The 288,358-nt window shown below is 42.3% G+C and overlaps 3 protein-coding genes and 1 long non-coding RNA gene across 7 annotated transcripts; 2 read left to right on the top strand and 2 right to left on the bottom strand.

Annotated features, from left to right (window-relative positions):
* Window positions 1-34,957: 34,957 nt before the first annotated feature.
* Window positions 34,958-61,242, bottom strand: PIGC (phosphatidylinositol glycan anchor biosynthesis class C). 2 transcript variants are annotated; one of them, XM_075287828.1, is made up of 3 exons: window positions 61,161-61,236; window positions 44,153-44,200; window positions 34,958-35,963 (listed from the first exon to the last, which is right to left on the bottom strand). In XM_075287828.1, exon 3 carries the CDS (start codon window positions 35,906-35,908, stop codon window positions 34,958-34,960), a length of 951 nt encoding a protein of 316 aa, XP_075143929.1. In that variant the 5' UTR covers window positions 35,909-35,963; window positions 44,153-44,200; window positions 61,161-61,236. The 2 variants fall into 2 exon arrangements, with proteins under 2 accessions (XP_075143929.1, XP_075143928.1); XM_075287827.1 differs by lacking the exon at window positions 44,153-44,200 and having other exon boundaries at window positions 61,161-61,242.
* A 3,593-nt stretch (window positions 61,243-64,835) lies between these two features.
* SUCO (SUN domain containing ossification factor) lies at window positions 64,836-123,971 on the top strand. Of its 3 annotated transcripts, XM_075287963.1 has the most exons (24): window positions 64,836-65,319; window positions 82,439-82,547; window positions 83,995-84,087; window positions 84,845-84,990; window positions 90,134-90,268; window positions 92,066-92,216; window positions 93,196-93,313; window positions 97,771-97,892; window positions 99,350-99,417; window positions 99,596-99,703; window positions 100,397-100,502; window positions 104,176-104,196; window positions 104,371-104,426; window positions 106,643-106,731; window positions 107,395-107,460; window positions 110,508-110,588; window positions 112,519-112,612; window positions 113,380-114,495; window positions 115,812-115,899; window positions 116,172-116,276; window positions 117,101-117,252; window positions 119,849-119,940; window positions 121,566-121,621; window positions 123,087-123,971. In XM_075287963.1, the coding sequence occupies exons 1-24, from the start codon at window positions 65,267-65,269 to the stop codon at window positions 123,528-123,530; spliced, it is 3,669 nt and encodes a 1,222-aa protein (XP_075144064.1). In that variant the 5' UTR covers window positions 64,836-65,266; the 3' UTR covers window positions 123,531-123,971. The 3 variants fall into 3 exon arrangements, with proteins under 3 accessions (XP_075144064.1, XP_075144066.1, XP_075144067.1); XM_075287965.1 differs by lacking the exon at window positions 104,176-104,196; XM_075287966.1 differs by lacking the exon at window positions 90,134-90,268.
* A 28,988-nt stretch (window positions 123,972-152,959) lies between these two features.
* Window positions 152,960-158,890, top strand: FASLG (Fas ligand). Its single transcript, XM_075286621.1, has 4 exons — window positions 152,960-153,223; window positions 156,642-156,687; window positions 157,090-157,143; window positions 158,499-158,890. The coding sequence occupies exons 1-4, from the start codon at window positions 152,960-152,962 to the stop codon at window positions 158,888-158,890; spliced, it is 756 nt and encodes a 251-aa protein (XP_075142722.1).
* Window positions 158,891-236,216: 77,326 nt separating this feature from the next.
* On the bottom strand, window positions 236,217-243,077 carry LOC142218958 (uncharacterized). The gene is made up of 3 exons (XR_012717487.1): window positions 243,008-243,077; window positions 239,877-239,910; window positions 236,217-236,324 (listed from the first exon to the last, which is right to left on the bottom strand). It is a non-coding gene; the product is annotated as an uncharacterized LOC142218958 (long non-coding RNA).
* Window positions 243,078-288,358: the final 45,281 nt, after the last annotated feature.

The raw sequence follows: 288,358 nt of genomic DNA on the forward strand, positions 1-288,358 counted from the left end.
GAGATCAGTAACGGAACCAATAACTCTAGCCTGCGGCACATAACCGTAAAGCCGACAGTGTACTGAATTCAATTAAATTCAAATTGTGAAATGCATCTGTCCATTACTTCCACCACAATACATTTTTTTCTAGAACCCAACAAAACATCACAACTTATTTTCCAGTTAAAAAATAAATAAATAAATAAATAAATAAATAAAGATAGATAGATAGATAGATAGATAGATAGATAGGTAGATAGATATCCTTATGCAGAAAATTACACATACAGTATTTGCCTAATTTTACTTTTACATTTTGTTTCCCCAGCAAAATCATCACACTTTATTCAGCTCAACTATAATATCAGACACAAGTCATAGGCAAGAGTATCCCTATTCTTCCCTGTCCCCATTTTCTCACCCCAGACAACCCCTTTATTTGTGTTTTGCATACTTTTTGCTACTTGCTAGAAAATAAATTTATCTGGGAGGGGGATGTGATTTAGCGGCAGTGCTCCGTGACCTCAGATGTGCCACATTGTGTTGAAAATTTAGTGGAAAAAGATGTTGATTAAATAGAACGGGTGCAAAGGTGGGCTACAAAAATTGTGGAGGGTCTGAAGCATAAAATCAGGAGAGACTTAATCTGAACAGTCTTGAGGAAAAGGGGGGCGTGATGGAAACCTTTAACTATAATAGAGTTCTAATAAGATTCAAGAGGGAAGTGATTTTTTCATATAAAAGAAATTAAACATAAGAATCTGAAATTAGTCGGATGGGGATCTGGCCCTATTATACCTAAACAGAAAACCTCAGCATTTCCACAGGTATCATCTGTAATTTTCAGAAACACAGGCGTTTTTGAAACTGAGCTTTTCCACTGCAGATTTTTTTCTGCAATACATGGATGGGATTAGCCAGAATCCCATCTGTTTTGCAGGTACTGTAAAATGCTTCTGCCTATCACACAGCTCAGCTTCTCTCCCTCTATCGCAGGGGTAGGGAACGTACGGCTCTCCAGCTGTTGCAAAACTACATCTCCCAGCATGCATACTTGCTCTGCTGTTCTTGGACCTCCCATAGAAGTGAATGGAGAATGTTGGGAGTTGTAGTTTCACAGCAGCTGGAGAGCCAAAGGTTCCCTACCCCTGCTCTATTGTATAACCCTATATATCACAGAGCTCTGCTTCTCTCCTCTATCATATAACCCTATATATCACAGAGCTCAGCTTCTCTCCTCTATCATGTAACCCTATATATCACAGAGCTCCGCTTCTCTCCTCTATCATATAACCCTATATATCACAGAGCTCAGCTTCTCTTCCTCTATCATATAACCCTATATATCACAGAGCTCAGCTTCTCTCCCTCTATCCTATAACCCTATATATCACAGAGCTCAGCTTCTCTCCCTCTATCCTATAACCCTATATATCACAGAGCTTAGCTTCTCCCCTCTATCCTATAACCCTATATATCACAGAGCTCAGCTTCTCTCCCTCTATCCTATAACCCTATATATCACAGAGCTCAGCTTCTCCCCTCTATCCTATACCCCTATATATCACAGAGCTCAGCTTCTCTCCTTCTATCCTATACCCCTATATATCACAGAGCTCAGCTTCTCTCCTTCTATCATATAACCCTATATATCACAGAGCTCAGCTTCTCTCCTTCTATCATATAACTCTATATATCACAGAGCTCAGCTTCTCTCCTATTATATAATCCTATATCTCACAAAGCTCAGCTTCTCTCCTCTATCATATAACCCTATATGTCACAGATCTCAGCGCCTTTCTTTTTCATATCCCGCTGTCAGACAGAATTTTCCCGACAGGCTAGCTTTAAATAAAATCTGCTAGCTGTTTCCATAACCCCCATTGTGTTTATAAGGAACAGCAGCACATATGTTCATCTGCTACTCCCTACAAACCTCCCCTCACCATGAACATTTGGGTGAAGAGGAATGAGGCGGTGGGGATCTCCTTTCTAGTGACTGATGGGGCCCCGACCAGTCAAATATCTTGTGCATAGATGATAAATGTGTGAGACTAGAATAGAGGGGTCTGCCCTCACCTACAGATTATGCTGCCTAAAGATCTTCTGATGTAACTTATATGTAAGACTATGCGCTCTTGATGCCAGGGTTCAGGAATTTTATTTCTAGGAACACCCATTGCATTACTCAACATCCTTCTAGAACAGCAGAGGATTTTACCATTATTATACCCTGATTAGGAAACCGTATGACATTCAATATTCATGAAAATGGAGGAATAGTCAGATACTAGTAAGCATTGTGTAAGCCCGATGCTAGTACACAACAGCAGCCAGAAGCAGTAAGTCAGCCCATGGTGCAGGGGACTCAGTGTAAATGACTTGTGATAAGATAATCCGCAGGGTTATTAGGAAGTCTCTTCTGAAATGTCACATTCCTTTCCCTCGTTCTAGTGGTTTATCCCAATAATTCTTCTCTAACCCAGCTCTCAGTGCTGTAGTTCCTGTAGAAGTATTATATGTCTCTCTCACACAAGAACATGTTCTTCTCGGACCCTTCTGTCGTTCCTCTGCACTTTCGACATAGAGTTATTTCACCCCCTTCCCACCCCCCTCACATTTCTCCCGCTGAGACCCTTTTCTGGAATGCTAAAACTAGGCCATGTTACCATATATCATTTAGTGGGAAATCATTCCTATTATATTGCATGCATAGGATCTTACCAGTTATTTCTTCAAAATTTCTTGGAGGGATATGTTTCGGGATGCTCGAAACTATAATGTTAAATTTTTATTTTAAAATACAGTATTATCTGCAATCTCTCAGGCTGTGGACTCCGGTAACAATAGAATGTGCATCCTTAAGGCCTCATGCATATGAACATTGAAAAAAATAAATAAAAAAAACTCCTTAAAAAAAGGATGAGATAATCCATACTCAGCTGTTGTTGTCCTCAGTGCGTTACATATTTTTCATCCAGCATGGTGGCTCATTGGTTAGCCCTTGGTTAGAATCTGACCAAGGGCAACATCTGCAAGGGCTTTGTATGTTCTCCATGTGATTGCCAAAAATATACTGACGTTTTCATTGATGGTGTTGGGCATAAGCGCCTCTGGCAGCCACTAACTCCCCTACTCCACAATGCTTCCTGCCCTTTGAGTTTCTGTGACAAAAGTACACTACAAATTTTTGGCATTGTCATCCATTTTCTGGACGGCTGTACATTTTTAACATCCATTTGTCAACTGTTTAAAAAAAAAACAAAAAAACCTCAACCCACTGATCCATTTCCACCATCTGATACTTGAATGCAAGTCCGTTTTGACAGATCTTAAAATCAGATCTATTGACTTGTATCAGTACAGCTACACAGAAAAACAATAAAAAATAGGACATGGACATAGAATTTTATTTACAATCTGTTAAAAAAAAAACCCAGATGTGTGAATATAGCGATTGAGGTCTAAGGCTACACATATACACATGAGGTCTTAGGCTAGGTTCACCTCTGTGTTGGATTCTCCATTGGAGACCGCTGCAGAAACCTTCAATCCCCGGAGAGAAAAGTCCTGCACAGAGGACTTTTCTCTCCGCCAGTTTCGGTATAAAAATGGCAGATATCCAGCAGACTCCTTTAGGGTGTGTTCACACAGCAGAAAATGAAGGGGAATTCCAATTCGTTTTCCGTCACCGCCATTTTCGCCGCGGTCTAGCCGCAACGTGATGCTGATGCAGTGCATCAGCATTCCATCGCAGCATCCCACTCCTGATTAGGCCCAGATGAATGGCCCTAATCAGGAGGGAGTCTTGGGTTGTGGACCCCGCAGACAGGATCAATGGCAAGATTGAGCAGGACGCTTCTTTTTTCCGCATCCTGCTGCCATCTCTGCCTCCCATTGAAAACAATGGGAGGTGGATTTAGGAAGGATTCCGCTCCAGATTTGGGGGTGAAATCTGCCCCTAAATCCATGGCAAATTTTTCAGTGTGAACAGACCCTTAGGGTGAGTTCACACGGAGTAAAGTGCCGCGTGATGTGGCACGTAGACGCCGCTTGAGATTTTGCGGGCCGTATACGCTCCCATTGATTTCAATGGGAGCCAGGATCGTATACGCAGCGCTATTTTGCGGCCGCAAAATAGCGCCGCGTATACGATCCCGGCTCCCATTGAAATCAATGGGAGCGTATACGGCCCGCAAAATCTCAAGCGGCGTCTACGTGCCACATCACGCGGCACTTTACTCCGTGTGAACTCACCCTTATAGTCTGTTGGTTCTGCGGGTATCCAAGGGTAACTGCTGTTTTAGAGGATGGGCTCTCCCTGGTGGACCCGAACAACAGAAAGCCCAGCGCAGGTGTGAACCTAGCCTTAGTTGCAATAGCTTGCTTATTTTCCTTCCAGGTAGGCTATCATGTGGGCACTGCCATGTAGGAGACGAGACGAGGATTTTCCACATTTTGATATACGGAAGATCTTTCCTATTTAAAGATAACAAAAAGAGATGTTAAAAACTATTAAAAAAAATTAAAAAAACATACTGTAGTATACTAGAGGGAAGGATGGGGAGGGATGGTCTATCAGTGATGAAACATTGATAACATATCCTAAGGATTGTCATGAGCCTCTGTGTCTGGATCAACAATGTTAGAAGAGAGCCCCGACCCCTTTGTTTAACTGAACAATGGGGATCCTGGGGGTCTATGCCAGGGGTGCTCACACTTTGTCAGCATGTGAGCTACTTTATAACATGCCAAGTCCAAAGATCTACTACCCACTTATTGTGGGCAGGGTGGGGGTGGGCCTGTGGGTGGGGTGGGGCGTGTCTGGGGGGCGGGGCGGGAATGTGGGCTGGGCCAGTGCGGAGCGTGAGAGCAGGAGACAGTGGCGTTCTGTGGCCGCCCAGGGATCCCCACTGTCTGCTTGTTCCAGCGCAGGCTGAGAGTTATCTCTGAACACTGGCAGGCTGGGGCTGCAGCAGCCCCGCCTGCCAGTGTCCGGAGATGACTCTCAGCCTGCGCTGTGAACAAGCAGCACCCCGGCTCCCTCCATCCCTAAGAGCGGCCTGCAAGTGTCCGGAGTGCTTGTTCACAGCGCAGACTGAGAGTCGACTCAGCCTGCACTGTGAACAAGTAGACACCGGGGATCCCTGGCTGCATCCCGCGATCGACCCATACGTCCATTGCGATCGACCGGTAGATCGCGATCGACGTATTGGGCTAGGCTGTTTTAGTCCTGGGTTATTAAAGACCCCAAATTAATGGGCTGTCAGTGGGCCGTTTGACACCCGACCCCTGCACCGATTAGCTCTTTCGAGCATAATGTATGGAGACAGAACCAGATAGCTCTGGTCTATGCTATTACAGAAGCCATTTTAGATTTTTTAATTCTATTTTCTATATGTGATTCATTTTGGGGGCCGCCATCTTGCCTGAGCTTCTTCTCTGCTCTGTTAACAGGATTTAGTGATATGTTTTAGAGCATAAGTCATGTCTAATAGAACGGAGCTAACTCATTGAGGTCTATAGGAGAGCTTTCTATACAAGGATGGGGGGCGGACATATCATCTATTGTGCTGGAAGACGTAATGGGTCAGTGGTGTAATCTACAGAGCTGTTGTTTTGGATCGTAATCCTGTCTGGTTTCTCTGTGATGTATATGCGGGGACTGAAGTAAAGAAAACCGATACAGAATTGGCAAGTGTACGTCTAGTATTAGGCATAGACAGGGGTGTAACAATCAGGGTAGCAGCAGTAGTGGCTGCCACAGGGCCCGGAACATTCTTTTTTTTAATTGGCCGTAAACAGGCCCTATTTACTTAACTCTCCTGGCTCCAGGCAGGCTTTAGGCCTACTTGTGCCGTACGTCATTGAAGATGGGCAATATCAGCAGAGACCACGCTGGAGCCAGGGATAAGTAAGTAACAGTGTCTCTTACATTTTTACCCCCCCCCCCCCCCGGGCTCCGATTACTATACTCGGAGGTCTGAGAGAACCCCCCCCCCCAAGTATAAAAATTGTTCATGGGTGCCCACAATGGGGCATAATACTGTGTGCAGGGGCCACTAGGGGAAATAATATTGTATTCAGGGGCCACTATGGATCATAATATTGTGTGCAGAGGCCACTAGGGGGCATAATACTGTATGCAGGGGCCACTGTGGGGCAGAATAGTGCGTGCAGGAATGCGGGAGGGGGTCGGTCAGGGTCTTTGGTGTCGTTTGGGGGGGGGCCCATGTCAAAAGTTTGCCACAGGGCCCCACCATTCCTAGTTGCGCCACTGGGCTTAGACTTCAGGAAAACAAACACTGCGAAAATTTGTGTTTTTAACATTCATATATTTTTAATCCATTTTCCATCTGTTTGTCAACTGTTTTTAATGGTCAGTTTAAAAAAAACTAATTTCATTGAACTTCTATTTTTACCCAAACCTCTGATCCATATTGGTGTCTGCCCATTTGGAAAACCGGACAAAAATTTTAATTTTTTAAATATGTTATTTATTAGAGATGAGCGAGTAGTATTCAATCGAGTAATACAGTATTCGAAATACTCGTACTCGATCGAGTACCACTCGCTATTCGAATGGAAAACTTCAATGCAGAACCAGTATTGATTGGCCAAATGCTATACAGTCGGCCAATCAACGCTGGTTCTTCTCCTACCTTTAGAAGTCTTCTCCTTGCAGCTTCCCCGCGGCGTCTTCCGGCTCTGAATTCACTCTGCCAGGCATCGGGCCTGGGCAGAGCCGACTGCGCATGTCCGCTTGTAGTGCGGACATGCGCAGGCGGCTCTGCCCAGGCCCGATGCCTGGCAGAGTGAATTCAGAGCCGGAAGATGCCGCGGGGATGCTGCGCAGAGAAGACTTCTAGGAGGATCGAGCCCAACCCTCACTCGTGGACTTGGTAAGTATAATTTGATCGAATGTTGCCTACCCCTGAAACGAGCATTTTCCCCCCATAGAGTATAATAGGGTTCGATATTCGATTCGAGTAGTCGAATATTGAGGGGCTACTCGAAACGAATATTGAATCTCGGACATTTTACTGTTCGCTCATCTCTATTATTTATTGTCCTTTAAAAAAGCGGACATGTGGATGAACCCATTACCACGAATTGTTCTAAAAATGGACACGTCCATGTCCAAATGTCCATCCTACATCCGTTTTTGTACATGAAGCCTTAGTGGTCAGAGTGAATATTGCAGGATATAGTACGTTTTTCAAATATGGATAGCAACATGAAAAATTTAAAACAATATCCATTATTCTTAAATATGTAATCGTAAATACTTGGTTTAAAAAATAGGTCACTTTCTCATGACACAATCCCTTTAAGTTTTTGGGGTGCTTCTGTCATGGCGGTATTTACAAAATATTTCATTCTATAGTTTTGACTCTGGAATTAGGAGAAAATTTATTTTCTTAAAGCATGTTTCTCAATTTTTTGCCAGATAACCTATAGAATGAGTTACCGTAGAAAACATCTAAGGGGCTGTAAGGTATTAAATCAGACATGAGTTCACCTTCATTGGTGTGAGAGCGTTGGTGTAAATGAAAGCGCGGTAATAAAGCTGAGGTGTAACACACACAGTGCCACACTGAATTACAGCTCAGACATTGAGCTTATCCTTCTGGTCTGTGCGAGCCCCACGGAACAGGACAATGTGCCTTTGTATGAGCCCAACAGAAGCTTGGCAATAGGTTAACCAAGCAGAGCTTTTTCGAATCCCCACCTCCAACAACTGCAAAGAATTCCTCCGTTATTAGCTTTCGCCCCTTCCTTTTTCTCGATTACTAACAAAACACAGAGGGGAAAAAATCTTCCCGAAGGTCAGAAAAGTCAGGCCTCCTGTTGGACTCACACAATAACCCTTTGAGCATGAAAAGTCAATTATCATTGCTTTTCTGTTTATGTTTTTCCATAGCATTTCTGGCATGCCACTTCTTTCACATGCAGAATTCCTTACAGTAGAACACAAATAAAGTCGGAGAGAATAAGTCTGCTTAAGACATTTCCAGGAGTTGGGAAGATTTTTTTCAAGACAACAGTTACAATACATTTATTCAGGTTTGACAGCGAGTGGACCGGTGTCTCAGGATTCTTATTCTACAACCATTCACATCTATCAGTTTGTTAACTATTAATATTACACGTAAACAAATGGTTATCATATTATTATTTTATGAATATACAGGTATATTCATATATTCATATATATATTATAAGTAGAGATGAGCGAACACTAAAATGTCCGAGGTTCGAAATCCGATTCGAACAGCCGCACACTGTTCGGCTGTTTGAACGGATTTCGAACCCCATTATAGTCTATGGGGGGAAATGCTCGTTTCAGGGGTACGCACAATTCAATAAAATTATACTTACCAAGTCCACAAGTGACGGTCGGGCTGGATTCCCCTTGAAGTCTTCTCCCGGTGCAGCGCCCCCGCGGCGTCTTCCGGCTGGAATTCACTCTGCCTAGGCATCGGGGCCTAGGCAGAGCCGACTGCGCATGCGCGGTCAGCTCTGCCCGGCCCGACACCTGAGCAGAACCGACTGCGCATGCGAGGGCATGCCCGCGCATGCGCAGTCGGCTCTTCCTATGCCGGATGCCTAGGCAGGGTGAATTCCAGTCGGAAGATGCCGCGGGGACGCTGCACGGAGAAGACTTCTAAAGGTAAATTATTATTATTATTATTATTATTATTATTAAAGAACCAGCGTTGATTGGCAGAATGTATAGCATTCTGCCAATCAACGCTGGTTCTGCATCGAACCTTAAACTTCGAACAGCTAGTAGTGTTCGATCGAGTACGAGTATTTCGAATACCGTAGTATTCGATTGAACACCTACTCGATTGAACACTACTCGCTCATCTCTAATTATAAGTACTGACTGAGATCTTTGATTTGAGTCCGATCAAGGGCAACATCTACACGAAATTGTATGTTTGGCCCATACAACTTGTACACTTTAAAAACTATCCAATTGGAGGTGGATTCGGGAGAAATCTGCCCCAGATTTGGGAAATCCAATCCAAATTTTCTATTGTCAGTCATAGCATAAAGCTAGCTCTGTGATGTCATAAGACCAACAATGATGCCCTCATTGCACGAAACAGCTCATTAGCATAGCAGGGAAAATGCTAACATCTCAGCAATGGAGGTACAGATCGGTAGCAGAAAAAAAGTTTAATTTATGTGAACCCCAGTAATATGACTGGTCTTATAGTACAACAGGGACTGTTCTGGCGATGGACACTCTTTAAAGTCCATAAAGTCTAACAGTATTAAGGCTCAGATTTACACAAAACCATACTGGGGTTACCATGGAGGTCCATAAGGCCTCCTATGGAGTTATACAGAGATGTATGCCATTGGATTCCATAAATAGGTGGCATACTCCATCAGAGCCCATCTGCATGGATGTATTCTCTTCTTGAAGCCTTGCTGTACAGTGCTTACTGTAATAGAGTAGTGATGAGTAAGTCATGACCGGACTTTTTTAGCAGTTATTCATTTCCTTTGGTATTGAATTTTCAACTTATCTGATCCTTTTTTCCCCGAAAATAACCATTCAGCAAATAGTCAAGACCCCCCTCATATACACCATCAGTAAAATCGGTGGTTTTATCTGGCTTTGCTCCAATGTGTACGGGAACCTTTAGTTGATGAGCAGCTTTTTTGCAAAAACTCCAGACAAAGCTTTCTTCATACATCTCCTTTCTGCATAGATTTGTGAATTACCTGTTTAGATAATGCTTTATGGCTTAGTTCATGCTGAATAGATCAGGCATGGTAGATTGCAAATAAAAAATATACGCGTATGCTGCCCGGGTAGGAATCTCGTGTGTGTGGCTGGCCTAAAGTAATGTGGTTAAGTTAGTAGAGGCAGAAGCAATAGAGGTCTGGGACCTTACTGCCTTAGACCCCTCACACTCATTTGATGCTAGAGACGAGGACTATAAATCAAAGAGGTGAAAAAACATTTGGTTTAGGATGAAACAGACCCCTAATACAGTCGTGTAACATTGGAATGAATCTGAAACTGTAATGGAGGTTTGGATGGAAAGTGGTCTGTGTCCTAGGCATTAATGGTGCCATCTGCCGTCTACTTGGACATAATAGATTGCATTTAAAGGGTTTTTGCAAGAAAATAAAAAAATTGGCCCAAGTTAGCACTTTTACATCCAAGTGCTACTGACAATGGACCCTCAGGCTCTATTCTAAGGGGTAAGAGTAGTACATCAGCTACAGATGTCCCGGAACGACAGGTTCTTTGACTGTCAACTTCAATAAAATCCCTCTTCTTTGTTGCATTTGTCTATGATTTGGATTCTTATAGAACATTAAGTTGTTTATTTGAGACATTTTTAGCCACGGCCACCTTATAAAAGAATCCATTTACTGCTCAGTAAGGGTCTGTAGAGTAACTAGGTATTCTAGGCGGGAATTCACTCTCATCTGGTTTTGATATACACAATAGGAGTCTAGACTGGCATTTTTTTCTCCTCCTCGTCCCTGCCCTCACAAGCTCTTTACTGGAATATGTTTCTCTCCACCGGCCCTTTTTTTTTCTGGCAAGACAGACACCCGGGCCAACCTACATTTCAGACACCATATCTTGTTTCAGCATTTCGAGCACCTTCACATCTACTGCCTGCAGAGGACCTATTAACCTCCGCCGGTCACTTCTCTGCTTCTTACTGTTAAATGAGGATATTAACTCCTTCATTGCAGACTTATTTACGAAAATTCTACGTGAGCCCCACAACCATTAACGTTAGGCTTTCTTCCATGGTTTAATCCACCACCGATATACATTTTGTAGCACGTATAATCATTTATCCTTCAGATATTTCAGATATGGTGTCTAGTTTCTTCGAGCTTTCTCACCTGACTTTTATGGCTATTTTCTCTTGCGGTATAGTTTTACAAGCACATAATCCATAATGTTCTGCTTAAAAAGTGAGGATTACTTGCTTTGTGGCTATTTGCTATGCCCTGTGTGAATGTGAAGTTTTTGCAGTTAGTCAATTATTCCCAAGTTTCGTCCTCCGGCATTTCCATCCCCCATTATCAGTATTCCATTCTAATCCGTTCACTCATCTATCGCCATATGGTACCCCTTCAACTGCCACGATAATGTAATATCCTTTTTATGGGTGAACGACAATGGTTGATGAACCAGGGACATGGGGCAACCTATGAATGTAAATTTTTACGTCGAGAATAGAGATGAGTGAACACTGTTCGGATCAGCCGTTCCGAACAGCACGCTCCCATAGCAATGAATGGAAGCACCTGGCACGTACACTTTGCTGGCGGCCGGTCGCCGTGTCAGGTGCTTCCATTCATTTCTATGGGAGCGTGCTGTTCGGAATGGCTGATCCGAACAGTGTTCGTTCATCTCTAGTTGAGAACTGAACCAGCTTCTTCGTTTTAGTAGGGGGTTTCTTTTTCTCCCATTAGGAATATTAAACTTTTCAACCATGTTCAGGTTTCGATGAATTAATAAAATTATTGTTATATAATGTTTTCTCTATATTCTCGAAGGAAAAGATCGGTCTTGGTTAAACATAATTTAACAATGCGTCATTTTTGGGAATTCAAAATCTGTGGTTTTTAGAGAAGAGGAATTTCTAACTAGCTCAGCTTGGTGGTCTCGAGCTCGGTAAAACAACAGTAATGTGCTTTTTGGCTTAGACTACAACAAAAATGTACAGCGCATATTGTATATTTCCCAACTGTATTTCCAAAAAAAACCATATGAATGAATGGACTTCCCTGATAGGGCTTAAGTGCCTTGACTTAAAAGTCCTTACTATATAGGCTATGGCTACAAAGTGCACAGAAACCAAGAGCTTCTTGGCCCCGCTCCAGTCCTGAGTAAAAGTGCTTGCATTTGCAGTCGTGGAGAATATAATTCCAGATAACTAAGAACGAGCCCTGCAATTTCCCTCTTGGCCTGTTTGTTATTTAATATTTATATCAAGCCGACTGCTCATGACATAACTAAGTGCCATGTGACGAGAGATTAGAGCACAACACTTCATTAAAACTGTCTATGGAGTGAAGGCCTTGCTGAAATTGTAGGACAAATCGCTGAATGAAGCTCTCAGACCTTTTCACATTGGTTTATGCTCCAAATCACGTTCGGATAAGTTGCGGCAAAGGGAGAATAGTGCAAGGTCTTAAACTTAAGCATTGCTACTTTTACGTGGTCAGTACAAATTACTGGCTTATAAAGAAGCAAACAAAGGACCACAGACATTCTGTACAAATGGAGGAAAGGCCATTTAGAATTTCACCCAACCATCCCCGATTCTGCCGGGCAAATTCAGATTCCGGGTGTTGTATTGGTCGGTGGGAGGTTTATCCACTGGTGAAACTGGGAGTTGTGTGTTCCCTGGTTCACCGTTTAGTCCCTGTCTCTCCTGCCGGTTGCAATGTAGTGATGTTACCAAATCTCACCTAGTGCTCTCTGAAGCCATAGGCAGAAGAGTAGACTGTGGGGTGACGGTAAAAGGTAAGTAATAGTTTTTCTTTTGTTTGGGCATTTTTTTGGCCATGTAAGACATATTATACTGTGGGAGCCTATGTAAGGGAGGACATTATACTGTGGAAGCCACATGAAGGGGAACATTATACTATGGGGGCAATATGGAGAGCATTATAATGCAGGGACCATGTAGGGGGCATTATACTGTAGGAGCCACATGAAGGTAGATATACTGTGGGAGCCACATGGAGGGGGACATTATAATCTGGGGCAATGTGGGGAGCATTATAATGCAAGGGCCATGTAGGGGGCATTATACTGTACGAGCCACATGGAGCGGAACATTATAATGTGAGGTAATGTAGAGGGCATTATTATGCAGGGCCCATGTAAGGGGCACTATACTGCAGGAGCTACATGGAGGCAGATATACTGTGGGAGTCACATGGAGGGAGATATTATACTGTGAGAGACACATGGAGGATGACATTATACTGTGGGAGCAATAATGAGGGGAATATTATACTGTAGAGGCCATAATAAGGGGGACATTATACTTTGAGGTCCACAAGATATGTCACCATATCAGGTTCACTAAAGGGACATTATACTGTGTGAGGACAAATAGGGACATGAGTGGGAATGGGCAGACCAAAGAAATCAGAGTTGCAGGGGTGGTTTATGGGATTCAAATTTGCAAGATTCTGTCCTTTTTTCAGCCCTATGACAGTTGTGTGTTATGTCTTTTAGGCTTTATATAGAAAGGTATTCTTTAAATTTAGAATAGCCAAAAAATGTCCTACTCCAGGAGGTAGTAATGTTAGATAACATATCAGTATTTAAAACAGGTCTAGATACATATCTAATATCAAGTTACATTGAGAGTTATTATTAATATAACTACAAATTTTAGGGACTGGACTTTTGGAGATAAGAGGTTGATCTAGGGATCTATTTTTCCTTCCCTCTGGTGTAAAAGGGATTCGAAACAATGGGTTCGGATTATTCGTTGAACTTGATGTCTTTTTCTTTTTAACCCTATTAACCATGTAACTATGTTGATATATTTAAAGGGAGACTATCAGCGCCCAGATTCTCACTGAATAAATTGCAATATACTAATTTTGCAAACATACCTTTGCTGTGCAAACAATTCTGCATATTGCAGATAAACAAGCTAGAAATACACATGCAATTTAGGTGGTTATTCCACCTGGGGTATAGCTACACCTGTTAGTACACCCATATTCTTTACTCTATGTCACTCAAAACCACCCCATTACATGTAGATGAACATCTATAGGCCAGAGTCAGCATCACAATCCCCTTTCTAAAATTTTATACTTGCATGAGAAGCGGCGCATGCGCAGAACAGTCTCTCTCTTTGCTCATGATATCTACTACAATACTGTGCATGACCCTTTCTTTGCCCAATTGGTGCCCTATAAGATTTCTTTCAGGGACCATGGCTGATATAGGAATACTGATTTCACTAATTTCACTGTTTAATTAATTCATTAACTTCACCTATTAACTGATCCTATATAGAGTTGCATCTCCAACTCCTTGGCCCCTAGAGGAAGCCAAGGGGTGAAACACGTGTTGGGGCTGCAGATTAGAGGTTGTGGTTTATTTGTATATATCAATATCACAATTTTGTATTTATAAAATTGTGGAGTATATTCTGGTTAGTTTGTCTACTTTGTCTATTATTACTATTGGAATTATCTGGGGTTTATAATTGTTTGTTCTACCAGAAACAGCGTCAAGTATTTACATTTATCAGTTATCAAATTGTCATATTTTTTTTATTCCGTTCCATCCTATTTATGAATTAATGTGTATATTTGATACATTGCCTATATTTCATATCTAATAATTGTATGCTATTATTTTATTTGAGTTTGTCAGTCATGACCTCCTTCCCTTTTTGTGTGTTATTAGATGTTTTTATTTGTGAAAGTTTTTACACCGTTGCAAATAAATTTCATGGATTTTGTGTAATTGTTCTTATTTCTTTCTTTGTGATTGTGGTAGGATTGTATAGGATTATATATTTTTATATATTGTATATATTATATACGTATATTCTTTTATAGTTGCATAGAACTAATGTTCCCCCGACCTGCCAACAATACTGAGGTTACAGTTGTGGACAGTGATTGACTACAATGGTAGCAAGTCTGTTTCAGAATGTGATTGCTGAAGATCAGGGGAATTACTGAGGAAAGTACTGCTTTTTTTAAAAAAAATTATTTTTTTTTGCGATTTTTATGTGGATGGATAACTCATCTCACCCCTTTCCAACATCTTCCATACAAGTACTGCGAATGCCTAAAATTGTAAACAGGACACCTCTTCGTGAGCCATAGTGGAAAATAAAGAAAATAGACACATTGCAGTTTTTTCGACATTTTGCCTATGAAGCAAAAAAATAAATAAAAAATAATAAAAAGTGATCAAAACATCACACATTCTCGAAAAATGATATAAATAAAAACTACATCTACTACAAAAAAAGACATCTTACACAGCCCCATACCTGCAAATCTAAAAAGTTACAGGTGTCTGAATATGGTTACCTAAGGAAGATTTTGTATTTTAGAATAAGTTAATATAACTTTAGAAGTTTTGTAAATATTTTAAAATATAACAAGTCTATATAAATTTCATGGTATCACGGTGACCATTACAACCCACAGAATATAGCTAATGTGTCATTTTTACTGCATGGTGTACCCTGTAAAAACAAGATCCATAATAAAATTATACAGCTGGAATTTTATTTCTAATTTCAAATTCCATTCTGATTTTTTTTCGGCTTCCCAATACATAATGTGTAATATTAAATGGTACAATTATGAAGCACAATTTGTCCTACAAAAAATAAGCCCTTATATGACCTTATATGAAAGTTAGGACCTTTGGAGGGAATGAAGTAAAAATTGAAAAAGCAAAAATAAAAAATGAGTGGAAAGGGGCTAAAATAAGAAATCACTGGTAAATCTATTCTATTTAAGACTCCCCCTGCTTGTTGGTAACCTATATTAAACCATTTATAGAATGAGAGAGAGGCCAGGAGACTTTGGGAACCCAGGTGAGAATTCTCAAGTTTTGCCAAGGAGTTGACCACACCTGTTAGGCAGTGCCTGTCTCAAGACCATGTCTGGACACCAGTGCACCAAGATCCAATATATCTCATGATTACTTCTGTCTGCCAGTTTGCTATGACCTGGTTAAATCATGATATGGGATGTCTGCCAGTGCCCTATAACCTAGATAATATCACAAACATGTCTAGTGACCATCAACATTTCCCTGGAGAGGTTGTCCTGATGTATAGCAAGTTCTATGCAGCATAGTCCAAACCTATATGATGGTGGTTTCATGCTAACTACAGTGTTGGCCAAAAGAATTAGCACCCCTGCAATTCTGTCAGATAATACTCATTTTCTTCCAGAAAATGATTGCAATCACAAATTCTTTGGTATTATTATATTCATTTAATTTGTCTTCAATGGAAAACCACAAAAAGAATTGTCAAAAAGCCAAATTGGATATAATTCCACACCAAACATAAAAAGAGGGTGGACAAAAGTATTGGCACTGTTTGAAAAATCATGTGATGCTTCTCTAATTTGTGTAATTAACAGCACCTATTACTTACGTGAGACACCTAACAGGTGGTGGCAATAACTAAATCACACTTGCAGCCAGTTGAAATGGATTAAAGTTGACTCAACCTCTGTCCTGTGTCCTTGTGTGTACCACATTGAGCATGGAGAAAAGAAAGAAGACCAAAGAACTGTCAGAAGACTTGAGAAGCAAAATTGTGAGGAAGCATGAGCAATCTCAAGGCTACAAGTCCATCTCCAAAGACCTGAATGTTCCTGTGTCTACCGTGCGCAGTGTCATCAAGAAGTTACATATAGTTACATAGTTACAGGGGGAAAAAAAAAAGGCCTTCAAAGAAAAGAACACGGTCCCTACAGTCAAACATGGCGGAGGTGCCCTGATGTTTTGGGGTTGCTTTGTTGCCTCTGGCACTGGACTGCTTGACCGTGTGCATGGCATTATGAAGTCTGAAGACTAACAACACATTGTGCAGCATAATGTAGGGCCCAGTGTGAGAAAGCTGGGTCTCCCTCAGAGGTCATGGGTCTTCCAGCAGGACAATGACCCAAAACACACTTCAAAAAGCACTAGAAAATGGTTTGAGAGAAAGCACTGGAGACTTGTAAAGTGGCCAGCAATGAGTCCAGCCCTGAATCCCATAGAACACCTGTGGAGGAGAGATCTCAAAATGGCAGTTTGTAGAAGGCCCCCTTCACATCTCAGGGACCTGGAGCAGTTTGCCAAAGAAGAATGGTCTAAAATTCCAGCAGAACCTTGTAAGAAACTCATTGATGGTTACCGGAAGCGGTTGTTGGAAAAAGGAGGAACTTACAGAAACAGTCAAGCAGCACTGCTCCCTAACTCCCATAAAGGTGAAGCCACAGAAACAGCAAAGCACAACCGACTACACTGTTTCAGCAGCCCCACAGTATAAGTATAGCATAACATAACCATACACATTTTTGTTATTCATGTAACAAAAATAAAGTACAATACAGTCCACATGTAATTAGTGAAAGCACAATAATATTTGGATTAATTTATACCTCCCCCCAAAAAAATAAAAAATAAATTAATAACTGAAGAATGCTTATGCTTACCTTTTAGTGATCCAAAATTATGCCAACAAAAGCAAAATGAGCTATTTTTTCTCACAGCTGAGCAAATACTACAATCTTAGCGTAATCTGTAAAAACTGAGTAAGACTAAGTTAAAATAAACGAATAAATGAAAATAATAGGGATTTCGTTCCTGTAGCCTCGATCTAAACTACCTGAATAAGACGATATTAAAAGTACATTTTATTAATAAATATTACAATTGCTACAACCCCTCCTATTTGCAGTACTCAGGATTACTTATATCATAGAGAGAACTTGGCAATGTAAAGCATATTTGTTATAACTCAGTAGGGACAGGTTTTCAAACTCTATTAGCCCATATAAGTTGCCAAGCTCTCCTTTACGTTAGTTTCATATCCATTCCAACGCGTTTCTGTTGCATATTCCTGCAGCGTCATCAGGGGCACATGAATTATAAATTATGAGGCTGCCCGGGGTCTATTTTGGCCCCTTAGCATTGAAGTTGACCGGACTGGTCAGGATTAATGTGTCAGAGCATGAAAATATCAAGGAATAAGGGTAAATTCCAGATTATGGTACAAATAATGTTACTTTTACCTGTATATGATAGATTATATCGTTATGTGTAGTTGTATTCCCCAGTTAGATGAGCGTGTTTTACGTACTTAGTCACAGTTGTTTGCACCCTTTCCGGCCATGGGTGGTGCTGCCTTGTCATATGGTTTGTAAAGTCAGTTGTAGTCAGAAAGAGTCAGGAAGTTCTGACTATCAATCAGGAACTAGAAAAAGGACATTATACTTTTGTGCCAAATCTATACTCTTGGGACCTGAGGACATGTGGCTGGCTGCAACCTCCCAAGCAGAGCAGTGACATGTTCTTGGTTCAGATCCCTGTGAATGTTAACCTCTTCATTAGTATTTATTTTGAGGTTTATCTTTAAATAAAGCCGGGCATACATTTATTTTGGCTGAGCTGGATCACAGTATATCATGTAGTTAAAGGGATTCTATCATTAGAATTCCTTTTTTAACTAATATCACGTAGGAATAGCCTTAAGAAAGGCTATTCTTCCCCTATCTTTAGAATTCTTCTCTGAACCACTGTTCTGGAGATATCACGTTTTTTCTTGGTATGCCAATAAGTCTCCAAACAGCACAGGGGGCATTCCCCATGCTCAAACAGCACTTGGAGCATACCTTATGTCGCTTGGAAATTCTCCAGCACCACCTCCATCTTCTACAGCCGCGCCTCTCTGCCTCATCCTCTGTGTTGTCTTCTTCTGGTGATCCTGTCTCTGGAATGTAAATCCGGCACATATGCGGTCATCTCTGCCGTCGGGGTTTAGGCAGAGCTCACTGCGCATGTCTGTTTGGCTATTTTAGTGAGGACGAGAGTGCTGTTCCTGTAAGCGACCACAGTAAAATGGCCCGAACAGACATGCACAGTCGGCTCTGCCTGAAGCCCTGCGCATGCGCCGGATTTACATCCCCAAGACAGGATCACCGGAAGAAGACAACGCAGAGGACGCGGCGGAGAGGCGCAGCTGTAGAAGATGGAGGTGGTGCTGGAGAATTTTCAAGCCCCCCAGTGCTGTTTGAGCACGGGGGAAGGCCCCTTTGCTGTCTGAGTCTGGGGGAATGCCCCCTGTGCTGTCTGGAGACTCATTAGCACACCGAGAAAAAACACAATCTCTACAGAACGGTGGTGTGGAAAAGAAGTCTAAAGGTAGTGGAAGAATAGCCAAACTTAAGGGTATTGCTACGTGGTATTCTTTAAAAAAAAGGATTCTAATGATAGAATCCCTTTAAATTTTTAGTATTATGGAACTGAACCCATAAACCCTTAACCTGAACGATACAGGCAAGGCACACAGGCTTATGATTGTTTTAATTCGGGTGACTATCTAATATTTTCTATAATAGAAAGACTGCCGGGTGTCGGGATCCCACTGATGGAATGACTCAGATGCTATGGTAATTCAGCTCGGTAATGTTTTTACAGTTTTTCCTATGTAGCATTGCCTCTCTCTGAAGGGAACTGCACAACAGGTGCAATGGAGAGCTGCTGTGCAGGAAAAAAGTCTAAGCGAAAATCCCTGAGGTCAAATTCACACAGATTATGATGTTATGTAATATCCCAGCATTATACCATAACATGAAAATTTGGAAATACCCCTTTGAGGGGGTTCCACATGGATAAATTTGGATCTGATATTGAGGCAGATTCTGCTTCTTTTCTCAGTATGCCACCAACGCTGTTTGATCTTGATGTGGATTCCGTGGCTGATTCAGTGGCAGAACCTGGGGTGCGAGGCTTATGCTAAGTTCACAGCAGTTACACATGGAGCCTAGTGGACACCATTGACTAAAATGGAGTCTGTCGGGTGACTCTCAGGTGTCCATTGTTTTGAAAATGAAAGTGGTGGAGAAAAAGTCCTGTGTGCAAGAATTCCATGTCTGCTGATCTTCAGCCAACTCTACAATGGAGTCTCCATTAGAGACAGTGACATAGATGTGAACCTAGTCTTAGATTGTTAGCCCTATAGTTTCTCAGGCTAATCAATGAGCATACTCAAGATCCATAGATTCAGAATTTGGAGAAAAGGTCACGACTGCCTAAATTTCTCTCCAGATTACAAAGTAAGAACCTAGCCTAAAAGTCATAGTGTTGGAAGTTGTAGATGGCTTTTTATGTTGAGGACGGAAGCTTCTTCAGGATCCTACTGGATTATAATATATGAAAAATATCGTAAGCAAAGGCCTTTGTAACTTGATGTCCACTGTACTGTCTAATGTAGAGAGATCTAAAGTTGTCTATACACATTAGGTAAATGTCACACAAAACTGCCCTCATGGGAGATGTTGGGGAAAGGAAGGATTGGGCATGTTGGATTTCAACAGACTGCCTTAAATTTTTCTCCAAATTACACAGTGTAAACCCAGCCCTTATAGACATGAAGAAGTTGTAAGTCACTCTCTATGTTGAGGACAGGAGCTTCTTCAGGGTCCCACTGGATCAGTATATGTGAGAAATATTGTAACCCAAGGCCATTGTAATTTGAGGAACCATGGCACTGTCGAGAGATCTAAAGGTGGCCATACACATAAGATAGGTGTCAGTCTAGCCTGCCCTAATAACAGATGTTGGGAAAATGAAGGATTGGACATGCTGGACTTCAACATGCCCAATCCTTTGTTTCCATAGGACTACTGGTAGAGTAATCTGGAAGTGGCTCATTTCATTCTCACCAGTGAGAACACATGTTTTTTAGGTCGAGCAGAGAGTGTGTATATATATATATATATATATATATACATATATATATATGGGATCAGGATGTATATCTGTAGGAACACCTGGCCAACAGCTACCTAAAGTGTACTGCCTGTTTAACTGCAGATAGTGTAGTAGGTGAAATGTAAAGAGGTGTAAGAGATTGTATTCTCTTTATAGCTATGGCACAGAGAACATTTTCAGTTGAATGCAGTATAAACATGTGTTACTAAATGTAATTACACTTCTGAGCAATCCTCCCTCCACCCAGCTCAACATTTCACAAAGATCCTTCTCTGAACAACTTCCAGATGGTAACAATTTTTGTTTGCTGCCAACCTGAACTTGAGTGTTGTCCCAGTGGCTCCGCTCTCAAACATTCCCCTGTTTGTTCCACCACAAGCATGCAGCATTTCCTTATACTCTTGGCCAGCTCAAGTTCTGTGGCTAGGTTTGGCAGCTACAATGGACAGGAACAGTACTTTAAAAAGTTAGGTGGATCTACATGTAAGAAGCAATGGCACTGATTTTTGGAGGAGGGTTTCTGCTGTTGTCTGAGTATGTTACAGGCAAAGAATGAAATGCGAATGGTATGGATCAGAAATATTACTATACAAAAGAGACAGTGTTATATTTCACTTGATTGTAAATATTCTCTGCTTTACTTGTTCATTGACTTTAATTTTAGTGTTATTGGGTTTGTTCAAACAAGGGTATTAGTCTCCAAAGAAGGAGCAGCTTTGCTCTGGTGGACTCGGCATGGCCAGGTATTACATGATCACACTTGGACATTATGTACTATGACTAGAGATGAGCGAACAGTAAAATGTCCGAGGTTCGATATTCGTTTCGAGTAGCCCCTCAATATTCAACTACTCAAATTGAATATCGAACCCTATTATAGTCTATGGGGGGAAAATGCTCGTTTCAGGGGTAGGCAACATTCGATCATATTATACTTACCAAGTCCACGAGTGAGGGTCGGGCTGGATCCTCCGAGAAGTCTTCTCCATGCAGCGTCCCCGCGGCATCTTCTGGCTCTGAATTCACTCTGCCAGGCATCAGGCCTGGGCAGAGCCGACTGCGCATGCCCGCACTAGAAGCGGACATGCGCAGTTGGCTCTGCCCAGGCCCGATGCCTGGCAGAGTGAATTCAGAGCCGGAAGACGCCGCGGGGAAGCTGCACGGAGAAGACTTCTAAAGGTAAGAGAAGAACCAGCGTTGATTGGCCGACTGTATAGCATTCGACCAATCAATGCTGGTTCTGCATCGAACTTTTACATTCGAATAGCGAGTGGTACTCGATCGAGTACGAGTATTTCGAATACCGTAGTATTCGATCGAATACCTACTCAATCAAATACTACTCGCTCATCTCTAACTATGACATGTCCCCCGTAGAAAACATAGATGGGTAAACGTGATCATCCCCAACATCCTCATTAATTTTAACCTCAACCTCTTTAATATCAGCTGTACCCATAGATTTCGATAGGCCAAACACCTAGTGTTTACGGAGACCTCCTCACATTCTCCCAACAGCAGATGTTGAGAGAGTAAGATTGGGCAGCTAGATGTCAGTCCATCCTCTGGTTCCCAGTGTGCCGAGAATTCATTCATATGGGGAGGGTCAGGAGGGATAGCTGTTGTCTGAATGATTTATTTGTCCAACAACTACCAGATCTGTATGTGTGTAAAAGTGCACGTCCAGCTTTGTCTGCAAGGTATTAGGGCTTCTGAGCCTTCATTGAACTTACTATATAGTCAGAGCTTTCGGTCAAATCCTTAGTGTGACCTCTTCAGGAAACCATTATGTAGCAGGAAAGTTTCTAGGAATAAAATTATGTATCACACTTTGTAGATGTTCTTCTTCAGTTCATCGAGTGGGAGCAGCATCCATCCCTTTGTCTCCATGACCTTAAGAGTTCAACTCAATAAGATATTTTAATAGTATTCAGAATGTTTCTTAATATTGTTAAAAAAAATCAGAACAAAGTGTAATCCGCACGTTTGTAGCTCTCACACCAGGTCATGGTTATTGTTCTTGAGCTAAGCCAACTGGACTCATTGAACTAGCTATAAAAAAAAATGTCTGGCTTTCCATCACAAAGTGGGATCACACAATATCCACTTCCTCCTTATTAGTTCATTGTCAGTGTACGTGGTTTTGGTTTGTCCTTATATCGGATATCAGAGCTGTTAGAAGTATTCTGCATTGTTACTGAGAATCCTAGAAATTCACATTGTCTTTGCACCTTAGCGGAGAATACTTGCTGCACGCGCAACCTGGAGCTTGTGAATCTGTGCAGCTTTTTTTGCAGATTATTCTGTGGTCCGAGTCATGCGGACATGAAAGTAGATCACATAGTACTTTTCTGTCCGCATGTTCCTTGCGGGCACCATACAGAAAGCACACGCACCCCATTATAGTCTATGGGGTCCATGTGCTCTCATAAGCTCTCCGCTTGCCAATGCGTTCGGTATTCTGCTCCCCATGAGGACTCCCCAAACGGATTACCAAACGCAGATGTGAACCAAGCATAAGAAGCTCTTATACTTCTACCTTCTTCTCAATCTACTCCTGGCTTAGGCAACAAAAAAAAGCTGCGTTTCTGCAACGTGGGGCCTCAGCTTAAGAATAATCTCATACATCTTTTTTGAAATACACCACTGCAGTTTATTGGACTAAAACAAGAAATGGATCCTACAGGAAGAAGGATAAGTTCTTCCTTTATATTTCCCATTCTATTTGAACTCTATTGTGGCTTTGGCTCCAAAAACAGCATCAAAACCACAAATGGCATAAAAGGTGTGAAACCACCCTAACAAAGATAGCGCTAAGTATAAGCATTATACAATGAGGCATATCCGCTTCAGCTGATTATCATACCGTCAATGGTTGAGTGTTCCAGTCTACACAGTATAAAGCCAGCCACCTGATCAGTGTTTGGCAGTAGCTCGCTCCCCTTTCCCTATACAGAACACATGTATGTTTAGCTCAGCATGTGTACAAAGGGGTTCGGGAGGAATAGCTATCTACCAAACAAGCATTCTACTGACAGTCATGTGTTGTGTATGGCAAGGCTAGGAGCATTGACAATATGAATGCTATATGGCGGCACACAAAATCTGTACAGTTCAGTATTATACACTGGTAGGCACCTCACACACACCTGTATGGTTCTTCTGTGAGAATCCATAATATCTCTGTGTGAATGGGATTTTAAAGGGGTTGTCCAGGTAATCGATAACCTATCCTCATGATAGGTCATCAGTATTAAATTGACAGGGGTCTGACTCTCGACACAAACAGCAGGGATGCTGAGAGTTAGACCCGATCTGATATTGAAGACCCATCCTGAGGACAGGTTATTAATATCCAGATCTTGAACAACCCCTTTAACCATACAGAACACCCCAACAACATCTAAGGTTGTGTTCACATGTCTAGCAACGGATTACTTTTTGATGGAAGGAAACTGAAGCTTTCCAGCATACCATTTATACTATATTATCAGGGGGAATCTAACACTCCCCCCTATGCATATTTAGCGGCCACCACCGAGAATCAGAGCCATTTACAGTGATAAACTGCTTACCTCTGTTACGTATGTCACTTGTATGCCAGATTCAGAGAAAAACAACTTTAAAGTCTTATGCAAATGAGGCAGTCAGTTCCTCAGGGGCGGGCCTTCAGCTTCCTTGCTGCTAAACTAGGATAGTTGATGTCATGGCAGTGGGAGGATCGACTCTCATGGTAGTTGGTGATGCAGGCAGGAGATGGTAGAGATCTGAGCACTCCAGGACGTGAAAGCCCACCCCAGTGACCAACTGCCTCTGCCTAAGAATTTAATAGTTGTTTTTCTCCAAATCTAGTGACAGATATAACAGATATTACTGCCATAATGTGCTATTTTATGATGGTAGTAGTTGACTATGGTTGGGGGAAGTGGTAGACTCCCTTTAAAGGACCTGTCAAGAGCAGAAAGTCAGAAAGTTAAATATAAACTGAGTATAATCATATATTTTATGGGATCCATAACAATACAGCAATGTGCTATCCATATTTAGTTGTGGGTAGAGGGGTAAGTCATCCTGAGTAGGCCCAATAAGATTTTGGTGGTGTTGCAGTTCTTGTGTCTTTTGTTGAGCCAGATGAAAGCTCTGCACCAGTCTTACAGCGGAACGAGATCCCAGTTTTGACCACATCATTAATATTCCCGGCACATTTTCGTGGTTAAATGATCTATGTCACAGGTCTATGAGTCAGGGTGTCCGTGCACATTAGAATATCCCATGAGCATGAACCACAGATAGCAGTGGAAACATCAGCAGAATACAGACGTCTATGACTTTTTAACCCTATTCTTAGTTTAACAAGCCATATACACAAATGTATGAAATTTCGATATTCTACCACATGGCAGTGGGTGAACATTGTAGGGATTGTGGCCTCAATCATTCTCCCCAAGAGAGCTATATGTGTCTTCTTAAACCCTTCCATCCCCACCATAAATCCCACCAATAACCTTTCCCGTCCCCATCCCCCAGCCCAGATTTTGTAATATTGTACGAAACCTATTAAAATGATTATAAAATTCAGGTAAATATTTGAGATAATCGTGTAAAAGTGAGCGGGGGTGAAAAAAATCACTGCCTAAAAGGCGCTCTAGGGTCCATCTGGGAGTTTCTGACATTAGGAACAAACATTACGCCGTGTGCACACCTGGCAAAACACAGCTTTATATGACCCCATATACTGGGGATAAGTTTATATAAATATGTTACTTCAAGAGAAGATGGAGTGCCCGGATCTTACACACTGGAGCAAAGAAGTCTCGAGAAGTCCCGGGGCTCTGTATTTCTTCTCCATTAACTCTGCCATGCCACGGCGTCAGTAGTTCAGCAAAGTTCAGCAAAGACCGGAGATTTTTTTATTTTTTTTCTATGGAGCTGTATAAATGATTTTCAGAAATAATTTTTTTTAAGGATGTGGACACATTTACCAGGTATGTCATTATTTCTGTGAAGAAAATTAGGGGCAACACCATTTCTCAGTGTTCTCCCCCCAGTTCACCCTCCTCTCCATCCCCGTGTCCTCTAGAGACTGTCTCTTGGCTTCAGACTAAACATATAATCAGGCTGAGTCATATATTTACTCAGAGCTATGGCAGGAGCAGCGCGGAGATGCTTTCACTTACTTGAGGTGACCCAACAGTCACTTCTGAATCAAGCTCTGAAGTTAGAGCGCCCTCTGTGGCTCACGGCATGTAACAAGTTTCCGTAATCGCTCGGATTTATGTACTATTTAATATCAGTTTTATGTTAATTTCAATAAGATATTATAAAATGTTATTTTCCAGCTTGCATTAAGACTAATTGATAATGGACTATAATGTAGAGTGATCTGTAATAGTCTGGAGTCTCATAAAAAAAATAAAAATAAAAAAAATAAAATTCAAGGGTCGTTTCAGGTTTTCGGAATTTCCACTTGAAAGCATTTTATGTACCTGTCCTATAAATAGGTCATCAATATCAGATCAATAGGGGGGGTCTGACAGCCAGGACACCCAACAGTTGTTCCTCGCAGCCAGTTATCTATGATGCTAGGAGTCCTCGTTTCCCTATCAGATAACTAGTATGTCTCCTTACAGGCAGGTAAACCTGGCAGACACATGGGCTGAGTTTTATAGCCAAGACTCGGTCATGTAAGTAAGACTTAGCAGCGCAGTATAGGTCATCAGTATCAGGTCAGTCAGGTTCGAAACGTGGACTCCACACCAATCACCTTTTTTGGATACTGGAACCATTTGCAAGGTATACAGAAGTAGCCAGAAGCTGTATACAGTGTATGGAGATGGATGCAGTAGTGGTGGTGCTGGGGAACTGCAGCTCTGTCCCATTCAATTCAATAGTAGCAGAGTTGCTTTCTACCATTTACCTTTTATAGACTGCCAGCAGATGAATCAGCTGATCAACATGGGGTCCTGGTGTTGGAACTTGACTGATCAGTTATCCATTACATTTGATTCTTAGGCCTGGTTCACATCTGCATTCAGTTTTCCGCTTAGGGACCCCCCGAACGAAATATCGAACACATTAAAAAGTGGTGAGCAATGAAACCACATGAACCCCATAGACTAATGGGGTCCATGTGGTGTCCACACGAATCATGCGGAGACAAAAGTACTGCAAGCATCACTTTTCTCTCCGCATGATTCGTGCGGACACTGCAAGAAACCTCAAGTACTGATAACCCAGCAAAGATTATAACTAGAAAAAAGACCTAAGGCTGAGGACCTACGTATTGCATCGAAAAAGCGTTGTGGGAAAAACCACGGCGGAAACACATCGCACATCGTTTTTACCGCAGCACTTTTCACAGAAAGTCTGCAGAGTTTTCCTCGGCAGACTTTCTGCTTCCATTATACCTATAGGGCAGTGATGGCGAACCTTTTTGAGACCGAGTGCCTAAACTGCAACCCAAAACCAAATAAATTATCACGGAGTGCCAACACGGCAATTTAACCTTAAAACTCTGTGGGTCCACAATTGCGGACCCACAAATTACAGTCATGTGACTGGGGCTTTACAGATCTTGTACTGAAAGGTAAAGGTCTCTGCATTCTGTACTTTTAAACAATTAATTTTCACTATTTACATCGCACAGGATCTGTTTTATAGTTTACCGTGCAATGTTATTACATCCTGTACTAATTTCACGTCTGCTATAAAACAAATACTGTGTGATATACATAGTGAGGGGACCCCACACAGTACAATCTGCCCCTCAGTGGCCCCCCACACAGTACAATCTGGCCCACAGTGGCCCCCACACAGGATTATACCTGTATACTCCACAGTAGCCCCCTCCCACACAGCATGAACTGGTCCACAGTAGCCCCCTCCCACACAGCATGAACTGGTCCACAGTAGCCCCCTCCCACACAACATGAACTGGTCCACAGTAGCCCCCTCCCACACAACATGAAATGGTCCACAATAGCCCCCTCCCACACAACATGAAATGGTCCACAGTAGCCCCCTCCCACACAGCATGAAAGATCCACAGTAGCCCCCTCCTACACAACATGAAATGGTCCACAGTAGCCCCCTCCCACACAACATGAAATGGTCCACAGTAGCCCCCTCCCACAGAGCATGAAAGATCCACAGTAGCCCCCTCCTACACAACATGAAATGGTCCACAGTAGCCCCCTCCCACACAACATGAAATGGTCCACAGTAGCCCCCTCCCACACAACATGAACTGGTCCACAGTAGCCCCCTCCCACACAACATGAACTGGTCCACAGTAGCCCCCTCCCACAGAGCATGAAAGATCCACAGTAGCAGCATAAAATGGTCCACAGTAGCCCCCTACCCGCACAGCATGAAAGTCTACAGTAGCCCCCTCCCACACAATATGAAAGGTCCACAGTAGCCCCCTCCCATACAGCATAAAATGGTCCACAGTAGCCCCCTACCCACACAGCATGAAAGTCTACAGTAGCCCCCTCCTACACAACATGAAATGTCTACCGTTGCCCCCCTCCCCTGACAGTGCAAACAAACACAATATAGTTACCTGAAGAGCTGCCGGGTGTTCTCTCTTCTGTTCACTGCGCGCGCTGATGACTTACGTCATCACGCCCGCGCTTGTTCAGAGGTCACACTCTGTAGTCAGTGTAGGCCGCGTAGTACGCGTGGCCTACACTGAGCTACACTGACAGCTTTCAGCTGGATGCGCATTTGCACAACCAGCTGAAGGCAGCAATCGCTCACTAACGGGGAATCCTGCATCGGATTCGCCGTTAGTGAGCGATCAGGGCGACAGCACGCGTGCCAGCAGAGGGGGCTCTGCGTGCCCTCTCTGGCACGCGTGCCATAGGTTCGCCATCACTGCTATAGGGAAACTGGCAGCGTTTCTGTAGGTATAACTGATATGCTGCGATTTCCTAAAACGCAACGATTTAGGAAATAGCAGCATTTCTGCTAGGCGTATTTTTCTGCAATGTGTGGAGGGGATTCGCTTGAATTTCATCCACTTTGCAGGGACTGTAAAATGCCTAAAAGGATAAGTTGGTTGGGTAAATGGCCAGAAAGCTGGTGTAAAAATACATGGATGGAAAATGGATTTTTTTCTCTATTGTACATGTGGCCTTACAACAGTGAATATCGGTGGAATGAGAGACATTTTTAATTGGCCTTCACATGGATGCATTAAATTCACTGTAGGTGGCTATGCACATGACCGATTATTTCATAGTCCATTTTAATGGACCGTCAAAAAATAGATCATGTCCTTTCTTACCTGCTTTTACAGATCCCTCAATGCACTCAGAGGGGTTGAGTGTATTCACCAACTCATAAGGCCCAAATTGTTACGGTTTGGCTAAGGCCTTATTCATACCACAGTGAAAAACGACCATGTGACAACTGTTTTTTTTTCTTTCTTTAAATGAATGAGAGTATTCCCGGACCAAAAAATGGTCAGATAAAAAAACCTAACCCAATAGAAATCAATAGGTCCTTTTCTAATGCATGGGTTATGTCCATTAGAAATAGATCAATAGAAAAATTGCATAAAAAGTTCAATTAAATTAATCATTTTTTATTGTTATTATTATTATTTGTCCATTGAAAATGGAAGCAAAACCCATACTACAGGCATCAAATATGGACAAACAGACAGAACTGATGCAAATCAGCTATTAAAATTGGATTGACTGATGTGTTTTTTTCTTATAGCCAAAAAATGGGCACTGTGGTGTGAATATAGACCTAAGGGCCTAGTTAGCTATGTAGTAAAGCATGTATGGGTTTGTGATTTGTGATTGCCATTATTCAGGGCAGCTACCATGATACCTACTGCTATATACTGTATCAGTAACTGGACTATTTCTGTACGTATGTATGTCTTCTTCAGGACACACATGAATTGCAGCCTTTATTTTTCCTATGAATGTATCTATTTTCTAGTTTTCTCAGTATACATATATTTTCCAGTCTATAGAGCAGGATGAACGGACAATAATGATATATAGTTTTTTAGTAAATTATTCAGTATAAGGTCTTGAGCTAACCCTCTGTTCAGTCTGGGTGTAAGGCCGGGTTTACACAGGGATTTTCGGTCTGGAACCTGAGACGGAGGCCGCCTCAGGTTCCGGTCCTAAATACGGGTAGCTGCGACTGGATGCCAGTGCAGTGCGCCGACATCCAGTCGCGCTCTCCACTCTGTATTAGGCCCAAATGAATGGGCCTAGTCGGGAGGAGGGAGTGTCTTCAGGCGGATTCGTGAAGCGACTCCGCCTGACGAATGAGCATGTCCGTTCTTTTTTTCCCCGGAGTCGGAACAAACCACTCCCGGAAAAAAAGAACTGACTGGCTCCCATTGGTTTAACGCCGTGTGAACCCCGCGTGAACTCAGCCTAAGAGGCCAGTGGGCAGTCCTATTTCACATGTACTCTGATACGCAGATAATTGGCAATTTCTGTCTAGGACCGCCTACTGGACTCCTAATCCCAGAATGAGCTTGAGATCAGTAAATGACAAGTTATACTGACCTTTCCCCACACATCTACATCCATCTGCTTAGCATCTCCTGCTTTAGATCTAGAACATACTTCCAGAAGATCAAACAGCACATCAGCATGACAGGTGAATTACCGCCGAGTCTTACAGTCACATGTAACATCTGGTATCTGTATGTTTTATATATAAGAAGACACTGCTCCGAGATATCCTGTGTGAACTTGGCCTTAAAGGGGTGGACAGCGCAGTGGGTCTCCCCTATAAGTGAGGAGCTGTACTGCCATCCCAGACCCCTGCACGGTGTATGTACATGTCTTATTTCTATTATTGCTGCAGCCCCTGGCCTATCACTGGGGGTGCCAGGAGTTAGACCCCCAATGATCTGATATCGGCGACCTCTGCTAAGGTTAGGTCATCAATATAAAAGTTCAGGCAAACCACTTTAGGCTAAGGCCTCATATTGTGGAAATACAGCAGAAAAAAATGCAGCAAAGTGAATGAGATTTTGTTTTATCTTATTCACACATTGCGGGGGAAAAAAAGTTATAGAAATTGTGCATTTTGCATTTTCGCGGCAGAATCGTGAGCGCTTCCCTATATAGTTAAAGGATATTCTTGAATAAGAAAAAGGGGGTCTGATTTGTTCTTTTCCCAAATATAGCACCACTCTTATTCATGGCGGTGTCTGGTATTTCACGTCATATTTACAGAAGTGGTGTTTGGTTTGTTTATTCAAATCTCTTCAGTCGTTCTAAACATATAAGCCCCTTTAATGCGGAAGCAAATTAGGATGTACTAGCTAAGTGGGTGGTAACACTGTAGTTACACTAGGTGCGGGGTCTCTGTGTATGCCATGCGGTATTTCCCACTTGGTTACATCCTATTTTGCAATAACACTAAAAGGGTTTATATCTTTGGAATAGCTGAACAGATTTGGATCAATAAAACACCAAAATGCTCAGGGTGACAGCGCCGATCACATGATGCATGTCATTGGACTTTTTAGACCTCGCAGAGGTCTTCTTTAAATGCAATAGATGGGAAATGACATCCAATTTCCTAATCCCTGACAGTCCCTTCATTTGTTATTGCTTTTATAATAGTCTGTCTGATTCTATATTTTCTCTTGCTTGTTTTCTAGTCGAAGAACGCACCCATCAGCGACACTTTCCACCGTTATCTGCCCTTCAGACTCCTCTTTGTCGGAATAAATCAGCGTCGCTGTCTGCTAATAGTATACATGTATACACCATATACAGCTATGTTATCTGTTGGCTTTATGTGTCTGTTCTCTGGCCATAGGATGACTTTAGTCTGCTGGACTGACTGTAAGATTTGTATAAGATGTTCTGTAATTATTGAGATTTGTTTTACTGTTTCTTCATTGTGTCTTTACTTAGTTTTTGTTCTGATCAAGCTCTGAACTTCTAGTAGAATTTTTATTGTTTGCTACTAGCTCTGCTAACAGCCCGCTGGACGTCAGAATCTGTATGTAAGCTCCTTGTGTATACACGTACCGAATTATAGCCACTGTTCTTCATCATTCCTGTAATATTTGCATTTTATGTCTTTAGATAGCAATTAAATTCTGCAAGTGGCAAAAGTAACTTTCTTGTGTGGTAGTTATTGTTATCAAAATGGTGGAATTGCTGGGATGCGTTCACACTGCCGCCGCTGTCCGCCCCGGGGTTTCCATCACAAACCCCAGGGAAACTGGACAGGGGACGGCTTGCTGGTGGTCAGCTTTAAAACCTATATATTTCAATGGGTTTTTAAAGGTGACTGCCGGTGTCAGTATGCAGCCTCTCCGCCTGAATCTGACGCGGATTCCACACCAAATTCAGCGCCATTTTCCTCCGTGTGAATGCATCCTAACACACTGCTGCTGCATATGTGGCACTGCAAAGGGGCCCACAAAGGTTACAGTAGACCTGTCTGTATGTTATCTGTTATTACGGATCTGAAATAATGGACAACACGTGGACTAAAAATGTAGTTGTGTGTATGGAGCCTATAGGCACGAAGCAATGGTTGCTGAATGGTATGAGCCAACATTTAGTCGCAGGTATCAGCCATAAAGACAAAGAATATGATGGGCTGTAATACAATAATTTAAGGGTATTAGTCCTCGCCTCCATTCTATAGCGCACAGAGTGGCCGCCTGCACTGGGTCTATACATGGTATCATAGAGTAGCATTCCCTTGGTCTCTGAGCTCTGTATAGAGCATATGGTACAGATCTGTATGTTTGGGATAGTTTACCCCTGCAGCCCCTTGTCAATGATGAACCATTGCTATCCTTTATGACGTCGTCCACACTTTGCTTTGATCCTGATACCTGCTTAGACATTATGTTACTGCTCCATTAGTTACAGCTTGTTGCTTTGTTGTGTCTAGAAGACTGGAGGGAAGGACCGGCCCTTTGTATAGTAACCTTCCTGTTTGCAGAGAAGTATATACAACCTACCTTTACATAACAGAGGGCCTGGCGTCCCTGGTGAATAGACTTACCATGGCAGACGGCTGCTGCACTGCAAATGGCAGGAAGGTAAGAGGCAGAACACAGATCTATGGGGCTCGGGACAGAACCACAGCGTTATCTGAGCAAGGCGTGTCCATATCTAAGGTAACACACATTACAATGGCTTTCTTCCAGGCTTGTCTCCATGATTGATAGGAATCACTGACCATGCATATTGTGGTTATTGCTGGGATTAAATCTCAGTCAAGTGCTAGTGGCCTGGCCATAAATATTAAGCTGGCCATACACATTAGATTTTGGAGGGCCATCACATGTACTGTGTAAAAGGATCGGGGAAACTTTTTGACTGATGGAGATCCAACTGCTGGGACCACATAGATCCAGAGAACAGGGCTCTGGTTACCCGTTCTGATAGAGCGGCAGGGCATATCCAGTCATGCTCTATCTCAGCTTTAGTTTTGATGCAGGTTTTTGTACAATTTTGGATTTTGTAGGTGAATCATGTTAAATAAATTTAATTCACCTTTAAAATTATGACCCCCTGCATAAGACAGACTTTGTAGGTGGGGTCAAAAATATAGACGTTAAAGGGGTTGTCCAGGTGTAACATAAAAAAGAATGAAATCATACTCACATGTCCCAAGTGCTCCAGTGTCCACAAATGCAAACAATGGACCATTTCAGCACGTGCCGTGCTGTCACTACCTAAGTCCTGCATCGGGGAAGGTGTAATATAATAAAAATAAATCATCCTCACTTGTCCCTGGCACTCTGGTGTCCGCTGTCGCTGTCTGTCCAGGCATGTGTCATGCCTTCACCAACAGGAATCCTGCACCGCACGTGAACGCTGAGGCCACTGATTGGAAAGGACCCAATGACGTCACTCACACATATCGCTGAGTCTTATCTTGTGGTTGCTGAGACCTCAATGGTCACATGTGGGGCAGGCCGTGGTGCCCTTTCACTCAATGTCATTTTAGCTAAATTACAATACTCTCTAGAGATTACTGGATGCCAGAATGAAACATTCTATGTAAAATAACAATTCATCTTTTCTTAGAATTCGTTGTTGTTGTTCCTCATTTATTTCTCCTAGATATTATACATTAAATAATAACTGGATGTTGCCAGTATCTAATCAGAACGGAAGAAGAAGACAAAATAACAAACCCCATTAAGGTGCCTTAAATCCCTTCTGCTCGTCCGCTGCAGGACCAGAAGAACGGAATTAACAGTTAAGATGGTGTGTTGAATGATGGACAACAATGTATCCTGAGGGACCCTGAATATACTGGGGTGGGGTCCATTGGAAATCTATTACTATCTCACTGACATCACCAGATAAAAAAATTAGGCTTGCAGGGCTGTTTCAGCTGAAATTTCAGGTGGACTCTGTGCTGGACAGACACTTAGCCTTCGTTCATGTCTGCGTTGGTATTCCATCCGGGGGGAGTCTGCATGCCCTCCCCCCCCGAAACGGCATACCAAACGCAGTTGCATGCGCTGTTGCACATTACAATGAAAGCACACGGACCCCATAGACTATAATGGGGTCCGTGTGCTTCCCACGCGCTGCCCGCATGAATCATGCAGACAGGAAAGTAGATTGTGAACTACTTTCCTGTCTGCATGATCCATGCGGAGATCTAGTGGCAAGCACTCGGACCCCATTATAGTCTATGGGGTCCGTGTGCTTTCACTGGCGCTTGCAGTTGCATTCGGTATTCCATTCGGGGGGGTCCTCAGGCGGACTCCCCCAAATGGAATACCAACGCAGATGAGAACGAAGGGTAACTCAGATGTGAAGGTAAACTTTCTATGGCGGCCCCTGACAGCAGTTTCTGAAACCATTGCAGCAGTGATCAGGTCTATATGGGTCCACTAACCTTAATTTTGTAATGTTTTTAAGACCTGCATATTGCACAGAGAGGGAGCCCTCGCTGCAGCCTTGTCTCACATTGACAGTTTGCTACATAGCTGCCACAGTGACAATGTAGGGGTGACTAGAACATTGGACTGACAACGGGGCAGGGTTAGGTATGGGCTTAGGGGGCACTGCAATGTTTAAAGCGGCAGCACTCAGATCAGCAGGCATGTGGATCTATGGGGATGATCTTGTAAGAACATTATTAAGACGCGGCATGGAGTTCTGGTTCCCTCTAGTGGTAATAATTGAAAATGACTCCTCAAATGAGTGAAGAGAATACAGAAGGAGTGATGTCTCTCATTAGGGAGAGGCAGTACAAGGACTTAGCAAGTTATACATGGCCTAATAAGAATTCTGGGTAACGAATATGCAAATAATCCCTCATTGGTAAAAAGATGACTTGGCTCCTAGCGCTAGCTATAGGAAATTATTTGAACAGAAAACATAAAGACACATAACCCATCTGAAATTTATATTAAATGCCATAGATCTTCTGCCATTAAATTATATTAATTTAAGATCACAATAAAATGATATATACAGTATATACATATAAATACTATTAATCCAGAAATCGAGAAAGGTCTTCCTTGATTTCGGCCTCATCCCAAGGTCCATGTATGTTGTCTTTGAAGAGCTGTAATCTGATTAAACAGTATGGACATAGAAAGGCCACAGATATCAGAAGCAAGAAGTAGAGAAGGGCTCCAACTCCAGATATACTCAACAGTCCAGCCACAGAGAACAAAGCAAACAAAAATGTCACACAGATATATGTCCGAGGAGTGTAAGCCCTAAGTTTTCTCTGCAGACTGGGCCAAAGAGCAAAAATCTGGATGGCAAAGGTCACCATGGTAAAAGCATGGAGGGAACGAGGCAGGCGGGAAGCCAGACACACAGAAGCAAATATGGCCATATTGATTGACATTGTGCTAGAGACTACAGCCGCGTTGGCTCCATAGTCAAAGAAGACAAGGTGTCCTATGAGCATGAGAACAGACATGGCGTATATGGTGTCTGTGCTTATTGACTCTGTCAGTGTCTTCAGTACAGGAGAGAAGCCATAGGTAAATGCTATAAACACAAGGGAACTCTTCAGGTCAGCCCAGCGTGTCCGGCCACATTCCTTCCGGCCTGCACCGTTGTCAACAGCATCAAAAAGAAGGTAACCAAGAAGTGTAAAGGCCAAACCCACCCCACACAGCTTCTGAGGGGACAACAGGTCTTCGTCCATGTACCACCAGATAACGGAGAAGGAACAGACGCTGCATAGTTGCTGAATGACCATGGCGGACTCAAATACCACAGCCCAATAGCTATAGCGCCGCACATAGATGTTCTTCCTCAGTTCCTCCAGGAAGCTCTTGTCAACATAATTGTCTGGAAAAGGCTGACGTTCATATAAGACCTTCTTCCATCTAGGCGGCTCGCTCATAAGGTCTGCTGGGGCGCTGCCTCCCCATGTCGCACCTCTATAGTGGCCTGAGTCAGGAGTCTGCAGAACGGGACTCATCTTCTTATTAGAACTCGAGAAAATCGATCTTTGAAGTGGATTCAAAAATCATTACCTGTAACAGAAGAGAAAAATATTCATGTACAACATTCATTCAGGGGTAACAATTCCTTGTTGCTTCTCAGGTCTTCCACCATTCTTGGGATCATGGTCTCCATTGATGACGTTTCAACACAGATAAGTTACTCTGCTGTCTAGGTCAAAATATCAATGGTGGAAGCCTGGATATAGATTCCTGCTGGGGAATATGGAACGTGTGGCATGAGACGGGCAGAGGATTGGAAAAGTCTGTATCACTTATTTTACCATGTTGTAGAATGAAAGCATAAATACATTTTGTAATATACTTTATTAACCAATTTTGTCTCCTTTCTGTGAAAACCTGACTTTCTTTATTGTTTCCCTTGCTCCTCTATTAAGAGCTACCCCTGTATCTGTGTGTAATGCAGAGAAAATAAGGATGGGAGAGGGTCAATTCAAACTTATATCTTGGGCATTATAAAATGTAGAAACTTGCTTCTGGTGTCGTATGAAAAAAAGATAATCTCATCATTCATATGATACTAAGGATGCAGTTCTAGCTACTACTTTCAGAGATATTATCAGTGGCTTGAGGGCTGCTGCATATAAATATCCCAATCCCTACTGTGTTTTCAACTGATAAGATCTCTGGAAGAAATATATAGAATCACAACCTTAGTGTCATATATAAAAAAAATGAGAATCTCTTCTTTCATATGACACCAGAAGAAAGTTTCTACATTTTGTAATGCTTAAGATATGACTGTTTGAAATGACCCTCCAGAGGGATGTGCCATCACTCTATGATCATGGTCGGTCCAACCTCTGGGATCCTACACCGACCCAAAGAATAAAGCACTGATTCACATCTGCAGCCCATTCTCAGTTTTTCCATGCACATAGGTGCTTATAACCACCTGGCTGTGTAAGGTAGTGCAGCAGGTCACATACACTGGTATATAGCTGTGCTGCAAGAAAAGGCAGTGAAAGGGCCACAACACAAAGAAGAGCAGGCGACTTAAAGTTCTGTAACAGATAAAATATATCAATGTATAGTGTAAGATCTATAAGCAACATGGATCTAAAAATTAGAACATTGCCTCTATTGTGTTGAATGTGTTAAGAATATAAAAAACTGCTATGTGTCCTTATCACACTGTGCCCTCCCTGCTCTTCAACAAAATGCAGACCCCTTTATCCGATCTTATAGCACCCCTTTATTCATGTCCTCCAAGACATCCCTTTACTTACATTGCAATAAATGTAATTCTTATTTCTTAACTTCACCAAGTACAATGTCTTCTTCTTTGTAACTACTTAGTATGAACAGATAACACCTCACCAGCAAAACTGGAGAAACAGGTTTTATAAACTGCTGAATCCTGAAAACGTTCAGAAGTGTAATTTACCAATAGAGACAATACAGAAGGAAACATGAAATCTTGTAAATAGCTTGGATTTTAGTTTTTACGACTTAAAGGGGCATGATGGGACTAATATTGATGACCCATTCTTAAGACTGTCCATTAATATCAGATTAGTGGGGGTTTGAGCCTTATGAACTGTTGGCAGAAGATGTGTTGCCCCAGAACCAGCATAGAGAAGTCTGATGTATGCACTTATTTTTCTAGCACATGGACTGCAACTTTTTGGTCAACCAGAAGAAGTGATACTATGGCCCAGACCCCTATCTATACAGAACATATATATATATATACTGTAGGTCTAATACATTATTTATGAATCAACATCTACAAAATTGACCCTAGTCACAAGACTGGTGCCAGAGTCTCTCACAAACAGACCTTTGCGGCCCATTATTGTGTCAGAGCCTCAGCCCACTTTGGTGCATTATGTGACCCTGGTCTCCATGTCTGGTACACACTACAATAAATCTAAAGATCTTTCGATCGTTCACTTACTTTTTTTCTAGGTAGCTGTTTTGAATATTGACCGGATACCCAGACCAGAAGTGTTCTTACGCCAATCCAGTGCAAGAAACACAGCGCCGGCTATTTTACAGCACAGGAAAAGGTAAATAATGCTTCTTAATAAACTATCCTTGTCTAATACTAGCTGTATAATATGGCAGCAGTAACATGGATGTAAGTGTAAGATACCCAATAAACCTTTACCTGTATCACTCCTCAGCCGGTACATTACAGCCTGCTCCTCTGCCTTCCATACTTTTTTGATCACGTAGCAGATGATAAATTACTTGCTGTTGACACTTGAATTTTTAATACATGCTAGATGTATGTCCTGTGATTCCAGATTGCTGCTGACTCTACTCGCTCTTCTGTATGAGAACAGTTTCATTCCTCTCATTCTTCTTCTCATACAGCTCCTTTTTGATCTCTTTTCTGTTGTGCAGACACTGATGCTGAGGAGTGGAGGCTCTTCTATGTGCTCTCCCCTACTGTATCTACACTCTAATACAGTACAGCATGTGTGATATATTCCGCTCATTCTTATTCTCATACAGCTCCTTTGTAGAGTTGAGCGATCGCGATCGGAATTCCGACCCGATCTTTTCCAGCGGGATCGAGATCGGAGGTTGTCTCAAGATCGGCTCAACCCCAAAAGTGACATTTCCCATAGAAAAGCATTGACTAGGGTTGAGGATCGGGATCGGAAAAGATCGGATTCCAATCGGCGATCGAGCAAATTTCACGATCGAGATCGGGATCGGCTGGAAAATGATCGGAAATCGGATTTTAAAATCGACCTTGAAATCTCAAGATCGGCTCAACCCTACTCCTTTGTGATCTCTTTTCTGTTGTGCAGACACTGATGCTGAGGAGTGGAGGCTCTTCTATGTGCTCTCCCTTACCGTATCTACACTGTAATACAATACAGCATGTGTGATATATTCCTCTCATTCTTATTCTCATATAGCTCCTTTGTGATCACCTTTCTATTGTGCAGACACTGATGCTGAGGAGTGGAGGCTCTTCTATATGCTCTCCCCTACAATATCTACACTGTAATACAGTACAGCATGTGTGATCTCTACCTTTCCTTAAGACTCTGCCATTGCCTTTTCTCCCTTTCTATCTGCTTTGTGTATATAACTTACCCCTCCATCTCTGCTGCTATGTCTTAACACTGTGCTAATGTGAAAGGAGGGATGGTGTGACATAAAGAGTAAATATTCTACCCAGACTGCAGCCATTAGCTCTGCCTGTCTGATCTACAGCAAGGGTCCCCAACCACCAGTCTTCGGACCAGGACCAGGCCGTTGGGAGTTTTTTGCCGGTCCGGGGAGCGCTGGGCTGGCCTCAGTCTTAGCTGGATATTTTGCGCTAGGCCACAATAGTTTACACGTTACCATAGCAATATGGCCTAGCGCGACGTATTAAGCTAAGATTGAGGACAGCGCACCACCCTGCTACAGTGTAGCTGCCAAGGACGCCGCGCTACCCAATAGTTTACACGTTACCATAGCAATATGGCCTAGCACGAAGTACACCTCCTAGTCCTGTCAGTCATAGCAGGGAAGCATCTCTTTGGTGCGATGAGGGAAACAGTGTCACCCTTGTCGTACCAAACAGCTCATTAACATATCTGGAAAAGCTAATATCTCAGCCATGTTTAGTTATAGTTCAATAAGGACTGTTCTTGTGACAGATTCCTTATAATTTGTACCTATAGTTACCTAGGATAGCAGGCAGACATCATGGTGTCGTAGTCCACAATAGAGTATATACACATTGGCTACGATTTATGGACACCGTGCTTCAGGATTATACATACGGCATATTCTGATTTTATATCTTTATAGTATTGTAATACATTGTAAGTTATAAGAATAGAATACACACATTGTGTGGACAACACTCCTGTATTTCATATCAGCATCAATCTGATCCTATTAAATATAATAATTGTGATAAAAATGACTCCTCTGTATATTGGAAGCAGTCCTAGGTTACGGCGGCCGCTCCAGGACTTGGCACACTCTGATCAGTGCTTGGGACGCCTGCGCTCCCCTCCGCAGAATCGACTGCAATTCTTAGTGACGTGTCTATTCAAGCAGAGCCAAGAGGAGAATGTAAGTGACAACCCAGTGCAAAAACATGTAAAGAATCCGCGTAGACTATCCCAAGAACAAAAGTCCTCTGAGCCATAGAGCAACCAATAAGACCAGTCCGATGAGTCTGACTGACAAGCGGTCCAGTTATGGATGGCCAGACATTGATCTGAGTCCTACCTGCAGAACCATTGGATGATATGTGGTTGGGGGCTATGACTGCCTGTGGTTGCCGCACTTTTTGGCCCTTTGTCTAAGCTCAAATAGACTCTTATAGAAAACAGTTCCAAACCAGAGTCAATGTGTCTTTACGTGGGCATGAACCCTGTAACCTCTATAACTTGACACATAGATACAGTAATTACTAAGAGAGCTTTCATTGAAGGGGTTGTCCAGCCACTACAAGTTACCCTCTATCCACAGGATAGAATAGAATAGATAGAATTTGCTGATTGCTGTTGTTTTGCACCCCAGTCTGAATGGTAAAGCTGGCTGGAAATACGTGTCACCACTCCATTCATTTCAAAGAGACTGCTGAAAGCAACATAGACAGCACTTGTCTATTTCTAGCAGTTCTGAAAGTTGAAATGAATGTGACCATGGTGCACATTTCCATCCAGCAGCTCCTGCCCGACACCACCCACCTGACAGTACAAAACCTAAGTAGCTTATTAGTCACCAAAACTAATAGCACTAATTGTTCAGGAATGGTGGGGCTACAGAAAAACATCAACTGTGCTGGAATCAGAGGAGAAGAGTCTATTAACAGATGCTAAGAACTGGCGATGGGGAGTAAAAAATCAGTTGTCATTGAGCGATAGACTGGCTATGAGGGGGTTAACATAAGTCTCCAGGTAATTCTCCTTTAAGATATAAATTGCAGATCAGAAGTCTGATGAGCACATAGACTAGTGACATAACCATATAATGGGTGGTAAAACGACTCCCAGTAATGAGTAACAATGTGACATATAATGGTTTACATGTGACAGGTGAATGCCTCGCCACCCATCATACAGGTGTGCCCAAAGCCCATCCCTATGTTCAGTGTTATGCTTGTCATGCCGCAGACCAACGCAGCGCTGTAAAAAAGTACTTTTTTCAAGTCCAAGTGCACACCTGAAGGTAATTCGATTTCTCAGATCCCTCATAGATAGGAATCTATTGAGCGATCCATGACCTCGGTCCGTGAAATGGCACGGACTCTCAGATGAGCGGTTACGACTACGGTCGTGTGAATAGATCTATTGAAGTCTATGGGGCCGTGTGCTGGCTGTTAAAGCAATGGGCAGCACATAGCCATGGAAAACTGTTGTGTGAATGAGTCCTTAGACGTTTGTGAAATACATTATTGCAGCCAAGTATTTCACCTCACTGACTGGCCACTAGGTGGCATCTCTAGCTGTATGTTATTTCATACATAGATATACTCTGGTGCATCTACATTTCAAAAACTATTCATTCCATTCATTTATTTCTTTATTATATATAATCTCTGCTGCAACCGCACCAATATGGTTGATAAATGTTCTGCCACTTTAGGAGTGGTTTATGCTATGGAGTCATGCACACTGGACCTATTCTTAAAGCTGGAGCAACCCATGCAGAATTTGCTGCAATTTTTGGAACCAGGGCCACATAAGACACAGATGGGAATGGGAGGAGCCAACGTGGGCATGGGTGGGGCTAGAGGCATGGTGTTCAATATGTAAATTTTCTGCAATCCATTGTGCATGGTGCAGATTTTGTCCCTCTTTCAGTCCCTTTTTTCCTTACTTTTAACGTTCTGTAAATTCAAGTGAACCTGTCACATTAAACATGCAGCACAATCTTCAGGCAGCATATTATAGAGCAGGAGGAGCTGCACAGAATGATACAGTATTACCCAATCTGCTCCACCTGCTCTATAACATGCCACCTGCAGACTGCACTACATTTCTCAGATGACTGCTTCCATTTCTGCCAATTCTCCTTTTACAGTAGTTTAGTATTACAACCATGGAGGATTATCTTTATCTTGTACATTAAGATCAAGAAACAATGAAACACTTGTACGGGTCTGTAACGCACCGTCCCAGCCATACAGGTGAACCCAGAATACACTGAACACTCTGTTTACAGAATAGGAATCCTAGTAACAAGTACAATGGCTGAATGGTATGTGATCTGCTAGATAAGAAATGTTGTGTTTGACCACCAGTGTCAAGATGCTGAACAAGACGACCAACACACGGAGGAAATAAACTGCGCAGATTGTGTACGCCCTCGATTCGCCAGTCAACCTCAGCATGGCCGCCTTCTAAAAGCTCGGTAGGTGTTTGGACTTCATATGTATAAAAAGATGATTTTCTCTCCACTGCTTTGTTGGTTTGTGGCTACAAAGTTATGATTCTGCCAATATTACTATCCCCTATACAGCACTATTATTGGTTTGGGGGGCATTTTGGACCAGCCACACTCCCTTTAATGGATTGTATGTTGTCAGCATTCAAAATTTTTTATTACATACATTTCAAATTTTTTTCCAGGACTCTTAGGCTACATGCACACGACCGTAGTGGTTTTACTGTCCGCAAATTCAGATCCATATAAATCACGTATGTCCTCCACAATCACGGATCCGCAAAATCCACTTGTCTGTGTTACAAAAGTGGACAAAAATAGGACAATGCTTCATAATTTGTGATCCTCTTCTACAGCCCGGACACACAGCCGTAAAAATGTGGTTGTTTGCCATATAATTGCATAAGGTCCATACTTTTATCCGTAATTTCGGACAAAAACTATGGAGTGCGTTTGGTTGATGCTTTAAATTGATGATTTATCCTATGGATAGATCAATTACACCAGTGGTTTTCTTGTAGGTATAATGGAAGAAGAAAGTCCGCAGAGTTTTCCTCTGCAGACTTTCTGTGAAAAGCACTATTGGAAAAACCGCAATGGCTCGCAACGTGGGGCCTTACCTTAAAATTTATTTCCAACCAAGTGGCAAAACTGCAAGTGTTTGACTGTTAGTTCCTATGGTTTTGCAATGTGATCATGCAGTTTTAGGCCGGGTTCACACGGAGTATTTTGGCTCGTGATTTGGTACGTAGATGCCGCGGGATCTTTTGCGGGCTGTATACGCTCCCATTGTTTTCAATGGGAGCCGGTACCGTATACACGGCGCTATTTTGCAGCCGTGATTTTGCGGCGGCCGCAAAATAGCGCCGCGTATACGGTACTTGCTCCCATTGAAAACAATGTGAGCGTGTACGGCCCGCAAAAGCTCCCGCGGCGTCTATGTACCACATCACAAGCAAAAATACTCCGTGTGAACTCGGCCTTATTGGTAGGTAGGTATTGCAGGGCAGCTAACAGCAAAGTCGACTGAACCCAATGATTTCTGTGGGAAGAGCCGATTATTTTATGTAGATATGAGTGTGCAGACTTTGCTCCATACAAATAATGTCAAGGGAATGAAGGATCAGTCGGGCATGCTGTTCACACAGAAGATAAGTCTTCCCCTGAGTAGTTTACCAGTGACGTACTCTGCTCTCCTCATTAAAAATACATGCATACTCGGCCTCGGACAGACTCATTGTGTATGTGTGATTTGGCAGGAATAATTGTTGGCCACATTGAGTGTTAGACATACAGTTATTGGATATGTGTGGCCAGCTTAAGAATGTTAGCTATCTGTCCAACAAAAGAATCAGCAGTGACCTACCCCGAGAGCTGCTTCCACTTCACAAGTCATAACATCACATTAATTGGTCATAGTTCAGTCCCATTCAAGTGAATGGGTTGGGCTGCTAAGCTGCCACTGTATAAATGTATGTAATGTAAGTACTGTCAAGGTTGCAGCACTTACCTCTATAAACAGATTGGATGGAAGTCGGGGTCTCTGACCCCTGATAATCTTTAGTCGACGGCCTATCCTAAGAATAGGTTATCAATCATATAAAAAAACATGCCATGTTATCTCTAAACCCATAGCAGATACATAATCCATAGCAGAGAAAAGGCTACAGTTACATAGCAAACAAAGCAATAGGATGTGTACAAATCCTAGTCTCAGCACCTAGAGGTGTAAACAGACATTGAATAAAAAGGTAAATGCTCTCCAAGGCCGACATGTGATACCGTGTAACAATGTGACCACCACGTGTTCAAGAAAGTAACTTGATTTATGGCTGATTTATACTTACAAGTCATGGGGCAACTTTTCCATGCCAATGTCAGTCTTCAAGACGTTCCTGGAAAAGTCAGTACAAAAATAGCAGTCAGTGATACTAATTGTACCGTATTAGGAGCTACTTTCTCCTCTTCGCAGACTATCCTTACAATGTATGATAACACAGGTTCAACAAAAAGCTCTGCAAAAGACTTTATAGAGCAGAAACATCACAAAGCAGCGAGCAGGGAGCGGCAAATATTATCTATGCTTTATACAGACATGACAGAAGATGAGATCAAGGGGCGGCTTTCAGCATAGACTCCCATTCATGTCCATAAAATAAAGACGCTGTAGTTGTGTCTGGAGATTTCTGAGAACATGCAACACTGCACAGTTTATAAACTCAGGAGTGTAACAAGTAATAAAAACAAGTTCAGAACTTGTAAACTGTGTGATTGTTATAGTTACCTTTACACACAGGGATAACATTCACAGTGATGTCACAGTATTGGGATAATACACACAGTGATGTCACAGTACAGGGATAATGCACACAGTGATGTCACAGTACAGGGATAATACACACAGTGATGTCACAGTACAGGGATAATGCACACAGTGATGTCACAGTACAGGGATAATGCACACAGTGATGTCACAGTACAGGATAATACACACAGTGATGTCACAGTACAGGGATAATACACACAGTGATGTCACAGTACAGGGATAATACACACAGTGATGTCACAGTACAGGATAATACACACAGTGAGGTCACAGTACAGAGATAATGCACACAGTGATGTCACAGTACAGGGATAATACGCACAGTGATGTCACAGTACAGGGATAATGCACACAGTGATGTCACAGTACAGGGATAATACACACAGTGATGTCACAGTACAGGATAATACACACAGTGATGTCACAGTACAGGGATAATACACACAGTGATGTCACAGTACAGGGATAATACACAGTGATGTCACAGTACAGGGATAATACACACAATGATGTCACAGTATTGGGATAATGCACACAATGATGTCACAGTACTGAGATAATGCACACAGTGATGTCACAGTACAGGATAATACACACAGTGATGTCACAGTACAGGGATAATACACACAGTGATGTCACAGTACAGGGATAATACACACAATGATGTCACAATATTGGGATAATGCACACAATGATGTCACAGTACTGAGATAATGCACACAGTGATGTCACAGTACAGGGATAATACACACAGTGATGTCACAGTACAGGATAATACACAGTGATGTCACAGTACAGGGATAATACACACAGTGATGTCACAGTACAGGGATAATACACAGTGATGTCACAGTACAGGGATAATACACAGTGATGTCACAGTACAGGGATAATGCACACAGTAATGTCACAGTACAGGGATAATACACACAGTGATGTCACAGTACAGAGATAATGCACACAGTAATGTCACAGTATTGAGATAATGTACACAGTGATATCACAGTACTGGAATAATGCACACAGTATTGTGTGCATTATAATGGGGGGCCATTTTGGACCTGACAGACTTTCTTTAAGGTTAGCTATGGCTTTTTATAACTACAGAAGTGTTCCTGGCTTTTTTTTTGGTTTGGCCTTGTGTCACACCACAACATAACATATGAACTTTGCATGAAAGGCCTTACTATAGCATCCCACTGTGTGGCCCCTGCCTGAGAGCAGCTACAATATTCTACTTCCTAATGTAACAAATAAGTCGACGAGCAAAATTACATCTGAAACCTTGATTTTTATGTGTGTCACTTTTCTGTCTTCGCAAATCCATTGACACGTGTCATGTTTGCACAGCTATAAGCCTGACACTTGCTGACAGGGAATATGTATTCTGACAGACAGAAATACACTCTTTCCATTACGAGGCTCTGTGTTAAGTACTTTCCTGTCTGACAAAGGAAAATAAAATGCACTTAATGGAAAAGTACACAGTCAATAACTAAAAGCTTATCCAGAAAATGGGCAGGGGCCACAAATATCTCAAAGTACAACCACTCTATATCAGAGAACTACGCAACACCCAGAGCCACTTCACCTAAATGCTACTATTACATGTGTAAAGCAGCACAAGCACTTGTCTGAAGGGTTAATACACTTCATCATGTATTTATAATGTGTATGAGAATTGTTTTACAAGATCAGGATCTCGAATGGTATTAAAGAAGTCTCTTGACAGGAAACTCAATATCATACCAGCCACGGTACATAATAGGGGACATTATGCTGAGTGCCATCATACCATTAGGTAGTTCAATAAAATCACCAATTCCTTGAAAAAGTCATTTTTCAATATGCAAATGAGGGTCAAGTGCAATGGGGCGTGCGAGAACCTCAGGTGTCCAAACCTGAATAGAGACCTTAGAGTCTCTGGCATGCCCCATTGCACTTGACCCTCAGGGTAGGTTCACATCTACGCTGAGCTTTTCGTCGTTCAGGTCCGCCATTCAGGTCTACCGGGGAACCTGAACATCAGAGAGCCCAACCACCAAAACAGTGATTATCCACGGACAATGGCGGTCCCCATAGACTATAATGGGGTCCGCCAATTACTAAAACCGATGCAGGACTTTTCTCTCTGCCAATTTTTGGCGGTTTCTGTGGTGGGGACTCATGGGCGTAGAGACACATTTACATATTTTTGAAAAAAAAAATACTTTTTTCAAGGAAATGATGAATCTGTTGGATTATGTAAAAGTATGATGGTGCTCAGTGTAATGTTCCCATAGTGCACTGTGGCTGGTTAGATATCGAGCTTCTTGGAGACAGATTCCCTTAAATAATTATATCTTGTTCTTTTTAAGACTGAAGCCTCTATGGCCAGTGAGCATCAATGGGCCAACCGTAGATGTCTGTCAAGGCATGCTGCCTGGTAAGAGACTTTATTGTTGTAGTATATTTACTACATATACACAAATGCTAACAGGCTATAAACGTATATGTATGGTGTATTCAATATTAACAAGAAAGCACTTTGTCAAAAGACAGAACCACCAATTGTCAGGGGGTACCATATGAGACGATATATGAGTACCATACGAGACCATATGAGTACCCCCTGACGAAGCCAGTAAGGCGAAACGCATGTCGGGGCACGTTCTCATATGGTGAGGCTCATGTTATATTTCTAAGGACAGAATGTGGTGTTTTATTATGATACTGCAACTTTGTATCGCTGCTTTATGTATCCATTTGATTGTATTCATAATAATACACTCTCTTTTTTGTACACATTATGTCACTGAGGTTCTTCTAGCTATACCTGTTAGCATATAGATACTTTTATATCACCACCTATGTCCTTGTATTACATTAATGTTTCTATTTCTCCATATGTGATGCATTAAGACAACATTGGCCTCATCCTTTCTTTGTTTGTTCCTTTTACTATTTTCTATTTTTGTCATGTCATTTTATTGATATCATTAATAAATTGATACCATTTTACAATTGGTGGTTCTGTCTTTTGACAAAGCGCTTTCTTGTTAATATTGAACTACATATTTATTTACTATACATATATATTTACTACATATGTGCAGGGTCGGACTGGGCCACCGGGGAACCAGTGAATCCCCCGGTGGGCCCCTAGCCCCAACATTTTGCATGCAGACTCCCCGAATGGATTACTGAATGCAGATGTGAACCAGGCCTGAGTGTGTAGGTATATAGTGTGTGCAGTCCCATCTACACATTGCAGAAAAATACACACGGCGGACATACTGCAATTTCCAAAACTGTTGCAGTTTTGGAAATCGCATCATGTCACTTATACTTACAAAAACACTTAATTTTTTTTTTCTGTAGTAGCCAAACAATTTGTGTTTCTGCAATGTGGGGCTTCGGGTATTTATGGCCTATCCTGAGCATAGGCCATAAAAAAAAGATTAACCCTGGACAACCTCTTTAATATACAGAAAAGGACCTATCCAACCAACTTCTACAGAAGTATCAAATGGATAAAAGGATCCGCGCTTACCAACCGTAGTTCTTGTTGCATTTGTTTATTAAAGCCTCACACACAACGCGTTTCGAAACCGGAAGCTGGTTTCTTCTTCAGGTGTACAAAGGACATGTCCTTTGTACACCTGAAGAAGAAACCAGCTTCCGGTTTCGAAACGCGTTATGTGTGAGGCTTTAATAAACAAATGCAACAAGAACTACGGTTGGTAAGCGCGGATCCTTTTATCCATTTGATACTTCTGTAGAAGTTGGTTGGATAGGTCCTTTTCTGTATAGTACCATGCATACGTGCTTTCACGGTTAAGATCTGCCAGCTACTAGCCATTTTGTCTATGAAGTGATATTTGAGTGCTGTGATCATTTCACAGCGCTTAAAGGTGATTATATGTTGAATAATACTTTGTGGAATCACTTTAACAGGGTAATGCACAAGATGCCGCGCGGTGCTCTCTCTTGTGTAACCTCTTTAATATGTCCCCCTTCTGCACAGGATGTTACCCCATCACTGCTCCCACACAATATAATGACCCCATCACTATTCCCCATACATTATGGGGGACCAGTGAAGAGACCACTGTATGGGGCGACCAGTGAAGTGGCCATAAAGAATTTGGCCCAAACAACCCCTCAAAAGAGATTGTCGATAAAATGGAGTGATCACTGTGGTGGCCTCCAGGGAGGTGTTAAAAAAAAAAAAGTATACTCGCCTGTCTCCAGCACCCCTTTGTCCCCCCTCTGTGTCTGTTCAGTCTCATGGTGGTGACTCATTTCTGGCAATCCTGTACCTAATTAGTCTCAGTGGTCACATGAGGTGCAGGACTCCCAGCAAGGAGGCGCCAGCGCGAGACTGAATGGACACTGGTGGCGGACAAGGGAGCGCTGGGGACAGGTGAGTATTCTTTTATTTATTTATTTGTTTTTTATTTTACCTCCCGCCCACCACATGAGTTGCTCCAATTCCTGGACAACCACTTTAAAGGATTTATCCATGTTTCTAATATTGATGGCCTGTCCTTAGGTTAGGCTTTCAATATTACATCTGTGATGATACAACAGCCAGGAACTCTGTAGATCAGCTTTTCCAGGACAGCGTGGCTACAGGTAATGGTAACATTTCTAGGAGCCGCGCTGTTCACTTGCCATACAAGGTGTAGCAGTAGGTTTAGGTAGTTCACATGGTATAGTGGGTGAGCAGCATGGCTCCCGACATGTTATTACCTTTAGCTGTCGTGTCTCAGTACCGCTGATCTGCAGGGTCCTGACGGTGGGCCCCTAGAAACAATTCTACTGGTGGGCCCTAGACACCCCAGTCCACCCCTGCATATGTGGTTTTGTTTGAGAAGGCCTCAGGCCTACATATGTAGTAACAATGATGTCTAGGCCAAATCTTACCTCAAACTAGGTCCTAAAATGAATAACCGCAGTACACTCAAAATTTAAAAAAAACCTACCTACAGTCCTATGAAAAAGTTTGGGCACCCCTATTAATCTTAATCATTTTTTGTTCTAAATATTTTGGTGTTTGCAACAGCCATTTCAGTTTGATATATATAATAACTGATGGACACAGTAATATTTCAGGATTGAAATGAGGTTTATTGTACTAACAGAAAATGTGCAATATGCATTAAACCAAAATTTGACCGGTGCAAAAGTATGGGCACCCTTATCATTTTATTGATTTGAATTCCCCTAACTACTTTTTACTGACTTACTGAAGCACAAAATTGGTTTTGTAACCTCAGTGAGCTTTGAACTTCATAGCCAGATGTATCCAATCATAAGAAAAGGTATTTAAGGTGGCCAATTGAAAGTTGATCTCCTATTTGAATCTCCTCTGAAGAGTGGCATCATGGGCTACTCAAAACAACTCTCAAATGATCTGAAAACAAAGATTGTTCAACATAGTTGTTCAGGGGAAGGATACAAAAAGTTGTCTCAGAGATTTAACCTGTCAGTTTCCACTGTGAGGAACATAGTAAGGAAATGGAAGACCACAGGGACAGTTCTTGTTAAGCCCAGAAGTGGCAGGCCAAGAAAAATATCAGAAAGGCAGAGAAGAAGAATGGTGAGAACAGTCAAGGACAATCCACAGACCACCTCCAAAGAGCTGCAGCATCATCTTGCTGCAGATGGTGTCACTGTGCATCGGTCAACTATACAGCGCACTTTGCACAAATAGAAGCTGTATGGGAGAGTGATGAGAAAGAAGCCGTTTCTGCACGTACGCCACAAATAGAGTTGCCTGAGGTATGAAAAAGCACATTTGGACAAGGCAGCTTCATTTTTGAAACAAAAATTGAGTTGTTTGGTTATAAAAAAAGGCGTTATGCATGGCGTCCAAAAAGAAACAGCATTCCAAGAAAAACACATGCTACCCACTGTAAAATTTGGTGGAGGTTCCATCATGCTTTGGGGCTGTGTGACCAATGCCGGCATCGGGAATCTTGTTAAAGTTGAGGGTCGCATGGATTCCACTCAGTATCAGCAGATTCTTGAGAATAATGTTCAAGAATCAGTGACGAAGTTGAAGTTACGCCGGGGATGGATATTTCAGCAAGACAATGATCCAAAACACCACTCCAAATCCTCAGGCATTCATGCAGAGGAACAATTACAATGTTCTGGAATGGCCATCCCAGTCCCCAGACCTGAATATCATTGAACATCTGTGGGATGATTTGAAGCGGGCTGTCCATGCTCGGCGACCATCTAACTTAACTGAACTTGAATTGTTTGTCCAAAATACCTTTATCCAGGATCCAGGAACTGATTAAAAGCTACAGGAAGCGACTAGAGGCTGTTATCTTTGCAAAAGGAGGATCTACTAAATATTAATGTCACTTTTCTGTTGAGGTGCCCATACTTTTGCACCGGTCAAATTTTGGTTTAATGCATATTGCGCATTTTCTGTTAGTACAATAAACCTCATTTCAATCCTGAAATATTACTGTGTCCATCAGTTATTAGATATATCAAACTGAAATGGCTGTTATAAACACCAAAATATTTAGAACTAAAAATGATTAAGATTAATAGGGGTGCCCAAACTTTTTCATAGGACTGTAAGTATGGTACAAAAATGAAATAGAACCATATTATTACCTAATCTCATCTTTATTGGAATATTTTTTGAAGCCATAGAAAGACTGTCTCAAGTGAAAATCAATAAAATATACAAAGATGGTGGTCAAAGTTATATGTCACAGATATTAGCATGTGTACGGATGGCATTTAGAAATATATACATGGAAGCCAATAAGGTTACCTGCAATACCCCACACGGGTAACATCAAAAATCACATATATAGATAATAAAATGACAATAAGAATGCGCCCAATAATACACACATTAATAAAAACTCAGGCTATGTTCACATCTGCGCCACAGTCTCTTGGAGACTTTGTGCAGTGTCTGTCTGAAACCTGCACGGAGGTCTTATTCCTTTGCCAGTTTCAGTTTTCATTATCGTCAATGGGGTCTCTATGTGTGACTCTAGTGTGAACCTAGCGCTGACCACTCGAGACTATCAGACCAGAGAGTCCTACTTCCCCCACCCAAACACCCAGTGTGGACCGTTTTCCTATACGTGTAGTGTGTAGACACAGGAAGCGTGGGTGGCGGAGTCCTACTTAAACAACTTTTTACATACGTATGCCAAATTAAGTTATTGGTAGCTATGCATTCAAAGCTCAATATCTCCTCTTGTATCCAATGCTGCAGTCAAAAAGGATAGAATATGTAAAATGATAACTAAAGTATCGTAAAAGTAGAATTTCCAGAATTTCTGGTTAAATACAGGACTGTAGCTAAACATGTGAGGACTGAATAAATAAGATGGCTAAGGCCATGCACTGCGAGCTTGCAAAGGGATAGCTGTGGAGTCTCCTGCTGCAACGTACAATATAAGTGTAATGGATAAGATTTCAACAAATCCCATCCACACTCGGCAAAAAAAAATCTGCACTGGAAAGTGTCTTGCGCTGCAGGTAAAACCTAGCATGTCACTTACTGCAGCGTGTACGGTCAAGTATCAACCGTTCCAATGCAAAGATGGAAATGTGGCTACGCACAGTTGCCTCACAAATCGGCCAATTTTGGAAGGGTGGGAATGGATGTGTCTGCTGCAGGATGTCCAATACTGATATCCTACTGAAAACTCGCCTAAATCTATACAGATATCCTACTGAAAACTCACCTAAATCTATACAAGTGGTTGTAATGTGGCATATATTAAGACTCTGTCTATCTGTGCCATTTGCAGAGAGGATGCGGTATAATCCCGTCTTGGATGGTCTGACCAGCCTACACTATGAAATACCTGGAAACGCACCAGCGGAGCTTCAGCCACCCTTTAGCACTATGCATTACACATCACTCACTTCTTTGGCAGAGCCAAGCATCAAGTAAAAAGCTGGACATTTACAGTATACAATCTGAGTACAGTATACAATCTGAGTCTATTGGCGGAACGACTGAGGGGAGATGCTGGGTATCACCATATACTACAACTATCTAAAACAGTGTGCCCTTATTGCCCAAGGAAAACAGAGTTTTCTCATATGCTGCACTGGGAAAAGTAATATAAAAATTGAGAGTCTTCAGTAGTTGATACCTTTTTTAATGGCTAACCAAAATGATGACAGATTGCAAGCTTTCAAGGCTGCTTAGGCTCCTTCCTCAGGCATAGTTGTGAAGTAGTTTCCAATGCAATGGTTTTCCATCATTGGTGTCCACCATGTGTAATGCTGTTTGTTGAGCGGTACCATATTCTTCTTTTAGGGGAGAACAGCTCTGTAATATGGCATCATATTCAACATCTTTTTCATTCCTCCATACTGAATCAGATGTACGTGAGGGTACAGCCAGCCCAGTCCATGGCCATGATATTAGTCACAGCACTGATCCCTAATAAGGCCATTTTAGGGACCTTCTCACAGATTCTGGGGCTGATTCAGCTGTAGGACCCTTAGCATGAGACTACCGGTGATTAACTCCATTGTATTTGTATCCATTGTATCTGGGGATCAGCAAGTAAACCCTCGATGGAGCTTTGGCATTTCAGTGTAAGTTACAAAGGGTCAGAATTTGGACATAAATCCGAGGAGCATAACTATCTTAAATTCCTCTCCAAATACTTTAATGTCAACAGGGCCTTCAAATATTTAAAGGGGTTGTCCCATCACAAGGATCCTATCTATACTGCTATTTTATGTGGATATAAGACTTTTCCTAAATGCATTGCTTTATTAAAACTGCTTTGTTTGCCTGCTATCTTAATTTATTCACTTCATTGTTTACACTCAGTTTCTATGGCCTTTGGGATTATCTGCTCATTTGTCAAGTGATGTAGCTGTCTGCTCTCAAGGGGGAGGGAGGGGCTGGGAGCAGCTCTGAGCTGTTTGTGTCTTTTAAGTAGTGGAGTTTCTCAGAGAGCTCCGGGGTTTCTGAGCTCTTACCAGTCGGTTTAATTGAATTTGGCTAATAAGGGCTGAGATAGAGAGTCCGTTACCTCTGTATGTAATGCAAACTGACTCGAATCCAGCTCTGCTACATCAGCTTCACACTGTGGTAATTCATTTATAACCAATTCTGTGCAAGTGAAACCCCGCCCATCTATGTGCCGAGAAAAGCAGGAAGTGAAGAGAGCACAACAGCCTGCAGGTTAGTGAACAAGCGTCATGCGAATACCCCTTTAAGTGTAATCTTTCTCCATTCACTTCTATGGGCCAGGCGGAGACAATCAAGTACAACCTTCCATCAGTTCCATAAAATTACACGAAGTGGTGGACACACATGCGTAGCAATCTCTGTTCACACAAGGGACTCAAAGACCTCAGTTCTCGTGATCTTTTGGGGACCCAGTCATTGCTACTGCTACACCCAATAACAGCTCTACCCGCTGCAGATAATGGACTTTTTAACTCTTTCAATTCTAGAACACACAGCTTAGCGGGAACGGATAGCCCCCTGCAATACAGCACTTATTCCCTATCCTATTAATTAAGGTATAAGTGTTATTAGCATGAAAAAGGGGTTGTCTTCTTAACTTGCAGGGGCTATTTGGACATTATTAGAGTGGCCCTCTACTCCTGACAGCCTGTTTCCTCTCTATTTACATACTGGAGACTGGGAACGGTGGGTGACAATCCCTAATGGAAGTTGTAAATATGGCCAGGCTTGGGGTCACCCTACTTTCCTAGAAGCATAGGTGATCCTTGGTTTTACAGAATATTTAGCAACTGGATAAAAAGATAATACCTTGACTTTGACTATGTTCTTTTCTGTGTATTAGATCACAGCCTCACTATGTAAAGCAATGAACAGCAGAGCAGCCATCAATGATGTCATCGTTCTAGATGACCCGGACTCGCTGTTTACCCTTGCACTTATATTTACTGAGGTTTACACATTTATCAGCTCTTGATTCACTTTCTTATCAGGACTGAACTAGGACTCTACGTGGCAAGGGATGTGTAACCGGACGTTTTCGTGATGGTGCCAATTTTCTGATCAAAGTCTCTTGGTACAAATTGGTTTCAGTAGCTTGTCCTGGATGGAGAACAAGCAGCAGTCATGGCTTAGGGTTACATATCCTTCACCATTGGATATAATTAGATGATTTAATAGCGGAGCAATCCGCACCCGGCTCTGGCTTCTTACCACTCCTTAAATTACAAGTCCCTTTTCTCACCCAGCAAGAAGGAAGAATCTTATCAAGTTGCTCACACTTATAAGCACATTACGTTCACCCCCTTTATGACAATTATCAACATGTTGGTGTATCCAGTTACATATATAAAAGACGATCATTCATCCCTTATGCGGGTGTAAAAGAGGCATTATTTCCAGCATTGTACCCACTAAACAAACCATATGGTGCTGAAAGGTGAGGCTAGTTATTCACTTTCTATCTTGTGTCTGAGTACTTGGGTTGTAAATAATAAATCATATAACAAAATTCATCAGGAACATGAATAATGTTCAATATTACCAACCCATTTTACATCCATTAAAATACCATCATGATCCCACAATTCACAGTACAAGCACATCAGTAAGACACAGTAGACAAAAACTTAATATAAGAAACTACACATGGCATTAAGACCCTATTCTTATGTAGTTCTTATGTCATTCATAAAGTTCTTTACCTGTCTCCGTCCACATAGAATTGTCTCTAGAGCCATCCCTTAAAACAGCCTAAGGTCAAGCAGCAAACTCTGTAACAACTGTACAATGAAGTCCGCCCTACGTAAATTCATGGTACTTTTTGTATGGTAAGTGCCTTGGATATTGTAAGTAAAGCTGCCCATACACATAAGATAATTGTCATCTGAAATAATTGGTTTTGTCCATCTTGACCGACCATTGCTTATTGATTACAAGTGAGCAGATCAATGTGATGGGTTCCCTTTAAAGAGAATCATTTATATCTTCTAAGATAGGTCATGGTATATACTGATTCAAAGTTGACTGTGTTATACATGCTTTCAGGTATCTGCCCCATTTCCAGAGATATTGGTGCTGTAAGTTTTGGTACCAATATCACTGTACTGTCAGGGAGGCTGGGATTATAGCTCAGCATCAACGTCTTGTCTTGAATTGTGAAGGAAAGCATTCTGCCCAGTGCAGTGATATTGGTAGCCGAAACTAACAGTACTAACGTCTCTGAAACTGAGGCAGATACCTTGAGCGCATTGATCAGCTTTGTGTCCTCTATCCTAGAGGACACGAAGGGTTGTCTTTAAGGCAAGGAGAGTGATCACTTTCTTGAGTTTCGATGGCCATTCAGCAGGTGCACACACTTTCTTGTTTTTCTACAGGGTTCTAAATGCTGTCCTGGCTGTTCATCAATTGAAAAGAACACCAGAGGTTGAAAACTAACTTATTGTAAGGTGGCCATACACAATGGACCAAAGTTGATGAAGATGGTTGACTGCAACCACAGTGAACATTTGTTGTGGGAATTTTACAACAAATGATCCTCCACCAGCTCCACTTCTCAGCATCTGTTGATAAGAACTGCTCCAATGATTGTTGAACAGTTAGATTTTTTCTCTAGCCCCCGCCACTCCTGAGCAATAAATGCTGTTAGTTTTGGTGTGCTGCTTAGTCTTTGTATTGTCAGTTGGGCGGCGTCAGGCAGACAAGGGGTGTGATACTGAGCCTTGATAATGGCTACCTCTGAAGCTCTGACTCACAACCTGCTCCCACCTGATAGTACAGAGACTAAGAAGCATACAAGGCAACAAAACTAATTGCACTGATTGCTCGGGAACGCTGAGGACTAGAGAAAAAATTTAAACTGTGCTGTTATCAGTAGAGAGGAGTCTATTAACAGATGCCAAGAACTGGAGTTGGTGGCAAAAGATCGTCTTTAAAGCCAGTATGGCCTAAGATGTCTATGGTTGCGTCATTGAAACGATTGTTCATCAGATGATGATTCGTTCAATGATCGTGCAACCATCAATCTAACTTTTTCTAACATGTATGGCCACCTTTAATCTGGCCACAGACAATCCAATGTATAAACTTATTATAAGGGATTAGTATTTTCTCATACAACAGGAAACAGACCATTCCCCTCCCAGTGGTGAAGGTTATATGGATGGTCAGATGCTGCGGACAGCTGGACAGACACCTCACTGATATCAGCTATGGCCACATTTGTACATGAAAACCCACAACTAGTGAGACTGAAGGTTCTTACAAGCAGATGCCAGGCTTTCAGTAGTTGCAGAGAAAATTGCAAGTTGAAATCTGATCGTACAAATCATAATAGACTGGAAATAATGCACAGCCATTAATATCTTATGAGCAGAAAAGCTTTTTGTGTCTGAACTACAATCACATTGATCCGGGAGCGGGAGGATGTGGAGGGATTTAGTGATCTGGAAAGACTCTATTTGCAGACCAGAGTGGCCGGGCTGTCAGTGATAACATCAATGCCGTACAGTAACAAGGTTATTAATAGGTTAATAATTGGTTAGGATTTAAGAGAAGTCAGCTTCTTTAAGGGAACTTGTTACTGACATTTGGGACACTTAGTGGCCCATATAACACTATGCTAATGCTGTTAATTAAAAATGAAAACCTGTATATCTAGAAATGAATCCAATGAGTCTCAAGTTTAGGGCTCCTCGCACCAGCACAACTCTACACTGACGCTAGGTGCCTTAAAGAGGACCTTTCAGGTATTATGTACCACTATAAAGCTGACAGTGCGCCGAGTTCAGCACACTGTTAGCTTTCTCAATGTACGTCTGGGTACAGGAGATACCAGTGGCATTAGTTTTGGCGCCGATATCTCTCCACTGTCAGAAGGGTGGATCTTAATGCTCAACGTCATCACTAGTTGCTAAGGAAGGCACCCCCCCAACAGTATTATTCCATAGCATTATATTGTCAGAGGGGACTATTCTTACCGCCTACTGATAGCACTGATCATTAAGGCCCGCCCTTCTGGTGTTGGAGAGATATCGGTGCCAAAACTATCAGCACCAATACCTCCTGCTCCCAGGCGCATAGGAAAGCTGACAGTGCCCAATGGTATATAGGTTTAGTATGAATGGTCCGACACATGTACAGTGAAGCCAGGATGTACTCCTTTGGTGAAGACCTGCACAGGTGCCAGATATAGGAGACTTTTTAAAAAATTGTGCCAATCACCAACAGTAGTCTAGAACCTGTGGGTGGTTCAAAGGGAGTCTGTAAAATCTAAATTGCCTCCCAAGCCAATAACGGTGTATGTATAGGGGCCCTTAATAAGAGCAGAAACATACCTTTGTGGTATGAAGCAATGCTGAGATCATTATCTTTTTATTGATATGCAAATCAGCCAGCAAGTGCAGTGGGGGTGGGGACTAAGTTTCCTACAGACAACTATGAAAGGCTGAAAATGTCATTCATAGGTGAAGGGGCAGCGTTGGGTAGGGATTCCAGGGATGAGCTAGAGCACTGTCAGCAGGTAACTCTGCTAATCTACTCCCGCCCTTGGTGCACTTGAGGCTGATTTACATATGTATATAATGATGTGTTTCTCTGCATTGCTTCATTGGTTTGAGGCTACAAAGGTATGTTTCTATCCTCATAAAAATCCCCTACATATCACTATTATTGATTTAGTAGGCATTTTGGAACGACTCCCTTTAATGTCAGTGACGGTTCCCCTTTATGAGGGTGATCCGAGGCCTTTTTGTCATAAGCCAGCTATGCACATTAGATAGCAGTTGGCTGCCAGGTCCTTTTCTCTCCTGCCATCTGCCAGTGGGGGAGAGTTGGACGGATCCCATACACTTTAAGCTCTATTCAGATCATGTTTTTTACATCTATTTAACGGATGCAAAACTGATGCATAAAACAGATGCAAACAGATCATCAGTTTACACAGACATCAATGTTAAAAAAGACAACGTATCCGCTGCTGCCCATTTTTAAGGACACCAAAGTATGGGGTACTACGTTTTTGATTGCTTTAAAAAGAAAAAAAAAAAAAAAAAAAAGAGTTTTTTTTTTTTTTTTTAACATTGATGTCTATGTAAATGGCTCCTTTTGCGTCCGTTTCTTGCATCCGTTCCGTCCAAATCATTGGCTTCAGCTGATACACATCTAATGTTATGGCCAGCTACAGACATCTTGCACTACAGGTCTAGTTACAGACAGAGAAACACAGACATGTAGAAGATTAATAGCATAAAAACACTTAAGAATGAATTTGCTTATTGTAGATTTCCCAACTACATCTAATAGAAGTTTGTCGCAGTCTACTGTTGTAAAGCACAATACTTGCAAACTTGGTGCCGTTTCTGGAATATGTTTATCTAGTCCTATAAAACCTCCTGAAGTTATATCATAAATTTGTCAGGCTATTCCTAGTCATCGCTTCTTTGGTTTGCATAGTTCCTGGTATTTTTATGTTAGACTTCCTCTCATAACATTTTCCATACAAATAATGCTATACAAGGCCATATGCAAATAATAATGCAATATGTCAAGTCGAGTAAGACACTGCTGGGAACCAAAGAGACAGGTTTCTGGGAAAATTTATATTTCAGTGAGATGACAGGCTGCCTCGCCACACTTACCATGTACATGCAAGAGCTTGCAGTTCCCTAAGCTCAGACTCTCCTGAAATTTTTCCAGAAAATGAAGTATTTTACCATTACACACATTTTGTTATACACGTTATTTCCTTTGTATGTATTGGAGCAACAGAATAAAAACAGAGAATAAAAACCAAAAATGATATAATTTCATGCAAAACTCCAAAAATGTGCCTGACTCAATTAGGGTATGTTCACACAGAGGAAAAGGTTGCATTCCATCGCGGGATCCCGCTCCTGTGTAGGCCCGAATGAATGGGCCTACACTGGAGCGTGTCTTGTGGCATTCCAGAATCCGCGGCAACAAGGGTCATCTCGCTTCTTTTTTCTACTACTAGCTAGCGGAAAAAAAAGCGAGCGACTCCCATTGAAGTCAATGGGAGCCATTTTTCGCAGTGGATTTTGAGGCGGATTCCGCGTCAAAATCCACTGCCAAAAAACTCTACGGGAACAGACCCTTACTGGCACCTTCAACTTAATATTTGGTTGATGCAGGTGCATGCGCAGTAGCATGCCGCTACTACTACTATTGCTGCTACTGCGCATGCATCCGCACCATTTTTTATCAATGGCAGTTCGCGAGCGCCGAAGGAAGACAGGACCGAAGACATCGCTGGAAGAGGAGGCGTGGCCTTCGGACCCTGAATGCCCGCCCACCGTGCACGATAGATAAGTTTAACATATTCTTTTTTAGGGTTCTATTTTAAAACGGGGTGGGAGGGTAGTTTAATATAACTTTAGCGGTGCTTGAATTGCCTTTTTAAAGGCTATTCACGTCTATGTGGGGCTCATACGGCATAATTTTGCTGATAGAGCCCCTTTAAAGCCATGAAACCCTTTCTCCTAGCCACTCTCTGCACTTTCTAATCCATTGTTGCCAGTGGGTGGCGCTGTTTCAGCTCTGGGAGTGCTATGCAGTCTGGTGGGTTCTCCTTGATAATCCATCACCGCCCTGGTGCTGAGGCATTTTCAGGTATTGCATTGTTGAAGTAAAGGCTAACTCTGCCTCTCGTACATGCAACCCTAACCCACGTGCTTTGATGTTGCTACAGCATACTAAGATCCATGGCCTACCATGGAGCCCCTGATACCATTCTATCATCTACCCTGCCATTACCATGTTTGCCAGCATCCTGTTGTTGGCATTCAGTAATCCAACATGCAAAGTGTACTAAAATTTATTTCGGGTGAGCCCATGCCCTCTTGGTGAGGCCACATCCCATCTGGGGCATGAAATGTCCCTTTTTATAACATGGTCACATAAAGTGTGGGACATGACTGGCACATGACGTATCCGTGTCTCAGGTAAGATGACCAAGAGCTGGTGAATGTGGGGTCACTCCGCTTAGGGTGTGAGATCTGCCCACTCTTCCAGGACGTCACTACTCTGAGGCAGATAGGACCAATCCATATCTGTAATGGAGCAGCGCTGGTCGCAGCAGTGACTAGAACTGGCAATACAGAGAGCAGCAGGGGAAGTGTTGGGGGATCAGCAAGGTGTGGGCCCATTTATTATTATACACCACACTTGCTGTTGTCCATCCCCTTTAATGATATGTTGTGATTGATGGAGCACATCCCTTATAGCGCCCTCTCATGGCACACTCTGTATTATCCTCGCTGCCTTTCCATAGTGTACCACGTGACATCATCTCACAGCAATCGCATCTATTCTGCCCATAGACAAGCAGCGTTACATAATTGCTAAGCAACCACGCGTTACGTAGAGGGGCGGGGCTAAGGAAAGCCCCTATTCCATAGGGCTGGCCTCGTCACGCCTGCAGCAGTTGCTGTCAGTGGATACTGATGAGAGCCGATAGTGAGCAGTGTACAGTATACAGCCGGCCGTATGTCACAGTCATGTGACTAGCATCGGCTCATCTTCCCATGAGACCCGGCGGCCTTACCTGTCCTGTGCTATAATGTCGGCCTTCGTCCTGACATCGCTGGAGACAAGCAGCCTACACCATGCAGCTTACACTACAGCTCCCAGCATGCCTTGCCGGGTCATGTGACATTGCTGGCGTTGCTCATCGATACTACTCCCACACAGGAAGTGTGTGTCGTGCTCAGCACAAGGCTCGGCTCTGTATACTGGTGTGTTACACACGTGCTGTAGAAGCCACTGTCTATATCTGTGCAGTGCCTGCCCTAGCATCTCACACATTATAGTTCCTTTAAGGGGTTGTGCCTTTATGGACACTTATCTTCTATCCAAGGGACAGGGAATAAGTGTCTGATCGCCGGGTCCAGCGGTGAGCATGAAATGGGGAACTGAAAATCCCCATAAGGCCTCCTTGTGAATGTGGTGACAGTCCTGGTCCGTTACTGGCACTCCATACACTTCTATGAGGCTGAAAAAATTGGTTGGCGTAAAGTCGCATTGTATGATTATTCCTCAATAGTCCAATGTCACCTGGTGTCAGCTTCCTCCTATACGTGATAACACATTGTCCACACTCAGATCTTGTGGCCTCTCGTATTTAATGTGCCATACACACATGGACGTTAGTTGTGTATCCTGACTGATTAGGATCATGTGTACAAATAATCCCACCTCAACATTAAAGGGATCCTATCATTAAAACACATTTTTTTCTGCCTACCACGTAGGAATAGCCTTAAGAAAGACTATTCTTCTTCTACCTTTAGATGTCCTCTCTGTGCCGCCGTTTGCTTGAGATCCTGGTTTTCGTTCGTATACAAATGAGTTCTCTCGCAGCACTGGGGGACTTACTGTGTAAGCGGCCATTTTTCTTGTGGCTGCGGGCATGCGCAGTCAGCTCTGCCCGAGGCCTACAAGTTTCACCGCCTGTGCCAGAAGAAGACGCATGAAGAAGATGAAGGCGTCGCTGGAGAGTTCTCTCGCAGCATTGGGGACGCCCCCAGTGCTGTTTGAGCGCTGAGGACCACTCCTAGTGCTGCGAGAGAACTCATTTGCATACCAACGAAAACCAGGATTTCTATGGAACAGCGGCGCGGAGAAGACATCTAAGGGTGCATTCACACGTTCAGAATAAGCGGCGTCTAAAGCAGCTCCATTCATTTCTATGGGAGCGGGGATACGAGCGCTCCCCATAGAAATGAATGGGCTGCTTCTTTCACTCCGTGCAGTCCCATTGAAGTGAATGGGGAGTGCCGGCGTATACGGCAAGCTCTGCTCATGCCGAAGCGTACACGCCGGCACTCCCCATTCACTTCAATGGGACTGCACGGAGTGAAAGAAGCAGCCCATTCATTTCTATGGGGAGCGCTCGTATCCCGGCTCCCATAGAAATGAATGGAGCTGCTTTAGACGCCGCTTATTCTGAACATGTTTTACGTTCAGAATAAGCTAGCGTTTACTCAGTGTGAATGCACCCTAAGGCTGCATCCACACTGAGTAACGCTGGCGTTTTTTTGTGCTTATTTTTGCACATAGCGCCGCGTTAACGCCGGGCAACGCCACCTCAAAATAGCGCGGCGTTAACGTGGCGCTATGCAAAAATAAGCACAAAAAACGCCAGCGTTACTCAGTGTGAATGCAGCCTAAAGGCTATTCCTATGTGGTAGGCAGAAAAAAATGTGTTTTAATGATAGGATCCCTTTAAAGAGGTATTCCCATCTTGGCCAAATATGGTTGAGACGGTAATACAATGCTTCTTCTCCCACTGTTAATTGCGGCTGTTCTACACTGTATCTGTAACTCCCCGCTCAGTCGTTAGTACTCTAGCTTTACAGCACTGGAGTCCTAGGTTTGAATCCAACTAAGGACAACATCTGCATAGATTTTATATGTTCTCCTCGTACTTGTGTGAGTGTCCTCTGGGTACTCCAGTTTCCTCCCACACTCCAAAGTCATACCGATAGAGAATGTAAATTATGAGCTCTGGGACAATGTTGACAATACCTGTACAGTGTTGAAGAATACAATGGTGATATATAAGTAAGCAAAATAAAATCCCCCAGGTTAGGATAAGTTCACACGGTGGAAAAGCTTCCGCCGTGTGGCTTTTTCGCACGGCTAGCTGTGACGGGATTCCGATGCAGTGTATCGGAATTCAATCTTAGCATCCCGCTCCTGATACTACTATACCTCCCTGGTGGACATTATGTTATAAATCATCTACAGTGTCATATACTATAACTTTTTGCAAGACAGAAATGAATGAAGGTACAATGGATAAAGAGCTAGATAAAGGGATTTTCCCATCTAGATAAGTTCACACAAAGGAGTTTGGAGCTGATTTTGAAACACATTCCGTTTTAAGATCAGCTCCAAATTCCTTACTGAGTTTTGAGTCGGACCAAAGCAAAACGCTTAAACAGTAATCTTGATCTTTGCGTAGATTCCGTGGTGTGACTTAGGGCCTAAATCATCTGAGGCTATTTAGTGAGAAAAGCCATGGCAGGATACCAGGTACTGGAAAGTGGAGAAGTTGAGGTCAAAATCTGCATCAAATTCCTCTTCACTTTCTGCCTTGTGAATTGGCCCTAAGGGTAAGTTCAGGATTTTGTCATAATAAAAAGTTACATCCGGCTCACCGTATATTCAACGACTACTTCACAAATATGTGTCCAGGAAGCATGGAAGCCTTTTTGGACTTCAAGGCAGCATAGCAAATTCTTCAATCATTAAAATTCCAGCTTCAACCGAATCACGGAAACCCAATTCAATGTGGTATAAAAATACCACATTGAATTGGATTTCCGTGATTCGGTTGAAGCTGGAATTTTAATGATTGAAGAATTCAGGATTTTGTGATGGACCCTGCAATCACCAGACTCAGGAAGAGGACCTGTGATGTAACAGGTTGTGACATTCAAGCCGTTTGCTGTTTGGCCTCAATGGTCATGTAACGTCAGCACAACTCCAGAAGACGCCGCCGGAACAGAAGAACTGATGAGAGGTGGGGAGGACACCGGAGCAATGGAGACGGGCGAGTATGCTTTTTTTTTTTCACCTCCCCCAGCAAAATTAAACGTTGTGTTGTCCATTTTTGCCTGGACAACCCCTTTAAGGACATCACACGGCGGGGGATACATTATGGGGGGTATTATACTGTGTGGAGACCACAAGGGGCGGAGATAATCTTTTGTGGCCACTGCACTGTGTGGGGTTGCAAAGGAACTTGGATGGAAATAGGTGGAGCCAAAGTGGGTGGGGCCAGAGGCGGGGTTCACAATATGTAAATTTGCTCTGACTTGCTGTATGTGTCCCAGTCTCTCTTTCAGTCCATAGAAGCTTGGAAGGTCTGCTGACAGTGACTTCTGCCATGATGTCCTGAATTTGTGTGATGTGGTCACATTATATACTGTATGTAGTTCCTAAAGCACTTTTATGCAGTTATAAGGTACAAGACACACTTAAGGAATTCACACACTATAATAGAAGGCAATAGTGAACAACAGGACACAACTACCAATAAGATTACTGCTTTTATTTTATAAAACTCGTCTTAGAAATGAGAGCTGTAATCTGATTGGCTGGGGCGGTGCCTATACTCCAGGTACAGTCCAATACTTGTTTACATCCAGAACAAGCTACTCTGGACTGCGCCACACAATGGTTGGAGCCGACACCCCCCACATAACCTGCCTGTGGCTCAGTCCTGGCGGCTCCGCGCACCTTGTGTGACAGATGGATGAGTAACCCTGTCAGTGCCGGGGCACGTACAGCGGAAGAGCTCCCAGCACCACACAAGCTCCGTTGTTGGGAAAGTCTAAAGTCTCCACCCCCCTCTCCGGAGCGAACCAATACATTTCCAGAGGGTGGGGGAGGACATACGAACTCGATTCTGATTCGCTTGCACTAACCCTCTAGTGACGCGACGGCTTCCACCTCAGCTGGCCGTGAGTGTGGAGGCGCCGGCTGGGTAACGGCCGCGTTGGACGTGTGGTCACGTGGTGCGTGCTGTTTGAGGCGGAGCCTCCGCTTATCGCTGAGAAGACCCCGGCACCGTAAGGCCTGGACTTGTGATTACTGAGGAGGACTGGACATGCCGGGGAGGATGCGAGGAGGCGCCCGGGAGAGATGATGAAGCGGCTTGTTGTCATATGCTGCCTCCTCCTCTGCTCCTTCTTATGGTGAGAGCTCTTGTACAGTACAGGATGAGTGACATGAGGTCAGGGGTGGCTGAGGGGATGGTGCCCGGAGGTGTCACTTATATCACAGGAGTCACTGGCAATGGTACAGGAGGGGCTGCTACTAGTATATACTACTATAGTGTGTGTATATATGTACCCCACAGGCTGGCAGGGCACATAGAGCGGTGTGCCTACTACTTGTATATACTACTATACCGTGTGTGTATATATGTACCCCACAGGCTGGCAGGGCACATAGAGCGGTGTGCCCACTACTTGTATATACTACTATACCGTGTGTGTATATATGTACCCCACAGGCTGGCAGGGCACATAGAGCGGTGTGCCTACTACTTGTATATACTACTATACCGTGTGTGTATATATGTACCCCACAGGCTGGCAGGGCACATAGAGCGGTGTGCCCACTACTTGTATATACTACTATACCGTGTGTGTATATATGTACCCCACAGGCTGGCAGGGCACATAGAGCGGTGTGCCTACTACTTGTATATACTACTATACCGTGTGTGTATATATGTACCCCACAGGCTGGCAGGGCACATAGAGCGGTGTGCCCACTACTTGTATATACTACTATACCGTGTGTGTATATATGTACCCCACAGGCTGGCAGGGCACATAGAGCGGTGTGCCCACTACTTGTATATACTACTATACCGTGTGTGTATATATGTACCCCACAGGCTGGCAGGGCACATAGAGCGGTGTGCCCACTACTTGTATATACTACTATAGTGTGTGTATATATGTACCCCACAGGCTGGCAGGGCACATAGAGCGGTGTGCCCACTACTTGTATATACTACTATAGTGTGTGTATATATGTACCCCACAGGCTGGCAGGGCACATAGAGCGGTGTGCCCACTACTTGTATATACTACTATAGTGTGTGTATATATGTACCCCACAGGCTGGCAGGGCACATAGAGCGGTGTGCCCACTACTTGTATATACTACTATAGTGTGTGTATATATGTACCCCACAGGCTGGCAGGGCACATAGAGCGGTGTGCCCACTACTTGTGTTTACTACTATACTGTATGTGTATATATGTACCCCACAGGCTGGCAGGGCACATAGAGCGGTGTGCCCACTACTTGTATATACTACTATACCGTGTGTGTATATATGTACCCCACAGGCTGGCAGGGCACATAGAGTGGTGTGCCCAATACATATATATATATATATATATATATATATATATATATACTGCTATACTGTATGTGTATATATGTTCCCCACAGGCTGGCAGAGCACACAGAGCAGTGTGCCCACCACTTATATATATTACTATAGTGTGTTCATATATATGTAACTCCACAGGTTACCTGGGCACATGCTGGTCACCTAGAGCCATGTGCGCACTACTTACTTTTATTACTGTTCTTGTTTGCACTCCCTCCGGTTGGCGCTGTTGGCAGGGCACATCTTCAGTTTATCTAGAGCTTCCTCCTTCCATTGTGTGTATTTATATGTTGTCCCCTTACAGGGCAGGAAATATTTTGGGTTTATCTAATATCTCATGGCCACCACTTGCTTTTACTTCCATTGTGTGTTATACATTGTCCCCCCACTGGAGGGGGGTGTTGTTGGGGCAGATGTTGTGTGTTATCTAGAGCCTTCTACACATTGCATGTTTAGTCTTTAGTAGTCTGATGATTTGTGCCCACAGGACGGCCATTGTTGGTGTCGGGTTCTTTGGGACGGCTTTTCTCCTGTTGTGTATCTGTGCTCTAGCGCTGGCTTGTGCCTGTTCTCTATCCCGGACAGTACAATTATAGAGCTAATTTTAACCCTCATTAAGTGACATTTTAGTAATGGGCCCAGATAACCCTTCACTTGTCATCGCTGTCATAGGCTGCAGACTTGTAGCCTGATGTGCTCATTAAAATTTTTGGTTTTGTACATCAACTTTGGCCGACTTTCCATCACCTCTAATGTCTGTCAGTGTCTGTGACATTCACAATCATTAGATGTGACATCCCACAACACTAGTGTGTAAGTATCTCTGTCATGTGTGACTACTCCTCGCATATGACATCACTTTTTCAGTAACCGAGATCTTCGCCATGATACCGGGCTGAATTCTCTCTCCAGCAAAGTGACCTTCCACGTGTCTCAGAAGATGCTTTTCCCCATACTTCCCATTTCTCTGGTGTGCCGAGGCTGTGGGTGAGGGGAACGTCACTAGACCGGGGCTGCTGAATGTGGATTTGTACTGAACACTAGATCTGTGTTGTCAGATCCTGCATTGTCATCATGCTTATCGCCCTGTGTGACACTAGTGGGAGGCCATGATGGAGAATACAGTATTCTTATCCTCCAATATCCTGCTGTATGTGAGTGTGGGAACGTGCTGCGAGGTGTTATTCATACTTTTATTATACTATGTTATTTTTCAGGCCTTGTCAGACTTTGGCCGCTCATGTAGCAGCTGCTCCAGGTCTTGTCCTGTGCACATATTACACCCTGGATGAAGAAGTGACTAGTCACAGGCTGACTAATTCCTATCTAGTCACAGGTTAATCTTACTGGTAATTAGCATGTCAGCGCTTCCACAAATACTCCTCATTCCACTCTGATGATGTCTTTCACACCTAGTGTGTTAGTATTAGGTTTACTTCATACATAGACGGGGTTAAGTTTTAACTTTTTGCCTTTTTTGCCCAAATAAATCCAGAAAGTCGATTTGCAGTTCACTTTTACATGCAATGTTCATGTTTGACCTTATACATAAGTGGCTTGTGTTGCACCTCTAGACTTTAGCTTTTAACATCCCAGTAACAATATGGAAATGGAAGTTGTGGTCTGGATGCATTCTGCAACACTATGGCTATGTTCACACAGGAATTTGTGCTAGTCCTCTCCAAATACTGACCCTGTAGAACAGGTGTAAGCAACCATTGGTACTCAATTGTTGTAAAACTACAACTCCCAGCATGCATTCTGGCTCTGCATTTCTTGGAACTCCCATGGAAGTGAATGGAGCATGATGGGAGTTGTAGTTTCCCAGCAGCTGAAGGTTTCTGACCCCTGCTGAGGTTCCGCTTGCCTCCATGGGTTTGCACATTGCTTAGCGTCAGATACAATGGGGCGTCCTGGTTTCCACAGGTAGATCAAGCAGGTTGTTTCTTTTTTCAGTGTTCTAAAAAAAAAAGTGTGGCGCTTCCTCCCATTGTTTTCAATGGGCGCTAGATTCCGGACATTTTTTTTTAAGCTGATTTTGAGGTGAAATCCTCCAAGATTTGCTCCAGATTCCTTCATGTGAAAGGGCCCTAAGGCAGGCCATACACGTTAGCTAAAATCATACATGTGGCTGATCGATGGAGGATTGGTTTCCATGATTTGATGAATATATATTTTTTTGGCTAAAGGAAGTCAATCGTAAACTGTCATATGTGACATTGCAAAGCCTGATGGTAATCTGTGTGGTCTTGGTAAGAAAGTGACCGCCAGGCTCCCGGCCATAGATGATCTCCCTAAAACTAAAGAATCAGGTTGATAAAAATCTGCCTAAATGTCTTTTTTTTTTTTTCTCTCCTGACTTCTGCCATTGAGGGGCAGTCTCAGGGCCTCCATAAGCCTCAGATGGCAAGTCTGTACCACTAAAATAGGGAGGTTCAACCAACTTCTCATGTACATGGTAAGATTATAGGGGTCACTGCTCATATGGTCAGCCACCATTGATAGCGTGTGATATTGATGTGATGAGATGTATATTAAACTGTATATATGGAGTAGTCACTGGAAAGTCACATTTCTTACTGGACAGAGAGGATGGCGGAGGACTGATCTCTGCTCAATTCTGCTATTAGTTTGGGGCAACACCGTTATTTTGGGACTGTTGTGACCAAACACCACCCTATTACTCTTTGACGTCTGCACTAAGGCAAGTTAATGGGTTTTGCATCACAGCCACAAAGTAACCGCTCATTATTTTGTCACTCAAAGCTGACAGTCTCAGGGTCACAGGTCAACCCTCTTCTCTTGTATTACTGCTGCTCTTACAGGGTGACCAGCGATCGTTGGTTTTGTGACAGAAGTCCCTGCTAAAATTGCGGTGTAGCCCTCTCCATAAAGTGGCTAGCTAGCTTTTAAAAATCATTGGCCTGTACTTGGGCCCGATTCACATCTGTGCATGGGGGTCCGCTCGGGGACCCCTCTGAACGGAAACCTAATCTACATAAAAAAGAGGTTACTTTAGGAAACCCGTGGACCCCATAGACTATAATTGATATGTATTGAACTTGTCTGAAAGATCGTCTGTACGACGTGCCACACAAAACTGTATATAAGATAGAAGGACAAGGTCTTTGGGTTTATTTCTTGACATGATGCTCGCAGTTGAGATGTAAATCTAGAACAGAGATGACACAGACCACAGAAGAGTGACAACCTGGTCATGTCCATGTCACGTAGGTGTAGACATGGGCAAGTCTGAGTATTTCACAGGTGGAGGACTCCATTAGGCGGCACATTAATGCATGAATAGGTTTTAATATACAGGTCAGTGATTGAATAACATTCTCCATAGCCTGCTGCCTGGGAGACGTCTATCCAGTCTTAGGAAGAGTTTACATTGTGTAACATGTTAATCATACGTGACATTCTCCTCCACCCTTTATTAATGTCGTTACCTCCAAATCTGGTAAAAATAGCTGCAACTGGATAGAAATGGCGCTATTCTTGTCTATTTAATTCCCTATTCCCCAGGGTCACTCTCGTGTTGGCATGATCTATCTGATACCCTGCGACTTTGGCAGGCCATCGCACTGTGGTGACACGTTGTTGAATGTGATGACGATGCTGCCCACTGTGTGAACTCGGCCTTACACAGGTCCCTGTTATCTTACACATGGGTAGCTGCAGGATTCTGTGTAACACTCTAGGCATGTGCACGTTTTGCAACCCTTTATTACATGTGAATTTCCTCTTGTAATTGTGACTTGTTCATTATTGTAAGATCTACTTGGCAGCAGCCCCATCCATTCTTACTTTCTTGTGAGCCTGTGCAACTGGAATTTCTGGTAATATTTAATATTTAAGACTACATTATAAAATCAATCAATCATGAAATAAAACTTAGTCCAGAGCCCTTGTCACCTGCTGGAAAGCTTCCCTCTTATATTTCTCCTTACTTTCTAAGCCGCTCTCGGCTTTCGCTCCCAAAACTAAAGCAATATGTGGAAACGTGGCTTTTTTTTGTTGCAGATTTAGCAGATGGGTGACATCTAAGGCGTCCATTATACTATACATTACACTTCTGTCTTTGGCTCAAAAAAACCACAGCAAATTCTGCATGAAAAAAAATGCCGCCTTTCTGCAATGTGAGACTTCGGCTTTAAGGGGTATGCCAGTTACAAGTTCTCTCCTATCCAAAAGATAGGGGTAACTTGCTTATTGGTGGGCGTATCCTTGCCAAACTTGAAAACTGGGGTGTTTTGCAACAAGGTTGCCTGCTTATACTCTGCTTACTGGACCATTCATTTGAATGGAGATGGCGGGTTCAGAATTTGGCATACCCCATACCTGGAATACCCCATTACGCTAAGGCCCCATGTTGCTAGCTGCAGCCAAAAAGCACCGAGGTGGAAATGCATTTTTTTTTTTTTTTTCTGCAGCGTTTTTCACAGATTTTATTTCCTCAGCGGACTTTCTTCTTCCATTCTACCTGCACGGAAAGTGCTGGAGTGTTTGTAGGTATAAATGACTTGCTGCGACTTAAAAAAACAAAAACAAACGTTCAGCTTGTCCACTGCGCATATTTTTCTGCAGTGTGTGGATGGAATTAGTGAGAATTCCCACTGCAGTCAAACCACGGCATTTCCTCAATGTGGGGTTACGACCTAAAGGACAAGCTGCAGATTTTGTTGCGGTTTTTTTTTTTTTTTTTGGGAGCCAAAGCTAAGCCCTCGTTCACATCAGTGTTTGGTTTCCGTCCAGGGGATCCCTCCAAACGGAATACTGTGCCCAAGTGTAAGCGCTGGTGCAGTAAAAGCACACAGACCCCATAGACTATAATGGGGTCCATGTGCTTACTGCCAGATCTCCGCAAGGAACATGTGGATAGGAGAGTAGTTCATCATCTACTTTCCTGTCCACATGATTCGTGCGGGCAGCACGCGGCAAGCACACGGACCCCATTATAGTCTAGGGGGTCCTTGTGCTTTTACAGCACAGCTCTTGCAATTGCGTTTGTATTCCGTTTGAGGGTCTCCATGCGGACTCTCCCCAGACAAAGTACAAAAGAAGATGTGAACCAACCCTTAGAGCGGCTTAGAAAAGAATGAGACCTAAAGGAAGCACTTGTACTTTTCACTTTTACTGAATCCAAAGGCTAGGGAGTAACTTGTAACTAGAATACCCCTTTAACTTGTGGTCTCAGCCAGGGGCTTTTCCAGGTTTTAGCTATAGGATAGATCACAGTGTCAGATTGGGGGTCCTACACCCGGTACCCACACCCAACAGCTGATCAATTTAATATACGTACCAGGTTACTGCACTTCAGCTTGGCTCCTGCTGTGAGCAGATCATTGGCCATGTCGGATGTTGCATCCTCACCAATTTTATGACCTATCTATATCTGATTATGTGCGCTTAGGGCATAAATGTGATATAAAAGGGGGGTGACGGTTAAAGGTTATCCTGCGGTGTACCCACCTAGTGAGTGAGACTCTGTGATCAGCTATAGTCCCTGATGCTAACAAGTCATTGTTCACACTCCTATGAGGCAGTCACCTACTGGAATCAATCCTTCCGTTTCCCTGCTTTGTCACCCCCCCCCCCCCCCCCCCCCCAAGTGTCTTTAAATCTGAGCAGTTCTGAATGGCGGCTCCTGTTCGTGCCCACTCCACACATGTGGTGACAACATGCTTTTTGCTTTCTTAGACGCTGCAGGAAGGGGTAGATGAAACTTTCAGATCACAGGCTTCTCTATTCAGAGTTTCACGTCACAAGAACATTTTAAGGTTGGGCTGATACATAGTGAGCGTATTTTCCGGGAAAGCCATTGTAGGCCGCAGCCTGTAGAGAGTAGGTAAGAAGACACATTGGGGGTATTTATTAGACTGGAGATGCCACATGTCATTGGGCACATCACTAAAATCTAAGTAAGCTAGGTGCGGCCATAGGTGTCAGCTCTAATATACATCAGGTCATTTCATGGTGCCATGTGGGGAGCAAACCGCAAGTAGAAATTTTTTGTACTAAAATTTAGGTTGTCTTTTTATGCTAGCTTTCTGGGATCCTTATTTTAATGAATTCACCCCACTGTTTGGATGTCATCTGATGTCTTATGTCACATGGAAGATCAGCAAGTCAGTCCACCCTTATCGCTCCCGATCTGCCCGCCTTAGGCCATTGTGGGTGAATCCTTTTGCAAATGTTTCCTTTGAATCAGCAAAAGCAAATAACAAACATGTCATGTCTCCCCGTATCAGATAGATCTCTCCAAGCAGAAGAATGGGTTTACTGTTTGTCATTTAAAGAGGACCTGTCCTAAATGCTTGTAATAATTCCTGTCTGCTCTGTGACCTGGGCAAAGAATGGGTGCGGGGAGGGTATGGCTGGCACGTGGATCCTGCACCTCTTCCTTACTTGCTGTTTTCCCACCTACCAGTGTGTATACCGCCATGTGGATTTGGCCTACCTCTGCTAATCCTCTTAGAAGTTTGCAAAAAACAAAGACAACTGGGTGTTACCATTCTCTTGTCAAAGGGGTGTGTCACTGCTGGTCATGTGTTCATGGCCACGCCTCCAGCAAATCTATATATTTTGGTATATGGTACTGCTGTGTTTAATAAGCACAAGAACTTGGAATAGGGATGTTTTTTTTTTTTTTGTTTAACATGGAGGCCTTTATAAGCACCAAGCATTACAATATTTGTGTGATGTAGAGATGTATATATTTGTGTTGGAGGTTCGCTGAGCGTACTTTTCTTCAGTATCTGGATATTGGCACATCCGCGGTCTGCGACATTCGGATTCTTTGGTATGTGCTATTTAGAGCCTACGTTGCAAAGGACAGAAATTGTTTCCATTATATTCTAGCACATGGGGTGTTGAGTGTCCACATACGTGATCCCTGGCGAGTCCTTCAGTATTGTGACTTGTAAGTCTTTGCTATATAGGTCTACATACATACAGATAAATGGTATTATTTGACTAAAGGACAGTCACTTTATTGTAATGGTTGGCAGATCTGCGGAGCAGTTGGCGCAATGTCCCATATATTGGCTCTCATTAAAGCCAATGGTAGCTGAGCTGCAGTGGCTGCACCTGACCACTATACAGGAGCCTGAGTTATGCGTTTCCGGCCCTGGGATGTGTATAGCGACACGTTTTTTTCGGACTGTTCTCTTTTAAGGGATGGAAAAACTGTCTGGCCTTGTTGGAAGCAATTTTTACAAAAAAAAGCTCCATAAAAAGCGGGCCAAGGTCCAAAAACGCTTCCTAATTAAAAAGCGTTTTTTTCCCGGTGCCAAAATATGCCACATGTAATTTACGTGTGAACTAAGCGTTGTACTTCCCGGCATCCCTTTCCCATCCCTTTCCCATTCCTATGTGGGAATTCAGGAGAGTTTAGAAATGTTCTCCTATAAATATGTTCTGTCATTCATACAGCAAATGTAGCATTTTTCACAGATCCCTCATAGATTTGAGTCTAGTGAAGGATTATGTGATTTTAATGCGTCCACGTGACAGTCGAGACCCGGCTCTGAATATCATTTGATTAATTTGAGCACTTTACATAAAACTGATCTAAGTGACCATTCCTTCCAGGGTTTGCTTCCTTTTCTCAACCAGTTATTGAAAGTTGTAAGAACCTTCTACCTCTTCCTGCTCCGGTGTCATCTGAGGGTCATGACTTTTTGCTATTCGTGGTCTGTTTTTCTCTTTTTTTTCTGAATTAGAGGACGACTGCAGCTTTAATTTATTTATATATGTCAATGAATCTGCTTGGCTCCTCCTTACTCTATAACATGCTTCTTGCAGATTGTACTGGCAGGTTCCCTTTAAAAGGAGTCTATCACCAAACACCCCCCCCCCCTCCCCCCAAGCATGTTCATCAATCACCACGTCTTACAGAATGCATTACGGTGATGCAAATGTCTTGTCTTATGCAAATGAGGCACTGGAGCATCGCCGGCGCAGTTTTCCCCTCAGCGCTTTTTTGCTGCGGCCTACTACATGAGGCTTTAGCCTTAGGTAGGCCTTCAGATTTCTATTCAATGACTGTGCATGGACACTGCTAGACCTTCAGAGCCATACACATGACCTGGACCTTGGCTAGATGTTTCAGGCCTCAATGATACTGTAACTGTGCAGTGTTGAGAGTGTGATGTACTTCTGTCTCCCAATCCGCGGTGGTGCAGCAGGCGGCCTGTCAGAGAGCATTACCGTGAAGGCGGCGATTCTTCCCTGACCTCAGCCGGAGCATAAATGCACAAGGAATGAAAGTCCCAATACAAAGAGCCAGTCAGAGCGCTGTGTTTCCACTCTGATTTTGGGATTAATTTTGTTTGTATAGACCTCAGTAGAGTGTAATAGTGCTGAGCTCATGGGTTCTGCCATTTAATACGGTTACTGGGCATTAACCTGTGGATTGCTGCCAGGATGAGGAGAGATCTCCGCATCAATGCTGGCAAAGCGGACGCTCTGAGATCAGGGTCTGAATGTTCATGTATGGATGAGCGGGAACAGGAACATCTATACCAATCTAATGGTGAAATCTTGGACTACGATGGGACTGTTCCCAGGGAGCTCAGGTTTAAGCTGAGGGACCTGGATCCCTTCACTCGGTCTTGCAGGGGGTCTCAGAGGGTAGACCACCATCGATCATAATGTTGTGGCATATCCCATAAAATGACACAATGTGCTTATCTTATAACATCTAGTGTCACTCTTCATGAGACTTCCTCTTTTAATATAAGCACTGGTACATGGAAGGGTTAATGGTGAGCGAGGGGCAGCAGAGATTTTTGCTCCTGATTTATTTTTTTTGTGTAATCTAATGGCCCCTTTAATTCCAGCACATATTTGCGGAGTTCTCCCCCCCGGCTCCGAGTCAATGAATGTTTTATGTATTTTTAGAATCTCTTCATACGGCTCAGCCCATGAACTGTAAGGTTTCCGCTTCGCTGCTGCGTATGTGTGCAGTACTCTGCCAGTTATTCTCTTCATACATAGTCTTATTGGGGTCTGTATTCAGACTCTTATGTGGTGTTTTATTAGAGAAATCCTCACTATGGGCCCTATAGTTATAAAGACAATATGTCAGTCTAATGCAGACCTGGGCAAAGTCCGGCCCTCTGACTGATTCAGTCCGGCCCGCACAGCTTTGACTAGGGAGGCGTGTCTGGGGGGGGGGGGCGTGTCTAGGGGGCGTGTCTTAGTGCCGGCCGAAGATGGAGATGTGGAGCGTGTCATGATGATGAGAGATGTAAGGTGAGCTGCAGGGGGGAGAGAGAGTGTATGTGTGCCTGTCTATATGTGTGTGTGCCTGTCTATATGTGTGCCTGTCTATATGTGTGTCTGTCTGTCTATATATGTGTGTGTGTCTCAGTAACCTAGGGGCAGAGATGGAAGGGGAATGTTATACTAGGGCAGAGATGGAGGCAGGACATGAAACTGGGGGAGAGATGGAGGGGGGACATGAAACTGGGGGAGAGATGGAGGGGGAGGGGACATGAAATGGGGAAAATAAAGGGGGATATGAAACTGAGGGAGAAATGGAGGGGGGGACATGAAACTGGGGGTAGATGAAGAGGGCACAGACTGGGGGGACATTAAACTGTGGAGGTAGCTGGAGGGGGACCTGTCTGCCTCTAGTTGCCCCCAGTTTAATGTCACCCTCCAGCTACCCCTACGGTTTAATGTCTGCTTCCAGCTTCCTGATTTTAATGTCCCCCTCTAGTTGCCCCCAGTTTCATGTCCCGCTCCAGCTGTCAATTTATTGCCGCCCGCCAACTACCCCCACTGTTTAATGTCCCCCTCCAGCTGCTCCAGTTTTGTGTCCCCTCTAGTTTCCACCAGTTTATACTGGGGCACCAGGAGAGGGACTTAATACTGTGGGGCAGTTGGAAGGGAATATTACAATGTGGGGGCATATAATGTACGGGTGACTGTAGGAGGATTGTACTGTGTGGGGGCACATGGAAAGATGATCGGGAATGGGCGGAGTCAACATAGAAGTGGGTGGAGCTAAATTTGTCGTGGCACGGCCCTCTAGCATAGTTTCAATTTCTTATACGGCCCCATGGGAAAATTAATTGCCCACCCCTGGTCTAATGTATGGCTCCTATGAAAATCCCCACGATATATAAGGATCCAGTGACCCTCTGGGGTCCCAATAACTCCATTTCCCTCAGACATGGGCAATAAATGAGCATGTAAAAACTTGAATCCATGTTTCACTATGGCTACCCGTGCTGTGTGCATCATCTCTTCTCCACAGCATTACTTCATGTGCTGTAACGTCATTGCGCTATCCATATCCCTGTATTGAGACATAATATAGCATCAGTATATTATTCTCCGCAAGGCAGGGATGCCCCAGTCTACATGTCACTTGGACATCATTGTGTGCGTTAGACCTATGACATTGCTGTGCACTTTAGACCTTGTACTGTGAGGCCTTGCTGTCGGTGTCGCGGCCTGTAATATGAGGCGTTGCTGTGGGCGTCGTGGCTTGTACTGTGAGGCATTGCATTATGTGCAGCATGGTGGCTCAGTGGTCAGCACTGCAGCTTTGCAGCGCTGGAGTCCTGGGTTCAAATCCTGCCAAGGGCAACATCTGCAAGGAGTTTGTATGTTCTCCCCGTGTTTGCGTGGGTTTCCCCCGGGTACTCCGGTTTCTTCCCACACACCAAAGCCATACTGATAGGGAATGTAGATTGTGAGCCCTATATGGGACAGTGACTGACAGTGTCTGTGAAGCGCTGCGGAATATGATGGCGCAATATAAGTAAGCATAATAAATAATAATTGTTGTGGGTGTTGTGGCATGTACTGTGAGGCATTGTTGTGGGAATCGCGGCCTGTACTGTGAGGCGTTGTAGTGGGAATCATGGCCTGTACGTTGAGGTATTGCTGGGGGTGTTGCTGCCTGTATTGTGAGACTTTACCGTGGGAGTCGTTTCCAGTACTGTGAGGCATTGCTGTGGGCGTTGCGGCCTGTCCTGTGAGGCGTTGTTGTGGGAATCGTGGCCTGTACATTTAAATATTGCTGTGGGTGTTGCGGCCTGTACTGTGAGGCATTGCTGTGGGCGTCGCGGCCTGTACTGTGAGGCATTGCTGTGGGCGTCGCGGCCTGTACTGTGAGGCATTGCTGTGGGCGTCGCGGCCTGTACTGTGAGGCATTGCTGGGGGTGTTGCGGCCTGTACGTTGAGGCATTGCTGTGGACGTCGTGGCTTGTACGTTGAGGTCTTGCTGGGGGCATCATCCCTGTATATTTGGGAGATCAAACTGTATTTTGCTATGGTTACTTGTCCCACCCCTGTGATAATTTTATAGTAATCGGCTCTTGGTATTTATAGTCTCTCTGCATCATATTCTACCTCTTGCCAGTGCATTTGCTTAATGTGATAATGATAATGGCTTTTGGCAGCTGCCGTGTACACAGACTACAAAACTGTAATGTGTGAGAATATCCAAGAAATGTTCTGTACTAAAGTGCTATTCCAGGAGGGCGCATACACCCGGGCATGGCTGCTTTCTGATGGTAATTCAGTTTTATTGAAATATGCATTCATCTAATTTACAGATGGATGCCAACCTGCCACCGAGCATCTGTCACCATCTGTGCAGTAGAGCAGAATGACGACAAGTGGTCAGACTGCCGCTGTGACTAATACCGCCATTACATCCACATAATCTATGTATGCTGAGTGTACAGGGACCACATCCTCCATATCTTTATTATATGGCACTACATGCACCCCTGTGGCTGCATGTCCAGCATTAGAGCCTCTCTTGTTTTAGGGGTTTCCTTGTGCCCTTCTGTTAGAGCATTTTAATCCAAAATACTTGATTGCTCAGCCCCTCCCCTCCCCCTTACCCAAGAGTCCGGAGGATCGCTTAAAGCTTTATCTATCTGGACTGACCATCGGGCACGCCGCCATATACTACTTGTACATTACAAATTACTCAGAAACCTTTTTTTCACTGGAAATTCCATGGAAAGGGCCGGGGTCGGGTCTATAGTTGTGAAGTTGGAGTCTAGTAATCTCTGGACAAATATTGTTTCTTTGCAAATAATTGAAGACAAAAGTACGATATCAAGATGGCAGCGCTTCTATGGAAGGTTTAGTTTTTCTACAATTGTCTTCCTTTCACACATTGACTATTGATAGGTTTGTAATTGGTAATATGTTCCAGTCGGCAGTAACAGCGATGGCCTTTATTCTGTGAGCTCAGCATGTTTTCATGTTGTAAAATGTCATCCCTAATCCCGGTAACTTCTGCATCCTCAGGTGAGCGGCCACGGGTGTGTGTGTGGGGGGGTCTGTTGTTGTCTTGACTTTTTTAGGAAGTCTGATGATTTCTTTATAGGGTTTATCATGTTGGCACATGAATCTCTGCACTGTCTAGTCTAAATTTACACCACCTAATAATAGGCTTACTTTGCGGTGTAATTTTGGAGCATGTTGTTGCAGTTTTAAAGAGGTCTTTTCATGTCCTTATGAATATGCGGTTTTATATACTGCTAAGAAACTGAATTCAGTGAACTGTTGGCTGTCCCAGTATGTGCCCCGGTGCTGAAGAAACTAACGGCACCCATATCTTCCCACTGTCAGAAGGGTATCACCCCTGATAATACCCTAACTTAGCCTTGTACTATCTAAGGAAGCTTAGTGTCATTAATGAGCTGCAAGGAACGACTACTCCAGTACAAGTCTATGGACTAGTACCGTCAGGGGAGATGTTCCTTACACCCCAGAGATGACGCTAGGCTTTGAGGAACGCCCTTCTGACAGTGGGGAGATATCTGAGCCGAAACTAACGGCACTGATCTCTTCACCACCGGGGCACATACCGGGAAAGTAATCTGAATTTACATGATATTAAATACCCTTAAAGTCCTCCATCCGTCATTATTCTCCATTTATGCCTGGGCACAGTTCTAGTAATGGTTTCCTACATAAATAGCTTCCTCTTAACATTTTTTTTTTTTTTTTTTTTTTTTTTTAATGCCTACATATTAATTATTTGCATCATTGCATATTTTGTACTTCTACTTAACTAAAAATACTCCTCAAAATGTTCAGAGGAGTACCGGTATTTTTATTCTTCTGGACCAAATCTAGTGTGACCACTGGGTGCACCCCATACACGTCAGGATTCTGCTGCATCTAGCCCAGTATATCTGCCTGACTTTCTCTTCTGTTGCATTCATGTGCACATGAGACAACTGTACACTCTCCAGAGGATGCTGCATTACTGTATTACTCTAGAATACCTCTCCTTATGGTACAGCGGCACAATATACGCTCTCCATGTACCACCACACAGGAATATAGTATAGGAAAAAAGTCCGACTGAGACTGTAATTTCTGTGGATGCATGAGCTTGAAGTCCAGAGAAGGGAAACCCTGGCATCTGAGCCAATAATAAAAATGCTGTGTATTGTAAATTTCATGACTTGACAGTGCGGTGGGCAGGGGGGAAGCGGAGGTGGTGCTTGTGGGCCCACCCATGCGGATGGGTTCCGCGGGGGCGGAGTTCACGGAGTGCCGTGCGAGAGCAGTCAGCGCAAAAGAGGGGTTTGGGAGTCAGCGGGGGTCCACAGGCGCCACCGCATCTCCCCAACAACGACCCGCCTACGAAGTCGCGGGTAAATACTAGTGACCAATAGTTTTCCTTCTGATAAATCCACTCCTGGCTTTGGCTCAATAAACCACAGCAAAATGTACAATAACAATAATAAAGATTTTTATTTTTACCCTGAAATGTGTGGCCTCAGCTTTAAATGGAGTCTATCACCCGAACCCAGCATATCACCCTAACCCCACAGGTAGAGGTTAGGGCAGGGCGCTCTAATATGGCATGATATGTGGCTTTCCAAGCTTGTAGGTTGCATACATGTGGCCTACAAGATCAGGGTATGTGTGGGGCACTGCTGGTGGGGACAAACTGTGTGAAGCTAACAGGGTTTTCCTCTTGCGAAACATGGACTAATAGAGGATGTCGTCCATTACAAAAGCAAGATGCAATCCCTGTCAGACCAACCACATGTAACTGGACTTTCAGTGTGTGATTTTTATTTTTTCACTTCCCTCTTTCAGTATCCAGAATCTAAATTTAGACTACAGTATGTATCGACTGTACTGAGACGTTTCACTGCGTGTGGGATGTTGGTTCTATATTTTCTGACTGTTTTTGCATCTGTTGTGCCATCTGGCTTCCTGCATGCCGTTCATACTTGGAATACATTAGGCATGTTTTATAGGGACTGTCGGTAGTTTTTGCTTAGCTGTTATTGTATAGCGGGGAATACTGAGGAGATCCTGACAGATTACAGCTCCGAAGCATTCAGAATTGTGGTGAATTCAGCTCTAGGGTATAATACATTGTAACTTGGGGTCAGGCTCAGTCCACGTCACGTTCACTTATGTGTTGGACTTGTACAAAGGACTTTTCTCCCCACTGATTTCAGTATAAAAACCGCGGAAATGGGTAACCACTTTTTTGCCGGAGGACCCAAACAGAGATATGAGTGCAACCAAAAAACGTGTCGACACAAAAAAAACCCAAAACAGACTGATGGCACACTGACCAGTTTGGTTCTGTCGGTCCATGCACATGACAGATCAGTGTGCGACAGTACGACCCGCAAAACTTAGGACAGGTCCTATTTCTGTCCGGTTCTGCTGCCCCCACTCATTGAATGAATGGGGCCAGTGCATGGGTGTGACATGGATGATATCCGTGCACCGGCCGTGCTCTTCAATCCCTGCCAGCGCCTAGCACACCGTTATCTGTTCATCTAGTTTTAAAGGGAGATGGAAAAAACAATACTTGCACTTTCTTCCTGGTGTTGGACTCCATAAGACATAATCGTACAGACGATAGCGGCCGGGCTTGGACGTGCAGCTGTGACACACCAGGGGTGTTTTCCAGAGGTGTAACCAGCTCCACGGATAACAGATTTGGGACTGACGCTATTCTTTTCTCCCAGTAGTAATTTTGCTGTCTGCAGATTGTACACAGTTGGTATAGTTCAGAAAGACGTGTCCATTACAAGTACTGCAGGGAGGGGGCAGTTTAAAGCTTTTGCATTTATCTGATTTCATTTTTCCTAGAATGCATAACTCAGCAATGTTCACAAAGCAGAGACGTCATATTTTTTTGTGTGTGTGACAAAAGGTCCTTGGGGGCCCCCTCAGGGTCCAGGGTCTGGTAGCAACTGCTATCACTGCACCACCTATTGTTACGCCCTTGTCTCAAAGTCTTTAGCAGAATTGGCGTAGACCTTCCATAGGAGACAGGCGGTCACACAAGGGTTAGTCTCTTTGAATGGGCTATTCTGTGCATTGACCCACAGCATAAACAGAGGGCTTAACATGGCAGGTTTCTTTCTGATGTATTCAGTGCTAAGCTACGCCGCAGCACTTTATAAATCAGAGGGTACACGACCAGACTGTGTGTGATATTACAATGTGACAAAGAAAATAAATTTTCACAGAATTGGAGCGAGGGCCCTGCTTGCCAGACCTTACGTTATGCCCTAAAGAATTTTTTCCACTATCCATAGGTTGGAGGATAAATTACTGATGATTGGGGGTCTGGCCACTGACACCCACCAGTCCTGAGAATGGGGGTATTGTACTGACCTGTAAGGGGACCAGTAGTTGGGTTTCCGTCAGGGGTTCTGAATACAATAGTGCTGCAGGTCGGGAGCAAGCGGGAACATACATAGACCTCTATTGTGAGGGGACAGATTTTGAGGTGTATTTGGCGTCACAATCCGCCCTCTCTTGCCCCATGTGAACGAGCCCTAAGAACTGTTACTTTTACTCCCTGTGAATAATGTATATAGTGTTGTATGTGGAACTCGCTTAGTTTTGGTTTTGTGCTTTTCTTTTAGGCTTCCATCCCGCCAAGTGTTTTGCACTGAGGACCCCGTTCTCCCTACAGAACAAGTCACGGAGAATATCGAAGGTCCAATAAGTGAAGATGAGTCTGCAAAGAAAGAGGTATGTGACTCCATTATAGCAGACCGACAAGTGCTTTATCATCCTAGGCAACAATACAAGAGTGCTTGTGTTATTCTGACTTGGCAGCACATAGGAGTCCTCCCTCCTCATCATTATGGCGGTGAAGACAGTTCCAGCTTATACATGGTCCTGGGTCGGGCAGCGGATCAAATATCTTGCTGGAGTAAGCCTTGATACTGGGGATATGACATTGAACTGTAAACAGTTTCTAAAGTCACCCTAACCGGTATTTGGAGAGCTGTCCGTGTCGACTGACCTGCAAACAAGCCGCTGTCCTATCCTAGCAATGTTGTAACACAGGCTACACGAGGCCAAACGCTCTTTAGGGTCTGGATACTGTCTAAACACGACTGGCCGGAGGCAGTTCTCATGGCTTTAGGTGTTAAGTAGGATTGTTGGGCTTTGTTTAGGTTGATGTGCCCTTGACCTCCAATGCTAGGCCTAGAAGTAGTTGTCATGGCAGAGCAGAGGTCGAGCTACTGAATCGTGCACCAGTCAACATGCCGTAGTGCAAAGGGGTTAAACTAGACGTGACTTTGTTTTTTTTTTTTTTGTAGATTGTGAGCCCCACATAGAGCTCACAATGTACATTTTTCCCTATCAGTATGTCTTTGGAATATGGGATGGAAATCCATGCAAACACGGGGAGAACATACAAACTCCTTGCAGATGGTTTTCTGCCCTTGGCGGGATTTGAACACCAGGACTCCAGCGCTGCAAGGCTGCAGTGCTAACCACTGAGCCACCGTGTGGCCCCTTAAACTAGACGTGACTTTGTATGCTCAAACTGTTTACTGTGTATGGGAGGTATGTTAGGTATTATGTTATTAGTCTGCCGCATCAAAGGAGCGCTAAACATAGAAAATGCCCAACAAATGTGCAAAAAAATCCAGTCCCCCCTCCATTAATCTGCCCTTCAAAAATTAAAACTGAGAAGTATATAGAGAAATCATTGAGGGTGACTGTTTGTTTTTTTTGTATACGTGTCTGAATGAGCGGAGCGTAAACTCCGTGTGACGGGGCCCTTAAAGGGTTTATTTTTATGGCCGCAAATGGATTTTTCATACAAAGGCCCTATCCAAAGGCTTGGTCATCAATATGATGTGATCTCTGGGGATTTGACACCTGGACCCGCTTAGATCAGCTGGGTAACTGTTGCAGTGGTTTTGGGGAATAGAAATATCCTGCACACTCTCAAGTAATAGGAGCAGAACTGCAATTTCCCAAAACGATGACTACGCAGTGCACTGGGCTGCATCACTATGAAGATCCCATTCGGGATGGAAAACCCCCTTTATATTGTTAAGCTTCTGATATTCAATCTTTTCTACTTCTTATAAGTAATGAGGGAACATTTGAGGGACTTTCCAATGTGTGTTTAATGGTTTATAAAACATTTATTTTCTTTTTGTGTTTTATGATAAAGGAGGAAAAGGAAGCGCCTAAGATTTTGGAAGAATCTATACCTCCGGGTCAGGCGGCAGAAGATGTCCCATTAGACTGTACTCAAGATGAGACGGTAATTTTATTTCTATGAGTTTCCCATCATGTTTCTAAAGTTATGCTAGATCATTTATTTTCAGTGTTTTAGTTGAAGGCTTACATCCCATTATAAGCTTTATACGTGACTACATATACACCACATAAGGTCTGAGGTGCTATAGAGCAGCTACTGGGCTATTCTGCATCCTTGGCAGCCATCCTAGGTGCAGAAAGGTGTCTGGGGCGTGAGCTACTGCACATGTTCTGGCTTGCCTGCTGTGAGTGACATTGCACCCTAAACAATGAGCCGTAAACGCCTTAGGGTCCGACACCCACCCTGCACAGATCAGCTGTTGCAGCTACTTGTGGGTGCTAAAAGTGGACTGCGAGTGTGCGCAGTATATTCCTATTCAAGTAAAAGGAGCTGCACTGCACCACTATGGAACCAGCTCTATACAGTGGACAGTGGTGCTGCATGTGCTCGCCATCCACTACCCGCCACTAGCATCTAGATCACATACCAATGACTGATGGGTCATAGGTGTGAAAAATCAATTTGGGGCTGGCAAACCCCTTTTAATGTATTCATTAGTGAGATGCTGAGGGGCCACATTTGCGTTCACTGTTAATGTCCACGGAGATCTTGTAAATGACTTCATGAAAACCACATGAAAGCTTTCATATGTGACACTCATGCAGCATATCTTGGAAGGAGACTACTGTATACTTGTCACGTGTGTGTGTGTGTGTGTGTGTGTGTGTGTAACTTAACCGTGTCATTTGATTTCGTGCAGGGCAAAAATCCAGATCCGGTGCTAGATGTACCTCTTGGCGACATTGACACTAACAATATGGAGAAAGCAGCTATGAACTTGGCTACAAGTGCTGAAAACATTTCCAGTTCGTCTACCTCAGAGATTCCTCCAGAAACACTGCCTGAGTAAGCCTTGTTCTATTCATTCACAAATAAACTGTTGCTGTTTTGTTCCACTTTATATTTTTGCCGGGCTGATTTCTGATTTTTGTATTGCCCGCTATGTTCCTCTATACTTGACAAAATTGATTAAATATCAATGGCCAGCGTCACATCTCCACTTCATCGCTGGGCAGTGAGGAATGCCCCCTCAAGTCTATAGAGTGTACAGTCAGGGGTGTAAGGCCGACCCTCTGTCACTGCAATGATGCTGGTACCAAAAGTAATGGCCCTGATATCGCTAAGACCAGGGAACATACCTGCAAAATTGACAGTGCAATGCATTCAGTGCAGTATCCCTTTGCAGAGATCTGTAACTTGCCACATGTTAAAGGACATGAAAGGTTCTCCTTAACCTGCAAACAAATTCTCATACTACAGCTGGTGAAGCGGCTCTGTTCTTAAAGTTAAAGAGAATCTATTGCCACTTTCACAAACTCTGGCTGTTGGCATCCTTGAAGTCCTGCACCACTGATTCCAGCACAATTTGGATTTTTTAAAATTCTCTACCCCCCCCCCCCCCCCAGACCAGACCAGACCAAAACAAGGGGATGTAATTCTGAGCTCTCTGACATAATCCTCTTCTGTTTGGACATTGTTAGAATCCATTATCGCACCTCCTTGTTTGTGGCCTCCTGAGGCCTCCCATCTGACTGTGACGTTCAGCTGTAGAACTGGGGACTTGTGTTATGTAGAGATCGTTTAAAGAGGACCTTTCATCAGATTGGGCACAGGCAGTTCAATATACTGCTGGAAAGCTGGCTTTCCCGATCTGTGCCCCGTGTAAAGCGCTATCAGTCCCGGTACCGTAGCTCTTTACAGTCAGAAGGGCATTTCTGACAGTCAGTCAGGAACGTCCTTCTGCAAAGCAGCGCCTAAACCTGAAAGCGGAGACAGAGCGCAGGTGTGAACCTGCCGCCCTTAGCAGAAGCCATCCTAACCACTTAGCAGAGTCCTTCGTAATGGAAAACGGTCAGTGTTTTTCACTGGGAGTGTTAGAAGGTTTTATAAAACCTGCAGAATTGTGTGTAGAGCTCTGGAGCATTAGATACAAGGACCTGGCTAAACATTGCTCTGTAATATAACATAGGATCTGTACATGATAAGGAATTCCATGTGTAAGCAAAGTTGGTAAACTAATGTACCTGTAATCTGATGTTCCACGTGGATGCAGATATGAGGTAACAAAAAAAACAGGCAACTGGCTCAGACAAGTTATTAACGTTGGGAATCTCCAGTCCAGCTACGTAATGCGGTGGATGCTACCATGTAAGCACGATCATATGCAGACTGGTTACCATATTGTATTACTTGGTTTTGTATATATTACATTAGGTCTAAAATTGTAACTATATCAACAACAACCCCGTCCCTGGCCTCGTGAAACAGCTGATAATAGTATATTATGTGGAGCGAAAAGTCCTGCAAGCAGCACTTTTTTTTTTTTTTTTTTTTTTTTTTACGCATTTTTCTGATTTAGACTGTCTTGGTGGTGGAAATCTGTCTCGTATATTTGGGAGACACAAGACCTACTTCACTATGTGCTTACAGTTGTAACACTAGACTGGCCATGGTCTCTCTTACTGAGCAGTTTTACTGGCGAGCCATATGTATAGCGGGTGCAAATTTCTGGCCAGCGCTCTATAACTAGGGCTTGCCGAGTCTTTTCCGGTCCTCTTATCTGATTGTTCTAGTTGGCATCACAATGAACAATATAAATTTGGATCTGACCTGCCAACATTAGCTGGGCCTCAGACTTTTGTTCAGCAGGAAGGGTTGTGGTTCATTGCCTGGTTAGATGGTTTCGCCTGGCTTTGTAAAGTTTACTAGCTTGCAATATGCCTTTATGACTAAGAAAATTGAAAAAAAAAGAAAAAAAATGGCACTTTTAAATACATGCGCACATATGCTGTACTGCACAAAAGTTTTAGGCAGGTGTAGAAAATGCTGCACTGTAAGAATGCTTTCCAAAAAAAGTGATTATCATTGACAAAAATAAAGTTAGGCCTGGTTCACATCTGCATTCGGTATTCCGTTTGGGGAGTCTGCATTGGGGACCCCCCGATCAGAATACCGAATGCATTGACTAGCGGTGAACAATGAAAGCGCACGGACCCCATAGAGTATAATGAGGTCCATGTGTTTTCCACGCGGTGGCCGCACAGAACATGCAGAGAGAAAAGTACTTCATGAGCTAATTTTCTCTCTGCATGACTCGTGCGGACGCCTTGCTGAAAACACATGGATCCCATTATAGTCTATGGGTCCATGTGCATTCATAAGCTCACCTCTTGTCAGTGTTCGGTATTCAGTTCAGGGGGCTCCTCAAGCAGACTCCCCAAATGGAATACTGAATGCAGATGTGAACCAGGCCTGAATGCCTAAATCCCACCAATATTTGGTGTGACCACCCTTTGGAGAAGTCCAGAAAATTCTGTGCCCACCCCCACGGGGCCCTGATCTCTCAATCATCCAGTATGTCTGAGACAGAAGGATCGGAACGAGCCGACATCCACAGAAGATCTGTGCTTGGTTCTCCAGGGTGTTTGGCACAGAAATGGACAAAACTATTAACTCTTCTGTTTCTGAAAACATTCTTACTTTACGCACATAGTACACCTGCCTGAAACTTTTGCACGGCACTGTACACGCACACATAAAATAAACCCGCCTCATGAATTGGTTCTCTGTTTAGCGTCTTGTTGTTGATCTTCTGGTTTTAGTTTGTGTGTCCGTTCTATGCCAGAAACCAGCTCTGTATTACAGATTTTCTGCCTAATGGAGGATGGGTTAGGGAATTTTCCTGGATTATGATTTTTTTTTTTTTTTTTTTTTTTTCTGGTTTTAGAATTAAAAAGATGAAAATAATGGCAATGTTTGATGGCTTTCTGTTATTCCATGGTTAGATAGATAGCATGTGACAAGTCCTGCCCATAGACTAGATGGCGGGGCAGGGGTAACTGTAGGTGCAGGTCGGCCGGCACTGTTGTTTTTGCCCATGTCTGTACACCTCTGTGTGTGTGTGTGTGTGTGTGTGTGTGTAATAAAAAAAAAAATAATAATATATATTCTCCTTACTCTTCTATAGTGAGGTTTTGCATAACAATATAGATGGCCATTTTTATATAGGTGGTAGAGTAATCCTATGGCACTGGAATCTAGTTATATACAGGGGTTGTAGTCTGTTGCCATGGAGACACACAAGTGTACATATAGGCTGTATGCATAAAACGGTAGAATATTACGTTTAAAGTTACATGAAGCATAACTAAACTTTCAGACCACATTTATGTAATATAAATATTGCAATAGTCTTACCAAATTTCTTAGCAAATATTTGGCTCCATTCTGTAAAATCCTGTGATGAAATTCACTTTCTCTCCCTGTTTCTCTATTGCTGGCAAAAATACATACACTTCTCATTGGAGTATGGATGGGTGCACTCTTCTATAATGCAGTGAAGCATTTTTTAACTTACAATAAGTGATTCTGGTGACACATGAAAGATTCTCTGCTCTCATAAGACACCAATATCGCAGATCTACCTGTATTATTTATAGAGCAATCACCAGTAGAAAACCATTGGGATTGGCACATTTCCATGCGGCTGCTCCCAGTCCTCAACTGGTGATATGTCTGGAAATAATACACTTAGAACGGTGATCTTGATGCCTTATGAAAACTGAGAATCTACCTGGTCATAGCCCACCATGTTAGATTTCAGCTGGCAATTAAGAAATTGAAAAGTGGATTTTCAGTGCAGAAGTTAATAAATATGACGGTATTTGCCACATGCTGCCAGGAAATGAAATGTTGTATGAAGGTTTAGTTCTGCTTTAGTATATAATGTGTTACTTTCATGTTATTGGAGGCCTAAACCCTTCTGAAGCCTGCATTATCTTTTACTACTGTTTCGAACAATAAAAGGAAGCGACTCAAACATTCCTTCAGGCTCTGCTCCTATCTATATCACGGTTTCTGTTATTACTTGACTCATCAGTAGGCACTAATGGAAGCCATTGACTTATACCTGGGTCCATCTGGTTCCGTGCTCGTGACGCAGGTGTGAACAAGGCCTCGTACTCGTACTTGATGACATTTGCAGTTTGCTGTGCATCTTTATAGAATGGCTTTTACTTTGCTTAGCCTTTTAAACATTTTTAAGTTGGCCATAAATGTTAGAGAAAAGCCTGATGGGTCATAAGGGCTCGTTCACACAGGGCAAGAGAGCGAATTTTGATGCCGAATCCACTTCAAAATCCGCCCCCTCACAATAAAGGTCTATGTAAACTGCTAGCATCCTTTTTTCCATAAGCAGTACGTTCCTGCTCACGGAAAAAAAGAAGCGAGCTGCCCTTCCTTCAGGTGGATTCTGCAGCTGATTCAGCCCCTGGCGTCCGCCTCGCGACAGCACCCCCTGGACTAGGTCCATTCATTTGGGCCTACTCTGGAGTGGGAAGCCGCAACTGTCGGAAGTCGCGGCAGGCACATTTTGGTCCTATTCTGACCTCCCATGTCAAAATCAGGACCAAAATATGTGGTCCCTAGCCCTGTGTGAACAGGGCCTAACTTGTCATGTAGCACCCCCCCCCCCCCCCCCCCCCCCTCCCCTAAAGCATATAGAAGTGTTAGTTGTCTGTTTTGACCCTACTACAGATTTGGGTTCACAAACTGAAAAGTGTGCACCTTCATCTACTCTGATGTCACTGGAAAGCGAGGCCGTGACCGAAACTGATGGGTGCGACTAAAGGGGTTAAAAAATAAATCCCTTGATAATTTCGCGTTTCTCCAGGCTTGACTCTGACGTCTGTGGACAGCTTTAGACAGAACAGCCATGCTTTCTACAGGCTGCATGCTTGGAAAGTTCTGCCAAATCCGGCAATGCCGCGGTCACGTTGCTGATAATTTCCTGACATGTTACAAAGGTCTTTGACGTTTCAGGCTCATAATCCCTGTAGGAATTGATCTGGTGCCTTCTTCTGCTTCTCTTAAATTTTTCCGCCTCCTTAATTGTCCGTATAATGTTTTTTTTTTTTTTGTTTTTTGCATGGTAAGTTTTGTTTTCTCCAGTTCCCCCAGGGTAAAAAGGTTATTATTTCTCTCCCTTCAGTGCAATAGAAGCGTCCAGTGCTCCTCTCCCTGTAGTCAGCTCTAGTGACACTGAACAGTCAGAACCTGACTGTGACATTGGGGGGGCAGTAGAGGTTCAGCCACAGAGCGAGCCATCCTTTATCACTCCTCCGAGGTGAGTATTGAAGTAGGTTGCGCTTCTTAAAGCAAAATCATTCCAAAACAGAAGTGGGACAAGGTAACGCTTCATCCGCTACTAAGGCCACGCAGCATCCAATGGCTCACACGCTTTGCTTGCGCTTTTTTTTTTCTTTGCGCCTGTCAATTTGCATCCGGTCTATGCATGGGATCCATTAAAGCACAAGTGCAACTGAAAGACTTGGAGGAGATTGGGATTACGGTTGTAAAATACCTGCTCTTATACTTTCCAGGGAGCGCTCCATTGTAACAAGGCTCACATATGGAAGGCAGACCTTTTATAGGGAACCTATCGCTACATATTTTGCCCCTGCTGCAGTGTAGGGCAATAGGTTAATATTCATATCATGCAATAACGAATTCAGGGCATTGTAACACTTCTCATGCTACATGCAAATGTCCTGTAAATTGTCATGGGGGAGGTGTCACTCCTATCTAGAGTATAGGGAGTCCATTGTTGGCGACAGGTTCTCTTTAAAGTACCAACATTAGAAAGGCACATGATAGAAACTGTAGCGAAGTTTGGCTGCTTTGTGACTTATCCACTTCCTTCTGGTGTTGTGTGTGGACAGGAAGTCACTTTTTTTTTTATTCCTATGGGGCTCGCACCAGGGGCCGCCTCAGGTTCCGGACCAAAAACCGGGTAGCCGTGACTGAAAGCCGGTGCACTGCACTTGTATCCAGCCGCGCACTCTGCTCCGGATTGGGCCCAATGAATGGACCTAGTCCGGAGGAGGGAATTTCTTCAGGCCGAATTGCGAGACGAAAAGGCCTGAAGTATGAGCACCTTGCTTCTTTTTCTGGGATCCGGAACAAGCTGGCTCCCGGAAAAAACAAAACTCCTGAGCGGCTCCCATTGATTTCAATGGGAGCCTTTTTTTTTTGTCAGGATTTTGAGGCTGATATGGCCTCCAAATCCTGACCAAAATACTCCGCCTGAACTTACCCTTATGCACACACACGAGTTTGCTGGCTGAGGATCTGTTCCGTTCTGAAGAAAATAGAACAGATCCTATCCTGCTCCGTGTCATGGTCACCGAATGGATCGAAAGCTTTCTTCGAGGGGACGTGCCACTAGGATGTCACCCCGTGTGGTGTTCAAATGCGTTCTTCTCTAGACTCTAAAACCCTCCCCCCTTTCCTTGGGTGGGGCCTTAGACTTCTGACTTCCTGCCCATTCATAAGATGCTGCGTCTAATTGGAGAGTGTTATTGCTGGTCATGTGACACAGCTAAGGACCAGAAGAGTGGATAACTCGCCTAGGATGTCATCAGTAAGAAGTGTACAAGGGTAAATGGGGATAGCTGTGGGCAGCACATATCCATAGTGCAGGTAGCGTGTCGGTCACTTAGTCCTCGCCACCATCTTGATAAATAAGCTTTCAGTTTTCCTTGTCCTTACACGGCAGGGTCCTCGGAGTCGCCTCTCAGTTTGTCATGCATTTTCCTTTACGCTTTTGCAGCTGCACCTATATACTTTATTTTGGTTAATTGATGTAAAACATTGAATATCTAACGAACAATGGAAATGACATCCTGTTAATTTATTAACGAGCATGTGAAGTATTTTCTGTCATGGCGATCCTACAAGGAGCCAATAGTGATCTGTATTGTAATCCATTTCTTTGTCCCGTGTTGTCGCCATGTCATAGCTTTCCGCTCCCGTATACTGTGTATCTGTCAGTGCTCGCTTCTAAGATATGCATGGTTTACATTTGGCAAACAGATTCTTTTCTATATATTTCTTTTTCTCTCCTTTCGACAATCCTTTTCAGTTTTGTGAATGAACACGTCGAAAACAAATCGCTTTCTAACAAAAAACCAAAAGAGACTTCATCGGACGCGGAGACCAAGACCTCAACGCTAGAAAAGGATGCAGAAGCTCAAAAATTATCGCTCAATTTGTCGCAAGAGTTAGGAACAGAGGTAAGCGGCATAGGGTTAGGAGGTGCTTACATTTAAAGGGTTATCCCATGAACAAAACTCCCATAGAAGTGAATGAAGAGCTGTGCATCCTCTGCCATCTTTCCTTTTACAGTGGCTGCAGCACCATTCATATTGGCAGTCTGGGGTCAGTTCTGGTAATAGCTAAACTTCCCACACCCTGGACCCCATACCTGTGGGACATGTATGGCATATTCTGTGGCTTTGTTGTAAATGTCTGAGCATTTAATAAAAAAAAAAACGAACATGAAGCAGGATAAGTGACGTGATTATTTCACTTTAGTTATTGCAATTTGTGAGGTTGTACCTGCAGTTTTGTTCAGACCGGACACTTCAATATTGGAACTATTATTTTACTCTGGGGTCTGTTCAGACCCAAGAATATAATGAGTGGAGGCCCATAAACATAAATGGTGTTACTCACCTCTCCAGGGCTCCGGTGCAGCTCCCTACTGTCTCTGGCGCTTTTGGCTGATGTAATGTACTGCTGAGGCCTATGATTGTTCGTTGTGACACATGCGACGTTGCGTGACCAATGTGATAGCCCAGACCCAGTCACAGACCTCAGCTGTCCTTGACGTTGGTCAGAATACAGTTAGGAGAGGTGAGTAAGACATTATTTTTTTGATCTCTCCTGGGACTCTGCTTATGGGGTCTCTCTGACCACGGAGTATAATAGCAGTTTTGGTTTAGTCCAAACAAAACCTCCAGACAACCCTCCAACACATTTACTGTATAAGTGGAATCTCCTCCTAAATAATCGCCATAAATCCAAACTCGTTTTATCAGTCATTTTATATCGAGCCTATAAAAGCTGGCTCGGTGAGCACAATACCTTTCTGATCTAGTGGCTCGGTTGGAAGGATGGGTAGTGACAATGACTATTCTGCAGGTTTGTGTCATCTTGGTGACAGAGTACTGTACGTGTGTTTCTGAATACTAATGTATTTGCCAATTTTAGATGACCAACAGCAAAGAAGTCGTTGGAGGTGACTCAGTGGTTACAGGGAACACAAAGGATGACATTCCAACCTTCGATGAATGGAAGAAGCAGGTCATGGAAGTAGAAAAAGAAAAAAGTATGTCGAATATTTTTTATTTTTTATTTTTTGTGTTGAATACTAAAAATGGCAAGTTACAGTAAGACTGGGACTCCAGTGACTCTGGTCAGGCGACATCAAGCAATATATACTATTTATGTGCAGCTTACTGTTTACTTTGAAGCCACCTGTTTTAGGGTGTGATTTAGCTGCGAGTTACATATGGTGTTGGAGCCGTAACGCCCAACAGGCACTAATAAAAATGCTGACCTGTTGCAAGCGAATCACATGCAACTTGCATTGATATTTATGACGTCTAGTAATCCACATCTAGTAATGCAAGCAGCAAGGTGTTGGGATCTTAGCGTTGCATATCCAAAACCGCCATGTTGCCTAAAGCAGATGCTGTTTGTTACAGTAAAAAAAATAGCTGGTCATTGCAGTGACTTTTTACTCTGGGTAATAAAGTAGGGTCCCTTGCTCTGGACACTCGGGTATTACCTCCAAATTCCCTAATGTGGCATATTACAGAGAATTGTGTATGCGATATTGGCCATACACACGATGGCTTGTCTACACGCCTATCACTTCGGACCTGCGTACATTTACACATATGGCTCGGCGGAGTACTTGATGTGTTTTCAGCGGTGAGATGGGATGGCATCCATAGAGCAAAAGGATCAGACTGCTGAAAGCTATAGAATCCCAACTTTACCCTGCAATTGGAGTGCCAATAGTCTTGTAATGTGTGTTGCTTTGTAAAGTAGATTTTATTTATTTTTGTTTTTAATGATACAAAGTACAAAGCTGTTAAGTCTAGATACATTAGGGGTTAACTATTTCCTAAAATGTATCCTCCTCTTCTGCATAGAGTGTATAAGCCGGGCCCCAGGACCAGACTGTATTCTTCATGCTTGACTTTCCTAATAATAGAATTTATCCATGTGAGAGACTGTAATGGCCAGGGGCGGCCGGATAGCCCGGGATCAGCGTCCTGCTCTAGTCCTCGCTTTTGTAGTTTAATCTCTCCAGCGCCGCATGTGGAAAGCAGATGAGGAACGTGTCTCTAGAATATGGAGACTTTGTCTGACACAATCTCCTCTATATTTTTAGTATATTATCTGGATGGTGGCCACACTTTTACCAGTTTAAATCGTGAATTTTAAAAAAAACTCTTTACTACCTTTTTTAAGCACTTTATGTCCTTTCTGTTCTCTCATTCATACACCTAGCATTAGTCAGAATTTTTGTCGGTTTTTGCTCCATTTCACCACGACACATGTGACCGTTGCTCTTATCTTACCGCACATTTCTGAATGTAGCTTTAGATTTCTATGGATTAGCAAACATCCTGTTACTTAAAACCAGGTGAAGATAAGAAAACAGTTTACTCACATTTTATAGGTTTAACTTCGGTTTTTATTCAGATTTTCCATTGTGCACTCAGTTGTTAAAGAAGACCTCCAGCAGAAATGCAACGTGTCATCACTGTACCCCTCACACACTCATTGTCTATCACACTTTGCAATTCTTTTATGGATAGTGGACTCTCTTCCCTGCAATTCAGTCTTCAGGTTGAAATGTTTAAAAAAAAACCAAAAACACTGCTTTCTATTTTTCTCTTGATTCCTGTAATGTCTCAGGAGAATCACATGGAAAGTTAGAGCCAGTGTCATCTTTGCCTGCTGGCTGGACAGTGTTATTAGCCTCCCCTCTATTTGCCTAAGTAAGGGTAAGTTCACACGGTTTTTGTTTTTTTTTGGTCAGGATTTTTGAGGACGTATCCGCCTCAATCCTGACCAAAAAGACCTCACCCATTGGAATCAATCGGAGCCGTTTGTTCTGGCTCCTGGTAAAAGAAACGAGATGCTCATTCTTTCGGGTGGATTTGCCTCATGACATCTGCTTGAACACACTCCCACCCGACTAGGCCCATTCATTTGGGCCTAATCCGGAGCAGAGTGCGCGACTGGATGCTGGTCAGAGTCTCCATACTGGTCATGTGACACAGCTGGGACCCAGAAAAGAGTGGGAAAACTCAAATACAATCAACATAAGGAAAATTTCCAGCACTACAATTTACGTCCTAAGCCTTTCTAACGGGCTAGAGAATAAAACTTTTTGCAGCAGTTTTACTTTAAGGATCAGTGGTTATCCTTTAACCTTGAGCCTTTTCTACACGATACAAAGATTAGGTGGACTTGGTACTTGGGCTTCTCCTTTTTTAGAATTGCTTCTTATTTTGTGGTGTCACTTGCAGACTTGAGATCTTCATGATAGATGCGGGGGACATTCTGTCTTATGGATACTGATATCCAGTATTCTCACATTAGCCATCCACGTGTAGAGTCGGTGCAGCTGCCACTTGTCATCGGTGTGTAATGGTCTGCCCAGATGCCGACAGCAGTGATGTTATACGATGATATTGAGGGGAATCTACCTCACCTTAACCTTATTTAGGAAGTCATCGAAGGTTTGTCACGTGTGCGGTTTCCTTTTGTTACTTATATAATGTTACAGTGAATTGCTAAAAAAGGTTAAGGTATCGTATTAGTGTAGTTTGTGTTACCATACCTGTTGGTATAGCTTACCTGCTGGGGGCAGCGCAGTTATCCTCTCTTTATTCTCCTAAATAATGTAAGGGAGAGGGTGTTAGGGAAAGTGTTTTCCAAATTTCAACCTGGTTGCGCGCTCCCTCGGAGGAATTAGGATTCGGTATACACAAATGGTGGCAACAGTGGATTTATTGGTAAAAGATGATGCGTTTCGGGTTTCTGTGCAAAACAACAAGCACCCGGCTGCAACTTACGGCTGAACTTCTCGGCAGTACATGAGAGAGAACACAATATATCAAAGAGCGAATCGCATACGAAATCCAAGCCGTCCAAGGACTGGTTAGACAAAAAGGAGATCTGAAGAAGGGGTGGTGCTTGTTGTTTTGCATCAAAACCTCGAAACGCGCCATCTTTTACCAATAAATCCGTTGTTACCATTTGTGTATACCAAATCCTAATTCATCTGAGGAAGCGCTCAACCGGGTCAAAATTTGGGAAACCCTTTCCCTAATACTCTCTCCCGTATTTGATCGACCTCTGGAGTCGCACATCGGTAGAAAAAAATTAGGACGTCAGATTTCTTAACATTCACTGAGTGAAGTGAGTCTGGCAGGTCGGTGTAGTATCATTGAAGACTCTCTCTGTCCTATACGAGCATCTGTTACTCGACGTCTTTAGGTCAGATATTAATAACAAAAGACATTTGTGGCGTTGGATGACAGTCATATGAGCTGTATGCATAGCTCCTGGGGGGAGGAATCTGTCCTTTAGTAAACTCTCATGTCTTATCACAACATGTTTGGAGGCTGTTTTCTAGCATTTACCAATGAAGCCCTTTCACGCCCTCATCTATAGTATTTGGCGTCCATTTGGACAGAGCGCAAAACTAGCTGAAATCTCTGGGAATGTACTTGAGAAAAATCCAAATCTGTTTCAAGAATTGCTACAGAAAGTGATATCGGCAGCCCCAGAATTGTGTGGTGTGCAATGCACAATCTGTTGTTTTGTTTTTTTTTTCTCTTCCCTATTTTGTATTAATAATAATAATAATAATAATAAATTTATTATTATTATTATTATTATTACCCTGTTCTATCATAGTATATCTCTGGGAACAAGTACATTCATTCTACCATTTTAACAGACCTGGTTTAGGGTTATATAGTCCAGAGCTGCATTCATAATTCTGCTCATCTGCATTGGAAACAGTCAGCAAGCTTTGTGCCAGATACATTCCTGAGCTTCAGTACCAACTACATTGTAGATGTGAAGCCTGTACAAAGTTGGGCTTTAATACCGGCTGTATTGCAGGATCAGTACGAGAAATGTCTTACGCTAGGTTCACACTAGCGCCCGGACTCCGTTATCGGGTTTCCATCTTCTCCATGCAGAAGACGGAAACCTGTCATGCCAAGTCCGGCCGTGAGCGCCGGTGAGCGTTTTATGCTTTCTGCGGCGAAACTTTTTTTTTTTTTTTTTTTTTTTTTTTTTTTTAGAACGGACACAAAGTCCTGCATGTCCGGCTCTGTGTCTGGTTTTAAAAAAAACGGTTTGCCGTGGAGTGCATAAAACGCTCACCGCCGCTCACGGCCGGATGCTTTTCAAGCCCATTCAAGTGAATGGGTTTGAAAGATGCCCTCAGGTTTCCGTCACATCTCCCGGGCGCAGATATGGAACAAGCCCTTACAATGTATTTTCAAGATGACTCTATATATGGATTGATTTTGACTGCTGCCCAAACATGTACATGCCCTTTAGATACATAGGATTACATGTATTTTGCATCTTTATATATTTATTCAGGCTTTTTTTTTTTTTTTTTTGTTTGTATAGTATCTGTTTGATGCAGATTATATAACGAAACGTTTACAAATCCGGGTTGCATTTCATATAAATAGTAGTGGAGAAAAAATAATTTAGTTTCTACCATTTGCTTTCCAGGCCAGTCAATGCATCCCACTGTCAATGGAGCGCAGCATACTGTAAAGGTCCAAAAAAATAGGAACAATTATGCTTCTGTAGAATGTGGGGCAAAGATCCTTTCTGCTAATCCTGAGGCCAAGGTAGGTGCAATATCTACAATGATTTCAGTTCTTGTATGACTTGTATATACAATCTGCTTGTATATGTACCTTGTGCCCAGAAATCCTAAGACTGCGTCATGGGATCAGAATATGTAGTTATTGCCTCAGGATTTCCCCTGTAGTGGGGAAGATAATTTAGTGCACAGACTATCTTCTCTGTTATATTATACTACATTGCTGAATTTGAGTAATCTGCATATACAACATTGGCCAATAGCCGGCCCTTTGGTGAAGTTAGTGGCCAATCTTTAGGATAGGGCTGCACAACCAAAGACCACGAGGTTGCAGTTTGATCCCCTAGTGAGCTGTAGCTTCAAGTCAACATCTTTGCAAATAGAATTTGCAGCCGTGGCGCACCAGGGGTTGCAATGCAACATTAGTCAAGGAGTTGCATGGTGACTTGCATTAATTTTAGATTCAGCTGCAAGGTGTATAAGCCCACTAGCCACTTCACGGCGTCCTCTTTATAGTGGGTCCCTACTCTACTGGGTGCGACGCCACACAGCGACCGCCACAATCGCAACATGGCGCTGACCGGGACGAGCGACCCAGTGGCCCGGACCAGCACTCCCCCCATTTTGCCCAGGTGTTTTTAATTAGCAAGAGACTGCAAAAAGGGACCCACCTTCTAGCTCTGTCCTCTGACTGGGGCAAAATGGTAAGGTGAATTTTTGAGATCTGTTCACATGGCGTGGTGCTGCTTGGTGTTTGCTGCTGCTGTGGTGCTGTGCGCATGGGGCGGTGCGGCCCAGAGCCTGGGGGCTTTGTCTGGTGGCAGCGGTGTTTCTGGACCACTGGGTCGCTCCGCCATGTTGCGGTTGTGGCAGTTGCTGTGCGGCGCCGCACCCAGTAGAGTAGAGTAGGTCGCCATGAAGTGGCTAGTGGGCTTATACACCTTGATCAATATGTATACTAAGAACCTCATGTTCAGCATTGTAGAATTTGCTGAGAAGCACTAGATCAATGTATAAGACTGGGATGTGCGGGCCATGTCCTTTTTTTCTTTTTGCATATGTATAAAACCACTAATAATCCTGCAAAGGAAGTGTCAGTGTAGCCCTGGCCTTATTAAGAGGGGCAGTGAGTGAATATTCTACAAGTTGGGTAGACAAGAGCATTGGTATGGGCAGGGAGCAAGGTCTAGTCACATACATCACTCACCATTTGCTACAGAGCTGAAATATAAATGATCTTTTATGTATTTCCCTATCCTGCCATCTGGGTTATTCATGCTGTCAGATTCCGTGTAATTTATTATTATTTTTTTGGTCATTTTACATAAGTGAAACCCAGCCGTTCTTTTTTTTTTTTTTTTTTTTTTAAATAAATTACTGACCCCATAGGTTTCCTATTGTAGGAGTTAATAGGATATTAGAAAGTGATCCTGATGCTGAAGTAGTCTGTGCTTCATCTGACTTCCATTTTTCTTTCTTTAGAGCACATCTGCCATACTAGTCGAAAACATGGACCTATACATGTTAAATCCTTGTAGCACAAAAATATGGTGAGTACGAGGCTCTGCAGCTCATGTATATGTTCTTTCCGTAGTGATGAGCATACAGGCCCCCTCCAGCTTGTGTTGTCCTATCTCTTATGTAAAGCGACTTAAAGAATTGTAATGTTTCTGAGAGAGAATGACATAATGTGGTTTGTTTTTGTTTTTTTTGCGACATTTATTTCAGGTTTGTTATTGAACTCTGTGAGCCGATCCAAGTGAAGCAGCTGGACATTGCAAACTACGAGCTTTTCTCTTCTACTCCGAGGGATTTTCTGGTTTCCATTAGTGACCGGTACAACACTCGTCGTGTTTTTTTTTTTTTTTTTTTTGCATATTTATTTGTGCTATTCTAGGCTTTGGGGTTATTGAATATGTGAAGTGTTAGTACTGAAACATTAATAGGAAGAAGTAACACATTGACATTTGGTCTCTGCAGTTAGAACGTTCACATAGGAAGTTAGAGAATAGCAATATGGTGTGTTGGTTGTGTTTGCTGTTTGGAGTTAAAGGTTATGGCCAAAACATTTCTTAGAACATACTATGAACCTGGGAGGGGAAGACATGCAATGTTATCTATTAGAGATGAGCGAGTAGTATTCGATTGAATACCTCCCTTTGCATAGTTATTGGTGTACTCTGTTGAATATCACCCAGTAAACATTCGATTTTCCTCCGACCTTCCCTGGCGTGATTTTTTTTTTTTTTTTTTTTTTTTAACGCCAAAAACTATGCAAGGGAGGCATTCAATCGAATATACTCGCTCATCTCTATTTAACCATGCAATTATTATTATTATTATTATTATTATTATTATTATTATTATTATTATTATTATTATTATTATTATTATTATTATTATTATTATTATTATTATTATTATTATTATTATTATTATTATTATTATTTATATATTTTTTGCCTGGATTTTTTTGTTATAATAAGTGCCTTTGCCTTTTGGTCTTTTTTTTTTTTCTTTTCTTTAAAGGTATCCTACCAACAAGTGGGTGAAATTGGGAACTTTCCATGCAAGAGATGAAAGAACAGTCCAGAGCTTTCCCTTAGATGAACAGATGTATGCAAAATATGTCAAGGTACTGCTGCTCCCCGTTTATATGGGGCAACACTGGCGACAGATCTTCCTATTGTATTGAAAATACCGCTGTGTTAAATAGTCACTGTATGATTCAATTGTATTACTAGAAAGGATTTAGTAACGCGATGTAGGTCTCTGTCTGGGCAAAAGACACTTCCCAGTTAGCAAGTCTGGATACGTTATTCTGTGATAGAACATCTTAATTTTTTAAGTATAATAAGCACATAAAGTGAGCCCTGGGCCTTCTTCTAACCCTGATGATTGATCGGGGAATGCTGACTGCAGTCATGCATACTGCCTGCTAGGTGGATAGCTTTTGTAATTTGACTTTTTATTTTAAAGCGCTTTCCCACAAACCATATTCATCCCCTAAGAGTCTGTTCACTTGGGACCTTCACTGAACACCAGAACAGGGAATCCTGTGTCCTTTGTTTCAATGAAGCTTTATCAGTCAATTCATAGCCGGTGGGACTGATGAAGATGGACAAGAAATGAACGGGTCAGTGGATGGAGGATGGGACCCCTGTTCTCATGGTCAGTTGGGATCCTCATGTTTGTGGGACAACCACTTTAAGGACTTGTAGGGAACCTCCCCAACAATAACGTTCAATATTACACTGTAGAAATCTACCAAAAGCATTGTGTAAGTATATAACATAAAAGCTATATACCCCTCTTTGCTCCACTGTAAAATAAAAAATGAAGCAATTTTTCATCTTTTTAAAACTACCCCGATGTCTCCTTAGTAACAGACAACAGAGAAATCCTTGGTGTAGTCTGACCCTGCAGTCACATCCTCCTTTGTCCCATTCTTCATAACTATTAAGTAGAGGCATTTGGAAGTAAATGACTGTAGGATGAGACTATATAGGTTTGTTTGAAGTCTACAATCCTGGAGACACACAGATTTACATAGGAGCTGTGGACACAAAACAGTAAGGTGTCTTTAATTTTTATTTTTTTAAATTGTATTACATCTTTTGGAGCAATACAAATGGTTGCGCATATATAGATAAATAGATAGATATATATATGATATAGGCAGGCGCCATTTGGTCATATGACATATGCCAACGTCTACAAAAGCTGCCGCCTGTTCTCAAAAACGAGCACTTGAGCTGTGAAGGCAGCTGCACCGAGAGATGCAAAGAAAGATTACCTAGTACTGAAAGTGAACACCACGTCCATAAAGAAGTGCCTGATGATTACTAGTATTAAGCGCTAAGTCTCTTGGGATTTGCTTTGGCTTCTCGCTGACTTGTAGATCTCTGAGGAGCTACTGAAATTACTTCTGTACCTTTGTAGCCGCTTCTGGGATCTAGGTGACATCTCTGCAGCCTCTTCGGCATATAAGTAGACTTTTAAAAACATGTAACATATATGACCTCTGGTCGGGTTATTGGTCTCCAAATGCCCTTAGATTAAAGGGAATTTTCAGTATGTTGACCCCTAAGATAGTGAGACATTTAGGCCACTGATACAGTAATGTCTATTCGGTGGTGGGTGAGCATATCACTGGCACCGCTTCCAAGAAGTTGTCCATTCCCTGTCGTCAGACCTCTGACATATATCTTCTCAATAGGCTCCATGTGTCTCGGTCTGGAGACAGATGGGAAGTAATAATATAGTTTGTGACAACTGTCGTGTCCCAGTGCAGAAGAACCTGGAATGTATCGCATGAGTTTTCAGCAGGACTGTAGCCGTTCCTTTATAACTTGTATTGAGTTGCTGCCGACCTTCCCCCTTTTACCTGCAGTCAGAAAACAGCTGCATGAAATTCTCTTCCTGCTCAGAAAACTTATTACCTAATTCCTCAATCTGCCCCCCAGCCTGACACTCCTTTATATTACATGTTTGAATATACTGCAGATATGTGACTGTCTTTGAGCTTTCTCTGTACTCCACCTCGATCTATGTAAATTGTTCGACCTAGATTTTAATGGATTCTTTTCTCTTCTGCTTGGTAGAAATCAACTTTTACATAAGCCGCTTCTCCTAAAAACTATTGATTTAACCTTTACCCTTTTACTCTGGCCGACTTGTAGCCAAGCTGAGAAAGTTGTAGTATTGTGTGGTTTCTGGCTTTTCATATACGCGATCACAGAACTTTCCTTTTGTAACTCCACGTGTGCACCGAAACTCTAAAAATTTTTTAAAATGTTTTTTTATTTTTTTTATTCTGAACTTGCCACATTTTAATCTCAGGCATTTTGCTAATAAAGCAGATGTAATGGCCCTGCTGCTGTGTGGGTCATAGAACAAGGACTTAAACTAGGGAGAGGGATCCCTCTTTTTTTTTTTTTTTTTATTACCGCGCCTCCGCCCTCCAACTGTACTCATCCATAGCCCTGTCAGAGGAGCGTTCCTTACCGCCCAGCGATGATGCTAAGAGATGAAAAACGCCCCCCAGAACAAGTTTATGGAGGAGTCCTGTCAGGTGGTGTGTTCTAGAATTGTTATAGGTGGTCAAAGGTCCTCTTTTAAAGAATATCTGTCTAACCTGTATCTATACAATGCCTCGTAACTCTTAGTTGGGCACTTGCAGATATCTGGGCATGTTCCTTTTTGCGACTAATGTGTCAGTCCACACTGAAGATCCCACCACAAACCACAAAATAGAATAAGTAAAATTAAAATAATAAAAGGAGCACACCTTCAAGCAAGCTGGACACCAAAAACTGGTTAGCGTAATATCCTGTAAAGAGGGTGTAACCCATCAGGGCGGACGCTACAGTACTTTACTTTATTTTTTTTCTTTCTACCTAATGTCATTCTCCTAGTGTCAGGACCTATATCTCATGGGACTGTATTACACTCCACACCTCCTTGTTTTTCATCTGTTGCATACGTCTGACAAACGTATCACGAACTTTCTCTGTGCAAGGTTTCACCGCTGTATGCTGCATTTCCTGTGATTTGGTCTATTTGACCATTTCTAGTAATCCAGGACGAGAACATTTCAGGGCATATTGTAATTACGGAAGAGAAAAAAAAAAATCAATAGGATGTATATCCTGTTAATAAGGTGTGGTTTCTTAAATATTTGCTACAGGTTAATGGTTAATCCTCTGCAGAAGAAAATGACTTCAGTTCCACCATGTAAGCTTTTTACAAGGGACCGTGTTGGCACATTTCTCAATAATAAAACAAGAACACTAGAACCGTCATATAAATACAATAATGGGGGTGGTGCTCATAGCGGTAACATGAATTTGTTCTCCACTTGGTGCAGTGCTGACATGAGTCCACTGAGTGTAGCCAGGCCAGAGAAATGTCCTGGCTTTTCCGAAAATGCTCCTCCTCACAGTAGAGTCTATTGTGCTGTACTGTGAGAGGGGCGGTAAGGAACACCCCTCTCTCAGTACTGCGCAACAGACGCTACAGTGAGAGAGGCGTTCCTTACTTCCCAGTGATGACACTGAGCGGTTAGGAATGCCCCCCCCCCCCCAGGTCCTCTTTTAAAGAGACATTAATTTTTTTTATACAAAATTTTTTTTTAAGCTCTTCTGTGTAGTGCGAGATCTACAAAATACTACAACTTTCTTTCTTCTTTCCTTTGTGCTTTTAATGATCTTCATTGAAATGCTGATTCCTTAGATGTTATGGCTTGTCGCATGTACTGTGTTTCTGTACTGACACTTGTTTTTCTTTCTCTTTCCTTGTTGCTTCAGATGTTCATCAAGTACATAAAGGTTAGCAACCGTCTCTGAATGTTTTATGCATGGCAGATGAATGCATGATAGATATGCCATATCCAATCACTAGAGCCAATCCACATTTGCTTCTAGGCGCCATTTAATTACACGCACTGACCGCCGACTGTTTGTGCGAGCTTTTTGTTTGATCTGACTTTTTGTATTGTTTAGGTGGAGCTCATATCACATTTTGGATCGGAACATTTTTGCCCACTAAGTCTCATAAGGTAACACCTGTTTTTTCCGTTAATGATAGGTGTCAGAAAGTGTGGCAGAATGTGTATCAGGTGTGGGGATGGTAGCTTGTAGCAATGGTGCAGACCCAACCAGTCAGAGACACACGATGTCTGGTGCAAACAGATTTATTTGGAAAACACTGCATAATAAGTAAATCTTCACTTCAGATACAGAATAAGCAAAATAAAATGCAGCCTTAACTTCAGGCATAAATGTAAAAAAAAAAAAACCCTGCTCGTCCGAGCACTAACTAAACAGTAAAGATCTAACTACACGTGTGGCTTACTACCAGTCACATGAACAAACAAAATAGCTCACCACGGTCTCCTCAAACTCTCAGTATTTCAGGACAGACAGAGGCCCCTCTTCTCACTTCTAGGATTTGCCCTGACGTGCAGGCCCTGCAGCCTTTTATGGCCAGTAATGAGCACAGGACCCACACCTGGGCTGAGGCCTACTCAACACCTGCTATACATATATAAGAAACCTGGGGCTGATAATCTGGGACTCCAGCAATCTGCCTGCCACCTTCTCACACAGGTCACATGTAAGAGGGTACATAGGTGTGTCTCACAATTAGTGGTGTCTATTGTCTTGCAGACCAGGTTAAAGAGGACCTTTCACCATTTTGCCCATAGGCAGTTGTATATACTGCCGGAAAGCTGACAGTGCTCTGAGTTCAGCGCACTGTCGGCTTTCCCGATCTGTGCCCAGTGTGAAGAGCTTACGGTCCGGTACCGTAGCTCTTCTATGGTCAGAAGGGCGTTTCTGACAGTTAGTCAGAGACGTCCTTCTTCACAGCACAGCCAATCGCGCTGTTCTGTGAGAGCCGGGAGGAACGCCCCCCTCCCTCCATGATAATGCTCGTCTATGGACGAGTACTGCGAGCAGAGGGAGGGGGCGTTCCTCCCGGCTCTCACAGCACAGCGCGATTGGCTGTGCTGTGAAGAAGGACGTCTCTGACTAACTGTCAGAAACGCCCTTCTGACCATAGAAGAGCTACGGTACCGGACTGTAAGCTCTTCACACCGGGCACAGATCGGGAAAGCCGACAGTGCGCTGAACTCAGAGCACTGTCAGCTTCCCGGCAGTATATAGAACTGCCTGTGGGCAAAATGGTGAAAGGTCCTCTTTAAATGGAGTGGCATATCGAACAGCGCACCTATCACTCTCCATTTTAAAGGGACTGCCAGAGCCTCCAGTGGTTCCCATTAAAGGGATTCTATCATTAGATTCCCATGTTTTGCTACTAACACGTAGGAATAGCCTTAAGAAAGTCTATTCTTCTCCTACCTTTAGAAGTCTTCTCCGCGCAGCCGTTCCGGTGATATTCCCGGTTTTCTACGTATGCAAATGAGCCCCCTGTGCTGTCTGAAGACTCATTTACATATGCAATTGACTGGATTATATATTAGGATTTATGTGATCTTTTTGCTGTGTACAGTTATGCCAATGGCTTGGTTGACGGTTTTCATCATTCTGTAGAAAGGAAAAAAAAAGTGGTCTAGGCTTATTCTTACATCAAAAAGTACAGCATATGCTAACGAGGAGATGTGAGATGAGAAGAAGTGTGCACAGGGTCTAAAATCAATTTGACATGTTCAGTTCTGACACCTCCAGGACTGCTGTGTGTGCCATGTGCTTCTTCCATATCAAAATATAAATCTATGATTATAGGAGTCATGCCACAAGGTGTATATATATCCTCTGTAGAGATGAGCGAGTACTATTCAAAACTTCCGTTTCGAATAGCATGCACCCATAGGAATGAATGGACGCAGCTGGCACGCAGACTTTGCCGGCCGCTTAACCCCTTGCGTGCCGGCCGCTTCCATTCATTCCTATGGGTGTGTGTTATTTGAAACGGCCGTTTCGAATAGTACTCTCTCAACTCTAATACTCTGTACATATTCTAAGAACGGGGGTGTTTTATCCCCGTTGTGAATTAAGCCTGGCCCTGATGGATGAGAAGCATTGGTCTTCCCCTTAACTTCAGAGAACGCCAGCGTCAGGCGAAGTACAGCACTGGCAAGTCTGCATTCAGCCCAGCAACATCCAGGCTGAATTCACAACAGTGGTAAAGTACCATGTTCTCGCAATCCGTGGGGGTTCAGCGGTCAAACCTCCACCGATTTGGCTGCTTATCCTTTGGATAGAGAACTCAAGTACTACAGACTAACTTGTATTGCTCCCTTTTGTCTCCTAGGGTTTTTGGCACCAGCATGGTAGAAGAATATGAAGAAGTTGACTCTCAGTATCACTCAGAGCGCCCAGATATTTACGATGAAGATGAAGGTAGCTACATTTGATACATAAAATATTTTCTTACTCATTGATGGGTTGTCCTAAATAAAATCTATTTGGCACTAGCTTTGGTGATGTGTAACTGCTAGGACTGTATTAGTGTCCTTAGTACCACCAACCTCTTCACTTTTAAGTGCTATACCGAAATATTCATAGGTGGGATAAATTGTCAGTGGGACTCCATTAATATCAATGAGAGCTGCAGAGATAGCTGAAGTACCACACTTGGCTATCTCAGGCCCTCCCATTGACTTTAATGGAGTAAATGGTGCACTGACCCAACCACCACTCTATTCGGAACTGGGGACCAACCCCCCCTCCCCCCATTCTCTTGATAGGGATTATTATATATAGGCATTAGAGTACATTGGGTGCCATAGTGCATTATAGGCTACATACTATTGCACGTTATAATGTTGTACCGGTAGACCACACAATATAGTGTAGATTGCACATGATAGCAGCACCAGCATACTCCCATTATAATCGTATGCCTGCTCAGCTAGCACCCTTCCTCTGTAATATGGTAAGGTAATGCATGGGATTCACTACTTGTCTTCACCAGCAGTCTAGTGCGCTCTGTAGTCACATATTACTCTATCTGCCCAGTTAAGCCACAGGTAAAGAATTAATTGGAAATCTTCTCACTTCCAGATTATCCGATGGATTACAACACACGAGATGACAAATCATCGAAGAATCTGCTCGGCTCGGCTACAAGTGAGTGGTGTATTCTACAACATGCAGAAATGAATCACGTTTATCCTGAGGATTTTATTGCTGTGTCTCAATACAAAACAGGATGGGTTACATTTTATTGTATACAGTTTAAGTAGTGCTTTCACCTTGATATTTCTACCCTGACATTAGGGATTTTAAGGTGACTGTCAGCCAAATACATCACCATACACAATATAGCGGAGGGTTATAGGCTGCTTCTGTATACCGCAAACAGTGGCTTATCTTCCGTGAGTAAAAGAACTGGATGTGTTGGAATCGAACCTGGCCAGTATTTGCTGTCAGTGAAAGTTGGGGTACTCCCATACACATTAGATGGTGAAATTCACATACTGCCACTGGAGCCACAACCAGTCAGATTCCAGCACTTTGTCTTGATCCTTTTGCACAATGATGGGGGGGCCATGGGGTTACTATAGACAGTCAGTCTAGTTTCCCACCATCCTAGTTTGCTGTATAATCCCCCACCGTATACCATCCAAGCTCCCTCTATCCAGTTACCTGCCTGTACATAATATGGATTATCTGGGTGGTTTGTGCTTGTCATACGAAGCGCGCTACTGAATCGCCATAAGGACACCAGTCTTAGCTCCCGCTCATTGCCAGGACTATTTGGCTGTGACTAGAGTGACGCAAATGCCTATTACAGTACAGTGGAGTCTAAATCTGTTATCCTTTAAGAGTCGAGCAGCCCTGACAATGACTGGCACCGCTGTGAGAGCGCCAGCTCATTAATATGGCATTATACCCCCGGCCAAGGAAAATGTGTTGTGTTGCACGCACAGCTAGACCTGGAAGCAATGCCCAAATGAAAGGGTAACAACGTGTGACGATGGCTTCTGTTTTGTGTATTTTGGGCTTTTTCTTTGTTGCCGTGAGCTTAGCTGCTGAATGTCACCTGACTAGCTTTATTACACGATTATCATCACTATGACGGATATCTCTATGTATCTAGTATGGGACACGTACTGATCTAGGAGATTGTTGTTAGGATTTTCCAATACTCCATATACATTTTAAGTTCTCAGGGTTTTCAAGATGTGTGTTTTCTGTCAGTGACTAAAAAGCACTTTCAATAGTCAATAGTCCTGCTGTCCCGGCTTCATGCACAAGACCATAGTTTGTTATCCTACATTATCCAAAATTACTGGTCCGTAGTTGGGGGTTGTACATGGACCTATATATACACCTCTTTTGATCGAAGACCCCTCTTAATCAAAAAACTATAAAATTCATTACACACAAGCTCCTTCTGCAGGAGTCTGAGCTGGAGAAGGAATCAGAATGTAGAAAAACAGAGGTTCGGCTTGGGGCATGTTCACATTTGCATCTTTCTGCCTGGTCGGAAGACCGCATTATAGTCTGAGGCCCACAAGTGTCTGCGGGGAACCGCTGTTTTAGCCCCAATGTTCTCATTCACAGGAAACAACATATCTTGAAAATAGCGGAGAGCTGAAACACAGTGGCGGAGGTATAGGAAGCAAAATGTGTCAGGATTGTGGTGTAACTGTCTAACATGCTGTGCACAACAGTTATCAAGTATTTTAAACAGATGTTTATGAAAATGGAGGTGGCTTTGTGGAATAGGGGTGCGACTTACGTTGTTACATCCCGTTGCCAAATTTTCCCACATTTTTGTACTTTAAAATTGGTGAAGAGAAAAATCTTGCAAGGAGGACTTTTCTCGCCGCCGGTTTCAGTATTAAGGTGTCAGAAACCCGGCAAACATTATAGTCTATAGGTCTGCGGGTTTCTGTGTGTAACCGCTTTTTAAGCGGACAGGGTCTCCATCTTTCGAGTCCCCATACAGACCCAAATCACGAAAACCTGAGCGCTAGTGTGACCCTAGTGTTAGTGACAGATTTATCAAACTGCATTAGACACTGTGATAAATCTGTCTAGTCTGTTTGTACTGTAACGTTTTGCCAGTATTTGTATATCTGCCCACTGTATTGGGTAATAATACATACAGTCATTAAGTGTTATTTACATAAAAATTGAGGCCTCATGTTACAGAATTTTTAATTTTTTTGTGCCAAAGCCAAGAGTGATTTGTCAGAAGGGAAAGTGTAAGCTCTTCCTTTATATCTGCCATTCCTTTTCAAGCCACTCCAGATTTTGGCTCAAAAAACTGCAAAAGCTGCCACAAAAAAAGCAGCTATTTTGCTACGTGGGGCCTCAGCCTATTGCTTCATTCAGACTGGGGTCATTTTGGTCCGTGTTGTCTCTGTGCATAAAACAGACTACACTTGGACAGCACAGCGACCCATGTTACAATTCACACCCGCATCCTCGGCATGATCTATTCTAGTCCGCATTGCGTATGACCCTGACTAGGATCAGAAGGCCGAAAAACTTAGATCTGTCTCTTCCATGGACATACAAACTGCACACCCCCGTAGGAAAACCTCCTCTTTGTTGCAAATTAACTCATAGTTCTGTGATGTGTTCATGTGAACCCTGTCTAAGGCCGAGGCCCCACGTTGCGGAAACGCAGCTATTTTTGCTGCGTTTTTTTTTGAGACAAAGCCACAGGACTGGCTACAAAAGGAATGGGGAAATATATAGGAAGTGCTTATACTTCCACCTTCTCCTCAATCCACTCCTGGCTTTGACTTAAAAAACTGTAACAAAAAAGCTGCGTTTTTCCATCCTGGGGTCTGACAGTCATGTTCGGTCCATGAAACGCACCCTTATTTCCTAGACTGGACGCGTCACAGAACCAGCTTCCGACCCACTGATTTACACCAAATGGACGTCCTTGTCTAGTCCGTGGCTCCATCAATGTTACAAGTTCCTTTAGCGTATAATGTAATTGAAGAGCAATTGAATAAAGGGCTGTAGAAGTTCTATATGGCCATAGGGCTTATATGTAATACAGACAGACTTTAAACCTGGTTATACTGAAGCAGTTGTCCTGTCTGTTTGGTGCAATGTGTTTTATTTTGCCGGAGCCTTGTCTCCGTGTAGCCTGCATGTACACGAGTGCAGTGAAGTAATGTTTGCTTGTGTTCCTGCGTTCTCTTCAGATGCCATTCTTAGCATGGTGAATAATCTTGCAGCTAACATGCTGGGGGCGAATACTGAGGAGGAAATCACTGAAAGGAAAGGTAGCCGCCTTATATTTATATTTCAGTCTCACCGTCACTTTAGTGTGAATTGTACTCTATATAGGGAAGGTACTGCTATATAGTTACATAACCTGACACTGCCCATTGTCAGTGGTAAGAATAGCAGCTCTCAGGTAAGAGGTTTCATTACCTTCATATCACTTCAAGGAATGTAGAGAATAGTGGGGCTTCTTAAAGCATGTGCCCTGCACCGCAGCTGTGTTGCTGTCCGCATCCTCCATATACTGTACGTGTTATATGTACAACCGCATCACGTGAGGTCTGCTCCATGATAACCTAACTGCTAAGCAATGCAGCTCTACAAACACTGCTGTGGTAACCAAGTGCGACTGATGGTGCCGTATGGATATATATGATAAATTGTATATACTATGAAATGTGATGGGAACATGCTGTAACATAGGTAAGACATGTCTGAGCTCTTGCAAGGTTATAAACTTATAACAAGGGCAATCCAGAAGTTTAGGTGAACCCTTTGGATTCCCGATATTGTAATTCTCGAATTCTCTACCTTGAATTGCCCATGTGTCAGAGACAGACACCATGGAAGGAATCTCTGTGACCTATACAGAGCTCATTGAACAACCTGTATCCATTAGAGACAATGGTAACACTTTATAGGAAATCTATTAGTGCCAGTCTGTTCATAGATTCTGCACAGGCTGTAACAGGAATCTAGAAGGCCATATGAATCAATAACTAACAATCTACCATAAAAGCAAGTCTAAGGGAACCTTTCAGATAAATTTGGAATGCTAAACCACAAGCTTGTCCTTGTGGTCTTGTGCTTTAGGGTCGTAAAATATTCCTATATTAAGCAAACCCTACTTGGCCTGCATGCACGGGTCTGGGGGTCGTGTACAAGTTTGTGATAATAGATTGCACAAGGAAGATGTCTGTGCTTTCCATCAACCCTCACATTTATTATATCATGTGATTTTAGTGCATGCATATTTCTCCCTTTATAGCTCAATATCCTAGTATTAGGGCTTTCATATATTTTTTAATTTTTACATTAGACAGACTTACTATAGGGGCACTCTGCCATTAGTCCATACAAGCACGCCAGTGGTTTGGTGTTCCAAATTCATCTGACAGGTTTCATTCATCTTTTGAAGGGTGTTACTGCACACTGCTCCCTCCACATGACCTGAATATATAATTCTTGGTGAGTCACCCTTCAGTGACAGTATCATGTCTTATGGTTGCAAAAATCATCCACTGCCTTACCTGTATGCTTACATAGAATAGATGCAGTGGTTTTAAGACATCTGTCTGGTGATATTCTCTCTCATGTAAGGACTAGAGATGAGCGAACAGTAAAATGTTCGAGGTTCGATATTTGTTTCGAGTAGCCCCTCAATATTCGACTACTCAAATCGAATATTGAACCCTATAATAGTCTATAGGGGGAAAATGCTCGTTTCAGGGGTAGGCAACGTTCGATCAAATTATACTTACCAAGTCCACGAGTGAGGGTCAGGCTGGATCCTCCGAGAAGTCTTCTCCGTGCAGCGTCCCCGCGGCGTCTTCCAGCTCTTCATTCACTCTGCCAGGCATCGGGCCTGGGCAGAGCCGACTGCGCATGTCCGCCCTACAAGCAGGCATGCGCAGTCGGTTCTGCCCAGGCCCGATGCCTGGCAGAGTGAATTCAGAGCCGGAAGACGCCGCGGGGAAGCTGCACAGAGAAGACTTCTAAAGGTAGGAGAAGAACCAGCGTTGATTGGCCGACTGTATAGCATTCGGCCAATCAATGCTGGTTCTGCATTGAACTTTTCCATTCGAATAGCGAGTGGTACTCGATCGAGTACGAGTATTTCGAATACCTACCCGATCAAATACTACTCGCTCTAGTAAGGACCATTTTATCATATACGTATGTGACTACTTATTTTATATGCTTTCTTAGTTTTGAATGGCAGTAAACCACAAAACGTTACCGCAGAATCTCCAGCCACAAGTACGGCAAAGACACCTGAGCAAACTCCAACTCCTACAACTACGTGAGTACTTCAGCTGTTGAATTGTACATGTACATGTGTGTGTATAATCTCAGTATATGTGTGTACGTGTATGGTACATAGTTGGCAAAATCATACCAAAAAGACGACCATACTTAGCAGAGAGCTTTTGCACCTACATTTTCGTGATCGTGGGGGTCCTGGCAGTTGGATCCTGAATGATCAAAACTTTAAACTTTGACATTCAGAATTTTGCCCCATTGTGCATCAAGGCTTGAGTGCACTTTGTGGACAAAAATCATAAAAATCCATGCATGAACCCTAAAAACCTGAAAAACGTTCAATATGTCATACATGTTGCTTAATATGTATGAATTAACCAAACCTAGCAGGGATGGGTTTTTTTACATTTTTATCAGTGTATTGGTTAATGTTCAGTATGTCTTATGTCAGATGATTATCAGTGTTGGAGGACCTTTCACCACCTAAACCATTTCATGTTCTTAGCAATAGTGAATAAGCGCCGCTCCACTGATTCCAGCACAGTTGGAATTTTCTCTCTAGTTCCCGCCATTCTTGAGTAACAAGTGTCTGCCCTTGTCTGTTCCTGCCTGACGCTGCCCTCCTGACAGTACAGAGGCTAAATAATATATCGGGCACCAAAACTAACAGCATTGAGTGGGGACTAAGGAGAAAATTCCAACTGTGCTGGAATCATTGGGGTTGTGCCTATTAATTGAGTTAAGGAACTGAACTTGTTACAGTTTTTTTTTTTTTTTCTAAAATGTATTTGTGATATTTCACTCTAGGTTGGAGGAAGAGGGGGTAACTCCTCCAACTGTGTCTATACCTGAACCAGATCCTCCCAAAGAAAGTCCCATTGTTCAGCTGGTTCAAGAGGAAGAGGAGGAGCCGCCAAGCCCCTCGACAGTGACCCTCTTGGGCAATGATGAACAGGAAGAAGACACCTTGTCCTGGTTTGAATTTGAGACCCAGATTTACTGCGGGGAGTTGGCCACCATCTGCTGTATCTCCAGTTTCTCAGAGTACATTTATAAGTGGTGCTCGGCTATTGTCGCCATTCATAGGCAGCGGAGTAAAACACCAGAGTACAAACGGAAAGAGGAAAGTGACTGTCAGTCTACGCAGCAGCCTGTAGTTTCTCCTACTACTGTTGAGTACTCGGCTGAAACTTCTGAGAGTACAATGACGGAGGAGGCCACAACCGATTTCATCTTGATCAATCCCGGAGACACTTCCCAAGGTTCTTCAAATAAGATCATATCATCCATCCATTTGGAGCCCAGTCACACACAGACCATTTCTCAGACTGTGACCGCTGAAGAAAGCATGTCCTCGACTATCTCTCCTTCAGATGCCAACAAAATGGTGACCACACAGACTCCTAGCTTAAGTATAGATTTAGAACAGGAGCAAGTAAATGAGGTAAAAACAAGCGATCCTGAGATTTCTGCTGAGAAACCAACTGTAACCTCTGAGGACAATTCTATAATGATGAATGTGGAGAGCACCAAGGAAGAACAGGTCGACTACGCTAAAATTCTAAAAACTACAGAGCCGGAACAGATTCAGGAAACAAGCGCTTCTAATTTGGCGAGCGAACCGGAGGCGAAAGAAGCAGCGAAGCCTGTAATGACGCAGGTTGTCGATAGCCCACCTACCATGGAGAGAAAGGAAGAAGACCACGTTACTGAAGATGCCGCCATCAGTGGTAGCTTGCACAGGAGTACTACTGACTTCTACGCCGAGCTACAAAATGTTACCGATCTGGGTTATACTAATGGGAATCAAGTACATGGTTCCAACCAAAAGGAATCTGTCTTCATGCGCCTCAATAACCGGATTAAAGCTCTTGAGGTTAATATGTCTCTAAGTGGTCGCTATCTGGAGGAGCTTAGTCAGAGGTAAGGAAAAAGATTTTGCTATTAACTACATACATGTTGATGGACCTCTTACATTGGTTAGAGCAGAGTAATTCCTTTTCCAGTCGTCTTTGTATCCACTTCAAGGGATAAAATCTGATGTCTTGGCTTTCTCTAGTGATATTAGCAGATTGTCAGGGGCTTCAGTAGCAGGACCTAGTTGGGACTTGGCTTAAAGGGATCCTATCATTGGATACCCTTTTTTTTCCCTGAGTAACACGTAGGAATAGCCTTAAGAAAGGCTATTCCTCTCCTTCCTATAGATGTCTTCTCCGCGCCGCCGTTTGGTAGAAATCCAGGTTTTTCTTTGGTATGCAAATGAGTTCTCTCGCAACATTGAGAACTCTCCAGCGCCGCCTCCATCTTCTTCTGGAACGCCCTCTCTTTGTGTCTTCTTCCGTCCTGGGTTTCAATCTTCTATGCCTTGGGCAGAGCCGACTGCGCATGTCTGCAGTCACAAGAAAATGGCCGCTTACTCAGTAAGCTGTGTAAGCAACCACAAGAAAATGGCTGCTGACTAAGTGGCCATTTTCTGGTAGCCGCTGGCATGTGCAGTCGGATCTGCCCAAGGCCTAGAAGATTGAAACCCAGGACAGAAGACGCCACAAGGAGAAGGGCGTTCCAGAAGAAGATGGAGGCGGTGCTGGAGAGTTCTCTTGCAGCATTGGGGACACCCCTGTGCTGCAAGAGAACTCATTTGCATACCGAAGAAAACCCAGATTTCTACTGAACAGCGGCGCGGAGAAGACATCTAAAGGTAGGAGAAGAATAGCCTTTCTTAAGGCTATACCTATGTGTTAGTCAGAAAAAAAAAAAGGGTGTCCAATGATAGGATCCCTTTAAAAGGGTTGTCCAATTATAGACTCTTATCCCTTATCTACAATAGTGTAGATATATTTCAGATCACTGAGGGTCTGACCGCTGAAGCCTCCCTGAATCCTGTCTTGTCAATGAAGCGCCAGAGTACTTGCTGACTACCGTTCCATTCACTTATATTTAACACATTGGTGCTTCACTTAGAGGGTTCAGGGGGGATTCAGCAGTCGGGGCCCCCAGTACTTTGAAGGAACAAACAACAAAGTTGTAAGAGAAGCTGCTCCTGAATGGATGTCTCTTCATTGAACTGCAATTATTTGCTAAAACAGACACGGAGAGCTGACTGCTGGTGGTGAGAAAATGTAATAAAATATTTGCTAGCTGATAAAATTGGAGACTCTTCTTCACTCCCACAGAACCGAGAGCTCGAGTAGATATTATGTAGAATATATTGAATGAGATCCATTATATATATTTTTTAGATATCGGAAACAAATGGAAGAAATGCAAAGAGCTTTCAACAAGACTATATTAAAGCTCCAGAATACATCCCGAATAGCAGAGGAGCAGGTAAGCTGGAAACTGATAGGTCACGTTGAAAGGAATTCCAGATACACAGGGTAAAATAGCCAAAGTTCCTCAGGCCATGACCAGTAATATACACTGTAATGTATTATTGGAAAAGCCACACCTTTTTTTCATTGAAACCCCAATCCATTGTCAAGCAATTGGCTTAAACCTAGATGTCACATTCTACACCACAATGTACTAATTTTATTTTATTTTGGTGGATGTCTAATAAAAACCTAATAAAAGACTACACAAGTTTTTCTACTTCACAGGATCAACGTCAAACTGAATCCATCCAGCTACTTCAAGCTCAGCTCCTCAATATGACCCACCTAGTCTCCAATCTGTCTGCCACTGTCACCGAACTAAAGCGCGAGGTAAGAGCGAAGTCTGTGTGTGTCCTAAATTCAGCAGGTAAACTTGTATTGTGTGGGTTGTTACATCTGAATGTGTAGATGACTTGTATCGGTGGTAAGGCAAACATATTTTTGTTTAGCTCCCCACCCTAAATAAGAGCTTGTCTCAACAGGAGCTCACCTACAGTCACTACACACCTATCTGCAGATCTTATCTCATCCAACAGGGAAAAAATAAGGTCACCGGTAGACGTACGTAGTGTCACCTCCACAGTCCTCTCATACATAACTAATATACACCCAAAACATTTTGACCGGCACTTTTAGCTAAAAGAGAAACCTGGCGTACCCCTTTATAGTCAGTGGTCTCCATTATGTCTGCTATTTTAGCAGTTCATGTGTTGGTTTTTGTAGTCTTCCAATGGACCAGAGCAACAGACACCCCAGTGCAGATGTGACTGCAGCCTTAGGGAGGTAGGTGCGAGTTCCACTTCTAAGACTCGGCACCTATTAGATGTTTATGGCACATATGGTAGAAGGTATACAGAAGCCCAGGAGCTTCAAAAGAATTTCACTTTTTTCTGATGTGGTTTTGAATTGTAGACATAGGTTTGTGTTGCTTTCTTTGTGTGTGTAAGATGGCTGTGTACTTTAGCGCAGCCTTTGTACAAACTGTAACATTAGACTGACTCAGTCCTTTGTGTATAGCTTTTATATAGTTCCTTTACATTGGAACATGATACGTGCTCAGTTTTTATTTTTGCTGTTAGCTGATGGCTTTCTGCATTGCAATGTTATTATGACTTTCTTTTTATGTAGATTTAACACTTTGTCTTGTTTTTCAGTTGTCGGACCAGCAAGGTTACTTGGTCGTCTCTCTGATCCTATGCATCTGTTTGGCATTATTTATTTTCCTTCGCTGTAGAAATTCATCTCAATTGAATGATGACGACTTGTCGAAAATCCCAAAAAGCAATAATTACCCAAGTCCCAAAAGGTGAGACCATTGGTTTGTGTATATTAGTGATAGTGAAGGGTGGATGGGAGAGAGAAAACGACAAATGATTTACAGAAATTAAGTAGAACGTTATAATCTGAACCAGATTAGTGTAAGGGTCAGTTCACACACATACTAGACTTGTTGCAGAAATATCGGACTAAACCTCCCTTAGGGAGCCTTCACTCAGAGTTTACGCTCCGCTCACTCTGAACATAAACTTGTTCAGCGTGAGCGGCGCTAAAACAGATCCCATTGACTTCTATGGGTCCCGGCATACGCGCGCTCCCCATTGAAATCAATGGGAGGCTTTTTTACCTATTGCTTTCAATGTGATACGCGCGTATGCCGGCACCCATAGAAGTTAATGGGATCTGTTTTAACGCCGCTCACTCTGAACAAGTTTATGTATGTTCAGAATGAGCAGAGCGTACACTCCGTGTGAAGGCTCCCTAAGGGAGTTTTTACTGAAGTCTGAGTTGCTATAATCTGCCTTAAATTCATCAAATGTCACACAATATTTGATAAATTTGGTGCATCTATAAGCCTATCACTGCAGTCCTGCGATGTTACTTCACTTTCTGGAGCGAAGGTGTGTGCAATAATTTTTGGGACTAAATTCCTAAGTTTTCTTCCCCCATTCATATGGGGGAATGGGCGCATAATTTTATTTATTTATTTTAAATGTAGATTGAGAGCCCCACACAGGGATCACAATGTACATTTTTCCCTATCAGTATTTCTTTGGCGTATGGGATGGAAATCCATGCAAACACGGGGAGAACATACAAACTCCTTGCAGATGTTTTTTTGCCCTTGGCAGGATTCGAACCCAAGACTCCAGCGCTGCAGTGCTAACCACTGAGCCACCGTGTGGCCCCAATGGTTGCATAATTTGTGTAACAAATCTGCCGCCAGTAAATTAACCCTTAGTGATACTCTTCATACTGCTCACCATTGCTGTAGTTAGAATGCAGTCAGCTTTTTTTTTTTTTTTCCTTTTGCTTTGAGCTCACACCCGGCATTATAGCGTAAGTAAACAGTGTTACAATGTGGTCGGTAGTATTAACAATTGCTCACGTGGACATGAATATTGTGCTTTGAAAAAATCCAGTCAAAATGATCCATCAGATGTCGTAGTATCAAGAGCTTACATGTGTCTTCTGGGGATTTTACAATGTCCGATTTTGGCCATGCTTTATGCTGTAGATTCTGTCTGGATTCTCACAAGGGTCTCACACCTAAATCCAGACACATGCATTCTTTGCCGAATTTCTAAGGATTCTAAGGGAGGTTTCATAAACATAGTAATTTGTGTTTTTTGTTTTTCTTGGGAATTTTTTTTTTTTTTTTTTCATCGCACAGCATGCTTTAGAGCAGAGTTTCCTAATCTTTGCAAGCAGTGTGTGATCAGCTCCAACTATATAACCCCAAGGAAGCAATTGGTTACAATGCTCACTTATGGACATAAATAATGATGGAAGTCAGACCCTGTCATAAGTGAATGGGGCCTGCAGGGGGCGCTGTAGGTGCTTATTTGAAGACTCAGAAAGGAGAATAAGAAGCAGAGTATGAAGTTTGCCTGTTGAGAAATGACATGCCCCTGTGGACAGCATTTATGTTACAGATTTGTACATATGACCCCCTTTAGCATACAGACCACACCACATAGCTGAATGCAGGCCACGCATTACACCATAAAGATAGAGACACCCGGGCACCCCTTTATGCAAAGCTTAACCCTATATACAGACCACAAAGCAGATCCCTCCTATCATTTATAGACTAATAGTCCCACCATGGGGAAATTGAAAGGATTATCTTATCTCCATATGTCAGCAAGATAATTCCACCCACCCTTGTCAATATGCTAACCGGGGAGATATGGGCAGACCTGATTAGAAGCTGCAGGATGCTTGTAATGCAATTGATGGCAGAGGTCCGATGGGGAATCTCACAGGTCTGAGTATTTTGAGGACCACTGGCTGCTACATATTAAAGAGCGTCATGGATTTTATAATCCATAGCATATTCATTACTTACGCAAAGTCTGCGCTGACATTCTGTAGCTTGTTCATTGGAGTTTATCCACATGCTAATTTGTAGCAGAAATCCTGAGGTTTAGCTGTAGATCTTAATGGAAATCCATAACCGCTTTGATTTTACTAACCATGTGGCCATACAATCTAAGAAATCACTCAGCTGTGCCTATGGGTACGAGCCCTTCTATAAGGCCTGGTTTTGATATTGTTGTCTGTAGTGCTCTGACATGACCAATATCTCTTTATGAGCTATCAGAAGATCATTTTGGCTGCATTTCCGCTTTGTAACTCCTTTTTTAGTTATTCCCGACTTCCTTCAGATCATGTCGACTGAGCGATTTAGTTACTGGGTGTTCCTATGTAGTAAAGCAGTGCCAACCCTGTTACATGAATTGCTCCAAAGTAGTTTGTCCACCTGTGTGACCCAACCTGTTCATCCAGGCCGATGTGTATAGGATTGCTGTGATGTGATTTGTATCTCTAGAATCAATGATTTTCTACTGTATAATAAATTTACCATGTCTGTTTGTTTTTGTTTTTTTCCCCTCCTTTAGGTGTTTTTCCTCCTACGATGATATGAATCTGAAGCGAAGAACTACGTTTCCTCTTATCCGTTCCCAGTCATTTCACCTGTCCAGTAAAGAAGGTATTCGCATTGTTCTGCATGTCGCACATACTTGTGTAATGGGTATTTAGTGTCAGTCTGTCTTAATATCTCATATAATATGCAGGTGAGAGATTTTGGCAAGCCGCAGTATTGTGTCACTAGCCTTCATGCCTTTAAGCTATAAAGGTTTTCGAGAAATTTGAGAGAGGGGATCACAGCTGAAATCCAACAGCCCAGTCCTTATCTCCTTGACATCTGCTATCAGGTGACCCCCATACACATTAGATGGTTGGATGGTCCAATCAAAATCAGTGGATTTATCGAATATCCATCTGTTAATGGTCAGCTTGAAGCTCCATGCACACAACCATGAGCATTGTCGATTTGTTACCTGTGTTTTTCAGGGGAAGCACCCTTTCCCATTATTGTAATGGCCCCATATACATGCCCATGTATGGGGTCGTGAGCCCAGGGCAAAAATCAGGACAGGTCTTATATATGTACGTTGCACAGCCTGTGCTCACTGAAGAAAGTGAATGCGTACGTCCATGGAGACTTGGTTAAATAGCACATGGATCAGGGGTGGGCAATTAATTTTCCCATGGGGCCACATGAGAAATTGTAACGGTTGTAGAGGGCCATGTGCGCCACAGCAAATTTAGCTCCACCCACTTCTGACTCCGCCCATTCTCAATCATTTTCCCATGTGCCCCACAAAGTAAAATCCTCCTACAGTCACCCTAACATTATACACCTCCACATTATAACATTTCCCTCCAGATGTCCCACAATAGTAAGTCCCTCTCCTGGTGCCCCAGTATAAACCAGCAGAAACTAGAGGGGACATTAAACTGGGGCAGCTGGAGGGGGACATTAAACTGGGGGCAACTAGAGGCAGCATGTCCCCCCTCCAGCTACCCCCCATGGTTTAATATCCTCCTCCATCTGCCCCTAGTTTAATGTCCCTCCTCCCTGTGCATTCATTTTAACTGCCCCCCCCTACATCTGCCCCTAGTCTCCCTTTTGCGCACACATGCTGTCTCTTCTCTCTTTATTATCCAGCAGCCTCCATAGCCGGCAGCTTGCAGAAAGCACCCACCCCACCCACTATTGAGTCATAGCCTATCCTGCTGATAGGCTACGATTACATCATCACAGGTCCTTGAACAAACTTCCACTAGCTATGCGGGCCGGATAGAAGCAGTCAGAGGGCTGGATGTGACCTCGGGCCGGACATTGCCCAGCTCTGACATGGATGTCCCTGTAACTGTAATCTCACTTAGGGTAATCAGAATAAAGTTACTAATGGGAAAAAAACCAAACCCTATTCTGTGTCTGTATGGAAAGATTCACTTTGTACTCATTCTTCTCCACTTTTATACAGGAGGAGATCACATATAATCTCCTTTTTATGACTTGTAAGATTTACATTTCCTGTCTCAAGTTGCTGTTAGTCAGGATGCTGGCGGAAGATGTTAGAATAGACCGTTATGTGACAGGTCCTGGATGAAGGATGAGGCGGTGACTGATTCTTTTTCTGAGACTTTACAAAGTTGGCAAATTGTAGATTTACGTAGTTTACACCTGTCTACAAGTTATGGTAAAGGTTTTTTGACTTCATATATTCATTTGGTAAATTGTAACTTTTTTTTTTTCTTTCCCAGTGGATCCAGAAGATTTATACATTGTGGAGCCATTGAAATTCTCACCAGAGAAAAAGGTAATGTATGTTTGTTAAAGAGGGTTTGCTGGGTCCAAAACGTCTTCTAGACCCATCATCTAGGATTTTTGTTTGGTTTCTGACCACAAAGACATACTTCTACTCCAACCAGGCAATGCAGAAATAATCACCTTTTAATAGATGGGCAAATTTACTTCAAGTGCATTTCAGGCTGGCCCAGTCTGTCTGAGGGCATATCCTGCAGGTAGATCATCATTATGATAACTCAATTTGGGACCAGAATATCCCTTTAAGACAGATTCCCTTTAATTGCCTGGAACAGTTGTTAAACTAGCCAAGTCTTAAACTAGTACAGAAGCCCCATAGCCCTGAAGATGCAACCAATGTTGTCTAGAATTATTTTTATTCGTCCTCTAAAGTTGTGTTACAATCCTACATGATCAGACCACCCTGTGTACGAATCACATTCTGGAGGGATGGAGTCACCGGGTGGTGATGGAGTTGTGCGGCGTCCTCTTATCACGTAACACACTTTCAATGACGTCCCCTGGGTGTCATTTCTGTATAGCGAACACTAAATTCCTACGCCCAAGGAGGATAAAGCAAGGACAGGCTGCACAGCTCCAACACCACCCAGGTGACTCCCCGACTCTGGTATGTGATCTCCATAGACTGCGGTCGGATAGTGGACATTCTGGCAGCAAAGTGAACTTTTATGGCATGTTAGTAATGTGTCCTCGTGCTCCGGCTACATCCTCCCATCTGAGACCTACAAATTAATACAGTGCGGTTTTTGTTTTTTTTCTTGACCATTCCATTTCCCACCTTCAGATGGCACTAAAACATTGTGATTCTGCAAACTGTTTTTCTTTTGTTTTAGTAAGTTTTTTTGGTGCATGTTTAGCGGTTGACCAGCAGATGGCGATAATGTAGTGCCAAATTTTTTTTATTTTTCTATAATTATCGTTAAATGAAATCTGTTACTTTTGCCATTTCTGATCCTTGCAGTGCAACCAAGATGTCTTGTGACCATTGTACATGTTCTAGTTTCACAGGCACCTCCATCATTGGCACTTACTGTAAAGTAGGGCTTGGTGATTATGACCTAAATTTTACTTTGATTATAGTTAATTGTGATTAATTGACATGAGGCTCAGAATAGGTTATGGGATTGCTTACTTCATTAATCCCCTGTCAATCCCCAAACTCCCCGGGTCATCTCTCTGCCGTTCTGTACACACATGGTTAATGATTGCTTAGTCAGTGACTAACTGAGATGGGTCACCTCAGTGATTGGTGAAGCAATAGTTTTCTGTGCATTGGGGGGGAACTGGACAGTAGAGACTAATAGGGGACCTAAAAAAGTCCTATAACAGGAGCAGCTGGGATCAGCGAGAGTTTTTTCTCTTAATGCCTTTTAAGCCATTCATCAATGGATAACTCCTTTTCAGTAAATTGCTTTTATAGATTATAGACTTATTTATTCTTATTATTCTGTTCCCAGAAAAAGCGTTGCAAGTACAAAACAGAGAAGATCGAGACGATTAAACCCATGGATCCTTTAAAAGCACTCCCAAACGGGGACATAAAAACAAAGAAAGAATTCACAAACCAGAGAGACTTTTCCAATATGGGAGAGGTCTACCACTCTTCCTACAAGGGGCCACCTTCCGAGGGCAGCTCAGAGACTTCTTCCCAGTCCGAGGAGTCCTACTTTTGCGGCATCACAGCCTGTTCAGCCCTTTGTAACGGACAACCCCAAAAGACTAAAACCGAAAAAAGAGCCATTAAGCGCAGGCGCTCCAAGCTTCAGGACCAAGGAAAGTTCATCAAAACATTAATACAGACTAAATCCGGGTCCATGCCCAGTCTGCACGACATCATCAAAACTAATAAAGACCTGACTGTTGGGACTTTTGGGGTGACAACAGTTTCTGGTCGTGTCTAACCATCACAGGGTACCTGATCTAAAAAAAATTTTTATACTGACTCCGGTACTACGTAAAAAAAAAAAAAAAGGAAGCTTTAGCCGACCATTCAAGGGTTACATGTGCACAACATGAATCGGGCTGATCTTTAAGAACTCGGATCATGTCCTATTCCTGGACGTGTTTGAGCAAGAAAATGGAGCTGCTTCTTCTTTTTTCTTGAAACGTTTCGATAGGTTTAGATTTTTCGCAGTTTAATTACTGGGGGAAAGAACATTTAATACCCAGATTTGTTGGGTTTAACTTGAGCTCAAGTTGTCGTGTCCTACCCCGATGTCGTTCCCGTACTTGCACCTTTCCATATTTATGTGCCTTCTGTCTATTTATAATGCCACTGGAGGAAAAGAAAAAAAAAAAAAAAAAAGAGCACCAAGTGTGAATGCGTGACTTAGGTTTTTAGAGAACACATTTAATTATTTTTTTTTATTATTCCTTTTTGCCGCTTCTTGGAGTTTAACACTAAAAAGTCTGCGGCATCCTGCAGCTAAACCATTCCACGAGGAGAGTTTGTCATCCTGCGACAAAGCTTTGACCCAATGATCTGTACTTGGGTAGAGCCTATGGACGATACCTGGTCGTTACAGGAAAGCCTTTAGCTGCCATGGATGCCGCCATATTGAATCTGTTCATGATCATGATGATAGAACCAGTTTTTTACTTTTGACTAGTGTTAAGCATAAAGGTTGTGCCATGTGCCCCGCATACAGACATAGTACGTGCGTTCAGGTTGTAGAGAATCGCCATTGTTCAGTTTTCACGAATGACAAAATTGAAATGCATAAAACCATTGGGGGACATAAACTACTGACCGTATTTGACTTTCTTTCTAATCTGATAACGTTGCACCCCTTAACCCTACTATGAAGTGTTTTATAACATACTCAGCGGCACCACTGAAATCTATCATCATTATCACGCTCCATTACCTTAAAGGGGCCATATGAGTTTAGGAAAAGGTCAATTTTTTCCAGTTCTGTTCATAAACTGCAATATAGCGTCACTCCCTTTTTTTTCAGTCTATCATGCGCCCCTTTAATTGATGATATGTTGCGCTGCACACTGCATATGCTGCTTGGACAAAGATTTTTATTGCTACTGAAATAACTTATTCCCTTCAGGCTCAACCATGTATATTTTAGAATTTTCTGCCTTTAAGCTGGTCATACACTTAGGGTAAGTTCACACGGGGTTTTTTGGTCAGGGTTTTGAGGCCGTATCCGCCTCAAAATCCTGACCAAAAAGAGGGCACCCACTGAAATCAATGGGAGCCGGTCAGTTCTTTTTTTCCGGGAGCTGTTTTGTTCCGGCTCCCGGAATAAAGCGTCACGCTCATTCTTTCAGGCGGATTTGCCTCGCGACATGCACCTGAAGACACTCCCTCCTGACTAGGCCCATTTATTTGGGCGTAATCTGGAGTGGAGTGCGCAACTGCATGCCACTGCACTGCATCGGCATCCAGTCGCATCTACCCATATTTTGGTCTGCAACCTGAGACTGCCTCCGCCTCAGGTTTCGGACCAAAAAACACCCTGTGAACTTACCCTTATCATGGTTGTCAGCAAAACGATTCTTCAGCCGACAATTGAGCATATTGCTCTTTAAAATGTGGAGAATGGAGTGACTCGCAGCCAGACAGATTGTCCAGCATTGGTCAGGTTGACATTCACTTACCAATTATTCTCTTTCCGAATATCTACCCCCAGTGGGAAAAGTCGGGACAGTGACAAACCCATTAAATGGGCAACTGGTGCTGAAGAAATTGACCGGTCGGGTCTACATTAATATTAAGTGTAGCTCCAGCTTTAGGCTTTGCTCACACCACGTGTATCTTTCTGTACTTTGTGACTGTATGATGTACAGTATACTGATCTGTTTGGTAACGCCGGTCCTAACAGACCCCTTACCATCCCAGATCTTAAGTACCAAGTGGTGGCTGAAATACAAGGTGTGATGAAAGGTTTGCACTATTTATATTGCCAAAAAAAGTTCAGTCTAGTCCCGACGCCAACACGAACTAGTAGCACCTCATTAGATTTCTAAGAGCAGTTGTTTTCTTTAACCAATATTGGCTGATTTAGTCCTTTTGCACTTCGTATTCTGACTGCTCTGTACTTATGATGGAGCGGGGCTCACTAGTATGGATTGGCGCTTACATAGTATGCAGAGCACCCCCAGATAGTTACCATCTGGCCTCTGCTTCTCCTCGTTTTATTGATGTTGTAAATGAATCCAGTAATGTAGTTCAATGCAGAATTTTTTTTTTTCATCCAGAAGTTTTATTGAATACTTTTATTTCCTCTAGGATCCCATTATCCTGGTTAACCAAAGCCCTAGAAATACTCCGTGCAGGAGACTCCATTTACATATGCTCATTTATACCTTAAAAAGTGCCATCAGTCTTTGGCTTGTTGTGTCCTCATATACCGAGTGTAATAGTCATGTTTGTCGGTGGCTAGTAGCTAGTTTTATGTCGGTACAGTGCGTGTTACTTGTCTGTCTTTTGTTGTTTTGGGGGCGCATTTTACCTTACCCAGACCAAATACAAACATAGATCTATTACTTAGGTAGGCAAAATCCTCATTTAAAGGGGTTGCCCCATGAATAAATATTAATTTACTCTGTTACAGCAGGACATATTACGTTAAAAACTGGATTTATTTATTTAAAAAAACCAAAACCTCATCTGTCTAACCATTGCGGATCCATGCTTGCTATAGCGCCCCTGGTCATCTTTTGAGGCACTTGTACAGTCACAATATAAGCAGATTCTCACTGATGCTGGTGACATTAGGTGGACATTCTCCGAAGGAATCAAAGGAACACCAAGGGGGCGCCATAACATAGCTGGACATGGAATCATGGGATCAGTCCTTTCTACACGATGATAAATTGTCTTCTGAGATCTGAGTAAATTATTTGCGGCGACTCCTTTAAGTTCTGCATGTAGCTGGGAAGACGCCATGTTGTTGTAGCAAGACTGTGTTAAGACTGTGTTGTGATTGTGTTGTGGATGGGTTTCACATGGTTGCAACGCTTGTGTGTAAAGACTGAATGTATAGTTATAGATTTTAAGCATTTTTTGTTTTGTCAGAGCTGCTTATTGTGTTTTTAAGACCTCTGGGATCTAAGGCCGCGTTCACATCTGCATTGGTAGTTCATCATTTCTGTTTGTTCATAGACCGCACGTAGCGAGCTGCAACCAAAAACGTGGCAAGTAAAAAAAAAAAAAAAAAGAAAACACAGCAGAAATGCTTTTGTTTTGTGAGTGTTTTTTTTTTTTTTTTTCTCAGCGGCCTTTTTCACACAATGTCCACCGTTTTATATTAACCCCCAACTTTTTCCGTAGGTATAATTGACATGTTGCGATTTTCAAAAACGTAAATGTTTCTGAAATCGCAGCTTTTCCGTTGTGCAATGTGTGGATGGGGTTTGTCAGAATCCCATCCACTTTGCAGGTAGTGTAAAACGCAGCATATTTTGCCACAACCAAAACACTGCATTTTCGCCACGTGGGGCCTATAGTAGTTTTTCAGACTGCGATCGATCACGAGTTTCTCACCCTAAGGCTTGTTCACACGGGGCAAGAGGCAGCGGATTCTGACGCCGAATCCACCTCATAATCCGCCTCCCCACAATAGAGGTCTAATGTAGATATGTTCCGGCTCACAGTAAAAAGAAGCAAGCTGCCCTTTCTTCCGGCGGATTCTGCGGCTGATTTAGCCGAGGCGCACCCTCCGTACTAGGCCCGTTCATTTGGAGCCAGCCGGAGCGCGTGGCCGCGACTGTTGGAAGTCGAGGCAGGCGGATTTTCGTCCAATTCTGATGTGACTTCCCGCATCAGAATCAGGACCAAAATACGCAGCCCCGTGTGAACGAGGCCTTATCTGATCTTCAGTTGACAGCCGATCCTTAGGATAGGTCATCCTTTAGTAAGCCTGGAAAACCTTAAAAGCTGTGATATCCGTCACGATAGACACCAATGGCGCCCGACAAACCATTAAATTATGGTGTACGTAATTGTTCTGGGGAAAAAATTGCACTGCATGCTATGAAATTGTTTTTGAGCAAATGTGACTGGATCTGCAACAGAGCCTCATGCAGGTGTGAACAGAGCCTTAGAGTAGTTCTGCTTAGCCCTACATGTCTGACCCCAGGTAGGGTTGTGTCCAATGGATATTTTATCATAATTTGACTTTTCTTTTTTGGGGAAAGGTTTATATAAGGTGATCAACACCTACAATACTTGTGTACTTGTGTTTTGGTTCCTCTTACTCAAGTGTTTTGACCATAGGAGGGTTAGTGGTTTGTTTTTGTTTTTTTTTGGTGGGGGGGGTCCACATTCCTCAGCTGATTTACACATTCTTTGGCTTCTCTACAGTCTGTAAAGCATTCATTCCCTGAGATTGTTATTGACTGTCATTGATAGTCCCTGCTCATGAAACCGGATCCAAGAAAAAAAATCTGTCAAAGTGATTTGTCCTAAAACAGTTGAACCTTTCCCAATCCTCTTATTGCTGCAATTTCATAATTGTTTTTCCCAAAGTTATTTTGCTCCAAAAAACCCCCCAAACCATAAGGTCAGAACGAATGTTTTTGTCGCCATCCGTGCACAAGCTGTTCCTATAACCACTTAATACCATTTGCAAGTAGTTTCCTCGTATTATTTTTCACTGCGTCCTTTTAAGATGGCCATAGACACTGGCTCCAGGTAGATCAGTAAGTATTGAACGTGTGACCATCTGGTGACCGATCCTATTACCGAGGCATCTAGAAACATTTTAGTCCATATTAGCCATTTGTTGTTCAGACTGGCCATACGTGGCTATTCACCTGGGTGGAGGGCAAAAGATCATTCTGGAAACTTCCTTTTAAAGGAGCGAGCGTTCATTGCTGATCTCTTATTCGTAAGAAAACAGTTTCATCTTATTGGATAGAAACTTCAAACATGGCCTCCTTCTTTACAGACTGATGGTCCCTGGCCGGCTAAACTGTGTTCATTGTAAAAGAGTTACCTAAGTTTTCCATAACTTGTTCGTGAATCGATAGTACAGTGTGTATATCCGGATGGATGCCATTACATAGATAGTATTTTATTATTCACAGTTATATGACTTGTAGTCTGTATTTTTAGGAGGTTTTTTTGGAAACTAGGTGCTATATTTGTCATTGCAACGTGCAGAGAGTGTAGCTGTGTCTGCACCTTACTTTCTGGGCCCCATCCCCTCCATAGACCTCTATTGTGAGCTGCAGTCCCTTCCTGGATGGAATTCAGCAGAGATTTCAGAGTGACAGTCAGATGAGCAGGGAGGGGAGGCTTATACGTGGAGAAAGCATTTTACAATGATCTAGCTTCTTCACTTGTATTACTGATTTTACGCATAGTCTTCACCCAATGAACATCTGTTTTGGTTGAAATCTTCTGTTTTCTCTTTAATGGATGTCCAGGACTTTCTCTTCTCAGTGACTTCATGTCCGTTGCTCTGATGGTTGTGTTGCACTACAGCCCTTTTCATCTGAATGGGACGGATCTGCGATACAAAACACAGCCACTATACTATCTAGTGACCACTACAATCGATGTCCTAGTCCGAGCCCTTAAGCCTTCAAGTTGGCCAAACCTTCCCATAATCAAACAAGGTAGTCCCAATGTATAGTAGGCTGAAGTTGACCAAAACAGCAGATTTCAACCAAAAATTGATATTCATTGGGTGTAATTGGCCGGATAAATCCATCATCTTGAAAGAAGTTTGCCTGTACGAAGTTTTAGTATGATGGTAAGATGAAAACTCTGTTCAGTAACAATCATTCCTTGTAAGAACTTTGCCAGAAAGGTTTTGCCCTGGTGTCATTGACCATGGTTGGCTGGGTAGATTGACTATAATGAAAAATATGTACTAAAATACGTGTATACGTCTGCAAAACTATTCTTCATTCTGTGTTACCACCTTAAAGCATCAGACAGCTTCCATTTTAACATGTCCAATCTTTTGAAGATAAAGAACTTTGAGATGTTTATCAAAAACCTGTTCCCCTCTCTCCATTGTAATACATTGGGCATGTTCATGGGGGTTGTATGAGAGGGGGCCATGGGTGAACCAGTCTAGGGCACCATTATGGTAGAACAGACCATGAAAGAGATGACCTAGCTCTACTGCTCCTTTAGTCCGACCAAGTCTGGTGTCAAGTCTGTGGATTCATACACCTCAGATCCATAGACAATATACCTAGAAAGGAGGATTTCTGAAATGACAGCAGACATGATCCCCGTTGTTTAGGCCTTGACATCACTGTGCTCTGATAATGGTATAATCCATATACTAGTGGCCATCTGCAGTACTGCACCTCGATCTCCATGAATTTCAGGGACTCCCAGAATCTGCTGTCTACTGATCTTCTAACTAGTAAGAAAGATTTCAGAGCCGTCTGTAAGTTACGTATCTTTCTAGATTCTAGGACACCCGTGACCTAGTTTGTGAAAGGAAATGAGGTGTGTAACCTAAAAATATATCTATGGTATCATTTCAACTTTTTGTATCGGCAGCTCTTCTCGTAACCGTGCGGTGCGTATGATGTGACCACAGTTCTCAGAGGCTTTACGTTTCAGGAGCACGTCGGTGCCGCAGATCAGTGTAGGCCTTTAAATCAGTTTTAAGACCGAGTATCTGATGGAAGAGTTGTCGTGTAAGTAGTAGGAGAAGTAACAAATGTATGGGGGTGTCCCACTGTTTAATATTGATTTTTAGATTCTCGGTAGGAGATATCGCCGATACAAAATTGTCGGAATCCGAGCCACAGAAGTAACCTCTTCTGACTGGAATTGGACATATGGGTTGGATGCTCAAAACAGTAGGGGGCGCCGTAACAATTATGTACTATCAAATTCTGCCACATCAGCATTTTTATTTTTTGTGTAATATTGAAAAATTAACCCCTTAAATAAAAATGAGAATTCTTTGGCAGGAAATTTATAGTGATGACGCAATAAATAGTAGCCAGATGTTCTTGTTCTATCCAAATAAAGAAGAAATATTCTGGGCACAACAAGAATTCCCCCCGTTCCCAGTAACTTGTTGCTTCCACCGATTTCGAGAACCATGTGTTTGGCCATCTTTGCCCGTTCCCATTGAAATGAATGGAGTAGCAGGGGACATTGCAAACTGGGGTACTAAACAACCACACACACACACAATCAGATTTGTAACGTTGTGTCCAGAATACCCCTTACAAAATAACCACAAAAGATTTGGAACAGGATTTCTGCGTTAACAGCAATGTAAAACCAAGGCTCCACGTGGTGTTCACCAACGTGTTCGCAGCGTTGTGATTCCTGTACAGCTGGCTGTGACTTTCAGCCCATTGCAACGTGCAAAGATTGGGAACTGCACAAATTCACATGCCATGAGTGCGAAACCCACAGCACAAGCCACTTTGTTGCAGGTTTGTTTATGCAGTGTGTGCATGCCATCCTATACACTGCTTCTGTACTTTGCTGTAGGTCTGGCCACCGGTGATTTCGAAGAACAATATGTGTCTCCTGGCCTTGGTGAGAATGCTTCTTACCCCGTCCATATTGGCTGTTTGTATGTGCCATAATACAAGTAACGCTTTCAGAGAAGGCTGTCCATCCATGTGTCTGTGTGAGCGGGGTGATGGGGACTCTCGCTGTGTCTCCGAGGAGTCTTGTCAGGGTTTAGGCTGCTTTCACACACTAGTTTTGGCCATGACTGTGTCCATGTATCGTCAGATTCACCGGTCTGTATATTATTGGGGAGAGCCTCCTAGTGTTCCAGTTGTCTATTCGCCTCGTCTCTCTTCCTGTAATAGCTACAGGACAATGTTTTGTGGTAAGGCAGTGAGTCCAAGCGTCATACAAGACTATAAAGAACCCATCTCCCCGAATAATATTCAGACCACTTAATCCAACGCACAAGGACTAAGTGTCAACTGCCCAAAAAAAGCAACAAAAATCATCTAAAAACAAAAAAACCTGCAAATTTAATCTTTGCCAGTTTTTTTTTTTTTTTTTTTTTAAAAAAACTTAGAAATCCTGCTCCATGTCTTGTATACCTTATATACCTGTAGAAATCAACTGACAAATTCTATAAGACTTAAAGATGTGTTCATGCGATATAAGGATGTGGCAAGTACAAGTATATGCACAAATATCAATGTATTTAAATCGGACAATCTGCAAAGGTTTTTTTTGGGTTTTTTGCCCTTTACTTTAGAACATTTGTGAGGGGCGAGTGAAACTATGCAATCTCCAGGTTCATTTTCCTTATTCCTGTTCCCAATGTTACTTCATGTACCGAGACTTTTTGCTTTTTAAGAAGTAAAAATAGAATTTCCTTCTCTAAAGATATTTGTGGCTGGAACCAAATGTATCTTTAGACTTTAGGAAAAACCTTGTTGTAAGTGTCCATTTCTGAAAGTAAATGGTGGAATAGAGCAATAATCCTCTCCTTATTAGGAAACTACATGAACACTCGCTACAATACAATAGGACCGCAGGGACTCATTTAGGTAGATGGTACTATCACGGCCTCCACTCCCTGCTGGCCATAGGTCCTGATCGTGTCATGTCAGTCTTATTACTACAGATATTTTTGCTTACTATTTTGGTCTTTACACTGTTTGGAGGGGGGGGGGCTACTTTTTAACATGTTATTGCTGTTATGTTATTGTAGATTGATTTTTGGTTGTTGCATATGAGTGTTGGTTACGGCTACCGTGTGTGTGTGTGTAGAATTATATATTATAGTGTGTGTATGTATAATGTATGTAGGTGTATAATATATGTGTGTGCATAATATATATTATAGTGTGTATGTATGTGTATAATATATATTATAGTGTGTATGTATAATGTATATTATAGTGTGTATGTATAATGTATATTATAGTGTGTATAATATATATTATAGTGTGTATGTATAATGTATGTAGGTGTATGTTTGTGTGTGTGTAATATATATTACAGTTGTGTGTGTGTGTGTGTATATATATATCTATATATATATATAATGTGTGTATTATTGTATGTTTTGGTTTATTTCTTACTCTGTGTTACATTGACTTGGCTATACTAAGGGTACACTCCATTATTCTATGCTGGAGCTGAGAATCTCGAGATCCCTCTTGTCCAGGTAGCCTATTGATTTCCTATGTACCAGCGGTCTCTTACCTTCCAGTTGATACAGAACTACTGAACGTGCCAATGGTTGTGGGTTTGTAAGAACTGGAGATCCATAGGCTGGAGACCAATGCTATATACCCTGTTTCCCCGAAAATAAGACAGTCTCTTATAATTAATTATCAAATAAAATATATGACCTTTCTTATTTTCGGGGGATGTCTTATGGAGCGGGGAACAATCGGCAGTCATGCTGATGCTTCCTTAGCAGAGCGCCGGCATGACTGCTGGTTGTATGTGATCCAGAAGGTGAAGGGGGGGGGTGTCTTATTTTCAGGGAAACAGGGTAGTAGTTCAGGTTTGTCAATGGAGTACAGACTACTATACGACCACACAATAGGGTGTTAGACCCTAAGGAGATTGATATCCTGCAGCTTTCATGCTATTGCTTCAGATCCCAGCTGCCTACCATGTCTGATTCATCTGCTTGTATATTTCATGCTAATCTAACCCGTGTCTTTCTAATCTACCGATACATTTTATATGGAAGACATTACAAAGAGACCAAAGAGTGTACTGACCATCCGCAGGAACATGCATGTAAGCGACGTCGATCTATTTGTAAATCTTAGTTGAATCTGAATAGGTACAGTTAGATTTAGTATATATATATATATGTGTGTGTGTGTGTGAGTGTACATACATGAAGACTATTAAAGGGTCCATGACATGGCACAGCGTGACACTTATAGGTAGGTCCAATACATGTCCTCTTGTGCAGATACAGCAAAACCTCAACCATCACCTAAAATAGGCTAAGGTAACCTTTCCCTGGTAAAATCCAAGTCTATTGCTCCCCGTTGTAAGAATTTCTCTTAACCCTCGCACTCCTTACTGTATTTGCTGCTTTTACAGTTTTCTGAACGCAACAAAAATTTCCCCCCCTTTGTGACATTACCTGTAGATGACTGTATGCAGACAATTTGAGCACCTGAATCTTATTTTTTCTTATTTTTTTTTCATCTGGTCTTTATGAAGCAGGAAAATGGAATAAAATATCTTTATTTTTAGTTTTGGCTTAGAAATATACGGTGAAAAAAAAAGTGCAACTCCAGAGCCTTAGTGCAATTTAGAAACTGTGAATTTCCAAATAAATATGAACACTTGTCTTTGATATCTGCCTATTTTTATTATATGAAACTGTTTTCTGGTTACAAGTGGGTCATCTGGTGGAAGGTTATCCTGACGTACATTAGACAGACCTGTATCTAGAGGTCACAGCAGCGCAAATCCAAGGAGACCTCTGAGCTGATCACCCATATTTGCACACAATGGTGTTCTATAGGGGTGATCCTTGCAAAGAACAAAGTATAAAAAATGTAGGACTCCATTAAAGAGCCCAAAATAGCATATTTTATGCTTGTTACATCAGTACCAGGACTAATAGAACCGCCATGGTACTGTATACAAATCACTCCAACCTACGCACATGAGCATAGGGGGCGCCAACTATTAGTCCTGTGGAGACCTAAAGATTTCCTAGTTCAATATGGCCCCTTCATTCCTGGTCCAGGTTTCTAAGTTCTTTCATTTCCAGTTGTCAGCATGGGCTGTTCTCATTAGCATGGATCCCATCCCATTCCTAGTCCCCCAGCTTGGTATCCCTTTAAAAATAATGGTCCTCTGCATAGTTCTCTTCTCCTTCTAAAGCTAGGTTCACATCTGCGCTGGTCAGATCAGTCAGGGACCCAAGCGACGAAGAGACGAGTACAAAAACAGTGGCTACCCCGCGCATACTTGAACCTAGTCTTAGTTTCCAGCACAGTATCCTTTTACATTTTGGTTCTCTAGATGTTTCTCCTTCATTCCTGGTTACAAACATGGCTCCCCCCCCCTCCCTAAACCCCATTGTGACCCCACTTTCCATTTTCCACCTTCACTGCTAATCTTGACACTTTAGTTGCTGACATGTCCTACGCCAAAATCTGAACTCTAAAGCCCATAAAGCCCACCTGGGAACATCGCAAGGTGCATTTTAGCTTAAACCTGCCCCCTTTCTAGCCTAATTCCCAGTATTGTCCCAGCAGAATTGGGACAGTTTGCAATCTGCCCCTGAGGTGCTGTGCATACATGCCGTCTCCATTGCTCAGCTATGCATGACATGGACTGTCTGCTCCAGTGTGACAATGATGGCTTAACTCCCCAACAAGTCTCTTGCTCTTGTTTGCTGCCTCCAGTGATTCATCACACCAAGAGAGCTCTGCCTATATTGGTCTTGGGCCCGGTTCACATCTGTGTTTGGTATATCCCCCCCCCCCCCAGCGGACCCCTGAACGGAATACCGAACGCATTAAAAAGCAGTGAGCAATGAAACCACACGGGCCCCATAGACTATAATGGGGTCCTTGTGTTGTCTGCGTGGGTCTGCAAGAATCATGCAGAGAGGATAGTGCTACTTGAAGTACTTTTCTCTCCGTATGATTCATGCAGACACCGCTCTGAAAACACATGGACCCCATTATAGTCTATGGGGGTCCGTGTGCTTTCATTGCTCCCTGCTTTTTAATGCGTTCACTATTCTGTTCAGCAAGGGGGGGGGGGTGCAGATTCCCTGAACGGAACACCGAAGGCAGATGTGAATCGGGCCATACAGTGTGTGCGCAAGTGCAATGTGGGGTCTTTTCAAACACATTACCAATACAAAATGGACTGATTTTTATCCCTTGAAAGTAAGAGACTGACAGCAAGCAGAGATCTAGAAAACATACAGGAAAGTATATTGGGAAAACTACAACTTTTTATTACACAATCAATAACACTAACCCTTAATGTATAGGATTTGTGTTCCTTTAAAATCAATGTCAAATATAGGAACTCCCAGTTTTAGCGAGAGAAGTGTCCGGCAGCAATGGCATAAGAAATTCTACTATAGAAAAGCTCCGGAGCGAGAACAGCTGAATTTTTTTCCTTTTATGTGGGAGCTGCTGCCTGTTTTGCAAGTTACAACTGAAATGAGTCAGCGACGTTGAGATTGAAACTTTGATATAAAGGTAAAATATATTGCTTTTAATGTGGTATCTGTCTCGTCTGTTTCTTTTGGTACAAAAAAAAAAAAAAAAAAAGCACAAGTGACTTTGTTTAAATCTTTATGGACATGGACGCAGTGATGTTGATCTGTCTCTACTTGTCCTTGTGCTTTCTTTCTTTCTGTACACCCATTACTCTGACGTTGGTCCTTCATCTCTTCTGCTTTAAGAATGTTCAGGGCAGGTTCGTTTCTATTACCTGTGAGAGCATTACTAAATTCATTATTAAATTCCCAGGCACGTCATTGCAATGTGGGAGTTAAATGGAAAGGAGTGACAAATGACTGTCCAGTCAGACTGTATACAGTGCTTGGATGTAGTCTGTAATCCTAGCAGTCTCTATAGAGGCTGTAGGCACAAAACAGGGGGAGTCTACCAATCCCGAAATTGGCTACTAGGCACTTCTCTTACTTAATGGGAATGGAAATAACTGATTCCTCTTTCTTGTGCCCAGCCATCTTTCTGCACTCTACTCACCAATTTTTATTAAAGTGGGCAGAGCAGGACAGAGAGCAAGAAGTGCCCAGGGCAGAGACTCCGCACCCCAACAAATTTACTACAGTTCATGCCAGAGAAATGGTATAAGATAATTCTTTAATAGTCCTGCCATGGAGAAATTCAGTGTGTAGAAGGTGTTTTGTTTTTTTTTCTTTTAAAAAGGGGTGTAGAGGGGTATCGCAACTTAAAGATCTTTTAGTTCTTTGTGTGGAGTGATCTTCACTTAGCTCGTTGTTGGTTGTACAGCCTAACCGCAGTGGGGAGGAAAGACCTGCGATAACACTCCTTTCTCACACGTGGGGTGAAGCAGCAGATTACTCACAGTGTTGTCCAGTGCTGTCAGAGTCTCATACATGGGATGGGATTTGTTCTCCCGCATGGAACTCTCCACAGACAGTATTCTTCTGTCACCTGCACTGAGTCCAGGGGGTTCCCATAGACAGAGCTGGCTCTTGTAATCAGCCTGTCCAGTCTATTTCTGTCCCTGGCTGGTATGCTATTCCCCGAGCATGCCACCCCAAAGAAGATGGCTGATGCTACCATAGAATTGAAAAAGGCCCTAAGAAGTGGCCCCTGGACTCCAAAGGTTCTCAGCCTCTTGAGCATGTAGAGCCTACTGTGGCCCTTTCTGTGCAGCGCATCCATGTGATCAGCCCAATCAGCTTATTATTGAGGCGCACACCCAGGTACTTGTAGGTCTTGACTATCTCAATGCCCTTCTCCTGGATGTTCACTGGTTTTGGAGGAAATCTGCACTTGCCACCACCATCTCCTTGGTCTTCCCAGCATTAACCCTGAGGTGATTCCACTGGCACCAGTCCACAAAATACCAGTTTACTTCTCTGTACTCCCTGTCCTCTCCGTCAGTGCTGAGGCCTACTATTGCAGAGTCATTGGAGTACTTTTTCAGGTAACCGCTAAGTGAGTTGCACATAAAGTCAGCAGTGTAAAGAGGAAAGGGGCAAGAACTGTACCTTGTGGTGCCCCCCTGCTACAGATCACAGTGTCCGACACCCAGTCCTGGGCTCTCACATACTGAGGTTGGTTTGTGAGGTAGTCTATATGGTAATATCCCAGACCAGGTGACGTCTGACACATTATGATATAGGCCCAAAGCCTCCTACGAGTAACATTGGATCCCGTAGAGGTAAGTAACCGTTTATTATGTTCCCTCACCTCCCCTGGGGCTCTGATTATTATACTTGGGGGTCTGAAAAGACCCCTGAGTATAATAATAGCGGTAGTGAGATCGTGGCTTGGCCCGGGCCTACTCACTACCGCCCTCCACAGCCTATAGTACAAGGGGAAGCGGAGGCGGCAGTGAGCAGGTCCGGGGAGGTTGGTAAATAGGCCAGCAGGTAGCGGCCTATTATGCTGCTGCATCCTCTTTTCCCTGCAGTAAGACGTCTGCGTCTCAGCGTAGGCTGCATGATAACGCCGTTTTCTCAGAGAAAAAAAAAATGCCCAGGCTGCCCCCCCCCTCCCCTCCAGTCTGCCGCCCGAGGCGGCCACCTCGCCTTGCCTCATGGTATTCTTACTATAGATTGCTGCCAGCCAGTAGTGTGTGACCCCCAGCCTTACATTGCTTCTTAATAACCAGACATTAGTAGAAGTTTAGTCTGATATTTTTCAACATTTTGGTATAAGGCCCGTATGTGGGAGATGTATATGTAGCTCTTTTATTTTAATCAGAGCAATGGAGAAAAACTTTCATTTGTAAAAGATATGCCCAACATTGTAACTATGGGTAAGCATTGGGCCATTGGTAATGTCAATAACCGGATGCAACCTGGTATCGAGCCTTCCAGGCAGCTCTGCCACTGTATTCCGGTAGTGCAACATTTTTTAATATCTGAGAAGACAATGAACCACATATACAGTATAGATAGTATTGCTTGTCTTAGTTCCCAGGGACAGGTTAGGTGGTGTAGGACTGTGGATGTTCCGTTTCGGAACGCTTGCTGGTGTTAGCTCAAGACTATGTGGTAAAGTATTTTTCTTGAATCTCTCATGTCTGGAAACTCTGATCAAAGATTTGAAACCACAGATGAAACCAAATTGCATCAGATCATAATGTGCTTACAGTATTGTGTTGTACTAAGTATACCAGATAGATAAAAATAGGAGAATAAGCGAACAGTAGAGACAAATTCCTAATATAGTCCTGTGAATATGAAAAGGAACTATATTTAAAGTTTTGTATTTGTAACACATGGATATGTGACTACTTGATCAGTAGTGTAACTAGGAATTGCAGGGCCCCGTGGCAAACTTTTGACATGACCATGAACTTTTCAGACCCTAGAACTGTGGTTCTTAATCAGGGTTCGATCGAACCCTAGGCCCTATGCACGGTTCATTTTGTGTACCAGTAAAAAAACATATAACTATGTCTTGAATTTGGAAAAAAAATCATATTTGATTTATCACTAAAGAAGGGTTTGGTGAATGTGCATATGAAACTGGTGGGTGCGGTACCTCAAACAAGGTTAAGAACCACTGCCCTAGAATATAATAATCAGAGTCCCAGGGGAGGATACAAACTTAAAAAACATTGTTACTTACGTCTCCCTGGTTCCGGCACACTCCCCCCTGATGCCGGCCATATTCAATGATGTACAGGACGTCACGTGAGCAGGGGCTTGTGTCGCAACGCATAAGGACACAAGCCCCGGCACATGTGATGTCTGGGACATCACACAAGCCCGAAGCAAAAGAGAGCTAAGTAACAGTGTTTTTTTTATGTTCCCTCACCTCCCCTGAGCCTCCAATCATTATAATCAGGGGTCTGAAAAGAAACTCGAGTATAATGATAGTCCTTGTGGGGTTCACGGGCCCGCAGGATCTCTTACCGATCCCGGCTCCTGCTCACAGCCACCTCCACAGAAGGGGAAGCGCCAGCAGCTGTGAGCAGGAGCCGGGAACGGTAAGTAAATGGGGCCTATTAAAAAAAAAAAAAAAAAAAAAAACAACGCAAGCCCCAGTCCATGTCTGGGACGTCACCAAGTAGGCCTGAAGCCTTCCAGAACCAGGAGGGGTAAGTAACATTGTTTTTTATGTTCCAGTTCAGATAATTTCTTCGTTTAAACAGAGTTCCAGTCCAATGTAACCAGTGCTTGTATGTTAGAAAACCGGTGTACAAAGCACAATAGATTTCACCCATTATCTATAAGTCCAGATAATTTACTAATCTTCTAGCAGTTTTCTGGTAGATACAATTTCATGGAAATATCTGAGATTTTTAGTGATTCTATGTGGGCCTTTTGGAGGTGCGCGGGGCTTCACGGCACATTTATTGTAATTTCTGCCACAAACCAGTGTAAACGATAACACAAAGATTTTCTTTTATCTTCTGCCACAAATGAACAAAACATTCACCATCGATGATGCTCCTTTCATCTCCAGTTCCCGAGTAACCGAAACATTTAAAAAAAAAAAAAAAAATTTAACTGAAAACAAATTGAAAATTGAAAACTATTCTCTTTAGAGAGTTAGATACGTGTGTACAAACACGTTACAGCCTTGAATGTGGCTGGTTTAGTAACTGGAGGACATGTGACGTTCTAGTCTTGACCACATTTCTGGAAATGTCTCTTTGCAATTGATTTTATAATCAATCATATTTGCTTTTGAAAACCCACTTACATCCGACTGCTTTTATGTCTTGGTGACCTTCCATGTCTGGAATTCATTGTCTTCATCTTTCTTCTCACAGAGAGACAGTTCTTGCTTCTCCCATGACTGTGGTTCGGGAAGCGATCTTACTATGTAGGAAATAAATGTAGACGTGTTTCTTATGTTCTGTATTGCTTTTCTCCTGCTGTAGACCATAGCGGACCTTTCAGCGAACGTTACCTAAATCAATAGTATGGTCTGTGTACATAAGAAATAACACTAATTCTGGACATTATACCCTCCATTTGTTATCAGTTTTCCCCCTATGTGGACTCTCTCTCTGGGTAGAGCTTGCTATGCTCTCTTCCATGCACTGCTCACAAAAGTAGAGGAGAATCAGCTCCATGACTCTCTGTGGTTTTCCTCTTTCATTCAGCTTCTGCTCACTCCTCCCACTCTCCTCTCCATAGACTTCTGTGTATTCTGAAATGTTTCAGCGAGTTCTGAATCATACCCCCATGCTTGCTTGGGCCTGACACCACTCACCTGATGGAAGAGAGTTTTATTAGAATATCCAGTGCCTAATCTAAGCACTCTGATTGCTCAGGGATGGTGGGGCCTACAGAAAAAAATCCAACTGCACCAGAATTAGGATGCAAAGAGCTAGATTAGCTCTATATAGTCATGGGGCAGAGACCTAGTGCTAAGAGTCAAGGTAACTCTGCCATGAGTTTTCCTTTCTACAGTGAATGAGCCCACTTAGCCTCTCAAATATCAGCTCCACAGTGCTTGAAAATGCTTTGTTTGTGACTTGTACAGTCAGTTTGGACTCGCCGGAGGCACTTACATCACTCTGGTATAGGTGCTGTGATGTCTTTAAGCCAGGGACGTACTCCCAGCTTCAGTGCACCAAAGGTGACTGTACACTTCGCAAGCACGTTGAGCTGATGTCAGAGAGGCTGGTGCAACCCCATCACAGAGGAGGGAGAGACTACCCTCAGTTTTAGCACTAGGTCTTTAATGTGGATGATGGCATCGGTGAAACTTCATAAGGCCATCAGTGAAGAAGCCATGGGATTCTCTGGCAGCCTCTATGCTTGGTTTTAGTACCCTAAATCTGCTGGCAGGTTTCCTTTAAGCATTTTGTTCACCCTTTGTGCTTACAGCATTATATACCATAAACACAAATAAATGGGACTGAACTACAGCTTGGCCATCCAGCATGAATTATATGGGCAGCCTATTGATTTCATTGGTGATTTGATTGTATGGTGCCTCATCTCACTTATGGGAACATTGAACATTTGCTGCCAGGTTTCCCAGCCGGGTCATAGACAGTGGTGTACTGATTATGGTCTCAGGGAGTGTGACCGGGCCCGGAGGGGTACGTGGCCCATGGCCAGGGCCCCGAACACAAAGGTCAGGGAAAGCCTTGTTCCATGACCGCTATACATATTGTTAATGGAAATGGGCATGACTGGGAAGAAGAGAACCATGTGTGAGCAAGAGGGGGAATGGGGGTACAGGCTTTGTGTGAGCAAGAGTGGGAATTGGGCTGCAGGCTGTGTGTGGGCAAGAGGGGGAATGGGGGTTCAGGCTCTGGTGAAGGGTGGGCACTGTTGGCACATAATACTGTGCAGAGGCAACTGGTGAGCAGATAATACTGTGTGGGGCCACTGTAGGCATATAATACTGTGTTGGGGCCACTGGTGAGCACATAGTATTACGTGCTCCACAGTGGCCCCCTAACAGTATTGTTTTGGGGCCACTATGGAGCACATAATACTGTGTGGCACCCACTGTGGAGCACGTAATACTGTATGGGGCCCACTGCGGAGCATGTAATCCTGGATAGGGTCCACTGTGGTTTACGTAATACTGTGTGAGGCCCCCTGCGGAGCACGTAATACTGGGTAGGGTCCATTGTGGAGCACATAATACTGGGTATGGCACACTATGAAGCACATAATACTGGGTAGCATGTAATTTGTCCCACTATTGTTTACATGTCTTTGCGCTGCTCACGCCCTGTATTCTTGATAATTGCAGTTTTGGGTGCTAAAGCCGTACCCCTTTCAAGTACCTGAGATACTGCTTCAGCACCCATATCCGCCACTATAAAGAATTCACTCTAGGAAGGGGGTAGGGAGTCACGGACAAAAGTATGTACCCGGGCCCACAAGACCTTCGTTATGCCACTGCCCACTACTGGTTGGGTCTAAAGCAACAAGATACCATGAAAGCAGCTTATCATTGGAGGGTCTCTTCCATCAAAATGGACTGTTCAAAGTAGGAAGCCCCTTTACATGCATGTAGATAGATAAAGCAATATTTGGTAGCTGTACGAGGGTAGTCTGAAAAGTTTCCGACCTGCTATGGTTCTACCACATCTGTATTTCATTTTCTGGTCTCTTTCAGTTCTGCACTAACCTTTACCATACCCTTTAAATATGAAGAATGTGAGTAGATAGATATCATTCTGCCTGTTCAGTAGTTACCTTGTGCAGCATTGCAGAGTATACATCTGCAGGCAGTCATTGGTCATACAGTACGTTCATAGGAAGCAGTGGGTGATTCTGAGAAATGCGACTGCCCTTTGAATATAGCAGTACCTGTTTTGCTAAGACCACCGCAAACACAGCCTATTCAGGAACACTCAGCTATATACATTGCTGTGACCTGCTTTGCACTTAGTGGTATTCTGTATCATGACCTGAACATTTCAGTTTGCAAAATTTGATGTTCACAGGAGGTCTCGGGGTGTAATATGCTATAACCACATTACTGGCTGAGAATTTCAATGTGGTTACTAGTGTGTCTACCTATTAAGAGATGATACAAGACAAGACTAGTTATCACCTGATATGCATTATGTTTGCAGAGGCCAGTGTAAGCCGATGGCTGGTCAGGTAATGGAGGGGGTGTACATCTCACCCAGACTACTCAGATGGGTGAGATGAGAATACTCTGCTGAGCATTTTGGTAAATGCTCAATACTGGGCTGGATTTTTAGGAATGACAGGTAGGATTGGTAGTGGGATCTGTCATTCCACCCCCCTCCAGTCCATACTTTGGGGATGATCCGGCATCGACTTAGCTGCAGAGAGTCTCCTCATCAAGGAGGCCTAAGAAGTTGCTCCAGCAGCAACACTTTGGCAGAGCTTGGCTGGAGAGCTGACAGAGAGGTCATATTTTTGGAGCTGTGTCCTGAATGATTCTACTGGCTTTTTGATTTCTGTTATTCTAGGTGAGGTAACCTATTCTATGTTTAGTTAGAGCCTAGCCGGGCAGGGATTTATTTTTGTATTGTTTCCTTTTGTTGCTGTACTACCTTTTTGAGTGAAAATAAACTCTACCTTTATTTTGGACTAAAGAAACTGGACTTGTGTGTCTATGCCACCCCACCTAGCAACCCCAGACCCTCACACCAATTATAAAGGTCATGTGGGAAAAACTAAAGCTTGTGGATACCCTGCACTAGATAAGCGTTAATACTAATAGATATATATATATATATATATATATATATATATATATATATATGCAAGTCACTCCGTGCCCCCATATGTGGCTTTGTACAACATATCTGACTTCAGGTTTCATTCCTCTCCTTCCCCTGCTGACTCTCCGACTTGGACACATGACCAACTTTGCTCTACTCTATGGACATGTAGGAGGAGAGGAGCAGAGTCAGTGACATCACAGAACTAGGGCACCAGCAGGGAACACACCGCACAGTGACTTCTGGCATCTCAATGCAAATGTATCTGTTGCGGCTCTGCTGGACCTACCTATACAGTACTGTGCAGATATTTTAGGCATGTATGGAAAAAGTGGTACGAGTAAGAATGTTTTCAAAAATAAAGTGTTAATTTTTATATGTCAATCAAGGAGCGTTCACACTACGGCTGGTCGCGTCTGTTGTTAGCATCTGCCAGAAAATATTAGCAACTGACATTAACTGATCCATCAAAAATCTATTAAAAATCTTGTTGATTTTAATGGGATTTGTTCTGTAGTCTGTTAGTGCCCGGTTGTCAAACCCATCACAGATCTGCTATTTTGGCGGAGATAATAACAGGGGGTGAAGGACTTTTGGCCTCCTTGAAAATGGACTTATGATGGATGTCTTAATAGATCCATTAAAAAACCCCAAACTCATAGTGTCCGTTTATCATCCGTTATGATAGGCGACTGCTTCTTTTTTTTAAATTATTTACTTTTTTTAATCGACCCCATGATAACACTGGCTTCCAATGGTAGTGTGACCCTAGCTCAACAAAATTAAGTTAATTGATAAAAGAGAAAGCTAAATCCCATTGCTGTGACCTCCCTTTAAGGAAGTATCCTGGAAGTGATGAGACGGCCCCTACAGAGCCCTGATCTCATCACCATCCAGTCTGTCTGGTATTACATGAAGAGACAGAAGGATTGGCGCAAGCCTACATCCACAGAAGATCTGTGCTTGGTTCTCCATAATGTCTGGAACAACCTCCCCCTTGAGTGTCTTCAGAACCTGAAAAATGTGGGGGTCCTGGGTGTGAGACCCCCTACATATCTCATCTTGAATGCCTATCTTAGGGATTGGCCATCAGTTTTAGAAACCGGGTAACCCCTTTAAGTATAATTCTATCAATTTTTGAAACGTTGCCTAACCCTTTGCCTTTAAGCAGCTTACTCTACACTGTGGGGGAGATTTATGAAGACTGTTGTTTCCTCCCGTGTGGCAGAGTAAGATCCGATTAACTTATTTATTAAGAAGAATAAACCTTTTAATAAGGGAAATGTCTTGCCTTCTCGCTTTCAGAATTTCAAATTTTTGCCAAATCTTTACCAACTTCAAGTAATGTACAGTGTTGTTTTTTTGTGATGTTACATGGGAACACTATAGCTACTACCTGTAGGAGTAGGTCCAGTGTTATAGGTGGATCAAGATATCCTGGTGCACGGTGTTGGACTGAGGCCCCTTGCGCCCACCCTCCAACAACCCCTAGGAAATAGCCCGTAGTACCCATCAAATTTTGGCATCTTCTACTGGACCATTATTGTGTTAGAGTTTGGGCCAGCCCAAGTCAGGCAGGCAAAGCCGTTTGTCATGGTATGAAGGCCAAAGGCATTTTGTCTCTCCTGTGTCAGATAATGGGTAACAACATTACCATCAGGGTCTTCAGTCATTTTGGCACCATTTGCATTCCAGGCTTCCGTCCGTATAGTCCAGCTGGCAGCCAAAAGGTATGGGTTGAGACACTGGATCTGGGTTTGGGAGCTTAAGATGCTGCTGCTACTTGAGACACGGAATATATTGAAACTTTTTACAAACAGTGGGGTCATATATTTAGAAAATGATCACAGAGAAAGATGGACAGGATTTGATATCACAGTTCACATACTCAAGACTCCTTACATGGAGATAGTAGGCAAAAAGGTATATGCTAAAAAATTTTCTTGGTTTGCTGGTGAGAGAGAAAAATACCCAAGAGGTTTGAGCTGTAGTATTGTCTAGGAACAGTTCTTTGTTCGTTTTTATTCCTATATTGTCTGGTTTATTTTGGATTCATATTGGAAAATTGGAATAAAAGATGATTAAAAAAAAGTTCTCAACTGGAAAGGAAACGTTCATTCAGCAAGAAGTTGTTCTCCTTTTTCAGTCTAGCTAGCCAGAAATACATATAGGGATTAGAGTCATTTTATTTGATATACGGCGTACATTCTAGGTAATAATTCATGTCTATCTGTTAACCTCATCAGTACTGGAAACTTTAGGCACTAACAGCAGTGATATAAAGCTGTAGTGACTAATAGTGACTAAATACTCTGAGATAAGCGGTAGCTGCAGCCATACGAGGGTGACCACGTATTTCCATCTCTCATACTGAATACAAATAGGTCAGTATTACAGTCTTCTTTCGGAGAATATTCTGAATGGATAGGTCACTATATCAATAATGATCTCTCCCTTTTTATGGGCAGTCCTCTACATGCCAGTGTACTTCTACTGGTAGTAAAAGTAATATCACAAAAATCTTTGAGGGCGGGGCCCCACAGGTCGGAAATGCTGCGAGTCGGAAAAATTGCAGGGTTTTACAGTAATTGCAAAGTGGATGGGATTCATGCGAATCCCATGCCCACTGTATGGTAAAAACTGCAGCACGGACACGCTGCGATTTCCAAAACCATCGCGGAAAACTCAGTGAACTTTCTGTATAAAGCGCTGCGGGACGAACTCTTCAGACCCCAGAGTATAATAATCGGAGGTCCAGGGAAGGTAACGGAGAATAACAAACAGTCATACTAACCTTGTCTTACCTCTACTGGGTATCTACATCAGGCTCTGGATCCTAGGGGAACCTCCTTGGAGATGGGGTCCTGGACAATTTCCCAGTTTGCCCCCCCCCAACATTAGTCCTGACTGTAGGTAAAAGAATAAGTGCTCAGAAATTAAGTGGGAAAGTGAGAACATAGAAGAAATGGTGATAGCTGTGTTGTGGGGAAATATGTCACTACTGTAAAACCTCAAAATACACGGCCAGTGAAAAAGTGCAATGGAATGAGACAGTGCCAAACCACATGTATGCAAAATAATAGCAACAACACATGGCTAAGGGCCCTTGTGCAAAATCAAAGTGCGGGTCTTGTTCTGCCAGCATCCCAACAAATAAAATCCCTTGTGGTCTAGGGTAGTGTAGTGAGGGATAGTTGTGCCCCCACAACTTCTGGGGTCCTGTGCAGGTGAACAGGTGGCCCAGGTTATATATCTTCCCTGCAACAACAAAAAAATGGTAAAAATAGGATAAAAATGGGCAGTAGTACAAAATAGTAATATAAAATTGAGTTAATATTGGAAATCTATACAAAAGCAGTTTGTAAAAATAGAAATTGTAAAATAAAAGTAATAGTATATAGAAAGTCATAGAAATGGTGACAAGACAAGAAAGGAAAAAATATGGAAAATATTTAATTTAAATTAGAAAAAAAAAATCCCTGGAAGATCATTGGATAATTAAAACCTAAGCCAAATAAACGATTGGATATATATAAAAAAAAACCCCTGAAATATACACAATATCCTTTGAAAGCTATGACAAATGTCATGTAGTTTTATATTTCCAGATCCATCAACGTTATAACAATTTTTTTTTCCCTCAAGTGACCACCTCTCATGTCTGTATTCAGAAGACCAATGACACCAACTCTCACTGGGAAGGGGCTGCATATGAGGAGGAATTGGCTTGATGCCTCTCCCATGTTCCCGGACACAAATCTTCATCTCGTGAATAGTGAAGCCTGCAAAAACCTTGGAGATGGGCGAGTGGTATAATCAATGATGCCCTTGGTGTGGAACAAGTTGTAAACTCTACCTATGGCTTTGGTTTTTGTGGACTAAATTGTATTTCTTATTCTGTATGATTTAAAGAGGACCTTTCATCAGATCGGGCACATGCAGTTTTATATACTGCTGGCTTTCCCGATTTGTGCCCGGTGTAAAGCGCTATCGGTCCCGGGTCTGATTTAGTGTCAGAAGGGCGTTTCTGACAGTTAGCCAGGAACGTCCTTCTGCCTCGCGGTGCCTATCACACTGTACAATGTGAGCGGGGAGGAACACCCCCTCCCTCTGCTCACACAGCTCGTCCATAGACGAGTATTATCAGGAGAGGGAGGGGGGAGTTACTCCCCGCTCCACAGTACAGTGCGATAGGCGCTGCTGGGCAGAAGGACGTTCCTGGCTAAGTGTCAGAAACGCCCTTCTGACTGTAAAGCCCTATGGTACCGGGACCGATAGCGCTTTACACCGGGCACAGATCGGGAAAGCCGACAGTGCGCTGAATTCAGCGCACTGTCAGCTTTCCAGCAGTATATAAAACTGCATGTGCCCGATCTGATGAAAGGTCCTCTTTAGGGCTAGTTCACACGTCAGTATAAGGGGAGGTTTTTGACAGCGGATTTTGCGTCCAAAACCTCCCCTTATAATGGTGGTCTATGGAGACCGCCGGGCTTCTTTTCTCCGCTAGCGGCGGGCTGCCGCTAGCGGAGAAAAGAAAGGACATGTCCTTTCTTCAGGCGGAAGCCGCGCAGGCTCAGCCGCGCGGCTTCCGCTCCCGGCAGCTCCCTCCTATGTCGGCTCATTCATTTGAGTCGACAGCAGAGGGTTAAGCCGCGACAGCGATGGTCGCGGTGGGCGGGTTTTGACAAGAGAGAGACGCGGCTCGCCGCGTCTCTCTCTGTGTCAAAACCCGCACGGGCAGTTCACGTGTGAACTAGCCCTTAAGGGGAAGCTGGAAAGCTAATTCAGAATGGGACAGAATTGGAAAAAAATACAGTTGCTCCGTTTTGTTTTCAGTTTTATTTTTACAGCATTTACTCAATAGTAAAAATGACATGCTTCCTCTATTCTGTGGCTGACTATGACCGCGGTGATACTAAATTTTCACAGTTTTTGCTATGATTAAATACCTTCAAAAATATAGAACTTTGAAAAAAGTAATGCTTATACTGTATAAGTGCTTATATCATAGACTGCAATACTACAGAACTGCAGTCTATGGTAAAATTGGCAGGTTTTTATTAAATCCTGCCTGTGGCCTCCAGGCTCCTTGGCAAAAGTGTCTTTTGACCTTGCTGCGTGGAAGACGGGAAGATGTTTGGTTGCGGAAATGGCATGGAAAGACAAAATAACCTAAGACACTACCTCCAGATTTCTACTGTGTATGCTGCCTGCTTAGACTCGGTTGGCTATGGTGTCATCATCTTAAAAGAACCCATCATGAGTCACAACGCCAGCCTGGCTCATGTGACGTCTGGTCCAACATTGAAGATGGCCAAAAGTAGTGGGGAGTGCACCGGAGATCAGGAGAGGTAATTAACATTGTTTTTATACACTGTTTGTATCCTCCCTTGGTTCTCTGATCATTATACTCTCATGGGTGGTCCACAATGGGGAATAATACTGTGTGCAGGGGCCACTATGGGGTGTAATAGTGAGTCAAGGGGCCTCTATGGGGCATAATAGTAAGTGCAGGGGCCACTATGGGGTGCAATAGTGAGTGAAGAGACCACTATGGGGCATAACAGTGTGTGCAGGAAAGTGGTTTGTGCGGGGCCCAGTCATTCCCAGTTACATCACTGATCCTGTCTATCATACCACATGTATGTTCAGATGAGAGGAAGTGGAACTTTTTAGCACAAATGCAAAATACTCTGGAAGAACAAGACCACGAAATGCCAAGTTTGAACCATGGTTGAGGGAACATCATTGCTTGTGGTTGCTTTGTTGCATTGAGGGATCAATCAATTAAGGCCCCACATTGCGGAAAAACAGCTTTTTTTGTTGCAGATTTTGTTGCATTTTATTGAGCCAAAGTCAGGAGTGGATTGAGCAGCAGGTAGAAGTATAAGAACTTCCTATATTTTTCCCATTCCTTATGTAGCCATTGTTGGCTTTGGCTCAGCAAACTGCAACAAAATCTGCAACAAAAAAAGCTGCGTTTCCACAACGTGGGACTTTAGCCTAAAAAAGAAGAAGATACAGTACATGTCTTGGAATAACCAAGTCAGAATGTTAACCTTAATCCTACAGAGATGCCGTGGCATGATAAGAAGAGTGCTGTGCACACAAGGCATCCCAGAAAAATCAATGAACTGAAACTCATTTTCGGTGTGGCAACTAGTGTTTTTTTCCATATAAATGGAAACATGAAGTACTGTCAGAAATGAAGAAAAGTTGTAGTGATGCAACTTTTTGACAACTGTTTCCCCCTTCATACTATTCAGAATACAAAATAGGTCACTATAACACGTCTCTGTCAAATTTCTAGAAATAGTCCTGAAGGGTTCTACACAAAACCAGAAGGGTTTCTCTAGAGATGACTCAACTCGGTATCACAATTCCCATACAGTGGCCATTTAAGCCTAATGGCGGAATGAGTCAAAGAAAACTTCTAGTTTCCGGATGATTTTTTTTTCACATAAAATACACAATTATTTAGTCAAATTATATAAGTAATAAAATAATTCATCAAGCCCTCCTCCTCACTAGCCCCCCTTTTGTCTCAGACCAGCCCCTTCTCTAACCTATATTGATCGGAATTCTATTCTTGGTTATACAGTTGACTAACTTTTATATAAATTACTCTTATCCCATAACGCTTGTCAACTCCTCACATTGCATGGTCATTGTCAATGACAATCTTCTCTCCCAGTTGATTTGTGTCCTGTTCTGGAGGGAGGGGACAATAAAACTGTTTAATGGGTAATTCATACATAATTGGGACCATACGCTAAGGAGTCCAATCTTGTAGACTGCACATCTCTATCTAGACTCCATTCTGGTGGCTCCATTCTCTGTTGTGCAATATTCTATCTGACCCAATTCTTGGCCATTAGGACATGATTTTGTCTTCAGTCTATGACTCAGATCCTACAGAATGTTTTCCAGTAATTAGAAATACTAGTGCCATAATCTTAAGATTATTAGCCATAATTTCTGACTAGCAATCCAATACCATTCCCACGCCGACCATTGTCATGGAGAAAATCAACACACACTATCATTAGGAATAGATATACAATGGCTTACAAAGGTATCCATACCCCTTGAACTTCTTCACAATTTGTCCCCTTACAACCACAAACTTAAATGTATTTTACTGAGATTTTAAGTGATAACCCACATAAAGTAGCAGATACTTGTGAAGTGGAAGAAAAATGATACATGGTTTTCAAAATTTTAATCAAATCAAAATTTTGAAAAGTGTGAGTTGCAAAAGTATTCAGCCCCCTGTACCCTGATACCCCTAAATAAAACCCAGTGCATGCAATTGCCTTCAGAAGTCACTTAATTAGTTAATAGAATCCGGCTATGTGTAATGTAGTCCCAGTATAAATATACCCATTCTGTGAAGGCCTCAGTGGGTTGAAGTCTTGTAGGCAGCTCTTAGGGAATACTGGTTCTCCTTGTGGGGATCTAGCTGGTATATAGCTAGTATATAGACTCTTACATGCAATGGTACCTGGGGAAGCTGTATAAATTAGCTCTCATCTAGTCAAGCAATATCCTATGTACAGACAGGGGGCAGAACGTCACAAAACACTGCCAATAGGGTTGAGCCGATCTTGACTTTTCAAGAAATCCGATTTCCGATCATTTTTCATTCGGACCCGATCTCGATCCCAATTCCGATCCCAATGCAAGTCAATGGGATTTTTTTTTACTAATCAGAGATTGGATTTTAAAAACAATCCTATTCACTATACAGCATGGAATCTAACAACTGAACGCTTTAATTGTTAGAATCCATGCTGTGTAGTGAATTTTTTAAATCACTAAGTAGCCAGAGGATTTTTTTTAAATCCTCTGGCTACTTAGTCCCCTCTAGTGTCCACTTACCTGCATGGCTGGTCCGGTGCCCAGTGTTCTCGTTCTTCTTTGCCTCACTGTCCCCGCCTCCCAGGTTAGGAGAGTGTGAGCAGGTACAGGGTGGGGAGACGTGACGTTTCCCCTCCCAGTGCCCGCCCACACTCTCCTAAGCCACAAGCCCCGCCTTCTTCCTTGCTCTTTAACACTAACCTGGGAGGCAGGGGCAGAAGGTGAAGAAGCACGAGAACACCGGGCACCGGACCAGCCATCTCTGCAGGTAAGTGGCTACTAGAGATGTTAGTTTAGTCTCCCATTAGAATGAATGAACATAGCCGGCGCGCAGGGGGTTAAGGCTGTGTGCCAGCTGCTTCCATTCATTCCTATGGAACTGCAGTGGAGCCTTCACACTGAGTATACACTCCGCTCAGAATGAGCAGAGCGTATACTCAGTGTGAAGGCTAACACTGTTAGTTTTTCCCACAATGCTTAACCAGTAGCAAAGCATTGTGGGAAATAATCACCGATCTCGATCCCACCTAAAAAGATCATGTTCGGAATTCCGATCGTCATCGTTAAATTTTCTCAATCGCCGATCGGAATCCGATCTTTTCCAAACACGATTGCTCAACCCTAACTGCCAACAAACAAGTGTCTCTGTTCTGACTGACGTCTCTAGTCATGTTTCAAGACACTTTAATGAGTTTTAAATCAACTTATAGGGTAGTCACCCATACATGGCACTAAAAAGACAGTTCTTCCTTCTGAAGGAGAGCTTATTTACATATTTTTCCCAGGGATCATTGGGCCTTTGCAAGAGACAGCAGTGTTCGCTAGGGATGGTTGTGAACCACACCAAGTAACTGAGCTGCTGTGAGCTCAATATACATTCTGCAAGACACTTGGTGCAGGTTTTCTTCAGAAGTGCACAGTCGGGATCTGTTCAATCCCATCCACTCCACTGGTATAGTATGTTGCAACAGGTTAGCCATGGGCAATGACCATGGTGGGTCACATGCTGTGACTACGCTACATGTGGCCCATGGCCAAAAGATTTATTACAATACCAGAATGTACAACCAGTATTATTCCACCTACCAGGTCTTTAATGGCCTTCACTGCCATCTGACCACATAACTGGGAATTAGGGTTGAGCCGATCTTGAGATTTCAGGATCGATTTTAAAATCCAATTTCCGATCATTTTCCAGCCGATCCCGATCGTGAAATTTGCTCGATCGGGATCTGATCTTTTCCGATCCCGATCTCTCAACCCTACTTGGAATGAATAGTTGCCAATCACTTCCCTAAGCCCAAGACATTTCCAAAGGCCCAGTGTCCTTTATCCAGGAGTTACTTCCTTACCAGTACATAGATACAAGAAACAATATTTTTGCCAATTTCCTTTTTCTTTCCAGCTACTAGAATAATACTATAAAATAATATAATAAAATAGAATAATCTAAATGTATCAATGTAAATCATATGGAACATACAGAAGGAGGATGTTGTAGTTTCTTTGGGTTGAAAGTGGGGGGGGAGTGTTTAGAAGTGGAAAAAAAAAGAGAAGGTGTGAGAAGGCGGGAGTTGCTATATCAGTACTATAAAGGCTTTAAAGTGAGAAAACCCCATTTCTTCTTCCTCCAGCTTAACCCGTAGTACATGAAGATTATATCAGCAGAAAGTCTATAACAAGGACAGGCCTAACATGCAGCATCAGAACATGAGATATGCACAGCAACCCGTGGTTTGGATGAACCAGCATGATAGACCGATCATTATGACCCACGCACCAATGCAGCCGCCTCTACCACCACCAACATTTCCAGACTTTAGGAAAAAGCGACGCAAAGATGGAACCTGTACTTACCTTGTGATTATTTTCCTTCTGGTCCTTCTAGCGCTGGCAGGAGTTGCGCTGGGCACTTATAAAATCATAGAACTACAGAAAGAGCTGGGAGGAATCAAAGAGGTATAACCATGTGTGTTGTGTCGTCACTGCCGCGTATACACAATGTGTAGGAATTGTACAGCTAACCTACTGTAGTTATTGCCACATTTTGGATAAGTAATCTAAATTTAATCAATGGGGTCAGAATTTGTAAATCTACAAGAATATTACATACAGATGTAGGAGTGACTCCGTAATACAGCAAGTAGGTGATATTAAATTGCTTGTTGCCACCTTGCAAACGTAAGACGTGATCTGCATTCTGGTGTCTATCTTAGTGTATTACTATGGAGAGGGGATAATCTGATAACGTAAGAATACCCCCATAAGATTGAGGCCCTGCTTTGTGGAAATGCAACTTTTTTGTTGCAGATTTTGCTGCAGTTTTTTTAACAAAAGCCAAGAATGGCTACAGAAGAAATGGGAAATATAATAAATGTAAAATCTGCAACAAAAAAATTGCTGCGTTTCTGCAAAGCGGGGCCTCAGCCTTAGTGGGTTGGAGCTGCGATACTGGATACAGCTGAAGTTTATTTAATCTTAGGCAATCCCTTTACAGTGATAATCTACCTTTAAACAGCATTTTATGGTCTTTTTGTGCTAATTTAGGTCTTACCATATATTTACATGTCACATTTTTGCTGTAATTACCCCTGAGTAACTGTAGATACTTGTCTGAGCCCTGGCACTCCTGCCAATGGGATGATTGAAAGTGTCATAGCAAGAGCAAAGCTTCTTTCTTTGCATAGCATCTTTGCCTGGTACTGCATGCAGCTCAATGTCATTATCAGTCTGAACTGCAGTACCACTTAGAGCCACAGAGAAATAGAAAGCGCTGTGATGGGTAAATAATACAGAAGTTGCAGACCTGGTCCAAATGCTGCAGACACCTGATCAGCTTTGGTGCTGGGAGTCAGACATCTGGTAATCTATTATACTAAGGAAACCCCTTTAAATGGTAAAATCGGGAGTACATTAGGAGTTTGCTTTAGTATTTTATATTATTATGTAGAATGTATAAATAATTTGCAGTATGCTCCCCCTAGTGGTGGCTGGATGCAGTCAGAATTTTAATATTTAACTGTCTATGCATAGGATTAAGAACCACTGCGAGTATGTATTAGGAGTTTCATCACGGTGTTGAAGGGTTGGACATTATCTTAATTTATTAATCAAATAATCAATAATTCTCAATTGAAATAAATCTATAACATGCTCTTGTGAAATTAATAATAGATAATTAATATAATGGATATAATATTGAAGTTTAGCCAAATGTACGAGTTAGAGCAAGGACTTCACCTTCTGTATTCTCCACAATTCCTCCATATCATGCAAACGTATCCAATACAAGCCTTGATAAGGGAAAAGATTCACCCTTCTGTACACCAGTAAGCGCAGGTAGATATGGTCTGCTATGGTAGGTTTCCTAAACTTCCTAAACCTCGGCATGGGATTACAGCGCACCTACACAAGAAAAACACCAATGTGAAAGTTTTCACTGGAACTAGATTAAATGGCGATATACGCACTGACTACTTAAATGGCCCAAAATGTAATTTTTAATGAATATTTAAAAAGAAGTAGCAGTTTTTATGGGTTACATTTTGGTTAGATTGTCAATGCACCTATAGGAACTCTATTCTGTGCAGAATATGGGATGCCTGTAACCTATTTTAAGATGTTACTCATCCCTATGTGTGCACGAAACATCAAAGTACAACATGACCGTATGTGATTTATTATATTTTTATGTTTTGTGACATTGTGCTTATACCTACTGTATATCCCTTAAATATGATAAAATCTGAAAAAACCTAAATGTAACTGTCTTGGTTACATTTCTGTACAGAGGGACTCTTCATGTCTATCCATTTGTGTGCAAGGCTTAACGCATTTCTACTCTGTCTCCAAAGTCCATGATAAAGTTGTATTTTATGGATAATCCAGATATAAAACAGATATTTCTATTGGATTTATTTATTATATTCTTTATAGTTAAACCAGGATTTAGATATGTTATTTGACAATCTGTGGCAAATGAACATATGGGCCACAAGACTGTGTTTCTACTAAAAAATGTATATATTACAGCTTAGTTAAGCAATGTTAAGTGTAACCCCGTATACCAACTCCAGGAAGACTGTAGAATTGATCATTTAGGAGTCTTATGTCTTCCTATAGCAACATCAATGTTCATTATTATGTTGTTAGAAATGAAAGACATTGATAGAAATAATAGATTATAGCCAATATTCCACAATTACTTGTCCTTTGGGCTTATAACAGAAGCATTGCTATGGTCTAGCTAATATATAGCACACAGGGATTGCTTATCTGAACATAATATACGTTCCAATAAAAGGAGCAAAGATGAGAACTAAAAATTCCCTCTATTATAAGGACATGGACACGTTTATGTGTGTTGTTGAGCACTTTGGCCCATATTATCATATTGTTATACTTGGTTTAATCTTCAGCCAAGATCACATATGGAAACCTATAAAACTCCGGTCATTCATGTCTCCAGAGTTATCAGGATACCTCCCAAGTATTGAAAAGCCATTGAAAAAAATTGGTTTTATGTATTATGTTAAACTTTGTTAAATCTGCACTTTAAGACCAAGAGGTCCATAAGTCCTAAATGGCAGACGACCATTGCTTGGATGTAAGGGCCACATAGTTTCCGTTTCATCACATATACATTTTACTCTATATGGGAACCTTTTTATATTGTATATATTTAGTAAACTTTCATTTTCACAATGACCTACTTTAACAGTTTGCTAGCAATTGTGGTTATACATATTTTCATAAGTCATGGGAAAATCAAAGAACCTGCAGACGCCACTTTCCCGAGCCGTCGGCTAAAGTAGTAGAATGTCAATACTTTCCAATGATCCATTTGCTCTCCTGATAGATAGATAGAATGCCGGGGCTGTCAATAATGTCTCTCTTCTGCTGACAGTCACTGGGGAGCATCTAAGGGAATGTAAGAAATAATTAGTTAAAAAGCTTACTAATAATTTTAGGGAGTATGGAGGTTTAAAAAAAATCATTGTCAAAGGGCATGGCATTAAAAAGGTTAATACATAGTATTAAAGAGTGTATCTTCTTTTGGAGGAGTCTAGTGCAATACTTCATTTTACCTGTGGGGGCACTGTGAGGGAATTGGACGCTTGCTGCTAGTTTCTGATAGCTTATTTTTAATGGCATTTGTTTCTTGTTTTTAATGTTTTTCCCTCAAAATTTGATGTACAATTTTCTTCTAAATTATACCACGTATGATGTATACTGTAGATAGATAAAATATCTGCCACATATATTTTTTATTATACTATTTTAGATTAGAATTTTAATTTGAGAAAATCACATTGGTGCTTATAAATGTCTGTAAATAATCCTTCAGCTTTCTTATTGTACCTCTGTTTCCTTGCAGTATTTCAGTGGTGCAGAACAGTCGCCTTCATCTGAAAAGCTAACGGGTAAATTACATTAATTACAATACATCCGTATAATGGTGTACAGACGCCTGTAAAGCATACGCGCCAACTTTCCTGTAATGACGTGTAGGAGACTTGGCACATGTAGCGCACTGGGTAAATTTAATTCGCCCACATCCTCTCTTAAAGCCCTGCACCTCTTGTAGTTATGTTATGCCCATTTCTTGTGTGTGACACAACCCAATTTTGAGACGTGGGTGCAACGTGTTCTAGTTATGCCCCTTTTACGTGACATGGATGACTCATAATGCCCACTAGGCCCACTTGTTGCAAGGAGGTCACCCCTTTTTTTGCGAGAGTCTCCTGGACATTTCAGGAGTATTGGCAAGTATGCGCAACGTATGTGCAATGATAATTCATTATTTTTTCCATTGTGTTTTGCAGGGCTGGAATATCACCCAGAGAAAAAAGAAGGCAGATTAGCAGCACATGTCACAGGTTAGGTCTATTCTCTGTTTCTTATCCCATATTGTGGACAATCAGTTTTTTGAGGTTGCTGCGGTTTTTTTTTTTTTTTTTTTAGCCAAACCCAGAAGTGGTTACATAAGTAATGAGAAATATAAAGGAAGTTCTTATGCTCCTAAATCTACTCCTGGAATTGGCTCAAAAAACGCAGAAAAATTGGCAACACCGTGTGACATGTCACCATGATTCTGCAGTCCTACTAGATGTGCACCTCAATTATTTGGCTTTGTTAGGAGGTGTTGAGTAAGGCTGGGGTTACACATTTGACTAAAGTCAGCTGAACCTGCTCCGACCATCCAATTGACCATCTGATCTAAATATGATGTTCAGCCAACAGTTGTTCCGAAGATGTCATGTGGAACATGTGGAAAAGGAATTTAGCTGGTTCAGTTTCAATGTACCCAGTGTCACAGAGATAAGTAGCCTCTAGAGGTGCCTGACAGTGACTTTATCCCCTATTCCCATTGAGGTACGCCTAGGGATTTGAGAGGGGTGGCTATCAATAAACAAGTGTCAGTCTGGCTCTCGCATTGCACATGTGACTGGTGCCTCCATCTTTGTCATACACTTCTTCAACCTGTCCAAAGATGTTTTGTAATTAGAAAGACACGGTGCTGGTTCCTATTTACCTTGAATGCATTTTGAAGGCCTAGGCCCATAAAACAGTGACAGTGATAGCTGAAATGCAGTACCAGCTCCCAGCCACTATACAGACACTGGAGCTGCTTTTGGCCCCATGTTGGGCTTCAGAAGTGGCCTGTATAGTTCATCAGTGCAGGTCTGAAGGCTTCCCACCAATTTGATATTTATGGCCTATTCTAAAATTTATACCGTGGAAAACCCTTTATTTGTTTGACATATGGGTTAAATACTGTATGTCCTGAAACTAAAATTGTTGGTTTGGCTGAGGAGTGGATAGGCATCAGGGTAAACACAAGTGGATGTAGACTGCAAAATTACGGGCGCAAAATTACGTGCCGTATACGATCGTAACTCCCATTGAAATCAATGGGATCTTTTTGAGTGCGCAAACTGCTGACATGCGTATACGTGCCAGATTGCGTGCCACTTTACACCGTGTGAACTCCCCCTAAGATAACATGTTTGGCCTCCACAATCAGTGACCTTCTTGAGATCATTGGGGTTACATATGCTTTGACCTTACCAGTCTGACGTGTCATAGCGCGATGGTGACAGATGAACCCTTTGCATATACACTGTATTCTTTAGTTACAATACTAATGAGTCTACATCCACTTGTGTTCTTTACCAAAATTCATCAAAATGTGACATTTGAATGATCCACATTAGTTTTTGTTTTTTTACAGGAAAAAACAGTAAAGATTTGCCACTCAGCTGGGAAGATCAAGTTGGTTATGCATTTACCGCAGGCATTCAGTACAAAAACAGAGGCCTAGTAGTAAATAAGACAGGCCTGCACTTTCTATATTCCTCCATCTACTTCCGGGGGAAGGATTGTCCTACCGAAGACTTGATGCATATTGTTTACAAGAAGTCTTTAAGGTATCCAGGAGAAATCAAACTCATGGAAACCAAAGAGAATCATAATTGTGCGCCAAAAGTTATGTGGGGAAGACACAGTTACCTCGGAGCAGTGTTCAACCTCACCACCTATGACGTAGTCTATGTTAATGTTTCCAGTGTTAACCTAGTTAACTTTGATGAAACCAAAACCTTCTTTGGCCTTTACAAATTATGATACGAACTGAACAATTCCCAATTGTATTAGATTTATTCTGATGTTGACATTTTATTATGAAGGCAACCACACCTTCAGATGGAAGATGTGCAATAAGAATATTTTTGAGGTTGTTATAGCCTAGAGATTTCTACACAGTTTCCATGTTTTAATGGATATGAATCATATTTCTCTTTTGTGGAGTTCAGAAATATTGAGTTGACATCATTGGACTATTTTAATTTCTTTTGGAATGTTAAAGGGATTTTATCATTCTAATTCCTTTTTCAGGTAATATCATGTTGGAATGGCCTTAAAAAATGCTATTCAACCCCTACCTTTATATTTCTGCTCTGCGATGCCGTTCCCTTGATATACCCGTTTTTCCTGGTATGCAAACGAGTCTCCAGACTGCACAGGGGGCGTCCCCTGTGCTGCCTGTAGAATCTCCAGCGTTGCCTCCATCTTCTACAGCCACATCTCTATGTTGTGTCCTTCGTGTAGTCTTCTTCTGGCCAGCCTGCATTCGGAATCTAACTTCCGCGCATGCGCAGTCGACTCAAGCAGAGCCGACTGTGTATGTGGGTTTGGCCATTTTACTGTGGCTGTTTACAGGCACAAATAAAGGTAGGGGGCGAATAGCCTTTCTTAAGGCTATTTTGATGTGATATTACCTGAAAAAGGGATTCTAATGATAGAATCCCTTTAAAGGGGTTGTCTGACTGGGGTTGTTTAAAAACAAACAATGGGAGCGCTACTTACCTCCAGATTCCCCCAACACTCCTGCACTCAGTCTCCACTACTCCCCTTGGATGTTCATTGACAGGATGGAACGGTGTTGTCCTGTTGACAGCACATGACCGCTGCAATCATCATTGGCCTCAGCGGTAAGGCCTGACATACTGTCAGCGTGATGTTATTGCTGTGACCCAGTTGTGGCTAAGACCAGTGGTTGGCAGCATTGGTTATGTGCCTTCGACCTGAGGTCATCACCGCAGCCCCGGTGAACAAACACCATCAGAAGGCAGTAAAGACATGGCTTGTTGCAACTCAGTACACTTCAAGTGACACCAAGCAGAGCCAATATACAAATGTATGACATGTGCAGGGCTGTGTTGCAGATTTTGCTGTGATTTTTTGAAGCCAAAGCCCAGAATAGATACAAAAGGAATGTGAAATATATAGGAAGTCCTAACACTTCTCCCTTCTGCTCAATCCACGCCTGGCTTTGGCTCAAAAAAACGCAGCAACAAAAAAAAATCTGCGTTTCCGCAACGTGGAGTCTCAGCCTTAAACATGAAATGAAACAAACTAAAGTTAATGATGTGAATTGAAGACGTCTTCACACTTATAGTAACACCAATGATCTTGGGTCAATATTTCGAACTATGATATACTGAAGTAGCAAAGAAATGATTTCCCATTAATTTATTTACAGTCACCGTTTTCATGAATTTCACATGGACATAGTTATAAGCTAAAGGGTCAGTTCACACTGAGGAATTTGCCGTGGATTTGGGGGCGGATTCCACCCCTGAATCCGGAGCAGATTCTCCTGAATCCGCCTCCCATTGTTTTCAAAAAGGAGGCAGAGATCGCAGCAGGACACAGAAAAAAGAAGCGTCCTGCTCGATCTTGCCACGGATTCCGCCCACGGGGTGTGCGGTTCGATACTGCCTCCTGACTAGGCCCATTCATCCAGGTCACATCAGGAGTGGGATGCCACGTCGGAAGGCTGGTACACTGCATCGCCATCCTGTCACGGCTAGCCGCGCGAAAAATGAAGAGGAGCTTCCTCTTCGTTTTCCGTCGTGTGAATGAACCCAAAGAGTTGCACAAGGCAAGGTTTTCTTCATTGTTCTAGTGTATTGAGATGTGTAATTACTAAGTAATTACTGATATGTTTAATGGTGTAAAGATACTTCATGTCTTATTGAAGTGAATGTATTCAGTGATGGAACATGTTATGTTACTGCTTTATGTATATAGATTATTTATTGTAGCATTTTAGGACCTTGTTTGCAATTCTTTTATCGGCTTTTTACACAAATTCATTAAAACTTTAGCCTTGTGAGAATTCAATGATTTGGGCTCTTTTCACATTGTGGGGCAGATGTATGAATTCTATGAATACTGTCTAACTTTTAGACAGTGTAAACTAGATAGTGAAAGCTGTGCCAGATTTTTATTTTTTCCCCCCTATCAGTATGTCTTTGACGTGTGGGAGGAAATCACATACAAACTCCTTGCAGATGTTGTCCCTGGCAGGATTCAAACCCAGGACTCCAGCGCTGCAAGGCTGCAGTGTACACTCATCCTTTGCTTTGGGAAAGCTCGGAGGCCTCCATCAGTGATCTATGTTACTTGTGTAGCTCTAAGGATTCCTCGGACGCATACTGCTAACAAAGTGTGGAAGGACACATCACAGGCTGGAGCTCACGCATTTCTGACTGTCAAGGTGCTTAGTCATAGCTATGACTCAGGACCCTTGTGCTCAGAAATGGGTTTAATAAAACATTAATAAAGAAGAGGAATGGATAAGCAATGCTCCGAGTGCCCTCCTATTGTAAAAGTATTGTGGGCCACGTGACCTCTGCCCCCACCTAAACCTAGTGTTATATTGTGGTTCGCACCCTAGTAAGTATAAATGCAGATCCTCATGTAACAAATGTATGAATGAACTGTTGGATGAATAGCGATGTCATATGTGCTGTTTACATTCGTCATAAATTGATATATGATATTTACAATAAGAACAATAAGTTCTAATCTACATTTGAGTTTTCAGTAAGCTACAATGTGAGACCTGAACAAAATGATGTCCAATCTGTTCTGACAACGTCAGCTGTGTAGGGACAAGCTCAGTGTTCAATGTATTTATAGATTTCCAGAAGGAATAACAAAAGCATGGCACAATACACAGTTCTCAGAAAATATGTAATGTCATGGGGATTTGCTGAAACAGACAAGTCTACAGAGTCGAAAGATCCTTTTTAAAATGTATTTTTTTCTTGTAGTAAACACTTTCAGGAATACCCATAACCAACCCTTATCATGTTTTATCATATCCTCATCCTTAGGCCCGATTCACATCTGTGTTTGGGGATTCCGCTTGGGGACTCCCTGAACAGGATACTGAATGCATTGACAAGCAGTAAGCAATGAAAGCACAGGGACCCCATAGACTATAATAGGGTCCATATGTTTTCCGCATGGTGTCCACACGAGTCATGTGGAGAGAAAAGTGCCGCTTGAAGTACTTTTGTCTCCGCATGATTCATGGGAATCTCAGCAGTCAGATCCCCACCGATCGGTTATTTATCCTCTATCCTTTTGAAAAAGACTTTTGTAACATAATCCCTTGGCGCTAGGTTCACACTAATGTTGGGATTTCCTCACCTGTCCCCAGTGCGTCGGTGACCTTTCTGAACGTTCTGGTCCTTCTGCTCTGATGTCTTCTCACGGGTCTCTTCCTCAGTTCAGCTGAAGGTGAGGTCAATGTGATCAGCAGGCCTCAGGAAGAGACCCGTGATGTCACAGGTATGACATCGCATGCCCTTCACTGAGGCTACTGATTGGGCTCAGTGGTCATGTGTGGCTGAGACTTCTGCCACACGGCATCGCTGGACCGAGGACACCGGCACTGGGAGGTAGCAGAGCATTGGGGAAAGTATGATTTTTTTTCACCTCCCCTGGCCTACTTAAAGAAAAAAAATTATGTCAACTTTTCCCTGGACAACCCCTTTAAGGGTAAAAAAAATCCTCTAATTTTAAGGGTAATAGTGTTTGTCTTGTTTTCTTTATGACTTTTAGCATACTGAGCCCATCCATTTAGACAATCATCTAATGTATGTGGAGTTGACCCGACTATCCCATCGAATGCACAGCAGCTGTCTATAGTGCACGGCCACCTTAAGGAGACGCTGCAGGAAAAATTGCGGCGTTTTACAGTGCAAGCAAAGGGGATGGGATTCATGCGAATCCCATGCCGACTTTGAGGAAAAAAAACGCAGCGCGGACACGCTGCAATTTGCAAAGCCGTTGCAGCTTTGCAAATCGCAGCATGTCAATTATATCTACGGAAACGCCGGCAGCTTTCCCCATAGATATAATGTTAAGAAAAAGTCCGCAGAGGAAAACTCTGTGAACTTTCTCTTAAAAGCGCTGCGGAAAGAACCGCAATGCGTTCACGCAGAGACTCTTCCCGCAGTGCTGTAGCGTTGCGATTACGGCCCGTGGGGTCTTAGCCTAAGACTACTTTTATAAAGGTTAATCTAAGTAATGTATTCTTAGTTGGGTTCAGTATGTAGCCTAGTTGATGTCCCTGCACGCTATGCATTGAGGATGTGGTCATCAAGGTTGTCACATATCTGAAGAGCAGTCTCATAATACAAATAGCATTTCCTTCCTTAGAACAAACAGTTTCCATTACTAGCTTGAGTATTTCATTGCAAATGTTAATCTATCTACAAATGTCTATCTATCTATCTATCTATCTATCTATCTATCTATCTATCTATCTATCTATCATCTATCTATCTATTATCTATCTATCTATCTATCTATCTATCTATCTCCTATCTATCTTCTGTCTGTCTGTCTGTCTGTCTGTCTATCTATATAGAAGAAAATACAGACAGCACCTCCCAATGTGAACAGGTGCAAGTTACCGTGGCAAAATACATAAAAACAAAAAAATATAGCAACAATCTGCCACAGCACAAAGGCTATAAGAAAAAAAAAAACAAAGTTTTATGAGATTGTATAGTAAAAGAATATGTGTGGAACTGACTATAAAGATCCAGCGATTGAACATCAACCTCCACTAGATTCCTAACTGAAACCTCACCTCCTCCGTATTTCTACCATAAGACATACATCAAGCCTTTTATCATCCTCTCACTTCTCCCCCTGAGATCTGGCCACAGCAGCAATACAATCCTAGTCACATACATCTTTTCATGTTCCATGTTGAAAAAACCTTTACGTATTCGATTCATCTGACAATATTGCTCCTTCCACATTCCCTCCATACCTGGGTATATTCAGTGTTTTATGTAGAATTTCTACCTCTTACATACTTACAACCTAATTTTATGTCAGTCACACAGTGGAGCGCCCCCATGAGGCTGAGCAGAGAGCCAGTGATAAGTATATGAATGACTACCACGTCGTAACATTTTATAGTGGCCACTGCAGGGGTAATACCTGGCTGTCTGCTGTTAACCTGGTTGCCATATTAGAAGGGCCATCTGTGGTAGAATTGGACTTGTATCATAGATATTAGGAACTTCTAGTTGGCAAGACAGCTTAGACTTACTGATTCCTCTTTAAGTCCCCTCACTCAAGACTTGCAAACTTTCCTAAAAGGCACCCGGTGTACCAGAAGAGTGGACGAATCTCCCGGACCTGGTGGAATGCCCCATCACCTAATGGGCTCTTGGTCATGTTATACTTAACACGGAAACATAACATTGTACCGATATTCAGGAATTCAGCTTGAGATTATCGAGGACCCTTCACCACCTCCACCATTTCAAGCTCTAACCATCTGGAGTGCTGCTCCACTGATTGAAATCAGTTGAAATTTTCTCTCGAGCCCCCACCATTCCCAAGCAACAAGTGCAGGTAGTTTTGGTGCCTGATGTGCTATTTAAGCTCTGTAATGTCAGAAGTGTCAGGCACGGGGTTTTGCATTTTCCCTTATGTTATTTTTTTTTCACCTTTTTAGGACTCTTCCATTGTGGCTAGGTACCTCCCTGGTTTTGAGGACTTGGTACATCCCTGGCCAATCACTGTTCCTAAGCTAAGGGGTGGTGACTGAGAATTAGTTAAGTAGTTTGTTACCTGCCAAGAGATCAACACAATAGTCGTTCCTGGGTTTACCATCAGGGCCCTTCTCATTGCAGCGCATGCACGGGATTTCCACGGGAAGTGATTCTGCTGATGCAGTGAAGAATAAGAAGAGGACGATGCCCTTGCATGAAGGCGTGTAGCAGCAAGAGGAGGCGGAATACTAGGGATGACAGTACTATATAAAAAAAAACATGCAAAAATAAAAACATAAAAATAAAGCTCTATGAGTCACCAAAAAAAGGATGCAAAAATTAGTTGAATAACCCAAATGAAAAAAATGCTATAGCCCTCAAAACGGGAGATGTGAAAAACCCAAAAATGTGTCTGGGTAACATCTCTGCCTGTTCAGGTCTCTGTGCCACCCTCTGCTTGCGTGCTGCGGCGCAGGAGGTGTGTGCAGTTTGATAATTTTCTTAAAGCTTTTAGTTGCACTGTGTGAACACGGCTCTAGTTCTGTGATTGTATTTACACCACACCCCTCTTCTGCCCTTGTTGCCTCTGTCCTTTAAGTGGTTAAATTTTGTCTTGCCCTGTGATTGACAGCCTGCCTTCCTGTCAGGTTCAGGGCAGGTCCTTCCTCCCCTATTTAGTCGTGGCTCTCATTCACACCAGTGCTTGCTATTGCCTTGTGCATACCTGCTCCTTGCTGTCACTATTTTTGCTTGCATTCTATCCTTGACCTTTGGCTTTCCCTACTGACTATTCTTTGGACTCCGATTTGGCACTGCATCGCTTGACAGTTTACTGACCCTTGGCTAGTTGACCTCCCTTTGTTGTTGTTTGTCTTGTCTGCGTTTTGTGTCTCACATATACAGGAAGGGATCGTCTTCGTGGTTGCCGCCTATTATGTAGGATAGGGCCTGGCAATCGGAAGGGACAGTTGGGGGCTTCAGCTTAGGGCTCACTGTCTCTTGTGTCCCGCCCCAGGGGTTTCAACAGCTACTGGGGAATTGCTGTCCTATCAATTCCCTAACAGTCTGGTCCTGAACCACAAATTGTCCCGGTACTGAAGTGGTTAAAGGCATTTTACAGGTTAAATTAATAATTCACTGGGGACTGAGAATGGGGTAAAATAGAACTGAAACTAATCCTTGGTCCTCAGTTTGGATGACACATCCCCTGTCCTTTCTGGTCCATGGACTGCCTTGGCCAGAAGTGTAGATGGAGAGATGACCACTGGTCTCAGCAGTCACATGTTGGGTACCGGTGATGTATAAATGCAAGTTTATCGTTTGTTCCAGAAAACCCTTTAACTGTTTCACACGCCTTAGTATGAATCATAACATCATTGCTGATAATACAAAACTATAAAGTGTTTCCAAAAGAAAAATCTGAATTTTAGATCCTGGAATTATCCTCTTTGGTCGAGTTGTTTTCCGGAAAGTGAGATGAAGTGACACGACCACCAGTCTGTGACTACAGTATACACATGGCATGTATCCAACTCTCACAGATGTCCAGATTACAGATCTAGTGGTGAACCTTCATCTCCCGTATTACTGTATAACTAGGCAAATTCCTATCAAGTGAATTTTACGGAAGCTGGATGAGAACCCTTGTGGGAACAGAAATGGTAGGTATATTTCTTAGATTTCCCAAACTATACATAACTGGCGTTAACCCTATTGTAACCCTTTTCTGATTGACTTTTTTACATGTAGGCAATCTTATCCATCTTATGTTATTTTATCTGAGATGTATATCATGTATGTAAAAAAGACCTGTTGGGACTCAATCTTTATATAAGAAGCCTTAGCCCCTTTTTTTTTTATATTTTACTTACCGTATATGACGCCAACATATTCCATAGGGCTTTACAGATTTTGTCCTCGCTCACTGTCCCAAGTAGGGCTCACAATCTTCCCTATCAGCGCCAGATAGATAGATAGGACGTTGTGAGATAATAAGTTCTGTATTAATGTCTCTTTCATGTTTCATTTTCTAGCTAATTGCAAAATTTTACACCAAATTTCTTTTTTTTTTTTTATCACATTGTTAGTTGTTTTTACGCCTTTTTAATTGCATTTACTTTACCTGAAACGATAAAGTTAATGCATTTTGCATTGTGCTTCCTGGAAGTCTTGTGGTCACTCACAGCTTTGCTGAGAAGTACAGGGCTGTTTCACACCCCTCAAATGAAGTTCTTTGGTGGGACTATACTAATCTAGGAGGTACAATTGGGTTAAGACTCTTTCGTTATACGGAATAGCTGAGTCATCTCGATTCTTAGACAAATGGGTAAAAGAATGAAATAACCTTTTGTGTTTTTTTTTTTTATTGCATTTCCATCCTGGCTGCTTTTCTAATCAACTATCATGACAATGGATATTTCTAGAAATATTTTCTATGTTGATATAGAGATACAAATAGAAACAATGTGCAAATGTTCCAGATAACATGATATATAGCCTTATATAGTTCCATATAATATTCTGGAAAATAATACATAAAGCCCCTTGGGAAATTTAGCAACCCATCTAGGCAGTGGCATAACTAGGAATGGCGGGGCCCCGTGGCGAACTTTTGACATGGCCCCCCCCCCCAACCGGCGCCGACGTCGAAGATCTCGACCGGCCCCCTCCTCCGCACTCTATTATGTCCGTTACTGGCCCCTGCACACAGTATTATGTCCCTTACTGGCCCCTGCACACAGTATTATGCCCCATAGTGACCCCTGCACACACTATTATGCCCCATAGTGGACACCCATAAACAATTATTATACTCTGGGGTCTATGTCTTCCTGTTCAATGAGTGTAGTTATGTCTGCCTATACAGGCACATTGTCACCAGCGTTTACTGACATAGATGTTTGGCACAACACAGGTTAATGCCAATTGCCCAGCAGTAGGAAACAGGCAAGATCTAAATCATAAGAACCCTTGACAAAAACAGAAGACTTCTTGAAGCATAAGGATTACAGTCCCATGATGTATGCAGCAATGGCCCTGTCCTCACAGGGTTTTTTGTACAGCAATAGCTTTTGGTAGATTTACATTGGTCTAGCACCATTAAGGGTGACATCCATTAAATTTATTTCACATATTTAAAATTGGTACATGACAGCCGACATGTTTCCAGTGCCCATATTGCTCTTACTCAGCCAACCTTAATGTTGCTGGACTGATCTTCTTATGTATGAGGGCACCATTACCATATGCTCAACTGCTGATAACCTGGAGAAATACATCCACCATGGGTGAGCTGTTCCAGTTTTTGTATATATTTACCTGAACTATTTTTTGGAACAACAGGTTTGGCTCTGGAATTCCATAACATGCATGTAAGGCTGGATTGGTAATAGTGGAAGTCCAGATGGAAGACCTGAAGGTGAGGCCAGACCTTTCTTTCATACAAGGTATCAAGTTGTAGCATGAGAAGACTGTATGTTTAGCAGCACTAAGATGACCTGCCGCACAGCTAATGGGCACAAACTGGTTCTGGCTGTTTGGAGAGACATCGAGCCGACCTCTTTCCAGAAAACACCAAATCGACATATGTGTGATGGCACAATTACAGTGTAAGAAGTCATCAGCATGTTCAGCAAAACACACAACAATAAGACTTACAATGTGGTTGTCCAGATCAATCTTGGGCAATGACTAAACTAGTCTACTACCTAAGGCCTACCACCTTACGCAACAATCCGTGGTTGGCTTTTCAGCTGCAGTTGTCTATAGGAGTACCGAGACAAGGTCATATCAAGGGTACAGATGAAAAGATGCCAGATGTTTGCTGCCGACTTTAATTACAATATATGATGATGGTCTTACAAATAATGGCCATTGGGGTCAAGTCCATTCGTCAGTTAAAGTATGAAGTGCTTAATTTGAAAAAGGGGCTTAAAGTCTCGCAGCAAATCCCAGCCCTGCAGATAGATAGTTTAGGGCCACCTAAATCAAACAGACATAATGTAGCACATTCCTCCATCAAAGATGGAGGGATGTAGATTGTGTACTAATAGTAATTGAGTACATTGTGCATTCATTTATTTCTTATTATATTATTAAATTATTTATTTCGCTTACTTATATAGCGCCTTCATATTCCGAAGCTGCCTGATACATTGTAGGGGAATCATTCATTATAACAGCCAAGTATATGTTACAGATATAGAAGATTACATATACAGCTCGGTTTTACATTCCTAACCAATGAAGCTATGCTTGGCAGAGATACAATGTTGCATTGCTACTTCACTTAGAGAGAACCCCTGTGTTGCCTTTATTTTTCTTTTATTATGTTAGTACCTTTTTCCAAAGCACTCGCCGTACTTGTGAATCAATTAGGAAATATTGTAGGTCTGTTCCTGCCTAGGATTTGCATGTCTGTTATGCCTGGAATCATTGAATCACAAGCTTTAACTGCAACCTTGAGATATTTTGCTTCACAAGTGGAATATTCAATATTCATTTATTTATGCAGAGATCTAGACATTTGCTGTGTGCCTCACTGGTGGGTGGAGGGAGTCCTTGCGAATAATCTCAGTTGTGCTAAAAATTCATGACGAATGGTATGGAAAATACCGTTTTCTCACTTTGTAAGAATGTAGAAGTAACTAAAATGTAATGACGTTTGTATATGACACTGTTTTAAAGGGATTCTATCATTAGAATCCAGTTTTTAATTAAGCCCACGTCGGAATAGTCTTAATGAATCTCCTGTCTGGAGACTCATTAGCATAACAACAAAAAACGAGAAGAATTCTGAAGGTAGGGGAAGAATAGCCATTCTTCAAACTGGGCAATTCCCTCAGGGGCCCCATACTTTCCCTACCATAAGGAGAAGATCAGCAGCAGAGAAATCATCTGCAGATGCAGGGGCTGCCGATCGCTTCTTTCCTGCATACAGCAGCTTCCGGTTCCGCCCCTCCCCCTCCTCAGCATCGGCGTGTGAGGGGAAAGGTCGATGTCGCTGCTCTCTTCACTGCCAGACAGCTGCACAGAAGTTTCCTGCATGTCCTGGGCACCCAGCCATTCAGCCACATGTAAGTATATTTTTGGGTAAAATATGTATAAATGTGTATCTGTGTTTACATTATGTGTCTTATATACTGTGTGAGTCCTGTATGTGTGTAGATGTTGTATATGACTGTATGTGTGTGAATAGATGTGTATATGTGTAAGTATATACAGCATATCAATGTCTATCTGTCTGTCTATCTATCTATCTATCTATCTATCTGTTTTTGCTTTTATACATGTCTACCATTATACAGTACTTACTAGAATTGTATTTTATAATGTGATGCTTAGGCCCGGTTCACATCTGCGCTCAGGTTTCCGTTCGTGGAGTCTGCTTGGGGACCCCCCAAATGGAAACCTATACGCATTAAAAAGAGGTTACCTTAAGGGTCTCCAATTATTATACTCTGGGGTCTGACCCCAGCGTATAATAATTGTCGATGGGTGTTCATTATGGGGCATAATACTGTGTGCAGGGGCCACTATGGGGCATAATAGAGTGCGCAGGAATGCAGTGGGGGGGGGGGTGTCGGTTGGTCAGTCGGTCAAGGTCTTTGTTGTCGGTCAGGAAGGGGGGCCCATGTCAAAAGTTCGCCACGGGGCCCCGCCATTCCTAGTTGCGCCACTGGTTGGAAGACTCCTGTTCTAGCCAGTTGTCATACAGCCAGACCAAGCACAGATGGAGGGGATGTTACTGTTCTCATGGGACACATAGGAATCCACCCCCAAATCAATGGAAGGTTCTGGCCAGATTCTGAAAAAATAACCGTCCTGCTCGATCTTGCTGCGTATTCCACTCATCTGGGCCTAATCAGCTGTAGAATTCCAAAGCATTAATTTATTTATTAAGTATCTGATCGGTGGGCTGACACTGGACCCCTGCATAGATCAGCTGTTCTGGGGTATGTCTGCTCTAGTATAGTGCATGGTGCTGGAAGCAGATGGCTCTGTGCCTACATACTGGTTTTGGCAATGTTACCACATCCCAGCTCACTTTGGCTTCAGGACAATCCTTAGGTGGGATCCAACAACCAGCCCCAGCACCAGTCAGTTGTTCTCTGATTATCAGAATGGGAGCTAATAATAGTGCCGCCAACCGCTATACAATGTATGGAGATCTGTGCACTGTGCTTACTACACCTGATCAAACTCCATCCCTCTCAATCTAATAACCTACTTTAAGGAGATGCTGTTAATTTTGGGTCTTGGATAACCCCTTAAATTGTAACCCAGGAGGTAAATCTTTTGAAAGAATGTGTAATATATACAACTCATAGGAATAATACAAAAACAGCTGAGGTTAATGCATTACTTATGTTTCTGCTTTTTCTTCCTTTATTGTGGGAGGAAAACTTGAATATTAGTTAATGCCTAGGCTGATACTGCCGCCCCCCCATGACACTGACAGGGATGTTCCACACGTGTAGGCGAATGTTCACTATAACACAAGCACAAACTCCTCGGTACATTAACCACTAACATCACGCCCACAGCCGAGGGCTCTTTAGATGCATCTTTATGCTATGCTTGCATGGAGACAGACGTTCACCTGTAAACAAGAGTTTACAAAACTCAGACTTGTATTTGACAAAAATCTCATCAAGATAACACTTTGCAGAAACAGTTTACACTGTACAGTAAAACATAGGCGAATATTTGCCCAGTGTGAAAATATTGGAATTCCCAACTTCTTATATGATAAGAGATAGCATATGGCATTTATCTAGAACAGAATACTGGTGAGAGAGGGCTTCTATTTTGGGAAGTTAAGACGCCTTTTGAAAGCCATCCAGGCTATGTTCCCATCATATTGCTCGATGTCGTGATATGGTCTATGCCTTATTCACTGCCCGTTCTCTACCAGGCCACTATGTGGACAGTCAAAATACTCTCTATAATATAAGAATATGGTTTAGATTCTGGCCTACAGTATTATCCTGAGAGATCACAATACAATCTTATACTCTTAAGGCTATGTTCACATTTTCGCCAGAGTCTACTGAAAATCAGTAAAGGAAAAAGTCTTACGTTGACTATAGTCACTTGGATCCATTGGACTACATGTGTCGTAGCTATTTTAACGGTCGCCTCTCCATTGTTCTGGTCTTCGGAGCATGACCCAGGAGATACGATCCTAGTGTGAACCTTGCGTAAGGTGGTCACCTTCAATAGCTGTCGGATTACAACTATTCTCAGACTCCCCCATACACATGCAGGCAATAAAAAGAGTATCGGACATAAGAGTCATAATAACCATCCTTTCTTCCACCAACATGAGTGTGTAGTTACTGCACATGGGCAGATGGCAAAAATATTGTACAGTAAACCCTCAGCAACAATGATGTGCTTACTGTTACGTTCGTGTCTGAGTCCAGACCCAGATTCCGGATTGCAGGTTGCACCGCTAAGGAAACAGGGAAGGGAGACTATTCCTGGCACTACGGTGGCTAGCTAGGCCCTGCCTACGGGTGGTGGTCAGCTGTCCCCAAGCTAGCCTTGGCCCCGACAACTCCTGGCTCTCTAGCACGATGACCTAGCAGACAGATAGGGCAAGAGCTATAGGAGAGCTAGGGACTGGGGTTTCTAAAGTGGTGACCCCTACAGAAATCCAGGTGCAGCTGCAGACAGACAAACGGGCTGGGAGGTGCTGGACAACGGACACGCAGCACAACACAAAACAAAACAAGAAAATGAGGAGAGGGACAGTGGAGAGGTGAGGAAAGGGTAAACACAGGACTGGGGAAAACACTGGAACCCAAAACCTCTCAAACCACAAGAAAGTGCCAGGCAAACAGAGCAGAAGGACAGGGTGGAGATGAAGTGTGAGGAAACAAACTAGATTCACACAACAGGCAACTTTCACACCACTTCCTAATCTGCTGGAACTTTCACCAAAACAATTCTCCTCCTAGAGCCAAGAATCCTAAGTTGTAAACCACGAAAACCAGCAACATGTGGAGCCAGCCCTCTTCCTTAAAAAGGCCCCAGAATCCTCCCATAGGATGATGGCAAATTAAACACCTGAGGTTTGATTCCTGGAACCTCAAGTCTGCTAAGAGGACTGGCACCAATACCACACCAGATGGTCCAGTGGTAAAGCAACCACCAGCAGAACATAGGAGCCCGGATCAAATCCCCATACACAAACAACCAGGTCATGACACTTACCTTGGTACATAGAGCAGGAGGAAGGATTTACAGACTGAGCCACTGATGAACAGGTGATTCCCCAATAGACCCCCGAGCCAGGTGGGCTCCCAGCTTGCCTTGGTATGGCAAAGTACACTCATGATACGTCATACAGATAATTGTGCAGCATCTCCATCACATTATCTGTCTGTATACTATACTAGGTAGATTATTGAAGAAACTACCTAGATTATATCTTTATATATTGTAGACACATTGGGCGGCTCAGAAGACATGTAGGTACAGAGGTACAAAGTCAGGCCAACCAGTATCCTTCTGCCTGTTCCTATCTTCTCAATCACAATACAGGGGCCCCATTTACCCACCAACTTGCAGTGTCTCTCTGCTGTTGTACGGGCCCATATTCCTGGCTCACTGAGCTCAGAGGGTCCTAGAACAAGGCAAGAACCAGGCCGCAGCTACTAGCAGGACCCCAAGACAGAAAGAATCAGGACTAGGAGGCAAGCTACTACGGAAAATACATGTAAGTTGATGAGTGGTGACATTTTAGGAATTTGACTAGGTAACAGTTACATGTAGATGTATAGTGGGCCCCCAGAATTTGAAAAAGGCTTATGGGTCCCCTCGCTCCATGGTATATATACCATTGTATTGCTCTTAGTTCCATGCGGTTGAATGGGACTGAACTGCAAACAGGCCATATGACCGATGATCTGCAGCCACCGCAATCTCAGGGATCCCAGGTGTTGGACCTCTGAAGATCTGATATTAATGATCTATTTTATGGGAACGTCATCAATATTGTAATCCTGAGAAATCCTCTTCACCCCATCAAAACATTAAAGTTCAGGCCTATAAGCATGTACACATAGATCATGTTATTTTGTATGAAGCATTTGGTTGCTTTGAAGTGCATTGATCAAAGCTGTCCTGCACACAAAGCCGGTGATTCCCAGCCTAGATTGTGATGTAACTGTAGGTAACGTGTCTGGTTATTGTTCTCTGCACTGCAAGATATTTTGACAGGATGCAAATGAGTGACTTTAATGTGTTACTGAAGAGGCTCGTCTGCGGCTTAACCAGATCTTGGTGAAATGCAAATATTTCAGACCATTGTTTCCCTCTCAGTTTAGAGTTTCTCAAAATTTGTTAAGCTGCATTTTCCTAAACGGAGGGATAGACACCTTGTATACCTGCTATCTGAGCAAAAGATGTACTAGAGGAATTGTCTGTGTGGTAAGTAAGATGGGGTAAAATGTGCGCATGCAAGGTGGGAAATTTTTTGGTGCATTTCTAGACCATCCGTGTAAGTTGTTGTAAAGTTGAGCTGCTCGCATAAGAGTTGATGCAAGTTGGCTAATTCCTGCATCCACTCAAACCAACCCATATAACCACAGCGAGCAGAGACACTTTACATACTCGCACAGGTTATACAGGATGGAACCCCTTTATTCATTGGTGTTATATAAAATCAATGGTTTTGGCTAAATCATCCCTGGGCTTTATCTAATTTTTTACACAAATTTTAAAATTTTTCTAGAATTTCGAGAGAATATTTACAAAATTGAAAGCAAATCTTTGAACTGATTTATTCTCAAATATATCTCTCTTGCCCAGACATTACCACTCAGCTATCCAGAGTTTCGGATTCTCTATCTAGATAATGGCACAACACTTATCCCAGTCCCGCAAGCCCGTTGCCTTAGCGTAATCTTTGATTCTGCCTTGTCCATCAAGCCTAACATGTAAGCCCACAACACCTCCTGCCGCCTCCAAGTAAAAAACATTTTTTTATATTTCATACTCTAAAAAAATTGATAATCTTCAGTAGTTGATATCTTTTTTAATATTTAGAGTAGGATTTGTTTCTGAAAAGTAAAATAAATCCTGACCGGACTCCTAGGAGAGACAATGAGAGTCCTGCTGATGAAACTCATGCAGAGTGACTAACAGCCTTCTGTATACACACTCACATAGGTAGAGCTGTCAATCACTCTGAGTGACAGGGTAATAACGACTCTCACTGTCTATTTTAGGAGTCTGTCAGTATTTACTCTAATGTTTACTCAAAAACCCATTGTAACGTCTCTGCCTGTTCAGGCCTCTGCACCACCCTCCGCTTGCACATTGTGGCGTAGGAAGCACGTTCAGTTATGATTCCTTGCTTTTGGTTCCTGTTGCTCTGTCTAAACACTGCGCTGTTCCCTCATCGCTGTGATTGATTTTCCACCACACCCATCTCCTGCACCTTGTTTCCCTCTGCTTCTCTAATAGTTAATCTTAGCCTTACCTGTGTGATTGACAGTCTGTCTTCCAATCAAGTCTCGAGCAGGTTCTGGTTCATCTGCCTACACAGGTTTGCTGGCTATTCTGACTCTGTCCCTTCTAAGCATTTCTTCTTGCTCTTATTGTATTGTACTTCCTGACTTCTGAACTTTGGCTTTTCTTGTGATTACTCTTTTGGATTACAATTTTGTACTGCTTTGTCTATCTGGCTTTTACGCTTGGCTTTCTCTCTCCTCTTCTATGTTGTGTTGTCTCGTCCGTGTTTAGTGTTCACACGTATTCAAACAAGAGACTGTCACCCAGTTGTCCCTGTCATTAGGACAGTTGTGGCAAGTAGGTAGGGGCAGGGGCTGGGTCAAGCTAAGGACTCACTGTCTCTGTGTTCTCCTTCCTCCCTGGTTTCAGCAGCAGCACTTGGGAATTGCTCAACATGCAATTCCCTCACACCCATCTCCAAATCACAGGAACCTATATATTTTATAGCCATCATACCGTATGCCAAGTATCAGATAGGGGCAACTAAAATCAGTGACTGATTACATTTTCTATGGGTTTCATTGCATTCCCTATGCAATAAATATACAATAGTGGTAATGCTGCCATTGTCCTGTTATGCTGCCTCTGCTGTAGCGCTGCTCAACCCTATCACCATGTGCAATTCCATTTTCTGTACAGGTTCTAGTGTAATAGAAACCTAACTATAAACAGATCTTAAAAAAAACCCCAGCAAAAAGGCTTCTCAAAAAAGAGAGAAGCAAAGATGTAAACTGTGACAATAGAGAATTGACTTGTATACATCCTGGCATTCTGAATAGTGGTTACATTTATACATTGTAACATGTATCATGGCTGCCACCTAGTGTTCATTTACAAATAAAAACATATTTTTGAAAGATTAAGTTTACTTTTAAAAAATCTCTTATTTTGGGTAGTTCTACTTATATTCATCAGTGACATGGCTTGGTTCTTCGAAATACTGCAATCTCTTCAAACAGCTGATCTGCATGGATCACGGGTGCCAGACCCCCAGGCGATCTTCAATTGACCAAGAATAGGCGATCAATTGATAAGCCCAGGAAACCACTTTAAAGGGAACAGTGATCAGCAAGATGACATAAAGAGATGAGGTTTGAGGGTTTAGGTCTCACCAATTGGCTTTCTGATGACAGATGAATCTAGGTTTGGTGCCGTAGTATGTAACCTAAAGGACTGTATAGTGCCTACTGTAATATTTAGGGGTGAAGGGTTAGTAGTAAGACACAAATTTTCAGCTGTTTGCTAAAAGGCTTACTGTTTCCCACTGACAAATAATATTAAAGGGAGTTTCCAGGCTTTATAATTAGGGCAGGTCATTTAAGTTCTGCAGGTGCCCATTACCCAGGCCTCGGCGGTCAGCTGTTCGAATAGGGCGTAGGCTCTTCTGTACTTACCAAGCACAGAGCTATACATTTGTGCAGCAGATGTGTTTAGGTATCGCACGTCAGACTACTCACTGGGAAGTAACCTCCCATTGTTCTCAAAGCTGTAGGGGATACAATGATCCAAGGGAAAGAGTGAGTAAAGGAGGGAGGAAACTCCTGGAAAAAAATATGTCGTATCCCATCATAAAGTATCCAAATGTTGGTTTGTTAACAAAGATACACGATGACTATGACAATTTTCTATTGCATGTCTTGTCTGGGGGCTGAGATGCCACCTCTCCTGATCATGTCTTGTCTGGGGGCTGAGATGCCACCTCTCCTGATCATGTCTTGTCTGGGGGCTGAGATGCCACCTCTCCTGATCATGTCTTCATTGATCTAGATGTGTTCCCCTTCATGCTTAGGAACATGTATTAGTTATAAATGGTAACTCATGTTGTTTATGGTTTGTACAATTTGTAATGAATTCTGATCTCTTGTATAAAGTTATTAAGATGAAATTGTGGAATGACATCTGGATGGCTCATAATCCTGTTCTTGGGAGTTACTTAGGGACTGACAAGACTAAGGCCCCACAGGACATCCCGCAGCAATAAAGCGCTGCGGGAAAAACTGCGGCGGCAACACATTGTGGTTCTTTCTGCAGCGCTTTAGGCAGAAAGTTCGCTGAGTTTTCCTCTGCGGACTTTCTGTTACAATTGCACCTATACTTTCTGTAGGGATAATTGACACGCTGCTATTTCCACACCGGAAGTCGCAGCGTGTCCACTCCGCGGTTTTTACTGCAAAGTGGGCATGGGATTCGCTGGAATCCCATCCACTTCGCCGTTACTGTAAAATGCCACAATTTTTCCTTTTATCTCTCTTTAAAAATCCACCAATAATAGCCACAAAATTCATTAACTCCGGAACTTACCAGTAATCTAATAGACAGTGAAAGTGCAAGGACCCCTGATCTATGGGGCTGCTGCACAGGTTGAGATTTTTTTAGCTAAAGTGTACATGTCTTGTTCCAGTCTGCGTCATCTACTCCATTCACTTGCTAAGTTGACCTCAGTGTTCTTGTTGACGTCTTATCTGCTACCATTAACCCGATCACGTATATTTTCACAGATTCTTTCTTTCTTACACAGTGTCTACATCTGTCATGAGATACAAATGAACTTTCACACAGTCTCCGAGCTTCAGTCTGTTGGTCCGGCTCCAATGCCTTAGGCTGAGTCTGAGTCTGCATTGTGTATGACAGGAGAAGCCCATGTGGCTTACTGAATTATTGTGCGAGCCGCTTGTCAGACAGCAAAAAATAAAGTGTTATCATAGTTCCCCAGGGAGATTCATTTACATCCATGTCTGAAAATGTAAAAATTCAACAAATGAATTAGTCTTTCCCAGAAACAAGATTGCATAGTCTGTAAAACACGTCTTATATTTGCAAATGGATTTAATTTACTGGCTAGAAAGGAGATGTTAACAAGTACCAATCGTGCAAAGGTTTTCTCACTTTGCAGCACTTTAGTCCCATTTTGCAGCACTTTATGTTTTGCTGAAGTTTTCTGAGCCAAAGTCAGGAGTGAATTTAACAGGAGAGGAACATCTTAGTACTTTCTTTATATTTTACATTTCTACTCAAGGAACTTCTGACTTTGGCTCAAAATAACGCAGCAAAATTTGCAACAGAAAACCTTTCGTTTCCGCAACGTGGGGCCTCAGGGTGTACTTTCATGAGGAAAAGGTTGGTTTGTTTTGTAATAACAATTACAAATATTCTGTATAGGTTTTTAATGATTATTTGTATGTATTATCCAGCAGCAAATTTGTCTGCGACAGAAAAAGTGAAATTGTCTGGTTTTCGCTACAGACTGTAATGCAAAGGTTGAAAAGAACTGCAAAGATGCAGCGAGAAATTTACCGGACGTTTTTATGAGCGATTAGAATTTGCTTAAATCCCATCCGGATTCCCATGCTGGATGCGCTGCACAGAAAGGGTCATTGAGATAGTCAGGACCTATAAGTAACTGGATGTGCTCCGCAATAATAAGCTGGACTGTGCTGATCACCTTGATTCATTGCACAGACTTTGATTCCACCTGCTCAGGAGGCGGAGGGCCTTTGGAATCCAGGGGCCATTTCTTAGGGTCTTTATCAACTCTGTAGTAGCATCAGTCATCTTCTTCGGAGTGGCCTGCTGGGGGAGCAGTATACCAGCCAGGGGTAGCAATAGGCTTGACAGGCTGGTTAGAAGGGTCAGCTCTATCCTGGGGAGTCCACTGAACCAAGTACAAGTGGTGGAGGACACAGGATACTGTCCGTGGTGAGCTCCGTGGTGGAGAATAACTCCAATCCCATGTATGAGATCGTGATAGTACTGGTCAGTATTGTCAGTGACCGACTTCTTCACCCCAAGTGTGAGAAGGAGCTATCGGAGATCCTTCCTCCCAACCTCGGTCAGGCTGTACAATCAACATCAAGCTAAGCGGAGATCACTCCGCACAGAGAACTACATGATCCTGAAGTTTCTCTTTCTTTCTGTTATGACTCCTACTATCTTCTATTCTGAGTTTTTGTACGTTGTTTTTCCTTGTATTATAATTGTATTATCCATGCTGCTGTAACACACTGAATTTCCCCATGGTGGGACTATTAAAGGATTATCTTATCTTATCTTATCTTCTACATTAGTATTGTATATCGCAGCAGGTTAACCTGTGGTGATTTCAACAGCGGCTTACATGTTAGGACTGTGCCACATGTGACACTGGTTATAGACATTTGCCTCATGAAAATAAGTCATGACACTCGGCGTGCCCATGTGACTACTGGTGGCCCAATCACAGGCCTCAGCTATGACCTGACAGAAGAGCACTGGATGTCACCAGATGAGCGCCGGACCCGGGAGGAGATCCAAAGAGGTAACGGAGTGTGAGTATGAATATTTATTTTTTACAAATCCCTAGGCCTTCACCTATTATACTCTGAGGTCTCTTCATAATGTCACTTTTCACTTTCACATAACTTCGGCTGTGTTTGCCTTAGAGAGCTAGAATTTAGATAGTAGTCTACACTATGTTTTAAGCAAATTTAAAGTGTGGTCGACCGAATCACGAATCTCAGTTCTTAGCAGCCAAATCCAAACTTGAAATGAATCATGAGAGGTTCGTCCATCTCTAGCTCCAACTTGACTATTTCTTCTCTCCAGGAATACTGAGTAACATTAGAGTCAATTTTGTGAGTTTATATAAGGTATTAGGTCTCTATCTTGTTTTAATATGTGAGGTTGCAAAGTGTTAACACTGGAAGTAGAAAGAATAAAATAAAATATTTCATCCTAGAAAAAAAAACAGCCTTGAAATCTTGTTTTCTGTAATACAGTCCTATGAAAAAGTTTGGGCACCCCTATTAATCTTAATCATTTTTAGTTCTAAATATTTTGGTATTTGCAACAGCCATTTCAGTTTGATATATCTAATAACTGATGGACACAGTAATATTTCAGGATTGAAATGAGGTTTATTGTACTAACAGAAAATGTGCAATATGCATTAAACCAAAATTTGACCGGTGCAAAAGTATGGGCACCTCAACAGAAAAGTGGCATTAATATTTAGTAGATCCTCCTTTTGCAAAGATAACAGCCTCTAGTCGCTTCCTGTAGCTTTTAATTAGTTCCTGGATCCTGGATAAAGGTATTTTGGACAAACAATTCAAGTTCAGTTAAGTTAGATGGTCGCCGAGCATGGACAGCCCGCTTCAAATCATCCCACAGATGTTCAATGATATTCAGGTCTGGGGACTGGGATGGCCATTCCAGAACATTGTAATTGTTCCTCTGCAAGAATGCCTGAGGATTTGGAGCGGTGTTTTGGATCATTGTCTTGCTGAAATATCCATCCCCGGCGTAACTTCAACTTCGTCACTGATTCTTGAACATTATTCTCAAGAATCTGCTGATACTGAGTGGAATCCATGCGACTCTCAACTTTAACAAGATTCCCGATGCCGGCATTGGCCACACAGCCCCAAAGCATGATGGAACCTCCACCAAATTTTACAGTGGGTAGCATGTGTTTTTCTTGGAATGCTGTTTCTTTTTGGATGCCATGCATAACGCCTTTTTTTATAACCAAACAACTCAATTTTTGTTTCCAAAATGAAGCTGCCTTGTCCAAATGTGCTTTTTCATACCTCAGGCAACTCTATTTGTGGCGTACGTGCAGAAACGGCTTCTTTCTCATCACTCTCCCATACAGCTTCTATTTGTGCAAAGTGCGCTGTATAGTTGACTGATGCACAGTGACACCATCTGCAGCAAGATGATGCTGCAGCTCTTTGGAGGTGGTCTGTGGATTGTCCTTGACTGTTCTCACCATTCTTCTTCTCTGCCTTTCTGATATTTTTCTTGGCCTGCCACTTCTGGGCTTAACAAGAACTGTCCCTGTGGTCTTCCATTTCCTTACTATGTTCCTCACAGTGGAAACTGACAGGTTAAATCTCTGAGACAGCTTTTTGTATCCTTCCCCTGAACAACTATGTTGAACAATCTTTGTTTTCAGATCATTTGAGAGCGGGCTGTCCATGTTCGGCGACCATCAAACTTAACTGAACTTGAATTGTTTTGTAGAAAGAAATGGTCCAAAATACCTTCATCCAGGATCCAGGAACTGATTAAAAGCTACAGGAAGCGACTAGAGGCTGTTATCTTTGCAAAAGGAGGATGTACTAAATATTAATGTCACTTTTCTGTTGAGGTGCCCATATTTTTGCACCGGTCAAATTTTGGTTTAATGCATATTGCGCATTTTCTGTTAGTACAATAAACCTCATTTCAATCCTGAAATATTACTGTGTCCATCAGTTATTAGATATATCAAACTGAAATGGCTGTTGCAAACACCAAAATATTTAGAACTAAAATGATTAAGATTAATAGGGGTGCCCAAACTTTTTCATAGGACTGTATGAACCCTGGAGATAGATCTTCAAAGGAAAATATTTGTTGCGAAATTCACCATATTTGGCCTGGATAAAATATTTCCACACCTCCAGTGTAACATCATGTGTCTTGGGGGAAAAAGTTAAGCTGTAGGAAAGAATTTAATACATTGTCACATGCAGAGTATGCAGATTTCCCATCATTAAAGAGAATTGTTCGATTATTGCTTAATGTTTGTGTTTGTGTAGTTTGGCCTAAACCACTGCTTTGTGAAAATTTCATAGATTCAGAAAACTGAGACCTCCTAAACTTTTTTGGGGAACATTTAGTAATTGAGGGCTTTACAGTTGCAGTCTGTTGAGAGTTTAGACAAGTTTACCAGTTCTTTCCCTAGTGTGAACCTAAAGGGCACTGGAGAGTGTCTCAAAACCAGGGTTGAAAAGGACCTTGACCATACCTGGGGCCCAAATCTAGAGGTGGACTGTGGACCAGTTAGAGGTGGTCTGTCCCAAGAGGACTGGATTCCATAAGGGACCTGGTTAAGCTCAGTGTGAGCCAGACTGCTGAGAAGAAACCTGTGAGGTATTGTCCTGTGTTTGGGCTGTTTTGTTATTTTTGATCCCGTTACCATTTACAAGCTGAATAAAGCCTTTTCTTTTGGAGAGCCATTACCTACTATGCTGTATATTTGGCACCCAGCACCACAAACACCTCCATTAAGTCCAGGAAACTTTGATTTTAAACTACCCCCAATTGTCATACTAGATATGAGATTCAGGATGGCAGTGTTCCATCCACAGTGTGGCCGGGCCTTGTGGTGTAGGGGGCCTGTGGCCAGCTGGAGATGGCCTTCTCCCTGAGGCAACATGATAGTGGTCGAGAGAAAGCCTGGATCCCCACCGCTATACATCTCTCGTTACTCATCTCTGCTGCCTTTGGAAGTGGGCCCGGTGTTATGTGATGTATGTACATGCTGCCATACTCCTTTCCAATAGAAGCCTGCCCTACTCACCTCTCCTAGGCTTCCGAGAATCACCAATGTACTCTTCTGGGCGCGTTTGGCCTGAAACTGACGTCACACACCCGATGGGTCACTGCTGGGACCTGTGATTAGGCCTCAGTGGTTACGTGGGGCGTGATGTAATGATGTCACTGTGTCCCATGTAACTGCTGAGGCCCAATCACAAGCCCCAACGGCAACCTCAGAAGCAAGTGAAAACAGTCACAGGCAAGAGAGGCCTGAAGAGGACACTGGAGAGAGCTGGTTGGAGCAAAAGTGCCCAGAAGAGGTAAGGCAAAGTGATTATAAGTGACTGTTAATTTCATTAACCTCCCCTGGGCCTCTACTTATTATACCCCGGGGTCTGAGGAGATAATAATGGCATCAAAATGACAGGCTTTAGTTACATTGCACAGTCACTATAAAAAAAAAATATTGTGCAATGCAAATAGTAAAGGGGTCACGGTGCTTAGAAAAGAGCTGATCAACAGGGGTCCTGCATGTTGGATCCCAATTGATGTCTTAGACTGTTAGGACCACTGCAGATCAGCTGTTTCCCAGAGCACGCAGCACCCAGTATTTTTAGAGATGAGATACCTCCCTTGTATTTCTGTAACTAATGTAAATCTGTTTAATCAGTATTTATAATAATCCATACCAGTTATTATTTTTCCATGGGAGTACAATATCTGAGGAAAGAATTTTTGTTTACCCTACGGAGCAGTGCAAGCCAGAAAGTGAGTCTATTAAATACAGTATGTAATATTATCTGTATCACCAGAGCAATAGCCAACCACAATGAGGAACGGTGGAGGGGGTGGTAAAGACCCTTCATGATTAAACAAATAGTTAATCATCATCATTGTGGTTATGTAGAGAGAATTAAACTAGGTAGTCATAAACTGCGAGTAATGCGCATACTGTATACGGAAAGATGGTCATAAGAGGGAATCTGATGTATGTAGTGATCTGGAGGTAAATAAGGCGAGGACAGTATTTGTTTTTTTATCTATCTTGGGATCCCTAACCCTAACCCAGTATATAGTCATGTTGACTTCTTTCAACAGGGGCAAAAAGGTCAAAGGTGACATGTGACTGTTGGATCACTGGATCGAGGCCTTTTCACTTGGATAGACCTGAGGTGGTTTTAGATGAAAGTTTTTCTGTTTGTTTAAGTGAGATGAATGGGCGATTGATCTATGGCATGACCCTACACCCTATTAGTACAATTGCAGATACTCCAACTCCACAACTCCACATGTGCTCCACATGTGCTATCCCTGTATCTGACAGTGGCCGGTCTGCTAAATATAGGGTATCTGCAGTGCTCCTGTTCCGTCGGGAAGGGGTTAATAGGAGCACCGCAGATACCCTATATTCAGCCAGGCTGAATTCCAAGTGTGTGTGTGTGGGGGGAAACTCAGTCCTCAAGCTTAGGGAAGGGGCAGACAGGCAACCAAACACCCCCTCCCCTTCCCCAGCAACTACTGCACCGAAAAACTCTGACCATTTTAATTTTTGAAATTTTCCAGTAGCTGCTTCATTCCCCCCCCCCCCCCGGCTTATACTCGAGTCAATAAGTTTTCCCAGTTTTTTGTGGTAAAATTAGGGGCCTCGGCTTATATTCGGATCGGCTTATACTCGAGTATATACGGTATTAATCCTCCAACTCAGTCTATACCTCCACATTAATATACATATTCTCCACAATAAGTCACGCTCTAGTCTTTACATCTTCTTGAATGATTTCCCAATTTCCTAATGTATATAAGATATGCGAGCACTTGGATAACCACTTTAACTGCAATAACAATGGCGTGAAGGAATATCATCTGCTTCAGTTATAAGAAAAACGTCTAAACATCCCGTTAAGTGAGGACACCAGATGCTAGTATAGTCAGACGTGTGGGCTACCAATTTGCACACACCCACTGCAGCAGATATTCTACATATTTAACCTCTTAACATAATTTCTTACAGAAGTAATTGGGTTTATTGTTGGATTCTTTGGGTCTGAAAGAATTTCTAAAGGAAGGAAATAGCACTGTAGTTGGTTCCTTCAAGTCTGAATTATGCGGCACAAATAGAGTTTAGTTAACTAATGTCCTCATAAAGTAATTCCATGTTCCGGAACCCCATCATATCCGCACTTCATCTAAAAAAAAGTACCAGACGCCATTACAATTTATTGCATTACAATAAAAATACTTAACTTATTGTTTTTAATAATGATGTGGTCATTTTTTTTCCATTGTCACATAACTTTTTCATTTTAATGTGGCCACAACTTTAGGGCTTCTATTGCGCCATTCCGGGAAACATTTAGCTTATTGATCAAATTTTATTAACTCTTTCTTAGCGCCATGGCAAAAAAGTCAGTTTAGACTTTTTTTATGTTTTAAATTTGAATTTTTTACTTCTTTTGCATGGTGTTTGGGCATTAGAGGGGCTCTATCAGCAAAATTTTGCTGTATGAGCCCCATATATGCGTGAATAGCCTTTAAAAAGGCTATTCAGTCACCGCTAATCTTATTTTAAACCCCGCTCCCGGTTTAAAATAAAACTATAAAAACATATATGTAAATCATACCTTTGCATGCACAGGGGGCGGTCGTGCATGATCTGACGTCATCTTCGGTCCACGCCTTCCTCTTCTTTCTTCTTCTAGCGACGTCCTTATGTCCTGGCTCTTCTCCGCCTTCATCTTCTGTTCTTCCGGCGGGTTGCATTCAAATCCCGCGTGTGCGCAGTAGCGCTCACTCCAGAGCATTACTGAACGCGCACCGGTGCCATTTTTGCTGTAGTTCTAAGTATCCCTTAGAATTATGCAAGCATGCGCAGTAAGCTCACAAACGTCTTCACTCCGGAAGAACAGAAGATGAAGTCGGAGAAGAGCCAGGACAGGAGGACGTCTCTGGAAGAAGAAAGAAGATGAAGGCGGGACCGAAGATGACGTCGGATCGTGCATGACCACCCTTGTGCATGCAAAGGTATGGTTTACGTTAAGATATTTTTAATAACAATAGTAACAACAAACAAAATAAAAGAATATAAAACATAATAGTATAAAATGACATATAGATAGAGTGGTTGTGAAAACAATCTGGAAATGGAAGACAATCAGAATAATCCAGATCAAAATACTTAAAATCCAGACAAAGACAAGTACAATGACAACATGGGTAAGGACAAGACTAGGATGAAAAAGGAGGGAGGGGAGGGAAGGAGAGGGGAACCTGGAAAAACAGAGATCACGTGGTACCACAGGAGTTAAGAGAGGACCACATAGTGTTAAAGATATTGACCTGGTTGCAAAGACAAGGAGACCACTTGGTAATTAAGAGGTTGAACAGCAAGTGGTGTTTTCACCGATCGTGGCTGTGAGAGCAGGATGTCCGCTATGTTTTAGGGCTCTCCCCTCCTAGTGGTGACTCTTCTTGTGAAATTGGAAATCCTCGGCAATACATATTATCGTAGAATTATCTGATGTGGTTTAGTTCCATATTGTAAATTTTGAACTCTGTTACTCCCTCTCCGCAACTAGCCCTCCTCTCCCTGGTCTCTGGCAAGATCTCTAAGGTTAAGGGCGACCTTCTGCGTCACTTCCTCACGGCTGCCAGGACGGTCATCCCCCGCCATTGGCGTAGCACTACTTCTCCTTCTCTCCTCGAGTGGCTGCAGGAGTTTCTCCTCATCCGCAGAATGGAGTTCTTGGTGGCGGAGGACATGCTTGACTCCTCCAAATTTCTCGCCCTCTGGCAGCCGTGGGTGGTGTTCCAGGAGTCGTCAGACTTTACTGCCCTTTTTGCATGATCTCCTAGCTTTCTGTGCGATCTGTTGCTCCGGGCCTTGCCCCCTTTCTGAGTCCTCCCTCTTTCAACTCTGTTTTGCTGCACGCTTTGCCCGTCCTGTTTTCCCCTTGTGTCTTGTGTTTTCATTCTTCCCCCCTCCCTCCCCTTGTCTTTCTTGTTATTGACATTCTATTTTGGTTCATGCCCATTATGTTGGGGTTTCCCCCATGTTTTCCTTTGCCTGCCTTTTTTTGGCCCTGCGTGGTCACATTACTTGCATATAAGTCTTGTTCCCCTCTTCCCTTTGGTTCTACTATTCTGTGTATTTGTCTCATTCCTTATTGCAAAAAATTTTCAATAAAATCCGATTACACCTAAATTTTGAACTCTGTAATTCTTCAAATAAATGGAGATATCATTCCAATATCCAAATGTAAATGTTATTGTATCATTTATCTAAGGAATTTTGGCAAATGATCACATTCTCCATATCCTTGGAAAGAATCTTAAGCAAAAGTTCTCAGGTTCTGTAGAAGCTTAAAATTCTAGGCAGATTGTAATGAGTGTATAAGTGGTAATATACCGTATTTTTCGGACTATAAGACGCACCGGACCATAAGACGCACTAAGGTTTTAGAGGAGGAAAATAGGGAAAAAAAAATTTTAAGGAAAAAAAATTGGTGAAATATTTAATAACCTAATAATATAATATTTCACCAATGTAAATAGAACCGGGGGCTTTCGGACACAGGGATACCAAATGTGTATGTGTTTCACAGTAATGTTTTTGTTTTATATGTATTCTAGGGATATGGGGGTGATTTGAACATATATCTATCTAATCTATCTATCTATTCTATCTAATCTATCTATCTATCATCTATCTATCTATCTCCTATCTATCTATCTATCTATCTATCTATCTATCTATCTATCTATCTATCTATCTGTCTGTCTGTCTGTCTATCTATCTATCTATCTATCTATCTATCTATCTATCTATCTATCCATCTATCTATCTATCCACCTATCTGTCTGTGTCTGTCTGTCTTTCTATCTATCTATCTATCTATCTATCTATCTATCTATCTATCTATCTATCTATCTATCTATCTATCCATCCATCCATCCATCCATCCATCCATCCATCCATCCATCCATCCATCCATCCATCCATCCATCCATCCATCCATCCATCCATCCATCCATCTATCTATCTATCTATCTATCTATCTATCTATCTATCTATCCATCTATCTGTCTGTGTCTGTCTGTCTGTCTATCTATCTCCTATCTATCTATCTATCTATCTATCTATCTATCTATCTATCTATCTATCTATCTATCTATCTATCCATCTATCTATCTACCTATCTATCTCCTATCTATCCATCTATCTGTCTGTGTCTGTCTGTCTTTCTATCCATCTATATCTAATCTATCTCATCCATGGAAGTGAAGCTATGCAAGAAGAGAAAAAGGGGCGGGCCAGACGGGTGAAGGAGGTGTGGTTTTCTAAGCAAACTTGAAAACACACCTCTTTCACCCATCTGGCCCGCCCCTCCTTCACTGCCTCTCAGATCTGGCTCTTGCAATGAAGCCACACAGACAGGGAAGTAGGGGCGGGCCAGACGGGTGAAGGAGGAGTGGTTTCAAGCTTGCCGAGAAAACCACGCCTCCTCCTCCCGTTTGGCCCGCCCCTCCTTCCCTGTCTGTGTGGCATCATTGCCGGAGCCAGATCTGAGAGGCAGTGAAGGAGGGGCGGGCCAGACGGGAGAAGGAGGCGTGGTTTTCTCGGCAAGCTTGAAACCAGGCTTCCTTCACCTGTCTGGCCCGCCCCTACTTCGCTGCCTCTCATATCTCGCTCCTGCAAACACGCGACACAGACAGGGAAGGAGGGGCAGAGCAGGCAGGCACCGTGCTGCTCTCCGTGCTGCTCCTCATAGACAGGACACAGACGCTGCACACGCTGCATTCGGTCTATAAGACGCACACACATTTTCCTCCCATATTGGGAGGAAAAAAAGTGCGTCTTATAGTCCGAAAAATACGGTAACTCTAGGACATTTTTTCATAGTGACTTTCACCAGGGATGGGATTATAAAAATGAACATAGAGATAAGATTGGGTTAGACTATCCAAGGAAAAATCTTTTGGATACTTCTTATCACAAATATGTGGATAGAAAAACTACCTAACCAATGTTTGTCTTCTTTAGACACTTTCAGGAAATGTTCTTGTATTTCTATGTACAAAATTATAATTATTACTTCTGCAATGGGTACCAGACGGAAAATGACATCTTAGGGGGCAGTCACACTTACGCCCCTGTGCGTAATTTTGATATGTCATCATGGCTGTTTCCCTATAGGTATAATTGAAGCAAAAATCCACAGAGGTAACCTCTGCAGCTATTCTATGAAGAGCACTGTGGGAAAAACCATGATGTGTTGCTGCTGCTGTTTATCCTTCAGCCCTTTTTTTCTGCAGGACGCTACCTGGGGCCTTACAGAGACCTCATGGCAGCCATGATATTCTTGCAATGGAATCTGCTATACCCTCTAGTGATCTGGAGGAAGTCAGATATTCAGTGCAGTTTACCAGCACGCTAACAATATATCTGAAATGTGGAATAATGAAATTATGTTTCTCTTTATTCCTCTTTTATACACAGTAAGTGAAACATGGCCGCAGACACACATGCCATTGTCTTGTTTGTCTTCAGTTTAGCTTTAGCTGTCATATACATATTTCATACATATGCTGATTGCTCAGACATGTATAACCAATGGGTGGTCAGCAAGTGGTTAAAGATAGTGTAAAACAGGAGTCCTCAAACTTTTTAAACAGGGGGAAAGTTCACTGTCCCTCAGACCATTGGTAGGCCGAAATATAGTTTTAAAAAAATTGAGATTATATGCTCCACTGTATTTCCCCACATTATTATACACTCCACAGCAGGCACCCCCACAGTATTATATACTCCACAGTATGCCCCCACACACAGTATTATATGTTCCTCAGTACGCCCCCCCCCCACAGTATTATATGCTGCTCAGTACACCCCAACCCCCCACAGTATTATATGTGCCTCAGTACACTTCCCCACACTGTATTATATGCCCCTCAGTACATCCCCCACACAGTATTATACGCTCCTTAGTATAGCCAACCCCCACCACACACAGTATTATATGCCCCTCAATACACTCCCCACACTGTAGTATATGCTCCTCAGTATGCCCCCCCACACAGTGTTATACTTGCCCATGAAGAGCTGCCGCACGTCCTCCTTCTTCTGACTACAGGAGCTGATGACTTATGTCATCACGACTGCGTCGGGGCAGAGGTCACACTCTGCAGTCAATGTAGGCCACGGTCGCACGGACTGTATGTGTATTTTCACATACAACTGAAAGCAGCGATCACTCTCTAATGGGGAATCCTGCACTGGATCCCTGTTAGTGACCGATTTGGGGAACGGCACACGGGCAACATGTGACGAGCCAGAAAAATGTCCTCGGCGGGCCGCATGTGGCCTGCGAGCCGTAGTTTGAGGACCCCTAGTGTAAAACTATTGGAATATTGAAGCTCAGGCAAAAATACACTTGTGACAATGACTCTTAAAAACCATAGGAGGGTTCCTGAATGTTTAAGTCACAGTCTGGTCCTAAATCACCCTGAGATGCTGTGAGTAAATTAGAATGAACTCTACATATAAAAACACCCTTCAAATACCACAAAGTTGAAATATTCTCCATAAAGGAGAGGGAAAAAAATCTTCTAGTCGGTGTAGAAAACATCTGCTGTAAGTTTCTGCCAAAGCGAGCAGTTCAGCTTCTTAGCTTCTTACTTTTCTATAAAAGAAACAACACAGACATGGATTTTTGGTTTAATAAACGATGGCCCAGACTATTTATTGCTCTGAAGTCCCATCACATTACATCATCTTACCCAAAGTCTGAACATTTGTCACATGCAGATTAGAAACTGTATGACATTAGAAAAATAAGCAAAAACTCCATTTACGATGTCTTGAAAACATTCTCAAGATGTTTCAGATCATTTGCAAAGACAATTCTGTCCAAACTGTCTGGTCCAGTTTTCCAAAAGGAATTAAACAAAAAATTACAACTATGAGGACAGCTGAAAGAAGTAGTAAGAAAATAATGTCTGCACTTTGTCCGCCGCCATAAATATAGCACAACACAGAAAGCGGAGTATCTACCTGATGGTGGCAGCAAAATGCAGCTAAAGACAGACATATAAGTGATATGATCTCCAGAATACTATCCAGACTGCTCTCTTCTAAGAAAAAAGAAGTGTATGCATACTGGAAAAGCGGGGGTGTAACTTGAGGGGGTGCAGAGGGTGCAGCTGCACCAGGGCCCAGGAGACTTAGTGGGCCCATAAGCACTGGTATCAATATTGAGGTTGCAGCTTCCATCTGGCCTATAAGCCAAGGAGACCCACAGTTTATTCTAACCATATTAAGGTGGATTAAACTCCTTAGCACCCGTAACCATCACTGTAGGGATGAGGTAGGGGGCCCCAGACAAAAGATTGCACCAGGGCCGACAAGACTTTACTTACACCACTGTGCAAAAGTATCCCCTGTACTGTATGTGCTTACTCAGATGTGACCCTGAAATAGACACTGAACCCTGTAGAGAGCAGCAGAGCTGGGGTGGAGGGTATTAGACCGCTGGTGTCAGTTCTAGACCTGAAAGAGAAGGGATCTACCAGGAGAATGGCTGACTTGGGATCTATGGACAGGCCTGGTCCTCTAGACAAGTATTACAATATACTGTTCCAGACTAGTGTTTTGTCTCTTACGTAGCAAGGTGGTAATAAAGGTTAATAATAAATATTCTCCTCCTAAACATTGCTAGTGGATGTATAGACAAGTTAATATGTTATCTGACTAATGTCATTTTACTGTTGTTGCCAGGTATTAAAGTGGAGAGCAAATCTTTTGAAAATAAGATCTGGATTAAGAACTTTTTGTGGCCTGAGGACCATAGTCCTGGTTGTAGAAGTATAGCACGCAGACCCTGTTGTTGGATGTGGGAATAAGCAGTTGGTGGGTGTTATAGGCTCAAGATGAAGACTGGAAGGAAATACACTGTTGGTATTTTAATGTTTTTGCCTTTCCAATCTTTCTATAGACAAAGCTACAGTGAGCATTAAAGGTAACAGCCTCCACTGGGCCCAGAAATTAAATGATCACTGGGTGCCCGGTCACATGACCAGGCCACCGGGTCTAACTAGACCTAGCACAGCTCTGACAGTAATGGTAATCATTTTTAATAACTTACAAAGTTTAACAAAAAATCAATACTAACATTTCATATCCTAAGCTATCATCCCTACTCTATTCCTCAGAAGCTGGCCCCTCATCTAGAAGATACCTGGCGCTCCCTGCACTTAGTATCTGTACATTCACAGATACCAGCTGGTGACGGCTCATACAGCTTCAGTAAAAGATGGCTGGACCATTGCTCCAAACAAGACGTCTGACCTCTTGTGTCTCCCTATTTCCTCATAGATTGTAAGCTCTGACGAGCAGGGCCCTCACTCCTATGGTATCATATTGTAATTTCTTTGTCTGTCTAATACTGTCTGTTCATGTCTCTTCTGAATTGTAAAGTGCTGCGGAATATATTGGCACTATATAAATAAAATTATTATTATTACTTCTCATGTTTCAGTGTATGAGCATTTTAACTTGCAGGTTTGGTTTCTATGTTTGACAATGTTGTGAAAAAATTGCAGTTTTGCTACATAGCTATTAAAGCCTTGACCAGCTTCAATAACTATATTGCTATGACAAGCCTGGGATCCTTCATCAGGGTTCCGTCTGCCATAGGAACAGAACGCCTCCCGAGATTAAGGGGTTAAATATCTCTATCCAGTGTATTCTTTGTCATGTTGCTATTTGCAAAACTTTGACACTTATTCATTACTCTTATCTACAATCTGTAATTTAGCTGTCAAACAGGGTTGTATTTCTATTACAGTTCCTGCTAGTTTGTGTGTGTCAGCAGTAGCTATGATAGAAATCCAGCCCTAAATTCCAGGTTTTGCTGAATATCTGCAGATAAGAGCAATAACACCTTACACCAAGACCTGGTGTAAGGAAAATAACTAGAATGGGATGGCACATTAATGATGGCGAAAAATGCAAAAAAATGCAAATCGTCATTCACAATTGTAAGTCCAAGGGATCATTGCCAACATGAAAATACAATAAAAAAAACGCAAATACAAAAAAATATATAAATGGTAAATAAAAGTAATCAGACCCCAATTTATTTTAAAATTATAGCCAGGGGGCGGGGCAATAGTTTAGAGAGGGGGGGAGATAAGCTATAAAGAAAAAGGGACTGCTCCACTCTCCACAACTATCATTCACCTATTCACAGGTTGATCTCTTTTATAAAAGAGCCAACAGGTAGCGGGGCCAATAAATGGTCAGTCCACTGTGTGTGGACCAATAAAAGAGGCAATATAGTATGTGGGGCCATTGCATGGGGCAATATACTGTTTGGGGGCCAATAAAGGGGGCATTAAACTGTGTGTCAACCATAATAGAGGCAGCATACTATGTGGGGGCCAATAAAAGAGGCAATGTAATAGGAGGCCAATAAATAGACAGTCAACTGTGTGGGGAGCAATAAAAGAGGCAACATACTGTGTGGGGTCCATTAAGGAGGCAATATACTATATGGGGACCAATAAAGAGGGCATTATACTGTGTATTGACCAGTAAAGGGACAGTACACCATGTAGACAATAATGGGGGCAATATACTTGTAGGGGTCAGTAAAGGAAGAATTATACTGTGGGGGCCAGTACAGAGGGCATTATGTTGTGTGGAGACAAGTAAAAGGCTCATTATACTTTGTGGGGGCCACTAAAGAGGGAATGAATCAATTCTCACCCCCCTGTTATGCGTTAAGCCCTACATAATGCTTCAGCACCGATCAACTTACCTTCCCCGTGATATGTCGTGTCCCATCCATGGAATGCCCCCTCGGGCAATCCTGCATGTGTCCATGGTAGGAGGAGCTTAGAGATGTGTAACTGGAGCATCATCTCCTCCTTTATGTATTTACAAAACTTATGATGCTAGGTATAAGGTATCTTGAGGTATCCTGAGGTTGAGGGAGTATGGGGATCATTCCCCAAAAGGTAGACTATATGGCCCCCTAACATATCTTGTTTAACCATTAAGTTATGGTGTTTATAATAATGATATATGTATGGTAGTAGTGTATGATAGACACCATGATAGTACTTAAGGGTTAAGAGTGTTGTGGTGCCATCAGAATTTCAGTTGGTTGTCCAATAATATTTTGTTAACTCAGGCAGCCTCCACCAGAAGACCACAATCTAATCCACACAAAAGCATTATCAACATGAGATTGTATTTGTTCTCTCTTGCTATATACTACTGTACCTGTAAGTGTTTTTAGTGTTATTAGTTTTTGACTTTTGGCAAGGAAACAAGTATCCAAATGATGTCAGATATGTTTGGTAGTTGTTGGCCTTGGAAACGTGCAGCAATAGTTAGTGCAGATGCAGGATATGGTACGGTAGCACATACCATCACAGACACGTACCCTGTGCAGTAGCAGATAACTCTTGCTATCACTTATATAATAAGTCTTCTATTCCAGTCATTCCTAACACAGACACTTCACTTTCCCACATTATCTCATCTGTTTATTTTCTTATCTCGGTTTGATAGTCTGAGATGTTCCTGGTTAATGTCTCACATAATAATTCTCTCTCCCTTTCCGCCTGGTATTTTACATTGCTTATATTGAATCATGAGTAACCTGAGAGCTATAATAACTATTTCCGGTCATAAAGACTGCTGTAAGGTATTATGGGTGATTCTGTCTCATGTCCATGTGATCCTCCTTCTCTGAGATATTTGGGTCAAACCTGTTTCATACTGAACTAGTTAGCTCATCAATAGTAATGATATTGGTGCCCATAGGGTTGCATTCAGGAATCTTTGGGGCTGCATAAAGACCAATTTTTGGGCCCCCATGGCACATTACCATTCCCTATCCTACACTTTATCACATACATATAATTATATGTGTGTCGGACACTGTGATCTGTAGTACGGGGGCACCACAAGGTACAGTTCTTGCCCCTTTTCTCTTCACACTGTACACTGCTGACTTTAGGCACAACTCATCTAGCTATTACTTACAGAAGTACTCCGATGACTCTGCTATAGTAGGCCTTATCACTGTTGGTGACGATAGGGAATGCAGAGACTTAAACCGGGATTTGTGGAATGGTGCCAGCAGAACCAGCTCAGGATTAATGCTGGGAAGACCAAGGAGATGGTGGTGGACTTTAGTAAGCAGAGGAATACCCCAAATCCTGTGGACATCCGAGGGACAGGCAGTGAGATAATCAAGACCTATAAGCACCTTGGTGTGCTCCTCAATAATAAGCTGGACTGGGCTGATCACCTGGAGGTGCTGCACAGAAAAGGTCACAATGGGCTCTACCTGTTCAGGAGGCTGAGGGCCTTTGAAGTCCAGGGGACACTTCTTAGGGACTTTTTCAACTCTGTGGTAGCATCAGCCATCTTCTTTGGAGTGTCTTGCTGGGGGAGTAGCATACCAACCAGGGACAGAAATAGACTTGACAGGCTGATTAGAAGGACCAGCTCTGTCCTGGGGAGCTCCCTGGATCCAGTACAGGTGGTGGGTGACAGAGGATACTATCCGTGGTGAGCTCCATGCTGGAGAACAAATCCCACCCTATGTATGAGACTGTGATAGTACTGTGAGGATGAGGTTGTAAAAATCCAGCATTCAACGTCTTGATAAAACTTAACCTTTAATAAACTTGAGGCATAAAACAAAAACTGAAGAATGTGAGCAACACCAAAATGCTATCTAACGCGTTTTGGAATGTCCATGCTTCCTTAAACGTAGCCTGATGTGAATTAAAATCTATGCTCAATATATAGGTACAACTAATCAACACAAACTGACAAAAGATGTGGGAAGGGTGGCCGGTGGTATACACCCAAACACACTGCCTATGTGAACAAAACAACACTATAAAAATGTTTAAAAACAACCTAAATATGTTAAACACAATATTCATCAATAATAATAACTACATGGTAAATAATAAATTATATATAAATGTGTCTTCATTTAATGAAGAGATAACTCCGGGATTTCATTACATTAGGTGATCAAGATATTTTCAAACATACTTTGTGTTGCGGTGCTAGCGACACCGATGTAAACCTATATCTGATGACTGAGAATTGGAATACATGCGTGTGTAAGAAGATCCGAATACAGGAGACAAAAAAATACCAATACAGTTACACTAGACATAGGGCTAATAACCTGCCGTTGAAGAGTTCCCCTAACAAAAATGGTTGCCATTATCAAGAAATATATCTACAGCGCATGCTCACTAACTGAAGGCTGATTCCCTCAACAAAGATGGTTTCCATTATCAAAAGATATCCACTGTGCATGCTCACTATCAAATGGCCGATTGGACAGGCAGAGAAGAACACAAGACCCAACCAGACCGTAGAACCCACCACACAATCCAGTGAGCCACAACACAACGAAAAAATGGTAAGTAAGGTGATGGGTGACAGAGGATACTGTCCATGGTGAGCTCCATGCTGCAGAACAACTCCCATCCCATGTATGAGACCGTGATAGTACTGGGCAGTATTGTCAGTGACCGACTGCTTCACTCCACGTGTGAGATGGAGCGCTATCAGAGATCCTTCCTCCCAACCACGGTCAGGCTGTATAATGAACATCAGGCTAAGCGGAGATGACTCTGCACAAAGAACTAAATGATCCTGAGTCTTTCTTTTCTTCCTAGTTGCTCTGACTCCTAGTATCTTTTTCTACCTGCTATTCTGCCAGCCAGAAAAGGAACCTGTGTGCAGACTGAGACCCCTGAGATTATGCAAGTCGAGGGAAAGAGGAGGAGAGTGAATGTCAGAGCTGGACCAGGATGGCACAGTTAGGGGGTTGGATAAGAACTTGGTGAAAGTCAAACAAAAACTTCCACACTATGCAACTCATTCTCTGACAGATTCTCTCCCCATCCAGATTCCTTTTGCTCCGCTTCCTTAATATTAACTGATATCAACAATGGCAGTGAATACTAATGAAGCTCCTTAGCTTGGCAGAGCCAGTACAGACCTGCAGGATGAGTCACACAGATCGAGTCATGTTACTGTCTCTGCAATCCTATCTTTCAACTCCTCATGGGCTGGCGGTGAGTGATGTATGAAACTTGCACCAGAAACTGATGTTATGCTGCCAGGTGGCTCGGTGGTTAACACTTACAGCACTGGGGTCCTGGGTTTGAATCCAACCAAGGGCAACATAGAGATTGTGGGTTTCCTCCAACATGGCAAAAATATACTGATAGGTAAATTGGCTTCCTGTAAAACAACTGACCCTTGTGGATGTTGGGGTTGATTGTCATTGTCACTTTGACAGGATCATTTCTGTAATAAAAAAAGACAAATTGTACAGCGCTGCGGAATATGTTGGCGCTATATAAATAAAATGTATTATTATATTATTATTAAAGAGGAGATTTTAGAACGAGAGAGAATGGGTAGGAATTAGATTATTTCCTGGTCTGATCTGACTCTGTATATTGTATGAGCAGCAATAATAATATTTGCACTGCACACTAATAGGACTAAGGCAAATTACCTTATTTCCTGGCTTACCTATTAGTAATGACATTGTCTACTTTGGTGGCCAACGCTCAAGTTGTTTCACAAATAGGACTCCTGTGAACTTAGTAGTTTATTCTTAAAGGGGCTCTATCAGCAAAATCATGCTGATAGCCCCACATATGCGTGCATAGCCTTTAAAAAGGCTATTCAGGCACCGTAAATATTATATTAAACTACCCCCCAGTTTTAAAATAATACCCTAAAAAATAATGTTATCTACTTACGCATCGTGCACGCTGGGCAGGCATTCAGGGTGCGCCGTCTTCTTCATCCACACCTCCTTCCTGCGATGACCTCGGGTCCCGTCCTCCTCCGGCGCTCGTGAACTGACATTGAGAAAAAAAAAATGGCCTGGGCGTATGCGCAGTAGCTGTAGTAGAAGCTGCATGCTACTGCGCATGCGCCCAGGCAATTTTTTTTTTTTTATCAATGTCAGTTCGCGAGCGCCGGAGGAAGACGGGACCTGAGGACATCGCAGGAAGAGGAGGCGTGGATGAAGAAGACGGCGCACCCTGAATGCCCGCCCAGCGTGCACGATGCGTAAGTAGGTCACATTCTTTTTTAGGGTATTATTTTAAAATGGGGGGGGGGGGGCATGGTGGTAGTTTAATATAACATTTACGGTGCCTGAATAGCCTTTTTAAAGTCTATTCACGCATATGTGGGCTCTGTCAGCATGATTTTGCTGATAGAGCCCCTTTAAAGTGCTCGAGAATTTACCCAGATTTAGATACCAGAAACATGTAAAAGTGGGTCCTTAGTTAACTTAAACGGGTCGAACAATTTCAGCAAATAAATGTTATTGTTTCCATCCTGAAAATGTTTCCCAATTTACTTTCTCTGTCAATTTCTCTAGTTAATGTATTTTTTTCTTTTTACTAAGGCGGTGTTCACACTACCACTCGTAGTGTCCATTGCTAGCATCTGTTGCAATATATTAACATTGGTCACTAACAGATCTGTCATAAATCTGTTAAAAAACCCATTGATTTCAATGGGATTTGAACGGTTGTCCATTAGTGTCCATTGTCACCAAATCCATCACATGTCCATTTTTTTAGCGGGGTGTAGTTCATCAGTTAGTGTCCATTATGATAGGAGTTCTTTATTATTACGGACAAAACAGACATCTGTAGTGTGAATGTCCCCTTACGGTGAATACAAATCAGTTCATGGTCACAGGTGCACTGCTCGTCTGAGCTCTAATTAGTGCGTTGTGAGTATAATTAGCTATGTGCCTCTGGGTTCATCACATGACCATGGTCTGATTTTTAGTCCATGAGGAATTGATTCACAGAAAGTATAGCAGAAAAATGTAGAACTTTTATTATACAAGCAATAGCATTTATTTGCTGAACTTGGCAACCCCTTTAAATGAAGGGTTATAGCTATTGAATTTGAGTGTCTCAGGAAGTTGGTTATTTCCTGACAAGATGGCTTAAGGTGTTGTCTGATTCATGTAGGTTGTGTAAAGAGCAGGAATAATCTCTGAAGTGCACACTAATGTGATTGGGGTCAGTGACCGTATTGCCCTGCTTATCTATTAGCAATGCAATTCTCTGCGTGTCTGGCCCACGCTTGGGTTGTTTAGCAAATGTAGCTAAAGGCGTGTTCATATTTAGAAGCCAGAAGCATTTGAAGGTAAGTCCATAGTTGCATTAAAGCACTGGTGACAGATGGGGTCCCCAATTCCTAATTTAAAGAGAGTCACCGAAAAATAACCTAAAGTTTAAATCACATTTTTATGCTAAGTATGTTTTTAAATAATTTTTGGTGATGTTGCTTTAAATTTTCCTAATTAATACCTATATTAAAAAAAAAAAAAAAAAAAATCCCCCAAATTTTGTGATTTCATCTTTTTGCCAATACACCCCAAACTGTAACTTCCTGTTTCCTATAGAAGTACCAATGGTCTGCAGCAGACCCTATTCACTTGTATGGGAGAGTGTTTATTCCTTCGCCCCCGTATCAGTGTGTCTCTTGCATGAATTGGTGCAAATATACAAACTCCTTGCAGATATTTTGGCCTTGGTAAGATTCAAACCTAGGACTCTAGTGCGGCAAGGCTGCAGTGTTAACCACTGAGCCACCATACTACCACTATGGGAGAGTTTTCTAGGCAAGCTCTGTGACCTGGGCAGACGTCATTGTGGATAAGTTGTGGCATCAACTATTTTGACTATTGGAATCTGTGTCATATATATATATATATATATATATATATATATATATATATATATATATGATATCTGTGATATCAGTGTGCTGAGAAGTGAGGTAACTGCTGCAAAGAGATCTCCTACAGAAAACAGGAAGTCTCAGCACAGTACATGGCCTAGTGGACAAAGTTGGAACTGTAGAAATTTTAGGATTTTTTTTTAATGCAGATAATAACATGCAAACATTTTAAAAAGTGAGGTGGAATAATCCCATCATGGCAAATGCTCAGATACAAATCAAATATACCTCTACCAGGGGCAACACGATGGCTCAGTGGTTAGCACTGCAGCTTTGCAGCACTAGAGTCATGGATTTGAATCCTACCAGGAACAACATCTGCAAGGAGTTTGTACATTCTCCCTGTGTTTGCGTGGATTGGCCCATGTGATGTCTGGGACGTCACCAAGTAGGCCTGAAGCCTTCTGGAGCCAGAAGAGGTAAGTAACAGTGTCTTTTATGTTCCGCATTCTACGTCAGACGCAATTCTTTTATACCAGAACGCTGAAGGACATTTTGTAATTATGCCGGAACTGAGGACCAGCGCGTTCCGGCCATATTTAAGCACTGGATAGAAGTACAGTCTAAATAGTGTATCTCTGGGTGCTTATTCACCTGAATATATGTTAGGGGGCAGCAAGTCTTCTCTGAAATGCATAGTTCTAGGAGGCCAAGTCCTTTGATTTGCAGGAAACAACTACTTAAGTCGGGGGCCTCACGTGGCAGAAATGCAGTGTTTTACATTTCCTGCAAAGTAGATGCTGAACGTAGTGTCCTGGCATCTTCATCATTGTGACATACGGTAAATGCAGTGACGCATAGAGAAGGCAGCGGAGGCTGGCCTAGACAGGAGAATGGCTAGGTGAAGTTGGCCTGTACAGGGGAATGGCTAGATGAGGTTGGCTTTGACAGGAATATGGCTAGGTGAGTAAATTATGGGTCACTACCTATTGCAATAATACATTAAGTAGCAGCCAGTTAAAAATATAATGCCATTCTTCATTTTACTCCTTGAGGTGTCGCCTGGGACAATTTTCTCTGGTCACCTCATGTAAAATCCACCCTTGTGGACAGGGCTTACTTAAATCCAAGCAGCCTGCATGCAAGTATAGCAGCTGATCCGAGCAAGATTTTGGATTTCCACTGTTTCCACGCTGTGGGTGGGTCATCGGTATAAAAAAATTCATTTGGGATCATAAGACCCCATTAAGGGCTTATATGCATTCAAGGGGAAGTGGTTAGAATGTCAAGTGGGAAAACAAACAACTTTCGGTAACACACATGGGATTAGTCACCTTGTTTCCAGGCAGCGCTGGACAAAGTGCTGGCATTCTAGAGACATCATCTGGGTAATCCCCATTAGAAAATATTTTTGATTACGCTGCTATCTTGTGTGTTTTAGTCTTTCCTTATGGAAAGCAGTATCATGCATCAAACACTGTATTCATGTAAATATGTGCTTGCCTTCAGATACTGTGTTATACCGGCCTGATGAAGGAACAGAGTAGTTCCAAAAAGCTTGCAATATGTCATCATTTTTTGTTAACCATTAAAAAAGGTATCAACTACTGAGAACTCTCAATCTTTACATTTCATATCCACTGGCTAATACGGTACAAAGACTACATTTTTCTTATACATAATGTCACATACTGTAGTGACTCCTCCACACAGTATAATGTCCCATAGCAGCCCCTCTACAAAGTATAATGTCACATAGAGGCCCTTCCACATAGTAAAATATTCCAGAGTGGCCCCTCCACACATTTAAATGTTGCATAGTGTCCCCTGCACACGGTATAATGTCCCACAGTGGCCCCCTACACGCAGTATAATGTCCCGTATTGGCTCCTATGGTGTTCGTTACAGATATTGCAAACACTTCACATTTGATAGAAACCAAATTCTTTGGGGTACTTTGTAAACCCTAGAGTATAATGATCGTAGGCCCAGGGGAGGTGACAAACATAAAAACTAGTGTTACTCACCTCTCCTGGGCTTCATCACAACTCCTCTTCGATGATGTCACAGACGTGGGCTGCACCAGTGCACTAAGAAAACTGAAAAAAAAACAGCACTGAGCAGCACCTCATATAATACTGTTTAGGTATGATGAGAATATATCCAGAAAAAAAAAACATAAAAAACTCAAAAGTCGTCCCTCACCTCAATGGGTTGTGAATATGTCACAACTCCCTTATTGGCAGAAACAAATGGTGAATGGGTTCGTCTCAGCCTCTTGATCCTTGCCATTATGGGCGAACCATAGAATAATGCAGAAAGGACCAATCTAAAGGATGGAAGTTAGATAGTATAGTATAAATGTTTTTTTGTTTTTTTTTAAAGTTGGCCAAAAATCATTTCTCCACTAATAGAAGGGGGTTTTGGAACCAAATCCTGACAACAATATGACTTGGAATTCAACACCTCTAGGGCAAAGTAGAATAAACATTTTTGTATAGACATTGAGGTGGGAGGGGGATAATTACTATGAAATATCCTCCAAGACTTCAATATGACCTATTGGAGTTAATGTATCTAGTTTGTACATCCAAAACATTTCTCATTTCTTGAATGTATTGCGAAAGCGCTTGTGTACGTCAGAATTTATTTGGGCAATCTAATAATGGACAGACCTTTAAAGTTGCTGCCATGGACGGCTGCACCATATCTGGACGCGCTAGGTTTCTGATAAGCATTGTTGACAGTGGAAGTGTGCTTGTGGGCTCTTTCCCTCAGAGTCATCATAGGACGTCCAACATACTTCAGCTGACACGGACATTCTAGAAGATAGATGCCAAAGCTGGAGGAGAAATCCAGTCTTATTTTTATCTGGAATTTCTCTCCAGTAGATGTACTTACGAAAAGCGCCCACTTTTTTGAAAATTGCAGCATGTCAATTATACCTGTGGAAACACTGGCATTTGCCCTGTAAGTGCAATATAGGCAGAAAGTCTGCAGAGAAAAACTCTGGTCAACAAGCCCTTCCTAGATATGTGTGATGACACTGAACGCAGACAAGACAAACAACAAAGAAGAGGAGTCAGCAAGTCAAAGGTCAAAGCTAGAGAGAGACAAAGCAGCACAAAATCGTAATCTGAAGAGTAGTGACAAAGGAAGCTAAAGGTCAGAGGTCAGTAATACAATAGTAGCAGAAAAGTATCTTAGCACATTGTTATTACTAAGGCTGGTATATCTTAAAGGGGTTGTCCCATCACAAGGATCCTATCTATACTGCTTGTTAATGTGGATGTAAGTCTTTTCCTAAATACATTGCTTCAGCAAAACTGCGTTGTTTGTCCACTATCTTACTTTATTCAATTCATTGTTGACACAGCCCTTGACTTATCTGCTCAAAAGTCAAGTGATGTATCTGCTGCTCTCAGGGGTGAGGGAGGAGGGGCTAAGTGCACGGGAGCGAGCCTGTGTTTCTAGCTATTCCTGTGTCTACACCACATGACCTACCTCCCTGCTATCCGATAGGGAAGAGGAGCTGCTTTCATTTATGAACTCATCTTCTGTTCTCCCAGTTATCAGGCTAGCTAATTCAATTGTGTTCATTATGGCAGAGACAGGCAGTCTCTGTATGTAACACAGAATGGAGTTGCTCCTGCCTGTACTGCATAGTCCAATATTGTGCATATAGTGTTTTTTGAGGACCTTTTAGTGACATCACAGGCCCTTCAGCTGCCCCATAGGATCATACACTATACAGTCCATGGTCATATGATATACAGTCCATGGTCATGTGATGGACACACAGGTGTACAGTTCATTACCAGGCAGAGATCTGATGACTGTGGTGTGCCTGTAACAAGCTGTGCACCTGTGTGTCCATCACATGACCATGGACTGATTTTTATCTACTGGAAATGAACGATGAATTACAGACAGCAGAAATCTAGAAAATCGTCACAAATTGATACAGAAAGTATATTGGAAAATTGTAGAATTTTTCATTATATATAACCTTCCCCTGGATCAACACTGTAGGGATTGTAGGGTTATAGGTTGAACTTGATGGACTGATGTCTTTATCCAACCTCATCTACTATGTAACTATGTAACATTTACTTGCTGAAACTGGATAACCCCTTTAATATTTCTTTCATGTAACTAAACAGTTCTAGTATTTTCCTGAATATAAAAAAACTTAATAAATTCATAGTTGAAATCCACTGCAAAGAATTTCCTGCATATTTTTGCAATTGGTGTTGTAAAGGTATAGACCCATTTTTAGGTTTTGGTGAAGGCGCTGCTACACAGCAGGCCTAGCTATGTATCGCGCCAGGTTGACTAGGATTATGGTAATAGACAATGTTTTGGATCTGTTCCTTGGTGTCTAGCATTCCTGCTCCATGAGTCATCCAAGTGCTAGCCTAGTATCAAAGTTCAGTTCAGTTACCAAGCGGAAGAAAATGCACATGTTTATATTCTATGAATCCTACTCAGTTACGCAAATAACTTGAACAGATTTTTTAAGCAGGAAGAGTGAGAAAGGAAATGTCTTTCAGAACGTGTTTCATTGTTCTCCATTGGATTAGCAGTTCTTCTGATGTGTCTGTATGAAGTTATCGCCATATGTTGGATATTAGCCAGACCACACGGTTCAGACATTATAATATCATTGAGTCTTCATGTCCCACTTCTTTTCAGCAAATTGCCCCTAGTCAAGTAAATCCAGAACAATTTATGTGTAGTCGATATTTGTGTTGGTCTATCACTTAACACCTCAATAAAATACATTTAAGTTTGTGGTTGTAAAGTGACAAAATGTGATAAAGTTCAAGGGGTATGAATACTTTTGCAAGCCACTGTATAGCCCCAACAGTACAGTGTAATTCCAATGCCAAATAACAGTAATATCAACAGTACTCCAGGGGACTGAGACAAATGGCGAGGTAAGATCAGGAAGGTCACCGGGTGCAGGAACCCACTAAAAACTGTGGCCGCCATCTACAATGGAAAACCCTCACATGAACAGATAAATGCAAAGCCCATAGCGGCAATATAATAGAAAGGCAAGGAAATAAGTAGCTACAGACAGGGGGGGGGGATTGGAGGATGAACAAACACGAAAGAAACTTAAGAAGGGGGAGGTGGCAACGCATTACCAAATAGATACCTGAGAGCAACCATAGAGTCAGGATATAAGGTTAGAGAACTTGGTGGACTCCTGAAACAATACAGGCGGCCGAAAGAACCTCTCAAATGTGGAGGAATCAGTAGAATTCTCCGCTATCAGGGCATCCAGATAATACATTGTTCTGCAATGTATCTAAAAATACGATAGGTTCTAATCATGTCCAAAGAAAATAGAAAAAACACAATCCAGTCTAGACAGGCGTTGTGTATAGTTAAGAAGAATGAAAAATCTTTATCTGTATGCACTGACAGACATGTCTTCCCACATAAACAGATAAATGCAAAGCCCATAGCGGCAATAGAAAAGAAATTACACCTACGTAAATACGAATGGTTTCCCTTATAGATATAATTGACATGCTGCAATTTCCTAGACATCAACATTTTTGGAAATCGCAGCTTGTACGCTGTGTGAATTTTACTGTGCCTTGGGGATGGTATTTGCCAGAAACCCATCCACTAGACAGTAACTGTAAAATGCTGCATTTTTTTTCTGTGGTGTGTCCGCCGTGGACAAACCGCACTATTTGCAACACGGGTGGATGCGGTGTTAATGTTAAGATCACACAGTCTTTTGTGGAATTCCCATAGTGAACATCCTGCAGGAGACCTTGGCAAAAAAGCAGCCAAAATTGACTTTTTGTAGCAGCTGTTAACTGCAATTCCTGGGCAGCTGGCTTTGCTTTCAGGTTGAAAATTGCAGCTAAACACACGGCGATTGACATGCTGCATGTCCAAAAGTGTCTTTCACTGTAGGTTTCTTCTGCAGTGTGTGGATAGGATTTCATGAAGTTTAATTCATTGCACTTCTACTGTACATCAAAGCACACAGACCCCATAGACTATAATGGGGTCTGTGTGTTTACAGCGTGGTATCCGTACGAATCATGCGGAGAGGAAAGGAAAGTTCGGTTCAGACACTGCCGGAAAACACACAGATCCCATTACAGTCAATGGGGTTCGTGTGCTTTCATTGCTCACCGCTTTCTTAATGTGTTCGGTATTCCATTCAGACTGCCCGAATGCAATACCCGAACGCAGATGTGAACCAGGCCTGATGTAACAATATGTAACAGTTTCTATATTGCATAGTTTCAATAACACCATCGTTATCTATTATTTTCTAAAAAAAAAACAAAAAAAAAATAAAAAAAAATACTGTTAGAGTAGTTGAAATCTAAAAAATAAAAACTAGATAGAAATTTTAAAAAAATAGAAACATGGTTTCCTTAAAAGCATGTGTAAAGCATGGGCGTAACTAGCTAAGATTGAGTCCCATAGCAAACTTGTAACTTACAAATGCTGTAATGACAGAGGCTTCACAGTGCACGGACATCTTTGCTTTATTTCGTGTTATATTAGGCCCAGCTGCTGATTCTAAACAATCCTTTGATATAGTCAGTAAATCTACAACCAAGGAAATTTTTTTCTTCTCCGGAATTTATGTGACCCTTTGGATTTTTATGCCATTTCAGCAATTATAACACAAGTATCACAAAATTATAACAGTCTCTTGCTAATGTTATCCAGTTTACAGGAAATATTCTTGAACATTATATAAACTTTACAATGTAAAGCAATGTAAAACAAATGAGTAGTTATAAATAATTCTTGACTTAGTATTGTGGCATAAAGAGCGATTCAGCCTTTACTCAAGTGTATGACATCCTAGTACAAGTCCCTGGGGAAAAGCAAAATAAAACAGAACCTTTATTTAATTAGACTAACAATATAAATCCTGCTCAATGCGTTTCACAAAATAACAGAAAGTGCACTAAAGATTAACTTTTAATAAATATTGTTTGAAAGTTGCATAACCACAAGATAAAATGGTAGAATATAAATGGGCTAAACTGTGTGTGTGGCCTGTCTACGCGTTTCCCCTAAATCCAGGAACAAATATTATGGTGTCAAACAAACAATAAATGCGATGAAAAACCCAATTCCTGATGCTCTGATGGTGAGCTCCAGTACTAGTATAAGAGCTGCATTTATTGTGTTTTGACAACATAATATTTGCTCCTGATGATCCTTGATTTAGGGGAAACGCGTAGAGCAGGATTTATATCGCTAGCCTCTCTGTAATTACCGTCATCATTAGTATCTGCTATTGCAATGGTGGCAGAGTATCAGTGTGTTTTTGTATGGGCGGTGGGATTAGTGTGGATTCTGCTGACTGTGTAGCGTTGCTTGAGATCCTCAACAGCCCCGTAGCCCAGTGGAGTTAGGGATTTTAGCTGTGGAGGTAGGAGTGCATTGAGTGCATTGGTCTCTTTTAGAGATGAGCGAACAGTAAAATGTTCGAGGTTCGATATTCGTTTCAAGTAGCCCCTCAATATTCGACTACTCGAATCGAATATCGAACCCTATTATAGTCTATGGGGGGGGAAATGCTCGTTTCAGGGGTAGGCAACATTTGATCAAATTATACTTACCAAGTCCACGAGTGAGGGTCGGGCTGGATCCTTCAAGAAGTCTTCTCCATGCAGCGTCCCCGCGGCGTCTTCTGGCTCTTCATTCACTCTGTCAGGCGTTGTGCCTGGGCAGAGCCGACTGCGCATGCCCGCACTACAAGCGGACATGCGCAGTCGGCTCTGACCAGGCCCGATGCCTGGCAGAGTGAATGAAGAGCCGGAAGATGCTGCAGGGACGCTGCACGGAGAAGACTTCTAAAGGTAGGAGAAGAACCAGCGTTGATTGGCCGACTGTATAGCATTTGGGCAATCAATGCTGGTTCTGCATCGAATTCTTACATTCGAACAGCGAGTAGTATTCAATTGAGTACGAGTATTTCGAATACCATAGTATTTGATCGAATACCTACTTGATCTAATACTACTCGCTCATCTCTAGTCTCTTTAGGTGTCACATTAGTCTGCTGAGGCTACCTGCACCTATCTGTTCACAGCTTTAGTATTAGTAGTGAACTGTTATAGACCACTTTTTAGCTTTAATTAAATAAAGTTTGTTTTATGTTGAGGGTAGTAAGTTTTAGTCAAATCTGCTGTCGAGTGGTCTAGTGTCTCTCTTTGACTCCCCATGCATGACATATAAAAAGAAGTACTGATATATACCGCTGTGACTATAGTGCTTTGGTTGTGATAGAGAGCTTCTAGCAGCTCCAGCACCAGGCTAAGTCTGTCTTTCTTCTCATATCTCCTGCAATTTCTCCTCATATGAGTAATCTTTATAAAGTGGCTTTGTTTCTGCCTCGAGATGTGGGAAAACATTAACATTATACCTTTCAGACAAAATCCAAGATGCTACAAAGCAATGCAAAATACAACAGATTAAATAACTACTATATGAGCAGTCGTGAATACTAACAGGGATTTTCAGGGTGAAATATAGATTGGCAGAGGGAGGGGGAGCGAGGAAACAGCCTGATAATAGAAAGAAGAAATCTTCTCTCATAAGATATATTACAAGGTTTCTTATATTTGTCTGTACTATATTTCTGAAAAGGATGTTGAAGTGACTGCGCGTACTTAAGTGTCAGTGGTCAGCTGACTTCTGTCACCACCGAATCAAAATCTTATTTGTAACAGAAATCTTACTGAAATAACATTGAAAAACACTTAAACACTTTTTCTCACTTCCTGTGTTCAACAAGCTGGTGGGCAAGCTTTGACTATTTGATGAACAAGACAATATGAAGTAGCTCAATAGATATAGAAATTTCCTTTATCACGAGAGATTATTATGATGACTAAATACAGCTGCAGATCACATATGTACAGTAAATGTATATTACATTACACAGGTCTGGAGATAACACATGCTTCTACAGAGAATAGACTTGCAGAAAACTCAATGTTACCTTTATGTTTACATATAGAGGTAACAACACTGTCTGAGCCTTTATAAGCAAACTGTAAATAGCTGAATTGATTGATACCGGGACCGAAAGCTCTTTACCCGGGGCACAGATTGGGAAAGCCGACAGTGTGCTGAATTCAGCGCACTGTCGGCTTTCCAGCAGTATATAGAACTGCCTGTGTCCCAAACCATGAAAGGTCCACTTTAATGTTTTAATTCCTTGGAGTCACCATATTCTGACACCAGTAACTTTTTTAGATTTCCAGATACGGGGATGCATAAGGTGTCTTTTTTTGCAGGTCTTTTTATTTACACCATTTTAGGGAATGTTGTTTTAGTTATTTTTATGGGAGTTAAACAGCAAAAACATGGTGGTTTATCTCCTTTGATTTTTTTTTCCCACTATGGCATTTATTGTATGGGAAAAATATGTATTATTCCATATTTGCAGCGGAGGCATTTTTGGATGCAGGGATATATAAAGTGTTTGTTTTGTTTCTAATCTACGCCTTTTTTTAAAAAATTATTTTAAAAAACTTATTTTTTTTGTAACCCTCCCTAGGGGGCTTGAGCCTGCAATCATTTGGTTGCAGGTCCCATAGATTGTAATACAACTTCAGAGCGGCCACCATCTTCATAGACCCAGCGTCCGCCATACTATTACTGCAGATGTGAGGAAAGGGATAATCTAACTGAAGTATATTAACAAATGCATTCCTTTAGCTATATATCATTTATTAGATACTGTTCATCACCCCTCCTCAGTGTTCACAGCTCATTATCCTTATTATCTAGGTTTCAGACCACCTCTCTGGTCAGGCTGATGACTTCTGGGCTACTTATGTTCTTTGTCTCTGCAAAGTACTTTAAGCTGCTGACCCCAATAAGAACTAGAATAGATAGTGCTTGGTCAGTGCCTATGTGTTCTCTGTATGTAAATTTAGAGATAACTGCAATTTAGAAATAAAAATGGAACATGCTGGCCAGGAAAGAAAACCAGGAAAGAAGGGAGAGGAGACAGGAGAGCAGGTGACACCTTGAAATGGAAAAACCCTTTAAGTAGAAATTGTTTGTCTTTACCCCATGTCAGACCGTCACTATTATGGCGTCCCTACCTACCTCATGCTATTTAGAATAGCAGTATATTTTATTGGGTAGAGGGCCACCTCCTCTGCGCCCCCTATAGCTGAAAACATTGTATCTAGAGACCTTCTGTAAGATAAAGCATTGACTGAAGCCCTACTCTGCTCTCTCCATGACAAGATATATAGCCATCTGCAGGAGATTAACCCACCAAATTGTCAGTATTGTGAAGGTGTCTCGAATTAAGAAATTTTCTAAATACAGGGTGGTCATAATATAACCTCAGGTGTTTGGAGTCGTGTTCAGGCTGACCCAATGGACGGAATTGCCTGAAAATTTGTATGTGTGCTAATCAAGGCATGGAGAAACAGACGGCATGAAAAAAAAAAAATTAATACGAAAACTCCCTACCAGGGGATAATGTGGCGCTGTACAGTGAGCGCACGGCGCAAAACCCATCTGTCGATACTTGGGGATGTCCCATTTGGACTACTGACTAGCATGACTGTTCAATGTGGCCGCCATCTTGCATGGTAAGCATGGTCATCTTATGCAGAACGTGCTCGACGCTTGCGTATAACATCTCTGGTGAGATGCTGCGCACTTCCAACGTGATGCGGTCTTTGAGGTCAGGCACGGTTTCGACATTCCCCCGATAAACACGCTCCTTCAAGTGTCCCCACAACCATAAATCACAAGGAGTGAGATCCAGAGAGCGCGGTGGCCACGCTGTCATCGGGAAAATGTGCACGAAGAGCGTTCTTCACAGGATATGCGATGTGAGGAGGGGCTCCATCCTGCATGAAGGTGATCGTCTGCAGACACTGCCGCTGTTGGAGTTGGGGAACGATCACTGTTTCCAGCATTGTCTGGTACCTCGCTGCTGTGACGGAACAGGTGGCAACCCCAGTTGGGCCTAAAGCTTTGAAAAAGAACGGTCCGATCATGAACGATGAGGTGAACCCAGACCAAACGGTCACCTTGAGCTAATGCAGCCAAACCCCCTCGAGCGCACGCGGGTTTTCGGTGGCCCATATGCAACAGTTCTGTGTGTTGACCGTTCCATTCAGGTAAAAATTCGCTTTGTCGCTCCACAGGATATTCCATGGCCAATTGGTATCCACTTCCACTCTGGCCAGAAACATTAATGCAAATGTCATGCGGGTGTCATTGTCACGAGGAAGCAGTTGGTGATGATTTTTAGGTTTGTTTTTTTTTTTTATGCCGTCCGTTTCCCCATGCCTTGATTAGCACACATACAAATTTTCAGGCAATTCCATGCATTGGGCCAGCCTGCACACGACTCCAAACACCTGAGGTTATATTATGGCCACCCTGTATATCAGATAATCCCATAATCCATTATGAGCGTCATGAACAATTGAAATTTCGCAATAGTGACAACTGAATTCTGCAGCATTTATCATAGTCTGGGAATAAAGCCAACATCTGGACAACCAGCATAAGATACTGGAAGTGACGAAACCAGAAGACTTCAAAGGTTCTCCCTGCTCTCTAGTGTATAGCACTGCAATCTGGACTTCATTGCTCTAGTGCATAGATTATTTGTCAGTTTAGCAGTGTATATATAGTAATTTTTCATGTGTGACCATTAAAATATTATGAGGTAAGCGATACATCCATAATAATTCACTCTGACTCATGTTGGGGGATGTGTGATCTTTTATCGCAACACATTTTGGACCACAATGCCTCCGGACATCTATGATCAAGGACACTGTGTGGGATTTTATGGCTATATTGCACACACCACGATGTTGTAATGGATTACCAATAAAACAAAATTTTTCAAGTGCTGGATTGCTTAATTGTCTTGGACCATATACTGAGTGAGGGTCTCTAAGCAGGAGAAATGATACTCACCTGGAAACCCTCCACCACTAAATGGCGTCCTCCCAGTCTGTTCCTTTACTTATAGATGTGAAAAGAGAAAGGAAGCGTAGCCTGTAATTCTTATTTCCCATTGCCTGTTGGCAAATAACCCAATTTCCCATCCACATTTATTAGGATGAAGCTGTAAATCTTAATATTTATTATCTTCAATATATAGAAACAATGCAAAAAAGAAGAAGCAATACAAACACTGGCAGTGTCCCTCCTATACTGCACAGTTATATCAATACCAGAGGACGGTTCACAGGCGGTATTATATGATATGTTCTTAAGGAAAATGTCATTAATGCCCTCTCAATATAGTAAATAAAGTATAGAGTATGTGCACCATTTATAAGATGTATTCAATATCTTTATGTCAATGCCTAGACACTGACATTGTAAAATTCAGATCTGTGCCTCAAAATCCGCCTGCAAAAAAGGCTCCCATTCATTTCAATGGGAGCCACTTGCTTTTTCTTCCCACTAACGGTATTTTTCAGGAAAAAGAAGCGACATACTCTTTCTTCCCGCGGATGCTGCGGTGCGAGACTCACTCTCGATTAAGCCCATTCATTCGAGCCTAAGCAGGAGTGGGATGTTGCGACAGGATGCTGGTGTACTGTATTGCCATCCCATCGCGGCTAGCCGGGCTGAGAATTCACATGGCAGAAAAGGTTTCCACCGTGTGAACCTACCCTTAGAGTTCACTAGTATAAGAATTATATGCGTACTTGAAGGTCTGCAGTACATCCAGACACCATGTTAACATATTTGAAGGTGAGACAGTGTTAGAGACATGTTTTGTGTCTTCAGGAGTGAAAAGGGGTATACCGTATATACTCGAGTATAAGCTGAGCCGAATATAAGCCGAGGCCCCTAATTTTACCACAAAAAACTGTGAAAACTTATTGACTCGAGTAGAAGCCGAGGGGGGGGGGGGGGGGAGAATGTAGCAGCTACTGGAAAATTTCAAAAATTTAAATGGTGGGAGTTTTTGGGTGCAGTAGGTGCTGGGTGCTGGGAAAGGGGAGCTTGAGGACTGTTTTTTCTTCCTCCACTTGGAATTCAGCCTGGCTGAATATAGGGGATCTGCAGTGCTCCTATTAACCCCTTCCTGACAGAACAGGAGCACTGCAGATCCCCTATATTCAGTAGACCGGACACTGTCAGACACAGGGATACCTAATGTGTTTGTGTTTCACAGTCATTTTCTACTTTTGTGTCTATTCTAGGGAAAGGAGGGATTTGGAACTTTTACTTTTTTTTCTTTTTTTTTAAAGCTTCTTTTTTTCCCCCACAATTTTATGGGAGATTCTATACATTGGTATTGCTGCTGGTCATAGACCCCCCCCCCTTTTTTTTTGCTGACTCGAGTATAAGCCGAGGGGGACTTTTTCAGCACAAAAACTGGGCTGAAAAATTCGGCTTATACTCGAGTATATACGGTAATTAATTACTGGATGTACAGTTGTTAATAATTGTATGGACACTTTAAGACACTTCTGTTTTCTTAGATATATTACTCATTGGACTTCTTAATGTTTTGTACATCCTTGCTATGTTCTACGTTGTACATTGATTTATTGAGAAGGTAGACCTCGTGTGCTTATATACGATGCACAGTTAATTCTAAGGTCACTGTGTGAATGGGATACTAAATACACAGGGACAGGGGCACTACTTAGCTTTATAATCATCCTGTCATTCTTATTTCACTAGTAAAGGTTTATACTACCCAGGAAATGGATTGATGTGGAGGTGTAGTGGCTGAGTTTTATGCGGTTTTAATGCACTGAGGAATGTTCTTATGTCTGTTTATTATACACCTATGTAATGACTCAGTGACCTTTAACTGCATTTCCCAGGACTTTGAGCTTGTGTATTTTTTTTCCCTTCTCTCATTCACAAAAACTCAGTTATCCATCATTGAGGCTGAGGCCCCACGATGCAGAAAAACAGATTTTGTAGCGGTTTTATGAGCCAAAGCCCGGAGTAGATTGAACAGTAGACAGAAGTATAATATATATATTGCCTATTCTTTTTGTAGCCACTTATGGCTTTCACTCAAAAAACCACAACAAAATCTGCAATAAAAAAAAAAAAAAAAAAAACGCGTTTCTGCAATGTGGGGCCTTAGCCTTAAAGAGATTATCCATCCTTCTAACAGCAAGGATCCCCAGAGGTTGTTTTACATGCCGGGAGCTGTGTTACATTTTCAGACATGGGGATACTTAATGTGTTAATATTTGTTTTTGTTTATTTTCATAGGTGATGAAGGAAAAGGGGGGTGCGGTGAAATTTAATTTCTGGGGGGTTTTATATTTGTTTTTTAGACCCACTAGGACACTTGAACCGTAGAGGGTTTGACCATCCATACAATATACTGCAACATTGCGTATTACAGTGTGTGATAGAATGCACTGACAGGCCTGGGAGCCTACATGGAAACTGATCACCACCTCCGGATCTTACTCCAGGGGATGTGGTCCTAATCCACTTGGTTCTTTCCATGCACCCCCCTTTTTCAGGTGTCTCATTTGCATTTGACTGAGGCATCTGAAGAGTTAAATGCCCACAATCAGTGGAAGCTGCAATGACACCCACTCAGTTCCTGTTTAAAGTAGAGACATCCATCATACATATATGGTTGATGTTGGAAGGGGGTTAAAACTGTTGGCCCTTTTTTAAGATAGGCCATCAGTTTTAGACAGGTGGGAGTCTGAATGTCAAAAGCCCCAGAGATCCGCTGCTCCTGGCACTGTTATGGTCTCCAAATAAAATCTATGCAACACCGCTGCAGTACCCATAACTAAGTACAGAAAGTAAGCAGCCCCTCGCCCCAGTATATAAACAGTGCTGCGTGTTCCAGGAAAACAGCTGATCTACAGCAGTTCTTACAGACAGACCCCATTGACCTAAAACTGATCAACATTTAAAAGCTGGATATTCCCTTTAAAGAGGTTGCCTATCTATAAAAAAAAAATATAACTGTACCCGAAATGTTATAGAACAAAAACATATACAGTTTAGACATGAGCGAACACTATTTGAAACAGCCATTTTGAATAGCACGCTCCCATAGAAATGAATGGAAGCGGCCGCTTAACCCCCTGCGTGCCGGCTACGTCCATTCATTTCTATGGGAGTGTGCTATGTGAAACGGCTGTTTCGAATAGTGTTCAGTCCTCACCTTTTCTTTATCCTGGCATTCCATCTTGCACCTCCAAGATCTGACATATGACAAACTCCAATGCCCAATGGATTGCATTGACTTTAAAGGGGTCTGTCAGGATTACTTCATGCTGTCCATCATTTCACCAAAAATACTGTGCTATTTTTACAGCAAATTTGAGGGAATATGTCAAATATCTCCAAACACAGACATGAATAGGGTCTTAACTTTAATAAAACTTCTGGATTTGTGATCATGTTGAGCTGATATTAGTGTGGTCACAATAATTTGGAAGGGTTTGAGGTTAGTGTAATGAGTAGAGATGGATGAACCTATGAAGATTAATTTAGTTTTGGGGTCAGGTGGGTCGGTCCAGACAAACCAGAGTTATACTTGGCTTAGGCCTTGGTTCACATCTGCGTTCGGTATTCCATTCGGGGAGTCTGTTTGGGGACCCCCCCCCCCCAAATGAAATACTGAACGCATTAGAAAGCGGTGAGCAATGAAAACACACAGATACTATAGGCTATAATGGGGTCCATATGTTTTCCACAAATCATGCGGAGAGAAAAGTGCTGCAAGAACTGCTTTTCTCTCTGCATGATTCGTGCGGACACAGCACGGAAAACACACGGACCCCATTATTGTCTATGGGGTCCGTGTGCTTTAATTGCTCACCGCTTATTAATGCATTCGGTATTCTGATCAGGGGGTTCCCAAGCAGACTCCCCGAACGGAATACCGAACACAGATGTGAACTGGACCTTAGAGTAAAAATAGTGTATGACAGTGTCAGGGCTTCTAGGACTTAATCTAGCTCATTTCTAGCTTTCTAAGGCAAACACAGCTGTTATGTCAAAGTGTCTATGGGAAACAGATGGTAAAAATAGTAAAAATAGTGCATGACAGTGTCAGGGCTCCTAGGACTTAATCTAGCTCATTTATAGCTCTTTAAGGCAAACACAGCTGTTATGTCAAAGTGTCTATGGGAAACATATGGTAGGCAGTGGATACAAACAGTGGCGTAACTACCGCCATAGCAGCGGAGGCAGCTGCCACAGGGCCCGGGACATTAGGGGCCCGACGACAGCTGCTATCATTTCGGACCCCCAAGTATAATGATTGCCGGACCGGGAGAGGTAAGAAACATAAAAAACACTGTTACTTACCTCTCCACGATCCTGGCCAGGCCTCCTTCCTAGTTGTCTGACATCTGACGTCACATGAACTCAGCCTGCGTCCTTGGTCATGTGATGGCCGACATCATTGAAGAAGGACGGCAGCGGAGGCCGACAGCGTAGGAGCCGGGGGACAGGTAAGAAACAGTAGTTTTTTTATGTTTTTATTCCCCCGGGTCTCCGATTATTATACTCTGGGGTCTGAAAAGACCCCAGAGTATAATAATTGTTTATGGGTGTCCACAGTGGGACACAATACTGTGTGCAGGGGCCACTATGGGACATAATACTGTGTGCAGGGGCCACTATGGGGCATAATACTGTGTGCAGGAGCCACTATGGGACATAATACTGTGTGCAGGGGCCACTATGGGACATAATACTGTGTGCAGGGGCCACTATTGGGGATAATACTATGTGCAGGGGCCACTATGGGGGATAATACTGCATTCAGGGGCCACTAAGGGACATAATACTGTGTGCAGGGGCCACTATGGGGGATAATACTGTGTGCAGGGGCCACTATGGGGGATAATACTGTGTGCAGGGGCCACTATGGGGGATAATACTGTGTGCAGGAGCCACTAAGGGGCATAATACTGTGTGCAGGGGCCACTATGGGGGATAATACTGTGTGCAGGGCCACTATGGGGGATAATACTGTGTGCAGGGGCCACTATGGGGGATAATACTGTGTGCAGGGGCCACTATGGGGGATAATACTGTGTGCAGGGGCCACTAAGGGGCATAATACTGTGTGCAGGGGCCACTATGGGGGATAATACTGTGTGCAGGGCCACTAAGGGACATAATACTGTGTGCAGGGGCCACTATGGGGATAATACTGTGTGCAGGGGCTACTATGGGGGATAATACTGTGTGCAGGGGCCACTATGGGGCATAATACTGTGTGCAGTGGCCACTATGGGACATAATACTGTGCAGGGGACACTATGGGGTATAATACTGTGTGAAGGGGCCACTATGGGGCATAATAGAGCACGCAGGAATGCGTAGGAGGGGGTCGGTCGACGGTTGAGGTCTTCGGCGTCGGTGTCGGTCGGGGGCCATGTCAAAAGTTCGCCACGGGGCCCTGCCATTTCTAGTTATGCCATTGGATACAAACTAGTTTAACCATATACTGCAATGACATTTTCCTTTACATTAAAAATGCTCCAAAAATGAACATGTTTTGGCTAAATAAATTTCCAATTTTGGGGACTTGTAAGCGCATCAGATTTGAAAAATTGTGGCAATGTGACAGGTTGAAAAATGAAGAAGTAGTATGGGTTTCCAGATAGCAAAAAATGTTTTTTGTTTTGTTTTATGTGGTTATCATGCCAACAGTCTGGCAGTGGCAAGGAATGACCATTACAAAGTTTGTGGCACACTTTCAGCATCCCTTGCCTGAAAACTTAAAAAGCTGAAATATCTTCTAAAATGGAAAGGCTTCTCTGATTATGAGAATAGCACTTTAGAGTCAGAAGAGAACTTGAAATACCCTGCCATATTGTTCACTTTACTGGTCTGCATGTCTACAAAGAAGACCATAGGAACAAGGAGTAGAATGGTCTTGCTCACTGACAATTCTATGTTGCCAAATGAGCTGGTGACACCATTTCATATGGCTATGGAGACAACTACTTCCAACATTTGTGCCTGCATGGTCATAGCCAATTTTCAGCTTGCTGATCTTGCACCTTGCCATTGATTTTTCATTTGGTAATGTACAAAAACATTTCCATACAGAAAATGACCAACGCCAGCAGCACAGGAAATGTTTCTGCCATTGCCACCATTACCACCTGAACTTGCCTTAGACCTATGTTAGGCAGGTTTTTTTTTTGAGGTTGGGGCTGAGAATTGCATGGATTTAGTACTATTGCAACTGCCATTACCCTCTTCCTCTGATATCACCCTGACCTGGTTAAAAGGTCTTATCTGCAATAGAATAATCATCATATTCAGTAATTTCATCATCTTCCCCACTTTGTGCCTCATCATGACTCCTCTATAACCTAATAATTCCCACTTCCAGATTTTCTCTTTGTCCCCTGACCAGAAGAACTATCATTATTTTACCTCCTGCCACTACTACTTCTACTATTACCACCACCACCAAAGTCATGTCTTCCACTTCTGCCTCCACTGCATCCAAAAAACACTACATCCAATTTATCATGAAGTTGAAGATGAGGAAGACTTGTGCTAGGAGGAATACGTCTCTCAGAAAATTCTATATCACTATGGAATGGGATCTACTATACTAGGGAATGGTTGATAGTGCAGGAAAGTTGGGGGGTAAATTAAGTGTTACAACAGTAGGAGAGGAGAAGGAACACACAGAATCCTGACTTAAAATTTGTGCTTCATTGCTGTCAAATCTCATATCCTGCTGTGACTGAGATGAGAAAGAATAGTCAATCATAAATAAAAAAAAACTTCAGCCTCATTCTCAGAAAGTACAACAACCCTGCGGCTACTAGCAATGCTTCCAAGACCGGAAGTAGTATAACTGTTGACACCCACATTCTTATTATTAGTACTTGCACTGGTGGGTTACAGGACAAATCAAAAATATTTGTTCCTCGTTCTCCTTTAGACTGTCCCCCTGCCCTCTTTTTATTTTTTAGGCTAAGGCCCCATGCAGCATATTGCTGCCATAAAACGCTGCAGAAAAGACTGCAGTGTTTTTCACAGAAAGTCTACCGAGTTTTCCTCTGTGGACTTTCTGCCCCTATTATACCTCAAGGACGCGAGCATACTGCCATTGAGAAAAATGGCGCCGGAACGTATGCAGTAGTGCTCCGGAGGGAGCGCTTCTGCGCATGCGCCGGATTTGAACCAATCCCAACGGAAGAAGAGGACAATGAAGCTGGGGAAGAGTCAGGACCGGAGAGCGTCACCGAAAGAAGAAGAAAGAAGAGAAAGGCGTGCCAGAAGATGACGTCAGACAGTGCATGACCGCCCACCGTGCACAATAAGTATAATAATCATATATGTTTTTATGGTTTTATTTTAAAACGGGGCAGGGGTTTAAAATAAGATTAGCGGTGCCTGAATAGCTTTTTTTTAAAGGTTATTCATGCATATGTGGGGCTCATACAGCATCATTTTGCTGATAGAGCCCCTTTAACAGAAAGATGAGATGAGATTTAGTTAGCACTGAAAAGGGTAACCAGCCCAGTGAGTATTAGACTAAAACATGCTGCATGAGTCAGCTTGAAGTTTTGCAGTAATAAATGGCAGTTTTTCTTTATTTCTTTGAAAAAATAACTTAAAATGAGATTTTGCATTGAAAGGTTGATGTAAGGCATTTTGTGTACAGTAACAGATCCAAGTGTAACAGTAATGGCAAATCTTACACTGTTTGAAATAAGATTTATTTCTAGGTTAGTGTGGTGTGATCAGGTTAGTGCAATGAAGTTAGTGTGATGAGCTGAGACTAGTATAGCTAGGTTAGTGTGGTGAGGTTGGTTAGCACGAACAAGTTATTGTGGTGTGGTTAGGTTAGTATAATGAGGTTAGTGTGTTGAGATGAGATTAGTATAGTTATTAGAGATGAGCGAACAGTGTTCTATCGAACACATGTTCGATCGGATATCAGGGTGTTCGCCATGTTCGAATCGAATCGAACACCGCGTGGTAAAGTGCGCCAAAATTCGATTCCCCTCCCACCTTCCCTGGCGCCTTTTTTGCACCAATAACAGCGCAGGGGAGGTGGGACAGGAACTACGACACCGGGGGCATTGAAAAAAATTGGAAAAAGTCATTGGCTGCCGAAATCAGGTGACCTCCATTTTAGACGAATAGTGGATTTCAAATCCGGGTCATATGAGAATGTGAACTTTGTGACTATGAGACAGGGATAGCTGTACAGGCAGGGATAGCTAGGGATAACCTTTATTTAGGGGGGAATGTTATTAAAAATAACTTTTTGGGGCTCTATCGGGTGTGTAATTGTGATTTTTGTGAGATAAACTTTTTCCCATAGGGATGCATTGGCCAGCGCTGATTGGCCAGAGTACGGAACTCGACCAATCAGCGCTGGCTCTGCTGGAGGAGGCGGAGTCTAAGATCGCTCCACACCAGTCTCCATTCAGGTCCGACCTTAGACTCCGCCTCCTCCAGCAGAGCCAGCGCTGATTGGCCGAATTCCGTACTCTGGCCAATCAGCACTGGCTAATGCATTGTATTGGCGTGATGAAGCAGTGCTGAATGTGTGTGCTTAGCACACACATTCAGCTCTACTTCATCGGGCTAATAGAATGCATTGGCCAATCAGCGCTGGCCAATGCATTCTATTAGCTTGATGAAGCAGAGTGTGCACAAGGGTTCAAGCGCACCCTCGGCTCTGATGTAGCAGAGCCGAGGCTGCACAAGGGTTCAAGCGCACCCTCGGCTCTGATGTAGCAGAGCCGAGGGTGCACTTGAACCCTTGTGCACCCTCGGCTCTGCTACATCAGAGCCGAGGGTGCGCTTGAACCCTTGTGCAGCCTCGGCTCTGCTACATCAGAGCCGAGGGTGCGCTTGAACCCTTGTGCACACTCTGCTTCATCAAGCTAATAGAATGCATTGGCCAGCGCTGATTGGCCAATGCATTCTATTAGCCCGATGAAGTAGAGCTGAATGTGTGTGCTAAGCATACACATTCAGCACTGCTTCATCACGCCAATACAATGCATTAGCCAGTGCTGATTGGCCAGAGTACGGAATTCGGCCAATCAGCGCTGGCTCTGCTGGAGGAGGCGGAGTCTAAGGTCGGACCTGAATGGAGACTGGTGTGGAGCGATCTTAGACTCCGCCTCCTCCAGCAGAGCCAGCGCTGATTGGTCGAGTTCCGTACTCTGGCCAATCAGCGCTGGCCAATGCATTCTATTAGCCCGATGAAGTAGAGCTGAATGTGTGTGCTTAGCACACACATTGAGCTCTACTTCATCGGGCTAATAGAATGCATTGGCCAATCAGCGCTGGCCAATGCATTCTATTAGCGTGAACTGAGTTTGCACAGGGGTTCTAGTGCACCCTCGGCTCTGCTACATCAGATTGCTACATCTGATGTAGCAGTGCCGAGTGTGCATCAGATGTGTAGTTGAGCAAAACTGACTCAGCACTGCTAAGTCTCTGCATTCGCATAGGAATGCATTGGCCAACCTTCGGCCAATCAGCGCTGGCTCTGCCGGAGGAGGCGGAGTCTAAGGTCGGACCTGAATGGAGACTGGTGTGGAGCGATCTTAGACTCCGCCTCCTCCAGCAGAGCCAGCGCTGATTGGTCGAGTTCCGTACTCTGGCCAATCAGCACTGGCCAATGCATTTCTATGGGGAAAAGTTAGCTTGCGAAAATCGCAAACTGACAGGGATTTCCATGAAATAAAGTGACTTTTATGCCCCCAGACATGCTTCCCCTGCTGTCCCAGTGTCATTCCAGGGTGTTGGTATCATTTCCTGGGGTGTCATAGTGGACTTGGTGACCCTCCAGACACGAATTTGGGTTTCCCCCTTAACGAGTTTATGTTCCCCATAGACTATAATGGGGTTCGAAACCCATTCGAACACTCGAACAGTGAGCGGCTGTTCGAATCGAATTTCGAACCTCGAACATTTTAGTGTTCGCTCATCTCTAATAGTTATATTAGTGTGATGAAGTTTCGTAGCATGGATAGGATTCTATAGTGAGGTTAGTGGCCAAGTTAATGTGGTCAGGCTAGTGGGGTAAGAAGTTAACATGATAAGGCTGGCATGGTCAGGCTAGTATGGTCAGGCCTACATGGTCAGGCTAGTTTGGTCGGAGGTTAACATGGTAAGGCTAGTGTGGCCAAGCTAGTGTGGTAAAAGGTTAACATGGTTAGGCTAGCATGGTCAGGCTAGTGTGGTAAGAGATTGACATGGTAAGGCTAGCGTGGTCAGCCTAGTGTAGTCAGAGGTTAACGTAGTGAGGCTAGAGTGGTCAGGCTAGTGTAGTCAGGCTAGCGTGGTCAGAGGTTAACATGGTCAGACTAGCGTGGTCAGGCTATTGTGGTCAGAGCTTAACGTGGTGAGGCTAGTGTAGTCAGGCTAGTGTGGTGAGTTGAGATTAGTGTTATGTGGTGAGGTTAGCGAGCTGTGGTAAGATTAGTGTATTGTGGTTCGTGAGGTTAGTGCTGTCAGATTAGTGTGGTGTGAGGATAATGTTGTAAGATTAGTTTAGTGCGGTTAGTGTGGTGTGAGGTTAGTGTGGTGTGAGGTTAGTGTGGTCAGATTAGTGTGGTGAGAAGGTAAAGTGTTCAGGCCACAGTCAGTTGCAGCTGAAATGGTAAAATAACAAACATGAGAAAGTAAGCAACAGAGTGAAAGGAGATAAAGCAAGAGATAAAAAATAAGAATGGTGGGAACAGGAAAGGAAAAAAATAAACTTACTACTAACATCCTTCTCTAATGTTATAATGTTATAAGTCATGATGCCCAATAAGAAGCATCTTAGAGAGACATCACTATATAGATATCAGAAACAGAGGGAAAGACAACGTTTGGGGGCAGAGAAATAAAATCTGCGTCAAAAACTGGCATACATGCTTTACACTTCATTTTCTACGTGGTTTAGATACTTTCTAATAGGTTCTGTGCCTCACCTAACAGACTTGCTTAATATTGCATAACTCTGCCCAAAAGTTTTGGACAATGAAAAAAGATTGGATCTGTATTCTGTTTCAGTGCGATTCCGAAATGCCAAATGTGTATTATATACATATATATATATATATATATATATATATATATATATATTGTATTTTTTTTTTTCCATTTACCGTATGGGAAAAATGTTTTTATAGATTTGTAGATCGGGCTTTCATATGTGTTCTAGGGAAAGGTGGGTGATTTGAACTTTTAATACTTAAATGTTTTTTTTTTTTTCTGCATTTATTAGAGCCCCTAGGGATCTTGAACCCCAGGGGTGTCTGATCACTAATGCAATGCATTACAATGCTAAAGCATTGCAATGTATTGCATAAAACTGCTAGTTCTTATAAGGAAAGACAGACCTGGGAGCCTTCACAAGACTCCCAGCTGTCATGATAATGGGACAACGCGATCCTTGGGAAAATGGCGGCACCCACATGCCACTGATAAAATGGTGCCTTCGTAAGCTTTGACCAAGGCACCAGTGGGCACCAGCCTGCGATCAATGCGGCCACTGATTGCGGACATTGGCACTGGGTGTACTGTAAACTTCAGTGTCTTTTGCTGCGATGCTTCCGCGCGCAGCCAAAACGCATATTCGCAACGTAGGATCCCGGCCTAAAAGTTAGTATTAGTTTATCTATCTGTCCTAAGACTCTTAGGGCCCCTTCACACGGAGGATACTCTGGCTGATTCGTAACGTGTAAACGTTCCGAATCAGCAGCATTTAAAGCAGGTCCCATTGCTTTCTATGGGAGCTGGCATACGCACGTTCCCCATAGAAATGAATGGGAAAAAGCAGCCCATTCATTTCTATGGGGAGCGCACGTATGCCGGCTCCCATAGAAAGCAATGGGACCTGCTTTAAACGCTGCTGATTCGGAACGTTTACACGTTCCGAATCAGCCAAATTATCCTCCGTGTGAAGGGGCCCTTAGGATAGTCTTGAGGACAGATATGTAAGGACAGTTCATGTTTGTTTCCAATGTTTAGTGGTGCTTACAAGTGTTTATAAACTGCTAATTCAATATTGGGAAACTTATTCCAGAGAGGTTACACAATACTTATGTAAGTGAATTATAAAGAAGTCCATTAAATTCGCTGATACTGTAATGTTTAGAGCAGTTTCTTAGAAATAGATCAACATAACCACACTTTCCAGTTTTCAAGAACTTTCCTAAATCTCTCCTACTTGCGTGCACAATGACCGTAGCCACATTACAGCTCATAGGATCCCAGACTATAGTACTTAGAGTTATAGTAAGTTCCAAATGTTACCCTAATACACAAATGTTATACGATTTATTGATTATGGCTAAAGAAATTCTGTCATATCAATAAAATAAAACATGTTTCTTACCTGTTTAACGCTTGATAAGATGACTTTTTGGGGTTGCCAGCTGCCTATAAATTCCAGGGCAATCCTTAAGATAGGCAATATTTTATGTTGTCGATAAAAAAATGGAACTGTAATTTTATTTGAACTTGGAGAATGTTATACATGTTGTGGTGGTTGTGATGATCATTATGTCATGGTTCACAATAATATGGTCATTGCGGTATTTCCTATAGACAAGTTGTGCAGAAAGAAAAAAAAAATCAGTTTGGCAACTAGAGTCGGAGTGATCTCTAAAAATTTGTTTCATTTTAGGCTCAGTTGGTTTGGCTCAAAGACCCATTTTGGGTCAAATAAGTCTGTTACAAACTGGAAGTGAAAGACACCCCATAGTACAATAAGTGGAGGTCCAGGGGAAGTGTGGAAACACAAACAGTCACCCTCACCTTCCTTCACTTCCTTGAGACACTCTATTGCTGTCCATCACTTCCTTGAGCCTTCTTTTGGCCTCCTATGTGATGTCACGTCCCCTGGAGTCACCACTGAGGCCTGGGATTCAGCCTCATTGGGCTCATATGTGACGACTGTGTGCCACATATGACCACTGAGGTCCAATAACAAACCTCAGTTATGACCCTGAAGCTCTAGATATCACCCAGGAGGTTGGAAGAAGCCAGAAGAAGACTTCAAGTGAGCGCCAAATGCTGTAAAGATGCCAAGAGAAGTGAAGCAAGGTGAGTATAACTAGTTGTTATGTTTTCACACCTCCCCTGGGCACTAGTTATACTCCTGAGTCTGAAGAGACCTTAGAATATAATAATTTTATTTCCAACTCCCAAAGTTTTGGGTTACATCTGGTTCAATAAAAATCAGTTAGTGCATCTCTGTTGGCAATGCTCGTCTTGTTGCAGAGAATGGTTGGTCTGCCCAAACACAACATTTTAATAAATTAATGGGCTTTTAATTAGGTTCTGTGCTATCACCATATTATTTGTATATATCGATGGTTAGATCATCTAATGTATGTCGTTTGTGCCAGGGATGTGGCCATTATACCCCACTAAATTTATCATTGTTAATGTCAAAGATACCCATGTGGTTCTGAAAGAGGACCAAGGGCTGGGCCCACAGGTTCAGCAGGTACACGATGCCACACAGACTCACACAGTGTTTTAATTCCCAGGACAAAGTTTACTGAATAAATCAATGAGGAGAAATCTGGGAAAACATGTAACAAGGTATAACAGAAGAAATACAAGATAATATAGACTAGAGTATTGCAGAAAACTAACACTATACTCTAGTTCCCACAGTTACTTAACAGGTAACAGGTACAAGTCCTCTAGGAACACGGTTCTCCTGGATCGGTCCCTTGTTGGGGTGCAACCTAAGTATTGCGCAATACTATTTGTAATCCACAGGAAAATGGTGTCTTCACTTAAAAGTACAGTTATCTCCACTCCAGCTGTCCACCTAACAGACAGGCCAATTTCTCAGACGATAAGGTGTCAGCTTAAGAGTCCCATATCACCATGTGGAACACGTAGACGGGGCCAAGCTGTACTTACAAGTCCTTCAGGCCTTTCTCTCCTGTGGTCTCCTTTACCTTCTGAGCTTCAGGGATTTCCAGACTCAGTCCCAAATCTAGCACCACAGACACTGTTTCTCCAGACTCAGTCCACAGCCAGCATGGTTGTTTCTCCAACAGCCCAGCTCAGGCTGCCATCCAGCATGTCAGGTCTCCATCTAACACAGTTCAGGTCTTCACTGGCCCCTCAGCACAGGACCCTGCTTCCCTCAGAGCTCACTTGTTTCCTGGTAAGGGATGATACAATTGACTATCTCCAGTTCGAGGCATCAAAATTGCAATCCCAGCACACTGCCAGGCTTGTAGGAGTCCAAAATGTCCCAGTAATTACCTCTAATCAGACTTCGCAACCTAGAACAATATTTACATTCTGAAGAATTAATTGCATTAATTCCCTATGGGGCATTTATCAATTTGCTGCCACCTGCCACCAATTTGCTGCAACTGCGAATGCCCGCCGGCCACAAGAAAATGGCCGCTTACAATACTATGTAAGCCTTTCTTAAGGCTATTCCTACGTGATAGGCAGAAAAAATTGAGTTTAAATGATAGGATCAATATTGGTTTGTCAGTGTCATTTCCCAAGATTCAAATTTTTAGAAAATTTTTCATGAACCTATTTTTTTTTTTACAAAATGTTCACTCATCCTTATACCTGTCATTTTATGAAACTTCTGATGTGCTTTATATGGCATGTCAAAAGTTTTGTTTGCTAGATTCTGGGTGTGAGACCCTCATACCTGTTAGAATGAAGGGACAGAAGCTGAGCCCTGGAACCCTTCATTCCTGTTTGGTTCTAACGGCTTTCCTTAGGGTGCATTCACACTGAGTAAACGCTAGCTTATTCTGAACGTAAAACACGTTCAGAATAAGCGGCGTCTAAAGCAGCTCCATTCATTTCTATGGGAGCGGGGATACGAGCGCTCCCCATAGAAATGAATGGGCTGCTTCTTTCACTCCGTGCAGTCCCATTGAAGTGAATGGGGAGTGCCGGCGTATACGGCAAGCTCTGCTCATGCCGGAGCGTACACGCCGGCACTCCCCATTCACTTCAATGGGACTGCACGGAGTGAAAGAAGCAGCCCATTCATTTCTATGGGGAGCGCTCGTATCCCCGCTCCCATAGAAATGAATGGAGCTGCTTTAGACGCCGCTTATTCTGAACGTGTTTTACGTTCAGAATAAGCTAGCGTTTACTCAGTGTGAATGCACCCTTAGAGAGTGAGCAGTATATGAATTTATAGAGCATCCGTAACATTTCTTTGAGCAGAACAGGTACAGCTGTAGGTCAAAAAGGAATCCATTTCTCCCAAACCCTATAAAAATTATCACCAAAGTATCACCAAATAAGATTTTTTTATTTTTAATGATGAGAGAGGAATAATCCTCTGATAGATTTTGAAAGGAATTAAAATCCTGCATGCCTTCTCTTTCTTTCCCCCAACAAATGCCATACAAAAGAGTCAGTAGATCCCTATTGACAGGCGCAGGGCTTCAGCCTCCGAAGCGCTGTGCGGAGGCTGCCGGCCCTCTCCTGTCTGCACTCCCGAGTTCCCCGCTTTTGGGTCTTGGGAGGCAGCGTTGTGCGGGGGTTGCCGATCTCCTCATGAGCTGGATGGGGGACTTCTGGTTTTGGCCTAGTGGTGGGCCAAAGCCTATTTAAGAGGGCACTGGCTCTGGACTGCTGCTGGCTATTCAGTTGTACTTTGAGTCCTAGTAGTAACCGTTCCTCCTGTTATCTGATTGCCTGTGTTTCTGACCCCTTGCCTTAACCTCTGACCCTGATTTGTGTAATCTTCCTGCTCCTGTTTATGACCTCAGCTTTGAACACCGATTTGTACTGCTCTACCGCTCCTGTTATTGACTTGGCCTGCCTGACGAGCCCTTTGGATTTCCTACTGCACTGCATTGCCTTCTTGTTGACGACCCAGACCTTACGACTACGCTTTTACTCTCTGCTGCACCTGCTGACCACCCGCCACATCCTTCTGGATCCTTGGACCTGCACCGCACCCTGAAAATCTGCTGGAAAGAGATCTCAGTGTCTGGTTTACTGTGATTTGTGGTATGCTGTGTGTTTGGTGTTTCCTGACCCTTACCGCTATGCCCAGCGGTGCATCCAAATCCATCCCCACCATCAGGGGCTCTGGTGAAAACCATTGTGGGGTGGAGTTGGTGCGGCCCGGGGAGGGTTGGAGACACGGCACAGTGTTAACCATTTTGATCAGTGTATCTTGTACTGGTTCTCACTTTTGGCTCAGATCTGCACCTATACACATTATATTACTTCACCGTTCCCTCCAAAATTGGCATTTTCAGCTAACATTTATCAGGAAGCTATTTCTAGGATCTGCTGTATTGTCACACTTCGGATCTAGTGCCAGAAAGGGAATACTCGCTCTCACTGTATACATCTCAGAATAACTGAGAAACATAGAAGGCAAGGGAAAGAAGAACAGACGTTACCAGGGAGTAACACAGTGAGTGGTTTACAGTAAATGAACTCTGCTACACAGAGCCAAAATTGCAGATTAATGTTTAGACCGGCATTGCTGCTAGACTAACGTCAGGTAGACCAAGATTATTTTGTGACTATTATCATAATCTTAGGTCTTTTAAATTAAGCTCTACTGTGTAGGAGATGTGCAGATGTTCATGGAGTAATGCTAGGCCATGTTTAGTCTATCCAATGCATTACCAGTGAAGAGATATTTTACATGCCATCTCCCAGTGGGCAGCACCCCTCCACACGTCTGACAAACGGCCTCGTACCACTCTTGGAGAGTGATGCATCTGGAGAGGAGTTTATAAAAGGCAGGGGAACCATCTTTGGTGGATGCCAATAGACGCATAAGCAGAGAACCATTCTAGGGAACGTGAGATCTGAGGCATTATGGGACTGGAGGAGACATCTTATTTGCAGATATTTATAGAAATCCCGCTTGGAAATTTTAAATTCCTTCCTCAGCAAAGTGAACAATTGTAATTGGGCCCTATCACAAGGTTTAAGTTTAAACGCAAGATCAGGGGGTGCCAATAGGGTGGTGGTGTAAAGTACAGGACCCGTGCCCAGATTGTAATGGCCGAGCCCCGGACCACCATGATAGCGGTTGGAGAAAGCCTGTTTCTCGACCGCTGCTGCAAGATTTTTTTTTTTTGTTTTAAGGCTGGATTGCCTATAAGGTTGATAATGTTTGAGGCTTGGGGTGTGGTTTTCAATAGGCGGTGACCATAACCATGAAGTGTGTACTTGTTGTAAGGTGAGGGGTTTGGATTTATTTTGGCTCAGGTTTGGAGTCTACTTATTCAGGAGTTTGAGCTGGAATACATTTGGGATCTAGTGTGTCACATTTATTTTGGGGTGTGAAATAGGAATGATGCACTTTTTTTTAGACTAGGTACTTTAGTGTTCATACACCTTACTATGGGAAGGTGACATCACCAGGGGAGTGTGGTGATGTGTATGTACTGTACACAGTGTGCAAGCACGGGCCCTTTAAGATGGGAGAGCACATGTATAGCATGGACACACCAGCCATGGATCCTTGCAGCAGGAAGCCAGAGGCCAGCAGGGACAGATAAGACACCTTCCATAGCTATCCCACACTCAATCTCTGAAAACCTAGTTTTACGTCATACTTGGCAGTCACACTAGTTTCTAATATCACTAACAATTACACTTAAGTATTAAACTGACACTACCAGGCGAACAAAAAAAACCCATTAAATTAATGGCTTCCTCTGACATTTATTGCATCTGATTTCACCCACACAGGAATGTCATATTTCCTTGGCAGTGGATGAATCTTTGAACTTCAGCAGCAGGATCCTGCACTCATGGAGACAGAAACAGACAACTCTGTATACCGTGCAAGTGCTGAGCAATGCTAGTCGTTCAACAGGAGCTGACATGCATAGAGCAGTCAGACCACTACACAGTGTATGGAGTCATCTGATTGATGTGGGGGCTGCATGTGAGACCCCCAACAATCACACTGTCTCAGGTAACCTCATATATACTGTATATGTATATTTTGTTTTTATCAATTCCTCTAATTGAATGCTTAATTTAGTCTTTAAAGAGAGTTTTTTCCTATTCAGCAGCTACATCACTAGCCCAAGAAGGCATAGCGGATTCTCTAATGTATCCCATCGCTCTTGCAACTGTTTGGGCATAAAAATATTTGTCACCTATTTACTTTCATCATACAATTCAGAATAAAACCACTGAAAGATAATAACACGCTTGTCTGAGGCGATTTCCCTTACCCACTTTGGTACCTTAATCATTGATACGTAATGTAAGCCGATGGCTGGTCAGGTAATGGAGGGGGTGTACATCTCACCCAGACTACTCAGGTGGGCGAGATGAGAAAACTCCAGGAATGTTTGTTCTCAGCAGAAAACTTTCGTCTGCTGAGCATTTTGGTAAATGCTAAATACTGGGCTGGATTTTTAGGAATGACAGGTAGGTTGGTAGTGGGACCTGTCATTCCTAAAAATCCATGGACACACCAGCCATGGATCCTTGCAGCAGGAAGCCAGAGGCCAGCAGGGACAGATAAGACACCTTCCATAGCTATCCCACACTCAATCTCTGAAAACCTAGTTTTACGTCATACTTGGCAGTCACACTAGTTTCTAATATCACTAACAATTACACTTAAGTATTAAACTGACACTACCAGGCGAACAAAAAAAACCCATTAAATTAATGGCTTCCTCTGACATTTATTGCATCTGATTTCACCCACACAGGAATGTCATATTTCCTTGGCAGTGGATGAATCTTTGAACTTCAGCAGCAGGATCCTGCACTCATGGAGACAGAAACAGACAACTCTGTATACCGTGCAAGTGCTGAGCAATGCTAGTCGTTCAACAGGAGCTGACATGCATAGAGCAGTCAGACCACTACACAGTGTATGGAGTCATCTGATTGATGTGGGGGCTGCATGTGAGACCCCCAACAATCACACTGTCTCAGGTAACCTCATATATACTGTATATGTATATTTTGTTTTTATCAATTCCTCTAATTGAATGCTTAATTTAGTCTTTAAAGAGAGTTTTTTCCTATTCAGCAGCTACATCACTAGCCCAAGAAGGCATAGCGGATTCTCTAATGTATCCCATCGCTCTTGCAACTGTTTGGGCATAAAAATATTTGTCACCTATTTACTTTCATCATACAATTCAGAATAAAACCACTGAAAGATAATAACACGCTTGTCTGAGGCGATTTCCCTTACCCACTTTGGTACCTTAATCATTGATACGTAATGTAAGCCGATGGCTGGTCAGGTAATGGAGGGGGTGTACATCTCACCCAGACTACTCAGGTGGGCGAGATGAGAAAACTCCAGGAATGTTTGTTCTCAGCAGAAAACTTTCGTCTGCTGAGCATTTTGGTAAATGCTAAATACTGGGCTGGATTTTTAGGAATGACAGGTAGGTTGGTAGTGGGACCTGTCATTCCACCCCCGAGTCCACAGTTTGGGGATGTTCCGGCAGCGACTCAGCTGCCGAGAGTCTCCTTGTCAAGGAGGCTTAAGAAGTTGCTCCAGCAGCAGACTGGGGGAAATGCTTGTCTGGAGAGTCACCACAGAGGTCATATTTTTGGAGCTGTGTCCTGAATGATTCTACTGGCTTTTGGATTTCTGTTATTCTAGGTGAGGTAACCTATTCTATGTTTAGCTAGAGCCTAGCCGGGCAAGTATTTATTTTTGTATTGTTTCCTTTTGTTGCTGCACTACCATTTTTTGAGTGAAAATAAAACTCTACCTTTGTTTTTGGACTAAAGAATCTGGACTTTTGTGTCTATGCCACCCCACCTAGCAACCCCAGACCTTGACAGTAAAATTGGGCTTTCTGCTTTCTCAAAATATTAAAGGGGCTCTATCAGCAAAATTATGCTGTATGAGCCCCACATATGCATGAATAGCATTTAAAAAGGCTATTCAGGCACCGCTAATGGTATTTTAAACCTCCCCTGTTTTAAAATAAAACCATAAAAAATATATGTAAATTTATACTTACCATGCACGGTGGGCAGTGATGCATGGTACAACGTCATCTTCTGGCATCCATTCCTCTTCTTTCGGCAACGCTCTCCGGTCCTGGCTCTTCCCCGGCTTCATCTTCTTTTCTTCCGGACTGAAGAAGTTCGTGACTGTACTGCGCATGCGCAGTATGCTCGCGTAGTTCTAAGGGTTACTTAGAAATACAACAAAAAAGGCGCTGGCACGTGCGCAGTAGCGCTCCGGAGGGAGCGCTACTGCGCATGCGCAGGATTTGAACACAACCCGCTGGAAGAACAGAAGATCAAGGTGGGGAAGAGCCAGGACAGGAGGACGTCGTTGAAAGAAGAGGAAGGCGTGACAGCAAGATGACATCGGACAGTGCAGGACCACCCAACGTGCACGGGTAAGTATAATTTGAATAATCGTTTTTAGAGTATTAGTTTAAAACGTGGGAGGGGGGGTAAAATAACATTAGCGGTGCTTGAATAGCCTTTTTAAAGGCTATTCAGGCATATATGGGGCTCACACCGCATAATTTTGTTGATAGAGCCCCTTTAACACTTTTCTCAGTTACCTAGCTCATATATATATATATATATATATATATATATATATATATATATATATACATACACACACAAACACACACGTGTATATATATATATATATATATATATATATGTACAGTATATATATATATATATATATATATATATATATATATATATATACTGCAGCAGCACTCCGGACATAGCATCAGGACATATGGAATTGAAACTAGGAAATATTGGGCACTACTAATATTTTTAAAATCATCTAATATAATCTATAAATTGGAGGTACTTTGTTATATACATTTGATCGAATAGTCAGAAGCTCACTTATCACAATATGGCGACCTCATTCATATGGGACCCTACACTAAATTAATATATTCCTCTTGGACCCAGAATAGGTCTACAGTGTGTACACAGGACAAGTAGGACCCAGAGCACATTCCATTTTTAAATAGCAAAAAATATTAGCACTTTGCTTGGTTACCCAACTCATTAAAAAAAAAAAATATATATATATATATATATATATATATCCTCCCAACTGTCCCATATTTGGTTGGACAGTCCCGGATTGTGGGTCTGTCTCACGGTCCAGTCAGCATATTATGGATTCAACTCATCTGTGTCCAGAGAGTACGCAAATAAATTGAATACAGCGATGAAGCAGGAGTCATCCGCGGAGAGCCTCTGCTTTATTGCTGTGCTACTGTATGCACCAGCCCTGGGAGCTGTAGACACGATGTGATGTCCTCTCTGTGTTTGTAGCTCCCTCAACAATTCAGAGAGGCAGACCTCAGACAGAGCAGCAGGGGAGCGAGGAGAGGTAAGTATCAGTGTTTTATTATGTTAAACTGTGGGGGCAAATTAAACTGGGAGCAGATGAAAAGTTGACACTAAACTGGGGGAAGATGGAGGGAGGGACATTAAATTGGTGGCAGATGAAGGGGGACATTAAACTGGGGCCGCCAGTTTAATGTTGCTCTCCAGTTACCTCCACGGTTTAATGTCCCCCTTTAGTTGTCCCCAGTTTAATATCCCCCTTTTGTGGCCCCCCAGTTTCATATCCCCTTCCAGTAGCCCCCAGTGTCATGTCCCCATCCAATTACCCTTTTTATGGTTTAATGTCACCTTCTAGATGCCCCAGTTTAATGTCCCCCTCTAGTTTCCCCCAGTTTAAACTGGTACACCAGGAGAGAGACTTCATATATTTTCTAGGGAAACAGCTCGGTAGCAGCAGCAGTGCAGACTCAAACAGTCAGGTACAGGGACACATGAGGCTTGCTTCAGCCACATAACCAAAATAGCATCAAGTCACAGTCAGATCATACCAGACTTCCAATTCTCTAGACAGACCCAGGCGTCTCCTCTCTCTCCAAGGGTCTGCCTTTGCAGTCTTTTAAAGGCCCAGTGATGATCCCATCCCCATTTACCAGGGCTGAGGCCTACTGGGGCATAACTATAAAAACAACCTTTTAAGCTAGGTGTCAAAATTTGTAACTCACATGGTATATGAGACTTTTTTTTTTTAAACCCCACACGGTATATGATCCCCTTTTCTTTGCTCCCCTCAGTATATGACTCCACTTTTTATGGACCCAACAGTATCAGTCTTATCAAAAGTCTTGACAACCCCTATAAAATGACAAACAATCCAATGGCTTTAAGCAAAGTATTTTATTGCAAGAGTTTAACAAGATATATAAAGAATAAAAAGTTGAAAAGTGGTAAAACCGTCCTCCAGCAAGTGTTACCGAAACGTTGGGAAAACAGAATCAGACTTTATAGGGTTGGTTTGCAGAGCGTTACCCTGTATTTATACATATATCTGTCAAGAATTTAAGATACAAAACAACAAAGTTGCTTCATCAGGACAAAAAAAAAAAAGGTGAAGACATAACCTTTAACATACTATGAACATATTTCTTGTACATAACCAATAGGAATGAGAAACCAATACTCAAGGATTTGTTCAAGGCATAGTTTCGAGTTTTTGTTTTAAGTTCCTTGCAATTTTTAGCTGCTTTTCTAGATCTACAATCTTCGTGAATCAAAATGTACAGTATATTTCACTTTATACATTGTAGGTTTGTGTGTTTTTAATTGATTTTGATGCATAAAATTGATTAATTATCCTTTGTATAGATCATCAATAGAAGATCAGCTATGGTCCAACACCTAGGACCCCCACGGATCAGCTGCTAGAAAAGATTTCTCTGTTGAGCACTTCAACCTTTTCATTGTATAACCACTATGCATGGTTTTGCTGTGCTGCCATTTTCACTTGAATGGGGCTGAACTAGAAAGAGGTCATGGACAACTAGACGTGATGGGATTCAATTTCTATTAAACATATATTACATTAAATAAACATATATATTATGTGTTATTAAAATAATTTCTTATGGTCATTCCTATTTTTAATAGTTTCTTTTAATTAAAAAATATATTTTTTACATATCATTCCTAAAGAAAGTGCATGGCATGTGGATAACAAAGTAAAGTCTATACAAAATATTCATCCTTTTATACCTAAATTAAGACCATTATTAATCTGAATAATATAACCATATTCTTTTTGCAAATAGGTAGCACCATTACCATACAGTAGTTGCACATATTTACAGAGGTGCAGTTTTCATTGTTTTAGCAAAAAAATGTATATCTTTAGAACAGCTTGCTGAAATGCAAACCGAACGGTTCCTATTATAGTCTATGGGGTCTGTGAGTTTTCTAAGGTCACCGCTTTTTTATGTGGATTAGGTTTCTGATTGGGGGTCCCCAAATGGACCCCTCAAATGGAAACCTGAGCGTAGATATGAATCTAGCATTTTTCAGTCTAAGCAAAAAAAAAAAATTTTAATGGAGCTATCTATTTCTACCACTAGTTGACACAGAGAGATATATACAACATATGTTCATGCATACTATATATTTGCATTTAATGTGATAAGGCATGATAATATGACACAATATAATGCACAAAGCAAAAGAAAGCCAAAGTAAGGCCTTATGCACATGACCAAGTGCACAGGTTGTGAGGGGTAGGGTCATTTTATAGCGGAATGTGCGCAGTTGACACCTCAGTGCCTTCAATCCCCCATTGATTTTTAATGGGGGGTTCCATTCCGATGTCACAAAGTAGGATAAGATCATTTCTTTAGTCATCGGAATGGAGCATTGGAGGCGCTCTTGACGTCACACTTGGTCATGTGCATGGGGCCTAAACAAAGAGTTTCTGGACAAGAGTAAATTAGTTACGTCAAGTGTTAGGGCCCCTTCACACGGCGTAAGCGCTCGACTCATTCTGAGCCGTACACACGAGCGCTTCTAAACACTTCCCATTCACTTCAATGGGAGCGCGTGTAAAGCCGGCTGAGCGCTTACGCTGTGTGAAGGGGCCCTTAACTCTTTATCAGATATATTACATTGAGGAATGTACATACAAGACATATACATCGCAGATTTTCCATCAAGGAAAAGCAAATACCTAGCAACTATGCATAGAATTAGCAAAATGGAGAAAAAAAAAAACCCACAATACATCCCATCAGAATATAGCATAAAAGGTCATCTACAAGCTGCAACAACATGTAGAGGAGAAGGAGGAGGTGTCAGAGAGGCTGCAGGTCGGTCCTTGTGTGCGGTCATACCTATATGCAACATCTGATAACAAATGTGCAACCTTTCTGACAGCTCCTCGGTATATACAGGTTTAATGTGTATTGCAAAGTGTCAACGCTTGAAATGTTGACACTTTGGGGGGAGTTTACTAACCCATCTGCACCAATTATCTAGTATAGATGGGTGTAAATGTGGTGCATGACTCTTTCTTGTGCCAAATATACTCCACATTGTTTATTCTAAGCCCTGCTTGACACTTTCTAGAAAAATGGGCAGAGACCTGAGGCGCACCAGGGCGGGGATGTCTCATGAGTTGTTTCTGAACTCTATGGTAGTTCCTGCCTGTCGTAGAGTTATGGGAATATATCAGGGTTATTAGGAGGCCGGAGCATCTTAAGCTCCCGACTGGCACAAGATGCCAACTGAGTTATTAAGACTGACGTACAGAATACTAGTCTTAACAAATTCCCACATTGTATAACATACAAAGTATTTATATTAGTATTGAGCCGGTTTTAAAATTTGAAGCATGCAGGATGTAGCAAATATTAACTTGACATTCAACTTCTCTCATACGATACCATCCATTTCAATGGTATGTAATGTGTTAAATGTAAAGTGACTGGGTGTATCTATAAGCCCGTAAGCTTTACTATCTTCCAGTAAGTGAATTTTGAATCGTTGAAGTAATCATCTTTGTAACCATATACTGTGAAATTCAAGGCATCTCCTTTTCTTAGCTCAAGGATGTGACTCATTCTGACAAAACAGTAGTTTGCATTTGGACTCTGAAAGGCGCCTGAAACGTATTTCTTCTGACTTGGGGAGATCTTCAGGGTAAGGTCAGTGAGAACACTGATGTTCTTAGCTTGCACTTGAAAGTCTATGAAATAGATTCCATCGCTGTTTATTTTCACGGCAGTTTTATTAAAAGGATCTATTTGCCAGGGACACTTCGATAAGTTCCACATCCATTCATCTCTAGTCTCACCTATACAAATAAAAAAAAAAAGGAAACATCAGTCGTGTGACTTTATGCAAGTAACTATTATGATAGCAGGATATAAGAAAAATATAACATTAGGCAGTACTGACTATAATGCTGTGTACAACATAGATAAGGTTGGACTCAACAGTGATGGACACTCAACAGTGAGGGACTCTCAACAGTGAGGGACTCTCAACAGTGAGGGACTCTCAACAGTGAGGGACTCTCAACAGTGATGGACACTCAACAGTGAGGGACTCTCAACAGTGAGGGACTCTCAACAGTGAGGGACTCTCAACAGTGAGGGACACTCAACAGTGAGGGACACTCAACAGTGAGGGACACTCAACAGTGATTGACTCTCAACAGTGATGGACTCTCAAAATTTACAGACAATGGGGAGAACTTCCTAAACTCCTCATGCCAGTAGTTGGTGTAAAAGTGGCACATTTAATGGTGCATGATGGATTTGGACCAAAGAATGCACCACTTTGTCTATTTTCCAACCTTCTTTCCACTGTTAAGTAAAATCAGCAAAGCAGCGTAGGGATCAAAACAAGTTATATCTACACCATTCCCTCGCTGGTGTAGATTCCAACTCTGACAAATGGGACCCCAATAAGAGCCTCTCAATAATCCCAGTGCATCTCCCAGCAGCTCAAGGGGATAGCCACCTTTTGAAAATTAAGTTATCAAGCTAGGCCATCAAAGTTACATCAGTGACGGTCAGTCTGTCAGTCCCCACACAGATCAGTTGTCCTGTTGTGGTAGCCCCTGGACTGACAAAGTCTCAGTGGGTCTCTTTGTGGTGCTGTAAAAACATGATGTGATGGTAGCTTCCTTATAGTAATGGAAAAAAGTCCTGAAATGCACAAAAAACATGACAGAAAAAACAGCCAGAAGTTACAGCAGTAGAAGAGGAGAGTATAAAGCTGCACATGTTCTCCTTCCATTGCTGTAACTTATGGCACCCAGAGGTTGTGCAGCAGCTGATCTGTGTGAGGTCTGGGTCCACATTTGTATAGGTCATTAGTATGAAAAATGATTATGGGGCCGGGAAAACCCCTTACAGAGCAAGATTCCAGAGGAGGAGGGAGCTGTCAGCCAAGACATTTGTTGCAGGGTAATTTTGAGGAGGTAAGATCACTGGCAGGGAGATTCTGAAAAAGAGTTGCATCAGCAGGAGTCTCTGAAGTGATGCGGGATACCTACAGGCAGATATGAGAAGGGAGTGAACCAGCAGGAGCTTCTGAGGCACTGAATGTACAGGGGACAGGGTTGAGGCACAGCAGCAGCATTATATACTGCCATGTCTCCTTACTCCTCCGTGCCTCCTGCTGATACTCCTGCCCCTTTAAAACCCCTGTGCAGATGTCCCCTAATCCGTCAGAGACAGCAGGCTACTCTCTCCAGTCTACCTTCTCTGGGGCCAAAGGCTATAGTCTAATTCCCACAGGCCTCCGTAAAAAGGTATTCATGCAGTGAAATCTGGAGTGTGCAGTGTGCGCCCATTCCATGTTGTGATATCGTCAGTTTCATCTCATTTCACGACATGGTAGCTCTGAAAGAGGGGTGGGACCAGATAGCTTAGGGGTGAAGCTACAAAGGAACAGCCAAGAACAGCCTGGAGATGGAAGAGTCAGCAGCAAAGGTACAGAGGAGGCCTTTCAGTCCTTGTAGACCATTTTAATTGTATAGTTGCTACCAAATATCCTGCAATTAAAACTGTCTGCAAGGAAAAGAACTGCAAGGCCTAGACATGTCTGCAGTGAGGCTTTCGATCAGCCCTGATGTCACGTAACAATTTATGTTTTCTGGGTTGCATAATGTCAGTAATATTTTTCCGGCTGTGTTAGGTCATGTCCTAAGTTTAGATTAAGTACTGCACAATGTAGTGTAATGTGTATGTTAATATAACAGTTTATGGATGCAACACTTTACAACTGACGTGCAGCTAATATACCACTGACATATGACTTATCTAAGACTGACTAACATTAGGTCATGAAGAGGTGTGAAAATGAAATAAAAGATAACTCCTAGGGTCCAAGAGAAGGTTTGAAGTACCACCGGTGATGGGCAACAAATAGGTATTGCTGTCAAGTAGGGTTGAGCGATCGGGATAAGAAAAGATCAGATCCCGATCAGCAATCGAGTAAATTTCAAGATCGCAATTGGGTTCTGATCCCACCTAAAAAAGATCGGGAATGGAATTTCGATCCCGATCGCTCAACTTACCTGCACAGATCCACTGCCGATGCCCATTGTTCTTTCTCCTCCTCTCTACTTCACATGCCTGCAGAGCGCCGCGTGCGCCCCCGCCTCCCTAGGCTAGTGTTACAGATGCTGGGAGAAGGTGGGGCTTGTGGCTTAGGAGAGTGTGGGCAGGTACTGGGAGGGGATGTGAGTGATGCACTCATGTCTCCCCGCTCTGTACCTGCTGACACTCTCCTAAGCCACAATAAGCCCCGCCTACTCCCAGCATCTGTAACACTAGCCTGGGAGGCGGGGGGGCGCATGGCACTCTGCAGGCATGTGAATTTGAGAGAAGAGGAGCAAGAACAATGGGGAGCAGCAGCGGCAGCGATTCTGTGCAGGTAGGTGGGTGGGTGGGGGGTGGGGGGGACTAAGTAGCCAGGGGATCTTTTAAATCACTACACAGCATGGATTCCAAAAATTTAAGCCTTCTACTTTTGGACTCCACGCTGTGTAGTGAACAGGATTATTTTTGATGATGGTGTATTCATTATGAGCCTCTGCCATTCTCTCTTGGTACAGCACAATTGTGAAGGCTTTCTTACTTAAAGAATGGGGTGAATTTACTAAGCCATTAATTTTCTGGTGTAGCTGGACATAGATCAACATTGTGGTGTAGGTGGGCGTAGATTATCTTTGTGGGGTGTATATGGGATTAGATCAGCTTTGTGGTGTACAAGGGCATAGATCAGGGCTACCTCCATTAGTCCCACAGAATTAAATATAAAGAAGATACATATGTGCAACCTGCTGCTTCACTATTTCAGGACACACGTGGCCTCTGATCTCCTTTAGCACCCCTACAGATCAGCTGTTTGAAGGGGTAGCTCGTGCTCACACCATTGTACACACTGGTCCGAACACTTAACAATAGTTGTTATAAGTATTACAAGTTTTTCATTTTCCTTGATGTAGCTGGGGTCCCAACCAATCTGATAGTTATAATATATAATTTATTATTTGACATGTATTTCATAGAGGTTCAACATAGCAATACACTGGCTGTGCTGGCACTAATACTGTATGCATTAGGCTCTTGTGCTGAACTCTTAAAGAAATCCCACATTGCATGTGCAGCTAGCTAGCCCTTGAGGCTTGGGTATGACACGTTTATTCTGAGAATCAGTGGTCACCCCAACTACTGGATAACACCATAATTGTTTTGTCCTATGTCTGATATATATATATATATATATATATATATATTTAACAGTGTTTTTATAGTATATTTTAGAGTGTAGGAAAGTTGTATCAAATAAACCATGGAATATCAGTAATAGCATTGCAAATAACACTTACCAAGTATGGCTTCTGCAGAACATTGTGCCTTTATCTATAAGGGGGGAAAAAAAAAACTTAATAGATAATTCACCTTGCTTGGACATACAGACATTTTCTTCAATACTGCATTATAAGTATTGTAACTGTTTTACGAATTATAGTCACCGGTCCTGCATTGTTGTCAGAACAGCGACTATTGAATGATAAGTACAGCCAGATCCCAGGGGTTTCTGATCGCTGTCTCCATTGCTGAGACATTAGCTTTGCTCTTATCACACCAAAACTATGCATTCCAGTACCCAGTTTTCATCCCTTGACCACTTCCTTATATAAGTAACATGTACACCGCCAGGCCCTGTCATAGCAGGGAGTCAACTCTTTGGTGCAATGGTGATACCCCCATTACACCAAATAGCTCATTACTGCCTGGGACGGCACTGGGCAGTACTGTCAGTGACCAACTGCTTCACCCAAAGTGAGAAAAAGAGCGCTATCGGAGATCCTTCCTCCCAACCGCGGTCAGGCTGTATAATCAACATCAAGCTAAGTGAAGATCACTCCGCACAGAGAACTAAATGATCCTGAAGTCTCTCTTTTTCTTTTTAGTTGCTATGACTAGGTGTTCATGCTTGTAATATATTACTGTATTATCCATGATGCTGTAACACACTGAATTTCTTCATGGTGAGACTATTAAAGGATTATCTTATCTCTTATCTTATCTTAATAGCATATCAAGGGGAAAAAAAAGATAATTTCTTATCTATAGAGGCATGGATGAGGAAGCAGAAAAAGTAGTTTATTCATGTAAACCCCAATTATAGGACTGTGTTTATAGATCAATAGGGACTGTTCTGATGACAGACTCCCTTTAACACATTAGACATATGAGCTTTTTCTAAAATAGAAAAAAAAAAGTCAACTCTGCTAACAACTCTATTAGTTGAACCATGTACAGAGGAAACTTAATGGGAACCTGTCAGCAGGTATACACCACCCACTGATAATTAACTGACGGTTCGACGATACTCATATAGTTACATAGTTGATGAGGTTGGATAAAGACATTAGTCCATCAAGTCCAACCTATAACCCTACAAAGTTTCCAATGATTTGAATTTAAGTTTGGCATCTATGACCTAACTGTCCACGGTTTTAGAGCCAAAACCACGTCAGGTAGCCACGCCTAGATCAACCCCCATTGAATAGGGAGTAATCAGCATGTAGACCAATGTCACATAATGCTCAACCTTGGATTAATGCTGCTGTTGCATGGCAAAAATGTTGGAATTTTGACTCAACTGTATAAAAATAATATACTCTTAGATAACCAGTTTGAAAAGCAATATGGGTGGAATATTATATATATATATGGGTGGAATTGTATATGGAACGGTCATTCCTTTCCATAGACTTTGATGAATATTTTTCATACATAAGACAGTCAAAGGAGTTTCCCAGCCTAGCAGGTCATCAATATCAGACTTGTGGCACCCCCGCTGATCAGCTCTTCTCAGCAGCTACTTCATAGACTGTAGAGTCGGTGACACTGACAGCTCCAGCACTATGTAGCGGCTGGAACGTTTACTGGAGAGCAGTTCACTGATTCCTGGGAAAGCTGCCATAAGCTTATGCAATAAGGATACTTTGTGAATGCTTTGAGTCATCAGACTACAGAAGTAATGTTTGGAATGTATAAAAACACAAAAGTCATTTTGATTGAGCTGATATTAATCACAGATGTGACACAAGATCCTGAAATACACAATGGATCACACCTGCTAAGAGTTAGACAGCAAAAACTTAGAAATGAAGTCTCTGTAACGACAGCTGGAATGTGCAAAGGCAAGAAAACACATGACACAGCGCGGCGTCATGTAGTATAGTAACCCATACAAACATCGCAGGCCACATGGAGTACACGTGTTCATTCATTGTCAACATACAGTAGTAAGACAAAGGCTAATACCAACTCAGGATAACAAAATATAATACAAACCTTAAAGTGAATGTGAAGCCTATCGTACTGGTGAATATTAGCAAATATTCCTATAATTATTGATTTATTATCATAGGCCGTATGGATCTTGTTTTTGCAGGATGCGAATGGATTCACAGACATTTGCTTGAACACTATGCTGGGATAACATCTTTTTGACACTTTGGATTTGGGGCAGACGTGTTGGCCAAGACACATTGTCGAAACGCAGGAGAAAAAAAACAAAAAACCACACACCACATTTTACAGTACCATCAAAGTGAATAAGATTTTGGCTAATCCCATCCACACATTGCAAAAAACTGCCGAAAAGTCACATTTTCAAAAATAGTATAGGAACGTAGTATGACCCTATAGATTTAATAAGGGAAGAAAAACCGTAGCGTTTTTTTTTTAGCTGCGTTCTGCAAAGTGAGACCTTAGCCATAACTAGTGAAACACAGGGAAAAAGTGATGCAGAAAAAAAATTCAGCAATTTACATCTAATTACTTACATTTTTAATTTTTGCCTCCCCCCATATAAGTCTATGCTGTAATTGCAGCGTTTCCCTAAATAAAATTAACATACTGCGTTTTTTTTTCCTTGGGGGGGGGGGGGGGTGCTACAATGCGTGGGTCACATTAAATTAAATCTAATTCATTTTTGCCTCGACTGTGAAATGCTGAGTTTTTTTTTCCCCACCATCCAAAAATGCTATATTTTGTGTGGCCAAAATGGAGTGATTTTTGCGGTGGCGCACTTGGAGGAGTCACCGCAGGTCTCCTGCTGCATTCAACCTTTGCATTGTTGAAAGCCATCAAATCACTGCAGCATGCAAACTTACCAGTGTGTTTTGTTTGCAGCATGCGGATAAGAATTTTTTTTACATCTCACAGTACAATGTAGCAGATTCTCCACCAGCAACTCATTGCTGAACATGGGGTTTATGCCACGTTTGACATCAGCCTAGGGTGGTTGCCTATAGTTTTGTTTTTGCAGTTTATTAGCATTAACTTGAAAAAATCCAAGAAAAAAAATGCACATATAAAATGTTACAAGAAATATAAAAAAAAATAAAAAAAATTATAAGCATAAAAAAAAATCTATGTGTCGATCAAAAACAATACAAAAAGTTCCAAAACACCATTGCAAAAATATATAGCAACTTACCGAGTGATGCCATACAAAGCAGAAAGACATTAATCCAATAATAGTTGTTGACAGCAAGATGGCAACCATGATAAAAACAGGGCTACAACTTCCAGAGGTTTCAGTCTTTGCATCACATGGGTTGAACTTGACACGTTCCTCTGCTCCTCGCTCAAGCTGAGAGGACATGGTTCAGCTAAGGAATAAACTTGAAGTTTCTTACAAGTCTGCAAGAACTGATTGAGGCTGGAAGTGCTGATGCTTATTTATGCTGGAGGAGGAGGAGGGTTTATGGGATTCCCTTTCCCAGCGTACATCTGTTGTAGGATTCATTTGAAGATAAGCCAGGTTTCCCCATGAAACTTAGCTGTGTTCAGCTGGAACGAGGCCAAAGCCAGTTTCCTTCTGTGCTGACGAAATGTCAGGGCCCAGAGTTTACGCAATACTTAATTGTATCGCTCCAGTGTAAAGAGAGAGAAAGAAGAAAAACTACATTTACTGCCTAAGGTCATAAACTTATAATCAGTAAATGAGCGCAATGGATTGACTACTGTAGACAGTGAATATTCTGCAAACTGACAAAAACTGCACACGCCTGGAAGACAGTGGAGAAAAGAAAAACATCCCGTACCACTAAGGAAAGTGGATTTTCTAATTAAGGGAAAAGAAAAAAAATCTTTCATTTAAAGGAGATGTTTGGTCCCATAACTAAATCTAAAATATAGCTGTATACATAGTGTCCCCCCCCAAAAAAAAAAAACTAGCAGTGAGTTTTAGGCTGGGGACTAGGGTTGAGCGATTGGGATTGGAAAATATCGGATTCCGATCGGCGATCGAGTAAATTTCACGATCGCGATCGGAATTCCGATCCCGATCGTTTTAGGCAGGATCGAGGTCGGAGGTTATTTCCCACAATGCTTTGCAAGCATTGTGGGAAAAGCAAACAATGTTAAGAATGAATGGATGCCCCTGCGCGCCGGCTGCGTCCATTCATTCCTACGACATAGCATGGTGGAAACAGAAGAGTAGATGGTAACCGAACTTAGGTAGCCAGGGGATTTTTTAATCACTACACAACATGGATTCTAACAATTAAAGCTTTCAATTGTTAGATTCCATGCTGTATAGTGAATAGGATCATTTTTAAAATCCGATCTCCGATTAGTAAAAAAATCCCATTGACTTGCATTGGGATCGGAATTGGGGTCGAGATCGGGTTCGAATGAAAAATGATCGGAAATCGGATTTCAAATTCGATCCTGAAAAGTCAAGATTGGCTCAACCCTACTGGGGACCTACATTGTGAAAACACAGTGTTTTGGCTGCAGCAGAAAAAAAAATTGCCGCATTTTATATTACCTGCAAAGTAGATGGGATTCTGGGTAATCCTATTACGTGCAAAACACTTTTGAGCCAGAAAACGGAAGTACCTATTTTAGGAAATTCCCCCCTCCCCCCATTTGTAAGTAAATGCAACACAAAGCAAGTTTGTGTCTCTGTTTCCACTTTCGATTTTTTAGTATCTGGCCAGATTTATGTCAATATTTTGCTTTTAAGATTTCTTCCTTCATTATTATCATATACAGATATGCAGCAGGAGTTGTCAAACAGGTTAAGCCGCATACAGTCAGCCCTTCTTAGAGAAATGCTATTTCTCTATCTGATTTATCGGACCATTTTACTAGACAAATATTTTTAAAGAGTGACGTACAGAAACAAAAACAGATGCAGGTCGAATTGCTGTTCTGTTTCCTATACAGTTTGCTGTAGTGTGTGACTTGAAACTTTTTTTAAAAAAAATACCATTATTCTATAATCTACTGTGTTGCAAAAAAAAAAAAAGCAATTGTTTTCACAGATTATTTAAGAATTAAAAGCTGCATTTAGTACTATATAAAATATACACTTATATCTATTTTTGGACATCAGAAGACAGCCTGAGATCCCACGGTGCGGAAATGTAGCGTTTTTTTCTGAAGGTTTTGCTGTGTTTTTGTGTGCCAAAGTCAGGAGTGGCTAGAAAAGGAATGGGAAATATAAAGTAAACTCTTACACGCCTCCCTTTCCTTAAATACACTCCTGACTTTGGCTCAAAAACCACCGACCTTAGCCTAAGGGCCCCTTCACACTACGGATACGCTGCCTGATTCTGAACGTTAAAACACGTTCAGAATCAGCGCGTATAAAGCAGATCCCATTCATTTCAATGGGAGCCGGCATACGAGCGCTCCCCATTGAAGTGAATGGGAAGCGCTCGCGTGTACGGCTCGCTCGGCTCATTCCGAGCTGTACACGCGAGCGCTTCCCATTCACTTCAATGGGAGCGCTCGTAGAGAAAAAAGCAGCCCATTCATTTCAATGGGGAGCGCTCGTATGCTGGCTCCCATTGTAGTGTGAAGGGGCCCTAAGGCTGGTATGTCTCAGCCTAACAGATTTTACTCTGAGGGTATGTTCACATGGCGGAATTTGCATTCTGCATGTGAACATTTTGCGTGACTAGCAGCGATGGGATGCCGGTGCAGTACATCAGCATCCCGTCATGGAATTCCGCTCCAGATTAGGCCCAAATGAATGGGAGGGAGTCTCGCACTATGGACACTGACTCACGGACTGATTCACGCCGCGGAATCCATGGCAAGAAGGGTCATCTCGCTTCTTTTTTCCGCAACTAGCTTCGGAAAAAATAAGCGAGTGGCTCCCATTGAAGTCAAAATCAGCTGCTTGTGAACTGACCCTAATTCCTGCCAGAAAACTGCACCCAACTCCGGTCCACTCCCTCCCGCAGCAGGGAACCTATCCAGGACATATTTTACATAGAGGAGAGAAATAATGGCCATTTTTTTTCCCACGCAAAAATCTGAACCAGGGACTACTCTACTTTGGAATATTGAATATGTGGCTCAAAAGGGTATTACCAACTCAACCATATTCAGCCAAATATGGTTGGGATGGGAATACCAGGTCAGGAGTTGTTGAAAGAGCAGAATGGGGCTTTTCCATGTTGTTTTTTCCATAGAGGTAAATAGGAGCTATGGAAAGAACATAATGCATTATGCTATGCTGTTTCCATATCTTCGAGACTTAGATACACAGCGTTGCTTACTGAGCTCTGTGGTTTTCAAAACTGTATGGTAACAACATGGACCAACCATGAACAGCAGAGATGGAAATGTAATTTTATTTCACGTGCACTTGTATAGCGTGATCACATTTACAACACTTTACAGATATCGTCAACTCTGACCCAGATAAGGCTCACAATCTAAATTCCCTGTTAGTAAGTCTTTAGAGTTTGGGAAGAAACAGAAGTACTTGGATGGAATACACGCAAATACGGTGAGAACATGCAAACTCGTTGCAGATGTTGTTCTTGGCTGGATTCAAACCTAGGACGTCAACGCTATGAAGCTACAATACTGTGCACTAAACTCTTAAAGGATTCTTCCTTGTCTCTTCTCAAATAATAGTTTTACCCAAGTAAAATAAGTTACATATCAACAAATCAGAAACTGGAGCAATGCCCAAATTTCAGCCAATATGGCAGATATTTTCACAAAACTTCCTATTTGATTTAACTTCTAAGAAACCAAAGATAAGACTGACTTTTCCTGATGGAATAAAAACTTGTCATTCATTTTCAAGAAGATAATTTAAAGGCGACAACCAATACAACCGTTCTTCCGGTTGTCACAGAGCGATGCCAACAAAATTCTCTTTCCGCTTCTGCTCTCCCTTATGAATTACTAATATTAGGTCAATTTTGTTTTAGGACAGAAATTCTTTGTTTTCATGCTTTCTTACATGCTGACTAGACTAGAATATAGCCAGTTTTACTTTCCATTTCCTTTTTATTTTTAGCTCCATTATACAGTTATTTTTAAAGATTACATAGTAGATAGAAACGAAAACAGCTGCAGGGCAAAGCCACAGCCCATTGTTTGCCTCCTGTAAGTGTAAGAATATTTTTTACATCTTTCAGTACCATTTTTTATGCTGTAAAGCACACTACTATGGTGCAAATAAACTTGGAATTGTAAACTGGCAAGCACTATTTCAATAGAACCTTTAAATCTCGCCACGTTGCGACAATGTAACCGACTAAACTCCTTCTCTTTCCACTATGAAGTCTGCCTGCCTTGTTGATACAATACCCTGGTTTCATCTGCTAAGCTCATGTCAACTATTACCAGGGGTGAACCATGGGTTTCTGCCGCCTTTAGCGGATGTCAGAAGGCCGCCGCCCCCCTCCCCCAGAGGAGGGTGCGGAGCGGAGGGGGCGGGACCGAGCTCAGTGACGGTGACCCTAAGCGAGTCCAAAAATGCCGCCCTTCCCGGGGCCCTGGCATAGCGCCGCCTGAAGCGGTCGCTTCAGGTCGCCTCATGGGAGGTGTGGCGCTGACTATTACTAACCGAGAGTACCCCTGCAGCAAAGTCCAAATGAGGATCAGAGGTGAACCCCAGAAAAGTTCTTGGCCCAGGGCTCAATGTGGCAAAAACGCCATAGTTTGGCTGTGGGGTTTTACAGACCTTGCACAGTGCATGGAATTCTAGCGAATTGCAAATTACAGAAAAGTACACAAAGTGAAAATGCTAAGATTTACAAACTGTTATATTTTGCAAATTGCAGTATGTCAATTATATCTTTGGAAACGCCAGTGGTTGCGATCAGATCCTTTATCCATAGGATAGAAAAGAAGTTTTTTTTCATGAGAAAATTTCTTTAATGCTACAGCATACAAATACATTTTATGCTAGGTTCACACCTGTGTTCGGGTTTCCGTTCTTCCGCTTGGGGACCCGAACAACAGAAATCCACTCTGCTTATAGACTATAATGGGTCCACCAGGTTTCTGCCCAATTTCCATCTGAAAAATGCAGAAAAATATGGAGAGAAAAATCGTGTTCGCAGGACTTGTATCTCTGCTTTTTTTAAGCGGGTTCGGGGACATTAACCCTGAACGTAGAGGTGTGACCCTAGGCTACAACATTTGTATTCTTTCAATATATTAGCAAAAATTTGGGGAAAGGATTTCCTCTTTTTCAGATGCCATGGAGAGCGAAGGAAAAGATAATGACTTTGAAAGGGGGACCTTTGACTTCTTTAGTTTTGCCTGTATAGTCATATGGATTTAAGCATACTTCTGCTTTAAGATAGAATATGAGAGCTCGATTCTTTACATGGAAAGTATGTGGTTTAGTAATTAATGTAATTTCCTGTCTTATCTATTTAACAGAACTGGATTAATCAGATCTGTAGCTACAAGGATTGCAATACAATACTGAGATTCATTCATTCCAGCACATTGACATACTGTAAATATTTCTTGGCTTCTGCTTACGGGTTTTGTGTTACCGCAGGAATCCTTACCGTCACAAGGCGCTGGCATCTGCTCCCAGTTACTGTATTTCATGTACCACAGATGTGGCGTGGCTGATATAGAGTACTAGAACATGCAGAAGTTTCTTCGTGAGTCCGGGTTTGCTGATAGTTGAGTAATAGAAGTTTAGCTGGGGCCAGGTGTTTATGACTGCCAACACTGTGCCCTCGTGTATCTGATAGGTTACCGTCTCGGCTGGGGTATATCCTATATCAGATGAACAACACACAACAGATTTATTTGTGTATTTAACAAAATTGAAGCCAAAATGGAAAAGCTAAAATCGAAATCCACCCCATGAGTCAATAACTTGTAAAACCACCTTATGGCTAACGCCCTCATATACTGCTAACCTGTGTATAAGTCATCGGTATGAAATGTATTAGTGGCCAGAAAACCACTTTTAGGCTGCAGAAATGCAGCTTTTTTGTTGCAGATTTTGCTGCGGTTTTTTGAGCCAAAGCCAAGAATGGCAACAAAAGGATTGGGAACTCTATAAAAAGTTCTTATACTTCTGTTCAATCCACTCCTGGTTGTGGCTCAAAAAACAGCAACAAAATCTGTAACAAGAAAAGCTGCGTTTCTGCAATGGGAGGCTTTTTAACCCATTGATTTCAATGTGTCCTGCACGTTAAACGAAGCCCATTGAAGTCAATGGGAGTCTTTTTATCAGTGCTGATTCTGCCACAAGTTATCGTGGCAGAATCAGCATCACTTTACTCTGTGTGAATGCCTTCCTTAAGCCAAGGCCCCACATTGTGAAATAGAAGCTTTTTTTGTTGCAGATTTTGCTGCAGTTTTTTGAGTCAAAGCCAAGAATGGATACAAAAGGAATGGGAAATGTATAGGAAGTTCTTATGCTTCTTCCTTCTGCTCAATCCACTCCTTGATTTGACTCAAAAAAACCACAACAAAATCTGCAACAAAATGAGCTGTGTTTTCTCAACGTGGGTCCTTAGGCTTAGGCTGAGGCCCCACGTTGCGGAAATGGAGGCTTTATTGTTGCAGACCTCACCTCACCTCTACCTGGAGCTCCATTGCCCACCACTGGTTTCCATTTGGTCTCAAACTGAGGCCTGGGTTCTGGAATTTCTGCACCCCATGTGACTTCTGAGACCAATCAAGTGCCTCAATGGTCTCTTGTAAGGAACAAGTCCCAGTTGAGAGAAGGAGTAGGCCAACATAAGTATAGGCCCAAGTAAAACTTATTGCTGTTGCACGGGAAGGTGGTTGACAACAATGACGTGGCACCAGCATGAGGAGAAATCCGGCTTTGACTCCACTGATTAGGAACACAGGGTATTGGGAAACACACTATAATTTTGTATACACCAACGAATCCCACTTTTTAAAAAAATAAAACATAACTTTTAATAACGTTTTCTCTAAAATCTTTCTGTATATTTTAAACAAACACACACTGCCAAGAGGCAATAACAGTGACTCTTTGTTTCACATAGTCACACTGTTTTACTATCCAGCTTAATCAATGAAGCTCACAGACCCACTAAATTAGTTTAGGTAAAGGCAGGGTTAATTCCCCTCTGAGCTACTTTAATCTTTCAGAGTTCTCTTTCACTCATCTGTCCGTGTGTCAATAGGACAATAGGAACCTCTTACAGGCTAATCTCTAATACAGCTGATTAGTTAAACTACAATGTATTGTTTTCTTTTCTGACTGGGGGGAGAGAACAAGAGAAGAGTTTCAAGATCACTAATCTGGTCAGTCTTATCTGATGTAGGCTGTGGTTCCCAGATACAGCGGGTGGACTATGCAAATCTCTTCCCCTAGATAAGATTGTCTCCCGTGCTAAGTAAACTACTGCAGTTAGAGATGCCCATTAACATCTATAAGGCTTCCTCCTTGAGGATAATACAATAATACAGATAAATACAGATAAATACAGATAAAATGTTACAATTTCACTTGGTCAGCAGCTTCCTTGAGGAAGCCTTATAGTCGCCGCACCTCCCATGAGGCGACCTGAAGCGACCGCTTCAGGCGGCGCTATGCCAGGGCCCCAGGGAGGCTGGCATTTTTGCTTACCTACAAGCTGTCCTGGACTGGCTTAGCACCGAGCGGTGGATTGGGGAGGCCACTGGAGCAGCGCTTCTCCAGCAGCCTCCCCTCACGCTCAGGCAGAGAGCAGGTCCTCTCCATGCCTGCTCTCTGCCTGCGAATGCCACTAAGCCCCGCCCCTTCGCTTAGCCCCACCCCCTCCGCTCCGCCCCCTCCTCCGGGGGGGGGGGGGGCTGCTTTCTGTCGTTCGCCTCGGGCGGCGAAAGGGGCAGGTTCACCCCTGCTTATAGATGTTAATGGGCATCTCTAACTGCAGTAGTTTACTTAGCACGGGAGACAATCTTATCTAGGGGAAGAGATTTGCATAGTCGCACCCGCTGTATCTGGGAACCACAGCCTAGATCAGATAAGACTGACCAGATTAGTGATCTTGAAACTCTTCTCTTGTTCTCTTCCCCCAGTCAGAAAAGAAAACAATACATTGTAGTTTAACTAATCAGCTGTATTAGAGATTAGCCTGTAAGTGGTTCCTATTGTCCTATTGACACACGGACAGATGAGTGAAAGAGAACTCTGAAAGATTAAAGTAGCTCAGAGGGGAATTAACCCTGCCTTTACCTAAACTAATTTAGTGGGTCTGTGAACTTCATTGATTAAGCTGGATAGTAAAACAGTGTGACTATGTGAAACAAAGAGTCACTGTTATTGCCTCTTGGCAGTGTGTGTTTGTTTAAAATATACAGAAAGATTTTAGAGAAAACGTTATTAAAAGTTATGTTTTATTTTTTAAAAAAAGTGGGATTCGTAGGTTTGACTCCACTGACTAATAGTCTCTGTCTTCTATTTTCCCGGTTGATTCCTCCTCTTAGGTTATTGTGCAACAACTGAAAGGAAGCTGCTGACCAAGTGAAATTGGAACATTTTATCTGTATTATTAATTTATCAAGTGGCCTATGGTTAACCTTATTTACATGCATGGATAAATGCTGATTACATCTAGATATGTGATACAAAAACTATGGTGACCGGATGGTTTCAGGAATACTGGTGCACAGACATGAGCACAGCAACAGCGACAGAACCAAATTCTCACAAGTGTATTCAAAATGTTACATTTAGATTTTTTGGGATACCTTTTTTACTATAGGCAAGGTAACAAGGAGGAAAGTCTTGAAAAATAAGTAGCATTATCATATTATCATGAAGCCAAAAAAGTCTAAACAGCATAGGGGTATTTACAAAGGAGCTTTAAGAGTACCTGCAGTACACATTTTTATATTGTGACTTGTCAAAATATTTCATTGTGAGGTTCAGGCATTAAAATTCCACCACTTGCTAAAATACAGTTGCAGAAGTGCTTAGCTGAGCCGTGTGCCGTGTGCCACTTCATTTCTGTTCTATTCTGTTTGGCGCTTCTTAGAAAGCAGATTGTGAAGTTCATGGATTCACAGAAAGCTCATTTACTCATTATATCACTTCTGCTCCTCTGTTTTAGAGATCAGTGGGCGTCTCAGCACTAGAGATGAGCGAATAGTATTCAATCGAGTAGGTATTCGATCAAATACTACTAGCTATTCGCAGTAAATATTCAATTCAGAAGCAGCGTTGATTGGCCGAATGCTATACAGTGTATAGCATTCAGCAAATCAGCGCTGGTTCTGCAGCAGGTTCGTCCTTGCTAGTCGGCAGAGAGATGGCAGCTTGCTGTTAGGAGGGAGCAGACTTTTTCTCATAGGAATGAATTGACCAGCATTGATTGGCCAGTGTAAAGCATTCGGCCAATCAACGCTGGTTCTACCGGAGGCTCGTCTGTGAGGAGGCGGAGTCTAAGATCGGACCACAGCAGTCTCCATTGTGGTCCGATCTTAGACTCTGCCTCCTCACAGACGAGCTTCCGGCAGAACCAGCGTTGATTGGCCGAATGCTGTACACTGGCCAATCAACGCTGGTCAATTAATTCCTATGAGAAAAAGTCCACTCCCTCGTAATAATCTAATATGTAAGGGTAGAGCATTCCAGAGAATTGGTGCAACTTGGGAGAAGTCTTGAAGACAGGAATGGGAGTTATAATGTATGATGTTAGTCTTAATTCACTGGAAGAACAAAGGGGACAGGTAGGTTGGTAGACAGAGAAGGAGATGTATGGAGGTACAACACTGTGCAGAGCTTTGTGGATGAGAGTAGTAAGTTTATATTGTATTCTGAAGCGAACAGGCAACCAATGCAGTCACTGGAACAGATTGGAGGCATCAGCGTATCACTTCGACTGAAAGATAAGCTTATTGTTGCATTTATGATAGTTGGAGGGGGAAAACCGATGAGTTACAGTATTAGGTATTCAATAGAGGATTGAATAAAAGTGACAATACGGGGAAAGATAGTGAATCAGCACATAAAAGAAAAAACTCAGGATATACAATGATGTAAAACCCCAGTACATTTACCGTACATGGAAGCACAATGTTACAGTTGGGCCATTTCCAGATGACAGTATAAATAAATGTTTCATATTTCTATTTGTATTTATAGAAGACTGAGGCATTGCCTAGGGTAGATATAGTGACTCAAATGGTATCCATGTATCAACCAATGCATAGGAGCAACAAAAACCAAACCATAGGTGGTCCTCTCCCCCACAATCACCATAGCCAAAAACACAGAATAACATGGAGAAATGGGACAAAGGGACAATCCCCGTAGGTGTATTCATGGACAACTTATGTATGAAATAGCCAAGATGATCATCTATAAAATGATGGTGGTCTCATGCTGGAAGCGGTAGTGGACGGTGACATAATAGCCTGAAAGTGAAAGTTCAAAACATTGTTACCCTTTTTCTCGTCTATTGTACCTCTAGTCTAGTGTATCTCCATTAATATGGCCAACAATCGAATGTCCTCCTTAATATAGCCCCTACAATGCTATCCTTAATATGGCCCTCACTGTATATATATTGTCCATTACTAATGCTCACCTCACCTAGTTCTCACACAGTCGTCTTCGTTTGCCAGTGGCTTCAGGGAGCAGCAGATTCAATGTCACTACGTCGCCCCCCTTGCCTGCTTTCGAGCTGACAGAAGAGACAGGGACTGATTGGTAAAGCAGGGAACTGATGGCGTCACCAGTGTACTCAACTCATCTGCATCCTAAGGACATTTGATGTTGAAGCCAGGACATATGTCCTGAAACCCTGGGAATATGCTAGATGTGTTATGAATTGCAGCCTGTCAAGGATTTTGATAGCATATTATGCAATTGGAGTCTTTAAATTTGAGCTAAGGTAACAGTGAGGTTGGGCCCTCTGGGTACTCGGTTGCACTCATAGGGAGGGTTCACATGGTGTAACGTGCCGCGTGATGTGGCACGTCTACGCCGCGGGACCCTTTGCGGGCCGTACACGCTCCCATTGATTTCAATGGGAGCGGAGATCGTATGCGCCGCGCTAGTTTGCGGCCGCAACATCACAGCCCGCAAACTAGACAAGGGTCCCGCGGCTTAGACATGCCACATCACGCGGCACGTTACACCATGTGAACCCTCCCATACTCTGCCGTAGGTCATAATTGTAAGCTATCAGGATTTCTGCTCTGCATAATAAGGAAAAGAATATACAGGGGACAGAAATTGGATTTCAAAAAAGGATTTCACACAAAGGAGATAAAATTCATTAATATAGGTATGATACAAAATTTAGTAAAGGACAACAATGTTTTGGTACGCTTTTAGCCATAAACTGAAATACTATGGTATTGCAATATATGGGAAAATCACTATTCTATTATTGACCACTGCAATAGGCAGGGCTTAATACTAACAGAGCAATGACAGGCCTAGGAGCCTTCTAGCTACTATACCACCAGAGCTCTCAAAGGATCTCACTGCAATATTAAAAGGGGATGTCCAGAATTTAAAGCAACACCGCAACACCAGATAAGGCCGAGGTGGGGGTAAAATAAAAAAATGAAGCATATGTTACCTGTTCATTATCAGTGGCTGCGAAGGTCACTGATTGGTCTCAGATGTCACATGATCCTCATAGTTTCTGGCACTGTGAACCTTGGCATGTGATACTAAGGGGACTGAAAGTGGATAAAGGCGCACAAGGACAGGTGAGTACTTTTTTCTTTTTTCCACCCTCCAACGACCTCCAAATCCTGGACAACAGGACAATATATATATACAAAAGATGTCAGCAAGACATAAGAATAAAAACCTGAATATTATGGCATTTCCAGATCATGCATTGCCATTATGAGAGTCATCATTATGTTATCTCTAAGCATATTTTCTGAGAATGTCGCCCATTAGAGTTCAGTATTAAGTAAAAACACATGGGTTGGAAAGTACATGAGAAAAAAAGAGAAATTTACATCTATTAACAATGAAGAGAACCATTTGATCGCAATGATGAATAAATATGTATCCAACAGAGTTGTTTTGTTACCAGATGACTTGTGTGGTTATGAGCAAGAGGGCTTATTATTTAAGTGGCTGCGCGCACATCCTTGTGCCCGGATATATGACTTTGGCTGGAATCACACAGGGGTTACATTTATTAATCTGATCTCATTTTTACACAATGCAAAATTAAGAGATTTATCAAAGTAACGGATGCTACATGATACATCTGTGAACTCCAATACAAAGATTTGCATTTTCTCTCTCGCTTTTGGTGCATTTATTTAATAAATGTTTTTTTGCAAATTGCAGCATTCTCTAGATCTGCTATTGATCTTCTATAGAAGAAAAAGCGTATATATAATCAGTGATCAATAGGATTATAAAAATGTATAACTTTCAGGTTTGTTTAACAAGTCCCAGAAAAGCTGCCACAAAAACTATAAGGCCGAGACCCCACGTTGTGGAAATGCAGCTTTTTTTGTGGCAGATTTTGCTGCAGTTTTTTGATCCAAAGCCAAGATTGGTTTGAGCAGAAGGAAAAAGTGTAATGCCGGGTTCACACAGGGTTTTTCGGACCGGATTTTGAGGTGGGGGCCGCCTCAGAATCTGGTCCAAAAAACGGCTAACCACGTCTGAATGCCGATGCAGTGCATACAGTGCACCTGCATACAGTCGCAGCATTCTGCTCCAGATTATGCCCAAATGAATGGGCCTAGACAGGAGGGAGTGTTGTGTTGGGCCTCAGCCTAAGGAGAATTCATCTAGACTGTTATCTTGAGCTATGGCAGTTTTGGTCTACTGTGCGCAGGAGTGGAACCTTCCTACTTCTTCTTCCTCCTATTAAGTCGCACATCTCTGGCCCTTTGACCACCAGACATGGCCAGATCTACAACAGCTCCTAGATTTGACCTATAATTTGCACGCTTTACTGGAATCTGCTGACTGCCGGGTCCACTTTACAGTAAAGCGGTGAAGGCCTCATAATAAAGTGAAACATTTCAAAAGGTAAACAATGGTATTACCCCCAAAAAACCATTTGAATGACTACTTGACAGAAAAGTATGACCAAAAGAACTAACATGTTAGACATTACTGATTGTTACACGGAGGACCAGAGCCTCTACTGTGCAGAGGCTGCCGGCCCTCTCCTGACTAAGCTCCCTAATACCCGTTTCCGGGTCTCGGGAGGCAGGCTGAAACCTCTGTGGTGATTGCAGGGGTTGCCGGTCTCTGAGCCAGATGGGGGACTTCCCGTTTCGGTCTAGCAGTGGGCCGGAGCCTATTTATGAAGGGCTCTGGTTCTGGACCGCCACTGGCTATTCAGTTGTATTTTTTGTCCAGGTAGTAAGTGTTCTCTTATATCTGATTACCAGTATTCTAACCCCTTGCCTGATCTCTGATCTTCCTTTTGCCTCCTTATTTCATACTGTGCCTTGCTCCTGTTTCTGACCCCGGCTTGCCTCTAAAGCTCTGCTTCCCACCGTTTTCTACAATGCTACCGCTCCTGTTACCGACTCGGCCTGTGTGACATTCCCTTTGGATTACCCTCTGTGCTATGTTTCCCTAATGTTGACAACCCAAACTGTACAACTATGATTTACTCCCTGCTGCCATCTGCCTTAGCCTTCTGGATCCTTGGACCTACACCATATCCTGAAACATCTGCTGGTAAGAGATCTCAGTGTCTGGTTTACTGTGATTCTGTGTGTTTGGCATTTTCCAACCCGTACTGCTCCGCCCAGCAGTGCAGCCATGTCCATCCCCACCAGCTGGGGCTTTGGTGAACACCATTGTTTGAATATGAGTTGGCCCGGAGGGTGTTGGACGCACGGTGCCATGTTGACCATATAAATTGGTGCATCTAGTACTAGTTCTCAGTTTGGCTCTTAACTGCATCTGCTATCCTAATACAGATACATTCATCTGGAGATTTGACCCTATGAACCTGTGATCGTGGCAGCCAAACATCTTTCTGTTAGCCGGTTTTGGAATGTCATTATTCTCTTCTTTTGTCTTTCATCCTGTTGTGATTGCTCTATATTCTGGCTATATAAGGCTAAGTGCACACTTTATGAAAGTGCCGAAACCATCTACCTTTCACCTCGTGATCTGTCCCCTGGTTCTTTTCCTGATTCCTGTCCTGTGTGTGAATACCTGGATCCTTTGACCTTGATTCTCTGTTATAGCTTGTAACTGAATCCTGTTTTAACCCGGGGTCCCACATGGCAGTAACGCCGCAGAAAAAATGTTGCATTTTACAGTCCCTGAAAAGTGGATGGGATTCTAGTGATTCCCCTCCACACACTACGGGAAAATATGCGCAGTGGAATTTCCAAAACTGTTGTGGTTTTGGAAATCGCAGCAAGTCAATTATACCCACATAAATTCTGGTAGTTTCCCTATAGTTATAATGGAAGCAAGAAACCTCTGCCAACTTTCTAACTTTCTGTGAAGAGCTCTGAGGTTGAAACCGTGATGCGATGCTGTGGTGATTTTCCACAGTCATTTTTTGCTGCAGCCCGCAGCGCGGGGTCTTAGTTTAAGGTTGGTTTCAGGTGACCATGTTTGGACAATGTGATGGCCATATTTGTGTGATGGCCATATTTGCCAAACCATCTGCGGCTCGTTAAATTGAACTCACTGCATCATAGTAGTTCAGCTCAGGGACCAATATCTTGTACACATCATTATTTCAGTACAAGACAGTAGGACCATGGTCACGCTGGAACTCACTAAAGTAAAGTCACGACTTACTTCGTACACTCGAGTACTATGGGTATGAAGAGGACAACATGGTGTTCCAGCAGGACAACTACTTGATGTTGAGATTAGTGAAGAAATGGTTCAATGACAATACATTAGAGGTCCTGGATTGCCCCTCACAGTCCCCAGACCTCAACTCAGTTGAACACTTGTGGGTAGAGTTGAAGAAAAGAGAAAAAAAGAGGACAAAAGGAGATCCAGCAATTCAGGAGAGTCCCGATAATTAATTAAAACTTAACTTTTATTACGGTACTAGCTATAACTCATGACTTCGTTCACTGTCCCCTCACCCTTGCGCGAACCACCTGCAGCGCGGCCCGTGGCCCCCCACAGCCCTTTCCTTGCGGCCGGCGCTGGGCCCTCCCACAGCATCGTGGGCTGGGACCCCATGGCCCAGCTGCTGCACCTCCGGCCCTTCCCCTTTCCCCCCACCCGCGCCTCCTTCCCCCTCTTTAGAGATCACAGTCACCTCCTACATGTACCCCTTCTCCTCACCACCACCTACCCGTGACCCCGGTTACCCTCCCCTCCTATCTACATGTGCAATCTGGCCCCCCCTCCCCCTTACTTACCTTCTGCCCACTGGTGCCCCCCCCCTCACCCTCCCTAACCCCAAATTCACATTTGTCACAATATGGCATCTCTGAGAAATTTTTACTTTGCAAAGTTTTGGATTTTTTCAAGGGGTTAAAACGTGAAAAAAAAAAACCTATTTAAATTTGGTATAACCGCCATCGTTTTGACCCATAGAGTACAGGTGATATGTCATTCACTGCACAGTGAACGGTGTAAATACAAAACCTGTAAGAAAGTTGCGCAAACTCAGTTTTTCTCCAATTCCACCCCATTCTATTTTTTTCCCAGCTTCCCAGTAAATAATGCAGAATATTCAATGTTACTGTTACAAAATACAACTTGTCCCACAATAACTAAACCCTCATAGGGTATGTTCACACGGCGGAAACCAAATTCCACTATGTGATTTTCCGTGCGGCTAGCTGCAAAAGGATGCAGGGGGCCTCGTGCCGTGGAATCCGTGGGAAGAAGAGGCATCTTGCTGCTTTTCTTGCTAGCAGAAAAAAATGCTAGTGGCGAAAACAGCGAGCGGCTCCCATTGAAATGAATGGGAGCCATTTTTGCAGGTGGATTTTGATATGAATTTTGTGTCAAAATCCGCCTGCAGAAAACTATGTGTGAACTAGCCCATATAGCTCTGAACGGAAAAATAAAACAATTATGGCTTTTGGAATGCAGGAAGTCAAAAGCGCGAAGTCGCAAAATGCATGTGTCTGGAAGGGTTTAAGGGATTACCTGCTCTCATATACTGATTGCTTATTCTTAGGATAGGACATCAATATTGGATATGCAGTGGTCCGACACCTGAGACCCCATAAATCAGCTACTCCTGTTGAGTGTGGTTCACAGTATTGTATACAGGTAGGAGCCGTTCTGTTCACAATTTGACCCTTGTCAAAGTTGTTAAAATCTTTACCACTATATTATATAATATTATATCATCCAATGTATAAATGGAAATCTACTGTACAGAGTAATCCGCAACCACTATAAAACGTCACATGGTCTGTTGTAAGTATAGACCGTAATGAACGCTCATCATAAACCTTTAACCTTGAGCTGAAACCACCCACAGATAAGTTATTATCATAGTATTATAATGTCCTTCGGAGACAATCATTGACCAGTGATTGCTGGGCTGTTTCAATGTAATAAATGAAGGTAGTAGTAGATAGAGTAAGCTCAAAGGATCTCCGTGTTAGATGCCGGATAAAAATGTTGTAAAATGAATACGTTGGCGTCAATACAGACACAGCCTCATCAGTAAAGATAAGTTTGCTTTATGTTCGCAAAAAATGTAACAGGGATCATACAGGGGATCTATGTGATGGTTTCCAGTTATTTTTTCTGACACATCATATATTTGTTGCAGAATTTTGGTTTTGTAGAATGTGCATCAAAATTCTATGACAAAGTGCAGTATAGGGCGGGGTAGGTAACCTTTTCGGTACTGAGCTGATTTAAATTAAATGAGGTACTTGGAGTGTTGGGAAATAATTGTAAAGCTGAAGATCCCTATACTAAAGCCATATACCACAAACCATAACACAGAAGTGCTGCCACAAGATGCTTCAGGAACCATGTGCTTACTGCTATTTCCTGGGATGCATCTGTACTTTTTCATTAGAAGCAATGAAAGTCCATGTGCAGCTCCCAATTTGTGGTAAATGTACAGTATGTGTCCAGGAGCACCGTATGGCAGCATCCTTACGGTGGAAACACACTATGTATCTGGATGCAGCTATAGTCTTAGGCCACTGGAACTTTTACTTTGATGTAATACTGCATTCACGTGGTACGTTTTTGCACAAAAAAAACTGCATGCGCTTTTTTTGTGCAAAAAACACCATTATACAGAATAATGGCCCCTTCATACGGTATCTGTCCCATAGCGGACTCTTCACATGGTATAATGTCCATTATCGGCCCCTGCACATGGTATAATGTCCATTATCGGCCCCTACACATGGTATGTATGGTATGGTATGGTATGATAATGTCCATTATCAGCCCCTACACATGGTATAGTGTCCATTATCGGCCCCTGCACATGGTATTATGCCCTATAACAGCCCCAGCACACAATATAATGTCCCATAGTGGCCCCTACACAAGGTATAATGTTCCATAGCTGCCCCTACACACAGTATTATGCCCTGTAGCGGCCCCTATACATGGTATAATGTCCTTTTGCACTTGGTATTATTCCATAGTGGCCCTTGCACACAGTATTGTGCCCTATAGTGGCCCCTGCACAAAGTATTATGCCCTATAGTGACCCCTGCACACAGTATTATGCCCTATAGTGGCCCCTGCACACAGTACAATATTCCAACAAATTTTCACCACACACTAGCTAGTATTGTATTATTATACTGTGGGGTCTCTTCATCTGCCATCAGTTTAATGTTCTCCATCCATTTCCCCTCACAGTTTAACATAATAAAACCACTGATACTCACCTCTCCTTGCTCTCCTGCTGCTCTGTGGAAATCTGTTCTTGCAGAGTGTTCAGGGAGCTGCAGGCACGATGTGAGTAACATTTACATACATTATAATGTCCCAAAGTGGCCTCCAGACAGTATAATGTGCCATAGTGGCCCCTGCACAAAGCATAATGTCCTATAGTGGCCCCTGCATACAGTGTAATGTCACATAGTGGCTCCTCCACACAGTATAATGTCATAATGTAATGATAAGAGACCAAGGGGAGGTGAAAATATAAAAAAACATTGTTACTCACCTCTCCAGCGAGTCTCCCTGTTGTTTTCAGGTCTCTTCTTTACATCATTATAGGTTGAGACATTGGTCTGACCTACGTGATATCTGTGACATCACTACAGAGGCTGAAGACAGCATGGAGTCACGCCAGAAAGATGAGTAACAGTGGTAATACGTCTACTACAGCTATACTTACAATACTGTCTGGACTATGTTGTAAGACACTGTAATATATCTGCAAGCTCGGGTGAAAAATCATCTGAGTACTTGTCCCATGGGGACATACTTTTAGGGTTGATTCACACATAGAAGATTTTGTCAACAGGAAAATTGACAACACCATTTTCCTAAGAATGATACGGCAATTTACATGAAAATGGGGCTCCTAAGCTGAATAACAGAAGCCTCAGCAAGGTATTGGGATTAGGTTAACCACCAATGTACTGCCGACAGTAAATAAAATCTCACTCACTTTGCTGGGAATGTAAAGCACAGTCAGCCAGATTTATTAAGACTGGCGTATCGTGTGTTTTTTTGCCAAACCCCCCCCAGATGCTGTCTTTTTAATTTTTTCAGCAATCACTTAGCAATGTATCTGTGTTGTTCTGGTTTTTTTTTACTGACCCATAGACTTGAGTGCCCGGGATGGGTAGGGAAAAGAGAAAAAATATTGCATGCCACTATATTATTCCCAGTGCCTATCAGCATGTGAAAAACAACGGACGTGTAAATGGCTCAGTTGACTATAAGGAAAACGTGCGCTGTTTTTGTTGCACATTCAGCTGCGTTTTTGTTTTTTTTTTGAGTTTTAACTTAACTTTCAATGTGTAGCGCCCATAAGTCGGCACACATTGAAGTGAATGGGATCTGTTTTGAGCGCTCACACTCTGACGTGTGTATACGTGTCTGAATGCGTGGCGCGTTACTCCGTGGGAACGGAGCCTAAGAGTTTCCTTTATATTTATCCTTCCCTTTGTAGCCTCTATTGACTTTGTCTCAAAAATTGCAGCAAAATCTGCAACAAAAAACGCTGTGTTCCCATAATGTGGGGAAGACTGGTATGAGTCAGGCTGCTTTCACACAGAGTAATGCGCATGTAATCACATGTCAGAGTGAGCGCTGTAAATCAGAATCCCATTGACTTCAATGGGTGCCGTCGTACGCACGCTACACATTGAAATCAATGGGAGGCTTTTTAACCCATTGATTTCAATGTGTAGTGCGCGTAAGACGGCACCTATTGAAGTCAATGGGATTCTGTTTTACAGCGCTCACTCTGACACGTGTTTACGTGTTAGAATGAGCGGCGCGTTACTCCGTCTGAAAGCAGCCTTATATATTAAATCTACATTACTTCCTGACTAGGATAGATTACGATTTTGGTCTATAGGAGCTTATCAATAATTCAGCCCAGTTTGGGATTTCATTAACCCCTTCCCGTCATGCGCCGTAATAGTACGGCGCGTGTCGGGTCTGTAACTATGGCGACCGCCCGGGAGCCGGGCGCCCGTCATAGCCGCCGGGTGTCTACTGCTTTAAGCAGTAGACAATAGGCTCTAATGCCTCCGATCGGTCCCCGGACCGATCGGAGGCATTAACCCCTCCGGCGCTGCTGTCAAAGGCGCCGGAGGCACCATTTTCCCAGCGGCGCATGGGTGCCGCCATTTTGGCAAGGATCGCCGGCTCCTGGAGCATGCTCCAGGGCTGACGTCATGTTGCCATGACAGCCGGGAGCCTTGTTAAAGGCTCCCAGCCGGTCTGCAAATTCTCTCTTTTGCAGGCTGGTCTATGCAGCCTGCAAAAGAGATGATGATTTTTTGCAATGCATTGCAATGCATTAGCATTGTAATGCATTGCATTAGTGATCAGACCCCTTGGGGTTCAACACCCCTAGGGGGTCTAATAAATGCAAAAAAAAAATAAAAAAAAAGTAAAAAAAAATATAAAAAAATATAAAAAGTATTAAAAGTTCAAATCACCCCCCTTTCCCTAGAACAAATATAAAAGTAGTTAAAAACTGTGAAACATATACATGTTAGGTATCCCCGCGTCCGAAATCTCCCGCTCTACAAATCTATAAAAATATTTTTCCTGTTCGGTAAACGCCGTAGCAGGAAAAATAGTCAAAAGTGCCAAACCGCCGTTTTTTCACTGTTTTGATTCTGATAAAAATTTTAATAAAAAGTGATCAAAGCAATAACATTTCCCGAAAATGGTAGAACTAAAAAGTACACCCGGCCCCGCAAAAAAAGACGCCCTATGCATCCCCGTACACCTATGTATAAAAAAGTTACGGCCGTCGGAATATGGCGACTTTTAGAAAAAAAAATTTTTAACACCGTTTTGGAATTTTTTTTAGGGGTCAAAATGTAAATAAAACCATATAAATTTGGTATCCCTGGAACCGTACCGAAACACAGAATATAGGGGACATGTCATTTTGGTTGCACAGTGAACGCCGTAAAACCAAAGCCCGTAAGAAAGTCGCAGAAATGCATTTTTCGTCAAATCCACACCATTCTGAATTTTTTTCCTGCTTCCCAGTACATTATATAGAATAATTAATGGTGGCATCATGAAGAAAAATTTGTCCCGCAAAAATTAAGACCTCATATGGCTCTGGGAGCGGAGAAATAAAAAAGTTATGGGGTTTAGAAGGAGGAGAGTCAAAAACGAAAAACGAAAATCAAAAAATGCCATCGGCGGGAAGGGGTTAAGATTGACATACAGAATGTCACTCTCAGTAAATTGTAAACATTTCTTAGTACATTTGTAATTTTTTTTGTTATGCATGTTTTTTTTTGTTTTGTTTTGCATACCTTCAGTGTAAAAAACTTACTGTCTTAACCCCTTAACGACCGGCCCATAGGGAATCTACGTTGGCACTTGCAGGTCCTTCCTGACTGCCCTATAGGAAAACTACGTCGGGCAGTCAGGGAAGGATTCCCTGTAAGTGCCAACATAATTGGATGGGATTATAGCTGTATCTAACAGCTAAGACCCCATTCCATAACCCTCCATCGGAGGGGTCTCCGATCGGGGGGTTTTAACCCCTTCAGTTGCGTGATCAAACATGATCACGGAACTGAAGCGGTTCCGTGACGGTGCCGGCTGAATCGGCACCCCCCGCGGCGAGATCGAGGGGTGCCGATGTCTCTAACATGGAGCCTGGGGTCTGGCCAGTGACCCCAAGCTCCAAGAGACCCCCAATACCTGGTTGATCCTGCCGCTTTAAGAGGAAGTCAGACGCAGGCAGCCCCTGCGTCTGACTTCCTCCAGAAGTCAATATATGGGGTATTGCCGTGTTCAGGAGAAATTGTGTAACAAACTGTGGGGGCTTTTTCTCTTTTAACCCCTTGTGAAAATGAAAACTTTGGGGATAAAGGGACATTTTAGTAATTTTTAACCTACACATCCTAAGGTTAGTAAAATCTGTGAAACGGCTATAGGGTCAAAATGCTCACTATACCCCTCAATGAATACCTTAAGGGGTCTAGTTTATAAAATGGGGTCATTTATGGGGGTTTTCAATTGTTTTGGTAACTCAAATCTTGTTTGAATGTGCAATGGGCCTGAAATATCTGCAAGCAAAATTTGTGTCTTGAAATCCAGTTGGTGCTCCCTTCTTTTTGGGCCCTGCCGTGCGTCCGTACATAGAATTAAGGCCACAAAGTGTACATTTTTGAACACGGGAGAAATGGGGCCATCTATTTTGGGGTGTTTTTCTTCATTTTCATGCCTTGTGTGCAAAAAAACTGCCTTTAAAATGACTCTTTTGTGTAAAAAATATGAGAATTTTTTGTTTGACGCAAATTCTTTTAAAACCTATGGGGTCAAAATACTCACTATACCCCTCAATGAATACCTCAAGGGGTCTAGTTTATAAAATGGTGTCATTTATGGGGGTTTTCAATTATTTTGGTAACTCAAATCTTGTTTAAATGAGCAATGGGCCTGAAACATTTAGAAGCAAAAATTGTGTCTTGAAATCCAGTTGGTGCTCCCTTCTTTTTGGGCCCTACCGTGCGTTCGTACATAGGATTAAGGCCACAAAGTGTACATTTTTGAACACAGGAGAAATGGGGTCATCTATTTTGGGGTGTTTTACTTCATTTTCATGTGTTATGTGCAAAAAAACTGCCTATAAAATGACACTTGTGTAAAAAATATGATTTTTTTTTTGTTTGACGCAAATTTTCTCAAAACTTATGGGGTCAAAGTACTCTCTATACCCCTCAATGAATACCCTAAGGGGTCTAGTTTATAAAATGGGGTCATTTATGGGGGTTTTCAATTGCTTTGGTAACTCAAATCTTGTTTGAATGTGCAATGGGCCTAAAATATCTGCAAGCAAAATTTGTGTTTTGAAATCCAATTGGCCCTCCTTACCTCTTAGGCCCTACTATATGTGTGTACATAGGACTAAGGCCACAAAATGAACATATTTTAACACGGGAGAAGTGGGGTGATATATTTTGGGGTGTGTTTCTTCTTTTTGATGTGTTGTGTGCAAAAAAACTGGCTTTAAAATGACATATATTTGAAGAAAATGAAAATGTCATTTTTTTCATCATTTGTAATAATTCTTGCAAAACAATATTTATTTGATCAAAATACTCACTATACCCCTCAACGAATACCTGAAGGGGTCTAGTTTTCCAAATTGGGTCATTTAATGGGAGGTTCTGTCATTATGCCACCTATTCCTGTCTGCAAACATAGCTTGGTACAGGAAAAAATCACACACTCAAAATTTCCAAAATTTGCTTATAAACTTGATAAACTTGTAAATTGTCTAAGTTACTCAAATATGCTAAAATTATTTCAAATATGCTTGAAACACAAAAGGAACATTTGGAAGTATATAACTACTAACTTTTTTGCCCTGTATTATTGTGTATATGTGAGATATCACAGCTAAAAATGGAAAACATTGAAAAATTTTCAAAATTTTCAGCATTTGCGAGTTTTTAAATAAATTTACGCAAGTTATATCAGTCTAATTTTACCTTCTCAGTAAAGTACAACATGTCACGAAAAAACAATATCAGAATCGCTTGGATGTGCTATACTGTTACAGAATTATTCACTGATAAAGTGACACAGGGCAAATTTCCAAAATTTGGCTTGGTCATTAAGGTCCAAAATAGGCTGGTCACTAAGGGGTTAATAGACACAGAGCAACTTTTTCACATAGTCCTGGAGAAAGTAAACTGTGTTTTCTCTCATCTGTCAGACGAGACTGCTCTTCCAAATGGACTTTAACCAGTGTAGTCTACTCAAGGTGTTGCGTCATGCTAACACTAGCCGCTTTACTATAGGACTCTATCAGGACATCACATTGTAACTACGAAATTCATGTTATTGACCTAGCTCTTGTATCGATGAAAAAGGAATTGTGATTTTGCTATTTGCTAATAATATTAATGCTTAATGGCTAAAATGGGAATTAGTTTCATCACAGTAAGGTTATCCATTGCATAATATAGTTACAATGTACTGTCTGTATCTATTACACAGAGTATTCAAGATCTCTTCTCGTTGACCTTCAATAGGAACCTTTAGTTTAAGGATGGGTAAACCTCTGAAGATTCATTCCATCTTGTGTTCAGATGAAGAGAGCCTACTGTTTAGTTCGGTGTGAACTTGTTCAGCTAGAACCAAACGTGAAATTATTATACTCTAGGGTATAAGTGATGGCCCAAGGGAGGTGTAAAAAATAAAAAAAAACTTGTATACTTGCCTTTCCTCACCTCTTTTGGGCCTCCACATGGCATTGGCAATCTGTGTCTACTCCTCTAGAAGAGTGACATCTCAGAAGATGTTGTAACGTCATGTGCCACAAGGCCTGTGATTGAGACATGGGCATGCCGAACATCATAATATCAGAGCCAAATCACCTGGAGAAGGAAGGTATAGATTGCTGGATGCCAACAGGAGGCAAAGGAAGGTGAGTATAAAAGGTTTTTTTTGACTTTTTTATTGAGTATAAATGTTTTAAATTTTTATCGCAGCACCCCTATTGGTTTGGCAAGACACCCTAGATTCTGGAGTCAGATTTCAACTCCCCTGAATATTATGAATAAGGACTGAGAAGTGTGAACTCTGAAATCCCTGGCTTGGGAATCAAGACAACATGTCCTCCAATGGGGATAAAGCCTATTATTGACATAATTAACCAAACATATAGCAGATATTGCCGTGTATAGTTATAATCCATTGATCAGAATGAATTATTATTTTTTTTGTTGCTTTTGGGTTCCTATTAGAGATAGAAGAACCTTTCAAGGTTAACTTAATTTCAGGTTTGTGTGACTGGGGTCCCAGATTCATTTGGGCTGAATAAGGTTTAAACTGGATTGAAACATAGGTTCCTAGGAGCCCTGACAGTGTTATAAACTATCTATTCATTTTATAGCTCTCTAAGGCAAACATAGCTAAAGTTATGTTGAAGTGAAAGCAAAATGTATGCCTATGGAAAAACTTAAACTCTTTCCCAAAAAACTCTTAGGAAAAGATTTTTGTTACTAGCAGGACTGACTGTCAGTATAAATATGTTTAAACACTCTGGAGACAGATGAAACTGCTCTACTGCACAACAGACTTTCACAAAATTAGATTATTGGCAGTCAAAGGGTTCACTGTCCTTTTTCTATAAGTCTGTATTAGAGCAGAAATGCAGAACTCATACTCAAAGATATACCCTCACCTTGTCCTATATATGATTTTTATGACTATCTGTCTGTAATTGCTTAAATGTCAGGTGGTGCTAGTGGCACTGACTCTGTCTGTTCTGTATTTTCCAGTTCATAACAAATCAGTTTGCCCATCTCTAGTTCCCATGATACTACTTTAAGATAAATTGTTTTATTTTCTATTGCAATTTCCATTCCATGCAATATGTTGACATAAACTGAACTGGGTAAAAACTTGAACTGGCCTACAAAAAAAGAGAAAAATTTTGAAATTCGAACCGGATAACACATCTTTTTTTTCTCAATAGACACAGTCCTAAAAATATTAGGATGGGTAACCATTGATATAGTCTAAAACATATACTACGTTTTCAATTCATTTTAAAGGGATTCTATCATTGGGAAAACTTATTTTTAACTAAGCATATATTTGCATAGCCTTTAGAAAGGCTATTCCAGACATACCTTTAATTTGTTAATCCTCTCCGTTTTTGAATTAGCCCGCTTTTATTGATATGTTAATAAGTAACAGAATGAATGACAGCATTTTAACACCTATAAACAATCACTGCGCCTATAGATAGTGATACGTGTAAACCATTTGTTAAGGGCAGAGCTTAAAAAATAACTGGTGCTCTGCCCCACCCAGATCCAGACTTGTTAGCATTCACACTAGCGTCTAACCAGTGGAATGTATCCCACTCCCTTGAGCAGAATTATAGCAGAATCAATTCAATTAATTCACTTTATTCACCAAACATTAGAATACCGCTTTTACTGTAAGTGGCCATTTTCTTGTAGTGCAGACATGCGCAGTCGGCTCTGCCCAGGCCCGATGCCTGGCAGAGTGAATTCAGAGCTGGAAGACGCCGCGGGGACGGTGCATGGAGAAGACTTTTCAGAGAATCCAGCCCAACCCTCACTCGTGGACTTGGTAAGTTCAATTTGTTCGAATGTTGCCTACCCCTGAAACGAGCATTTTTCCCCCATAGAGTATAATAGTATTCGATATTCGATTTCAGTTGTCGAATATTGAGGGGCTACTTGAAACGAATATCGAGTATTTAACTACTCGCTGATCTCTAGTGTTAACCAATATCACACTCTCAAGTATACCTATTCATACAGGGATGCAAAGTATTATACAGTTTGCTAATACCCATAACCCTTTGCCATATCTGTCAGAATGCTGAATTGAAAAATAGTGAACCCCATCCCCACTTTGCAGAAAAATATGCACAGCGAACACATTGCCTCCACGTTTTTGGAAATCGCAGCATGTCAATTATACCTATGGAAACACCAGCGGTTTCCCTATAGGTATAATAGAAACAGAAAGTCTGCAGAGGAAAACGCTATAGACTTTCTAAGAAAAGCACTGCTACTGTTGTGGTTTTTCCCACAGCAATTTTTTGCTGCTGGATTCTCATGAGACCTTAGCCTAAAGCTGTAAGTGATAGTAATAATTTTTTGGCCGAGTAGAGTCATGTTCCTGATTAGGCTGGCAGTGGATTGAAGAGTATTTGCAAATCTTCTACATCCGTCATTACTATGCCCTAACTCTGTGAATTGGGCAATAAAAATGTTGGCACGAGCTAAACACTCAGTATCAGCCAGAAAATAGAGAGTGACGGCACATAATACAGAAACCAGAGTAGAGACCTCATATCACACAGATCCCCAACAGCTACAAATACACAATGCAGCGGTTCTGAGATTTTCATTGGCAAAGAATTCTCAATGATTTCAGCAGTGTTGAGCATACAGTTCATTTCAGATTTATCAATTTAGATTGGATACATTCATACATGTATTCTACAGAGAACAGTCATTTCACTTTCAGTTCTTTTCCAAATTTATTAGATCTCAAACTAATAAGGGACTTGAGCCACCAGAAACCCGAAACCAAACAAATCTTGAGAGGTTTGCCCATCTCTTTCAAATGATATGGAAAGATGTCTAACTTTCATCTATAATATAATTAGGGTAGCATTTGTTTCCTATGTACACAGCCAGGGCACTATTTATAATAAAGCATTAATACACGGATACCTTGGGCACCAGGAAGGAGGGGGCGGCACTTTACAGTAAAATATATTTATTGTTATGTTTTGTTTTTTCACATGGTGAGCGGTGATGTATTTTTAAACAGGTTCCCATGGGCAGGAAAGAGGGGGTGGATGTTGGTGCAGGCGGATAAATACTCATCTAGCAGTGCTTAGGGATATAAAATTTTGAGACACAAGACCATAGCTTTAGCTCACACCTCTGGTAAAAGTAAAAGTAAATTGTAACAGTAACAAAGAGCGGTAGACAAAGACAAAACAGAGACAAAGAGCAGTACATCGAGGAATGGAGAAGCGCAATAAATAACTCCAAGAAACTCACTGTGTACCAGTCACTGCACAGGGACTACACCATGGCCACCTACCCCACAACCTGGAGATGGAGACGTGGCGACACAGGCAGACGTACAAGCCAAGGGAGAACAGACTGTGCCAGCACTGTGACCAGGGGGCCCTAGAAGACGAGGTCCATTTCCTGCTACACTACACCAAATACTCAGCTGTGAGGGCCGTCTACTACCAAAGACTCTCTGTCCACATCCCAGACTTCATATCTGCAGACGAGAAGAGGAAACTCTACATCCTACTGGGAGAAGAAGAGGCCACTGTGGATATCGCTGCCTAATACGTGTCCAGCTGTCACCAAACCAGAGGAAGATGAGACTCCATGGACTGTTATACCCCAAACCACCCCCCACCCCCATATAGCGGTCACCAACTAAGAGGAAGATGAGACTCCACGTTCTGTTATACCACAAACCCCCCCCCCATACTCTCCCCCTCGACTCCAACTCCCCCCCCCCCCACTTTACTAGCTTTGACAATGCCAAATATCCATTTGGACGTGCCAATAAAGCCTATTTGATTTTATTTGGTAATAGTCAAAGAAGTAGAAGCAGTGGTGCGGACCCAAACAGTCAAGACAGGGACACAAAATGTGCAGCAAAGTGGCTTATTTAGAAAAAAAACCCAGGAAAATAAATAAACCTTGCCTTCAGGCACAAAATGAGCAAAACAAAATACAGCCTTAACTTCAGGCAAAAACAAAATAAAACCCTGCCCGTCTGAGCAACTAACTAAACAGTAATATTAACCTAACTATACGTGTGGCTTATTATCAGTCACATGAACAAAACAAGCACAACTTGGTCTCACCGGGCTCAGGGTTACAGGACAGAACCATACACCTCCTTTGACTCCATGGATCTGCACTGGAATACAGGTTCTGCAGCTTTTTCTGGCCCAGTAATGAGCCCAGGATTTACACCTGGGCTGAGGCCTACTCCAGATCCGCCCTGGACCACACATAGGTCAGAAACCTGGAGGAGATATAGTGAGATTCCAGCACTCTGCCTGTCACTTTCTCACATCATCTATTATTGATAACCTATTAAAGACCAAAAAATGACCCCCATGAATGGCAGGTTCAGTATCAAGCCAGTATCAAATTTGTATTTCTCTAGGAGATGGATAATAATTTTGATACTGGAAGCTGGTGTTTAAGATAAGGCTCTGTTATCTTCTGCTTCAGCATTACAAATACAGACTCTACTATTCTCCAATACTACCAATGCAGAACTTTGTGTCTCCTTGTAGAGACTGAGTTCAAGTTTTCTGTTATTGCACGTGCCCTGTTTGGCACGCATGTGCAGTCTTTGTCTCATATTGTGATTTGTAGATGAAGTTCACTGGTTGTCTTATTGCCCATGCCCGGCGGGGCACGCAAACGCAATAGCGTCTTTATACATGATGTTGGTGTTGAAGGTTCTTTCCCTAAATTGGTTATAGGGCCTCGATGAAAAAAAAAAGTCAATGTCTGAGGGCAGGTTGAAAGCAAAAATTAGATGATATTCACTTTTTTTCCGTTCTCTTCCAGCAATTATGTCATTGGCTCTCTATATGGCAGCGGTAATTACTCACTGTCCTCAGCGGATAGTAAGCCAAAAAATGGATATGTCTTGTTTCTTTACTTGGGGGAAGGGGCAGGAGGCAGAAACCCTCTTTAAAAATTGTATGAGATGAGTTGATTTTTTATGCCTTAGTATGCTGAGGTTTTTCTAGGCATTAGTCCAGGAATTTATTCTTCATATTAGCAGCATTATTGCATATGCTCTGAATAGAAAAGATCCTACAGTTATAAGCCGGAGATGATGAGGTCAGCAGGAAGAAGGGAATGATACTTTACAGTGAGAAATTCTTTTTTCATATGTAAACAGAATTTGTATTATTAATATCACCCATTAAGATTAGGCAGCAGGAAGAAGTGGGTGGATGTTTGTGCAAAAATGTTCAAAATCTATTAGTGCCAGGGATAGGATTCTTGGTTTCACTGCATGTGAAGACAAGCAAATGTGGAAACTTCATGTTTCGGCTGTCGGAAAATCTCAAGATGAACGAAACCATTTATCAGTTGGTTAACTATCTACAGGGCTGATATTGTCCATAGCATAGGTCACCATTCTTTTGATCTACATTCAACATTATTTGGTGGTCAGGAGCCAACTTAACTTAAAAAACCTGAACTGACAAATTGTAAACTTGCCAAATTATTAGATCTTAAATACTTGCAGATATTTTACTGAAATTATAGTGGTATTATAATATATTGTCCAAATTGGGACTGCTAAAAGGTTAGGATACATACAGCATATTACCAGAATTTATTTCCTATTGTGACTAGGGTTGAGCAATCGGGATCGGTAAAGATCGGATTCCGATCAGCGATCGAGTAAATTTCACAATCGCGATTGGAATTCCGATCCCGATCTTTTGGAGGTTATTTCCCACAATGCTTTGCTACTGGCCAAGCATTGTGGGAAAAGCTAACAATGTTAGCTAGGTCCCATAGGAATGAATGGATGCGTCCATTCATTCTAATGGGAGACTGACTAACATCTCTAATAGCTAACACTTACCTGAACAGATTGCTGGTCCGGTACCCGCTGTTCTCGCTCCTCTTCCCGCCGCTTCTGGCCTCGCTGCCCCCGCCTTTCAGGTTAATGTTACAGACCTAAGAAAAAGGCAGGGCTTGATGCACTCACATCTCCCCACCCTGTACCTGCCCACACTTTCCTAAGCCACAAACCACGCCTTCTTCCTAGGTCTGTAACACTAACCTGGGAGGCGGGGACAGCAAGGCGAGAAGAGGAGCGAGAACAGCGGGGACCGGACCAGCGATCTTTGCAGGTAAGTGGACACCAGGGGGGACTAAGTAGCCAGAGGATTTTTTAAAATCACTACACAGCGTGGAGTCTAACTATTAAAGCGTTCAATTTTTAGACTCCATGCTGTGTAGTGAATAGGATCGTTTTTAAAATCCGATCTTTCATTATTAAAAAAAATCCCATTGACTGGCATTGGGATCGGAATTGGCATCAGGATCGGGTTTGAATGGAAAATGATCAGACATCGGATTTTAAAAACGATCCTGAAATCTCAAGATCGGCTCAATCCTAATTGTGACGCTAGGTTCACACCTGCATTCGGGTTTCTGTTCGGGAAACCCGCTTGGGACTCCCCTAATGGAAACCTAATCTGCTTAAAAAAGCAGTTACTTTCAGAAACCCACGGACCCAGAGTCCAATGGGTTTATGCCCGAAAAAGGGCAAAAAATGCAGAGAGAAAAGCGATGCTTGCAGGACTTTTCTATGCGCATTTTTAAAGTGGAATGGGGAATGGACTCCCCAGGTGGAGACCAGGTGCAGGTGTGAACTTAGCCTAGCAGCACTTAATGCCATAACTGAGGGTTTCCAAAGCAAGCGACAAAGATGGGGGTTGTAAACCACATGTACTGTAGCTTCTGAGCTACAGGTTGGGGACCATTGGTCTAAAGAAACCAGTCAGGACTGTCAAGTTTCCATTTCATGATTTTCTATTCATAATGAACCTTTTGCAATAATGATACAAGATTATTTTATAATAGGATGTTATGGAGATAAATTTATTATATAATGATGTTTCATTAAATGTATATATAAATAGACATTAACAATTGGTATAATTCCATGCAATCCAAAATTCAGTTTATACCACAAATTGTCTTACCAGTTGTATTAATTTGAGTGTAATGCCAGTAAAGACCGCGTCCGATATTAAAGTGGCAAACGGTAATACCATGCCATACACTTTACGATGTGGCGTTGCAAATCTAATAAAGTTTATCATTTGAAATATATATTAGAAATTCATGTTGAATGACCATCCACCAGTAAACAAATATATCACATAAAGTGATCCACAGATTATAGAAGCGATGTTTCAGCCTAGTCAGTTCTTTAACAGGCCCAATGTGTAGGTGGATTTGCAATATACTTTCTGTAACAATTCCTCACGGTTTCCTAGATATCTGCTTGCTTTCGTTCATTCAGTCATTCATTCATTCATTCATTCATTCATTCATTCATTCATTCATCTTACTCCCGGGGGATAAAAATCAGTCCAGGTACCAGTCCAGTACAGATGTATGCATTGCCTCTTTACATTGCGTTATGCTATTGCATTGTAGTGTTGTACAACCATCAGCATTAGAGATGAGCGAGTAGTGTTCGATCGAGTAGGTGTTCGATCGAATACTACGGTATTCAAAATACTCGTACTCGATCGAACACTACTAGCTGTTTGAAGTTTAAGGTTCGATGCAGAACCAGCATTGATTGGCAGAATGCTATACATTCTGCCAATCAACGCTGGTTCTTCTCTTACCTTTAGAAGTCTTCTCCCTCGCATGCGCAGTCGGCTCTGCCTAGGCCCCGATGCCTAGGCAGAGTGAATTCCAGCCGGAAGACGCCGCGGGGGCAGACTTCAAGGAGAATCCAGCCCGACTGTCACTCGTGGAGTTGGTATGTATAATTTTATTGAATTTTGCGTACCCTGAAACGAGCATTTCCCCCCATAGACTATAATGGGGTTCAAAATTCGTTCGAACAGTCGAACATTGAGCGGCTGTTTGAATCGGATTTCGAACCTCGGACATTTTAGTGTTCGCTCATCTCTAATCAGCATATTTCTAAATGTCAATGTACTTTTTACTGCATCTACTATCTAAATCATTATTTACTCTAGGTTAACTACTATTAATACAGCTACTGCTGATCACATGATCAGCAGGTGGCAGCCACAATATGGGAAATCGTAAATGTCAGGCAATACTCTCTGTCTCACCAAGGAATAGACTGACGAAACAACAACTGCTGCCAACAATGATAGGAGACGTATAGGTATCGTAAGAACAAGACTGGTTCTAGTCAACCATTATTTGAGAATAAGTCAATGTAGTCTACAATCATTTCATATCCTTCATCTTAAATCAATCTGGTGATTGAAACCTATTTGGTCATACATATTAAAATTTACATGGCCTGTTGGGAAGTAGAATTTGGAGAAATTGAGATGCTAGTTCAATATATATTCCTATTATATTGTGGAAAGGGTAATTTGGATGTTGAAGTAACAGTAAACATACCAGATATTATCCAGTCCAGAGCCGCACTTATTTTGGCAATTTGATAACGTTCTGGCATTCAGACAAGAATGTTAATATGGAATGTTTTAATAATCTAATGTCAGGGGATAATCTTACACATTAGTAAGAGTGTGTGCCTACACAGGCGTATGAAAACTTACAAGTCATTCCTGCTCCACTAGGGATTATGGGTAAAAAATATGCAAATCTATTCTCCAGGATGTAATTAGGAGAACAGTGCCTCTGTACGCCGCCCTCTAGGGACAGCCCCCTTAACATCATGCATGACTCAGTTAAAAAGTCTACTGACATGATGCGGGTTTATTGCCAAATTAGTATTTCTATTCCAAAGGAACAGAATCCCAGCTATGGACAGCGCTGTTTCAGTCTTTTGGACCTCCTCAGCATAATGATCTAAAATAACCTCATTTTTTTGGGTGGGAGGGGTGGATAATCTTCTGGTAGCATCCTGAAAGACATATAGTATATCTATATATGCTTCATATATTACAAATCAAAATATGCTTAAAAATTGCCCTTTATAAAAGCATTGCATACGTATGGTTTTATGCTCTGGAGGACCTGAAGCTAGTGGATGCTTATTGATTCAATAGATGCTGGGTAATGCTATATTCTCCCATCGCAATGCTAGTTTTTACAGCTGCATCTTATGTTTTGTAATAATAGGCAATAGAACTTCTCAAACCTGTCCTCAAGGACCCCCTATAGCTCATGCCACAAAGAAAACATATTTATTTAGTATGAAAATAAGAAAATCCTCTGTATTTTACTTGTTAGGATTTATTGATTGACATATCCAAATATATATTGTGAGAAGGTGACAGGCAGGGTGCTGGAATCTCGCTATATCTCTCCCAGGTTTTTAACTTATGTGTGGTCCAGTGCAGGTTTTGAGTAGGCCTCAGCTCCAGGTGTAAATCCTGGGCTCATTACTGGGCCAGAAATGGCTGCAGATATTGCACTCCAATGCAGATCCTTGGAGTGAAAGGAGGCGGTTGGTTCTGTCCTGTAACCCTGATTCCGGTGAGACAAATTTATGTTTGTTTTGCTCATGTGGCTGCTAGTAAGCCACACATATAGTTAGGTTAAACTTACTGTTTAGTTAGTTGCTCAGACTAGCAAGTTTTTTTTATTTTATTTTGTTTTTGCCTGAAGTTAAGGCTGTATTTTCTTTTGCTTATTTTGTGCCTGAAGTCAAAGTTTATATATTTATTTTTCTGGGTTTTTTTTTTTAACTAAACCAGTTTTTTCCATATTTTGTGTCCCTGTCTTGACTGTTTAGGTCCACACCACTGCTTCTACCAAGCTAACTTCACCACAATATATATGTCACAAGATGGCACTATCATTTTGTGATATTGTATCATAAAGTGAAATGCTACTGTATATGTTTCTGTGTGTGGTTATGTATTGTTTATGTTTCAAATTGAAGCCTTTCAAATGTTTTGTTAGCATGTCACAATATTCTATTGAATTGATTTTATGTGAAATTGAAGTATTTGACCAAATGTGATCAAAGTTAAGAGTTGACACATCTGTATACGTGAGTTGTCTTCTATACACCAATAAATCTTATTGGAAAATTATATAACTTTTCATCATACAAGCAATACCATTTATTTGGACAATTCCTTTAAATGTCACACTTACATCCCTCATTCTTCCTAACGTATAAGCTGCTTGCACATGCAGCGATTCCAAAGAGTTTAGTTTTCCATGGGACTATTCAAGAACTACCGGTAGAACTCAAAATGTTGCATTGAAATAAGCAAATGCACTTCATCCCTTATTCTTCCATAGTCTATGGCCATGTTCACGATGCTGATTACAATGAATATATTTACTGTATGTCAGACAGGACGGGACAGACACACCAGTGCTATAGATGCTCTTTGTTATTGCTCATTACTAGAGATTGGCAAATCATAGATGCATATAAGATGGACATCTTATAACACAATACCATATAACCATGTTATTTGGGAAAAACTGGTCATTTATCAGGACATGTCCACACAAAGCGAAAGATGAGGATACAAAAATTGAGCCTTGACAATTAATATACATAATGCTTGTGTTTTACTGTAAAAAGGGAAAGAAAAAAAACTTTCTAAATGTTGTGTGAACTTAGTGTAATTGTACAGTAGCATGTAACAAGTAACTTCCCTTTCACTTTTTACATAAAAGCAATGTGCGCTGTTATCTGATTTATTGTACGTAAACTAAACAGCAGAGATCTGTAGAAGTCCTACCCACGCAGACACACTGCGCTCCTTCATAGGCTTAGCTGAATATACACACACCAACGATAAAATGATTATGAAAGCTCTGTTGCATAAGAGTTTTCTTTACAGGTGAAAGATGCCAAGTGAGCAGAAACAGAAAGCAGTCGCCCACACCAACGTTTATTTGTCTTTAACGGGTCTTGCCAAACAGGATATTTCACATAGCAGATAATATAGTTAAATACCAAGTGATTGGTTGGAGTTTCCGGAATTTTAACTGGTAGCTTGTCTTGCCTGAAGGGTTTCGCTAAATACATTCCTTAATATATATTACTTCATTTACTTGATTAATTATTTCTCCCACTGTACAGCTTGTTTCTAGGTTTCTGACTTCTTCTCCTATCTAGCATCTAGTGACCTTACTCCCTGCTGTCTAGATGAATGTAGGTGGCCGAGTTTTCTGGAGCGTGTCTGCTCTCCCAACCTCAGTTCTCTCCTTCTTTTATTGGTGACAGATGGATCAAAGTCAAAGAAGATGTCAGGTCAGCTAATTTCACTGATAAACCCATCTACCAGCTTACCTGTTAGGGAATTGCTAGGACAGCAATCCCCCAGTAGCTGTTGAACCTTGGAACGGGACACAAGAGACAGTGAGCCCTAAGCTGAAGCCCCCAACTGTCCCTTCCTATTGCCAGGCCCTATCCTACGTAATAGGCGGCAACCACGAAGACGGACCCTTCCTGGATATGTGGGATACAAAACGGACAACAAGAAAGGGAGGTCAGCTAGCCAGGGTTCGGTAACAGTCGAGTGATGCAGTGCCAAATCGGAGTCCAAAGATTAGTCAGTAGGGAAAGCCAGAGGTCAAGGAATAGAATGCAAGCAAAATTAGTGACAGCAAGGAGCAAGTACGCACAAGGCAATAGCAAGCATTGGTGTGAATGAGAGTCAAGACTAAATAGGGAGGAAGAACCTGCCCCTGGAGTTGACAGGAAGGCAGGCTGTCAATCACAAGAATTAACACTTCATGAACAGAGGCAAACAAGGGCAGAAGACGGGTGTGGTGCAAATACAATCACAGAACTAGAGCCGTGTTCACACAGTGCAGCTAAAAACTTTAAGCAAATTATCAACCTGCACATGCCTCCTGCGCCGCAGCACGCGCAGAGACCTGAACAGGCAGAGATGTTACATTACTAGTCGAGAAAGGAAGTGAGGGAGCTTGAATTACATCAAGTAAGTGAACGTAGGAGATAGGAAAACCCCTTAAGGCTACGTTGACATCAATTTCAGAATCTCCATCTTAAGCACAGAAGACATCTAAAATCACAGACAAAAAATTCCTGCAAGCACAAGACAACAATAGATACGTGACAGAACCTCATTAATTTGTAAAACATGAACACCATAATCTAGGCATAAGCAATGTAGCAAATGTGAAACCTGTAATAAGTGCAAGGATTTCAGAGTTGGGCGGATGCCATAGTTAAACACCCGGTGTCCGCCGTACTATTACGGCGGATCTTAGGAAGGGGTTAATGTCAGTTGCTGTCATCCCATGGCGGAAGACAGCAATGTCCATTAGCAACGTTAGTGTGAACTTTTTTTTTATGTAGATTTTGAGCCCCACATAGAGCTCACAATGTACATTTTTCCCTATTAGTATGTCTTTGGAATATGGGATGGAAATCCATGCAAACACGGGGAGAACATACAAACTCCTTGCAGATGGTTTTATGCCCTTGGTGGGATTTAAACACCAGAACTCCAGCGCCACAAGGCTGTAGTGCTAACCACTGAGCCACCGTGTGGCCCTACGTTAGTGTGAACTTCTCGTTATCGTTAAATACTGTATTGAACTTTTATTTTTTACAAACATGTAGTTAGAAGAGTTTTATGTTAGCTTTAAAGGTATTCTATCATTAGAATTCCCTTTTTTAACTAAGTACACATTGGAATAGTCTTAATAGTCTTCTTCGGAGATATACTGGTCTGTAAACTGGTCTTACTATTTGAGAGTAATATAAGGTGCTGACGTACATTGAATGTCTATGAACTGACTTTCTGGAAAGTAGATATAAGAATATGTATATTGCATGGATTTTTTCAATAATCTTTTCCATTAAAGAGAATAAAGTTTGCGCACATAAAATCCAGTGTTCTTATATGTCAGATTATAGACCAAAATTTGAGTTTTTTTTTAATTATCTGCACTCTGGCGGTAAAATGTATTTTAAGCAACTTTCAGGAAAGACAACTATATAATCTCCTGCTTTTTAACCCTTTAATGACACAAGGTAGTTTGTACATTAATTCTCAGCGACTTTTTTTTTCTCCATATTTTCCTTCTCCGCCTTCCAAAATTCTTAACTTTTTTTTTTTATTTTTCTGTTAACATAGCTAGGTGAGGGCTTATTCTTTATAGGACAAGTTGTTCTTTTATTTGGCACCATTTCGGGGTTTATATTTGATTGCCTTTCATTAATGTTTTGGGGAGTCTGTGTAAAAAAAACCAACCTAAAATTGTATCATTATTTTTTTGCATTTCGTTTCTACAGTGTTCAGTCTAACATGGCATATATTGTAGTTCATAGTTAAATTGACTTTGTTTTACAACATATGTTATTTTTTGAAAATTAACTTTATCTCTAACTTGCTTGGTGAGTTCCTTGGTCTTCCTGATGCTGTTTGTTCACTAGTGTTCTCTAACAAACCACTGAAGCCTCACAGAACAGGCGCATTTATGCTGAGACTAAATTATGCACAGTTTGACTCTATTAACTAATGATAGGTAAAGCATTGTGTTGGGTAAAACACTTCACTTAGCCTAAACTACAAGTTTAAATATTATCCTGGAGATCCATATTTAACACCCCTGGAATGAACAAAAGAGAAACCGAAATAAAATCAATTTGTGACCACCAAAACTATTTTATCTGACATGCTGCCAGAACTTATTCAGTATTATTGCTTGGTATGTATGCATGTTTGGGATACCGATGGAATAAATCATAGACAAGAGTCTTACCTGGAATTTAAGGTTATATTTTGTGGTTATACTAATTAAAATTCCCTTTAAATCCCCTTGAGGGTTTTTATACAGACTTGATTGTGAAGTTTATTCTTTGTAATACAAAAGGTTATAACTGCAATAAAATCCTTCACCTTTCCACAGCCTCCTAGAGCATAACCCATTCCCCATATTTCTCAATAATTCACCTTCCTCAGAATTTAGCATACGTCTCTGCAAATGTCATTGTCATTATTACAGCTGCCAAGGGTCAGCGAGTGCTTAGTTTTGGAGTGATTTTATACACTTCATTCCCACAGTAGATGTTGGCTATAGTTAGAGCAGCTGCTGTCTCTGGTGCTGAATCCTGCATTTTGATGCCTAGTTTGCTTTTGATGTGATATTATTCAGTTTTGTTTGATTTTTCTTAACGGGATGTTCCAACTAATTTTTTTTTTACACCTGGAAAGGCTTAACTTAACAATTACTATTTACTTACCTCTGGTTTAAGTGGAGAGTCTCCGTTTGGGTCCTCGTTCTTGGGAGCTGTGATGGTCTCTTTAAGACCACCCCCCAGTACTAGTCTATGAATGAGTACTGTCAGGAGGGTTCCTCCCTGCTCAACGTCATAACTGGATGGTAAGGAACGTCCCCTCACAGTATAGTGCTACAGACAGTACGGTTAGAAGGGGCATTCCCAGTTACACTGTCAGGAACGCCTTTGGAATAGCTCTTCCATTGGGGCCCATAACAAGAAAGACGACAGTGTGTTGAATTCAGCACACTGTCGGCTTTCTAGCAGTATATAAAACCGCATGTGCTTGAGGACATAAAAGGTCCTCTTTAATAAAGAGATTAAAAAGAATTGGACCCAATACAGGTCATCATCTAGACAGACTCTATGATGTTGAGTTCAGGGCTTTGTTGGGGGTCATGGCATGAGGAAGGGACAAAGTCCCGAAACGCGTAGCCTTTGTATGCTGATTCCCTAGCCAAAATGTGACTTTTTTTTTATTTGGGAATGAAATAAAAGTTAATTTTTATCGCACCGTACATGTTTGGATTTTTGGATAATTGGAACCACAGTTGAAGCTGGAATTTTACTACAATTATGCCTACCATTTAGCCTTGAAATCCTAAAAGGTTTCCCTGCTTCCTGGACTCGGTTTTCTATTTATGGACGTGGATATGGTGAGCTGAATAATCATGTAAATGTTTAACACTTACAATACTCAGACTTTTGGGGATTTTTTTTAAATGCAATTTTAATGTAACTCAATTTAATTTTTACATTTCCTATTAACAACTTTGCAAGGAATATGCAAAGAGAAATTTGCTCCTAGCGCCACCTCTGAAAGGTAGTTCCTTATAGACTATTACCTGGTTTTCAAATAAACCTATGGGTATAATCCGGGAATAATAGCCAAGACAGATTAATTTATCCAAAAGGAAGAGATTCCCATCAGCAGACAGTTTTTTTTAAAGTTAATTAAGAATTAAAGGGGCTTTCCAGGATTTTCAACAATCTTAATGATCTATGTTTGGGATGAAGGTGGTGTTTGGTGTTGAACCAATCAGCTAATATTGTGGAAATGTCACATTACATCCGTTCAGTAAGTAGTATAGGAAAAGCCTAAATAGAAGAGGAAATAATACATTAACTGTTTTACTTCATATTTCCTGTGAAAGGAAATAGTAACTAAATAAAAGACAGGAGACAAGATTATAATCTTAGCTGCTATGTAGGGATACAACCGTCATGATCTAACAAGCAGGGTTTTCCCGTTGGAATCATCTGCTATGGTCATCATAATCCACAGATCGTGCGAATGGCTCTGATTGTTGCCAACAGCCCTCAAAGAAAATAGCTCAAAATGCAGATATACAATAAACCTGTGGGTCAATTAAATGGGAAATACAAGTTGGAGTAAATACAAGTAAATACAAGTTGTAGCAACTGCAGGGAAGACAGAGGATTGAGTGTTCTGACCCCCAAACTGCTCTTTGCACAAGTAATAAATGGGGATTTAGGGGACCATGATGTGATAAAGCTTAACCAGACCTCAGAAGACACTAGTGACCATTATTATTCTGGATAAACCTTTTTAAGTTAACAAAAAGTTGCACTGGGTATTGAACTACAATCTTAGAATATTCTACAACAAAAAGGAGACAGAATGTTTTCTTGGATAGTATTTCCAAGAAAAAGAAATTAACTCAGATAGGAACAATTACTTCCCATATGTATATTACTCTATCTTGTGTGCTGTGTGCCCTACACTATTGGAACATGTCTTTATACACACTGGTGTAACTATAAAAGTCGGAGCTGTGACACGGTTCTCTCTCACCACTCTAGACCTGGTTAAACTTCTTTAAAGGAATTCTATCTTTAGAATCCCTTTTTGAACTAAGCCTATGTCAGAATAGCCTTAAGAAAGGTGATTCTTCTCCTACTTTTATTATTCTGATCCGTGCTGCCGTTCTGGTGGGGTTTTTTTTTACATTTTTTGCCGTATGCAAATGAGTCTTCAGAAAGCACAGGAGGTTTTCCCCTTTACCCCCCGAAGACTCTCCAGCGACGCTTCCATCTTCTCCGGACCGCCTCTTCACCACATCATCGCCCTCGTCTTCAGCTGAAAGAACCGACTGTGCATGTCTGTCAGCCACTTACCTGGGGCCTCTTACACCAGCATCCGTTCGGCCACAAGGAAAATGGCTGACAGACATGCACAATGCGCTCTTTTGGCTGAAGACGCAGCCAATGATGGGGCGAAGAGGCGGTCGGGAGAAGAAGAGGGAGGCGTTGCTGGAGAGCCTTCAGACAGCACTGGGGATGCCCATTGTGCTTTTTGAGCAAAGAGGAACGCCCCCTGTGCTTTCTAAAGGCTCATTTGTACACAGCAAAAAAATTAAGAAACTCCGGAACGGCAGCGCAGATCTGAATAATAAAGGTAAGAGAAGAATAGCCTTCTTTAAGGCCTCTTCCAAAATAGTTCAAAAATGGAGTCTAATGATAGAATCCCTTTCAAAATCACAAGTTCCTTCTGGATGAACAAACACACAAAGTGTATATATATATATATATATATATATATATATATATATATATATATATATATATATATATATATATATATATATGCTTTGAATCAGGTCATCTTCTTCTGTAAGAACAAGTAATCCTGGGGACAATGCACAGAGGGATACTCTGTTCTCCACCATCAAAGAATAAAAAGTCATTCTAGCTTTCTGTTTGCTATGTACCTGACTTCCATAGTGACATTTGTTGGAGGGTTTAGCTACAACTAAGGGCTCATTTACATCTGCACCCGGTCTCCGTTCATGCAGGTTTCCGTTTCCTGCACAAAACTGAGCAACAGACGGAAACCTGCAGGACTCTTTCAAACCCATTCATTTGAATGGGTTTGAAAGATGTCCGGCCATGAGCGCCGGTGAGCGTTTTATGCTCTCCGTTGCGAAACCGTTTTTTTTTTAATCGGACACAGAGTTGGACATGCAGTACTCTGTGTCCAGTTTAAAAAGAAACAGTTTCGCGGCGGAGAGCATAGAACGTTCACCGGAGTACACGGCCGGACCCGGTCTGACAGGTTTCCGTCTTCTGCATGCAGAAGACGGAAAGCTCAGAACGGACTCGGGGCACTAGTGTGAACCTAGCGTAAGAACCATTCACAGATTTCAAATGCATAAGTGAAGTGTCTTGCAATGGCACAAGTCTTTTTTGGAAAATGGAGTGGGGAGGAAGACAAAGAAGTAATAAGGGACATGTGGGCATCTGCAGAATTAAAGGAATCATTCCTTACAGGAGAAGGCTTGATAGTAATTCTTGATAACCCAGTCGTGTTGTAAAAGTGAACTGTCTCTCTTTAGTGTGGAGGGCAATCTACAGCATCTGTACTAAATTTTTATATATATATAAAAAAAGAAGATATTGTTATTCTACTACCTGAGACAAAGATTAGAGTAGTCAAACATACTTACACACTTTAGACATTCCAAAAGAATTGACACACTGTTTCAAGGGCAGGAAACGTAACTTCCTTCTGCTTCAGTCACCTCTATATATGGCTCTAATACGATGCTGCAATGCACTTATTTGTAGTCAACCATTAGAAAGGTATGCAGGAAAGAAAATTAAGAACAAACAGACATATAAGAACATATATTAATAAACTTTGTGGGAAAAGGATATTGTAGATAAGAAACCATGTGACAAAACAATCTGCAATTGAGTTAAACACAGAAAATAGATGAAATCCGTCTAGCCATGCTTAACACTACATAAATAGAAAGGAATGTATTCCAATGCATGAGGAAGTCTAAAAAAAAAAAAAGAAAAAATCCCTTTATTACAATGGAAACAAACAGTAAATATGGAAATATAAAAATCCTACAAATATCGTATTGGCCATATATAAGGGTAATGCATTCTCTCCCACTGCAGCTTGCGGAAGTTAGTTAATATATCAGCTCCCATGTATGATACTGCACGGAATGACTTGTATCGTAGGATGTTTTGCTCTCTTCTAGTTCTAAAATAATGGCTTCCATTTGGGTATTCAGGACAGCACTGTTTACTGGATCATTTTGGCCATGAATTAGCAATGGAAACCCAATCAAAACAACAAATGGAATTGTGGATAAAACCTATAAATTCTTACATACAGAAGTACCTACCTTTCCTCTTAGCTGGACATGTCTAGAGATGCGTGTCACAAGATGTCCTCCCTCCATCTGCCCCCATTTTCATGCACCCCTCATCTCTACCCCCATTTTCATGTGCTCCCCTCCATCTCTGCCCCTAGGTTACCGTTGCTCCTCAATTGCTCCACACCACACATACATACACACTCACACACAGACACACACTCTTCATCCTGCATCTCACATCCCCCCTCCCCTTCAGTACAATACAATACAATACAATTCATACACAGAGCGCCCCCTGACTACTATTAGACAGTCATTAGTAACAGTAATTGCAGGCAAGTCAAAAATACAAACAATGTGTAGAGTACTGATCCATCTACTGACACTGACCTCCCCCTCCTCCTAATACACAGATATCAGGGCACTGTCCCCTCCTCCTAATACACAGATATCAGGACACTGTCCTCTCCCCTCCTCCACACCACACATACATATACACTCACACACAGACAGACACTCTCCATCTTGCATCTTGTATCCCCCCTCCCCTTCAGTACCTAGCACCACATCTCTCCTTCTCTTCATCTCTTACAGGACTGCACGGGCTATAAAGACACGCCCATGTGTCGTCATGTGACGACTGATGTCACACAAGGTCCTTCAGCACAAGCTTTTCCCGCTCTTATCGCAGTTACAACAGTTTGTCTGTTATAAGATCGGGGGTAGCAGGGGTAGCGGCTGTCGCCGGGCCCTGTGGCAGCTGCCTCTGCTGCTATGGCGGTAGTTACGCCACTGCTTCCAGGGGTATATACCTACATGTCTAATATTTTAATGCATCTACTAAAAGTACAGTAGTTTCTTTCTTCTACTGAAAGAAACCATTGGTGAGATGTAACCATTTGCGAGACCATGACACGTTTTTACCATCTTGTCTTTTGCTTAACATTCTTCAAGTTGATAAATTCTTTACCTTTGCACTTCTTATACAGTGATATGATGCCTCTGCCAGCAATATCTGAGGAATAGCCATTTAGCAAAAGGGTCCTACTGACCACTATACAGTATATTGAGATACTATTAATCTAAAAAAAAAAATAACTTTGTCAGTGCTTTGCTTTAGGGCCCACTCACACTCACTATGATTTCTACATCTGAGTGCTGTCCAAGAGTAAAGATAGACTTTACTGACTCAGTGTCCAGTCCAAACGCTATCGGGCAATTCATATTTTTAATCTAATCCTTTCGAGTATTTTATCCTTTGTGGTGCCTCTGGAAGCTTCAGGGTGCATTTAAAATAATCTCAGACTGTACATTAAAATTGAAATTAGATATTAAAATCACTTCAATTTGATTAGTAGGGTTTCACTAAGTTGTGTAAGTTCCCCATGTTTTCGATAACTGCCACGTGGCTGACAATTCTTTGACTTAAGGTGGTAACTGAGACAGGGATCAAACTCACAACCTGATGCATTCACACATACCAACGCTTCGTCCTACTGACTGAGCCACATGCCCTCCTAGGATAGAAAAAGGTATTTTTTTTCATCTCAAATCTACTGTTCTTCTCTCAATATTTAACATGAACCCTAAATGGGGTGAATATAAATACCACATAAATTAAGTTTATTTAACTGGTAACTATCTTGTGTCGAATATTATTGTATGGGGTCTAAATAGATGCAGCCATTCACTTTTTGGAAAGGCTACACCTCTTGCAAAAGCCCCTCCCACTTTTGAGTTGCGCTTCCATTAGCAAGTCACCCATGCATGACATCTCTGCTGTTTGCAAGTATTACTGTATATTCCATAATGTAGCACTGATGTTGTTTTCCTCTGTGAATGCCATCCCTCTGTGTGTCTGTATGAGGCCATAGAGTTTTATAGGCACAGTGTTTAGAATCCATGCAAACACACATATCCGATGGTGGGCAGCAAGATCTGTAAAAAGTGCAAGCATATTTTGGATGGTTTGACAAAAAGCAATGTAGTAGCATTAATGTTGCTCCCTAAGTTTTTGACACACTTTGCTTAAATGAATAGTCTAGATCAGAAGTTCCCAAACTTTTTTTTTCTTGTATACCACTTTCAAAATTTTACTGGTTTCGGTGGATCCCCTGCAGCTACAGTTCTACCATATTCCCAAAACACGTCAAAAAATGAGAAGATTAGATCTAACGATGGAAATTTGCATCGCAGCTAAGACCCCTGGTGGTCCAGCTAAACCACTTTGGTAATCACTGGTCTAGATGAATATAAGAAGAATTGTAAAAAAACATTTGTAGGAGAAAAAGTTCCTTTATTTGAGTCAATACATTCTTAGAAGAATATTTATGCCTCCTTTTATCTTTTATCTCCACAAAAACAAAATAAAATTATTTGAACCTAAAGGAATGGTGTTTTGTATTGCTCTTACCAATTAGAAAAGCAGATTACATATGATATAAATTTCTAGACAGTTGCTAACCGTCTCTAAATTTACAGCCAGTACAGTTTACAGACAGTTCACAGAAACGAGATATTTGTTCTGTCTCTAACTGTTAAATAGTAGAAGTCTGGAAATTTTTTACTTTAAAAACATATGAAATTGATGAAGTGATCAGCAGAACACCACGAAAACCCAAAACCAGCTGTATATCGCCAGACGGACTTCCATGTACTTCATAACAGTAACAAAGTGAGATGTCACAGGCCCAAGGGAACCAATGAGGCTTGTGATTAGGCATTAGCAGTCACAAGGAGTGTGCTGACATCAGTGTGCCTCATTTAACTGGTGGGTGAACCTTGCCAATATTTGTGAAATGACTTTAAAGAGATTCACTTTTCTTTTCTCATGAGGCTAATTCCAATTCATCACTGTCATCAGTAAAATGGGTATCGCACCAATGACAGTAGGACATCTTGTACACTTGTAGGACAGCTTCTACACTTTACAAAGATGCCTTTCCTATACTGCATTGTAGCTCGATTTTCATGAAAATCAGTGTTTTATCTGATGTAAATTAGCTAAAAAGAGCTTTAGGGGCTTGTCCTTTCCTGCAAGGGCTTTGCTAGATAATCATTACTAACTACTGCTCAGCTTCACCCCCATTATTTGAGTGACATCTACCACTTTGTCATTATACCTCTATGGAAACCGCCAGCATTTCTGTAGGTATAATTCACATTTTGCGATTTACAAAAACACACCAGTTTTTGAAATCGCAGCATTTACACAGAAGATATATGTACCGTATTTTTCGGACTATAAGACGCACTTTTTTCCTCCAAATATGGGAGGAAAATGGGGGTGCGTCTTATAGTCCGAATGCAGCAGTCCGAATGCACAGACTGTCTGTGTCCCGTCCCTATCCCGTCTGAATGGCGA

Source organism: Leptodactylus fuscus, chromosome 9 (genome assembly GCF_031893055.1).
Source record: "Leptodactylus fuscus isolate aLepFus1 chromosome 9, aLepFus1.hap2, whole genome shotgun sequence".
Taxonomy (NCBI): domain Eukaryota; kingdom Metazoa; phylum Chordata; class Amphibia; order Anura; family Leptodactylidae; genus Leptodactylus; species Leptodactylus fuscus.

Bases quoted from the DNA above. Each gene is read 5' to 3' on its own strand.
- PIGC (XM_075287827.1), bottom strand. From the start codon at position 35,908: ATGAGTCCCGTTCTGCAGACTCCTGACTCAGGCCACTATAGAGGTGCG.
- SUCO (XM_075287963.1), top strand. From the start codon at position 65,267: ATGATGAAGCGGCTTGTTGTCATATGCTGCCTCCTCCTCTGCTCCTTC. The intron at 90,269-92,065 runs GTGAGTATTGAA...AATCCTTTTCAG, and splicing joins TCCTTTATCACTCCTCCGAG to TTTTGTGAATGAACACGTCG. The intron at 112,613-113,379 runs GTGAGTACTTCA...ATTTCACTCTAG, and splicing joins ACTCCAACTCCTACAACTAC to GTTGGAGGAAGAGGGGGTAA.
- FASLG (XM_075286621.1), top strand. From the start codon at position 152,960: ATGCAGCATCAGAACATGAGATATGCACAGCAACCCGTGGTTTGGATG. The intron at 156,688-157,089 runs GTAAATTACATT...TGTGTTTTGCAG, and splicing joins TTCATCTGAAAAGCTAACGG to GGCTGGAATATCACCCAGAG. The intron at 157,144-158,498 runs GTTAGGTCTATT...GTTTTTTTACAG, and splicing joins ATTAGCAGCACATGTCACAG to GAAAAAACAGTAAAGATTTG.